The sequence below is a fragment of the Lynx rufus genome, unplaced genomic scaffold, assembly GCF_022079265.1.
Source record: "Lynx rufus isolate CCGP_SWC_20201006 ecotype Redwood Valley unplaced genomic scaffold, mLynRuf1.p SCAF_23, whole genome shotgun sequence".
NCBI lineage: Eukaryota > Metazoa > Chordata > Mammalia > Carnivora > Felidae > Lynx > Lynx rufus.
In genome coordinates this window covers 8,253,365-8,541,722 of record NW_025814838.1, presented here as the reverse complement: position 1 = coordinate 8,541,722, position 288,358 = coordinate 8,253,365, and the positions used below count along the sequence as shown (strand labels likewise).

At 41.4% G+C, this 288,358-nt stretch overlaps 5 protein-coding genes across 13 annotated transcripts in view; 3 read left to right on the top strand and 2 right to left on the bottom strand.

Moving 5' to 3' along the window:
* Positions 1-31,910, top strand: part of REXO5 (RNA exonuclease 5) — a 37,736-nt gene extending 5,826 nt beyond the window's left edge. The window contains exons 5-20 of the mRNA XM_047087385.1: positions 562-658; positions 3,856-3,999; positions 8,168-8,256; positions 9,492-9,607; positions 10,696-10,834; positions 10,985-11,079; positions 12,080-12,182; positions 13,565-13,668; positions 14,401-14,521; positions 23,086-23,190; positions 23,675-23,812; positions 26,426-26,518; positions 27,140-27,356; positions 27,586-27,773; positions 28,748-28,866; positions 31,585-31,910. Coding sequence (XP_046943341.1) covers positions 562-658; positions 3,856-3,999; positions 8,168-8,256; positions 9,492-9,607; positions 10,696-10,834; positions 10,985-11,079; positions 12,080-12,182; positions 13,565-13,668; positions 14,401-14,521; positions 23,086-23,190; positions 23,675-23,812; positions 26,426-26,518; positions 27,140-27,356; positions 27,586-27,773; positions 28,748-28,866; positions 31,585-31,666 — 1,950 coding nt within the window. The 3' untranslated portion in view covers positions 31,667-31,910. The remainder of the gene's footprint in view (positions 1-561; positions 659-3,855; positions 4,000-8,167; positions 8,257-9,491; positions 9,608-10,695; positions 10,835-10,984; positions 11,080-12,079; positions 12,183-13,564; positions 13,669-14,400; positions 14,522-23,085; positions 23,191-23,674; positions 23,813-26,425; positions 26,519-27,139; positions 27,357-27,585; positions 27,774-28,747; positions 28,867-31,584) is intronic.
* A 9,267-nt stretch (positions 31,911-41,177) lies between these two features.
* Positions 41,178-76,252, bottom strand: DCUN1D3 (defective in cullin neddylation 1 domain containing 3). 3 transcript variants are annotated; one of them, XM_047087714.1, is made up of 6 exons: positions 76,082-76,252; positions 74,336-74,436; positions 71,746-71,832; positions 52,617-52,747; positions 44,273-44,808; positions 41,178-42,522 (listed from the first exon to the last, which is right to left on the bottom strand). In XM_047087714.1, the coding sequence occupies exons 5-6, from the start codon at positions 44,701-44,703 to the stop codon at positions 42,039-42,041; spliced, it is 915 nt and encodes a 304-aa protein (XP_046943670.1). In that variant the 5' UTR covers positions 44,704-44,808; positions 52,617-52,747; positions 71,746-71,832; positions 74,336-74,436; positions 76,082-76,252; the 3' UTR covers positions 41,178-42,038. The 3 variants fall into 3 exon arrangements, with proteins under 3 accessions (XP_046943670.1, XP_046943671.1, XP_046943672.1); XM_047087715.1 differs by lacking the exons at positions 52,617-52,747; positions 71,746-71,832; positions 74,336-74,436; XM_047087716.1 differs by lacking the exons at positions 52,617-52,747; positions 71,746-71,832; positions 74,336-74,436 and having other exon boundaries at positions 76,155-76,252.
* Positions 76,253-76,473: 221 nt separating this feature from the next.
* Positions 76,474-98,003, top strand: LYRM1 (LYR motif containing 1). Of its 5 annotated transcripts, none has more exons than XM_047087296.1 (4): positions 76,474-76,735; positions 90,776-90,924; positions 95,242-95,334; positions 96,965-98,003. In XM_047087296.1, exons 1-4 carry the CDS (start codon positions 76,621-76,623, stop codon positions 97,079-97,081), a joined length of 474 nt encoding a protein of 157 aa, XP_046943252.1. In that variant the 5' UTR covers positions 76,474-76,620; the 3' UTR covers positions 97,082-98,003. The 5 variants fall into 5 exon arrangements, with proteins under 5 accessions (XP_046943252.1, XP_046943255.1, XP_046943256.1 ...); XM_047087299.1 differs by having other exon boundaries at positions 76,654-76,735; positions 90,765-90,924; XM_047087300.1 differs by lacking the exon at positions 76,474-76,735 and adding an exon at positions 76,765-76,783 and having other exon boundaries at positions 90,765-90,924.
* Positions 98,004-101,470: 3,467 nt separating this feature from the next.
* On the bottom strand, positions 101,471-265,240 carry DNAH3 (dynein axonemal heavy chain 3). Its single transcript, XM_047087673.1, has 61 exons — positions 265,202-265,240; positions 260,843-260,947; positions 260,086-260,308; positions 257,057-257,129; positions 255,823-255,997; positions 254,036-254,225; positions 252,094-252,289; positions 247,620-247,745; positions 246,251-246,446; positions 244,395-244,574; positions 239,463-239,599; positions 237,113-237,218; positions 236,751-236,929; positions 233,534-233,718; positions 232,200-232,323; positions 229,302-229,455; positions 228,367-228,511; positions 222,930-223,141; positions 218,274-218,365; positions 213,590-213,704; positions 211,506-211,622; positions 210,537-210,716; positions 209,017-209,153; positions 204,965-205,166; positions 203,718-203,810; positions 202,291-202,401; positions 199,031-199,145; positions 195,601-195,799; positions 194,007-194,115; positions 193,667-193,780; positions 192,732-192,908; positions 190,622-190,713; positions 189,332-189,551; positions 188,406-188,540; positions 186,591-186,702; positions 184,494-184,735; positions 177,739-177,839; positions 176,239-176,344; positions 173,946-174,075; positions 171,235-171,480; positions 153,063-153,166; positions 150,493-150,787; positions 148,236-148,415; positions 144,522-144,645; positions 144,275-144,431; positions 143,901-144,044; positions 142,287-142,953; positions 140,893-141,058; positions 138,447-138,663; positions 136,481-136,663; positions 130,469-130,667; positions 125,252-127,393; positions 118,385-118,610; positions 115,751-115,995; positions 114,054-114,170; positions 109,810-109,964; positions 108,809-108,976; positions 107,017-107,159; positions 104,481-104,685; positions 103,488-103,625; positions 101,471-101,824 (listed from the first exon to the last, which is right to left on the bottom strand). Exons 1-61 carry the CDS (start codon positions 265,238-265,240, stop codon positions 101,471-101,473), a joined length of 12,219 nt encoding a protein of 4,072 aa, XP_046943629.1.
* A 5,413-nt stretch (positions 265,241-270,653) lies between these two features.
* The window catches only part of LDAF1 (lipid droplet assembly factor 1), a 19,994-nt gene continuing 2,289 nt past the window's right edge, over positions 270,654-288,358 (top strand). Inside the window, exons 1-4 of one of the 3 annotated variants that reach the window (XM_047087440.1) lie at positions 270,654-270,783; positions 273,383-273,582; positions 281,797-281,965; positions 284,006-284,144. In XM_047087440.1, coding sequence (XP_046943396.1) covers positions 273,487-273,582; positions 281,797-281,965; positions 284,006-284,144 — 404 coding nt within the window. In that variant the 5' untranslated portion in view covers positions 270,654-270,783; positions 273,383-273,486. Of the gene's footprint in view, positions 270,784-273,363; positions 273,583-281,796; positions 281,966-284,005; positions 284,145-288,358 lie in introns of all 3 variants that reach the window. The other 2 variants (XM_047087441.1, XM_047087442.1) reach the window with 2 other exon arrangements.

Genomic DNA, 288,358 nt, shown 5'->3' with positions numbered 1-288,358 from the left:
GCAAGCTGTCCATTAACATAATAGATAGAAGTGCTTTGAAAAATATAGGGGACTTTCCTCTGTAATCAGAGAAGCAAAGAAAATTTGTGGAATGGGATGAATGTGGTCTTACTTCCTTTGTCACTTTTTTTTTTTAATTACCTAGTCACTTTTACACATTAAGGAAACTTCTCATTTTGCAATACAAACAGTTAAGGTCTAGACCTTTCATAGTACTGAGTGGGGGCGCCTGGGTGGTTCAGTTGTTTGAGTGTCCCGACTCTTGATTTCAGCTCAGGTCATGATCTCACCATCTGTGGGATGGAGCCCTGCTTCGGGCTCTGTGCTGACAGCGTGGAACCTGCTTGGGATCCTCTCTCTCCCTCTGTCTCTGCCCCTTCCCCTTCTCTGCTTGTGCAAGTGCACACTGTCTTGAAATAAACATTAAAAAAATTTTTTAAAAAGTGCATGCCTAAATAAATAAATACATTGCTAGACATAGAATTAAGTAAAGTGCAAGTCTTTGACATTATCTTAACTGTTTCAAGCATTTTTATAAAAAACTTGTTAATGTATTTTCAGAAATTCCGCTTGCCTCCTCCATCATCTAATTTTCTAGCTGATATCATTGGACTGCAAAAGAAACAAACAACTGGGGATCTATCCAAGATGGTGGAAGGTATGGCTGTGACTCTGGTTTGATGATTTGCTCATTCTAAAAGATATTATGGAGGGGCACCTTGGTGGCTAAGTTGGTTAAGCATCTGACTGTTGTTTTTGGCTCAGTGACCTGATATTATGGTTTGCCAGTTTGAGCCCCCTGTTTGGCTCTGCGGTGGTGGTGCGGAGTCTGTTTGGGAGTCTCTCTCTCTCCTCCTTTCTTTTCCCCTCCCCAGCTCATACTGTCTCTCTCTCTCTCTCTCTCTCTCTCTCAAACTGTAAAAAAATTTAAATGTATTAAAAAAAAATAAAAGATATTACGGCTATACTTATAAGTAGGTTTGTCAATCAAGTTTATTCTTGCAAACAACAAAGATCAATTCTAACTAAACAGAAAAACAATTTTTTTAAGGAGAACATGGATCAGTACTTAGATTAGACAGCAGGAACCATAGGTAGCATTCATGCCTCAGAAACCATTTGGTTAGGTGAGATAAGTGAAAGCTGTCCCTGGATATCAATAACATTTGACTCTTACAGATTACTGTGAATAATTTTTAAACTGTCAGTGGGTCTTTGTAGCCATGAGTATACAAATGGGAATGAAGATCTTGCCTTTGACTAATGTAAGGAACACCCATTAATACTATTCAGAGTGGGGGGCGCCTGGGTGGCTCAGTGGGTTAAGCGTCTGACTTCGGCTCAGGTCATGATCTCGCGGTTTGTGAGTTCGAGCCCCACAACGGGCTCTGTGCTGACAGCTCGGAGCCTGGAGCCTCCTTCGGATTCTGTGTCTCCTTCTCTCTCTGCCCCTCCCCCACTTGTGCTCTGTCTCTCTCTATCAAAAATAAATAGATGTAAAAAAAAAAAATTAAAAAAAAAACTACTCAGAGTAGGGAATAGGCAGGAGGTTTAGATGCTAGCCAATTGAAAGAGAAATATCCATGATGGCAGTAGTTTTCAAACATATGGGTTGTGTCCATGAGTAAGTTGTAGTTAACCTTCTGTTTTTGTGAGGGGAAGGAGGTAGATGATGGAATAGAACAGAACTTGCTAGAATTCATTGGACCTAGGTAAGTATTAATCAGTGATACTTTTTTGTGTGTTCAGCAATAATATAATTGAATAGTTATACTGAGCTGACATGAAAAGGTGGTGAGGAGTTGCCAGTGGCTCCTTCCTATCTCCTCTAGGACTGTGTTTCCTATTATCCTCTGTCTCAAAGACCTCTGCTTCCTTCCTTTCCATTGTTCCCCTCTCCTTCCAACAGATGCCTGTATCTGACCTGCAGCTGTGTTTGATTTGATCTCCACTGTATTTTAAACCTCTTTGAGTGGGGCTTCTGGGTGGCTCATTGAGTTAAGCATCCAACTTTTGGTTTCGGCTCAGGTCATGATTTCATAGTTTTGTGAGATTGAGCCCCTTCTTGGGCTCTGTGCCAATAGTATGGAGCCTGTTTGGGATTCTCTCCCTTGCTCTTTGCCCCTCCCCTGCTCATGCTCGCACTTTCTCTCAGAGCGCGTGCTCTCTCTCTCTCTCTTTCTCTCTTTCTCTCTTTCTCTCCCTCTCTCCCTCCCTCTCCCCCCCTCAAAATAGATAAATTTTTTTAAAATATGAGAAATCTTAAAAAAATTTTTTAAGTAATCATGGAGTAGTCATTATTAGATTCAAAGGTCATGTAAAGACTTAGTATTGCAAAAGAAATAATCAGGCAAAAGAGATTTGATGTGGCTGAAGAATATAATTGTTGGGGATAACTGGAGGATGATGAGTTGGAATAAGAGGAAGTAGTGGTGAGAGACAAGACAGAGAGGTAGGTTAAAGCTTTGTCCTGCAGGTTGTAAGTGTTATGCTAAGGACTTTGGATTTTATTCTGTAGGCTGTAAGAAGTTAGAGAGTTATGGTTAGTTCTTTGTTCTTTAAAGGATTTCATTTGCTTCCCATCCTAAATATCAAAGTCCCAAAGCATAGCCTATAGCACTGTGATCGTCCTTCAATTCAGTCTTTCCTTCAAAATATTTATCTTCCCAATTGACCTATTACTCTTCTTTTGATAACTCCTGTATCTTTATCTCTGGGTCTGATGTCCGAGATTCTAGGCTTGCATTTTCAACCACCTGCTGGATGTTGCTACTTGGATATTTCCCAGTTCCCTCCATCATGAAATAGCTAAAAGCATTTTTCTCATCCTTAAATTACAGGCTCCCATCTTCAAATGGCCTTTTCTGTTGGTACCATTTTTCTCTAAGGTAACAGCCCTGAATTTTAGAATTACTTTTCTTTTGGCTCCTTATACTCAGTCTGCGTGACTCATTTCTCATTTCTCTCTCTTCTCCATTTTCCCCATATCTTTGAGGTTGATCTTTCTTAAAGTTATGGTTGTGCCATTTCCCATCTTAGGAACTTGCTGTTACTCTCCATTATGTACTGAATTATGGACTAAAGCCCAATCTCTTGTGCCAGGCATTTGCACTGCATTACAATTCATTTTTATATTCCTCTCAACTGTTTCCTACACTACTGTCCTATTTAAAGGATGCATTTAAACTAGAAAGCCACCAGGAAACCAGGTGCCCTTTCAAGGCATCTATCTTCTCTGCTTTCTGTTTTCTCATAACTGGTCAGTTCTCTGTATTTCCTGGTTTGATTCTGGAAGCAAGCAATCTGATCAGCTTAGCTAATTACCATTATCCCTTTTGAACATGTCTTGACAAGGAATATCAAGTTACTGGTCTGCTTGTAGATGTGTCACTCTAAAGCCAGGTTCCCACTCTCAGTCCAGTGACTACTCTTGCTTAAAGAACAGGCTGATGCTTGAGTAGGTGGCTAGGAGTGGAGTAGATTTAGGTAGAATGCGCTGTTAGGAGTGGCAAGCACTGTGATGGACAGGTGTAATACACTAACTATCTGAATTCTGCCTTTTCTTCAAGACTCAGCTAATCTTTTCCTCTGTTGAACCATCTCTGACCACCCCAACCAGTGTATTCTTCCTTTCATTTTTATAGCTTTTATTATTATAATTCATTTCAGACTTACATTCTCTTTGTTTTCCTATAACTATATCAGTACAAGCTCCTTTGAGTTGAAGCTGGGTCTTAATACATCTTTTGATCTTCACTATGCTTACCCTACACAAGGTTAAGAAATATGTCCTCTGAGGTCTCTTAAACACATATTCTGACAATGTATATTTGTCCTTTTATTTTTTTTTTTCAGGGTCTTTACCTTCTACCAGTTCAAAAGTCAGCATCAGCCTGCAGAATGACCCTATTATTCAAAAATATGGCTCTAAGAAAGTGGGCTTAACCAGATGCCTTCTCACAAAGGAGGAAATGAAAACATTTCATTTTCCATTACAAGGTTGGTTTAGACTTAATCTAATGTTGGTAACAATGTAAAAATATTTAGTAGTTTATTTAAAAATACTACTGTAGGGGCGCCTGGGTGGCGCAGTCGGTTAAGCGTCCGACTTCAACCAGGTCACGATCTCGCGGTCCGTGAGTTCGAGCCCCGCATCAGGCTCTGGGCTGATGGCTCGGAGCCTGGAGCCTGTTTCCGGTTCTGTGTCTCCCTCTCTCTCTGCCCCTCCCCCGTTCATGCTCCGTCTCTCTCTGTCCCAAAAATAAATAAACGTTGAAAAAAAAAAAAAAATTTAAAAATACTACTGTTGAGGGGCGCCTGGGTGGCTTAGTCGGTTAAGCGGCCGACTTCGGCTCAGGTCATGATCTCACGGTCAGTGAGTTCAAGCCCCGCGTCGGGCTCTGTGCTGACAGCTCAGAGCCTGGAGCCTGTTTCAGATTCTATGTCTCCCTCTCTCTGACCCTCCCCCGTTCATGCTCTGTCTCTCTCTGTCTCAAAAATAAATAAACATTAAAAAAAAAAATTTTTTTTTAAATACTACTGTTGAAAGTTCCGGTTTTTTGGCTGCTTTCCAAATGACTTAGTCCATCTTCTATTAATAAGGAAACACTTTAAGTACAGGGTTTCCTAGAGTATAGGATGTGCGGCACATAAACATGACCTTAAATATCATTGAAATATTCTGTGAGAAAGTTACTTTCATTCCTTCTTAGTATATTAAAAATAAGTCAATATGTTTTTAACACTTCTTTGATACTTCTAATTCTCCTCCCACTCCACCATACCCCATTTTCATTTTCGTCAGTGAAGGTCTGGGCTCAGAGCCTTGGTCAGTTATGTAACAGGAGTTTATGAAAAATGCCTTAATTTTATTTTGTTACCTCTTAATCATAGCAGTGATGTTAAGTTTCCTTTAAAAACAAAAACAGCTTGGAGCGTCTGTGTGGCTCAGTCAGTTAAGTGTCCAGCTTCGGCTCAGGTCATGATCTCACGGTTCGTGAGTTCCAGCCCCGTGTCAGGCTCTGTGCTGATAGCTCGGAGCCTGGAGCCAGCTTCTGTTTCTGTGTCTCCCTCTCTCTCTGCCCCTCCCCCATTCGTGCTCTGTCTCTCTCTGCCTTTCAAAAATGAATAAATGTTAAAAAAAAAAAATTAAAAAAAAAACAAAAACAGCTCTATTTAGATATAGAGTTAAACTACCATACAGTTCATCCATGTAACATACCATTCAATAGTTTAGTATATTTGCAGAGTTTTACAACCATCACCACAATCAATTTTAGGATACTTTCATCACCCCAAAAGAAACCCTGCACTATTATTTTTCACACAACACTACCTTAGCTCCTAGGCCTTCACTACTTTCTGTCTATACATTTACTGATTGTGGATATCTCCTATAAATGAAATTGAACAATATGTGGTCTTTTGTAACTGGCTTCTTTCACTTAGTTTTCAGGTTCACCCACGTTGTAGCTTGTATCAGTACTTCCATTTCCTCTTCTTTTTTTTAATTTCTTTTTATTTTTAAATTTAATTTTAGTAAGATTAAATATAATTTAGTTTTGGGGGGTGCCTGGCTGGCTCAGGTGGAAGAGCATGTGACTCTTTTTTTCTTTTTTTTTTTTAACATATATTTATTTATATTGAGATAGAGCAGGTGCATGCATGTGCAAGCAGGGAAGGGGCAGAGAGGGAGGGAGGAAGAGAGAGACTCCCAAGCAGGCTCCACACTGTCAGCATAGAGCCTGATGCAGGGCTCAATCCCATGAACTGTGAGATCATGACCTGAGCCGAAATCAAGAGTTGAACACTTAACTGACTGAGCTACCCAGGTGCCCTGAGCACGAGACTCTTGATCACAAGGTTGTGATTTCAACCCATTGAGTGTAGAGATTACATAAATATTAAAATTGTATATGTATATATGTGTATGTGTACCTATATGTGTATGTATATTTGTACACATGTGTATATATATATGTAAAATATGTACACATACACACACATGTATGTTCATATATATTATTTAGTTTTCAAATAATATGCATGGTACCATCCATATCTTGTAGTTTATCCTACTTATTATAACACTTATACTTTCATTTTTTTAAGATTTAAGAAGCAAGGGTGCTTGGGTCGCTCAGTCGGTTAAGCATCTGACTCTTGATTTTGGCTCAGGTCAGAATCTCACAGTCATGAAATCAAGCCCTGAGTCGGGCTCTGTGCTGGGTGTGGAGCCTGCTTGAGATTCTCTTTCTCTCCCTCTGCTGCTACCCACTTGTGTGCATGTGCACATGCTCTCTCTCTGTCTCTCAAAACAAAAAATTAAAAGATTTAACCAGCAATAATTTTATTTTTTTTGTTGAAGTATAGTTGACACACAATGTTACATTAGTTTGAGGTGTAGAACATAGTGATTAGGCAGCTCTGTAATTATGCTGTTCTCATTAAGTGTAGCTGCCATCTGCCACCTTCATTTATTTTCATTCAAATGATATTCTATATATGGATATACAGCATGTTATCCATTCATTAGTTGATGGACATTTGGGTTCTTTCCACTTTTTGGCTCTCAGGAATAATGCTGCTATGAACATTCAGTACAAGTTTTTGTGTGGACATATGTTTTCATTTTAGGAGAGTATATACCTAGGAGTAGAATTTCTGGGTCATATGGTAACTCTGTTTAACCTTTTGAAGAACTCTGAGGTTGTTTTCCAAAGCAGCTGCACTATTTTACATTCCTTTCAGCAATGTATAAAGGTTCCAGTTTCAGGGTGCCTGGATGGCTCAGTAAATTAAGCGTCCAACTACGGCTTAAGTCACGATCTTGCGGCCCTGGAGTTTGAGCCCCATGTTGAGCTCTGTGCTAACAGCTCAGAGCTTGGAGCCAGCTTCAGATTCTGTGTCTTCCTCTCTCTGTGCCCCTCCCCCAGTTGCACTCTGTCTCTCTCTGAAAAATAAATAAACATTAAAAAACATTTAATAAAAAATAAAGGTTTTAGTTCCTGCACATCCATACCAACAGTTGTTATTCTGTCTTTTTGATTATATCCATTATAGTGGTGTAAAGCAGTATCTCGTGATTTTGATTTATATTTCTCTGATGGTTGATGATATTGAACATCTTTTCATATGCTATCTATAAAATGGAGTTAATAGTTCACGTATCATGGATTGCCATGGGGATTAAATGAGTTAATGTACAGAAAAGTGCTTAGCATGGTGCCTGGCACATGATGCTTTTAAGAAGTTATTTTTTGTTATTATTGCTACTAATAAAATAGATAATATCTGGGCAGCAAGTATAAAGTCTCCCAAATTTGGGGATGCTTCTCTTTTCTGGTCTAGATCATATTTAATTATTTTAATTGTAACTAGTTGGAAATTTTAAGGTACCATGATACAGAAACTAGTCAGTCTCTCAGACTCCTCTGTTTCTTGTCATACAAGATCTAGGTATTTTAATTTTTTTAGCCTCTGTCTGAAGGTAGGAATCTTTGTTGGTTCAAACACTTTGGGGCCTCTTAGCTGAACATGCCTGGTTATTGACACCTGGTTAGGGTACACGATGGAGTGGGTGCCTTAAGCCTATAGCTCTGGGCCTCTGTAGAGAATTTTCACTCTTTGATTCCAGAAAAATGCAGGCATCTCAGAGAAGTCTCAAGGGTAGAGTTCGGTGCATGGGTGCACATGATGAATGTCACTCTGCCTACAGTAAAATCCTTTTAGATCTCTAGTATGGTGGAATCTTATTGTTACTTTTTCTTTATTTAGGAAAGAAAGATGCCACATGCAATTATTGCATACTTTGTTTATCCTTCCTCAATGCCTAACATGAAAATGTCCATTGACTTTGGATTTAGCCAAATTTTAGTTAAAATCTCTGTTCTCATAAGAAGGAAAAATTGTTATTTGATAATTGCCAAGAAGTCCAGGCCCTAGTATCCCCTATAACAGCAGCCTGTATTTCCCCAGAATATAAAAAAAAATGAGTGGATGGAGAAAGACTAGAGGACAGACGTTGTCTCTTTTTATGTTTCGAGTGTCTAACATAGAGAAGGTGCCCAGCAATTACAGTATTTCAGTTTTCCCTGGGTGAGTGAATCTGAGTGATGTTTACCATCTCTAGTTTTAAAGGCAAATATTTTATTTCTTTTCCTTCTAGGTTTTCCAGACTGTGAAAATTTTGTACCTACCAAATGTCATGGTTCTGTAACAGACAACAGTCCTCTCTTTGGACTTGACTGTGAAATGGTAAGTACTACTTTTGATGTTTCAACTGGAGTGTTACAAACTAGAGTAGAAGATGATTTCTTGAGTCTAATGTACCAGTGAATCAGTCCATTTCATTCCAGTATTCAGTTTAAATAACTGAAAGTAGGCACTTTTACTCACATTTTAGAAAACTTAGATATATGCTCCAGGATGAAGAATAAATATCACTTAAGTTTTCTAACTAGTTGTTATGTTTAACCAGATGTCTATACATTACCAGAAGTTTACTCCTTCTGTCTTTTGAACAAGTATTTTGTTCCCCTAAGGACTGCCTCAGCTACCACTGGTTTGGCTTGGTGTTACACATTTAAGATCAGAAGTAGGATTTGTCTCAAGCTCCCTTTGTGTTTCACTTTGTCTAATTAGTAAGTCTCCTTTCAAAGACAGGGCATCCTCTCTCACTTAGTACTCAGGTAACAGTCTTTCATTTCTGAACAAAGTGGCAAAGAGCTAAAATTTTAGAGTCTCATATCAGGGTGTGTATATGCTGGCCTTGCCTGTTAATGGCTTTGTCACCTTGGACAAATCCCTAACCTCTCTCAGTCTCAGCTTCTCTTTGAAGTGGGGATAATAACAGAGGTACCTCATTGGGTTATTATGAGGTGGTATGTATAGAATGCTTAGTATTGCATGAGATGATAATAGAGCATGCTAATTAAATTACTAGTGCTATCCAGGGGCCCCTGGGTGGCTCAGTCAGTTGAGCGTCTGACTTCAGCTCAGTCATGATCTCGTGGTTTGTAGGTTCGAGCCCCACATCAGGCTTTGTGCTGACAGCTCAAAGCCTGGAGCCTGCTTCGGATTCTATGTCTCCCTCTCTGTCTGCCCCTCCCCCGGTTGCGCTCTGTGTCTCTCTCAAAAATACATAAACGTTAAGAAATTTTTTTTTAAATTACTAGTGGTACTCAGCTAATACTGGAATGTAAAACACTCAATAAATGGTAAAATGATGGCTGATGTATTATTTCCATCCATCTTCCTTGAGCACATCCTTTTCAGAGCAATTAAACTGAATCGGTTACCTTAGATGAAAGGTTCAGCAGTCTGCCCAGCTTTAATTTCATTCATTCTGGATTCTCTAGTTAGCAAAAGGTTGTGCCATTGTCAGTGGGTCCCCAGTAGGTTATAGTCGACAGCAGTTGATGTAGTCTGAATAATGAGAGGAAGCAAGAGCTTCCACCGTTCAGCAGTCTGACTCTGGCCTGGTTTTTCAGTGCCTCACATCCAAGGGGAGGGAGCTAACACGCATCTCACTGGTTGCTGAAGGAGGCTGCTGTGTTATGGATGAACTTGTTAAACCTGACAACAAGGTTCTGGACTACCTTACCAGGTATTTTTCACCTTGCCTTCTGCTCTCCCTTGAACTGGCAGACTAGAGTGGAATGTGAAAACACAAATAGTTTGTAGTTTCTGTTTAGTTAGGTATTATCTACATCTATATTATGAAAGACAAAGCTGGGGTACCACAGGTGTAAATTTTAATACTGAAATTGCACAATGTCTGTATATAGCTCTTAACCCTTCTTGCTCTCTAATCTTCCTGTGACCTTAAGGAAGCACAATATTTTCCTTGTCTAGAGGCTCTGGTTGTAATCATGATCTAGCAACTGCCAAATAGCTGGAACTTTGCTGTCTAATAAGACCTCATGTGAAAAACCTGCAAATCATTATTTATCAGTCAAAGGATTTTAGAGCTTAAGCTGCCTTGACCTTGAAAACCAATACAAAACTAAGAAATTTGAAGCTCAAAAATTTTTGTCTGCCTTTTTAAGGATTATCATGCAATTTTAGAATACACATTTTATCATGATTAGGCAAAAAAAGCTAGTAAAACATTACTCTTTTTTGCCCATTGAAGTTGCATCTATAAATTGATGCTTGCTTAGGCACAGAGAGGCCATGATAGTGATAAAGATTGTCCATTAGGAGGCATGATAATTAGTATCATCAGTCATTTGTGGCAAAGATGTATGTATAAGTTTGTTTGTCACAGTATTTCAAATATATGGGAACATATGAAAGTAGAGGATTGATTAAAATATGTGAAATCCATATAATGGAATACTCTGTGACCATTTAAAAGGATGTGTTAAAATAGGTTAATTGATGTGAAAACTTGTTAATGATATATAGCAAATGATAAAATCATGTTATAAAGTAATATGCATTATGATTGAATTTTTATAAATGAAATATATACATGAATATATGTATCAAAAGTATGAAAGGATATTTACTAAAATGTAAAAAGTGATCTCTGGGTGGTAGGATTATTGGTCATTTTAAATTTCCTCTTTGTTTATTTGTATTTTCAGCCTTTTTACAGTTAGCACATATTAATTTTTAAAAATACTCTTTTTGAAATGACTTTTCAAGGAGGAAACCTTGACCTGTCCATTTCTCTTTTTTCATTGAAAGCTTTTCAGGAATTACAAAGAAGATTCTTAACCCAGTGACAACCAAACTCAAAGATGTACAGAGACAGTTAAAAGCACTGCTTCCTCCTGATGCTGTGTTAGTGGGCCATTCATTAGGCTTGGATCTCAGAGCGCTAAAAGTGAGTATCTGATTTAGAACTTAGTTTTTCCAGTTTATATGCCTGTTCCACTCATCTCAAATCTAAAGTCTTGGGTTCTTCTGTCCCCCAGCCCAGTTGTTTTTTACTTTAGCATAGGATGCTACTCATTCTATTCTCTTTCCTCCTCAGATGATACATCCATATGTTATTGATACATCATTGCTTTATGTCAGAGAGCAGGGCAGAAGATTTAAGCTAAAGTTCTTAGCCAAAGCTATTTTGGGGTAGGTTGTTTGCATCTTATAATACTGTCCTGATAAGTCACATATAAGTTAGCATATAATATCTTATTTAATGCAAATAGCAAAATTGAGGATCTCTGCTCTTCTTCTTAGTCTGTAGACATTATTCCTTTCATTTCTTACGAATCCTGGGATGCTAATTCCAGAGAAGTATGACTAACAAATGGAAAAATCGTGGGAATACAAAAAGGGGTTTACATTCACAGCTGAGGTTTAATGGATAGATCGGGACAGGGAGGGGCAGAAAAGTTAATCAGAATTTGAAAACATAATGTTCCTATATTAAATGTACAAGCACATGTGTATAAAGATGTTCATTATAGTATGGTTTAAAATAGCCAAAAACCCTGCAAATATTCTGTAGTACTGGTTAAATAAATTACATTTATCTGTATTATTGAATACTTCATTATTGTTAAGAGAACATGATGAATCTATATATGTGCTAGTAAGAAAAACTCTTAAGATATTACTGAGGATAAAATGGAGATGCAGAACAAGATCTGCATATCCCCAGATATCAATATGATATAGATTAGATTTAGATGTATCTATAGACACAAATATATATACTTTTTAAAGGTTTTTAAAAATGAATCAGAAAAGATGTATGGACCTATAAATACATATAGACACTTGCATGCAAATAAAAAATTTCTGGAAGTTAACTTTAAAAAATGGTTACATCTAAAAAATGAGACAAGGGGTTGGCTGGGGCATGGTCAGAGACTTTATTGGGTAGCCTAATGTCCAGATAATATGCTTGCTGTAAACAAAGCCATTTCTGATTGTTGTATATCGTCAGTCCTCTCACTCCTGGTACTCTCATGGCACTTAGGAATAAAGGAATCTTGATTGTTATGATGAAATCTGATTATCAGATTGCTGAAATTTTACATATAACCAGAATATTTGAGGTAGCTGAAAGAACCTGTCGTTAAAAAATGGTCCCAGGTATGTCAATTTTATCTTGACTTTCCAGGAAGGATATACAGTGTCCAGATAGGCTTGGTCATGATGCCACAGAAGATGCTAGAACAACCCTTGAATTGGCTCGGTATTTCCTTAAGTATGGCCCAAGGAAGGTTAGTATCTTTGACCTGTGTGTTTACTTTTCTTAAAATTATGGGACTAGAACAGATAGTCACAGACTGCCATCCCCTGTTGTTACCTTTCTTTACAAAGATAGGAGTGTAATTCAAGCTGAGCGTTCAGAATTAAGGCCTATATTACTAGCATAATGTAGTAGATAAGTATGTGGTCTCTGAAGTTGGACTTAATCTGTTTTTAAATATAGGATAGAGGCCCCTGGCTGGCTCATTCAGTAGAGCACATGACTCTTGATCTCAGGGTTGTGAGTTTGAGCCCCATGTTGAGTGTAGATATTACATAAAAATAAAATCTTAACAGGCACCTCAGTGACTCAGTCTGTTAAGTGTCCGACTCTTCATGTCAGCTCAGGTTTTGATCTCAGGGTTGTAAGTTCAAGCCCTGCATTGGGTCAGTTTCTTTGAACAACTTTAGTTTCTACACCTGTAAAATGGGAACACATTTCTCTAGTTTGTTGGTGGTGGTAAATGAAATATCTTCTATAAAGCTGTTAATATAGTGTCTTGAATATATTAAGCACCATAATGTGGTGGTGATCATTGTATGTTGATAATTGTAATAATTAAAAAATCGACATAGGCTTTTGTTCCTTTGGGGTGGGAGGAGCTTACCATTTTTTCAGTAGCAATTCAGTGGGTGCTAAGTTAGAATAGCACATAAGGGAGACATTGAAGAAGACACAGTTTCTGACAGGCCTTATTACCATACATTCTAACCTATTAGATTGTCCCATTGCATATGTTCTATCATGACTGCACTATGAAATAAATTGTAGTCCATTTAGAGCCATGAACATCCAGAATAGTATTTTGTGTCACGGTGGTAGAAAGACATTCTAAAATATCTTATTGGACATATAAATAATAGTTTGTATCTCACTCTCTACATCACAACTCCCAAGTGGTCTCCCCTCTTTATGGAAGAATAATAAACTGATTTTGTATTAAACCAATAAAAGGTCTTTTTTGATGTTGCTGTAAAAGCCATTCTTTTATCATTTACAAAAGTTGCATGTTCATAAAGAAGTAAATTTTAAATGACTGACTCCATGGGGTCAGTGATGAGTCAAAATTGCCATCCCTTTTTACTTAGCCCTACTTGGCCCTTTTCTGTATTCATATAACAACACCAACAGCTGGTAACAGATTGCCATTCTTGGCTAAGCAGCCAGAAACAATCTGGTAACTATTGAAGCCAGCCTGGGTCTGTGGCAGTGACAAAGCCACTGTCTGCAGAAGCAAAGAACACCACTTGAATGGGTTTTTCTTGGATTTTTTTTTTTTTTCTGTTTTGTTTTTTTAAACCTCAAATGCTTTGCAGGAAATTAGATGGTTTTTACTACTTTATTTTCTTCAAGATTGCAGAACTAAATCTGGAGGCACTAGCTAGTCACCAAGAATTGCTAGCAGCAGGCCAAGGGCCAAGAAATACAGCAGAAGTAGTTCAGCAGTCAAACACAAGGTAATATTTTTCAGATCTAAACAAGAACAAAGAGTATATGGTTTCTGACATACAAAACTTGGAGTTTTTTGTTTGTTTGTTAAGTCTATTGAAAAATGTTTACCAATAGTATGAGTAACATTCTTCCATCACAAAAACCATGGAGGGAAAAATACCACCTTCTACCCTAAATAGCATCTATTATTATTATTTTCTAAATCTCGTGACTGCTATTAAAATAACTGTCTCACCAAACAAACAAAAAAAAAAGATATTGAAATGAACTAAGTAGCATTAGGGGAGATGATAGACTTGTGGGTATTTTGATTTCAACAATCACCTATAGCCTTGAGGTATTGCCCAGGTTAGAGGAAAACAAAAAACAGGTTCAGAAGGAGTTTGTCACCACACCATAATAAATGTATCAGATCCTTAAAGTATAACCTAAACATTGAGAATTTTTCTTGTTTATCCTTCCTTCCCTTAAATATAGAGCACTACTGTCCAATATGATTTCTACAGTGATGGAATTGTTTTATATCTCTGCTGTCCAGTAAGGTCCACACAGTACAGTACATGTGATTAATGCAATTGAGGAACTGAATTGTAAATTTATTTAATACTAATTAATTTTAAGTAAAATAGCCACATGTTGCTAGTGGCTCCCTTATTTGACAGTACAAGTATAGAGAAATAACTCTGAGGTTAGGGAAAATGGTGGTTCTTAATCTGATATCTTCAACTTCTTTACAGTGTTTTAGAATGCTTGGACTTAATGGGTCAGAAACTCCTTTTCTTGACCCGGGAAGCAGAAACTAGTGAACTTTCTTCTTCCAGAAACTGTCAAACTATTAAGTGCCTTACAAATAAAGAGGTGAGTGACCTACTTTCTCTTTGAAGGTTGTGTTCCGGTTGCCCCACAGGAGCAGGACTGTCAGCTGACAGTGTCTGCTTGCCGAGCCCACCTTCGGCATCGTCCACCACTTTGTATTTCTGGTCTTTTTCTGGTTTATAGAGATGTTTATCTTAGTTTTTAACCTGACTGTATTTTTTTGGTTGTCTCTTATATTTTTTTCTATTATTGCTGTATGTGTAAAGTAGAAGGGATAGATCACAACATGAATTTAAGTCATCTTGTTCAGAAGACCTATATATATATATTTTTTTTCAATTTTATTTGGAAAGAGTTTTGTAAACTTAGAGAAAATTTACGTGAATGTTCGTCTATACCTTCTAACTGGATTCATCTTCTGTTAGCACTTTGTCCCATTTGCTCTATGTGTGTATATGCTGGCATGCTTATCCTCTCTTGCTATTTCTTTCTACCTCTTTCTATATGACATTTTAATTTTGAAACTATTTGAGTGTAAGTTGCGTATATCATGGCCCTTCCCCCCTCTATACTTCAATGTATATTTCCTGAAAACAGAAATATTCTCTTATATAACCATAATAAACTTCAGTAAATTTAATATTAACACAGTACCTTTCTCTAATTTCATCTGTATTTCAGTGTTTTTAGTTGACCCAATAATGCCTTTTAGCATTTCTTTTCCCTTCCAGGGCCACATACTGCATTTAGTTGTCCTATCTTTTTAGTTTCCCTTAATCTGAATACATCCCTCAACCTTTCTTTTTCCATGACAGTGGTGGTTTTTAAGTAATACATGTTGCATATCACCTCACCCAGAATGTTCCTCAATTATGAGTTTGTGTGGTGTTTCCCTATGATTAGACACAGGTTATGCATTCTTTGCCAGACTACTTATAAGTCATGTTTACTTTCCAGGGTATCATATCAGAGGCACGTGTTGCCCATCTGTCCTTTCTTTTGTGCTATTTATTTTGATGACCTTAGCAAGATGTTGTCTGCTATCTCCACTGTAGATTTACTACTTTTGTCCCTTACTTCTAATAAGTAATATGAGGAGATACTTTTTTGAAAAACTGATGATTCTTAACCTGTTGTAAAGTGGTTTCCAACTCTAGCATTTCCTTCATACTTACTAGTTGTTACTCAGCATTCCATAAACAAGAATCCTCCCTTTACCTTATTTATTTATTTATTCATTCAGTGTGGACTCACAGATTCCAGTTTAGTTCAGGACTCATAGATTCTTGTTTAATTATAAATTATAATTTATGATTTTACTACATTGTTTTGGTTTTCAGACTTCCCAGATTTAGCTAATGGTAGCCCCTTCAAGGTGGCTTCTTTGTCCTTGTGACATGCACCCATAATTTTTTTTTTTTTTTAGCACTTTTTGTTACAAGATAATTAGTTTTATCATGATATTAGAAACCAAGATCTGGGCATTGGGTATGCATATTGCTACTGGGGTGTCTTTGTTTCTAGACCCTTAAAGCAGACAACAGGAAATAAATGCATATAGATATACATACATGTGCGTGCACACACACACACACACACATATAAATATAAATGTGTATATATATATATATGTATATACATATACACACACGTATATATGTATACACATATTTTAGAAATCATATGTCTATATGAATACCTTTAATTTCAGCCTTTTCATATAGGGGTGTTCCTTGATTTTCCTCATTCTATATTTGAATCTCCCTTTATCCAGTGTGGGAACATTGGCTCCCAACAACATCAACATTTACTCATTGCTCAAACCTAAACTATATCCAAAATAGTTGTAGAATTGTTGCACGCAAATCACTGTAGAATTAGTTAAGAATTTGAAGTTCAGTCTCTTCCTTATCCTTCACCCCATTTACAACTGAATATTGGGTATTCAGTTGGAATATTTTTCATTTATAAGTTACTTGGTTTTTCTCACCTACAGGTTAGCTGTATTTAAAATATAGTTCAGTTCCATTGTTTCATTTTGCTTTCAGTTTTAGGCTTTTTTCCCTCTTGAATCTTTATTGATTTATTTTTGGGATCTGTAGAACATTAATGTGCCTCCCAAGGCAAAACTACCAAAAAGTATATACTCAGAGAAGTAGAATTCCCTTACATATCTCTGTTACCTAATCCTTCCCACTACCTCATGTAAGTAAATAACTTTGTTATTTTCTCATTTATACTTCACTCCCCCCCCTTTTTTTTGTAAAGAAAAGCAGATATTTCTCTTTATTACACAGAAGTTAATATACTATATAAGCTCTTTTGCAGTTGGCTCTTCTTAACAATATATCCTAGAAATCATATCAATTTGTTGAGGATCTTCTTTATTCTTTATTATAGCTACATCATACTCCAGTGTGTTTATGTACCATAGTTTTATTTCTCCTTTTCCAATTCTCATGTCCCTAATTTTTTTTTTCTAAATGCTTTGGCTAATGCAGCCAGAACAGTGTTAGGTGAGGTCATTGATTTGCAACTGTTCTTTTTAACTACAGGTATTTTAGAGCTATAAATTTCCCTCCAAGTTCTATATTTAGCTGCATCTTAGATATCTTGATAAGTTTTGTTTTCATTTTCATTCAGTTCAGAATTCTTTTTAATTTTGCTTTTGATTATTTCTTTGGCCCATGGCATTTTAGAAGTGTGTTATTTAGTTTCCATTTAATAATTAGGTATCTTCCTGAGATCTCTATTACTGACTTCTTAAATTATCTGTCATCCGAGAATGTACTTTCAATTACTTGAATCCTTTTAAATTTATTGAGAGGTGGAATCTCCAACTATAACTGTGGATTTGTATGTATACTCTTGGAGTCTCATTAATTTTTGCTTTGTGTATAATGAAGCTTTGCTATTAGACCCATAAACATTATGCATTATGGCTTCCTGATGAATTGGCCCCTTTATCATTACAAATAGGCCTTTATCCCCAGAAGCATTTTCTATTCTGACTTATACTTTGTCTAATATTAATATAGCCCCTCCTGCTTCCTTTTGATTACTGTTGTCATGGTACATATTTTTTATTTTGCATTAGTCTATTTGTATCTTTTTATTTAAAGTGGGTTTTTTTTGGGGTCCCTGGGTGGCTGGCTCAGTATCTGACTCTAGATTTTGGCTCAGATCATGATCCCACGGTCATGGGATCGAGCCCTGCATCAATCCCATGCAGCTGAGCATGGAGCCAGCTTAAGAACCTCTCTCTCTAAAAAATAAGTAAATAAGTAAATAAATAAGTTAAGAAATCTATGTTTAAAAAAATAAAACAATAAAGTGGGTTTCTTGTAATAATCAATTAGGCTTTGCTTTTTTGTTCAATCCAGTAATTGTTGCTGTTTAAATGGTGTAGTAGGGTTATTTGCATTTAATATGACTATTGATACTGTTAGGTTTAAATCTCTTATCTTGCTGTGTTTTCTGTTTGTCCCATCTCTTTTTTTTTCCTATTTCTTCTTTTTCCTTTGAGTTAATGTGGTATTTTTTATGATCATTTTATCTCTTTTGGCAGTGTATTAACTATGACTCTCTGTTGTGTTATTTTAGTGGTTGCTTTAAGATTTATAGTATATCTTTAACTTGTCCCAGTTTACCTTAAGTGATCTTCTACTACTCAACATACAAGAACCTTACAATTGTATATTTGCATTTTCCCCTCCTGGCATGATGCTGTTGTTGTCATCATTCATTTTACTTCTACATGTTATTATTTTACTTTAAATAGTTATTTTTATTTATGTTTAATGTTTGTTTATTTTTGAGAGAGAGTACAAGCAAGGGGCAGAGAGAGAGGGAGACACAGAATCTGAAGCAAGCTCTAGGCGCTGACCTGTCAGCACAGAGCCCGATGCAGGGCTCAAACTCAACAAGCCATGAGATCGTGACCTGAGCTGAAGTTGAACACTTAACCGACTAAGCCACCCAGGTGCCCCTAAATAGTTATTTTTTAAAGGGATTTTAATTTTTTGAGAAACTCCTATAGTGTTCACTCACCATAGTGGTTGCAGCATTTTACACTCCTACCAGCAGAGTTCATAAGAGTTCCAACTTTTCCACAGCTCTGCCAACACTTTTACTTTTTTTATTAGTAGCCATCCTAATGGGTATGAGGTGATAGCTCATTGTATCTTATAATTAGTGATGTTGAACATTTTTTCTTTTGTCACTTGTATATAATCTTCTAAGAAATGTCTATTGAAGTCCCATTTAAAAAAAAATTTTTTTTAACATTTATTTATTTTTGGGAGATGGAGAAAGATAGAGCATGAGTGGGGGAGTAGCAGAGAGAGAAGGAGACACAGAATCTGAAGCAGGCTCCATGCTCCAAGCTGTCCGCACAGGGCCTGATGGCGGGGCTCAACCTCACAGACTGCGAGATCATGACCTGAGCTGAAGTAGGACACCTAACCGACTGAGCCATCCAGGTGCCCCTGAAGTCCCAGTTTTTAGTTGTTTTTTTTTTGTTGTTGTTAATATTTTAGGATTTTTTTTTAATGTTTATTTATATTTGAGAGAGACAGAGCATGGAGCGGTAGAGGGGCAGAGAGAGAGAGACAATCTGAAGCAGGCTCCAGGCTGTGAGTTGTCAGCACAGAGCCTGATGTGGGGCTCGAACTCACAAGCCGTAAGATCATGACCTGAGCTGAAGTCGGACACTCAACCAACTGAACCACCCAGGTGCCCCTACGTGTGCGTGCACATGTGTGTATGTATATATATGCATATATATATACATATACATATATACATATGTATATATACATATATACATATATATGTGTGTGTGTATATATATATATATCCAATATGTTTACCTCCCCATCAGATACATGATTCGCAAACATTTTCTCATTCCATAGGTTGCCTTTTCACTCTGCTGATTGTGTGTTTTAAGGAACTAAGTAGTCCCATTTGTCTATTTTTGCTTTTGTGGCCTGTGCTTTTGATGTTATACCCAGGAAATCATTGACAAATCCATTATTATGAAACTTTCCTCTATGTTTTCTTCTAGGGGTTTTATAGTTCTGGACCTTACCTTTGGGTGTTCAATCCATTTTAAGTTAATTTTTATAGATGGTGTAAGGCAAGGTTCCAACTTCCCTCCTTAGCATGTGGATATCCAGTTTTCCCAGTACCATTTTGTTAGACTATATACTTTTGTCAAAGATCATTTGACCATATACTCAAGGTTTTACTTCTGAATTCTGTTCTGTTCCATTGTTCTAGATGTCTGTCTTTATGCCAGTGCCATGTCCCTCTTTTCCTCTCTACTGTCTTCCTTTGTTTGCTTTGTGATTTTTTTTTGTAGTGACATATTTTGATATCTTTATCATTTCCTTTTGTGTATATTCTATAAATATTTTGTTTATAGTTATTACAACTACCTAAAACATCTTAAAGCTTAATTTCAGTTGCATACAAAAACTCTACTTTTATAAGCTCCACTCTCCCCATTTTATGTTATTGATGTTATAAATTGCACCTTTATGTAAAAGATGTAGCATAGGGAATATAGCCAATGATATTGTATTAGCATTGTACAGTGATAAATGTAGTGAGTGTAGCATAATGTATAGAGATGTTGAATCACTTATGTTGTACACCTGAAATTAATGTAACATTGTATGTCAGCTATATTCAAATTAAAAAATTAAAATAAAAAAACAGGAAAAGTTACCAATAAATTAGAGTTTGAAAGTGATTAAGCGAATGCATTTAATAATTAGTCAATCACATCTATATAGATTATATATTCATTAACATAGGAATAGTTATTTTTTCATGTTTTTGTCACTTAAATTTTGAATAAGAATTAAAAGTGAATTGATACACCAAGATTACCATAATAGAGGTTACTGTATTTGACCACGTGTTTGCCTTTACTCGAAACTTTGTTTTCATGTGGCGTCTTGTTGCTGTCTAATGTTCTTCCATCATGAAGGACTCCCTTTAGCCTTTCCTGCAGATCAGGGCTAGTTGTAATGAATTCTGTCAGCTTTTTCTTTTTTTTTTTTTTCCCTCCATTTTTGAAGCAGAGTCCTGCTGGCTGCAGTATTCTTGATTTTTTTTTTTTTCTTTAGCACTTTGAATATATCACACCACTCTGCTGGCCTGCAAGATTTCTGCTGAAAAATCCACTGATAATCTTAAGGAAGTTCCCTCCTATGCAAGGAGTTGCTTTTCTCTTGATGTTCTCAAGATTCTGTCTTTGATTTTTACTTTTGACAGTTTGATTGTAATATGTCTTTGTGTGGGTTTCTTTAGGTTTATTAGATTTATCCTGGTTGGAGTTCTTTGAGCTTCTTGAATTTCAAGGTCCATTTCTTTTTTTCAGATTTGGGAAGTTTTCAGCCATTGTTACTTCAAATAAGCTCTCTGTCCCTTTCTCTCTTCTTCCAGGACTCCATTGTATGTACATTGGTCTTCTGGATATTGTCCCATCTTAGGATCTGTTTGTTTCTTTTTTTTTTACTCTGACTTGATGATTTCAAATGATCTGTCTTTACATTTGTTAATTCATTCTTCTGCCTAATCAAGACTGATGTTGTACTCCTTTAGTGAATTTTTCAATTCACTTACTGTGTTTCCAGCTCCAGGATTTCATTCATTTTTTATGGCTGCTCTTTGTTGATATTCTCATACTGTTCATGCATCATTTTGCTGATTTCCATTAGTTGTCTGTGTTGTTCTCTTTTAGTTCATTCTGTGTTTCTTAGGTTTAGTTTCTAGAATTTTATTTTGTTCATTTGGGCCATTTCCCCCTATTTTTTGTATGCCTTGTGATCTTCTTTGTTGAGATCTAACCATTTGGAAAAGAACCAACTATCTCTGCCATCATATGGCTTGGCATCATGGAGCAGAAGACTTTCGGTAAATAGCCTAGCTAGAGGTTCCAGGACCTCTCAAACCAATTTGAGGATGTGTCTTCTCGGAGCTTACGTGAGTACTTTTAGTTATCTCAGATTCCCTAAGGAGCTTGTCTGTTTCTTCTCAATGCTCATAATCTCTTACCCCCTTTGGCATCTGCCTATGAAACTGTGGCTCTAATGTGCTGTGGTGATTGCATTTGCTTTCACTGGCTTCCAAACAAGGCTGCCAGTCCTAGTCCTGTTAGTTCTCTATGTCAGGTGAGACAGAAACTAGTCCCTCAGCAACCCTAGACTAGCCATAAAATTGGATGCAGAGTCCACTCTTATTTCCATCCAGTGGGAGGATCTCCAGTGGATCCTTCCTGGGATGGGGAGGAACACAGGTAGGCACATAAAACTGCATATTTTCCTTTCCCTTTTGCTGAAACCCCTGGGTTTTTTTGTTGGTCTTGGTGCTGTTGCTTCTCAACTGGTTTCTAGAGTTCTTGCAAAGGTATTCTGGTCTCTTTGTTATTGTTAACTTGGTGTCTTGGTGGAAGAATGAGGGCCTGAAGCTTCCTACTTTATGACCTTACTGACATCACTCCTTTTCAGGAATTTCTAGACAATGCTGCCAGTACCATCAGTGCTTTGAGTCAAGTGAGACAGAAACTAGTCCCTGAGGCAGCCTCAAGACAAGCCAAAATGTTGAATCTCCCAGTGTGGGGAGGTTTCCTCTGAGTTGCACTGTGCTAGGTTGGATGGGGGGAGGGGTATGAATGAGCATGCAAAACACCACAAACTTTCTTACTCCTTTCCATAGAATCCTTTCTTGATTTTATGTTGGTCTAAATGCTGTGGCTTCTCAACTGGTTTCTCACAGAATACACAAAAGTATTCTGGCCTATATTGCTAACTTGGTGTTTGTGGGAGAGTAAGGGCCTGAAGCTTCCTTGTATTGCACTTTGCTGATGCCACTCTCTCTCTCTCTCTTTTTTTTTTAAGTGATTATTTTGAGGATGATACTGTGCTGGAAAGAATAAGAAGTTTATAATACTCTTGGGAGAGGGTGGCATTAGTCTTACTATCTTTCTGCCAGGATCCTTAATTTCCTCCCTTATTTCCTTCTTTCCCTTCACTGCAGTGTCTCTAAGGAGGTATTACCTCTTCTCTATAGATCTTATCTTCCCCAAAAGCATTTCTCTGAGGCTGCCAAGCTTCTTCCCTTTAGTCAAGTGTTGTGAAATATCAAATTCGTGACATGTGTTCATTATTTTGGCTTTCAGTTGTGCTTTTTCTTTTTGGGGGTGATTTTGTTTGTACTTCACCTAAGACTTCCATGCCTCTTGATTTCTTTCCAGTCTTTTAAGCCTCCTCTCCTTGCTGTCTTTACTCACAGGCTTTAACAGTATGAAATGGTGGGAGCTCTGTTGGGATTTAACTTATTTCTTAGAGATAATTTGGTTATAGTAGTCTCTTTTTCTTAGTAATCCTAAAGGCATGAATCCTGTGTGATGTTAATCATTCTCTTTACTGTTTTCTAGAAAGTTGTATGGGGTCACCATTTTCTTCTAGACCTTAAAGTCAGCCCCATATTGCTTTTTAATATGGGTAAAAAAGGCAACCTTGTTCATATTATTGTGGCTCACTTCTAGGAGCCACTAGGTTCCTGCCTCATCCAGGCTTTGCTGTTCTCTGCAGGTTCTTGAGCAGGCCAGAGTGGAAATCCCTCTGTTTCCCTTCAGCATCGTCCAGTTCTCTTTTGAACCTTTTTCATACAAGCTCACTGAGGAGATGAACAAGAGGGTAAGTAAATGAGTTGTGCTAGATGATTTACTTAATGAGTTATAATCTCTCTGCATAAAGGAAAGTAATGCATACTTTATTATGTTTGCTCTATATTTCTCCATTTTCTTTGTATTAATATTTTGGAAAACACATTTTTATAAAAATGGGAATCAGACTATGTATACTATCATGCAGCTTTACTTTTTCATTTAAGTGTATCATGTACATCTTTTCATGTCAGTACATGATCTTTGTTTTTAACGGCTGTATAGTATTCCATTTGTATACCTGTTATTTTCATCATTTGTGCTTTATAAATTTTTGCTATTCCAAATAGTGTGGTCATGAAATCCTTGTATACAAATCTTTGTGCATTTGGCAAGTGTTTGTGTTGAGAAATTTCTTGAATCAGAGTTATCCCATGTTTTGACTCATGATTTTTTTAGATTTGATTTAATTCTCTTACCACATTCACCTCCTTGCTGTATTGTTTTTCTTATAGATGAGGAGCAAGTGGACAGAGATGTCAACTGTTTATGCTGGGCCATTTAGCAAAAATTGCAACCTCAGGGCTGTGAAGAGGCTTTTTAAGAGCTTTGGCCCAGTCCGGTCAATGTCTCTTGTTCTTGAAACCCATCAGGTAATGAAACAGGAAAACTTAGATTTTCACCTTTGGATTAGTGTTGGAAATTCAGATGTCTATTGGGGCCATTCAGGTAACAAATATTACTGATGTGAGCTTGATTGTCACCAACTGGAGTATGAGTCATGCTCTGTTTGATGAAGCAGTTCTTGACCCACAAGGATGTGTACCTAGTATTGCCAACCCTCTGATTTTTTTGTTTTGTTTTGAGAATCAAGAAATCTACCATCTTCCATGGGGCACCTGGGTGGCTCAGTAGGTTAAGCATGACTTCAGCGCAGGTCACGATCTTGTGGTCCGTGAGTTCAAGCCCCACATCGGGGTCTGTGCTGACAGCTCAGAGCCTGGAGCCTGCTTCAGATTCTGTGTCTCCCTCTGTCTCTGCCCCTCTCCCACTCACATTCTGTGTCTCTCAAAAATAAAACATTAAAAAAAATTTTTTTAATAAAAAAAATCTATCTTACAAAGTGATCTAAGTACAGAATCCTAGATATTTAGAATGTGCTTTTTCCTAATCTTTTATTAATGTCTTTCCTATACCTAAAAATATAAATAGAAATATCCCCCGGAAAGATGAACCTAAGGGATAAAAAGGATATGTGAAGGGACTGTAATTTCTTGCTAGAAGTCTTGATTTTTGTTTCTTTTTGGTAAAATCTACATAAAATTTGCCTTTTTAGCTGTTTTGAAATGTACAGTTCTGTTATTAAGTACAGTAGTACCTCCTTATCCACAGTCCAGAAGCACTTGATCTTCTTCCTAACATATGTATCGTCAGAATATCAGTAGTAACCTAACACTACCTCACAATGCCTGTGGAAGTCATTCACCTCACTTCATCTTAACCAGTAGGCATTTTATTGTCTCACATCATAAGAAGGATAAATACAGTAGAGTATTTTGAGACAGAGACCACATTCACATAACATTATTACAGTATATTGTTATATTTTATTATTATTGTTTTAATGATTTACTGTGCTTTTGTAAGTTAAACTTTATCACAGATATTTATGTGTAGAAAAAGACATAGTATATACAGGGGTTCAGTACTATCTCTGGTTTCAGGCATCTACTGGGGGTTTTGGAATGTATCTAGAACTTTTTCATCACTGAACTGAAACTCTGTGCCCATTAAATAAGAATTCCAGTCCTTCTCCCCCAGACATGGTAACCACTATTGTGCTGTTTTTATGAATTTGACTAGTCTGTTATACATCACATAAGTGTACTCATACAGTACTTGTCCTTTTGTTTCTGGCTTATTTCACTTAGCATGATGTCTTCAAGGTTCATCCATGTAGCATGTTTCAGAATCTCATTCCTTCCAAAGCTAAATAATATTCCATTGTATGGATGTACTACATTTTGTTAATCCATTCATCTGTTGATGGACATCTGGATGGTTTCCTTTTTTTGGCTACTCTGAATAATGTTTCTGTGAACATGGATGTACAAATATCTATTTAAGTCTCTGTTTTTAATTCTTGTGGGTATATACCCAAAATTGACAATTCTATGTATAATTTTTTGAGGAACTGCCATACTGGTTTCCCCGGTGGCTCCACCATTTTACATTCCCTGAGTGCCAAGGGTTCCAGTTTCTCCATATTCCAGCTGACACTTATTTTTTCTGTCTCCCTTTTGCATTTCTATCTCTCTTTTATATGTCTTCTTTGGAGAAATACCTATTATCTATTCAAGTCCTTTTGCCCATTTTTAATTGGGTTGATGTTTTATTATTGAGTTTTATCAGTTTATGTATTTTAGATATGCTTTTTTTTTGAGAGAGAGAACAATTGCAAGCAGGGTGAGGGGCAGAGGGACAGAGAGAATCTTAAGCAAGCTCCATGCTCAGTACAGAGGACGCAGGGATCGATCCCATGACCCTGGAATCATGATCTGAGCCCAAATCAAGAGTTGGATGCCAAACTGAGGGAGCTACCCAGGCGCCCCTCGATATGAAGTCTACACTAGATACGTGATTTGCAAATATTTTCTCCCATTCTTAGGGTTGCTTTCTGACATTGTTGATAGTGTCCTTTGATGTACTTCTTAATTCTGATAAAGTCCAATTGTTTTATTTTCTTTTGCCAAATTAGTATCATGAAGCTTTTCTCTGGGAGCACTTTAATCTCCATGATGATGCTATACCTCAATCATTAAGCAGAAAAGCAGTCAATTTGAAGATGCAGCCTATCCAGTGGAAGCACTTAACCTCCCCAAGCTTATAAGAAAGGTGCCTGTGTGAAAATAAGCTAACAAGACAAAATTAGTCTCTGTGACTTGCAATGAAGACTTTAGTGGTTCATAATACATAATATGAAAAGCAAGTTGGGTACTAAAGATTTATTAGTGCTTTGCTGATACCACCCAGGAAGAGAAGGCTTCAATTTTAAATGACTAATAAAGGTTACTTATTGTCTGAGAAATCACTTAAGGAACCTTGGTGATTTTACCTAAAGGTGATCTGCGATCACTGTCTAGCCCAGCACAGCAAAGAGAACATTTATTCTGATGGCTCTGGCCAGTAGTTTAGGGCCCTTTCCCAGTCCCTTCTTTAATAGTTTGAACCTAGAAAGCAAAGATAAAATCTTGTTTTTTCTGCAGCCACATCTGTGTATTCAGTATGAAGTTCTGGAAGCTGCCCAGCTGGCCATAGAATCCTTGGATGGCATTCTGGTAGAAAGTACCTGCATCAAGGTAGGGTAGTCAGAGAAAGCAAAAAGCAGCACCCTTCAATCAGCATGACCTGTATTTACAGTACCCTAGTGTATAACACCACCTTGAGAAATGCCCTCAAGAGGCCCAACAAACACAAGACTTTGTGTTATGGAAAGCCTTCAGCCAAGCCCAGCATTCTTCTAGCAGTGACCGTAAAACATGACAGCTTTTGTTCTTGTCATAATCAGCCTGGGCTACATTAGGGTCTTCCTTGTACTCTTTATCACTACTTAGACCTTAAAAGGCTTATTCTGGATGTTTTTCCATAGCTGCCCTTTCCTTTAACTTTTAAAGAGATCAAATGGTGTCTTTAAGTTTCTTATGCAAATAATTTCATTGGGGTAGAAATCAGGGAATTCATTTCTATTGCAGGGTGTTCGGGGGAGGAGGAAAGGGAGGAGAGTATGTTTACACAAAAATATTTTCATTTATGTATTATTTATCTAATACAGAAGTCTCTACCATAGTCCTCTGCAGCATTTATCATTAACCTCTTTATATAGATAAGGAAACTGCAGAATTAAGTTACCTGCTAGTATATAATAGGCCTCGAAGTTGAAGTAGTGACTTGCTACCACTAATACCATCTTCCTTGGTTAGGTGCAGAGGCCTGTGACGGAGCTCACTCTTGACACTAGCACTCTTGTGAAGGAGCTAGAACAAGATTCTGAGAACCGAGGTACTATATACCTGTCTGGAGTGAACCAAACCTTTAAAGAACACCTATTGCAGCAGTCCAACATTTTCCTTGGCCTGGAAGCTGTGATCTTGCCTAAAGATCTTAAAAGTGGAAAGCAAAAAAAATACTGTTTCCTGAGTAAGTCTAAACTATGCAATGTAATCTTGGGGTAATGAGATTAGGGATGGTGATAATGTGAGGTCAGAAAAGGTAAATGTTCACCAAATAAGCCCTCCTAGGGGACTGGACCAGGTCAGCAGCTGATTCTGCCCTCTCCTGGCCCTGGCAAGCTCCAACCTGGATGGGTACCATGGGGACCAGGATTTTAAAGGCCCTTAGTGACAGAAGGGGGTATTCTTGCTTTCAGAATTCAAAACTTTTGGCAGTGCCCAGAGGGCTCTCAACATTCTCAAAGGCAAGGACTGGAAGCTGAAAGGCAGGCATGCCTTAACCCCCAGGCATCTCCATGCTTGGCTCAGGGGCATACCTCCTGAATCAAGAAGGACCCCAGGGGTTCGTGTCATACCTCCCCCTTCAGAGCAGCAGGCCTTACAGGTGAGTGAGTGAGTGAGTGAATCCTGGGGTCAGAGGGGAAAGGTAGCGGTCTTGGTTCACTGTCTCTAGGCATTGATTGGCCTTCTGATGTTTACAGAAGTTAGGAGTCCAGCTCAAGTGACACTTAAAGCCTTTGAGCTTTTTTTTTTTCCTTCCCTGGCACTAGTTTTATTTCATTCTCCAGCTTCTTCCAGACCTAAACACATTTTTCTTCAAAATGTCTTACATTTTTGCCTCCTCCATACCTGCTAAAATCAGGCTTTTAATCCTCCAGATGGCTCTCAAGGTACTTTGAGGGCCTGCTAACATAGGAGGAGGTTAGAGAGCTGGGCACGTCTTTAGTAATTCAAGGCTTTTCTCAAAGTGTAGTTACATATACAAGATGATTTTTAGTGGTCATAGATGGACTTTTTATCCCCCCACTTATATATTAAGATCTTGTTTTTCTAACACTAAAGTGTACACGGCAATCACACTGAACCTGTGACTTCTAGATAAATTATTTCAATGAGGTGAGGGAACAAACTGACTCACTGTTAAAGAAAAATATTAGAGGGATACACAAGCAGAAGGGTGAAGATAGAAGGTGAATGGCTGAAGTTTGGGGAACTCTAGACTTGTCTAATCTCCCACACTTAAGAAATAGAGGCCAGAGCTGGTGAGTGACTTTCCCAGGTCACAAAGATACTTCATGACAGGAGCCAGACTCCTTAGTCTGGGCCTCTCATTAGTGAGGTGGTTCCCCAAAGTCAGGGCCCTGGAAGACCCACACAGAATACTCCTACTAAACTGACCTGTGGACTAGGGATGCAGGATGGACAAAGAACCCTTAAGTATGGGCTTTAGCTTCATATAGAGGATTTCCGTAGAGCCTTTCCTGGGACCCCACAGTTCAAACCCTGAAAAGTTGCAGCCTCTCCACAGGTGAGCATAGGGTACTCTGGCTGAGTGTTAACACATGACTTTTATTGTAGGTTCTGAAGGTGGACCACCCAAAGATAGCAGCCTGGCGCTGGGGCCGGAAGATAGGAAAGCTCTACCACAGCCTGAGCCCGGGCACTCTCTGCCTCATCCTATTGCCAGGAACCAAGAGGTAAGGACTGAAGGGTTGTCCCTTCATGATTCTGGCTCCTGGACTTCAGCCGTTGGCCTTTTGTTGATGTTCTCTTTATCCATTTTACATGTATATGTCCTACAATTACTGTTTTTAGTCCCACAAGGAGATAGCTCATCCCAGTTTAAAGCCAGAGGTCTTAGGGCCTGCAGCCTCTATAGGACAGGAGGCATCTGCCTAACCCCACTTGAGTAAAAAGTCAAAAAATTCTAGGGAAAGGCCTAGACCAGATATGATCTTTCTCACATTTCAGGTGTTCCTGCCTTTTCTACCATCTCCCTCTTTGCCAAAGAGAGCCTGTTTTGCTGATTCTAAGCCTGAGGAATAATGGACCAGAACTCTGGGTCCAGTCCCAGCTCTCCTGATAGGTGGTCAAGCCACTCATGTATCTCCTGACAGGTGGTCAAGCCACTTTCCCACTGTGGGTCTCAATTTCCCTTTGGTAAAATGAGAGATTTGGAGATCAGTGTTTTTCAGACCTTCCAACTATAAAACCTTTTCGTTGAAAGAAAAATTGCTGTTAAATCCTAATGCTAAAGATAGGCAGTTCTAGAATGAGTGAGTGGGTAGTTGGATGAGCATATATATTGGGGGAGGGGGCAAGGAGGGCTGTAGCTCTTTTGAGCAGTTTGAAAATCACTAGAGTGTATTTACTTCTGAAAAATTTCCTTAAAATTTTGACATTCTAGGATTCTTTTCCAGCCCCAAGGTCCCAGATGGCAGAACGTGAATGCCTCAGGCATTAAAACATGGGATCAGACATTAATATCCTGTCATAAAATTCTTGTAACATGCATCTTAGGGCCACTAGTGAGATGGGCTACCTTTTGGGCAGCTTGAGAGAATTGCTTGAGAGGAACAGAAGCTGCCATTAAGTCTTTACATTTAAAAAAAAAAAAAATCTTAGACTGATATACTTTAAACAGGCTTTTGTGGAGGTTAACAGCATAAGGTGACCATAAGTTGCCAAAAAATCTTTTTGGTTAAGAGCAGAGACTCTGAAGAACAGACTGACTTGCCCTGAGATAGTTTGTCAGAGCCAGTATGTGGAGGTGGCGGTAGAGTAAGGGTCTTCTGTTCTAGGTAGAAGTCTTAGATTCTCCATTGTGTATGTGAGCTAAGCTAAGAATAGGCCAAAGCTTTCTCCTTCCAGAAGTGGCTAGGATATTATTCTACAGTGGATGAGAGCTTGAGGAAGGGATCATTGTGGTCAGGGAGCAAAAAAGGCTTAGGTTCTAAGGCAAAAGGTCCTAAGACACATCTAACAAGTCAGGAAAAAACTCTGGAAATAGCAAAAAGCCTACAGTAAGGAAACCTGATGTTACTTCTTTCTTTTAAAAGTTACATGTTAAGGGAGTGCCTGGCTGGCTTAGTCCAGTCCGTACAGCATGTGACTCTTGATCTAGGATCAGGAGTTCAACCCCCACACGTGGAGCCTAATTAAAATAAAAAAAAAATTTTAAGTTACATCTTGATTTCTATAGCCATGTTGAGCATGCATTTCCTTAAACTATAAGCTTGCTGTGTGACTAAGTTCTCTGGGCCTTGTTTTGGCAACTGTCTCCATGATCCCAATGCCCTGGGAAAGGGTTAAAAGCACAGGAAGAAGGAGTAGCAGAGAATGTAGGCTTCCTCATGCATGGAGCCTGACTCAACTCTTAATCCTTGTATTTCCAGTAGATGCTAAAATGAAGATTTGAAATATTGCAATATTTGCCATAATTCATCAAACCCTTAATGTCAGACATTGTGCTAAATGCTTATATGTGTTTTCAGTTGAGGTTGTTGAGTGCTCATTTAACAAGGGGAGAAAATGGTTCAGGTTAAGCAACTTGCTGAAGGCCGCACAACTAGCTAATAAGTACAGTTTACGATTTGAACCCTGATGGTCTGACTCCAGAGCCACTCTCCAGCACTCAAAGCTCCAGTCTTCCATGCCCAAAAGGCTAGTGCTTGTTAGCATAAGTTCAGACATCAGGTAGTGACAGATTCTGTGTTTGTTTTTGCTCATTTCCACCTGATTTGTCTTGGATAGCTCCTCAGCCCTCCAACCCAATTCTTTGAATATTCACTACAAGGTGGCAGGGAACTAAAATGTTGACTCCTAAATTCTAAACTGTACCAAGTGTTTTACAATATGCATTATTTTGTCACTCAACTTGTTGAGCGAGTTTTTAGGTCTATGAGCCTGGTTCTTTCTGAAAAGTGGACGTAACAATTGTACCTGCATCAGTACCTACGTTAGGTACAGCAGCTCTTTTGAGGATTAAATGAGAATGCATATAGTGCTTAAAATAATGCTTGGTACATGGTGAATGATCTGTATGATATATGAGGAAATGATGTGTTTTATCAATCATTGTCTAAAGTCCTCACAAAAGCCCTGTGAGATCCTAATTTAAGTATTTAATGGTTTTATAAGTTGAAGACAATAGCCTGTTTGAGGTTATTCACCTTTGGTTGAGATGTGCCTCACATCTGTTAAATGGCAGAGCTGAATTGATTCTAGGCCTCTGGGACTGGTCAGTATTCTTTCTGTTGAATCATTTTCAGTAGGCAGCTTTCCATAAACTGTCTCCCTGCTTGTCCTCTGCCCCATACATATATCCAAAATAACTTACCACCTCTTACCTATGAGTCTGTAACCATTCTTTCAACCCTGTGGATTAGAAACCTATCTTCACTCATTTGTTGCAGCACTCATGGATCATTCTCTGGCCTAGGACTGATGGGAATAAAAGATGAAGAGGAAAGCACCACCCCAAAAATATGTTCGTGAGTCTGACCATCATTTTCCATGTGCCATTTATCATCCTTTGTGGACAGTGGCAGAGAATGTGGTCAGGCTGCAGCCTCTCTGTCCAGCAGACAAGCTTTTGTGGAAATGGTATACTACCTAAGAAGTTTAGTCCTAACGTTTATATGGCATGTACAAATTTTCAATAAATGCCTACAATTCAAGCATTCCTGATCTTAAGATGGGGTGAGGGCTGGGGCGCCTGGGTGGCGCAGTCGGTTAAGCGTCCGACTTCAGCCAGGTCACGATCTCGCGGTCCGTGAGTTCGAGCCCTGCGTCAGGCTCTGGGCTGATGGCTCAGAGCCTGGAGCCTGTTTCCGATTCTGTGTCTCCCTCTCTCTCTGCCCCTCCCCCGTTCATGCTCTGTCTCTCTCTGTCCCCAAAATAAATAAAAAACGTTGAAAAAAAAATCTTTAAAAAAAGATGGGGTGAGGGAAGGAAACCAGTTTGTACTTTTCTTTGTGTCAGTGGAAATTGTAGTACATGCTCATCCTAGGTAGCACTCCTATTAAATGGTAATATGTAGGTAAGGAAACCAGGAAAAGGGACTTCACTATGGAGAAAATTCAGCCCTTAATGCAGGTTGTCAAAGTTATACTATTTATGAAGCAAATTTCTCTAAGGCACACTTTTCTCATTGACAGCTGTTAAAAAACTGAAGGGAAAAGAGACTGAACTGAAAATCTGGCAGACCCTCCCCCCCCAACACAAGAGAGGAAGACTAAGCTTTTTACCAACACTGGAAGCACCCTTCCAATTCCATTTTTAGGAATGCTTCCTTCCCTTCAGTGAGACTGCAGTGTCACCATTCACCAATAGGTGGCCCCATCACACCAGATCTTCCCCTTAGAACTGGAAGCTTCAATTTCAGTAAAAGCTACTGCTTTTTTATCACCTCCTAAAATATTAACATTCTGTGTTGGAAAGGACATGGGTACAGGCACACACAACTCCAAAACAGAGATACTTAGCTGCCCTCTAGAAAAGATGAACTAATCCAGTATACAGTATGTATCACACCAAAACCCTTATAAATTGTTTCATAGATGGGGACCCAGCAATTCCACTTGTGTAGGAATATCCTATCGTAATAGGATAGTTTCACATAAACACGTACGGAGCAGATATCACAGAGTGAGCACAGTGGAATTCTTGGTAGCTATTAAGTGGAAGTGGACCTCTGGATACAGACTGACTCTGAATCCTAGCTTTCCTACATATTGTATGAACTTGAATAACATTTCTGTGTTTGGGACAGTAATGGTACATACCTACCTTATGGGATTTTTGTGAAGATGTGATTATGTATTCCCAATATATGTTGTAGGAAATATAGAGGGTTACTGAATAGTGTTTGTAGTTTGTAGAAAAAGGTACACCAAGACATGCCTAAGTTTGGAACAAAACCTGGAAGACTGTATGCCAAATGTGAACAGTGTTTTTCTCTTACTAGTGAGATTGGAAGATTAGGTTTTACCAATTGCTTTTCTGTGTTTGGTTTTAAATCACCATATATTACTTTCACAACAACAATACTTAAATTACCTCTCAAGGTTGGGCATATAAGGCAGTGTTTAATCCTTTAACTTCTGTTAAGAGCTGGCCCTCTGTAAAAGTTGGGAACCAGGAGCCAGAACTTAAGAGCTTTGATTTAGGATGGAGACACAACACTTAAAGCTCCCTTGTAAAGAGGAAAACTCTCCAGGTGTACTGTGAGGCCCTGAGACCATCTTGAAGTTGACAATGCTTCTGGATTCTTTCTCCACCTCCAGCTGAGCTCCAAAGCTATAGGAGCTTAACTGCTGTTTACTTTTTGAGACTCCAGTCCTGAGACAAATTAAGTGTCTGCCTTTGGATATGGACAGACCTCTGCTTCTGGGCAAGCCACTTAATCACATCTGAGTAGAGTTCCACAGCTTATAAAATGAGGCCATATCTTTTTAAGGATTATTGTGAAAATTCAAAGATCCAGCTTGTGGAAAATGACAGAATAGTGGGCTATATATAACTTTCCCTCTCTGAGCCTCAGTTACCTCACCTTTAAAATGGGGACATTAGTACCTAACATAATAAGGTTGTTATGAGGATTAAATTAGGGAAAACCCACATTAAGTCTTCAATAAATGACATGTAACTGAGAAACATTTTCCAAGTGTGGGATCACAGAACAGATGAGGCTCCATGTGCCAAGAGCACTGCCTTTGCTCCTAGGAATAGCCAAGATCATTTCCTTCTCCTGGATGGGAGGTTTCCCAGTGGGCCCCCAACTCCAGAACTCGGCAGAGTTGGGCCTAGACCATAAGGTCTCTGAGGCCTCAAGTCTGCACACTCTGTTCTTTCAGCTGATGCTCCCACCTTTTGGAAGCCAAAGCTGCCAACTTGGCCTCTTGCAAAACACACATTCCATTCATAAGTGCATTTGTGCATTTTTCCTCCCACACCCTTCTAGGCAGCCAATGCAGAGCTGCCAAGGCAGCTGCTGGAGAAGCAGCTTCTCGTTTGTGGGGGAAAAAAGCAACTCCCAAGAGTTTTTACAGAACTCTTGGTTTAGGCTTTGAACATATTACTCCCAAATTTCTAACCTCCTCACCCATAGAATTATTCAGGACACTTAGCCATGTGCAATTTCCTTTTGTCCCCCTTTTTGTAAAAAACCTCTTCCCTATTATAAAGAGGACCAATTAATGGCAACTTGGAAAATCCAGAAAAGTTAGTCACATCTGTTCCCACCACTTAGAGTCAACAACTGCCCCTATTTTAGTCTATCATACTTTTCCCATTATTTAAAAGCAGAGATTTTAACAGCTGCATAATATTCCAACATGTTGATATGTGCCATAATTTCTAAAACTGACCCCTATTGTTGACACTGAGGTTGTTCCCAACTGATGCTACCAATTATATTCTTGCACAACATCTTTGACAGATAATATTTCTTGAGGAAACATTCCTAGAAGTGAAATTATTGGGTTAAAGAGTATGGACACTTAAGGTTTTTTTTTTTTTTTTTTTAATTCCATATAAGCTTTTACCTTGTGTTTACTAACATGGATTTGTTTCAAATCTTGCCAGTTTGATAGGTTAAAATAAAAATTAAAAAAAAAAAACTTTTCAGTACAGCTTTAATTTCTATTTATTTGAATATCCTGTAGATTCACATCTATTTTTTTCAGAAGCTTTTTGGCCAGTTGTTTTTCTTTAAGGTCTCCCTATGGATTAAGTACAGTGTCCCATTGGTTTATTATTGTAAAAATGTTTCTACTTTTTAAAGATAGTTTTAGAAGTCTTTTATGATTTGTTCTATTTGCTCTTGTATTTAGAAAGTCTTCTTGATTCAGAGATTAATAGCCACTGACAAGTGTGTGTGTATATATATTTTTTTAAATAATTTAATTTTTACACTTTTACTTTTATTCTTCCTGTAATTTATTTTGGCATGTGACAACTTTTCCCCAAATATTTAGATTTTACCCATTTATCTATCTCTACTTACCCAATCACGGAGGATGTGTCCTTTACTATGTAAGGCCATGTATGCAAGAGCCTGTGTCACTGTTTTCTTCTGTCTTTTCTTACAAAAGGTGCCTTACCATTTTGTAGCTCTATATTTTAACATACTAGCAATTTCAGCAGCACCACCCCAGATAAACACAGGGCCATGGAGAGTCCCCATCAGTATGGGTTATACAACACTACAGTCAGATGCTTTGTTGTTGACTGCACTGCTGCCATATTTCACTAGGACTTTTTCAGCACCCCTAAGGCAAGAGAATCAAGGTTGGAACATTACATAGGAAGAATATTAAGCCCAGATAAGAGCCTTATGGCTTTCAAAACACAGGGCCTCCTGAGAAGTCATAGCAAAGGAAAGGAAATGGGAGAAGTTGGGCTGGCTCCCTTACCTTTCCAGGCAGACTAACCCTTTTGAGCCTAGATCAAAACCCAGAGCTAAGAGAGGACTTCTAGAGGCAACCCAGCCATGTGCTTTTGGCAACTGGATTTGAGAAGAGAGAAGAGGCCAGTGCTAGGGTGACTCTTCTGTACGTCTCTGGACCCTTAGCACTACCTTCTGTTGTATCTCTCTTGCTACGAACTGTCCATTCTATATGCAGAGTTAAGCTCATCTCTGGTGTGAAGAAGTTGCTTGCCCCTCATCAAAAAATAAATTGGATTTTAGCCCTATATTATCTATACAGCTGTATAGCACGATAACAACACTTTGAATAGCTCCAGGCTCTATATAAGCACCCAAATCAGTATCTTTCACTGTGTAATTCTCCAAACCTCTGTTTGTTAAGGCCCTGGCTGGGCTCAATACCTCAGAAAGGCCAAAGCACAGCAGACACAAGCCCAAGAGCCAATTGGGGAATAAGTACATGCTTTGGAGATGCACTTTAAGTGAGGGGAAAAAAGTCACCACTCCTCCCCTACGTTTCCTTCCAGCCTCCATCTGATGCTAACCTTGGTAATAAGGGTAAGAGAAGAAAAAAAATTCCAGTTCATTGAGGAAACCCTATAACCCTGTCCCTAGCTAGAGGATGTAGCCATGACTCCCAAATCCTTTCCAACTGAAAGGAAAAACAAAAGCACATCTAGTCCCACCACTGTACTTACTTATTTTTAGGAGATACCAACATGAGGCTGGAAATCTTTAGGAAGGTCATTAGGGCCTCCATCAAAGAAGTGAGTAAGATGGCTGGCCAATAGCTTTCCTGAATACAAACAATAACAAGACAGAAAATACAATGAAAGGAAGCTAAGGGTCATAACTGGTCTACCATAATCAGACTTCTAGGATGTATGAGCCAAAGAGAGCCATCAGGAATCATGTTAGTCTAAGCACTCCCATCCCCCCACCCCCCAATTTGGCACAGAGGGATGTTAAGCCCCCAGGAGGGGTAGTGACTTGTGAAAGGTCATGTGTGATCATGCCAACCCCCCCCCATCTCCTCTTCTCTGGATTCCTTGCCATTACTCACCTGACATCCTTTTGGAAACCTTAAACTTACGTGATTTAGGTGCTTTTTATAAAGACTCTTTTAAATCCTAACACTCTGATGGAAATAGTCTCTTGAGTTTACAGATGAGTATAAGGAAACTCAGAATTTCACTAACTTGCCAAAGGTCACACAGCAGTGGCACTTGACAGTTTCAGCTGGTCTCCTTTGCCTTAATCACTGCCAACCTGATGTAGGAGCCATCCATTAGCGCAGTGCTCACATTGACTTTTTGTTCCTCATGGGAATCCAAATCAGTTGTTCTGGTAAGACTATTTAAGTAGTGGCCCTCTGAGGACTCATTTGCCTTTTGCCTACAAGTATTATGACCCAAAGGCCTTTAAGTTTGTGAGTGGGAAGTCAACATCCATGTTTGAAGTCTGAGGATCCTGTACCATCTGGATTATTTTCCAAAGCATAGAAACTGCTATCCAATATCGCGTTGGAAGAGGCTCCTGGTGGGTAAATCTTGCCCCAGAATTAAGTCACTGGTTTTGTTTTGTTTTGTTTTGTTTTGTTTTTTTCTCTCTCACAATTGTCAACAGTCAAGTAAACAAATTTATTAAATCCAACAGCAGGTAACCTTTCAAATAAAAAAACAAAAACATCAAAAGAAAAATGTAGACAAAGACCAAAACGTGTGTAACAAGTTAAAAATATTCAAGGGGCCATTTGGAGAGTGCAACAGTGCAGAGAATACAAACAAAAGTATTGACCTTTGTCAACAAGTTTGTACAACCTCAAGAAACAGACAGACTGGTCACAAACCAAGAGGAATCCACAAAGGTGGAGGGTCACATGAGTAGTGGACTCATCACCTCAGTGGGTTAAGGCAGGGTATCTGTAGGACCAATTCATCCAAGCCCCATTTGCCTATTGCTTCAAATTCCCCCTTTGAAACCTAGAATTATATTCATTAGTGCAACAGGTAAGAGGAGTTTATTACAGATTCGGGGCTGGGGACCAGAGTCAGAGGGAAGACACTTCCCCCAGAATAAATGGCAGGGGCGGGGGGGGTGGGGAGGTGTGCTTCTGTTGAATGGCTTCCTTTGGCATTATCCAAGATTATATTGAAAGAACGGAAGGTGCATGGTGGAAAAAGGTATCTATGAAAGCAGGCTTAGTTTCCAAGAGGAATAGGGAGGATGTGATGCCGCAGTACCTGACGGTTACTCAAAGCTATATAAATCATCTTGGCGTCTGCAACCAGTGCTCAAGTCTGTCTTTCAGTAAGAAAAAACACCTGCAGATCCTCACTAAAACACGGCCCCCAGTCCAGATTAAACTGGATATATGCTATAATTACAGCTTATAGGAATAAATTCTGAAAAGGGGTGAGTGGGAACCACCCTATAAGATTCAAAAAACAGATTATGAAGTTGAGGATCAATGTGAATGTCCTCAAGTGAGTCTTAACATACTGTACTAACTTTTAATAGTCCTTTGTAAACAAGATACTGCTAGAGTCCACCACTGAAGACCTTTGTCAGTTGCCAAGATGTTCAAGTCATCACTAATCAAACATTAGAGACACAAGAAAAAGGCGAAAGCAGGCAGCTAAAACAAAACAAACCTAGCAGCATCTTCTCTCCAGCCCTTATAATTGCATCATTGGGTCTACTTCTGGGCTTCACTACACTCAAGACTTCACTTTAAATGTGGCAAACCAAAGTCCTAAATACGGATATTTTGGTTCTTCAACTTTTAGACCCAAGTCCTTATCCCAGTAATTTCCCACTATTGTTTAATGCAATTTGGCATAGTGTATAGTATTTGAGGCCATCACACGAACTATGGAGTCCCACATCCTACAGGCTCCAGCAATGAGGGCTAAATTTGGCATCAGCCTCTGGGAAATCAAGACTGTTTCAAAGACTGATTAAATACTTTGTGGCTTAATCCCTTCTTCCTAAGAAGGCTAGTTTGTGCCTTCCTTAGGAAAGTTTTAATGTCAAAAACACTGCCCTGTACATTTTCAGTTGGATTTCTTTGGGCCTGTGGGCTTGGTTGAAATTGGGATCTTTACCCAGCTCTAATACTTCTTATCGGAAGGGTAGACATGGTGTCTGGGACCTATCTCACATCTCACAGATGTGAGCACATCTGGCACAGATGAGGAAATACTGTTGAGGCAACCAGCTGAAGCACAGCAAAGTCATTACAATAGGTGGGGTTAATGATACATTCAAATATGGCAGGGATGGGGGAAGAGCATTTCAATGAAGCAACACTTCATCTCATACAGCTTTCTAATCACTAACCACAAACTCAGCCATTTGCTGAAAACCAAGAATTTCCCAATACGTATTCAATGTATTGTAGTTACCCTCAAATATTTGCCTATTTTCAAAATTGCATCCATATCCTGCCCCTCTTCACACCACCCTGGTGTTACATTGTTAAAGTGAAGAGTGCACTGGCTTACCTGAGGGGCACGCATTTGGCCTCTTCCACACAATTACTGCTCACCCATTAAACAGAAAACCCGTTTCTAGGTTAAAAGGACCAGAGACCTTTCACTTCCCAGAAATGACTACAAATCCTACATACACACCCATCTTCGATCCCTTTGCAAAATTGCTTTTCCTGTAGTCAAACATTGGCGCAGAGCTACTGTGGAAGCTTGAATTTCTTGCATCATGAAGTCAAGCCTGGAAGGACCCTTTAAGTCCTTCCCTAACGGCTCCCTTTTCTGGTTTCTCATTTGCATTTCTGTAACAAATACATCATTAAAAATATAACCAAAAATAATTTCTTTACTGGCCCTTTTCTGGGGGGTGAGGAGGCTGAATAGTTAATTTACAAAATCCACCCAGTCTACTACACCTCATGCATGGAATGCTACCTTGTAGGCTGGGAAAGGAATCCAGTTTCTCCAGAGTCCTCAGGATCCTCAGTGCCTCCCTCTTTTGTGCACTTCTCTCCATATACCCTTGTCATCTAAGAAGAGAGCCTTACCGGACTAGGAGAAGCAGCCTGCCTTTCTCCCTTTTCAACCTTGACCCAGTCCAGAATCAGGAAAAACTAGCGGTCGCAGACTGGCTGGATAAAAAGGCATTCCCCCTTTAAGACCTCAGTCTGGGCACCCTGACTACAGTTGAGCCCACAAAACCCAATGGGCCCCTAAAAACTTTCTTTATTCAAGGAACTTGTGTCTTAGGCTAGAACAAAAGCCAGACATCTGGCCTGAGACCCTCTTCAGCTTTCCAGCAGTACTGCTAACTTGCTGTGGCTGATTTGAAAGTTTCCCTTCTAGCCCTCTAGAAGAAGCAACTGTAAGGTTTAGGGGCTTAAAAAAAAAAAAAAATCAACCCCCCAAGTACATTTCCTAGGTCATTGTCAATCTTAGAAAACATCGACCGCAGAAACTCTTTAAATAATCCTCTTTGGAAAGATGGGAGCCTGGAGCCATAGGCTACTAATAAAGGAACTCAAAATAAGCAAATTCTGCCCAGGCTAAGAAACATACCTGGGAGGCAGATGGGAGTAGTTAGGGAAGAAAACTCCAAATGTTTAATAGACAAACTCTCATTACCTCAAGAGTATAAATATTTTAAAAGTTTTTATTCAAAAGATTCCCTTTTCAGTCTATTCCAAAGTGTTGGAAGCTGAACTATACAAGTTCCTGCCACCCACCCTTCCAGTACAGTTTTTTGAGGCCGTTTTTTTAAATGGAAAAATAACAAGAGGACCCTCTACTGAAACTGGGTAGGACCAGAGTCAGCTCCCGTGTGGCAGTATGGCCAAAGCAGACCTTATGGAGCGAGCACGTAAAGGAGTCTGGGGAACTGGCCCTCCCTCGTATGAGGAAAGGGCTGAGAAAATTCATCTTCTCTTTAGTGAAAATGGTCCAAATTCAGATTCAAAAGCCTCCATTTATGACATTCCCTGGCACTCTTCTTATGCTTTATATATTGAAGGCAGCTCCCTCTTTTATGGCCAGTTTTAGCAGGCAAAGAAATAAAGGAATATAGATACATATATGTGTATATATATATATTTTATATAGGTAAAATATATACATATCTTATATATGTATATATACATATTTGGGGGTAGGGAAAAAGAGAGGAGGGTCATGTAAACCTAAACAGTTATCACATTACCCCAAATGAGCTTGACATTAACAAAGAAGGTAATAAATAACTCCTGGGGATTAAGTGACAACATGGGTGCAGCAAGAAGGGAAAGGGCACAAGTTTAACTATTAAATACACTTCTATATTTGTTTGGCAGAGTTCAGGCCAGTCCCAGGCTTCTGCACTTGCCAGACAAGTAAGCTGATGATAATCAAAAAAAAAATTAAAAAAAAAAAAAAAAAAATTCAAGCAGAGCTCCATACCACAGTTTTCCTTCAAGTCAGTTGGCCGGCAGGCACAGTTTTCCGACCACCAGGAACAGAAACTTTGGCTCCAAGGCAAATGAAAAAAAAAAAAAAAAAAAAAAAAAAAAAAAAGGTATTTTCACCTACAACATGAAAATACAGAAAATTCATCAAAAAAAAAAAAAGAAAACTATCAAAGTCTACTTCCAGCAAAACTGAGGTAGCACTGCTTTCTCTGCATTCAATGCTTAAGTGGTTCTCAGTACAATGTGGTATAAAAAAAAACTGCTCACTTGACTGACAGGTGCAGCATGTTGATGGATAAATGCAACATGAAATGAAATAGGTCAAAGAAGGAATGAGCAAGAAGTGAAGAAAAGGGGTTCGGATAAATTAGCTTAAAAGGGGGTTGTCACCAGACTACAAATGCTCTTGGCTGGCCTTGGCTCTCCAAGAGCTTTAAATCGCCTGGGAATTAATGCAATATGGTTAACAGTTAACACTGCTATTCAATTCTGTGTAAATCTTTTAAAATAATTATTATAACCTAAATCCAACCATGTAAACAGCACTACACACAGTACAGACCTGCCCTGAAAAACAGAATATGCAAAACTGAGATCTGGCACTGTATCATCTTGTAATGTTAATTCAACCTAACCATCCCATTCCCCCCTCCCTGCTCTATACCCTCCCCCACAAAAAAAAAAAAAAATCTAATTTGTGCAAGAAATGGCAGGCTTATTCTATCTGAAGGCTTCAAAAAAAAGATACACAACATGTAGCCAGGTTCAAATATTTTGGGGGAACCCCCCCAAAAAAAGAAATAACCAAAATAACCAAAAAGTGAAGAAAGTGCCTAAAACATGATACAGCATTTTAGAGCCCTTTCAGATACAAGGCAGAGAAAGGTGTAAAGTAGAAAATATCTGGATCTTCAGTAATTTCCAGAAAGGTCCAATCCCTCAGTTGGCTACAGAGCAGCAGGCAGATCCTTGCTGCGGCTGCTGCTGCTGCTCCTGGGATAGAGCCACTAAGTCTGCTCCTCGGGACACAAGCCCTCGGGCCCTGAGCTGAGTGCACCTCTCCCTTCCCCTTCTCTTTTCCTTCGCTCCATTTCCCACTCCACAAAGGTATCGAAGAGACTTGGCCAGGCCTCATCTTCACTGTAGTTGCTGAGGTCTGGGCCAATCACCTGAGTGAAGTTAAGGAACATGTTCCAAGTGTCCCGGGAGATGCCCTTGATCCCCGAGGGGTTCTCCGTTAGGAAGTTTAGCCATTGGTCCAATACTGGAGGATTGTTCTGGGTAAAGACTAGTTTCCACAGGGCAATGGCTATTTCCCGATGCAGTGACCGCTGCCCTTCTTCAGAGTCCAGGCCAAACTGAAATGTAAACCGGTAGAGATCCTTGAATTTATCCTCTTGTTTGGCTTCTGTTAAGAGGCTAGGGAACCGTGCACAGATCCCATCAATGCTGTCTGCACTTATTGCTTTGCAGCCATCAAAAAACTCCTTCCTGCAACAGGAAGGAAGGGGCACAATTAATAATTGTAAACACTATCATCTGCTGAGAGGCAATATAGCACAGTAATTAAGAGCATGGCTTTGAGTCTGGATGGCCTGGATTTGAATTCCAGCTCCTCCATTAATTAAATTAGTCCTATTTCTTCATCTGTCAAATGGTGAGATTACCACCTAACTTCTAGGGGTTTGGTGAGGACTAAACAAGTTAATACGTGTCAACTGCATCTAACAGTGCCTAGCACATGGTAGACAGCTAATAGTGGCTCATTCATTCACTTACTCATCTTTCCAAAGATGAAACTCAAGGCTCCTGCTCAATGCCCTATTTCCCATTTGGCAGTAGTAATTAAGCTGCAGACTCCCCTCCCAGACAGGAAGTCTTCCTGCTTTCCTTTTGATTCTCCATGGGTTGTTTGTTTTCGGAATATTTTTGGTGACTGCCAAGGGAGATTTTTGGAGTCAAAGATTCTGGATAAACCTAGGTAACTCTGCCACCAGAGGCCAAAGTTCTGTTATTAAAAAATGAAAACTGGGGCGCCTAGGTGGCTCAGTTGGTTAAGCGTCCGACTTCAGCTCAGGTCACAATCTTGCGGTTTGTGAGTTCGAGCCCCATGTTGGGCTCTGTTCTGACAACTCGGAGGCTGGAGCCTGCTTTGGATTCTGTGTCTCCTTCTATCTCTGCCCCTCCCCAACTTGTGCTGTCTCTTTCTATCAAAAATAAAATAAATGTAAAAAAAACCAAAAAAACAAAAAACTGTGGGGGTGCCTGGGTGGCTCAGTCGGTTAAGTGTCCAACTTCGGCTCAGGTCATGATCTCATGGTTCATGGGTTGGAGTCCCATGTCGGGCTCTGTGCTGACAGCTCAGAGCCTGGTGCCTGCTTTGGATTCTGTGTGTGTGTGTGTGTGTGTGTGTGTGTGTGTGTGTGTGCGTGCCCCTCCCCTGCTCATGCACACACTCTCTCTCAAAAATAAACATTAAAAAAAAAAAAACCACGAAAACTCAATATGTATTTTTAATATCTATGTAGCATTTTTAGGTTCCAACAAAGTTTCTCACTGATCATCTTCTCAGAGATTGCTGTATCAGCTAAAGATATAAGGCATCTAAAGTCTGTCGGGGAATCTACCCAGGGGCTGGAAAATGGGGGGTGGAGGTGGGGCGGGGGGGTCTCAAAGTCACTTCTTATTTATAACCCAGTGCTCTGGAAACCACACCTTGAGGTGACCCTGCCCCTCCGTCCCCACAAACAACCTCTACAGGGACGCATGACCATGGAGATGTGCACAACTACTGCTTGGTCACGGGGGCCCGCTGTCCTTTTTGGTGTGCATGCTGGCTAAGGGGCATGTATGCAAAGCTAGAAGGGGCAACTGGCTTCACGCAGTGACAGAGGCAGACACCAAAGGTGCTCCCCAAACTGGCACTCACAGCGCCTGGCACAGGAGAGGTGCATGGTAAGTATCGAGTGAGTGAGGAAGTGAGGGAAACGACAAGTGAAGGAGTGAAAGAAGAGATAAACGTCTGGGGCAGCAGTGGGGCTGGGCAGCAGAGCTCCACGTGGGTTATTCCTCGCTTAACTTTAGGCAAAGCTGAATTGCTTTAGAGAAATCGGTCAGAAAAAGACAGACTTACCCAAAACCCTAAGAAGCCAACCCAGTTCTACCCCAGCTGGGCACTTCTGCCCAGTAGTACATTCTCCCTCCTCTGCTCACCTGGTGACATTAAGTATTTGTGACTAACCTGGTGAATTTGCACATGGTAGCAGCCTGGAACTTCCAAGCCAAGAGCAGCACTCGAAATTCCGTGGGGTCAACACATAAGTCATTGCAAAAGCGCTCCATGCCTTCCTCCAAAATTGCATCCTCCCGCTCGTCCTTGTAACGCCGGAACAGTTCTTCCAACCTCTGCAGGGAAGACTCCTCGGCATTGGACTTGGGCTCCCTCCCAGCATCTCCAGAGGACGTTGGCAGCTGGCAGGGTTCGGTGACAGACTCTGCCTTCTTGGTCCCATTGACAAGGATATCCCCACCTGGCTTGCCACAGGCTGGTGGCTGTTCCTCGCGGTGGCCTGCACCCCGCCTGCTGTGTGACTTGCTGCTGGGGTCACGGTCTCCATTCTTGCTGCCCAGGGTTGATGAGGGATTCTTGCACTTAGTGACGCACTGGCCCATGGTGCTGGTGGCCTGGCCTCTAGAGTGGCCCCCTCTGGATCAGATGCCCTCGCTGCCACTGGCCCATGTGCCTCAACATGCCATCAGCCAGAGGAGCTAGCCAACCTAGAAGAAAATCAGAGAACAGTTACCACTGGATAAGGAGACAGGAGTACAGGGACTGCGCCCTGGGGCCCCATTCTCTTTCATTGAGCCAACCATGAGAGACCCAGAGTTCATCACCACCTCCCCATAAGCTCTGTACCTTCACACTGGAAATGCAGGGCTGGGCACATATGGAGAATCAATAAGGAAAATTCCTAAAATTCTTAAGGTAACATAGGTTACAAAGAGGTTGATTCATGTGCAGAACACATCAGGGAAGACTGCAGTTTTGCCAGAAATATTCCAGAGGAAATCTGTCTTGCCAACTTGCCATCACATAAGAAAGTTGTTTGGTCCTGGATTCAGCCAGAAGGTGCAAATAAAAAGTTCATCTCCTAGTTTCTAATGTCAAAATCCTCAGATTTTCTTTTTAAGTAGGATGAGTAGGGAGAAAGGGTAGCCACATTTAAGAGTTTCATAATGGCCTGAAGATGAGGTAAAGGATTTGTGGAGTCAAGACTACAGTGTCCTAGCCAAATAGCTAAGTAAAATCTGTCTCTGATCTCTTCAAATTCCTCTCTGGGACTCTCTCACGCAGTAAGTGAAATGCCCTTTCTCCACCCTTCCTCTGCCCACCCACAGGAGCCAAACATCAAGCCTGTACTCCATGCCAAGGTTCCTGGTCTTCCAGTTTCTCTCTCTCCCCACTCAGGTCCTCCTCAAGGCTGTATGTAGAGTGCAAGCCAAGTCCACACTAAAATGGAAGGTCCTAGAAGACCTGCAAGCTCAGTCCTCCAAGAGGAGGTCTCCATCTTAAAAGAAGTGCTGATTTACCTCAATATAATCTCTAAATAGTAGGATAATTGCTAGCTAAAAAACAAGAGCGTGCGCTGATACAAACTCCTCATGGTGGTTTATTACTTACGTTATTTAAAAGTGTGTTTTGTGTGTTTTTAAAACATTGTTAGAAATTTCCTGGCCAGGGGTGAGGTGATTTCTCTGCAAACTGTGTCTTAACTAGTCCACAAGAAGATCCAGCCACAACTTAGTATCTGTAAAATACTACCACCTGCCATAGTAATTGCGGCCACCAAAGTTACAATGTTAACAGAACTTCAGACCAGGAGCCAGAAGTAGAGCAGGTAAAGTGGACCAAAATCCATGTCAGTCCCATGCCTGCTCCGCTCCAGGAAGCGTTCATGGACCTTTATGATCCAAATTCAAAGCTCTTAGGAGACAGGCAGTGGGGCAGAAGGGTGCTTTTCATGGAAGGTTGGAGCTTAAACTTTACCTAAAGAACTTTCCTCTCCTCCAAATAGTGCCTAGACACATTTGGGGCTATCTTCATAAGGAATTCTACAGGTAAATTCTGGATGTACAAGTTTAAAATGACCACCAGGATCACTCTTATAGTTATCGGAGACTCAACTGTATCAGGGTGTGTCCTATTCTCCACCCTCAAAGAGAATAAATTGACAGAAAGACATGCCCATACGTGCCCTCAAAAGACTTGCAGTTCCACTTAGGCTTCAAAAAAAACACTGAAAGGCTGAAGGGTTTTGGTGTGGGGAAAGATCCAATTAAGTTTCCTTAAGTCTTTCTGTGCCTTAATAGTACAGCAAATAAGCCATAAGAACAAGCTATTTAAGATTTTAAAAGGCAAGGGGTTAATTCTTGGAAGACCGGCATGCAAGGAAAGCAACTGTTGGAGCCGAATTATCTCAAAACAAGCAGGACTATACCATGTGGAGGGTCTGGTTTCCAGATTGGTGTTTCTAAAGACTACAGTGCTAAAAGAAACAAAAGGCCCAAACTCATACAAACCCCACATGCTCACAGACTGGCAGCTCTAATTCCCAGGCATGCTGACTCACCAGGGTTTGCTGCTCAGCTCCTGCTGCAGAGGGAGGCCCGGGTACCTGGCAGAGTAAGAGGATTTCCTGGCCTCTGTCTGACCCACCTACCCCCGGCCACTCACCCTCATCCCCACCCCCACGGGACAGATGCTTCCTTGTACCAGCTTCCTCCAAATCCTGGCGCCTAGGCCTTCAGGTAAGGACAGAACAGATGGGCCTCCCAAAGAGGCCCTAATCCCATTTACCCAAACGGCCCTCCACATAAGAGCATCTTTGATGACCTGACACAGCAGAACCTGAAGGCTTTTAACATGCCCAGCAGATAAGGAGGGGAAAATCGATGTAAACAGATGATCCATCAGCAAGTGCCAGAAGGTCAGATCTCTTTCTTCCATTCTGGTCCCCTTCTGTGAGATGCCCCCATTCCACAGGAGTGTAGAGGCAACTGATGACCTCAAGCCAGAGCACAGTGTTTTCAGATCTGATGGGAAGTCCAGCCCCGATTATTCAATGGTCCCCCTTCTTTTGTATCTACCTCTTTCCTTGGGAAAACACTTATGCTCTCAGAGCTTTCTCGAGGCTGAGTCTCACAAGCCCTATGTCCCAGGCTGGCAGCACTTCAGATGTTTTAAAGTCATAAGTCTCCCTGGACTTGCTAGCTGTTGGCTAATAGCTAATAATAGCAGCTGTCAATTATTGAACACTTGATAGCATGCCTGGCACTACACTAAGCACTTTATGGACATTAAAACTCGTATATGCTCACCACAACCCCACTGAAAGATGGGGGGACACTGAGGCACAAGGTAAATCATTCAACATCACATAAAGAGGACCTAGTATGTCTGGCTCGAGAAACCTAGCCTTTACCACTAGGCTGGGCGGCTGAGTCCACCTACATGAGAGCACCCAGGGAAAGCCCACCAATGGATGGGTCCTGAGCTCTGAAGTCACCACACTGATCTCAGAAGAGTAAGTTCTACCATCAGCCACTGGAAAGAGAATGACAAACTGTCCCTGCCCAGTGCTCAAGAAGGGTGTCCTACCCACTGCCCTCTCCCAGTGAGCCCTGCCACTGTGATCCAGGCAGTCAAGATTCCTTGGGCTCAGCCTCATAAGAGATGCCCTAAAGCAGTGATGTTTCAGTCCATCGACATGGTTCAAAGCTCCAGGTTTGAAATCAAAGGCCAACTCTGCCAGTTATTATTGCTGATCCTGACTGAAACCTTTATTTCCTCAACCGGCAGAATAGTATCTGCCTCACAGAGCTGTTGTTAAGGATTCAGTCAGGTAATACAGATAAAGAGTACCTGCCACACAGTGCCCCATTCCCAGAAAGAAATGATAGGACAGCTATCAGTCATTATTATTAACAGCAAAGTAATATCTGGTTACCTGATGAAAACCGCAGCTTGTCCCATCAGAACAATGGGTGCCAGGCTGCAGCTTTTCCAGATCCAGCCAGGACGCCTACCCCTGCCTTGAGTCACATGTTTGGGTCTTGCTCAAGAATAGTCTCTTGAGAGGCACATGTGTGGCTCAGTCGGTTAGGTTAAACAGCAACTCCTGATTTCGACTCAGGTCATGATCTCACAGTTCAGGAGTATGAGACCTGCAGTGGGCTCTGTGCTGACAGTGACGAGCCTGCTTGGGATTCTCTCTCTCCCTTCTCTGGCCCTCTCCCGCTCGTGTTCTCTTGCTCTCTCAAAATAAATAAATAAACTTAAAAAAAAAAAATTCTCTTAAACCACAGCACTGACCCTGCTCAAATGTACCACTGCCCAGAAACACCTGGAGGGTTGAGTTCTCCACAGGATAAGACTGCCTTGTGATTGACGCTGAATAAAATCAAGCTAGGTATCTGCTGTGCTCTATGGACACCACGAATCCAATGGTTACCCCCGACCCTAACCTGGGGCAAGCTTCCAGCCAGTTCCAGATTTCTTCCCCTTTCTACTTAGTCCCAGATCTGTAGGTTTAAAAAAGACAGGATTTCTGGCTTACTATTTATTTATACTAATTTAATGGAACTGCCTTTCCAGCTGGTCATCCCAGCCACCTCTGAAGTAGGCAGCCTCAGCACAATCTGGGCACCCTCACAGGCAAATCTGATCAGCAACAAAGCACCACTGTGTATTTAGTAGGATATTATAATAGCTATAAATGTAGCTCTGTGAAATGGTTATCCCCATTTCATAGGAAAAGAAATGGAGGCATACCAAGGTCAAGGAGCTATTCCAGGAAGGGAAAAACAGGAGCAGAGTAACTAAGAGGATGAGCTCTTGGAGCAGACAAACCTGGATGTGAATTACAGTGATGGCACCAACTGTGACTGTCAGCATTAACTTTAAAATGGGGCAGCTGTACCCCAATAGAGTAAATGAGATAATCCATAGATGTTCTGCCCACACAAAGTATTCAGTACATGTTAACCTTTATCGTAACTGCTGCTGTTATTGCAAAGACAGTGACAGAATCAAGCCTCCCTGCTCCTAGAACAGTGCTCTTTTCAGTGGCCAGTGCAGCTCTTGTGGGGGTGGGGGCAGCTCAGGTAAGCAGGACTCCCCAGGTACCCACAGCAGCAACCTGTTCTTGCAGGGATTCTGCTCTCCTGCTTTAGCTAAGAGGCATTAATGAGTTGAACAGAGCCAGGGACGAGGAGGGGCACGGAGAAAGCAAAGGCAGGAAGAAAAATGAAGAAGAAACAAACGCACATACACACACACCCCTGGAAACCTACTTCTAGCACAATTATAATTTTGGGGTTTACCTGAAAGATTGATGCCAGTTATCTCTCAGCTCAGTTTATGCTGGACCACAATCAGCCTCCAGCTTTTCTCCTTCAATCTCGGCTCCAAATGATTCTGTCACCCTCCCTCTCTGCACATCAGCCCTAGTCTCCCCTCCCCCCCTCGCAGTACCAGCCCTGGCTGCTGTTCATGGGGATGGGCTTGGCTGCCTGCCTGGCCCCATGCCTGGAGCTGGCACTGCTGGCCAGGGGCGATCCCAGAGGCTGTGGTCCCTGTGGATGCTCTGGCTCCAAAGAGGGATCAGGAGCTGATCTATCCTGTAGGCAGTTTCGTGAAGCGAGATCAGGTAAGTCCCTGGGTCTTCTCAGGTTTACTATCTACCTGTTATGGAAGATAATGACCATGACGGGCTAAACCACACAAAGACACAGGGTGACTGGAGACAGGAAAAGGAGAGAGGTGTGTGAATTAGTGTTACGGAAAGAAAGGTGGAGGGCTGACTAAGGGGAAGTGATGTGTGTGATGTGCACAGGGCTGCACGCTTCCTATGTATCATCCGCCTTTGACCTCACAGACACCTAGAGCTTGTCAGAGTTTTTACAGATGAGCAAACTGAGGTTTCTTAACTACTAAGCAGGGGAACTAGGAAATAAAACCAGCCTGTCAGACTCCAAAGTTCACCCTGTGGGAAAGTTTCAGAGAAGCGGGTCTTGTTTGGTCTTTAAATGACTGGAAACACCACATGGAAAGGAAAGAGTCAAGAGTCAAAGGGTCAATCTGGTCGGTCCATGTGGAAAGGAGATTTAAAACATTTAGTAATAGTGGTATCTTTTAAATTACACATATGTACTGAGGGGATTCACATTAACTGTCACATTTAACCTACTACAAACCATATGAGGAAGATACTACAATTCTTTTTACAGAGAAGAGAACTCAAGAGTTTAAGGGATTTGGCCTCCAGTCCCCGAGCCAGTCTACAAAGGAAAAGGGATTCAAATCCAGGCAGTCTGATTTCTACACTCTCCATTCTTCATCACTGGCCTCACTACTATTCTCTGCTATGACGTGTCCCAAAGATACACCTTTCTCCCATGGAGATGGGTACATTAGCAACACCTAAGTGTACCAGAGATACAGAGTAAACTCCCAGGAAGCCTTGGTTCTGGTCTGGTATCTCTAAGCAGTGTGGGACATTGAACAAGTCACTTAACCTCTCTGAGTCTGTGTGATCCCAACATTAAAATGAGGAGTTTAGACTAGTCCTTCCAAGTTTAATGTTCTGGGACCACCTTCACTTTTTGGCATGCAAAGAGGCTAACGATCAAAATTTGCAAGACTGCTTAGTAAACAGTTCTCTCTTGCCCAAGCCTATCAGACCCAAGAGAAAATAAGACAAGAAGTCGTAAAAGAGGAGAGAGAAAGCGGGGGCTACTCCAGTCTGAATAAGGGGTGAAAGATTATACTATTTTTGCAGGTCTGCCTCTCTGTAGTCATCTTAGTTTGATCTCTTCAGGGTCAGCAATAGGCCCTGGCATATGGAAAACAGACCAGAGCGAGCTGGCTCATTGCTGCAGCTGGTTGGGTCAGGAAGGCTCACTCAGAGGAATGCTGTGTTGGCTGCTAATGGGGAGCCTGTCACCCAAGGAACAACCTTGTGAAAAGAGAAGCTAAAACACAGGAGGCAAATGCTGGCACCAAAAATCAGTGTCAACAAGGCACTTGCAATCTACTTTGAGACTTCCTGGAGAGAAGGGACCAGTCTGATTTAACCATCCCATTCTGTTCCCATCTAGTGCCTATTCAGAAGCAAGAAACCACTGACAAATGCTGGTATTTCTATATAGTGACAATGAGAAACCCCTTTCCAACTTTCATCAGTCTGTGGAGCCAGCTGGGTGCATGTTTTTATGTCTTACTATATATGCCAGACACCCAAGGGCCAGAGAACATGATTTTCTCAGACAGCTTTTCTCCAACTGCCAGGGGCTAATGCGCTGTACTTGCAGAAACCATCCCCCCCTTGGGAGTATCAAAGGAAGCCCACAAGAGCCTCTTGATCCCACCTGGCAGCTACAGATGCTGAATGACCTGAGAAAAAGATAGGAAATGGGTGGTGGCCATTTGTAAACTACTTCCTAGAAAGTAAACTTGCAAAAATAACAAGGAGGTTAAGAGTGAAGGAGTACTTTAAATGCAGAGTCGCCTGCTGTCACTTGGAACTTGGGCCTTACAAGATCACCTTTGGAGATTAGGTCTTACCCAGAGCTACTTGGGAGGGAAAGCTGTTCCCTCTGCCAAAGCAAACGAGACCCGTCTGCTGCTATTTTCATGCTTTTAAAAGACTTTTTGTCCTAAAATGTACTACAGCAGCAAGCTAAGACAGCACTTCCAGTTAGGGTTGGATAGGAACACATGACTTTCTACATCAACAAATCTCAAAAGCGCAAATGAAAAGAAAAGGGCTTAAAGAAGGCGTTGGTGGGGGGGGGGGGGGCTTAAAAAAAAAATAAACCAACTGGTTATATTTCTATAAAATAATCTTAGGTCACATGACTAAGACCAGCCAGCTTTCCACAGAGTAATTTTCTTTTTAAAGTGTTCTTACTGTTCCTTACCTTGCATACTTCAAATATACTAGAGTAAGAATATATATCCAACTAAGGCCAGAGGACTGAGGCCAGTATGGGCTGGCTAGAACAAATACCACTTGCCAAACGCAACCAAGCCAACACACGCATGTACTATAAAGTTTCCAAATACCAAATAATGAAGCATTTTTGGTCTCTGAGCTCCAGTAATGAGCTACATGTTTAATAATCCCATATGACTCAAAATAACCAAAAAAGGGCCATATCATTTTACTGACCCACACTTGGAATCTTTTTGCTGTCACTATTGATCAGGACAGACTACCCACTTATGTGCAAAGCGGGCATCATTAAGGGACACCAGATTTCTAGGTTGACTACTCTGTTTCTGTACAAACTTTTTCAATTTCCTTCCTGGTTTAAGACCTGAGGGCTGTCTTGGATCTGTGCTCTGTGGCACTGTAGTAAAAATGGCATGCCTGCTTGCACTCTTCATCTCTGGCTCTACGCTGCTTGTTTTCTTTCTTAGGACACAGCAGCCTCATTAGGCCCTGCTGAAGGTAAACCAGTGATTAGGCACTAATTCCCGGCTTCCAGTTAGCATATGGATACCAGCCACCCTAGAGGCTTACCTGATTGTGGTTGATTAGTCCTCAAACACCCAATTACCACATCACCTGTGCACTTTTCAGTCTCCTTCTGAGGAATTCAGTAGTCACAAATTGAAAATTAGTTAACTAGAGATCAGCTTTGTTTTTTGCCCCTAAGTAAAAGAAAGGCAAGAAAGGAAACTGAAATGAGTCAAAAGATGAGGAAGCAACCCAATATAAAGATGATAAATGACTGCATCCAAACGTCTAAAGGGGCACCAGAAGTACCACAAATGTATAGATGTGGTTTCTACAGCCACATTTCCTCTAAGAATGCCTCAGGTTCATCATGTGGTAACTAATCAATCTCTTAAATGTCTGCTAATTCTTTAAAAAAAAAATCCAAATCCATTAAGGCCACATTTATCAGTTTTTTCCTAGAGGCCCATGATGGAAGCTGACTGCTAATGCACAGCAGACGGGAAGAAGCAGGAGAGAAGAGCTGTATAATAAAAGAATATCTGTTTTCAACCACATCAGTAAACTGGTCAGAGAAGTGAGGCCACTAAGGCTTTCTTTCCTGCTGCCAAATTCAAAAATATTACATAGTTAGTCTGTAAAGTTTAGAAAATAGAAGCATAAAGATAAAAAAAAAAAAAAAAAAGAAGTCCCCTAGTATCCCACTACTTACAATTAATATCTGAGTATGTCTTTTCAGTCTTTTATATGAGCACATATGGATGGCACAAGTAAAATACATACATGTCCATATTATGCACATGGACTTTCAAACAAATGTGGGGTCATACCGTACATTCTATTTTGTAATCGTTTCCGTTGAACATTTTTTCATATAAATCTTGTGCTCTCATCCAACGCTTTTAAAGAGCAGCAATTCAATGGTAGTACTGGTATCACCACTAACACACTAGTTACGTTATGTAACCCAGAGACTATTTATAGCCTACTATTCATTCTGTCAAAAATTCGGTGCTGTACTGCAGAGGGTGTGCAAAAAAAAGGTTGAGAGGGGCACCTGGGTGGCCCAGTCAGATAAGCGTCTGACTTCGGCTCAGGTCATGATCTCACAGTTCATGGGTTTGAGTCCCATGTCAGGCTCTGTACTGACAATTCAGAGCCTGGAGCCTGCTTCATTTTCTGTGTTTCCCTCTCTCTCTGCCCCTCCCCACTTGTGCTCTGTCTCTCTCTCTCTCTCTCAAAAATAAATAAACATTAAAATTTTTTTAAAAAAAGATTGAGATTCTCTGTTGAAACATATTTAATATTCAGATAAGTCTTCCCCTGAATGGAGGTACCATAATAGGCTGATTTATGTCTCATTGTTGGACATTTAGCTTGCTTCCAATACTTCACTATTATAAATAATACTGTGATAATAAACAGAACAGGCAGTTAAAACTCAGCACATTTATAATTATTTCCTGAGAATAAATTCCTGTAAGTGGAACCAACAGATCAAAGGATTTGCAAACACACACACACATATACAATTCCAATCTGAATTCCAAAGAATATCAACTTGTATAATGGCAATGTACTGGGAGTGTATTTCTCCCAACATTATCTTGTGATATTTGTCAACTAATTCAACCTCTTTTGAAAAATCCTTACCAAAAGCACATTAAGACATTATATTGAAGGGGAAATATCAAACCACCAAAGGAGAATGGAAACAGGTAAAGAAAGATCACTTGCTTCACTGTAAATCACATCAAAAAGGCTGACAAATCCAAGGATTCTGGCTTCAAGGATTTCAAGACAGTGTTGTTAAATGATGCGGAGTGGGGGACAGAAAAAGATTACTCGTAAGGACACCTTTTAATTCTATCTAAATTGACACCCACTTGTCTGCTTCCCCAGTACCTAGGCTCTGCATCAGGTGATTACCTAGTTTTCACTAGAAGAGCCTTCTCTTGAACTCTTGGCCACATAGTTCAGGGGCTAAGAGTTCACCCAAGAGTTGGGTGGGGTTCATAATGGACTATGTGACTCAGGCCCACCAGAGCCTCACATGCCCTTGGCTTCAACTGACTGGGTTAGGGTTATGCAAGAGACCTAAGCAGACAGTGAATCTTAGCACTGCAAGTATGGGAAGTTGGAGCTGCTGTAGTCATCTTGAAAGAGCCACCAGAGAAAATAATAATGCCTATCAAAGAGTCACTGTGAAGATTAAATGGTCCCTTCTTATCAAATGGGTCTCAACTTAAATGTATATAAGACTCAAGAATAAAATCACTGCCAAGAGACAAGGATAAAATGAGTTTTCAAGGCATTATCTGTACCCAGAATCCAACTGTACTACCTAAAGTCAGATCAAAGCCTGAACTCCAGTTATGTGAGCCAATAAATTCTTTTGCATAAACCGGGTATCAGGTTTACTGTCACAACAGAAAGAGTCCCTACCAACACACTGCTACGTCACTCCAAAGAAAGAAGGTCTGATGCCTAGGCTCTCTGATTCATCATCCAGAACCAATTTACTAGGCCACAATTTCAACCCAATACATCAAAGGAATCCATTAGCTGAACACCAGGACCAATAATCCCAAACTCAAGCAAACTGTAAAATTCTATTACAAGTGGGTGGGCCACTAGGATGCCATTTAAAAGTTGATGTTACTAATGAGCAAAAGAACCTTTCCAACTACAATTTTTTTTTTAATTTTTTTTTTTCAACGTTTATTTATTTTTGGGACAGAGAGAGACAGAGCATGAACGGGGGAGGGGCAGAGAGAGAGGGAGACACAGAATCGGAAACAGGCTCCAGGTTCCGAGCCATCAGCCCAGAGCCTGACGCGGGGCTCGAACTCCCGGACCGCGAGATCGTGACCTGGCTGAAGTCGGACGCTTAACCGACTGCGCCACCCAGGCGCCCCTCCAACTACAATTTTTATCACCTTTGGCCTCCTTCAAGCAGACAGTCCACAGAGCACTTAACAGCTGCTTTATTCTGTTGTGTACACTTTCTGTCATCTTCATGCTCCCAAGGAGGAACCTCCTCCCAGCACTCAGACACCACGTGAAAAGCTGTAAAGCAAGAGCTCCTGGAAGTCTTCCTCTGTATAGTAACAACATGATCAATCTTCCAGCTGAAATAGGTATCTCATCTAAACCACATCCTATGAAACTGAAAGACCAGATCTGACCAGAATTTGACTGCCCTCTTGGTTTCAGTTACTATTGCTGAAACCATTTCTCTTTGGTTTCAAGCACTGAAGAGCCTATTTAGAAAGTATTCTGGTGTTTTGACATCGAGCCCCATGTTGGGCTTCATGCTAGACTGGAGCCTGTTGAAGATTCTCTCTCCAGGGGCACCTGGGTGGCTCATTCAGTTAAGCGTCCAACTCCTGATTTCAGCTCAGGTCTTGATCTCACAGTTAGTGAGTTTGAGCCCCACATGGGGCTCTGCACTGATAGTATGGAGCCTGCTTGGGATTCTCTTAATGGATAAAATAAACTTAAAAAAAAAAAAAAAAAAAGATTCAGGGTGCCTGGGTAGCTCAGTCAGTTGGCATCTGACTTCAGCTCAGGTCATGATCTCACAATTCTTGAGTTCAAGCCCCATGTCGGGCTCTGTGCTAACAGCTCAGGGCCTGGAGCCTGCTTCGGATTCTGTGTCCCCCTCTCTCTCTGCCCCTCTGCCACTCCCGCTCTGTCTCTCTCAATAATAAACAAACATTAAAAAAAAATTATCTCTCTCCCTCTCTCTGCCCCTCCCCTGCTCATTCACACGTGCACCCATTCTCTCTCCCTCTTGAAAGACAGCAAGACAGAAAGCAAGAAAGAATTCAGGTTTTAAAAACTGTGACAGTAAATGCTCATTTTTGTGTGTCTTTATTGGAAATCCATTCCCTGCAGGTTGAAACTTGAGGCCCCAAGGTTTGGGCTTTTTTTCCCCCCAGTTACTTATTTCACAGATGCGTACTCACATGGCATGAAGCCAAAGTATTCATTAACACTGTAAAGATAAGCAGATAATTAAATCAAAATAGACCCCTATACCTGATGGCTGGGATCACAGTATTAGACACTTGGTAAAAGACACATCTGATGATTCCAGCCCAGTTCTTGCCCACTTCCCGCCCATATTGACCTGCCAAAATTGCTGCCACCAAATGGTCACTGCAAAGCTATCAAAAACTCTGCCCTAACAGCTAGGCCCTATTTTCATAAAACCGATTATGAGGAAATCCTAAAATAAAGCAGCAGTACCATAAGCTCTTTTGGTCATCAGTATCTTTGAAAATCTGATAGGACAGCTTTGGACCCAGAATAATCTGTAGATACATACAAATACACGCAAAGCTTGCATCCAATGACTGAGGTCTATGAAAATACATGGAACTTTTCCAAAATGCATCAGGATTTTATCTACACTGCAACCACATTGGTTCTGTCCATCCAGAAAACCCACTTGCAGATAGTGTAGCTCCTACAGCTGCCCCAGTACAGTCTCATGCCTTCGGAGAAAGGCAGGACATGCTCTGCACACAGATGACTGAGTCTGTACAGTTCAGCTCTGTCTGCGCCCAGCACATACTTAATCACCCGTGCCTCAGTTTCCTCACCTAAAAACTAGGAAAATCAAAGGGTCACCGTGAAGAATAAATGGCTCCTTCGCATCAGGTGGGACTCAGTTCTAATGCTGAGATGCCTTTACTGTTCAACCAACCTCAAATTCCATCTCCATCCAATCTGACACACTATTTTATTTCTTCCCAGCACATTCCACTCTCTGAAATTCTTGTTAACTTACCTGTTGTCTGCTCCCACTACTAGAAGGCAAATGCCACAGGAGCAGGGATTTTATCTTATTCACCTGTTTGTCCTGTGCACCTAAGTTGTGTCACATAAGCAACAGTTTGATAAATATCTGTTGAGTGAATAACAGTCGCTGAGATCTACTGAACACTTCTATACAAGGCACTCACTAATCTATGTACATTAAGTGTATTAACTCATGATTGAATAAATGAGGAGTCCAACATACTTAGCACTGTCCCTAGCACAAGTTAGAACTCAACAACTGGTAGCCATTTATACCAATTCTATGATGTTACCAAATATTAAAAGGGGGTTAAGCCCTAAGTATGGAGAATTTAATTTCACTTCTCCAGAACTGCTTCCTAAGGTCTAACTTCTCCTGGACTCCTCTCCTCCCAGTACTTCACTACCTTCAGAGAGAAGAGAGAGTAGGAACTGTCCCCTTATTCCCTACCTCATCATTTCCCAGATAATGTAAAACACAGCTTCTCAGCCAGCATATACCACTCTCCACATGCCACAAGCTAATTTTCACCTCAAACCCAACAAGAGCCAAAGTTAAAGTTGAAATAGAACATGTTCATCCTGTCGAGCCTCTCTTTAACCTGCACCCCAGTCCCTTGGAAAAAATTCACATTAATGATGGATATCAATATCACTCCGGCCTCTCCTTTTAGCAAGGGAGAAAGTCCAAAGAGTTCATTCAAGCCACTGCCATGTGGCACTCTAGGAAGCTCCAAGGGTTTGCCAATCAGGTGAACTCCAGTAAAAAGCCTTCTGGTGCTGGTCTGAACTACATCTTCTCTACCTCAGTAAACTAAGGCATCACACATTTAAGGTGTTTGGAGATGCAAGAGCAAAACCCAGCAGTTTTCTTGAATACTGCATATTGAACATGAAGGACACACAGCCATTTTATACTGCTATTCCACTGTTGTATTTACTAAAAGTCGCTTGATGACACAGTGGCTTTTAACTCTGAGGGTTCAAGAGCATACCTCATCAAAGATAGTAAGAGATACGGACCATCAAGGTCCTGCATCTCGTTAGAACCACAGGGGACAACGGACTATGTTTTAGATGACAGCAAGAAAAGAAAGGCCAAGAACGAAGGGCCTTCAAAGCTAGATGCATTTGCCAAGAAAGCAAAGGGCAGATTCCACCTCCGCTGGCTGGCAGGCAGGCCCACACATTCTGCTTAACCATGTGAAACAGCTAGCTTTTGCTCTCTCCGCCCCCGGGCCCAGTTATGATATTTGGGTAGCAACACCAGTGACTTTTCTAGGAGAGTGTTTTATAAAAATAGAGCTTCCAATTTTAGGTCTAAAATTGAAAAGAAAAATAGCCAGAATTAGAAATCTGTTTTAACACAATACATTGAAAATTACAAGTTTAAGTGCTGGTAGCTAAGGACGGGGATCACACCACCACATGACTTCTCAGTGAGTCACAAAAAATAGTACAGGTTTGTTGAACAGTGGACACCGGTAATAAGAGTTAAAGAGGTCCACTTGTGTCAGATGATGGAAAACCAAACGGACACTCCTGTATTTGTTTCAGCAATGGCAAAACAGACACAAATGAACGGCAGCAGCAATTTACAAGACAGAAATGTTCATACACCTTTTGTGAGGCTAGTTAAAGAGGAAATATTTGAAACCCTGAATATGACTCATTTTTCAAAAGTTAAATCAGTTTAACAAGAAAAAAAGTCCTCTACACTATTAATAAATCACTAACTGAAACATTTCTGGATTTCTAATAGCCATTCTTGATTAACATACCTTTGTGTCAAAGCAAAAGCCAAATGCAGGCATTTCACAGCAAACTGCTACCCTTTCAGTTATGAGAACCACTCTGGTGGAACTAGATGGGAGCAACAAGAATTAATCTTCAGGCCTAGATGGATACTGTCTTGATAATAAGACAATAAAGACCTCCCCAAAGGGCTTCTGGGTGCCATAAATTATATAACAAATCCACTTCTGCCAGGCAGCCAGGATTAACTCCTATTCACCCAGGGCACTACTCCTCAGTATCACCAACTGGCTTACCAAAATGAAAGTCATTATCCACCACTGCCCTGAGAAAGGCACAGCACGTTTCTCACTGCTCATCAGTTGGCTGACACCAACTACTCACTGCAAGAGAAATCAACCTAACAATCTTATAAACAAATTTGATACTTGTTTCTTGCAGGCCAAAAGTTTTTTTAAATCCAGAAAGGAAAGTATTTTGTTGGTTTCTCCTCCAGTAAGTTCTCCTGACTGAATTTTTATAGGAACTGCCTATGCTGACATTTTATTATAGTAGACAATTTGGGTTTTTTTTTAAATTTTTTTTTTTTATTCATTTTTGAAGGAGAGAGAGAGAGACAGAGCATGAGCGGTAGGAGGAGCAGAGAGAGAGAGAGACACACAGAATTCGAAGCAGGCTCCAGGCTCTATGCTGTCAGCACACAGCCCGACGCAGGGCTCAAACCCACGAACCATGAGATCATGACCTGAGCGGAAGTCAGACGCTCAACCGACTGAGCCATCCAGGCGCCCCTATAATAGACAATTTGTTATTTCTATTATGCATTCAAAGCTTGAATGCATTATGTATCCTTTACTCCTATTGAACATAAACATTCATGACACCAAAGCAGATAGCCAAAAATAACACGTGCACAGAAGATAAAGGATATTATTATTATTACATCTTCGATTACAAGTTCTAAGAAGGCAGGGAGTGTGCATGGTAACATGAAAAGAGCTAACTGGCACCTAACAAACATTTTCTAAAGAATAAGCACCTACTTTGTACCAAGCACACCGCACAAATCTACCTACATGCATGGTACTAGCCAGTTTTACACAATCACGTCCACAAATGCTTACATGAGTTTTACAATGTACTACCCAACATTTTCAAAACATTTTACACATATGAACTAATCCAACAATCATACCCTAGTAGGTAGGTATTATCACTGTTTTATAGATGAGAAAACTAAGACACAGAAAATACCAATAACTTATATAAGGGCACACAGCTAGCAAGTGGCAAAGCTAAAATTCAAACCCATGTTTTACTATTTTTCATAATTAAGGATAATGCTTTTCAAACCCACAGTTTTTAAAATATGGAAATATAAACTAACTCTTTCAAAAACCATACTAAAATAGTTTTTTGGGGTGCCTAGCTGGCTCAGTAGGTAAAACATGCAACTCTTGATCTCAGCGTTGTAAGTTCGAGCCCCAAGTTGGGTACAGAGATTACTTAAAAATAAAATCGTTAGGGGTGCCTGGGTGGCTCAGGCAGTTAAGTGTCTGACTCTTGATTTTGGCTCAGGTCACGATCTCACAGTCCTGAGACTGAGCCCCGCGTCGGGCTCTGCACTGGGCATGGAGCCTACTTGGGATTCTCTCTCTCCTCCCCCTCCCCTGTGTGTGCTCTCATCTCTCTTTCAAATAAAATAAAATCTTAAAAAAATTTTTTTTAATGTTTATTTATTTTTGAGAGAGAGGCAGACAGAGTGTGAGCAGGGGAGGGGCAGAGAGAGAGAGACACACAGAATCTGAAACAACTCCAGGCTCTGAGCTGGCAGCACAGAGTCCAATGTGGGGCTTGAACCCACGAACCATGAGACCATGACCCGAGCCAAAGTCAGACGCTTAACCAACTGAGCCACTCAGGTGCCCCAAAATAAAATCTTAAAAAAAATTCTTTTAAATAAAATGAATAGTTTTTTGTGTGGTACGTATAAGCTTTCAGTTACTGTGAAATGAGAGACAGAACAAGATCAGTGCCTTCCACTTTAACTGCAGCCTTCAGTGAGAATGAACACTACCCCCTGACCAAATACACATGTAAATACACATATAACTCAAAAGTTTCATGAAGCAATATTTACCTTACCCTCACTTCTAGGATGCACTATAATTTATTCCTTTTCTTTAATTTGGTTTTTAACTTTTGATTATACTCACTAGATATCACCCACAATGAGAAACTCTCAAGACCAAACTTAAAGGTCCCCTTCAATAGCCTTATTGTGCCAGACAGAATACTAGGCATTTTAGAGTCATGACAGCAGTTAATCCCCACATCTACCCTACGAAGTTGGTACTGCTGATACACTGAAATAATCTCAGAAAAAAAACCACTTTACCCAAATCCCTACACTGTGGCACAGAAAAGCTCACCAAACTGTCCATCTGCTCCCCCAGTTTCCCAGGTTCTTTTCAGTGAGGTGGGGAAATGTGTCTATTACTGGCCAATGAGCTGTAGGCAGTTGTGATTCTTATCGTTTCTAACCCTAAACACTGAGCTGGCACGTGACATCTCAGCCATCTTTTCCCCTGCCATGGTGACCAAGATAGTACACAAGAGTGGAATCTTCATTAGCCTGGGCCTCTGAGTGACTGTATAGAACAGGGCACCCTTCAGCCTACTGATCCATGCGGGACATCCAAACAATAAAGTTTTATCAGATTAAGGCAGACTTTGTAAATTCTTACTCTTGACTATCTACCCATCCTCAGTAATTCTACAGTTCAGGCCCCTGACATCTTTATTGGAGCACCCTCACAAATAGTTTCCCTACTTCTGGGATTGCTCCCTCCAACCTCTTTCACACTGTCACCGGAATGATCTTTTACACACACACACACACACACACACACACACACACACACACACTTGACTATGCTGCGTCCCTACTCAAAATTATTTAATAGTTCCCCTTCACCTACAAAACACAATCCCAAACTCGATAAGGCATACAAAGAAAGCCCTTCTGAGTCTGGCCTCAACTACTGTCATTGTCCCCATCTCATATATTCCCCATCCCTCAGCCATAAACACCTGCCATTCCCCAAAATGCCACGGCTTCTCATGCTTAGGTTTACACATCCTGTTACCTCTACTGAACGCCATCTCACTCTCTGGTCTATGTCTGTCAAGCTCAGCTGAGATTTTTACCTCCCACAGGACTCCTCTCCTGACTCCTTCAAGCTGACCTAGAGCCTTTCTGCCCCTCCACATCTTCATTTATGGCACTGATATTTTTTGGCAACGGTTTTACATTTTCTACTTGTTCTTATGTCACTTTTCCTGCCACATCATAAGGGCCTTAAGAACAAGATACACAAAAGGCACTTAAATGTACCGGAATGAATAGCTGGCAACCTATAAACACATGTTGTGCATCCAATCCTAGTGTCAGTCCTTTAAGAAAAATTCAGACCACACACACTTCATTTTGAATACAATGGTGAAAGCATCTAATCTGAAGGCCAAATTTTTCTAGGTTACAAAGCTAGTTTTGAGTTTCAGAAGTTCCCTATGAATGATCCACATTCTGTCTGGGAAAGCTGGTCCCCTTCTCATATACGTCTAATTTGAAAACTATATAGGATGGTTCTTCTTAGAATATCTTGCATCTGTTTGGAAACTGAGAGTGCTATTAACAGTGTGTTTTTAAAAGTTTTGTTGGGGCGCCTGGGTGGCTCCGTCAGTTAAGCGTCCGACTTCGGCTCAGGTCATGACCTTGCGGTTTGTGAGTTCGAGCCCTGCGTCGGGCTCTGTGCTGACACCTCAGAGCCTGGAGCCTGCTTCCAATTCTGTGTCTCCCTCTCTCTCTGCCCCTCCCCTGTTCATGCTCTGTCTCTCAATAATAAATAAACATTAAAAAAATTAAAAATAAAAGTTTTGTTCTGTTAAGCTGCTACTGTAACCAAAAGCTCTTTCACTTCAGTGGGCTGAGTCAGAAGCATTAAATGCAGGAGACCTGCAGAACTTGGTGTTGAGTGAGTCAACTTAAGCATTGTATGCAAATGGTAAAGCGACAAATCAGACTGAGGGGAAACTTAGGCCAAACTACACAGAGGGAAGGAAAAACTGTATCCTTCCAAATGGGGAAAAGGCAACTGGAAAGATTTTTACCTGTTGCATAACATTTTATTATCTCTTTCTGCTAGGCCGAGCAATGGTTTTGAGCTGGAACTTAGAAAAGCAAATGCCCTGACAAACTAAGTAATTCTGGTTCTTCGATTAGGGAGGTTAAGAGTTAAGAGTTAAAGCCGGCAATTATTATTATTATTTTTTTTTTACTTCAAGTTACCATGAAAGTTCAATTTCCAACAAGAATTAAAATGTTAGTCTTCCATGAGAACACCAGAGTAAGTCGTCTTACTCCAGTAAGTGCTGGAAACATGGAAGAATGACTTGAGAAGGTTTGGAACTCTACCACTGTTTGTACATCTTTCATTCTGACTCTAAATTACATTTTATCTTTTTAAATGTGTGATCTTGAATGCTTACACTTCTGTGGAGATTCTACTACCATGGAGATAATTATTTGTATGACTGGGAAAGAACAGTATTTCATGGGGCTCTCATCTTTAAAGGCCCAACGACTCAGCTGCCCACAAGATATCTTAACCAAGACTCATTGATCCAATGGCAATTTTCCAAGAGAAAGAAATAAACAACCTCACTCTAGCTTTGCAAATCCTAGTCTACAGACCAAGGGCAAATGTCACGACTCCTCTCCATCCCCTTTTAGGATTTCCCCCGACTCACCAGCAATAATATATAAGTAATGACTAAACTCTGCACCAAGGAAAATGGACTCTGAAAGACATCTACAATGAGTAAGGCAGTCTTGTGAATCTGCACAAAGGATGAATGTCATCTATGTCATGAAACAGATTTTACTGGAGAAAAAAAGATTTTTTAATCCTGCAAAATTATAGGCCTGAGTAAAGGCTTTTTCCCTTTCCCAGTGTGCCCAATACCGCAAGTCACCACTTCTCTCAGGAGACAAAACTGTATGAATGACAAAACGAAAATTTACCAAGTATTGAGGGCTTGTGGCTTGGAACGTTAGATTTACCTCAGTTGGGAAACATCTGACGAGTTTCTCATTATGAAATCAAGTAGAAACTCTGTATTAAATAAATGAAGGAGGAAAATCATCTTGGGCTACATCATTGTCACCACTGTGCTCAATTTTGACCTCATCTTGACTAGATAACACATAGCACGAAAGGTAATAGACACGGAACCATCTTTATAGCAATTCTTTTAAATTACAATTTGAAACATTAAACTATTACACGGAACTATACCAGATGCATGGGCCTTTATGCTGAAGTAATTACAGAACACTATCACTTGCAGAACACTGGCCAACAAGCAAAGTAGATAATGAAAGATGACAGTGTGAAGATACACAGAAAATGTCAAGGGAACACAGGTAATTAAGGTTCAAAACAAAACAAAAAAACAATCTTGAGAAAACAGACTACATGTGAAAGCAACTTTCTTGGCTCCTATTATGCAATCAAGATTTCAGTTTTATTCTAGGGTTTTACTTAAAAAGAAAGCACCTCCCACAATACTTTTCTTTCTTTCTTTCTTTCTTTCTTTCTTTCTTTCTTTCTTTCTTTCTTTCTTTTTTTTTTTTTACCATTGCTCAGTTTACTTCTCAAGACCCCCATCGAGTTATGAGCCAATAAAACAAAAGTGAAATAAAATTTTAAATAAAGCTTGTCTCAGTGTTTAACTTCATTTTAGGGCAGGTGTCACACTATACCTTTAAAGAAGTTACCAGTAAGATTAAGATAGGGCACAGCCTCAGCCTTCCAGAACCTAGAATACATACACTAGCATGCATTCAAGAGAGAGGGCTGGCAATAAATAAATAAATAAATAAATAAATAAATAAATAAATAGTAAGTAGATAGATCGATAAATAAATAAGTAAGAGTGAGGGGCGCCTGGGTGGCGCAGTCGGTTAAGCGTCCGACTTCAGCCAGGTCACGATCTCACGGTCCGTGAGTTCGAGCCCCGCGTCAGGCTCTGGGCTGATGGCTCAGAGCCTGGAGCCTGTTTCCGATTCTGTGTCTCCCTCTCTCTCTGCCCCTCCTCCGTTCATGCTCTGTCTCTCTCTGTCCCAAAAATAAATAAACGTTGAAAAAAAAAAAAATAAGTAAGAGTGAGAGAGAGCACGAGGGTTGGCTTTTTCTCCCTCCCCAACAGAATAGGTCAGAATCCTAGCTGCTTCTATGGGGAGTCCCAGCCCCAAAAAGTGAAAGGAAAAAAGATCAATCCAGGTTGTAGGAAAACTGCTTAGAGTGAAAGAGAAAGCATTACTACTTATTTTTCATTCGTTAAAAAAAAAAGCCACCACTACTAACATCTACAATATTTTAAATTCTATACAGCCTACTTACGGATATCTTCACCATGAATGCAGAAATAGAAATTTGTCAATTTGCTTGAGTGAGGCGAGTCTTTAAATCCACTCAAATTTGAACCTGTTCTGCTGTATCCCCCAGAGGACTTCATGAAGGTGTGGCACTGGAGCAGAATTAATGAACCTTAGAATTACAAACTTCAGCCTTTCCTAGACAGCCTTTATGATCTTACATATCCATTTACCATCAACTATTGTTCACCCAATATTTTTCTTAAAAGCATAAAAAAATCATATCCACTTTAATATTATCTTAAGCAACACTATCCATGAAGTCACAGGTCTGGGCATGCTAGTTTTGTTTTCATTAATACACAGTAAAATACAGAACTAGTAAACAAAAAGGTCTCATCTGTGTACCACCAAAAATCTTATGTACCATCAATAGTACAAAAAAAACACTTTTGCATGCTCATTTCAGCAGCATATACACTAAAAATATAACCAAAGCCACACTTTGCGAAACAGTGATTTCATCTCAAATCCTTTATGTCACAGTTAAGGAAACAGACTCAAAGAGGGCCTGTAACTTGCTCAAAAATACAGAATAACTGGTGGTGGAGGCCAGACTAGGATCTAAGTCCAGTGGTGGTCCCACCAGAGTAGAATCTCCAGATGGGTGAGCTACAGGGAGAATTAGAGAGCTGGCCTTAGGGGAGTTCACCAACAACTGAACCTCAAGCAGCTGGTAAGCCCTTTACCAGTGTATCTGGGCTTTTCACTTTCTCTGAGAAGCACACACACAACATAGTACTTGGCTAGCTGACTCTCCAAGGTTTTTCTAGACTGGATGAAATAGACTCGCTGTTTCCTTCCCAAAGTCTCATGTGATTATGCCCAATTCAATGCACTCAAGGTATACTGCAAAAGATAAAAATGTCTCCTGGATCAGTTTCCCTTTTTTTTGGTTTAACAGTACCTTTGCTACTGAGCCCCAGTGCCCATTGCTAGACTCCTGCATGCTCTATAGTTTCAGGGAGATTTTCCATCTCTTAGTTTTAGGCCAGCTCTGCAAATGGGCTGGAAGTTTCCATCACAGAGTCACTCCTATACTTCCCAGATACCCAGAGCAGGTTTTATTTTCAAGTGACAGATAACCTGTGTCTATTGTGTGCCCAGCAATGTTTTATACGCTGTCCTATATGTCTCCCTATAAAAGGAAGTAAAATGATATAGTTCCTGGCCCCTTGGGACATGCCAACCCAGGTGAGCTTAGCTATGTATGCACATAGCTAATAACAGCTGATGTTCTTAGATGTTTATATATATATATACATATATATATATTCGCATGCCAGGCACGGTGCCAAAGCCTTCAAATGGACTGTCTTACTGACTTACAAGTATTTGCTATGATTATCCTCCCTTTATACATGAAAAATATAAAAATGAGACTTAGAGATGTTAAGTGGCTCATCCAAGATCAACATTTAAGTAGGTGGTAAAGTTCAGACTAAAACCCAGACTAGGCTGATGCTCTTAACCAGTGCACTATGTACACCTGAATCTTTTTAACGTCACACCAAAAGAAAACATGACTATTGTGTAATTGATTTCTTATTAAGGGAGCTCATTTCTTGCACTAGGCAAGTCTAGAGCTACAGTACCTGTGAAATCCAAGAAACTATAACACATTCTGAGTATGCCATTTCATATTGACTGAGGGAGAAGTTTGTTCTTTTGTAATCTGAAGCTATTTAATTTGCACTCTCTTGACCAAAACCTCCATCAAATTAACAGTAAATGCATACTGTTACTTCTCACCTAAATTAACTTTAGGTAGCCTTCTCTAGGTAGCATCTACTTATGGAATGCAAAGCTGGGTTATTAGTGTAGTAGAATAAAAAAATATATTTGGTCTTTGTTCCCAGTTTGTGCCAGAGCTCCTAAAACTCTTGGTATGTCCTTACAGATAGAAGTGTCCTTTGTTATTCATAAGGATCCTGGTTGGACCACACTGGAACTTATGCTAATGAGGTGACTCAGGGTGGGCCCTTAGACACCTTCACGGCAGAGGCTGGCCTCACCAGAAAGAGCAGACACAAGATTAAAAGGTTGGAACTTTCAGCCTCATCTCCAGACCACAGGGAAGGGGCGCAAAGGGTGGCTGGAGTTTAATCACCAGGCTGATGATTCAATCAGTTATGACTACATCAAGGAACCTCAACTGAAACTAAAACCAGGCTAGGGGAGCTCCAGGCTTGGTGAACACACTGATGTACTGGGAGGCAGCAATAACCAAGGGGGGACATGCAAGCTGTACCAATTCAGATCTTGTCTTATGCCCCTCTTCCAATTGGCTGTTCCTGGTTTGTATCCTTTATAGTGAAACTGTAATCATAAATACACTTTCCCCAGTTCTGTGAGTCAAATGTTCTGGCAATTATTGAACCTGGGGAAGGGAGGTTGTGAGGAACCCCAAATTTTTAGCCTGTCAGGCAGAAGTGCAGGTACTCTGGGGCTACCTGATACTTGTGGCTGGTATCTGAAGTGGGGCAATCTTATGAAACTGAAACATTAACTTGTGGGGTATGCACTCACTCCAGGCAGTTTGTGTCAGAATTGAATTGTTGGACACTCAGGTTGTGTCAGAGAATTGTTGTTGGAACATAATTAATAACCTCAGAAAAAGAGGTTTACGTTAAAACCAATCTAACTGGTGCTCAGAAGCCACTTCCCTGCTTGATCTAATCATTAAATCTATAGCTGTCACCAATTCAGAGCACTACCTGACATTTTCAGTGCAAGTAGAAAATATGGCTCTATGGACAGATCTGCAAGTACCTGGTAGAATAAAATTTCTTTTAAAAGAAGAAAGCTCATGGACTAATTTGACCTGCTAAAGAAAACATGGAATGTTGTAGAAATTGAAACCAAAAATGATTATTCTTTAATAATTTAAGTTGTGATTTATTCCACATTTATTATAGTCTCCATGAGATTCTCTCCCATGAGAGAATCACGAATTACCTCGATAGTTTACATTAACTGTTCCCTCTGGATAGCAGATGATGCTAAATGACAATCACCACCACCTAGTATTTGCTTCATTTGTACTTTTACCCAGACTCTAATGTGACCAGGGACATTACATTCCCTCCTGTTTACCAACTTCTGATTTGTCAAAAGTAAAATCAAAAGAGACAGAGATCTCAAAAAACTTAGGCCAGCACTCAGTAAGCAATCTTTAAGACCAATCTGGTCAAACCAGATACTGCATCCCTGCATTCACCCCTCCCCATCAGAAATATACTTTCCAGTAATGGGAGAGAACACTTGTGGTCAGAGACCTGGTCAGGGCCCCTGGATTACCCAACTCCACAGGTTCCCTGTCCCTCTCCTTGGGAACACTGTTCCCTGAAGTTGGGCAATCTTGTGGGCCTGCTCCTTCCCTACCCACTCTTCCCCCCCTAAGTGCCATCGTTAGCGTTTTCTACCCTTTCCCAGTTGGACCACCAATGGGCATCTCTTCACCCTATATATACACCCAGTCCACAATACCACTACCACCACCCCGACCACCTCGCCTTCCCAAAGTCCTTCCCTACACACCCTCTTCTTCCACCACTGAACCCACCTATCTAAATGCCTTCAGGGGGCACTTCAGTGGCTCAGTCAGTTGAGCTTCCGACTCTTGATTTCAGCTCTATTTCAGCTCGGGTCATATTCTTGGGTTTGTGGGACTGAGCGCTGTGTTGGGGGAGGCTGCTTGGGATTCTCTCTCTCTCTCTCTCTCTCTCTCTCTCTTCTCTCTGCCCCTCCCCCCCAAACTAAATAAACAGTAAAATAAAATAAAATAAAATAAAATAAAATAAAATAAAATAAAATAAAATAAAATAAAAGCCTTCAAAAGTCTTTAGACTTTTCTCTTTCATAAAATGTTAGGAAACCCGCAAACTTTTCCTTACCATAGGCATTAGCCATAACCAACTGTTTTGAGTAAATGACTGAACAAATGACTAGTTGTTTCAAAAAAAACTAATTTACTAGAGAAAAAGAACCATGGAAACATTCTAAAAAATGGAAACAGGGCATTCACTCTATCACTTCTCACTTTTGAATTCTACTCGGAAGCAAGAAAGTGTCATTCGAACTGAGAAAAATGTCTCCTCTGAGGACCTGGGAAATACAGCGTATCCATGATCCTGCCACCTAGAACCCAGGCTACTAGAGTGCCAGCCCTCACTGCAGTGGATTCCTACCCTTCCCTTTCAGTTTAAAGAGCAGCCACTAGGTAATCAAGTAGATATAAAGCTAGAGTTTAACTGAAAACAAATTTACTTCACAAAGAAAAAAAGAAAAAAAAAAAGGAATGTGGCCATTGTAGTTCTTTCCCAGAGCTGTTCTAAAACTGTTCTGTCAATGGATATACCCAGGTTTTCCTGTTCGGATTCCAGGGCAAGTCACTGGGAAAAGGAAGTAGTGTATTTGGTTCAGCATTTTGAATAGGTATTCTCTACAGCCCACTGGCTTAAGAAATTACAGAGATAAAGCCTCAACTCCTATTTGAGAGAACTACTGTCACTTTCAGGAATACTGAGGAGAAAGGGCCAGCTACTTACAGGTGCCATTACTCACTTATAGCCTCATTTCGCATATGCTTCAAAGGTGGTTATAAGGAGTCTTCTCTAAAAGAACAGCAGTTTGTGACAAAATGTTTGAGTAAAGAACTAAGAATATATAAAAGACCAAGCAGCAAGGATTTCAATTCAACTCAAACAAACTAAGTGCCTACAAAGACACATATGAAGTCAAGTAAATGAGAAAACAAAATTAGCACAGAGAAGGCCCGATTCTAGTCCTATAGTTGCCAGTACTCCACTCTGTAACTTCAAGCAAGTTTACTGTAACCTTTCTAGATTTCCATTTCCCGACTAAATCACCGCTTTTCAACCTGTTTTTGGTCTCAGAACGTTTTGTTCCATTGAAATCTTCTGTGGAAGCCCAATATAAGAGAATATTAAAGTTAACTTTCACAGAGTGAAGCACAGTGGGCTGAAATGGAAGGGAGACAGCAAAACTCCCTCATCCCAACCACAAATGTACTCCAGCAACGACCCACAAGAGTTCCACAGAGCCCAGTTTGAAACAAACACCACACCAGATAGTAAGGTTCTTTGAGGGTCTTTTTCCGGCTTCTTCCTAAACTGGAGAAAGAGGAATGAACTGCATTCAATACATTAAATGCTATCACTTGACTCTTACTCAGAATCAAAATTATAGATCACACACCAACCCACTTTAAGCCAACACTGGAGAGACCAAACCCTTCATCAACCAACAAGAACTAAAAACTAGAACCAAACTCTGCTGTCCTGATAGGGTGGAAGCAATCTATTAATAAAATAAGGGGAGGCAAGTCTTTCCAGCACACTGTCTCCTAGAACGACAAGCAGAGACTGGGGCAGTAGCTACAAAAGATGCTAAACAACTCTCCAAAAACAAAAGTCCTACACTATGCAGGGGGTACTATCCAAGATCCTCTGTCAGTCATAACTGGTCTGGCCTCAGTTACAGAATTATTTCCGGTCCTCAAGTCCTCAGGTTGAGCCCTCCAGCAGAGCATGGCACAACAGGGACAAAGAGAATGTTTCCTATAGCAATCTAAGCTTCCACACTGCAATTCAGCCCAAAACCCAACAACACAGCACAGCTCAAAGGATAGTCCTGAGCAAAGCCACACCCTCAGGAAGTCAGGAGGAGTCATTAACATGATACCTACCTTTCCATGCACTCAGGCTGGTATATGGGCACTGGCCATAGGTGGCTTATTTTGCCACAACAAGGGCTAATCACCATCTCAACACTGACTTACTGATCTTCCCTATTCTGATGTACAGTATTTAAATAAAGTTTCATTCACACACATCTAAAAGAAGATCATGTGGGACTTTCTTTCCCCCTCCCATTTTTTCCTTTCAGCACATCACAACTTCAAAGAATTAGAGTTTGAGCTTCCAACCCTTTTTCTCATTATTTTACTAAATTAATATGTTGAGTTATACTTTGTAATCGTTAATTAAATGGTGAGGTACTGTGATAATCTCTTTGTTCTCCCAAAAGAAATAAGACCTTCCATCACCTAGAAAAACAGACACAAGAACCAGTGAAACTAGATTTGAAGTGAAAGACACTAACTCAAACTCACTGGTCCTTTGTACAAAGAGCTTCAGAACACTGTGCAACATTTAGGGAGAACTGATCCTGGTTCACTGGTATCAACATCTGTAAAGAGACACAAAGAAGTAATTGTAAGTTATCAAGAGCCGGGGAAATAGGAGTTACCACGTAATTACCATTGTTTCAATCTGAGTTACCACATCTTCACCTCAAAACAACTGGCAGCCAGTGTACAATTAACTCTTACTGCAGCACAGATACCAAAACAGCAAAATCAGATTAATTTTAAGTCTACTGCAATACAACTCCAAAACTAAGTGGCATCAACTGGCCTCCTAGGTTGCCCACCTCTCAGAAGAGTTTGTCCAAAAGCCCCCAAAGTTCAAGAAAGAAATCAACTGGTACCCTAGATTAAAAGGCCAGCTCAACTCCAAGACTCCACATTCATTTAGATTGGTGGATTCTTTCCCCAAACACAATCAGTGGCCAATGTAGAAGTCAATGGCTTCTCCCCATGTTCAAGTCCCCTCCTACATATCCACCCCCTTTCAGAAATTAGAAAAGAGCCACTAGTCTACAAACTAGCTGATAATATTTCAACCTACAGGATATTTTCATACCTGAGTTATAATAAGCCATTGAAATGAAGATGAATAGTAGACAGCTTAATAATCCATTGGCCACAGCATCTGAAGCCCAGCATTAGCATACAAAGTCCAAAACTCTTTAACCTAGACATATATATATATAATATATATATATAACCTATATATATTTAATCTATATATATTATATATATATATTTAACCTATATATATTTTATATATATATTTAACCTATATATATTATATATATATATATATATACATATATTTAACCTATATATATTATATACATATCATCAGTTCTCCAATCTTTGACTTAGTCTGCAGTACAGAAGAGTGGAGTCTATTGTTTTCCTGGTCCTAGCTGTTCACTTCAGTCACTTGCTTGCTAACTAAAAGACTTTCCATTGGTATTCAAGTTGGAATTCAGTAATTCAGTACCAGGCTCTATTCCACCCCCCTCATTACCCTGAGGACTGCCCAGCAAGCCCTATTCGTTAGTTCTGGCAATCCACCTACCAATTCTACTAAAGTAGCAGAACTTAAAACAGGTGACAAGTCCTCAATTTCAGATTTGTTTTCCCCCAAACACTAAAAGGTTTTACTTAGCATTTCTAATACCGACTTTACTACAAACAGCCCAAGCAACATTTAAGTCTCTCAACCACATGGCTCAAAGGGCCAATTCACTCAAAGAACACACTAGTCACTGTTGTGGGGTTCAAAAGAAGAAAACAGCGTATTCTTTCTGTTTCAGCCCACTGTGACATGGCAGAAGAGGGCCAAATCAAGGAGGAGTCCTGATTGGGCTTCTCAAGTGGACAATCTGGTCAAGGTGAGGCTGAAAAGCAGCTGACTATTGGAGATGAATGGCCCCAACAGAAGGCAAAAGTAGGTTACATCCCCTGGTTACATGCCAGCCCAAAGATGCCGACATAGTGGGATTCAGCCCACAATGGTCATTTATCTACTGTAATCCACCGAGTGAACTTTTAGCACCAACCTACACCTCAGCTCAGTGTTATTAGTCATCAGGCAGACCAGACAAGAGTGGAAATGTTGCAACATAAAACCTGCCTCCCTACAAAAAACAACTTCAAACTTAGATCCTGATGGACATCTTTGTAGACCAACGGGGTTATATTATTATCACTTGCCCAACCTTCAACCCTAAATTCATACACAGCTGGAAGCAAAGGAGGATTCATTTACTAGAACATATTCAGGGTACCCACTATGCAATTTTAAATAGCATACAAGACAAAATCCTCTAAGGAGAAAAAGTGTGCTCTCAGTTGAACATTTTGTTGAATTCTGAACACAGCTTGACATTTATCTGCCAGAAAAGAGCCAGGTGACCACAGACGGCTCCTCTCCCACTCTCAGCAGGGCAACTTTTTTTTTTTTAATTGCCAACAGTCCAACAGTACCTGCAAAACAGTAAGTGATAATACTCTACGAAAGGAAATAGAATTGATCAAAAAGGAGCATCACTTTCTATTTCCTTCTTCTTGCTCTTATTTTGCCTACCTGTCCTGAGCCTAGCCTCTACCTCTCTGACCTAGACTTTTTTCATTTCCTCTTTGCTCACTAGGCTCTGGCTGTTACTGCCTCCTCTTTCCCATCCTCCCTCACCTCCCTACCCCCTTTCCACCCCACCCCTTTCTTCCCAGACCCTGGAACTTGCCAAAGTCACTTCAGCCAGTTTCTGCACTAGCTAGTCCGAGAAGCTGGAAGGCTTTTCCCCTATATTTGCATGGCTGGCTTCTTTTTATTTAAAGCTCAGCTTGAGTGTTACCTCCTCAAGAAAGGTCTTCCTTGACTGCATCCCAATCACTTTCTATCACATCACTCTACTTCCTTCAGCATTTATTAAAATCTGATTTATTTGCTTATTTATTCTCTGTCCCCACACTCTCTAATGTAAGCTCCATGAAAGCTCAGACCTTACGCTTGTGTTCACCTTTGCCCACCCAGAACCCAAAATACTGGCTAGCACTTACTTGCTCGTCAATAATGCTTGCTGAATGAATGAATTTTGGACTTTTTATACAGTGGTTCCAAATCAATTGTGAGAACAGTAGTCATTCTTTTTGTTACAGTTCTGTGAAACACATAAACAAGCTGTTACTTGTACAATCAAGGCATTAAATATTCTGTTTTATCAGGCTTGAAAGCCCTAATGAGTTGGATGGGACCCGTTATGATAATTCTCCTAGCAATATGCACATAAACTCAGTTATAGAGGGCCAGGATTTATGGACACTTTCTAATCAAAGGATCCCTAATATTTAGGCACTATCTATTAAAGTTCTTCAGAAAACACAGTTCAACATTCAACAGATTTCCAAAGAAAATATCAACACCAAAATAGGAATTCTTACATTTCACTCTAAAACTTCTAAGACAAGCTAAAAGAGCACTACTTGGTGATTTTTTTTTTAAACCAAGAGAACATCCATAAAGAGGTCTTTCCAGTCATTATCTGCCTTGTTCAAATAATTTTTGCACATCCGTTATTGGTTTGTATTCTTCTTTAAAACAACACACCACATTTTCTCATTCAAGACCACCTATACACAAAGAATCAGCTAAATAAGATGGAAATCAGCACAAATCATATGTGCCACTGAAGACTTGTGTGACCAACAAATGTAGAAAAAGATTAAAAACCTATTGTCCAACTGCAGAAACAAAAAAGTAATATGGGGTTTTCTGTTCTCTGAAATGCATCATGAAGTGTGGGTGGAGAGAAACACAGAAATCCAGAATTAGCCTAACATCAAATCATTTTGGAAAGAGTTGACAACATGTAAATTCCTCACACATAAAGTATTTAGAACAAGAGACTTTGATTCCTGGGCTATGATGCCATTTAGGAATCCTTGCAAGGTCTTAGGAATTCCAGTATTCATAGGAGAAAATGCTCATCTTAATTTGGAGCTACCAGGCATTGAGAGGTACTCCCAATGTGACACAGCCTGTAAGTGAAGTATTACAAAGCTTGCAGTAAGATCTGGGATAGAGGCTGAACACCAAATTCGAAAGAGGCAATCAAGGTACCAAGTGACATAAAGGGGGGAAAAAAAGAAAGAAAAAAGAAGAACCACCATGATTACCACCTAGCCACAGAGAACTGAAGTGGAAACGAGGGGTGTATATGGGAGAAGAAAAGGGGTGAAAGGGAATGGAAAAAAAACAATACATTTGTCACTCCGTACCACTTCCTATACAGGACACGGGCAAAGCTTCCAGCCCCATTACCTCAGGCACAGATGGTTATCGTTTGTAGCAAAGGTGCATAGAAAGGCCTTCAGGTCTGAGCCCCTTAATTCCAGGGCTGTTAATGATTAAAGAGAAGGATGGGGGTGGGGAGTGAAATGAGGGAGGAGGGAGCTGGAGATTCACCCACCACCTCCCGCTTGGACTCCTACCTTACGGCGCTTACCCGGGGCATAGAACCAGAGTCTGCACCCTCTCCAGGGCAGCTCCAGCCCCCAGATCCCCAGGCCTGGGTTGAGGGGTGCTGGCGGTGGGGAGGCAGGGACCGTAGGTAAGTTTTCTTGAGCCCTGCGGCTGACACGCCACAGGCTCCCCTCACAGCCTCTTCCTCCAAAGGGACCAGTCCAGACAAGGCGCTGATTTCCACTCCTCCCCTTCCACCCCCTTTTCTCGAAGGTACCCAACCCCCGCCCCTTCATCTCTCAATGCTCCCCCCTTTTCCTCAAAAGCCCCCCCCCCAAACTCACAGCTGCTCCAGAGGTTCCTCCAGTCAAACCCTTTCTGGAAACGACGGCGGCCCGGCGGGTCCAAACCACCTACCATCCCCGCTCGCGTTTCCAGGCTCCCTACCCGCGCCGCCGCCGCCTCTTCTTCCACCACTGCCGCCGCCTCCTCTTCATCTGCGGCCCACCGGCGGCAGCCGCCCCCAAACCCCGCCCCCTCCATCGCCTCCTGCATCATCACTTCCGGTAACCCCGCAGGCCGCCGACTCCAAGAGGGAGAATTGAAGAGGGGCGGGGAGGAACGGGTGGAAGATTGCGTCACGACGTACGCAAAGACGCACGAAGCTGTAGCCAAGTAAGGGCAAAGACCTAGCGACGAGGAGGGAGGGCTAGGAGGTGCTGGACTGGACCATTTTTTTGACTAGAGTGGGGGGAACGATAGCGGAAGGGGTAAAGAGAAACTACGGAGAGGATGAAGTTGGCTATATTGTTTGTATACGGCGGAATATGGGCTACAGTATGAAGTGTAAGGGAGACTCGTGGCTACTCCCGACCTGGAACTAATGCTCCCACAGAGGTCCTCCCGGTGGTTTGGTCCGGCCTGGCCTACCGGACCTGCCCGACCTCCGTCGCCCGCGGCTCAGCTAGGCTCCTGGCGCCGCCTCCTCCTAGCCCGCGGTAGGCTGCGGCGCTTCTGTGGGTGGGGGAAGGCAGGACTGACGCAGAGTGAGTGTAGGGGATGGAGACGCTGACTCCTGGCGCGGGAGACTGGGGGAAGGGGTTGTCTCCCCAGGGGCAGGGATGGGGTGGGGGCGGGGGTGCGACGTTGCTAGGAGACGTGCTTGTGTGACCCCTGCCTCGCGAGGGCGGCTCGGTGTCGTCGCCCCTGGCCTCGAGAACTTGCCTTGGGAAGTGGCCCGAAGGCCAGGAAGGGAAGGCCTGGTTTGGGGACTCTGAGATGCCGATTTGGGGCCCATCTCAATCTTTGCTGAATCGCTTGGATCCCCGAATATAAATAGGATATTACCAGGGGCTATTCTGGGGCGAGAGGCGTCAAGCTGGGGAAGGTCGACCCAAACGAGGGCCCGTACAAGCTACGGAGACTTTCTAGGATACTGAGAAGTAGCTTCTTATTGCCTCGATTTACAAATGAGAGCGATAACGGAGGCCTTGCTCGGTGACTTCGAGTCCGGAAGAAAGTTAAAATGTACAGTTAAAGTTAAAATGTAAATCAGGAAGGAAGATATCCGCAAGTAAGACAATAGTACCGGATGAAGTGGTAGAAGATGGGGGGAGGGCCACTCTAAAATGGGGTAGAGCTCTTCAGAGAAGGCCGGGTTTCACAGAGATTCGAGAAAAGAAAGAAGCTAGGGAATGGACTGTCTAGGTGGAGAAAAGAGCCAACCGACAGGGTTCTGAGGAAGGAAACGGCGAGAAAGCCAGGTTGCTGGAGCAGAAAAAACAAGGGCCAAAGTGGTCTGTGATGGAGAAATGGCAGGGCCTGAACAAGCACAGCATTTTAGCCCAAGGTAAGGGTTTGGCTGTTGTGTTACCTGAGGGTTTTGAGAAGGGGAGTGACCTGACCTGATTTACATTTAAAAAAAAATCACTTGGTTGCTAGACAGAGAAGGGTAGAAGTTGTCAGAACTGTTAGGACCCTGTTATAGTAGGCCAAGGAGTATTGTCAGTGGAAATGCCGATCATTAAATTCAGAATGCATTTTGGAAGTAGAGTTCGCAAGACTTAATGCCTGATTGGGTGTGAAGTGTATGGGAGGAAGAGGAACCAAGGAGGACTACTAAGGGGAAACTGTTTGGAACGGAATATCCTAAGTTCTCTTGAATATACTAGGTTCGATAAGTCTACTAACCATCCAGGTGAAGATGTCGGAGAAGTTAGATATACAAGTCAGGGGAAAACTCCCAGAGAAAATACACAGGAGTTTTTAGAGACATTCAGAGATTCCCCAGAGAACAGAAGCCAGCAAAGGAGACTTGACACAGATAAGGCCTCAGAGATAAAAGCAGGATCCCTTAATATCCTGCAATAGTGAGACTCACTCTCATAATCCGTGAGACTCATTCACCCACCAGCCAGCTTCTATTCATCCTCTAAACCCTGGCTCAAATCTCTTCCTTCCCTTCCTCCCCCAGCTGTCATTGCTTTTGGACTTGTGTGCAGGTGATTTGTGTCCATTACAGCAAGCCTGACTTTGCTTGTTAATTGTTATGTCTGACTCCCCTGTGGGCTATTTCTTCTTTGTGTCTTGCTTCTAGTATAGAGCTTTGCCCAAAGGGCCCAATATGTGGTTATAGCTAGGTAGGAATACTGTATTCATAAGGTATCAGTCACGGACTTCAGCAGCTCTGACAAAGGAGCTTTTGTCCCGCTGATGCTGCCACTGCCAGCCACAATCTAGATATGGTTAATCTCATAAAATCTAGAAAGAATATCAGAAGTATCAGAAGGCCTGGGTTTCAATCTTGGATCTGCTACTGATCAGCAGTGGCATTCATTGGAGAAGGTCTTTTTCTTTGAGCTGAAGGGATTGGCCTAAATTAGAGATTGCAAATGGAAATACAGCTATTGCCTACAAACATATCATTCAGCCCCAAAATGATTTAAATTTAAATTCTTTTTAAAATTGACTTGCCAACATTTAAAAATTAGACATCAAAATCCAGATTTTCAGCTTCATTGAAAAAAGAATCTGGCAACACACCTGGAGCCAATAAAGCTTCTCCCCGCCACCGCCCCCCACTTTGTATGTGGCTCAGTGCCAAAGGCCTCCTCTCTTTTCAGCTGTCTGCGTGACCCTTGTGGGCATTTGATTTGCAGTTCTTGGTCTTGAACTGTGCTGTTCCCCAGTAGCCACTGGCTACATGTTGCTATTTATTTTTTACATGTAGGTACTTAAATACACTTTTAAATGCCAGTTTCTCAGATGCAGTAACTATATTTCATGTGGCCAGTGGCTAGCTACCCTGCTGGACATCACAGTTATAGAATATTTCCATCATTGAAATACATTCTGTGGGGGTCCCCAGATAGCTCAATTGGATGAGCATCCAACTCTTGATTTTGGCTCAGGTCATGATCTCAGGGTCGTGGGATTGAGCCCTGGGTCAGGCTCAGCGCTGAGCACAGAGCCTGCTTAAGATTCCAACTCCCTCTGCCACTCTTCCCTGTTCATGCTCTAAATAAATAAACAAATAAATAAAGTAAAAAGGAAATACATTCTGTGGGTCAGCACTGAACTGCAGGAGCTTGAAGGTATTCTGGGTGCAATAGTTCCACACACATAAGGATGGACAGTCATTGCTCCTGCTGTCAAGGGATTTTGTCTAGTAAGGAGCTCTGTTGCCTCTGCAGATGAGAAAAGTTGCTCATTTGGTAGTTACTTGATAGGTGGAGGGTATTTGGAAACTGTTGTGAAGGCAGGGACCACTACTCAACGTGAGGTTATTCATCAGATGGTTGGATGAAGGGTCAGGTGCTAGAAAACTCCAGCTGTATCTAATGTTATAACCAAAGCCCTTTTGTCAGTTTCCTAATCCATTTCCCTAGGAAATTATCACAAAGGATTTAAATGCTAATTTAAACTTAAGTGTTTCTTGCTCTGACTTTCCTAGTTCCTATGAAGGGGTGAAATTCTGGGTAGTTATGAATGAATGACTGGGGTTGATTTTTAGCGTTGACCTAGTTTTCATCTATTTCCAGCACACACACACACACCCACACACATCTAACACCTCATCCTACTTCTGCTAACTGGTTCTTACCCCCTCTGACTGACCCTTACTTTTGTCTCTTAAAATATGCTGATAAGGAAACAAATACTTCCATTTCTTTTGAATTGAAGGGCAGAAACTTGGTTTCCATTTAGAATTTCTGTCTGAGGGGAAAAAGAGCTGTATCTCTCTTGGTTACAAAAGCCTAATTGGAGTTCCCCCTTACAAGTATAATCTTGTGTATGCTCCTATGCTGGTATATTTAGAATGAGCATACTTGCCTCATATGATTTTGTTTTGGATAATTTAGAAGCCTTTCAGACATCAGTATTTTTGGTTTTTCCCTGTGTTCTGGAGATTTCCCATATTACAGGGCCTAACCTAATTCTATTCCTTTAAGTAAAATGAAAACACGATCTACCTTCCACTCCCTGCCTCCTATCTCTGACACACCATATTGTCACTTTCTGTGTAAAAAGATGCTGTTTCAGAGAATAGCTGTGGTATGATTAAGTACACCACACAAGCATATCCTGAGATTTGCAGAACAGTGTGTGGCATTACACTTCCCTTTTTGGATTCTAGTAACCAAAAACTGAATCCAGGACAGGAAACAAGTCTGTGGGGTGTGTGTGTCTGCCTGTCTGTTAATTGAGAGGAGTGGGGGATAGAGGGCAGTGATGTGTGGGGCACAGCTTAACTTGAAGGTTATTCGATTTGGTAAGGATGATACTGTATAGGATATGGGTGTACACCAGAAAGTAGGAAATATAAGAGATGTAGGAGAAAAACAAGCCAAAGGATAAGCAAGGAGTAAGAGATAAAGGAAGAAAAATAGGAAGTCTGGTCATGCCTTCAGTGTTGGCACCTGCATTATATTTCCAGTAAGAAGTATGTGCTGTGGTCTGAAGATAAGCAGTGCATCTGACTGGGTTATTTGCTCATACTGAAGAACAATAGCCCTTTACTGTACAGGGATTATTAATGATCAGAGGGAAACAGCTTTAGGAAAATCCATCAGTATCACAAAGCAATAAATTTGCCAACAGGCAACACGCTTCTTTTCCTACCTCTGCAGACAAAGCTTAGCATAGATAAAAGAGGCGTCATTGTTCCTCTTTTATTTCCTCCTATTTAGGTAACATTTGCCTTTGTTAACTCCCAATGCTAAGTGATTTACATGGATTATCTCAAGAGTAATCCTTACCCCAACTCTTTGAAGAGGGTTCTATTGTTACCCCATTTCACTTTTTCAGAAACTGAGGCTCAGGAAGACTTGACCAATGTAGTGAAGTTGGGACTGAAACCCACTTTTGACCATTCCAGAACCCATTTGTTCAATAGTTGCATTTTATCTTCTGTTCCTTACATATGTGGAAAAACTTTGAATGCCTAAAACCAAGACAATCATTCTGTCCTCTGCTTTCCTGGGCAAGAAAATCTGTTTGCTTGTTCCAAATAACAATTTTGGAGGTTGGTTTTGATCCCCGATCATTTGGTTGCAATAGATCTTATTCCCAAGAAGGATTTTTTTTTTCCCAAGAGAAAATGTGTCCGAGCCATATTTTTTCTATATGTTTGGTTCTAAGCTTCATGAAAACATAGTAAATCATTTCATTCCAGTGGACCAACACTTACTGGCTTTTAAAGAACTTAAGAGTATGGGTTACATTATTATAACTGTAAGGATGGAACTGATAAGGCCTCCTCCCCAAACCTGACACCCACAGCACCACTCTTGAAAACATCATTGTGAGGGTTAATTAGTATTTTTAAATGTTCTAGGGTCTTCACTTGGGAAACCTGGCCCACATACCACTGTGTGTGTTTCAGAATGAGAATGGACATTACTGGTGACTATTCTTCGTGTGTAAATGTATTATTCTTCTAACAAATATATTTCAAGCTCCAACTTTGTGCCCAGTCTTAAGAGTGTGATGAATGAGGCATAGTCCCAACCTTCTTTCTCCCTCCCCAAAACACACACAGTGGAAGAAGAAAGGTAAGCCAGCCAGAAAATTACACTAGAATAGAATGAACTTATGATACAAGTGTGCTGGAGGTGCCTGGAGTACACATAGCAGAGTCACTGAACCTGTTTCAGCATGAAGATGGCACCCTATGAAAAGTAATGGAAATCCAAGAATGAGAATCAACAGCTAGGCAAAGAAAGAATATTTCAGTTGTGTGAATTTGGACCTTCATTTGGCAAAAAGAAGGGGTGCCAGATCTAAGGAGATTGGGCAGCAGGACAGGGACTGGCCAGTATGGGTGCACAATGAACACATGAGACAGTGATTTCATTTGGGTGAGTTTCATAATCTCCACCACCCACCCAATCATAAAGTACTTGGGAGAGAAATTTAACTCTATTACATTCATTAGTTATGATGAGAAAAAGAAAAATTCCACCTAGGAGCAGATACTGAAAGAATGGCAAGAGTCTTTCCTTCTGCCTGGGGCTGGAAAGTCAGTTAATTCCCATTGCCTTTTCTGTCCCTTGTTTATACTGCAACACTTTTTCTTAAGTAGAAGGCAAAGCCTCATGAGAGTCCAACACTGGGAATTTTGACATTCCTGAGACCAGAGTCATACTTCTATAAATTTCATCTGGAGAAGGAATTTTCATCTGTGCTCTTAAACTCCTCAGTGTTCATGCTGTGATGGTCTTTCCAAAGGTGGGGGAAAGGGTGAAGTGGATAAATCCCCTAATACTAGCATGTCTTCACGCAGACATCCTGAAAAGCCAAACCTAAACATGCCGTGTGTCTACACGTGCTGTATAGAGTGGGTTCTTGGAACCTACCCAGACCTTTCACTATTTCCACTCATCACGGAGTAGAAGAGTGAGTAGGTGGTGTGTTTCATTTGGTTTTAGGAGATTAATTACTGCCCCATTACTGACTCCAAAATAAAAATGGGAAAACTCTTGGTCAGGGAAATAATCATCTAGGTTTATTGGCTCTTAATCCCAAATCTCCTGTCAATTAGGTGGCATTAGGCAAAACTTTTTTCACCATGTGCAAGATACAATTTGAAATCCAGCACATTTTTTTTAGTGTTTGTTTGTTTTGAGAGAGAGAGAGCAAGCACAAGTACAAGCAGGGGAGGAGCGGAGAGAAAAGGGAGAGCAAATACCAAGCAGGCTCCACACTGTGGATCAGGCTGTGGAGCCTGACATTGGGCTCAATCTCAAACCTTGAGATCATGACCTGAGATGAAATCAAGAGTTGGATGCTCAACTGACTGAGCCACCCAGGTGCCCCCAAATCCAGCACATTTTAAAAGATGTAAATTAAGGGCATCTGGGTGGCTCAGTCAGTTGAGCATCTAACTTCAGCTCAGGTCATAATCTTGTGTTCACGGGTTTGAGCCCTGCATGGAGGTCTGTGCTGACCGCTCAGAGCCTGGAGCCTGCTTTGAATTCTGTGTCTCCCTCTCTCTCTGCCCCTCCTTTGCTCACTCTGTCTCAAAAAATAAAACGTTAAAATTTTTTTAAAGGATAGAATAAATGCAAATTAGACCATGGTACTCCAGCTTGCTTAAAATCAGCCAATGTCTTCCTTTTGTTGTTCTTAGATTACAAGCTGAACTCCTTTCCAGGGCCTACGCTCCCAACCTGTCCTAGATTTCTGCTCACCTGTGGCCCCACCTTCCCCACAGGTTCTTGCTGCATTAACATTGACTTGTTTACCACCTCTTAGCCTTTGTTGGTTGCCACCCTCTTCCTGAACCACCCTTCCCTTAACTCTTCCCTTGAATAGGCTCAGGCTCCTTCATGTCATTCAGGACTCAAATGGCACTAACTACCCAAAATAAAATAACCCTGCCTCTGTTCATTTGAATCCTATTACTGTTTCATTCCTAGAGAGCACATACCACCATCAGAAATTGTTTTTCTTGTATGTCATCTACTTGGCCACTAGAATGTAAGCTTCAGGAAGGCAGGGACTAAGGCTGCTTGTTTATCAAGGTTGTGTATCCCTAGAATCTCCTGTGTGTGGTCCCAGTGGGTACTGAAAGGATAGATGCTTGGGAGGGACCAGTAAGGCCTGCAGAGTGGTAGCACTGTAATGAGCCCTGGTGAGTCTTCTATGATGTCCACTCCTTTTGGAGTGATGGAACAGAGTTGCCATAGCGAATGGAAGAGCAGCCCAGCCCTGCCAGGTGCACAGCATCTTTTAAGGTGCTGATGTGCAACACAATTATTAAGGAAGGGCAGTTGCCCTTCCCTCAGTCACTCATGTACACTCTTACTCTCTCAAAATAAGTAAATAAACTTTTTAAAAAAGTCAGGAGCGGGGGGCGGTGTGCCTGGGTGGCTCAGTCAGTTAAGTGTCCATTTCTTGATTTCTGCTCAGGTCATGAATTCAAACCGAGTTGGGCTTCACACTGACTGCTTAGGATTCTCTCTCCTCCTTTTTTCTGCCCTTCCCCTGCTCACAGTCTCTCTCTCTCAAAATAAATAGATGTAAAAAAAAAAAAAAGGCAAGGGCAGATGGCATATGGAAAACCTTATTAAAAGGTTATTCATATTAAGGTGCAAAACAATGGTTTTTTGCTGTTTGTGGGAAGGGAATAAAATTGAGTTCCCTTTGTCACAAACTAGCCAACCTCTTTAAAGCAGTTAATAGACATTCAACCACATTTACTGAGATTGAGCATCCTATTTAGTGATTAAACATTTGGGCTGGACTCCAGACTGTCTGGGTCTGGGTTTGAATCCTGGCCTCACCTCTTTTTTTTTTTTTTTTTAATGTTTATTTATTTTTGAGAGACAGAGTGAGAGTGTGTGAGGTGCAGAGAGAGAGGGGAGACACAGAATCTGAGGCAGGCTCCAGGCTCTGAGCTTTCAGCATAGAGCCTCACGCGGGGCTTGAACTCACAATCCATGAGATCATGACCTGAGCTGAAGTCAGATGCCAATCGACTGAGCCACCCAGATGCCCCGTTTTTTTGTTTTGTTTTGTTTTGTTTTGTTTTGTTTCGTTTTGTTTTTAAGTGAGGTCTACAACCAACTTGAGGCTTGTCTCACAGCCCTGAGATGAGTCTCTGGTGACTGAGCCAGAGAGGTGCCTCCAGCCTTACCTCTTAATATAGCTGATGTGACTTTGGGCAAGTTACTTAACCTCTCTTTGCATCAGGTTTCTGCTTTGTAAAGGGGTAATGGTAGTTACCTACCTTATAGAATTGTGATTTGGGGAGTTAACATACATAAAGCACCTAGCAAAGCCTCTAGCACAGTTAGTACAGAGCAAAGTGTAGTATTATTATAATTACTCCAATGTGCAAAACAGTCTGAGCCCTGCAGGAATTCAGGGACTGTGAAGAAAAAGACACAATGAAATAGCAAAATATCAATAGCTGGCTTAGGAGAGAAGCAGAGAAAAGGGGGCCGCAGAAAAACTTGGGAGCAAATAGGTATCTAGTAGGTGGGGTGTGATAACTAGCAGAAAGCAAGCATTGTAAGTGGATGATAGAATAAACACCAAGGCATGACCCTGCAGGGTGCCTTAGAGCTGTAGCTTTAAAACTTGTGTATTTCACACTCTGCATCACAATTTTTACTATTATTACCCATATTTTAGGCCAGCTTTAAAAACTTTTCTAATACAGGGGCACCTGGGTGGCTCAATTGGTTAAGTGTCTGACTCGTGATTTCAGCTCAGGTCATGATCTCACGGTTCATGAGCTGGAGCCCCACATCAAGCTCTGTGGTGAAGCACCAAATCTGCTTGAGATTCTCTCTGTCTCTGTCTCTCCCTCTCCCCCCTTCTCTCTCCCCATCTCTCGTTGCCCTTCCCCTGCTTGTGCATGCTCACTCCCTCAAAATAAACATTAAAAAAAACTTTTATAATACGTTCATCTCAAAGAAGCCCTATATTATTGCTGTGAAATCAAAATCATGCTATTAAATTATGAGTTTGATAGGCTATTACAGTACATTATAAAATACTTGTACATCCAAAAAATAACCTCCCCAACCAATCTTTGGGACACCTGCTGTCGGGAAAACTTCTCCCAACTGTGACCAGAGACCAAACCACACTAGCAGCAACATTTATCAGCCTTTTCTTAGTGGCCCAGGCTTCACTTGGAAGATGCTTAGTTGTGAATTTTTTCTTGGTACTATGTATGTATGGGGTACGATTTTAAGAAACGGCCAATTTCGAGGCACCTGGGTGGCTCAGTTGGTTAAACGTCTAGCTCTTGATTTCGGCTGAAGTCATGATAGTGAGATCAGGTTGGTAAGATAGAGCCTGGTGTCAGGATCTCTGCTGACAGCAAGGAGTCTGGGAGTCCCTCTCCCTCTCTGCCCCTCCCCTGCTCACGTGCGCTCTCTCTCTCTCTCTCTCTCTCTCTCTCTCTCTCTCTCGCTTTCAAAATAAACGTTAAAAGAAGAAGAAAAGGCCAGTTTCTAGTCACATTTCCTCCCAGGAACACTTCATATCTCTTACCTTTCCTCATTCTGGGGCTTTGGGGTTAAGGAAGTAAAGTGAAACAGTTTGACCAAATGTCAATCTCATAATCAAAGTTATAAAACTTTAAAAATTCTGTAAGAGTAGATTTCATGGCCAGTTGAGTGAGACTGGTTCAGTTGTGGTCCTCTAGGAGCACCTGGCTGGCTCAGTCAGAGGAGCCTGCACCTTTTGATCTCAAGGTTGTGAGTTCGATCCCCATGTTGAGTGTAGAGATTACTTAAAAATAAAATCTTTTTTAAAAATGTGGTCCTCTAAATAATTTGATATTTCTGATGTTGCCTGTGGGAAAATCCCAGCAGACCTCAGTACATTGGATCAACCCATGAAACTAGTAAAGAAAAGAGCCATCTCAGCCTTGCATCAGTAGTAAGAAATCATTGATAGTTCCGGAGGAATAAATGTTGGTTTCAAGTCATTGAATCCATAGGAAGGAACACTCTTAGGGAAAAAGCACTTTTTCTAAACAGGTTGCTTCCTAGGAACAAAGACAAAAATATAAACCAAAGGAAAGAGCTTGGAAAAAAAAATTTTTATATGGTCAGTTTTGTTTCTAGAATCCCAAGCTTTCTGTATCATGAGATATTTTTATTTATTCAGCATTTGTGGAACACCAATTACAGACCTGGGTAGGTGCCAAGAATTGAGCAGTAAATAAGATGGATGTCGTAACTGTCCCCATAAACGTAAGGATCAATTGGGAGAAGACAGGCACTAACAAACCATAATTACTTGAGTGGTAAGTACCACAAAGAAGAAATTCAAGAATCCATGGGAAGGTTCAACAGACCTGACCCAGTGCATGTGGTGACAGGAGGGAGAAGGATTCTCTGAGGTGTCCAGGTTTTCACTGGGAATTGAAGGATGAGTAGGGGTTGGTCAGGTAAAAGAGAGAGGGTCAGGAAAGAGCCTTCTAGAAAGAGGGAACAGCATGCGTGTATACCCCTACCTACAGTAAGAAAAATGTGATTCCCTCAAAGAACCGAAAGAAATCCAGTAAGAAAACAACAAAGGAGGCATTGTTCTTTTCTTGCCTATTCTCTGAAGATTGGGAAGTGTTGTTAAGCTAGACTTGCTAATAGTGCACAATGGGGAATACAGCCTTAGACCCTTCTCCGGAAATCTTTCAGACTTGGGTTTTCTGGGTCACCTGATGGTAGAGAGGGAGATATCAATCTCCCTTTCAGGATTAGTTTTCAAAACACTGTATACGTTAATTAAAGTGTTTTGAAAATAGACCTATTAAGTACTGATTGTTGGTACTGCCTATGACCTTGAGTACCCTAATTGCAGGGCTTGTGTATCCGATTATGGCATATGACCAGTTACAGTTTGAAGTTGTGGCTCTTTCGAGTAGTAGAAAAAAAAACAAAGGCTTTGGAGAAGGTTGCTACTGCTTTAATATGCCATACCTCCGTCACTTTCCTCAAGTGTCATGCAGTCAGAGACGTTTCATCTGTTAAGGAAGTGAAGCAATCATTAATCGTAGTTACAGACTCTATGCCCCTCACAGGAACTGACTCACGTATTTTCATATGAAACCATGGAGTTTTAGGGAGAACCAGAAACTCAGAAACCTGTTTCCTTACCAGGAAAAGTCATCATCTCATGGGTTTTTATTACGATTAGCCACAAAGAATGATGTTCTCTCCTGGTTTTTATGAATTTCTTCTAAGCATTTTTTTCTGTGAGGTATCCATGGACATCAGAATTGGTGTTGATTATAACTTTCATCTTAACTTTGAATTGGGTGAAGCAGTGCTTTCAACCTTTTCAGCAAGTGATTAAGCCTTGGTTCATTACTCATTGCTTAAGAAAGGTCACCAGGGTCAGGGGACAGGGAGGCAATCCTATTCAAAAGAAATTCTAAGGTAAATTCCTTGCAGGTACTTAGAACTTCTAGATGAACTCACTCTTCCCAGCTCCCATCTGCATTTAGCTGCCCAAGTCCTCAGGAGCTCAGGACCACCCTAAAGCATACAGTCTCCGTATGTTACACCTCCACCTTGAGTTGGAAATGGGTCCTCTTCTCAAAGGGCAGTGAGCAGCCTACTTCCCCATCCTGATGAACCTGTTTGAGGAAAGCCCAGTACTCGTGAGGTGTTCCAGTGCCTGGCCTTGCTACTCACCAGATGTGTTCTTGTCTTCCCAGCCTACCCTTTTGTTAAAGACCGTACAATATATTCATTCTCTAAAATGTGACTAATCAGAATCCTCTAGTTTTGAGACTTCTTTTTTCTGTCTTCCCTGAATTTCTTTTAGATATAGTAGTAAATAGTAAAGACATAGTCTGAAGTTTTTGCATAAGTAAAAAGAGAAAGAAAAAGGAAAACACCTAATGTCCCATCATTAGAACATTAGCAGGAGAAGAGACAATATACTGGGACTGAATTGCAGTATTGAGAATATATGAGCTAGGGTTACATGTAACAACATCGGTGAATCATACAAACATGAGCAAAGAAAGCAAGTTGCAGAAGGACATAATACCTTTTACATAGAGAGTTGACCCTTAAACAACATGGGTTTGAATTATGCAGGTCCACTTAGACACAGATTTCTTTTGCAAATACAGAACAGTACTATAAATGTATTTTCTTTTCCTCATGATTTTCTTAACATTTTCCTTTCTCTAGCATATTTCATTGTAAGAATATAGTATATGATACATATACATACATATGTGTTCATTGACTGCTTATGTTCTCAGTAAGGCTTCATGTCAACAGTAGGCTATTACTAATAGTTTTGGGGAGTCAAAAGTTATTGTAGATTTTTGACTACGTGGAGGTCAGTGCTCCTACGCCCCATATTGTTCAAGGGTCAGCTGTATAAGGTTTGTAAACTTGCTAAGCAATACTATAGAATGTTAAGTGTAAAGATATGTGTGAGAAGATTAATAACAAGTTCAGGACAGTGGTTCCTTCTAGCACAGAGGAAGGGAAATTTGACTGGAAGGGATACAGTAGGGGTATATATATATATAATTTATTTAAGATCCATTGTGAATATATGGCTGTTTAATTATATTCTCTATATCTTTTTGTATATCTGAAATATTTCATAATAAAAATAAAAATGACAGGAATTTAATTTTTTTTAATGCATATAGGGGTGTCTGGATGCCTCAGTTGGTCAGACATCTGACTTCAGCTCAGGCCATGATCTCATGGTCCATGGGTCACGTTGGGCTCTGTGCTGACAGCTCAGAGCCTGGAGCCTCCTTCAGATTCTGTATCTCTGTCTCTGCCCCTCTCTCTCTCTCTCTCTCTCTCTCTGAATGAATGAATGAATGAATGAATGCATTTAGCTTTGGGAATATACTTAGGTTGGGACTCACTTAGCCAAGTTTCCTGAAATTAAAACTGATGTTTCAGAGTAAAAACCCAAAGAGGCCACAAGCTCTTTAGTCATCATCAGCAAGATCTTCCGTTATACTTACTGTATGGTTCTCACATGGACAAGGAAGCAGACCAACAATTTTGAGAAATATTTTCAACAAGGTTATGATGAACTAAAAGAGAGGATGCACCTGCCAGCCTCTGGGTAGAATTGAGCCTGCAGACTCAATGTGTTTGGCTTTCATGATACTCACACTTTTGAAAAGAATGAATTAGTGTCTTGAGATTTCACATTTAAAAAATATGGATTGCTACCTACTGTTAAACTATCAGGAAATCTGGCATTCCTAGGCCCTCATTTCTCCGTGGCAGTAGCTGCCTGATACTGAGTAGCAACTCTACCTTTTGGGGGGGGCGGGGGGATGTCCTCTCCTGGCCATTGTCTCTACCTAGCCAGGTTCCCTCATTTTGTTACCTGCCAGACCCTGGATGTGCTTGAATTTGAGACCCCTGCATTAAACTCAAGTTACTTAACTAGAAATTTTAGTTATTTGGGGTACCTGGGTGGCTCAGTTGGTTGAGCATCTGACTCTTGATTTCGGCTCAGGTCATGATCTCACAGTTTATGGGTTTTAGCCCCACATCAGGCTCCATGCTGATAGGACAGAGCGTGCTTGGGATTCTCTCTCCCTCTATCTTTTCCCCTTTTCTGCTCATGCTCGCACATGCACGCTCTTAGAATGAATAAACTTAAAAAAAATTAGTTTTTCAAAATGTGCCTTTTCCAGGCACTCTGGTAAGTACTGCAATCTTATAAAAATACACACTAAAAGCATCATTCCCAAGATATTCTGGTAAAGAATTTACTGCTTTAAAGTATAGTAAATTTGAATTTTGGTTTGCCATGTTTGTAAAAATTGCCATCGTAGCAAACATGAACTCTGAACCATGGGGTGATATACCAGCACGGCTGAGAGAGATCTGGTGTTCCTATAGCACATTCTGGCAATGCTACCAAACAGATCTGTTGAGAAAGAGCAATTATTTCCAGACTAATTAAAAAGCTTGATTAAAAAAAATGTACATCTGCCTAGCTGCCTACCGTCAAATTGAATTTTCATGCAAATTTCCCCTCTTCTATTTTGGTGGGTCTGAGGATGACAACAGCAACACGACAAGAAGTTCTTGGCCTCTACCGCAGAATTTTCAGGCTTGTGAGGAAATGGCAGGCGGCATCAGGGCAGATGGAAGACACCATTAAAGAAAAACAGTACATATTAAATGAAGCCAGAACGCTGTTCCAGAAAAACAAAAATGTAAGTAGGCCCCAATTGGAAACTGTAAGGAGGAGGGCAGTGTCTTGTGATACTTGTTCTTTTTCGTCCTAAAATTGAGAGGACTGAGCAGCACAGGTCACAGTGGCAGAGTGTGGGGCAGGAAGGGCTCAGAGGCACGGCCCAGCTAGCTTGCCCAACTACTGGGAAGCAGAGCCCAGCCTGGGTTCCTCCTGTCATTTGTTTCAGGTCTCAGTCCAGCCTGTCAGTGTCTTAGCGTCCTCATCCTTGTAAGACCCCATGAGCCAGGTGACAGGAGCCAGGCCAGTGAGGGTTTTCAGGGGAGGAGCAGTTCGCAATCACTGTGCCTGTTCCCAGCCCCTCCCACAGGAGGTGCACAGTGAAACTTTTTTTCTTTTTCTTCAACTCCTAAACTATTCAAGGTCTCTAAGTATAAACCCATTCAGAAGAAAGAGAATAGGATAAAGACACAGGGTTCCCTTCACAACTTCACTCTGAACTCAAGCCTCTTTGGCTAGCAGAGTGAGTTTGCCCTTTGAGACCACAGAATTGGGTAAGAAAGTGCCTCCATTTAGTAGTTTAACGGAACTGCACACCTAGACATCAGGGAGCCAAAAACCATTTGTAAGAGGCTTGATGTGACCCATCCCACAGACTATAAAGCATTGGCTCTTAGCTCCTTACAAAGACTGCCTGGCACTAAGCATGGAAAGAGGCTTTCAGCTTCTTACTTTCCTTGCCTCCTTCTCACTGATCTCATGAAGTCAATGCTGTCACTGTTCCCCTCATGACACTTCCTGACAATCCACTCTCTTTACTTTTCCTCTCTGACCCCTGTCTCTGTGTCCTTTTGGACACACCCTCCTGCCACACACCCTCCTGCCAGCTGTAAGGATCCTCTGAAAGTCAGCCCTCTGCACTGAGGCCCAGAGACTGTGCAACCACTTTATGGTTTCAGCTCCCACATCTGAAAACCCAGCCTCAGCCCCTCACCAGCCTCCTGAAGGGCCTTACACCAAGTGTAACAATCCAAAGCAGAACACCTCTTTCCACCAGGATGCCTCCCCTCTCCAGCTTGCCTATTTCTGCCATAGCTCCCATCACCACTCTGCAACTCTCTGCTCTCATTCTTTCATTCAACAAGTATTTGAGTGCCCACCATGTGCCAAACATTGGACTAGATGTTGAGGACATAAAATGAGCAAAACCAAGACAGGATCCCTCAAAGATGTTTCAGAGTTGGATGGTAAGAAATTAAAAAAAATTACAATTGGGGCAAGCACTACAAAGAAACCCTCCCAAACAACACTATCTTCCCCATCTCAGAATCTGAATCCTGTCTGCTTCATAAAACCAACCTGCTCATGAAGCTTCTGCCTTTCCGGCCTTCCTCCAGCTTCTCCAAACTTTTCCATGCCACACATCACAATGTATATGCCCAATGAAGTCCTTAAACAGTTCTCTGATAAATGGAAATAAAATACTGCAAGTGCTATTTCTCTTTATTTTTTATTGCATCCTTTAAAAATGTCTGTTCATGGGGTGTCTTGCCGGCTCAGCTGGGAAAGCATGTGACTCTTGATCTCGGGGTTGTGAGTTTGAGCCCCACACTATGTGTAGAGATTACTAAAAAAATAAACTTTAAAAAATAAAAAAAATTAAAATGTGTATTTGGTGTATACTTATAAGGTTTTTGATGTATTTAATGCACTTATTAATATATTTTATAAATCAGTATGAGTACATGTATAGGAGCTATGAGCTCAGAAATTTTTACTGAAAGCAGTAAATAATCAAAAAGTTGGGAGACCACTATAACCTATGCCTGTCCCTATGTAGTTGGTCACATTCCTTCTTGTTTGTTTCATTTATGTTGGTGTGGTCTCCCCAATCAGACTGCCACTTCCTCAAGCAAAGAGACAATGTCTTATACTTTCTTATATATCCCATGGGACCTGCCTTGTGGTTGTCACTAAATTCATGAGCCTTCATTCAACCCTGTGACAGTGACCTATTCTGAACTCCTCTAGAGCAGTCTGCAGCAGTCACTGCCCTGTTGATTACATGCCTCCATGCCTTTTCTGTAGCTTTATGCACCAGAGTTGTTCTGCCCAGGTAATAACCTTGATAGTTGAAGGCAAGAATTATGGCCTCACAGTGTCTAGCCCGGTGCTGGAGAGATATCATAGCAGGATGTGCCCAGTAAACCTTTTCAGGCTCACTCATGTGAGGACTGATCAAGGCCCTTAGGGTTTTCAGTTATGGCAGTAATCAATCCTTCCTTTGCCTCAGCTTGGGCTGGCCCAGTGTGGTGTGAGTCAGAGGGAAGTGTATGTGCCAGTGATGTGACATACATAAGATTATTTTGTTGTGTCTGGGGAGAAGGTACATGGGTTTTTAAGATACGTATTTTGCCATGTGTTAGAAAATAGCATATCAGATAATACCACAAATATTATGCTTAGGAGACAGTAGATTTAAAGAGAAAGCTTAATGTTAGTATAAATGGTGTGTGGATATAGCAGAATCATGAAGGCAGCCAATGAATGATTGAATTTGGAGAGCTCTAACCCAGATTTGTTCAAATGGACAGCTGCAGTCCCAGGAGCCCTCAGCCCCCTTAACCATACGTATCTTTATGACGGGCTTCTTTCTCCCCAGTCCCTTACGCAGACTTAAGTCGTTTCTTAGAACTTCACTTGCTGTGAGATTTTAATAATAATTCAGAGGTATCTCATGAATTGCTCTGAATCCTAATGGGCAAATGGGAACATGGAAATCTATTCCCAATGTGGACATCAGAGCAACAGCTTCTGAGAAGCAGAGGTCAGAAAGCAGACCCTCTGCCCCAGGGGACCCAGCTGTAGTTCTGTGCACTGCAGTTCCTAGAACTCTTCTCTGCTCCAAAAGGTGCCATAGAATAGGCACGCCCTTGGAATTTCCAAGCCTTGCTGGCCCAGACGTCACTGTGGGTGTCATCTGGGACTGGTGCAATCCCAGCTCTGCTTTGAGGCCCACTTGCAAACTCTTAGCAGAGCCACATGTTGACTCATTTTCCATCCTTGAAATGTAAGAGTTTCTTCCCTTCTACCTGGTGTTCTGTTTTTTAGAATGAATTTGTCATCCCTTTACTTGAAACTGGACTACCACAATTTGACTATTTGGGAATTTAAAAAGCCATTTCTTCCCCTTACCAGTGAACAAGGCAGTTTACAGTTCAAAATAAGAAGTGGATCATTCTCCAATATCTTACTTGGGGGGTTTCTGGACAATACTTGCTGAAACAGTTGGGTTCAAGTTTGATCCACATGGAGAGGAGGTGGAGAAGCATTCTCATCAGGGTGTTGGTGGGACTATAAATTGGTACACTCTTAGAGGGTAATTTGAATCTAGAGGGAATATCTGAAAGAATTAAACATGCATGAACATACACCCTTTAACCCAGCAGTTCTCTAGGAATTTATCTTTTAGATACATTTGCGTGTAAGCCAAAAACAACTTTAGTGGGATCCATAACAGAATTGTTTATAATGGAAAAAAACTGGAAATAACCTAAATATCCATCAGGAAAAGACTGATTAAATTATAACACGGCCTTATGTTTGAATTTTGTGCAGCTCTTAGAAAGAACGGGCAGCTCTCTGGGGCGCCTGGGTGGCTCAGTCAGTTAAGCGTCCGACTTTGGCTCAGGTCGTGATCTCATGGTTGTTGGGTTCGAGCCCCGCATCGAGCACTGTGCTGACAGCTCGGAGCCTGGAGCCTACTTTGGATTCCGTGTCTCCCTCTCTGTCTGCCCCTCCCCTGCCCATGCTCTGTCTCTCTCTCTCTTTCTCTCTCTCTCTCAAAAATAAATAAACATTAAAAAAAAAAAAAAAGAATGGGCAGCTCTCTGTGTAAATATAAAAGGAGCTACACATTGTTAGGGGAAAAAGCAAAGTTCAGAACAAAGAGAGCTATTGTGTGTAAGGAAAAAAAAGTGTATATATACACGTATGCTTTTATCTACATAGAATATCCCTGGGAGGACAAACACTGCAATAATTGTGGTCCTTGAGAAGGGGGAACTGTGAGAGGGGTAAAAAGGAGACTTTGTTTTTATATTATATCCTTTTGTGTTATTTGAATAATGTTTTACTGTGTGCAGGTATTACCTATTGCCATAATTTTTTAAAAAGTTTAATCCACAGTAAATTTTATACTAAATTGCTTTTGATTTTTCAAAGTATCAGCATTGAATTTACTGGCTGGTGAGCTGAGAAAGTTGAAGAAGATGTACACCTCTACATAAGGAGCATTAGAAAGATGCTAAGAACCTCACCTGTTTTCCTCTTTTAATAGCTCACAGACACAGACCTGATTAAACAGTGTATAGATGAATGCACAGCAAGGATTGAAATTGGACTGCATTACCAGATTCCTTATCCACGGCCAGTAAGTGTGACAGTTAACATGTGGCGGGTACTTCTCCTCACCAACCCAGTTATTTCCAAGAACGTGTACCAAGAGGGCCAGTGTTTGTCGAGCAGTCTAGAGCTTCTGTGGGAGGCATGTTGGAAGTAAGCTATCCTTGCATGCCGCCAACCCATCACAACAAGCTAAAATGTCAATGAATGCCTGATTTCTCCTACTCATACAACTTTCCCACATATAGAAGGGAAAGCTAGCCCATATTTAGATAGCTTTCTCTTTTTGACTTTCACCTTTTTTATGGAAGTATTTTTATTTTCCTTATAATAAAAGTAAGGTTTGTTGTTAATAGCATTAAAAGAGTGCATGAGGGGCGCCTGGGTGGCGCAGTCGGTTGAGCGTCCGACTTCAGCCAGGTCACGATCTCGCAGTCTGTGAGTTCGAGCCCCGCGTCGGGCTCTGGGCTGATGGCTCAGAGCCTGGAGCCTGTTTCCGATTCTGTGTCTCCCTCTCTCTCTGCCCCTCCCCCGTTCATGCTCTGTCTCTCTCTGTCCCAAAAATAAATAAACGTTGAAAAAAAAAAAAAAATTAAAAAAAAAAAAAAAAAAAAGAGTGCATGAGGTAGAAAGTGAAAATGGTCCAAAATTCTCACCCTGTGGAAGTAACCACTGTAACTGTTCAGTTGCACTATATGAAACTGCCAATATTCTACTCTTAACCTATAATACAAAAACAGCAATTTTACCCGGTATTGGCTCAACCTAATAGTTTGGTAATATCTTGTCTTTTTTTCTATATTCGTGTACCTACGTTTTCTTAAAGTACATGGGATCCTGGACATACTGTTTGCTGCTTACTTAGTTTATGTCATCTGTCCTGGACATCTCTGCCTCCCATCTTTTTATTTATTTATTTTTTAAAAAAAATTTTTTTTTTTCAACGTTTATTTATTTTTGGGACAGAGAGAGACAGAGCATGAACGGGGGAGGGGCAGAGAGAGAGAGAGACACAGAATCGGAAACAGGCTCCAGGTTCTGAGCCATCAGCCCAGAGCCTGTCGCGGGGCTCGAACTCACGGACCGCAAGATCGTGACCTGGCTGAAGTCGGACGCTTAACCGACTGCGCCACCCAGGCGCCCCTCCCATCTTTTTAAATGGTTGCCACTGGATCCTGTTACAAGAATATACCATAATTTACCCAGCAGCTCTTTAGTAGGCATTTAGATTACTCCCAGTTTTCCACTCTGCGCAGAATAGCTTTGTCTACCCAAACTTTTTTTCTCGCCTTCTTTGGATTCTCATCTCACCATGTGATCTGTGGTCATTGTTCCTTCCATGCAGGCAGTATGACAAAGAAGAGCACAAGCTCTGGAATGTGATCTGGAATGCAAATCTTGGCTCTACCACTTAATGTGTATATAAGATTGAGCAAGTTATTTAACTTCTGAGCCTCCATTGTCTCATCTATAAATATTATCTAATTCCTTATGAGATTATTGTAAGGATTAATGTGTGTAAGGATTTTAAGGATTAATGAGTCAGCGTAGATTTAGTGCTTAGCAGGGAGCACAGTACTTAGTAAATTCTCAATGAATAAGCTGCTCTGGTGATTATAATTCTTAATATTATCATTATTCTTATTCCTCCTATTCAGATTCATCTGCCTCCAATGGGCCTTACCCCACTACAAGGCCGGGGACTTCGAAGCCAGGAAAAACTGAGGAAACTTTCCAAACCAGTATATCTCAAGTCTCATGATGAGATTTCCTAACCCAGAAGAAAATTTATTTCTCAGAATGATGAGCCGACTAGATCTTGAATGTAAACCAGATGATGAAACCCTTCTCTTCGATTAGGGGTAAAAATTTAAATATCTTCTTAAAAACCTCTAAAATATTGGTATTTACCCCAAGATCTGTGCTCACTCCTCCTGACACTTCATCAGGGTCTTGTTGCCTAAAGTGGATGACACTAACCCTAGAGGTCATGGACCTTATATACCCTCACTGAAGCATCTTTGGAAACAAGGCCAAGACCTGTAGAAGGAAGATAAGGATGACAAAGATTTTCATGGAAATGTCATTTGCCAGTCATGTCAGCTGATAGGAAGAAATCAGCCAGCTGCTGAAAGTCTTCATAGCTACCATAAAACTACACTGCCTTCAGAATATTTTTTGGCTTCTTTCTCCCGAATTTTTGCTTAAAAAACAAAGGTTTGCTTAAAAGTGGGCTTCTTTGTATATGTTTTGCTGTCTTTTGACCATCCCAGTTTCCAGATAAACTACCCTTAAAAAGTGCATCATTGGATTTATCGTGGTTTTTCATGGAAATTTTACATGACACCCTGCCCCTGACATACACATACGTAAAAGTACTTGTCTTAGGTAAATGCGTATGTTTACTTTATCTTAAAGCCTGTGATTACTTAGGATCCACTTAGGATTTGAAAGGCTTACTTGAAACTCATACTGCATTCATTATGAATATTTTATCTTAACATAATTAGGAAGTACAAGGGCCAAGCTGGTTTTCAAATTATGTCTAAACAGCAATGGCACAAAGAGAAATCAAAACACAAAGGATTTATACTCCTGCATGTGTGGAATCCCATGGCAAGTCACACACACCTTGTTAACATTCCTTCTGACTTCCAAAGACGATGAGCATCACCAATAAAAACAAATTTTCATCGATTTTGGTCTCTCTGTATTCTTTTCCAAAATGGCTCTGAGACCCTCAAAAGTAGCATATGGTAACTTCCAGCCCATACCTAGATTTAGGATTCTCTTGTCACACAGCTCCTCTAATTCAAAGCAAGCATTATATTTCAATCTCAAAGCCTGCTCCTGTGAGCAGAAGCATACACTTTAATGCTGAGGGTAAGTATTGCACAGTTCGGCAATGATGTGGAGAACAAATATATCACTGTAGTAATAGCAAATGCATATTTAACATGGTTGCCACATAAACCCCAGCTTGGCTTCAACTGGGAGACATCTGCTGTTCCATCAGTAACTCTCCTTCTATCTGGTCTCATTGTGGAAGCATCTCCCTGTTCAGAGGTGGTTCTAGTGTTTATACATTTTGTCATGCAACATAGGGCCTGTGAAATCAAGTCAAGTACTTCATCTGGGGGTCAACCATTGAAACAGTGATCTGTTCTCGCATTGGTAGAAAAACTGGCTCTGCTGGACCAAGTGAGACGTGACTTGCCTATCTCTGTCCTCGTCCTTTTCTAAGTAACTCAAGGTGATTTTGACTGTGCAGTTTTTGTCTTTAACTCTGTTGAGTGAAGAAACCAACCTTCCCACCCAGCCTCTTCCAAAATGGAAGTTGATCTAATTGCTAGCTAGCCTCCTGAGTATCTTCTATGTGTCAGGAATCTTACCTAACTGAATTTTATATGACTAGCCTCCTTTGCAAAGGTGCATGTCCTATTCCACAGTAACATAATTACCAATTTACTACCAAAACTTTCATATGAACAATGTTTATAATAGCTTTTATTTCTCCCATTTTCTCTCCAAGACTATAAAATCTCCATCTTCGTTCTTCTAAAGGCCAAACCTATCTTCCCTACATCCCCTCTTTCAATGAAATTTTCTTCCAATACTGACAAGGACTGAAAATTCTTTACCCAACAGCTAGATTTTTAAAGAGAAATGACTAGCTTGGTGACAATGTCTGTCTGATATCATCTGCTGCACTATTTATTGGCAGGAACTGCAGCTTCTCACCAAACTGATCTCTGGCCATCTTTGCCCCAAGACTCCAGCCTCTAACTCACCAGGATTTCTGAAAGAACATACAGCTCTTTCTCAGGGGGAAACATTAAATACCCCATTGGCCCCAGTAGAAAATGACCTCAAATTTAGGGCACTGTTTCTTTTCAAAGTGGAGGAAATTTTTTAAATTACAAAAATTTAATCCATCATACAGAAACATTCTGTCCCTTGACCCCTGAGGAATGAAACAGTCAGTCCCTGCCTCCTTCAGTTTTTTGTTGCTGAATCTGGGAGTTAGACAACTAATTAAAATACAATTGTTCTCTTAGCAACCCCCTCACTGCCTTAAAACTTACAATACAACTTAGTCTAACCAGTCCAAGATTCAGGCAGTTGGGATCCTGACCATCTTTCCATCTCACATGACCAACAATCTTACTTGGAATGATAATGCAGTTTCAGCTCTCTTTTCATTCTGATTTTCTTTCCCTCATTGGAAAAAGTAAAAATTAAAAAACTGTCTTTCTCGAAAAAATAACTATTAAGCTACCTGCTTTGAGTTGGAAGAGACTGCTCCTCTTTATTGCCTCCTGGCAAGATTTGGAGAACTCCCCTTTTGCACTTAATGTCTCAGATCTCTCAGATAATTCTGCTGATCTCAGCATTTAGGGTTCTTTTTAAATTTTTTAATGTTTGTTTGTTTTTTGAGAGAGAGAGAGCACAAGAGGGAGAGGAGCAGAAAGAGGGAGACAGAATTCGAAGCAGGCTCCAGGCCCTAAGCAGACAGCAGAGAGCTTGACATGGGGCTCGAACCCATGAACCGTGAGATCATGACCTGAGCCAAAGTTGGATGCTTAACCAACCGAGCCACCCAGGCACCCCTAATTTAGGGTTCTTAATCAGAATTTTATCAACTCCATGTTTCCATGAAGAGATTTCTGGAGTATGTATGTTTGGTTCTCTGAAGCTTCCCACATTCAGGAAAAATAAAAAACCCTGAGGACCTTTCTTCTAGTGAAGAGGCAGAGAAACCGAAAGACACATTAAGACCCTCAAACAACTCTTAAAAAATGAGAACAAACTGAGGGCTGATGGGGGGTGGGAGGGAGGAGAGGGTGGGTGATGGGTATTGAGGGCATCTTTTGGGATGAGCACTTTGACAATTTGACAATAAATTTCATATATTAAAAAAAATACATTCAGAAACTGTATTTGACAACAAATTTCATACATTTAAAAAAAATACATTCAGAAACTGTTCTAAAAAAAAAAAAAAGACCCTCAAACAGCCTTATGTCTTTGCTCAACTATGAACTGACCACTGGAATGCCCTGGTCACTGAGAGCCAAAGAGCTAAATGAAAGAGTTAGTCGAGAAGTAATATACAAAGAATTTGATTTTTATATTCCTTAGGATTCTCTTTTAGCTGGCTCTGGGGGAAAACAGGAAAGTGATAAACTAGAAATTTTTTGGACATGGTTGTTGGAGCTACACATTTAAGATTCTACATCATAACATAGCCAAGTCATTGGCAGGGAGGCAGCATGTGGCAGTGAAAAATGCATGGGTTCTAGAGGCAGACAGACCTTGGCTCTGCAATGTCAAAGAGCTGGATGATCTTAGGCAAGTTACATAATCTCCAGAGGGAGAGACAATGGTACCCACCACATAGGAAAAAAGATATCTAAAGGACCAGGTCACAACCCATGGTACATAGTAGGCATGCAACAAATGCTGGTTTTCTCATGTCTCCTTCCTGAAATTTCTGCCCATTTGTTGCAGGCTAGTAGAGAAGTATTTGGGTTCCATTTCTATCACTGATAAGTTGTGAAACCTTGAACTAGTTGGGTTTTTTTAATGTTTTTATTATTATTATTATTATTTATTATTATTATTATTATTATTATTATTATTAGAGAGAGAGACAGAGTGGGAGAGGGGCAGAAAGAGAGGAAGACACAGAATCTGAAGCAGGCTCCAGGCTCTGAGCTGTCAGCACAGTGGCTCAAGCCTTTTTGAACCTGAGAGGCTGTAATGTTAGTGCTAGGAAACAGCACTAGGAAAGAAGCAATTAAAGTTCAGTGGAAGTTACAGCAAAACAACAGGAAATAAAACACAAAGGAGTTTAGCCAAATGGCTAAAGGTCTAGGTTGAAGAGTCCCATCATCTGTGTTCAAATCCAGGCTCCACTAGTTTAGTAGCTATCTGATTTGGGAGATCTTACTTACCTTCTCTGTATCATGGTTTCTGTGGCCATAAAATGAGGATAATAATAACCTACTTTATAGGGCTGCTCTGAAATACTGACTCGTAGCAAGTGCTCTATTAATATAACTGCTGCCATCATCATCATACCATGTGTCTCTTATGAAAGGAAAGCTAGGTTGTGGTTGAGAATGAGATGCCTTTTATTTTCTGCATTGAGATGGATGCCATCAATTATCCAGCTGGCACAGAGAGGCTACCCCTCGGTTTATCCAGTGCTTCTGGGGCCTGTCTGTTGGGAGTTCAATGGAGAGGACATAGTTGGTGGAATGGCCTGTGGTGGAGAGGATGCCTCTTCGGGCACTTGTTTTGTAGACTGGACATACATAAATGTTCTGATGTGGAAACATTGCACTTTCCCCAGGTTTCAGCCAAATAACGGGCAGTGGATCATAGAGAATTTTGGGGAAAGACTCCTCAATCTGCACTGTTTCCCTGTCCCAGCGGGCACCTTCTAAAAAGAGTCCTTTTATGTAGGCCCCATCTTCTGGGTTACTCTCCATGACTGTTTCTTGTGTGGTTACCTGGAAGAGAGAGAGCTGTAAGTTCTATTACCTGCAATTTCCCTAAATGGGGCAGCATCAAGAGATCAGAAAATCTGTTGCAATGTCTGCCTTTCCCAATATACATTTCCCAGGACACTGTGGCTTCTGTGATAATACTCCTGCCTTCACAAATGAACCAGGTCTGATTCCTAGTCAGCATGCTGTGCTCCTATATGGTAGGCATAGAGAATGCACTAAAGTAGGAGCTAGGGGATCACATTAACTGTAACTAGCTTAGTGACCTTGCACAATTGGGACCTGGATCCATAAAGTGAGAGGTAAGATTCAGATGCATGCTGGTAAAGCAGCTGTCTGGCAGGGAGAAATAAAGCCTTGATTTGCAGTTTTTGTCAATTTCTATTGTGTACATGTTTCAGGCTATTAAAACTATGTAATAACCAGCTCCACCCGGGTCTGGTGAGTTGATATGAGCCAGCTCCAGGACACCACTGTTTAAATTCAGAGGTAGTAAAGTCAAATTCCTTAAGGTGAGTGCAGAAAATGGTCCAGGTGTAGGAGAATAAGGAGTGGTGGGGATTATGATGAACCAGAGAAGACAAGCTCCATTTAAAATCATTCAAATTCTTGGGGCGCCTGGGTGGCGCAGTCGGTTGGGCGTCTGACTTCAGCCAGGTCACGATCTCGCGGTCTGTGAGTTCGAGCCCCGCGTCGGGCTCTGGGCTGATGGCTCTGGGCTGATGGCTCTGGGCTGATGGCTCGGAGCCTGGAGCCTGTTTCCGATTCTGTGTCTCCCTCTCTCTGCCCCTCCCCCGTTCATGCTCTGTCTCTCTCTGTCCCAAAAATAAATAAACGTTGAAAAAAAAATTAAAAAAAAAATAAATAAAATCATTCAAATTCTCTTTCTGTTGTTGTGAATAGAATATTTTTCTCATTTTTACTCCTAAGTACTTATTGCTAGAATAGGAAAGGCTATTGGTTTTTGTATATTTAACCAGTATTCGAGTATCCAATCACCATATCAGTATTCTGATACCTATTATCTATCAGTATTCTGACAGGTGTAGTTTTAGAGTCTTTAGGGTTTCTAGGTATACAATCATTTCAACATCAAAAAAGATGGATTTATCTATTTTCCAATATTTATCCCAGTTATTTTGTTACCTTATTGCATTAATTTCAGCTTCATGTTGCCTTCGAAGATTATCAAGTTCATTCATAAACTAAATTAAGACCTATCAACCAGTCTGCAACCTCTGGACAAGATGATCTTACTCTTTTCTCTCCATATATGGACAAAGGTGATACTTGATTATTGGTCATTCCTTTGACTTCACTCCAAGGAAAGCACTACCCAAGACCATTAACATCTTTCCAAATGAAGAGTCCACCATGATGAATAAACAATAGGGAAGCATGCTTTAATTTTTCTTGGTATAATGGTGGCAGAGTTTTTCTCTGGAAATATTCTTTATGTATACACAGCAACAAAGCCTTGGGAATTCTCTGATTCTGTCTGGAATAAATTTTGGAGCTATTTTTAAGTCATACTAAATACTTCACTTGTACCATCTCAGAAGCATTTGGGCCTTAACACATCCAAATGTTTGGACTCATTAAAAAACAGGCAACATTGCTTTCTCTGGTGGGTCCCTTGAGCTGGCCTAACCCAAAGTATGTCTACCTCAAACTCAAATCCGATGTGGTCAATGGGGATGGTGTATTTCCGGGCATAATTCTGAGAAACACCGGTCAAAAATGACTGTGTGAAGTAAAATCCAGAGATCCAAAAGACCACAGGGGGCCCGTGGTCAATCCATTCCTGGAGAGTCACAGAAATAAAAATTCAAAATCAACAGCACATCAAAGATAGTTCAAAGGCAGGTAATGTAAGTGAGTTCCGTTAAGAAAGATGTTTTTTCTTTTTTCTCAAAACAGGTAGCCCTCTCAGTTTAGTTTGTATTTTCCCACTTTTTTCCCCCACTTTTGAAATGAAGGTACAAACATATATTTCTACTTTAAGAAAAGCACAGGTGCAAGCTGGTGTCAGGGTATAATAGACACTGGCAGGGAATGTAATGGTGGAAACTATGTGCCTTGCCTAAACTGAGCAACAGCCACTCATCTCATAATAGTTGCCATGCAGGAATGCAGGCTCATTATTTCAGCTCTTCCTTTTTTTGCAGGACAAACATCTGGATTGTTACGTGTAATAATTCAATGTTTACATGCTATCTCAAAAAATTTTAAATTAGGGGCACCTGGGTGGCTCACTCAGTTAAGCATCTGACTCCTGATTTCAGCTCATGTCATGATCTCACAGTCATGGGAACAAGCCCCGCATCAGGCTCTGCACTGAGCATGGAGTCTGCTTGAGATTCTCTCTCCCCCTCTCTCTCTCTGCCCCTTCCCTGCACACGCTCACACATGCACACTCTCTCTCTCTCTCAAAATAAATAAATAAAAAAAATTTTTTTTAATTACCAGGCAGCCAAACCAAATATATCTATTAGTCAAATCTGGCCCATGAGCCACTAGTTTGTAACATTTATTCTAGTTCCGACTCCTGCCCTCAATTCTGGCAAGACTGTTTCCAGTAGGTGCTCAATCCATTTCAGAATGTCCTCTCTACCTGAATGCGTGTGCCAGGTGCCCAGCTGCCCTGACTCCCAGGTACCTGGAAGAAGGCCAGGCGGGCCAGCAGGTCAGCCACATAGCCCCCCAGGGGCTTCAGGGATGGGTAGGACTTGGCCATCCACATGGCTGGCACTTTACCCACGATCATGCTACTGAAGACATCCTCCAGCTCTGAGGACATCAGGACCTGTCCTTTGATGGCTCGGCCAAGATCAATGAGGCTTCTGCGAACGACCTTGGTCAGCCTGCAAGAACAAAGGAGCTGGCTCAGCCAGCTTCTCCAGCTTTACCCTACCCAAATACCCTGACTCAGGTCTCCTTTCACTTTTCCCCTCTTTGAAAGGTCAGACAAGTAATATACATTCATGATGAAAAAATTATAAAGATGAGAAAAAAATGAAATCACCTGGTATCTCACCACCTAAAGATAACTTTGATGTTTATCTTTCCAAATTTTTCTATATGTAAACATAAATTATTTTTAATGGTATTAACTATATTACTTTTTTGTAATCTGTTTTTCTCTCTTAGCGTATAGGGAGCATCTTTCCAATTCAATAGAGACCTAAATCATCCTTTTTTAATGACTACAAGGTATTTCATTTTATTTAACCATTCCCCTATTGCTGAAACATGTTATTTCTAGGTTTGTTATCACTGTTAACAACATTGCTAGGAACATCCATCCATATCAATCTTTGTGGAAACTTTTAATGATTTTCCTATGAAAGGTAGAATTTCTAGGTCAAAAGGTAATACAATTTGAAGGGGTTTGATCCATATTACCAAAGTTCTTTTCATAGATTATGAGGTCCATGCCTGAGAAAAGGCAGCCTGGGAGATGCCAAGATTGCCTGCCTCTCTCTCTGGCCTCTATGTTTTGAGGCCTAGCTAAGCCCAGAGGGAATTCACCTGAGAGTGCCAAAGAATATGCCACCAGAAATAACTTGTCATCTCTAGCAATTTTTGGAATCCCAGCCAAGTGGATATGAGAATGATCATATGCAAGAAAGGGATTCCTAGACGCATAATCACTTAATATTCATATTAAGAGGAATTTAAGGGTCAGAACTTTGGTTCATGTGCTTGGCTAAGGAGTCAAGGGGCAAAGTTACTATCTGAAGGATTATTCCACAGACCTTTGGCTATTATACCTAAAGACTTACTTGTAAGAGCTTTTCTATATTTTTTTTTAACTATGTGCTCTGCTAGTTTCAAGGTTTTAGGAAGTAACATTTGCCTCAGAAGACACAGTAATGATTCCCCTGAACTGGAAACTGAACTGTCACCTAATCATTTTGATATTCTCATACCACATGGTGAACAGGCCAAAAAAAAGTGATTGGTGAGGATGTGGGGGTAGATTACTCAATGTGATTAATCCTGACCGTCATGGAAAATAAGATTGCTGTTACCCTGTTCTCTTCTATTACAATGACCAGTGGTAAAGGCTAGTGAAGGCCCCTACAACCACTAAGGAAGAGTTCCTGTGACCTTAGGAGAGGCTGGACAGCAGAAGAGCAAAGCCATTAGGCTTGGCATCTGGATGAATGACAACTACATCCCATCATGCAAAGTATCTGACTCACAGCAGTGCTGCTGCATCCTTAGCTCACACCCTATACTTTGCTTCGTTCCCCCATATGGTCAACTGTCTGTTGACTCTAGAGTTGACTCTAATCCTAACACTGAGAAGGCAAGGAATACTTAGATGACATTCTTCCAGTTCTTTAGTACTTCAGAGTTTAGGGATGTCCCTAAAACTAAGCAATGATCAATGAGGCAAAATGGAGACAGTAACAGATGGAGAGCTGGGAGCAGTGAGAACCTTTGACTTGAAGACAGAAGTGATGAGCTTTCTCATTTGGTATATATGGTCTTTGAGAACCTTTCAGTCTTATTTAGAAGTCAAATCAAGATGATCTATTGGGTTCTCTGCTGTAGTAACTAGAGAAGTAAGGAGGGCCAGAGACCCTTAGCTCCATGGCCAGCCCATCACACCCCTTCTCTACCTGTGTGATAGGGGCAATGGGATAAACTTCTCTCCACCCTTTTCTATATTCGCCCTGATTTCACATATTGGGTAAGTGTATGGGCTCTGGAATCAGACAGCCTGGATTCAAACTCCATTCTGTCACTGAATTACTGTATGACCTTGTGCAAGTTGTATAACTCTTCTGGGTCTGTTTTCTCACCTTTAAAATGGGGGCAGAGGGATTACTAACTGTTCCTATTTCAAAAGACTATTACATGGTTTGAATACAAACACATACATGGTGCTTGGAGCTATACCTGGCACTAAGGGCTCAAGAAAAGTGGCTCTGATAATTACTTTTACTATGAGTCTGCTTGGTATTGGTTTTAAGCTGATTTTCCAGGTGTACTATCAATGAGTGGAAGAGAATGACTAGAAAAATTGAGTTAAACTTGGGTCAACACATGCTGGGATGGTCCTATTCACAGCCCTCCCCATAGGTGGGGCAAACCACTTATCAAGTGCACATGTCAGTTACTGCCCATGAGATCATACCCCTACACTCCCACTCCAAGGATCCAAGTAAGACCATCCAGCCCACCTGTTGAATCTGATGAGCTCCTGCCTTAGGACAGTGTTCATGGATTCCTCATAGACCACAGGGTACAACTTCATGACCACTTCCAGGTCAAAGTCTTTGGGAAGCATGGAGAGTATGTCCTGAGCCAGCTCCTCAATGACTTCCTTAAAGTACAGACGTAGAGAGGTGAATGAGAAACAAGGCCTGTGCACTGTGGCTTTGTCTGGGTAAACCTGAAGCAGTGAGCATTGGTCTTTTTAATCACAGCCTACAGGACCTTCCTGGGAACTCTCCTACAAAAGCCAATTCTGCCTAGGGGAAAGGAGGTCACTTACCTCTCTACCAGTCTTCTTGAAGGCATCACCTCTTGGCCCAGAAGGTAAAAAAACCTAAGCAATAAGAGCCCTATTCTTACACCTGAAGTAAGGTTCTGACGGCTGGATAGGTAGCCTCAGGCAGTGCTGAACCCAGCCAAACTCCTCCTAGGAGAGCATCTCCCACAGCTCTCTCAGCCAGCCCCTCATAACCAGCTCATGGTACAGATGGGACTCTTGCTCAGTGCCAGTGACCGTATAGGACACCTGGGAAAGCGGTAAGCCATTCCTCAGCATCGAGCAAGAATAGCCCAGGGCAATGGGGTTGGCCAAGTAGGGGAGGGGACAGGCCTAGAGGAGCAAGGAGTAGGACCTGGGTGTGGGAGAAACACACAGCTCTGCCATCCTATGGATCTGAAAGGCTTGGAACACACACTTCCTTCCCTCTTCTCACAGTGAGGGGAATTTCCATCCCTAAACTGAAACCAAGCAGGCTGCTCTATCTTTATACCTATTATCATTTATGGCACTATGAGCCAAATCAAGAGAAACCCACAGCTGAGAGGGCTTGAACATGGAGTAGCTCAGAGGATGGAGAAGGGAAGGGAAGGATAGGAAAGAAGAGGGTGTGGTGGAGTCAGGAGATGGCAGTCCTGGATCTGGCTCTGCCTCTGAGCTGATGAATGCTTTGAAGCAGGTCTCTTCCTCCCACTGGGCTATTTCACCCCCATCTGTAGACTGAGGATGGTGGACCAGGTCTGTGCCTCATAAAGCATACTGCAAGAGGCACCCAAGCTGTTTCTAGGTGTTTCCAGGACATGGAACACATCATGTTGAATCACATGGTGATAAAGTCATTCTCTTTCCAAGTTTCAGCTGCCTTTCTCTTTTCATTCTTCTCAAGGACAAAGTCTCAGATCAGTGCTAACTAAACGCTCTGTAACACTGGCTGATCCTCCTCTTTTCACAAGCAGCCAGCAGGGCCTCAGCAACATAATCTGCAAAGAACCTAATAACCGTTTAGTTTTCATTTTATTTTGTGGCTGTTGTGACTTTATGGAAGTGACATTGGGTTTCCATTTATGGTAGTGATGTGCAGAGCTTTTTTAAATATTTTATTTTTTAAGTAATCTCTACACCCAATGTAAGGCTTTAACCCATGACCCCCAGATCAAGAGTCGCACGATATGCAGTGTTTAAAAGAAATGTTTTGAAGAGATTTTGTTTTAAATATTATGTAAATGTAGTATAGATGACATATGGGTAGAGCAATGACTCCTGAGGGCTATATAGGAGCAGCTGACAATCCGGAAACACTGCTGCTCTTCCAGCTCTGTATTTAAGGACTCTCAGCAGGAAGACCAGAGCACCCATGCCCCACAGAGTCTGCCAAGCCTCCGATCGTCAGCCTTCTAGGTTATCACCCACAATCCTGCATGACCACTAGATGGACAACTGTCTGTGAATGGAATTACGTCTCCCACCCAAAGCCCGATTACCTGAGGGGACTTGCCACTCCCTCCTGACTGCCTAGGGAGGGTCAGCAGCACTCCTTGAAACAGCTGGTTGGTTTCCTGGTTGTCCTTGGTGATGTCAGCATTCTCATGGAGGCCAAAGACTTCTGGGTGGGTTGTGATGGGTAGGTTCCTAAGATACTCGATATAGGACTGGAAAGGAAATGTTCAGTTGACACAAACCCAGGTCCTTTGGGGTCCCAGAGATCACTTAGGGCTTAGCTGTACCCAACCCAAGCAAGAATCACATTGGATTGGTAGCACAGGCCACATCTGCCCACCACCCCACACACCAACCAACCACACACACACACACACACACACACACACACACACACACACACGGTAAACACACCCCAAGCTGTTCCTCATACAGTCTTCTGGGGAGTGAGTATGAAGGCAGAAGGACTGAGTATCTCCCCTCCCACCCCTAGCTTCTCCCTGCTCCCCCTGCAGTTCTGGCTTTACAGTCAGACTGAACTGGGTTTGGATCCTAGCTCTACTGAAAACTAACTGTGTAACCTTGACCCCCAGTTTCCTTATCTGTAAATGGGAAGATAAGTGAAGTTACAAAGTAATAGGCCTTGGCATATAACAGGTGTTTAATAAAAGAAATCCCTCTTAAAGCTCTTACAGATTTCCTGTTTTCTTCTTCCTGTTCTCATTCTCCCATCCAGTTTTTCTGTCCTTCCCCTTTAGCCACTTTCTGAACCTTTGTTTTCAAGTAGCAATTTGCAACCAGGTTACTACCAAGGCTTCATTTTAACCATCCTTCCCCTTAACTCCCCAAGATGGGCCCCACATTTTGAAAAGATCTTGTCTATCAAATACCCAGCTTTCATTCAATAATAATAATGTCTCTCTTAGAGGCTTTTTGGAATATTGGAAATAACTTATGGTCCCAAGTCAGGAAGCCCAAAGCTACCCCTGGCTCTCCTTGGCTACTCCGCAGCCCCTAGCCACATGGAGACTGCCAAGCCCCTCACCTGGTAGGAGCCATGAGGAGGAATGTAGTAAGTGTCTCCAGGAGCGAGGGAGTAATGGTCCTGCTCAATTTCCTTACAGTAGAACGTGGACAGAAGGGATAGCAGGAGACGCCTGTCTTTGTCATCAGTCACTCTGCCCCCGTAATTACATTCCCCTGTGGACAACCAACAGGAAGAAGTTGAGCTCAAGGAACGTCATAATGAACTTGGTCATTAACCTAAAACAGAGGATTCTTCCGGCCAAGAAACTCTGCTTAGATGCAGGGTTGCTGAAACCAATGCTCACATTGGGATGAGATCAGGCCTTTTTGGTATTATGTTTGCCACAAAAATAGTACTTATTCACCACATTAGAAATTAGGAAGTAAAAATAAACTGAAAGAAAAAACCAATACAATCACCAATAATTCCATCAAAGGTAACTGTGAACATTTAGGCATCTTCTTCATGTGTGTGGTTGTGTGTGTGTGTGTGTGTGTGTACACACATGAAAGGCATTACATAAAGGTGGTTCAGGGCAAGCACTTTGGCATAAGACAGTCCTGGGTTCCAATCCCAGCAGTTTCTCATCTGTCGAGAAGCAGAGATAATTGCAGTACCCATCTTACAAGGTTGTGGTTAATAATGCTTATAAAACATTTAGCACAATATATAGCACACAGAAAGTATTCAATTTATTACAGCTATTACAAATAAATATATTTTTGAAAATTGTGATTATCCCATACATACTGCTTTGGGATACTCCACCCCCATCATTAATATCATTCTCTGAGACTCAGGTTTCTACACTCAGATTTCTACAAAAATAATTAGGTAATCTTTGGAAGCCACATCAAATCCATCTCGCCAAGCCCATGACACATTTTCTAGCTGGTTCAGATTCCATAGTATGTGGGTGCCACCTGGTATTTGGTAGTTAATGGACAACACACTAGTCTTCAAGGAGGAAACACATCTGTGTGTATATGCGTGTGTGGACACACATATGCAGGCTCATTTCCAATTCCAACCATTCCAGGAAGACACAGGTCTACAGACAAGAAACAGGAGGTATGACCTAAGGTGGGGGCAGGAGGCCTCAGCTTCTCTTGGTCTTGGAGGGGTCTAAATGTGAAGGAGGAGGATATGGGTGGCTCATTAAGGGCAGAGTAAGGGTCTATTTACTTTTTGAGTAATTTGAGCCCTGCAGATGCTGTTTTACCTTAAGCCAGACCATCTAGATTTCTGAGGCTCTCTCTATGGACTTTTCCAGGTGTTTAGCAAAGTTCAGTTTGAACATTATGGTTGGTCTCAGCTATAAACAAGCTTTTGATAGCACTATATTAAATATAACAATTAAAAATATAACATCAAAGGCGCAGTGGTTTTCCCTCACTGAAGTCAGCATGGCAGAGCTCGAGGGCACCCAAAAGTGAATCCAAGTAAAGGTAAATCTCAGGCACAGAGTCATAGTGCAAGGTCCTGCCACCACACCCTTATCAGCAAATTTTCCTCCAGGGGATACCCTTGCAGGCTTTGGGTTTTATGTTTGTAAAGGAAGGTGGATTTCTTTATAGCTACTTATAGGTCTATTCTGGTATCAAGAGCACAAGTTCCTATGGGAGCCAGGATGTACTTTTGTCTTTTTTTAATATTTATTTTTAATTTTTTAATTTTTTTAAAGGAGCCCAACTATTTTTTAAAATTTTTTAATGTTTATTTATTTTTGAGACAGAGAGAGAGAGAGCATGAGCAGAGGGGGGGCAGAGAGAGAGGGAGACACAGAATCTGAAGCAGGCTCCAGGCTCTGAGCCGTCAGCACAGAGCCCGATGCAGGGCTTGAGCCCACCAACTGTGAGATCATGACCTGAGATGAAGTTGGACACTTAACCGAGTGAGCCACCCAGGCACCCCTACTGTTTATTTATTTTTGAGGGGGGGGGGGTGGAAAGAAAGCACACACTCGCGTGGGGGAGGGGCAGAGAGTAGGGGTGGGGCAGAGAGGGAACAGGGGACACAGGAGCCAAAGTGGGCTCTGTGCTGATAGCAAAGAGCACAATGTGGGGCCTGAACTCATGCACCGTGAGATCATGACCTGAGATGAAGTCAGAAGCTTAACCGACTGAGCCACCCAGGCACCCCTTGCTTTTGTCTCCTCTAAGGTCTCTACTCTCCCTGCCAAGGCTGGGGGTACCAGATGAATAATGCATTGACTTCGGCCCATTGAATGTGATAACCATTGTTCAAACAAGACCCGTCTCTTTGGTTAGTGTCAGCACAGAGTTCTAATGATCATCCACATCCGGTTTTTCTTTCCTTCCAGGCACATAGGCAAGTTACACTTCTCTGGGTCCCTTGTGGGGGCCAGGTATGGGAGACAACTTCTTGTGCATTTAATTCCTGGCATGAGCCCTTCAGTGCTATTCCTGTGGCAGTGACCACACAAGTATGTGCTGAGACATGGCATCAAAAGTGGGTGGAGCTTCTGCCAGCTGGTAGATAGATAATCACAATGAGCACAGACCCCTGCCATCTCACCCCAGACATGTAGAGTGGCTGAGAAATGGACCTTAGATGTCTTACACCCTTGAGATGTGGGGGTTGTTGATTCTCCTGGCCTAATTAGCCTATGCTGACTGGCCTAGGTGGGCAGTGAGTCTCCTCCAGTGGGCTGACACGGTCAGGGAAGGTTGCTTTATGGGCTCCAGGCAGTCTCATACTAAGACCTTATCCTAGGGCAAGTATGCACTCATTCTGCATTCTGAAGAACAGCCCTGGCATATGCTTCTGCGTGACCTGAAATGAGAGGAAAATGACTCACTTCTTTAGAGAAGTTCTTTCACCAAACTAATATCCACTGAGCTTATGTTGTGCATGTCCCTTGGGGTTTCATTTTAGGGGACAGTGTACTGCGTTAAGTAAGGTCTACGTGACCTTTTACAACCGAACTTAATCACTCTGAAGTACGATTTCTCAATCTTAGCAGTATTAACAGGTTGTACTGGATAGTTCTGTGTGGTGAGGGCTCTTCTATGCGTTGTGGGGTGTTCAGCAGCATCCCTGGCCTCTACCCAGTAGCATCTCTATTTAGTGGTGGCAAGCAAAAATGTCCCCAGACATTGCCAAATGTCCCCTGGGGGACAAAACCGCCCTTTGTTGAGAACCACTGCTCTAAGGCCTCAGTCTCATTGACTCTAAAATGGGGTCACTAACATGAAGCTCATAAGGTTACTGTGAAGACTCAAGGTGATGATTGTGTATATATGGAGCATCTGCCACACAATCGGGGAAAGGATCCACACAAACTCCTTAACATATGGAGCTGAGGAAGGAACTTGTATGTAATCTTTAAAAAAAATTTTTTTTTAATGTTTTTATTTCTGAGACAGAGACAGAGCATGAGTGGGGGAGGGGCAGAGAGAAAGGGAGACACAGAATCTGAAGCAGGCCCCAGGCTCTGAGCTGTCAGCACAGAGCCCGACGTGGGGCTCGAACTCACGGACCGCGAGATCATGACCCGAGCCGAAGTTGGCCGCTTAACTGACTGAGCCACCCAGGTGCTTCCGTAATATTGAAGACACCAGGGTTTTCCAACTGTGCTTCATTTTGACCTTCCGCCATGGTATTCCACTAGCTTTACCCATCTATATTTTATCTCCTATCTCTGGGCCTACATGATGTGTTCCATGAGGGAAGCAACCAAGTTCTATCCATTTACATTCTTCTATATCATGTACTAGTAAATATCTGAGTGACTAATAAAAGGTCACTGTAGACTGCTTTAATATAAAACAGCAAGTGATGTTTTCACTTTAGGATACCTGTGCTAGGAACGCTCTCCTTCTTTTTTCCTACTGCCTACCCTGCTTTCTTCTTCCACTTGTAAAACTCCTATTCATCCCTCAAAACCCATCCTTTATGCCTTCAGGAAGTATTCCATGATCACCCCCTACCCCATCCCTGAGATTTAATCACTGCGTTGCCTTTCGACTTTATAAATGTTTCCCTTGCTGAATTTATGACTGTATGGTCATTTATTTCTTTATACATATTTTTTCCTTTGTGGACTGTGAGCCCCTTGAAGGTAGGAATTGTATCTTCGTTTTTTATAATATCTGTCATGGTGACCAGCATTAGTAAGAGCTCAATGTTTGTTGAAAGAATGATTGAGTAAATAAATGAATGGAGGTGGAACCAGAAGAGCAGAGGGGTGGAGTAGGATACTGGACATTTATAACTGCAAAGCTTCCTCCCAGAAATACCTGTCAGGTAAGTCAGAGCATCAAATGGCACCTCCTTGTAGTCGTTCAGAAACATCTGGATCTGCCGCATACTAATCCGCAGGTCAGATTCATTGAATTCATAAGGAATATTCCAGCCTGCACAAAGCATAGAAGAATTAGAGACTTCAGTGCCAAGAGCTCATAATTCCACTCAGACATTGAGCTGTAGAGTTAAGCATCATGTGGAGCAGCAGCCTCTTTCAGCCCCATGAATATCAAGTACCAGGCCAACTATTAGCCCTGACATTTACTGCCAATGTGGGAGCCATTCTGCCTGAGAAAACATCCATTCTAAAATCAATTTTCTTATGGATCTCCCCATTTGTTAAGGTAGATGTTAATATGCTGGGATTTGTGGAATGAGAATAATTCACCCTGGCTGGAATACTGTGGTAATGCACAGGGTTCCAAAAATAACACTAAAGCATAGCTAGAGAGCAATATCTTATGATTAGGCAACAGAACTAAATCAGCTTGGAGAATTCCCCTCCTCATGCTCATGGGAAAAATGGGATGGCCAGCCTTGAAGAAACTATCAAGGGTATTTTCAAGGGTATAATGATAAATGCCCAGAGGGGCTGGAAAAGTGACATAAATATGTGAAGTGGGCACAGTGTAAGACAGCAGAGTTCAGTGGGATGTGTGCTCAGCAGGGACATTTAATTTCCTCCTGCACATTTACATTCAAATAAAAATTTAGCAAAATAAAAAATTCGTGTTCTGGCAAAAAAAACACAACTGGCCTGTTGGCTCCAAGCCAAACTCTTACATGGATTTTTGGAGATCTGGCATGGGTGGGAGAATAGTGGTGGGAGAATATGGTATATGAAACACAGATGTGGTGGGAGTGTCCAGCCCAGGCTGTGTCATCCCTGTACCCCTCAGTGGAATGGTCAGGTGGTCTGGGAAGCTAACAGGGGCTGTGGGTGGTAGGAGAAGGAAAGGAAGAAGATGCTCAGAGAGAATCGCCAAGAGGACAGTTTGCCTCCATATTTAAGCCAAAAGAACAGCTGAAAATGCATCGTCTTGGGCCATTTCAAGGCTGTTGAACAAAATCAGAGGTAGCCCAACCTTTAAACCATGTGGATATGGAATCTGTATTTAGCAGTTGGATGTTCTGCTCTAACAAGAGCATTAAGTTAAGATAAAGTAGTAAGTTAGGCCACGGACAGGATATGTTAATAATGAAATTTATTTTTAGTTTTTCAAGAAGAAGCACAGGCAAATGCCCCAGTTGTACTTCCTTCATTGTTATGCACATGTTTAGAGCACTACTCAAAATTTCATAAATTACCTGGTGACAACTCCCTGGAAAATGGCCATTGTACCTAAGATAGGCAAATACTCACCAAAGGGAAGGGCTTACAATTTTTTCATTAACATATTACTTCAATAATTAAGAGACCTCTAATTTTGGAGCAACATCTCTTTTCTTGACATTGATAGTGACCTAATTATAGGGTTGTCAAATTTATCAAATAAAAATACAGGACAGTCTGTGAAATTTTAATTCCACTTAAACAAATCATGTTTAGTCTAAGTATGTCCCAAATATTACATGGAATATACTTATACAGCATTTTACTGGCAACCTTATTGGAGTATAAACTTGAACACATACCTGCATTTGTCTGTGATCTGTGCCCCAGCAGCCCAGGTACACTGTCATCGCTTACCTAAGGGTCCAAAGTTTCTCCTTTCTTGAACAATGGCGTGGAAGAAACATAGCCCGAACAACAGCTTCTGCCATATGACTGCCTTTGTACAGCTTTGGAAAAACATGGGGTCCGAGATGGGGTCATTGAGATAGGAGCGCAAAAGGTTGGCCCGCAGCCCTTTGGGGGGCTCGTTGGTCATTTTGATCCCATTTTGGAGAATGCTGACTGGAAATTTCTCTGATGGATAGCTGGTTAACCAGAGTCTGGAAGAACAACAGATCTAACTATTTAGAGCAATGCAGTAAGTTATATTAAAAAGCGATAACAAAAAATAATAGCCACCATTTATTAAGCACTACTGGATGCCAAACCCCATGATAAGAATTTAATGTATGTCCCTTCCTTGACCCTCTCAGCTACCCTATGTGAAGGGATTAGCTATTCCCTTATACCAGGGAGGAAACGGAGGCATGCAGAGGTCAACTGGATTTTTCAAGGACACACAACTTAGAAGCAACTGAAATGGGATGTGAACTCAGGGCTCCTTGACTCCAAAGGCCATCTTAAACACCACACCATATTCCTCCCCTGCAAGACTACCTGAGAATCTACTAGGTCAGTATGATACCTGGCACCCCAGGAGTTGCCAGGAGGGAAGGGAAGAGGCCATAAACAGGTAGACTGAGGTCCGACTTCAGGCTGCAGTTAGGTGATATTTAGCTCATACCATGCAAACCAACACAAGGCTACAACATAGTTTGAAGTAGCTGCCAACTTTTAAAAAAACTGGGACTTTCTTTTAAAATTCTAGATTCCCATCTTCCCTTGAAAATAATGAGAAAATCTGAACACAAGGGGCCTGCACTCCTGCATGGCAATAGTCACTTGGTATTAGGTAGTCACTGCTCTTCTCTAAAGGTCATGCATGGGCCTCTAGTTCACTGCAGTCCCCACCACTCTCCGTTGATGTCCAACACTGAAGCTGACTGCCCATGATGACTGCCACTGTACTGTGGGAACTGGAATATCTCCTGTGGCCAAGTCCTCTTCATTCATATATGTTATTCCTGGCTCCTATAGGCACTTGGGGTAATAACTTTTGTGTTAGGATCATATTACAGAAGACCATAATATCAGCATAAATAATTTTTTGTTCAATGTTCATTGTATCATTCATGGTGCTTAATCAAGCCACCATCCCAAACCAAACAGAATTCTTGAAACTAATTGGATTCCTTTAAACTCTTCTATGGATTTTATAGGAGTCTTACATGTATATAATAAACTATTGCCTAATCTGGCTTTGTAAATAAACACCAAACACTTTCCTATTTTCAGGCAAACATGACTAAAATGAAAATAACCAGGGGCACCTGAGTTAAGCATCTGACTTTTGCTCAGGTCATGATCTCATGGCTTGTGAGTTCAAGCTGTGGGTCGGGCTCTGTGCTAATAGCTCAGAGCCTGGAGCCTGCTTTGGATTCTGTGTCTCCCTCTCTCTCTGCCCCTCCCCCACTTGTGTGTGTGCGCGCGCTCGCTCTCTCTCTCTCTTTCTCAAAAATCAACATTAAAAAGAAAGAAAGAAAGGAAGGAAGGAAGGAAGGAAGGAAGGAAGGAAGGAAGGAAGAAAAAATAACCAGCAAACTTTGTAGCCTAAAACAGGAGTTGGCAAACCTTTCCTGTAAAAGGTCAAAGAGTAAATTTTTAGGCTCTGCAGGCCATATGGTTTCGGTTAGAACTACTTATATTGTGAAAGCAGTCACAATAGACAGGATATGAATGAGCATGGCTCTATTTCAATAAAACTTTATTTATGGACACTGAAATTTGAATTTCATATAATTTTCATGTGTCACGAAATATTGTTGTTTTGATTTTTTTTCAACCATCTAAAAATGTAAAAACTCTTCTTAGCATATAGGCCATACAAATCAGGTAGCAGGCTGTATTTGAACTACAGCCCGTAGTTCGCTGACCTCTTGCCTGGAATAAGAGAACATTTGAGTTGAAAAGGGCTTTGAAGTCTGTCTGGTTCATCTCATCATTTTGTATACGCAAAAATTGAGGCCCAGTTTTGCTAGGCTTTAAAATTCACACAAAAAATAGGAAGCTCTTTCCAGTATTGATTAAAATTCCACAGAGCCCAAGAAATACAGGTTAGAGCAGCGTGGACATTGGTGCCTACACTACAGGTGAGATTTCTTCCATGACAATTTTAAAAATCAGATTTACTGACATTTAATCTACTTTCCCAGACACATCTCCTATTATATCCCCCAACAACTTCTCATAGTATATACCCCATATTCATAGAATAACTTCTCAGTGTTTCCTTCATATGCATCTTTGCTTTTATAGATGCTATCCCTTCCGGCTGGAATGTCCTTCCTGCAAAACTATCATCTTTCAAAACCCCAGGCAACTGTCAGGCCTCTAGGCACTCCCCAGCTTTCCCTTCCCTTTTCTGTGCTCCATGGTTCTTATTCAAACAAGTACAGCAGGTACTGCATGGCATCAACATCATTCATCCATGGTCTGTTTTCTGCTAGATGAGAACTGCGTTTGCTCATCTTTGCACTCCCAGCCACCAGCATGACATCTGGAGCTCAAGATTGGGGCCCGGAAACAGGTAGTGGTGGGGCAGCACCTCACCTGAATCTGATGTTAGTGCTTTCGGGAACAATCACCTCCTCACAGATCTTCTCCAGTGTAGGCATCCAGCTTGTGGCCAGGTGGCAGTTCTGTAACACCACCCAGGTCCCATCTTTGATGGCAGTGTTGATCATTTTGGCAGCAACTGAGCCTTGGCCTTGGCCAAGGGAGATGGTCTGTGTTCTGGTGCCTCCCATGCCAAGATCATCAGCAAACTTCAGCAGGCCTGAGACCAGGAAGAAAAAGGTTTTTTTGAAAGAAGACAGGCCAGCTAAGACCATATTAACAGGGACTATGCAGAAAGAAGGGCTACATCAAAATTCTGGACTCGGAAAGAAACTCACTGGCTTCTGTCAATTACAAAAATAAGCATCTCTATGGGGAAGCTTTAGACTTCTTTTAAGAGGATGAATGAAGCTACTATTGATTCCTCTTTTGTTCTGAATACATAGACATTCTTCTTTTTAAGTTTTAAAAAAATGTTTATTTATTTTTGAGAGAGAGAGAGAGAGGGAGAGAGAGAACATGAGAAGGGGACGGGCAGAGAGAGAGGGAGACACAGAAGCAGGCTCCAGGCTCTGAGCTGTCAGCACAGAGCCCAGCCTGGGGTTTGAGCCCACAAACCACAAGATCATGACCTGAGCCAAAGTCAGATGCTTAACCAACCAACTGAGCCACCCAAGAGCCCCTCTAAGTTTTTTTTTTTTTTAAAGTAATCTCTACCCCCAGCATGGAGCTTGAACTCATGACCCCAAGATGAAGAGCCTCATTCTCTTTGAACTGAGCCAGCCAGGTACCCCAGGCATTCTTTATTTAAAAAAATTACAAACTGAATTATACAATACAAACAATAATAAAAAAAAAAATAGAGTCTGAGAGACAGAATTTCCCAGGTGCCAAAAATGAAGAGGGAACTCAAAACTAAAGAGATGAACACACAACCAAAGAACTAGAAACTGGGTTGTTACGAATGTATTTTACTAGAAAAATAGGCATTTGTACAGTGAAATTTCAAGTAAGTCTCTTTCTCTTCACTTTTCCTCTGAGGCAGCCAATGTTACTAGCTTTTTGTGAATCCTTCCAAACATATTTTATGCATTAAATAAATGCATATATACTATTATGAGAACTGCAGAATACTACATTTGCTTCTTTCACTTAGATGTTTTCCACATCAATACAGGCACAGCTCAGAGATATTGCGGGTTTGGTTCCAAACCATCGCAACAAAGTGAATGATGCAATAAAACGAGCAAATGATTTTTTTTTTGGCCTCCCAGTGCATATAAAAGTTATGTTTACACTACAATATTACCCGTTAAGTGTGCAGTAGTATTATGTCTAAAAAACAATGTATGTACCTTAATTTAAAAATATTTTATTGCTAAAAAATGCTATCATCTGAGCTTTCAGTAAGTTATAATCACTGATCACAGATCACCATGAAAAACAATGGAAAAGTTTGAAATATTGCCAAGAATTACCAAAATGTGACCCAGAGACATGAAGTGAGCAAATGTTGTTGGAAAAATGGCACCAATACTCTTCCTGTCATCTTGGAGCCTGTGGCCGCCTGCTGGAAACAGGACTCCTAAAACGACAAATATGTCTGGAAGGCTGTGGTCCAAGGCCAATTTTCTTTGGAACCAGAGGGAGCACACGGCACTTCTTAAAATTGAAGGTGTTTATGCTCAACATGAAACTGAATTCTATCTACGCAAGAGATGTGCTTATGTGTACAAAGCAAAGAACAACACAGTAATTCCTGGTGGCAAACTGAAGAAAACCAGAGTACTCTGGGGAAAAGTAATTCATGCTCATGGAAACAGTGCCATGTTTTGTGCCAAGTTTCAAAGCAACCTTCCTGCTAAGGCCACTGACCACAAAAATCTGTGTGATGCTGTACTCCTTAAGGATTTAAACTTAACTGAGAGGTACCCGGGTTGCTCAAATATTCGACTTCGGCTCAGGTCATGATCTCCCAGTTCGTGAGTTCAAGCCCCACATCAGACTCTCTGCTGTCAGTGCTGAGCCTGCTTCAGATCCTCTGTCTCCCTCTCTCTCTGTCCCTCCCCTGCTAGTGTGCACACATGTGCTTTCTCACTCTCAAAAATAAGTAAACATTCCTAAAAAAAAACTCTCCTTAGTTAGACATTCTGTCATTAAAAAAAATACATACATACATACATACATAAATGTGTAGATTTGTTCTCTTAAAAAAATAAGAAAAATGGAACTGATAGGTTGCTTGATGCAGGGTTGCCACAAACCTTCAATGCGCAAAACAAACAAACAAACAAACAAACAAAAAAACCGGATCTGCAAAGTGCAGTAAGGTAGAGCACAATAAAACAAGTTATGCCTGTACATACAGAAAAGTCTTATTCTTTTTCATGGTTACATAGCATTTCACAATTGGAATATACCATACTTTATTTAACCAATCTGGATGTTGGGTGATTGTGGACACATAACTTTTGCACTCATAAGAAATGGGGGGCTAGAACTGAGACTTTTGTAGACAGTTGGGACCTTCAAAGTGCTGCACCTTTACGTTAAGGTGGCCAGAAATCTGGCTACTGGTCTAGAAGCAATGCAGAAGCTCATTGGTGGAAAAAATAACTCTCTGCTGAGAAAACAAAACACTAAGCCTATGCCACATGTGGATGAAGGGTGTGGGTTTATAGTACCTGTGGGTGGGATTCCCCAACTGAGAAATTTCCCATAAAATTGATATAGAATGGGGGCACCTGGGTGGCTTAGTTGGTTAAGCGCCCGACTGTCCATTTTGGCTCAGGTCATGATCTCATGGTTTCGTGAGTTTGAGCCCCGTGTCAGGCTCTGCACGCGCCTCTGTGAGGTCACGCACTCCGTGTGACAGTGTGGAGCCTGCTTGGGCTTCTCTCTCCCTCTCTGTTTGCCTCACCCCTGCTCATGTTGTCTCTGTCTCTCTCAAAATAAATAAATAAACTTAAAAAAAATTGATTTAGAGTGGCAACCCCCCCTGGGGCATCAGTGTTTGCATACGCAAAGTCGTTCTGTTAGGGCACTCCTAAAACCCAAGGTATTAGGAGACTCCCACAAAAGAACACAAGATTGCTGATTGTGAACTCACAATAAAAAATTACAAGCTACGTGAGGAAATATATCACTATAAGGGATAGCACATAAAACAATCAGGAGAATTAATACTCCACAGATTATATATGAACTCTGTTATGAGCCCAATTATATCTCTTTCAAACCCATATGTTGAAGCCCTAATTCCCAGGACCTCAGAATGTGGCTGTATTTGGAGATGGGGTCTTTAAAGAGGTAATTAAGTTAAAATGAGGTCAACAGGGCAGGTCCTAATCCAACAGGACTGGTATCCTTAAAAGAGGAGGAGACTGGAACAATGACATACTCACAGAGAGAAGACCATATAAAGACATAGGGAGAAGATGACACAGGGAGAAACTGGCCACAAACAAGCCAAGGTCTCAGAAGAAATTAACCCTGCCGACGCCTTGATTTTGGATGTTTAGTTTCCAGAATTGAGAGAAAATAAATCTCTCTTATTTAAACCACTGAGTCTTTGATATTTATTTATAGCAGCCCTAGCAGATTAATATAATTTCTGAAAAAGACATGAACGAAATACATCTAAAAATCAATAAAGGAGGACCACAAAGCATAATAAAATTCACAGTCTTACAAAAAAAGAAATACATGGATTTGGAATAAAACAAATAAAACTTCTAGAAATGGAAAGCACTGTCACTGCAGATAAAAACTCAAAGTACTGATTAAAAGCACAGGGTAGAGACAGCCAGAAAGAATTAGTGAGCAGTAAGGTCTGCAATCAATGATCCATCCAGTAGTACTCATATTGTGGTTTCCAAATCCTGTGGCCTGTTTTGAAAGAACTGGAGTTCCTTAGAGAAATGTCTGTACAAGATGAGCCCAGAATACATGCTAATTCTATACGGCAAGGATGCTATATAAAACCACCGGGGTTATGTGAAAACTACTAGGCATGAAGGGGCCCCTACAGGCTAGAGACTGAATGATTTGAAAACCAAAAAGAATAGTAAATAATAAAACACCACCATGTTTGAAACACCCACTATGTTAAAATCTATGCATTCACAATGACACAAAGAAAATCTTATTGCTTAAGTAACTTCACAGGATGCCAGGGCACTAATTTATTAATATGAAGTTTGAGAAATCAAGAGAATGAACCAAGTGTCTATTCTGCTGGTCCTTTTTGAGCTATAGTCAGAGTAAACCAAAGAGTTGACCAAGGAAATTTTTCTTCATAGAGGAGTTCCAGCGAATAAATGCAAACATAGTTGACAGAATTAAAATACCATTTTGTAGCCCCTAATGAAATAATGGATCTGGGGATTGATTTTTTTAAGGCCACTAAAATCATCAGGTCAGTTGTTTCCAAAACATACTGGAATTATCTGAAAGACTTGTTTTTTCTTTTTTTAATGATTGTTTATTTTTGAGACACAGAGAGAGAGAGAGAGCAAGAGAGAGCACGCAAGCAGGGGAAGGGCAGAGAGAAAGGGAGACACAGAATCTGAAGCAGGCTCCAGGCTCTGAACTATCAGTACAGACCCTGACGCTGGGCTCAAACCCAAGAACCATGAGATCATAATCTGAGCCAAAGTTGGACACTTAACCAACTGAGCCACCCAGGCGCCCCTACCTGAAAAGCTTCTAAAACACAATGCCTGGGCCTCATTGACAAAGATTTTAATTTAATTGGTTGAGGGTGTGGCGTGCACATGGAGGTTTTTCTTAATCTGCCCCCTGCCCCTCAAACTAGGTGATTCCATTGTGCAGCCAAGATTGAGAACCATCACATTAGCTGTGAGGCCGATGGGAAACTTTACAAGGGAAGCAGAATGGGAAGGTGGATCACAATGACAGTGCCTGAGTCCACTGATAAAACTTAATCAGAAAGGGAAAGACAATCAGATAGTATATGCTTCCTGGTGTGAGGCACTACAAGGGACACAGTACCCGTGAGGTCTCCTGGGAAGTTATCCAAGTTAAATTTGATCAGGCCTCTAGCACAGACAGACAGGAATATGCAACATATGCCACTAGACACAACTGGCCCATCCTTTGCCAGCACATCATCATTTTACAGACCATACTATGACCTTTCCTCCATTTCTCTTTACCTTTCCTGGTTTACCCTCATTGCTCTAATTTAAATCTGCCACATAAAGGACACAGGGGTTAAAATAAAGCTACTAGAAAGGGACCATGAATTTTTTTTTCACAATAACACTGTGGTATGGGAGCGTGGAAAGGGTACTAGTTCGTTTCAGCTCCCTCCTCCGACTTCCTCCCTGGTGCACAGCTGCCAGCTTTCCATCCAGGTCAGGATAAGTGTCAAACACCTCAGGGGTTACAAAAGAATGGCAACCTTGTCATTTGCATTTCTGGTACTTTTCTTCATTCAGCCACAGAGAAAATGAAAGCTTTGAGATCCAGCGGAACAGAAAAAAAATCTATTTCTGTCAATAACTCATACCTGTTAATATGCAATAATTGATTTCTGGAAAGATACACAAACCAGTAATAATGGTTACTTCTGGAAGGGTTAGGAGGAAGATATACCTTTCACTCTACACAAGGGTTTCTCAACCTCAGCACTACTGACATTTTGGGCCAAATAATCCTTTGTTGTGGGGGACTGTCCTGTGCACTGCAGGATGTTTAGAAGCATCCTTGGGCTCAATCTACTGGATGCTAGTAGCACCCCCTACTTGTGACAAAAAACGTTTCACCACTTTGCCAAATGTCCCTTGAGGGGGCAAAATGGCCCTGGTGGAGCCACAGTCCTATACTTTTCCACATTTTTTTTTTTTTTTTACTATATACAGTTATACACAGTATTAGTCATTACACTTTAATTGGGGGCACCTGGGTGGTTCAGCTGGTTGAGCATCTGACTCTTGATTTCTGTTCAGTCATGATCTCACAGTTCGTAAGTTTGAGCCCCACTTTGGGCTCCACACTGTCAGTGCAGAACCTAAGCAGGTTCTCTCTCTCTCTCTCTCTCTCTCTCTCTCTCTCTCTCTCTCTCTCTCCCTCTCTCTCTCTGACCCTCAACTCACACGCATGCATAGGCACACACTCTCTCACTTTCTATGTTTCTTCTTTTTTAAATGTTTATCTATCTTTTTGAGAGACAGAGAGACAGAGCACCAAGTGGGGAGGGGCAGAAAGACAGGGAGAGACAGAATCTGAAGCAGGCTCCAGGCTCTGAGATGTCAGCACAGAGCCCAACATGGGGCTTGAACTCCTGAACCATGAGACTATGACCTGAGCCAAAGTCGGATGCTTATCTGACTGAGCTACCCAGATGCCCCCCCTCTCTCAAAATAAACCAACATTAAAAAAAAAACTTTAATTTAAAAATTAAAAGAAAAGAGAAAAGCCTAATTTAGAGAGGCAATAGTATTAGAAAATGATTTAGGATGAAGATGATAAACTACCACCCAGTAGGCTAAATCTAGTCCTGGTCTGGCCCTCACAATTTTTAGGAAAGAATTTGAATGAGTTATCAGGATGTAAAAATGGGTGATTTCTGCATTTCTGATTTCTCTTGAAAAATCAGGTGACCTAGCCTTCCTGGGCTCACATTATCAGAATGGCATGGTGCTTCAGGGCTGAAGAGGAGCTGCTTTCTTTAGGTGGGAAAAGAAATTTTCAGTGGCCTCACCCTCACCTTCACCTGTTAACTGTTCACATTTCAAAGCATCTGAGTTTGAGATTCTTGCTGGAAGGGACACGCTGTTGTCATCCATTCATGCATCCTGGGGTATTTATGTTCTTCACACAACATTCTGCCCTTACCTGCCATTGGGTCCGCACCTGGAGACAACACAAAAATCAATGGTGCACAACAACTGGAATCATTGTAGGACTCCTGGAGATCAAAGGTAGGGGCTTCAATGTATACACTGCCCATGTGCTCAGCGATGAACTCCCGAATGGCTGGAACCATTTTGTCAGGCCGCAAACATCGTAGGATTACCATCCTCTCCAATCCCTGAAGGAACTTCCAAGATCCAGGGAATGTCTCCTCATGGGGCCAGGTGGAGTCATAGATAAGCTTCCACTCGTCAGCATTTTGTTCTAAATGTTCCATCAGGCCTTTCAGTTTGGGCAATGCCGAGGCACGAACCACTTCCGCCCACGCCTTCTCGGACAGCCATTCAGGAACTGGGTTGGGGAAGGGGTTGTCCAGGGCGACACCTCCAGTTAGAAGGAAATACCAAACCTCCTCATTAATTTGCTTTTTCTCTTTCATGATGCCGATGGTGAGGAGGAGAGAGAAAAGTAGCTTGTCCTTCTCAAACAGAGAGCGGCAGACATTGTTGTAGATGCTGAGGGTAAAATGTTCGATGATGTACTCAATGCGACGGTCCAGTTCTTCACTTTTATTGCTATGAGCCAGGGAATGCACATAGAGGTTTATGAACCATGTCAGGGAGTACTGGTACATTGGCTCGATGTGGGCCAGGTCAGAGATACAGAAGAAGATGGTGGCAGAATGGACAGCCACTGGCTTGTAGCCCATCCGAGTCTGATCGATCTGTGTTTCTGTCACTGAAGCAATTTTCTGTTTCTCAGATATCTCCTCAGACAGCATTTTGGAAGAGGACAAAACTTTGATGGCAGTCTCATCTTCGAGGATGTTGCCCTCAGACAGGGAGAGGACTTCCAAGATCTTATCTTCAATTTCTTTTAGCTGTTTCTTGTTCTTGGCGCTTTCTACAATCAACTCGTTCTTCTTCTCTTCCAGTTCTGGCTTCTCCTTGGCGGCCACAATGCCAAGGAGCTGATCCTGGAGACCTAAGGGTGTGATCATGAAGTTGAGCAGGCAGACTTTCACAGCGACTTCAGGGAGGTAATGTGGGTTCCTCAAATGGGTTGTGATATATAACTTAAAATCCCTGGAGTATTCAATGATGTTTTCACCCAGCCTCATGTACTCAACCCCTTGCTGCTTAAATGTGGACTTGAGCAAGATGGGTTCAATAAATGCATCCAGCTCCTCTCCAACATTTTCTAGCAGGACGGGGGTGCCAAACTGCAGGGCGTTTTCCAACGTCCTCACATAGCTGGCATCTGAGAATTTGATGACGGAGAGCTTATTTGCTTTCTCCATATTCTTGATCCACTTATTGGCCTGCCCCTGAGGGTCAATCATTAAGGCCCAGCGTCTGGAATTGGACACAATGATGCCATTGTCAATGGAGAAGGAGTCAATGGGCAGCCCAGCAATCTGCCAGGCCCGGATTTTTACAGGATCTCCTAATGTGTTGCTGAGACTGAAGTCACTAGAGCCAGGGATGACCTTGTCCTTACACTGGGCCAACCACTGCTTCTGACACCTTGCCCGATAATCCACTGTAAAGGCCCCCAGGTAAGCCACAGTCCCTGAGGACAATAGCACATCCCCTGTTAGATTGGTATAACGGATCCCCAGCTGCCGGGTGGCTTCTGTCCATCTATCCTTCTCTCCCCCAAGACCACTGATCAGCTTTTCTGCTCTGATCAGTTTCTGGGAGCAGATCTCAATGTTTTCCTCCAAGGTCCTTTTCTTGGTGTTCATCTCCTCAAAGTCAAGATTCAGGGCCTGGAGGCGGTCTTCCACCAGCTTCAGTTCTGCTCGCTTCTGGTTCAGTTTCTGCATCTGTGCGTCCAGCTTCCCCTCGGCCTCTCTCAGCCGCTCCCGTTTGGGAGCCACCACTTTGGCCACGCGATCATACACCTCCATGGCCCTCACCCACTTGCACAGACCTTCGCAGGCAGATGACACATTTTTAATGACAGCTGGCTGGAAATCTGGGTGATCGATGAACCTTTCCCGGATCCGCTTCATGACCGTTGGAGGGATGTTGTCTTTGTCATATGTCTTAAGACTCTCCAAGAATTTCAGATCTCCAAGAATCTTTCTTGAAACTCCCCAGTAATCCTCTATCATTTTACCTATTTGGAACAAGAAATGGATATTGGACTATTATTAAGACATTCTGGCTGAGACTTCAAGATTTGCAATGGCTACTCATATTTGGGGAAAAAAATCCAAGGTCCTACCAAACATTTTTAGTGCAGGAAAATACTCTGTTTAATAACCATAATGATGGATATATGTCATTATATATTTGTCCAAATCCATAAAATGTACAATACCAAGTGTGAACTCTAATATAAACTATGGACTCAGGGTGTTAATGATGTGTCAAAATAGGTTCATCAATTTTAACAAATGTACCACTCTGTTACAACAACAGGGGATGCTATGCATGTGTGTGGGTGGTTAGGGGTATATGAGAAATCTCTGTACCCTTCTCTCAATTTTGCTGTGACCTTAAAATTGCTCTAAAAATATAAAATCTAAATTTAAAAAAAAAAGAAAAATCTAAGATTCTTACCATGGTCCAGGAGGCCCACTGAACTCATCTACCTCATCTTTGAGGCCTTGCTCCTTGGACTTTAGTCAGGCAGAACCTTCTTCAACTCCTCAAAGATCTTAAGTGCTTCCCTACCATAAGCCCTTGACCTAGACTGTAAATAGCATCTGCTGGCTCTCAACCAGACTTCAGTTCAATTGTCACCTCCGCTGAGGGGCACTTGGGTGGCTCAATGGGTTAAATGTCAGACTTCAGCTAAGGCCATATCTCACGTTTCATGAGTTCGAGACTCACATCAGGCTCTGTGCTGACAGCTCAGAGCATAGAGCCTACTTCGGATTCTGTGTCTCCCTCTCTCTCTGCCCCTCCCCTGTTTGCACTCTGTCTCTCTCTCCCTCAAAAATAAACATTAAAAACAATTTTTTTAAAAGTTACTTCCACTGAGAGCTTTCCCCAGATTTCTATCACTACACTGGGCTACTCTATCCCTCCCCCAGCATTTTCTTTCATCTCAGCTGCTGGAATGTTGATTCCCTTTACATCATCTATCCAACCTGTAATTTTAATGTTTTATTTATTTTTGAGAGACAGAGAGTGACAGAGTGGGGGAGGGGCAGAAAGAGGGAGACAGAGGATCTGAAACGGGCTCCATGCTGTGGGGCTCCCAATGTGGGGCTCAGACTCACAAACCATAAGGCCATGACCTAAGCTGAAGTCAGATGCTTAACTGACTGAACCACCCAGGTGCCTCTGAATACTCCTTTTGAAGACTGGGAGGTGGGCTAGATGGTACCCAATCAGTCCCTGTGAGTGAGTCTCAAGAGAAAGAGCAAGGGTGGGGAAGCAGCATGTAACTATAGAAAAGGCCATCCTTGCCCTGTCCAGAAACAAAGCAGGGCCCTTATTCTCCTCAGCACCCATCCTGCCAATGACTGAGTGAGTCTTGATCCCACCTGGGGCTGCATCCCTTTTGTTGACATGCTGGAAATGAGTTAGAAGCCCTTTTGGCTCACAGCATTGTAAATACTTGCCAACCTCAGGTTAATCAAAAAAAGTTATACTTGAGAAATCATATTAAGTACAATAGGTCAGATGTGTCCTGTTTCTAATGCAAGCACAGTAACCAAACAAGTATTTCTCATGAAGGTTTTTGTCTGCATTCAGGAAAATGATCTGATTCATTTAAATTCAAGGTACCCAAAATGAATTAAATGGTCTTATGCTCCGTCTTAATGTTCTGGCTAAAGTTGTGTGGGATAAATGAATAATACACACAATTCACTTCAATTTAAAAAAAAAAAGAAAGGAGAATGGTGGGTCCTGTGCTGATCAAGTGATCCAAGAAGAGAATGAACTTTCGTGACTTTGGCCATACTTTGCGTATCTTGGCAGTTCTCCACCCTGGCTGCACCTTAGGTCACCTGGAAGCTGAATATATATATATATATATATATATATATATATATATATATACACACACACACACACACACACACACACACACACACACACAGCTCAGTCTGTACCCAAGACCAGTGGAGTAAGAATCTCTAGGAATGCAGGCACGGGCTTCAGCATTGTTTACACTCCCTAGGTGGTTCTAGGGTGCAGACAGGGTGGAGAAGTGCTGGACTAGCTCATTCTTACTCAGTCAACTTATTACACCTCAGCTGTTTCCCTAAGGGATTCTCCTGTGAAGTCCACTTCCTGCCTGTCCATTCCTGATCACCTCTATCTTCTTCATGTGGTTTTTGGCCTGCCACCAATCAGGGAAGAAGAAATGTTAGTCAGTGGGAAGCGGAAACCAGAGGCTCCTGAACGAGGGATCAGGGATTTAGAACCTTTCAGAAGGAATGGAGGAAGATCAGGGCTGTTCCCAGGACAGGAGGATTCAAAAGGCAGGGAAATTACTGAGATGGGTTCTTAAAGTCCTTGTTTAGCTCTAAGACACTGTTATTAATAATACAAAGTTCTACATGTAATTTGGATTTTAAGGAGGACAAATACTCACCTACTAATGCTTCTAGGTTTAATTATATGAGGAGCTTTCTTTCCTCCCTTATGCCCAAGTCTCTGATTCCTTGTCTTCCTCCCTTTGCCCCTTTCTCTCTGCCTATAACTGTTTCTAGCTCTTCTTCTGTTCCCTCTGCCTTCCTCCTTCCTCACATCTCGCCCAGTTCATTATCTCTTTGTGCACATATGCATGCCTGAGCATGTGCGTGTGAGTCCAGGTGCCTATCTCTTTCCATCTCCCTGTATCTCGGTCTCATTCTCTGCGTTTCCTTCTCTGGTTTTCTCTCAGTTTCTCTCTTTCTCTAGCTCTTTCTGTTTCTCACCCTCACAACCACACACTACTCTGTGTCAGCCTTTTGTCTCTGCACCCTTCATTTTTGTAATGATTTTCAGTCAGGGGCCTTGACTAAGCTCAGCTTTGCCTAAAGACGCCTGCCTTTTCCCTACTGATTGAGAGAAGTGAGGAAGGAGAGAGCTGTGTGGATGAGTATGCACCTCCTGGCACCTTTCTGATCTCTTCTGGGACTCCAGACCCTGCTTGCAGGCCTGGGGTGGTGGGTGGGGGCGTGGTACCCCTCCTGCCAGGGAAAACAGCCTGTGAAGGCTGCTGGGAGGGAAGGGAGCTGAAGGGGTTTACCGCTGCCGCTGGAGTCCGGCTTCCTCTCTGGTTTTAGCCCTTTCATGACGCAGATGCTCTCCATGACCAGCTTGACAGGGCCGGGCGGGTTCTGCATGGACTTCACCAGTGAGATGTCTGCTGGGTTCAGGGTGTCCAGGGCAGCAAGTGCAGCCTCCAGTGCCGGCATGGCCTCTGCCAGGTCCCCCTCACATTCATTCTGTGGGCAGCACAGGGACAGAGAGGGATGAGTGCCTGGCACACCAGGCGCTCACCTCTTGGAGGAAGCTGGAAGAGGCTCTTCCTGCCCCTCCATGTCCTTCCAGGACGGTGCCCCCTCCTGGAGTTCTGCACAGGAGGGTGGCTCTAACTACTGAGTGGCAGCAGGCAGGCATCCATGGCTTTTCAGGGCTGTGGTTTTGATGCCTTGGACATTTGAGAATTCACCTGATTTGTGGTCTAAAAAAAAAAAAAATCAAGCTTTGGATTCTAAACAAGTTCCCAAGAGATATATGCAGTGGGTAACTTCACACCCACTGATCAAGGATGGGTTGAGAAATGGAGTAAAGGATGAGGCCCAGGGGTTGAGTGACAGCTGGGAAGGGGATTAGGGCAAGCTTGGGGGAAAAATAGGCAGGAGGGGTGGGGGAGGGTCAGGGATGGGGTGAGGTCCGGAATGTACTGTAGCTCAGAGATGAGGCAGGGGTAGAGTCAGGGATAAGGTGAAGCTTGGGGATAGGGTGGAGTTTAAGGCAATAGTTTAAGGATGAGGAATGGGAACAGAGATTAATCCAATGAAATATTATTCAGTCATAAAAAGGAATGAAGTATTGATTCATGTGACAACATGGAAAACATGCTAAGTGAAAGAAACCAGACACAAAATGCCACCTGCTATATGGCTCCATTTACATGAAATGTGCAGAAAAGGAAAATCCATAGAGGCAGAAAGTGAGTTAGTGGTTGTCAAGGGCTGGGGGAGAGAGAGGAATGACGAGTGACTGCTAACAGGTTTAGGTTTCTTGTGGGGTGACAAAAATGTTCTAGAATTAATGGTGATAAGTGTATACCTCTGTGACTGTACTAAACACCTCTGAATTGCATAACTTAAACAGGTGGAGGGCACCTGGGTGGCTTAGTCAGTTAAGCATCGAACTCTTGGTTTCAGCTCAAGTCATAATCTCATGGTTCATGAGTTCAGGCCCCACATCAGGCTCTGTGATGACAGTGCAGAGCCTGCTTGGAATTTTCTCTCTCCCTCTCTCTCTGCCCTTCCCCACCCTCTCTGTCTCTATCTTTCAAAATAAATTTTAAAAAGGTAGCTATTAATGGTATGTGAATTAAGTCTCAATTAAAAAAATTTTTTTAATGTTTATTCATTTTTTTTATTATTTTTTTTTAATTTTTTTTTCAACGTTTATTTATTTTTGGGACAGAGAGAGACAGAGCATGAACGGGGGAGGGGCAGAGAGAGAGGGAGACACAGAATCGGAAACAGGCTCCAGGCTCTGAGCCATCAGCCCAGAGCCTGACGCGGGGCTCGAACTCCCGGACCGCGAGATCGTGACCTGGCTGAAGTCGGACGCTTAACCGACTGCGCCACCCAGGCGCCCCTTAATGTTTATTCATTTTTGAGCCGTCAGCACAGAGCCTGATACAGGGCTCCAACCCACAAACCATGAGATCATGATGTGAGCTGAAGTCCGACGCTTAACTGAATGAGCCACCCAGGCGCCCCTCAATTTTTTTTTAAAGAAAGCTTACCATTGTAAGATTTTAGAACTGGAAGGGACCTTATAGGCTATTTAGTAATCCAATTACCAAATAAAAATAAAAACAAGGTCTCAGTAGGCAAAATGAGTTATCCCCGGTCATGAAGCTCCAACTTTGGGACCCTGGTTCACACTCTGTGAATACTCTGTTGGTTGCCCTGCCCTACAAATGGTCACACAGCCACAGCTGAATTGAAGCTTCACAAGAGAACAATTCTCAGGCAAAGCAGCATGTGTTGAAGTCCATATCCCACAGGTGTATTGTAGGCAAACAAAATAAAGGTGGCATCACCTTCTTGCATGCACTTGTATGTATCTTCATGTGTGTATATCATGGATTTTTTATTTTAGGTTTTCTGATTTTTAAATAAACTTGCATCAATGTTTTGTTTGGCTTTATTATACTAAAACAACACCCATGCCCTCCATGAACCATGTCAGATGTTCCCAATATCAAAATGAAATGCTCCGCTTCAGATGGCAAAAATGGCCCAGTCCCAGGGGTAACTCAGTTTGCTCCCTCTTCAGTCCTAGGATAAGTGCCAGAGTGCAATGCAAGAGGAAAAGAACTGAAACCAAAGCCTGCTGTTTCTCATGGTCAGCTTCAGATAAAGTTGGTGGCAGAGGAGAACAAAGGTGTTGGCTCAGCCACAGCTTTGGATTCTTGGTGGAATTTTAATAATCCTAGGTTCCCACAGGTGCCACCAATAGTTCATGTTCCTTTCTTATCATGTGCCAGACAACCAGTGGCCCGCACATGCTTCTTGTCCTCCAGTGGCCCAGGAGCTCTGCTCCCTTTCCTAAGGAGCAAGGCCTGGGTACCAGCAAGCTTGTTTGTCAAGTGATGCAAAAAGGCTCTAATTATAAGACTGTGTGTACAGTGATTCTCAACGCTGGTTCTGCCTCAGAGTCACCGAAGAACATTTAAGGCCATCCTCAGGGTCAGGCCCCACGCCCCGAGATTCTGATTCATTCAATCTGGGCGAGGCCTCGGCACCGCCTTTTTAAAACTCCAGAGGTGATTCTGACACACAGCTCTGTTGAGAGACTCCAGCTTACACTCTCGAAACCGAAAACATGGCAGGAAGGAACAGACTTTGGTGCCCAATGGGGGAATGGCTACTTGATGAGAGAACTTACTTAAAATGGTCACTGAAATGATTATATGACATTTTGAAAAAACAGGTGTGATAGGATGTTAAGGAAATAAATAAGCATGATGCAAATTGCAATTATGTTATGACTGCAATAATGTAAAACTATCCATGTGTATAGACAGGGGCTAGAAGGAAACTTGGGAAATCAAAAAGATGTTAAAGCTGAGTTCCTAAATAATCTTTCATACGTGTTATTACTGTTACATCATTTGTTTCTATGATAAAAAACATTGATTAAAAATGACCCCAGTTGCTTAGCAATTCAAGGAGCAGCAGGGCCCTTTGAAAGGTATAAAGCACGGTGCACTCTCAAGAAACACAATCAACTCTGCAGCAATTCTGGAATCAGTTATTATCCTCATTAGGGGGAAAAGAAATGACTTATTCACTTAAAAGAAATGACTGCTGTAAGTGAACTATTGTACTTGGGAAGCAAGTATTTGGGCCTCTTTCTCTGCCAGTCTCCTCACTGTCCCTGGATAGATTCCACTTGCATGGCTGAGCCTCTCTGCTGCAGGGGCCACCACACTGGGGGCTTTCCCAGGTTACCTCCTTTCTAGGGGTGGGAGGAGATAGGAGGAAATTATAATCCTTGTATAGAGAGGGACTGTAGCTCTGAGAAGTTCAAGGAGGGGTTCTGGTCCTCAGAAAAACTCAGAGCAAGCACAGCATCTTCCTCCTTCCTGGGTACACCTCCTGACTCACCTCCAGGGTGTCATTTCCGACACTCAGGGATGACATGACAAAACATCAGACCTTACCCTTGACACTGAAACCCAAAGTAGCAGTTTACTGCCCAGGAATGGGTGTGGTGGGCCGTCTCCATGTCACCTCCCTCCCTCCTGCTCCAGCAAGTCCCTGTTTTCCCCTGACATTGTGGAGTAGAATCCAGTGATGGTACCCATATTTGGAAAGAGGCTGTCCTTTATTAAATACGTAAATCCATGGGGCGCCTGGGTGGCACAGTCGGTTAAGCGTCCGACTTCAGCCAGGTCACGATCTCGCGGTCCGTGAGTTCAAGCCCCGCGTCAGGCTCTGGGCTGATGGCTCAGAGCCTGGAGCCTGTTTCCGATTCTGTGTCTCCCTCTCTCTCTGCCCCTCCCCCGTTCATGCTCTGTCTCTCACTGTCCCCCAAAAAATAAATAAACGTTGAAAAAAAAATTAAAAAAAATAGGTAAATCCACTTGGTACAAGGTAAAGAACAGTTTTGGAGAATATGCACCACTAAACTCTGTGTGCTGGACATGTGCTACAAAATTTACCTGTTTTTCTCTTACTATCCTCACTTAATAGGCAAGAAAACTGAGGTTAGAAAAGGGACAGAAAAAATACTGAGCCTGATGTGCCCAATTATAATATTAAACCACGGAGGAACTGCAAATTCCTGTGCCTACAGGGGCCAGGCCCATGATGTGACTGTGGGAAGTGGGCTGGGTGGGGCTTTGGGGAACTGGAAGATACATGGGGCATCATCTATTCAATACTGCTGATGGGTGTAACCCAGAAATGCAGGTCCAATGTTGCCAGAATGCTTGATTTTTTTTCCCCAAGAAAAACTGAACATTCACAATTTTTTCTTGAAATCTCCTAATTTTTAAAAGTTGAAGATTGCTTCAGACTTAAAAAAAATACTGTGTGTGTCACAGGGTAAATGTACACTCCCAAATTCAGTCACTTGGTAGCCCTATGACCTTGGACAAATCATTTAAGTTCCAGTACCATAATTTCCTTATATGTAAGCTGGGAATGGTATCATTTGCCTTGCAGAGCTGCTGCAATGATAAAAGGCAATGGTATATCAAGTATGAGAGAATACAGTCTCCATGAGGGAAGGGATTTTGTCTGTCTTGTTCACTCTTCACCCCCCACTGCCTGGAAAGGCACTAGCACACAGCAAGTGTTCAGTAAGTATTTGTTAAATGAAGGACTGCAAGAAACCACCGTGGTGCTTAAGAGTAGTAGCTATTACTATCATCTTGTCACAGAATGGCAAAACACCTGCTGGATTATGGTTCCTGGTGGTCACCATCTTCTATGGTTCCAGTGGCCTCTTGTCTATGCCACTGGGACATGAATGAGCACACCTCTCTCACCCAGGGCCTTCACTGTGTGACTCTGAGATCAGGGATTGGATCTAAAGGAACCTATGAGAGGCCAGGTCTCAGGACTCACTGGAGAAAAGCCAGTCTATAACACCTGTCCTTTTCAAGAAGGTGCCCCATGATGTATTTAACCTAGAATCCAGACATAAGCTACTTCCTATTCAAGCTCTTTTATGAAGAATGGTCAAAAGGATTTTCTAATTCTGAATAGGGACAATTATCTTGAGCTAAGTGCCAACAGCGCTAAACCCACTAACTAGCTGTGCAACTCTGAGAAATCACTTCACCACTGAACTTCAATGTCATTAACTCTCAGATACTGATACCTGTCATTCCCAAGTCCAAGGCAGTTGTGACACTCAAATGGAATTGTGCAATTGAAAGGGCTGAGAAATATATAGCATCACATGAATGTTAATCAGATTTTCTTCTAATATCAGAATGTAGGTGAAGCCCTGCCCAGGGCTATTCTTTGATACAAGAATCACCTTCAAGTGGCATCTTCTAGGTTCAACATTCTGTTATTCGACAATGATTTATTCCACCCCTGTAACATACCAGGCACATCTGAGCAAAAGATGATGGAGGTGGAGGAGACACGCAGAGGGACATCCAGTGCAAGGGCCCTGGGGTGGGAGTGTGCCTTTGCACTTATCCGAGGAATAGTTAGGACGCCAGAGTGGCCAGAGCAGAGTGAATGAAGGGAAGGTAATGAGATGAGGTTAGATCATGTTGGGTCTTGTAGGTCTTGACTCTGAGTGAGATGGAGAATATTCGGAAAACAGTAATGCTTCCTGGAGAGAGCCAGGTGTCACAAAGACTTGCTTCACCACTTACTAGCTGTGTGATGTATGAAAGTCAGTTGTCTTCTTCAGACCCCACTTTTCCCTGCAGGATGGGTCCGACCACATACACTGTGCAGGACTTTGTTAGGCTCTTGTGAGATCATGGATGAACCCAGAAAATGCTGGTTCCCTCCCTTTCCTCTTTGGCTTTTTATACCTTGATTCCTTGAGCAATGGCAGCAGCAGCGTTGGCTTCTTTTTCATCCGCCTGCACCAGAAGTTTCTTGGCATCAGCCTCTTTTGTCTCCTCTTCAATTTTCACCATCATCTTGGCGGTCTCCTCGGAGGTATGGATGAGCTGAGGCTGGAGAGCAGTCAGTTCTACTTGCATAACTGCCACCTAGCAAGAAGTGGGGGGGGGGCAGCATCAGCTCTATCATCACTGAGAATGGCACGGTTGGCAAGAGTTGAAACCATTCTCCAACCTATGATATATGCAGAAAATACTAATGATTTTAACATGGTCCTGGGTATGTATTTGTTGGCTGGAGTCTCTCTCTTTGATCTTTCAATACTTAGTTACTGAATTCATACTATGTACTGTAAATTATCAAGTACAGGTGCTAGGCACTAGACATAAAATGGTAAACTTAAAATTTTTTTTTTAAAGGTACAGTTTCCGGGGCGCCTGGGTGGCGCAGTCGGTTGAGCGTCCGACTTCAGCCGGGTCACGATCTCGCGGTCCGTGAGTTCGAGCCCCGTGTCAGGCTCTGGGCTGATGGCTCAGAGCCTGGAGCCTGTTTCAGATTCTGTGTCTCCCTCTCTCTCTGCCCCTCCCCCGTTCATGCTCTGTCTCTCTCTGTCCCAAAAATAAATAAACGTTGAAAAAAAAATAAAAATAAAAGGGACAGTTTCCTCCTGTGCTCTTGAACCTACATTTCAGTGTTGGGGGCAGGGAGAGATAAAACAGAAGCAAGTTAGAAAAAAAAAACAAACTCCTACTTTTTTTTTTTTTTAGTCTGTGAAGGAAGCATACATGAGATACCTAGGGTAGAAGAAACTTTCAAGGTCATTTTTTCCAAGAGTCAATGCCTTCTAGAGCATTCCTGTCAAGTAGTTTTCTGACCTCCGTTTGAGTTCCTCTAATGGTGGAGGGCTCACTCCCTCTCAGGACATTTGTGCCATTTTTCACCTACTGGCCCTGATTCTACCTTCTAAGGCAGCTCAGATGCATATCTGAGGAAGGTTTCATAATCCTGCTACCACAAGCATGTGGGAGAAGCACAGCATGCTAGCCTGATTAGGAGCACAGGTTCTGGAATCATGCAGAACAGGGTTTCAGTTTTGGCCTGACTGTTCACACTGGCTACTCACGAGCCTGCATGTGTGATTTTGGCAAGTCTCCTGGTCTCTCTGCATCGTGGTTTCTTTGTGTTTAACATGGAAATGGTAACAGTACTTTCCTCATACACAGCACCGTCATATGGAAGGGCTCAAGGAATGTTAACTGGCACCATCATTCTCTTTTCTGGTCTAGACTGCCTTGCTGCTCCTCTAACAACATGGTTTGCTCACCCTTGCCTGGACAGAATCCAGTTTTCAAAACCTCTCTAAGAGCCAGGGACCCCCAGGAACAGAACGAGGGAGGCCACCTCTGCTGTTATCCCCCATCCTTGTGTCGTAGTGCTAGTGGGTTTGCTGTACTCAGCGGCAGGTCAACCTACTGCGAACCTCAATTAGCTCAGTTCTTTATTGGTGCTGAAAATCCATCCATTTATACAGCTCTCATTTTAGATGGTTTTTCAAGTGGCTCCAAGCACAAATTAATTACTAATTCATATGCCAGGTATTTTGCTATAGGCTGCACTTGTGTTAGCCCATTTAACCTTTGTAATAGCCCTATGATGTGAAAACTATTATCCCCCCTCAGATCAAACTGAGGCTCCAAGGGGTGAAATAATGCATTCAGGGTTCATCCATGATGAACAAGATATCAAGATCTTAAAGAAAGACAGAATCTCCGAGGGCTGGGTTTAGGCTGAGGCAAGCAAGGTAAAGCTCTACAAGAAGAGGTGCAGATGCTGTCCTTATGTAGTGACCTCCTGAATTCTGCACCTGAACAAGTGCCTCACTGTACCCACCTAAGCCTGGACCTCTTTGTCTCCTACTTTGGCAGTGCTCACCTGTGAAGATGCAAATTCTAGTTTCTGCAGACCTGTCAGGTAACGGTTCCTCATCATCTCAACCTCGTGTCTCTTGGTATTCAGGAGCGTCTTGAAGGTTAGGATCAGTTCGAGGTAGGAAGTGGGGGTGACGTAGTTGTGTCTGCGAAGTGTGTTATAGTAATCAAGTGACAGGTCCTTCACACTTTCCTGGAAATATTTGCACATGGAGATGACCCTACCAAGGACACGAGGATGGTTAGGTAGGCCCAACGTCCTCTAGAGAGACCTACCACAGCTTTGGCTACAGATGTGAGGATGTGAGAAGGTACACACTGACTTTCGCCTGCTAGAGTCCCAAATTCTCAGAGACAGGCCAACAGAGCTGCAAGAAGTTTTGGAGAGATATATATTCCTACTAGAATGATTTTCGAGCAAGTAATTTCTATTTCTGGTCACTTTCGGGAATCACCAGAGCTTTGAGTAAGAGTTCTTAATCTTAGGTAGTCTGGTGAAGCCTCTGGATTTTGCAGAATGATAGTCTCAAAATCATAAAAAAATACATAAAATTACAAAAGGAACCAATTATGTTGAAATCATTTTCAAAATATTGATTTTTTTTTTTTTTACCGTTTTTCAGTTTTGAGAGAGAGAGACAGAGCATGAGTGGGGTAGGGGCAGAAAGAGAGGGAGACAAAGAATCTGAAGCAGGCTCCAGGCTCTGAGCTGTCAGCACAGAGCCTGATGAGGGGCTCAAGCTCACAAACCATGAGATCATGACCTGAGCCGAAGTCAGACGTTTAACCAATTGAGCCACCCAGACGCCCCCATTTTCAAAATATTTAAAAAAAATAAATTTGCGATATATCAGCGGTCAGCAAACTTTTTCTGGAAAGGGCCAAATAGTAAAAATCAACGGGTCACATGGTTGAGTAGTGGTAACTACTCAACTCTGCTGCTGTTGTGTGGGGAAAAAAAATGGCATGGCTGAATTCCAACAAAACTTGATTTATAAAAACAGGCTGTAGACTGGACTTGGTCAGTGGATCATGGCTTGCTGACTCTGCATTAAATAATAAGATGAGGCAACAGGTCTGAAAACTACCACAACTTTGAAGGAAATGATACACTAATGCATCTGTAAAGACTGAATGTGTTATTTAAAACACACACACACAACTGGGACTCCGATTGGTAACAAGTCCTGCTAATCCTACTGGGGTTTACTGCCTACATTCATCATTTAAGGAAATGCAAAATACCAGTTGGATGTCAATGAAAATGAACATATAATTTTTCTCCATTCACATTAACTGACCCTCTGAATTCTATCCCTGAGCCCGTGGACCCAAGTTAAGGGTCTTGTGGCCTAGAGAATAAAGTTCAAAGTTCTTAAGGAGGAATTTATAGGCATCAATACTCTGACCCCTACCTACTTTTTCATTTTCCATTCATTCATTTACTAAATAGCCATTGAATTACTATGTACCAGGAACCTGCTAGGCACTAAGGATATAGAGTCAGACAAGGCAGATAATGTGACTACTGCCTTCATATGGGGCACCCAGGTGGACAACATTCTCATCTCTTCCCTTACTCTAGCCAAAATTAAGGGCATTTTGGGGTTGTTTTTTGTATATCTGTGCTTTATACATAAAAGAGTAAGTTTTTTTTCACTCTCAAAACAACTGGTTTTCATCCCCTTGGTAGCAATGTCATCCCTACCGAGAATGCATGCTCTAAAATGATTGAAATAGCTATATTATTAGAGCAAGGTTCTCATAGCTATGACAACAGTGCATCCCCAGGACAATTCTGAACAATGAAATTTCATTCTTTTTCAGCAAAGGTGTTTTATTAAATATCTAAATAAATGTGATTTTCTCTTTTTATTTTATTTTTTTTTTAATTTTTTTTTAACGTTTATTTATTTTTGAGACAGAGAGAGACAGAGCATGAACGGGGGAGGGCCAGAGAGAGGGAGACACAGAATCTGAAACAGGCTCCAGGCTCTGAGCAGTCAGCACAGAGCCCGACGCGGGGCTCGAACTCACGGACCGCGAGATCTTGACCTGAGCCGAAGTCGGCCGCCCAACCGACTGAGCCACCCAGGCGCCCCTGATTTTCTCTTTTTAAATCTTTTTTTTAATTTTTAATTTTTAGAGAGAGAGGGAGAAAGAGTAGGGGAGAGGGAGAGAGAGAGAGAGAGAGAGAGAGAGAGAATCTTAAGCAGGCTCCACGCTCAGCATGGAGCCCAAAGTAGGGCTCAATCCTACAACCCTGGGATCATAACCTAAGCCAAATTCAAGAGTTGGATGCCCAGCCAACTGAGCCACACAGGGGCCCCTAAATGGGATTTTCTATATATAAATCAAGAAATCATAAAACAATAGTAACAATACAGCCAATATCTGGATTTTCAATTTGGAATATTTGGTTGGGGTACTAAAATGCAGCTAATGCTTACTCTATCCGAATATTGTCATCAAGCTCCACATCTTCCAGAAATTTGTTGGCTACCAACTCCAGGGCATCTGTGGGCCAGGACTGGAACCAATCAATCGTACAACAATTGATCAGTGAAGGGAACATCCGCAGGCGGTTCCGGAAGGCGTCCCCAATTGGGCTCATGGCTAATGAAAAGCAGACTTGGTTAGTTTCCTTCCTCCAAGGCAAAGAGGCAGGCAGGTTTTTCCAAGGATTCTGGTGGGTAAGGGGTTGGTTTCCTGTTGGTACTCCAGGGGTATAATGGGAATAGTCACAATGAGTGCCTGAGAAGCACAGCAGAATCATCGGATACTTCTATGCAACTTTGTGATGGGAATTTAGTATATTATAATAGACTTCTGACTGGCCGCCCATACCTATTGTTCTCCTTTCCAGATCTTTTGTATCACTTAGCCAGCATGGTTTATGCTCTTTGATCCTCTTTCTCTATTTGTGCTGACTCAGATATAAGGGAATCATGGATGACCCATACACAGTTATTTACGGAAGTTGAGTGGGGCCATCAGCTTGTTTCTGACCCCATCTCCATCCAAGCACAAATTTTGGATAAATTCCATTCATTTTTTATTTGGTTTCAGTGTGGTAGGAGGAAGCATGATGCACAGGTGGGAAGTGTGAGGAGGTCATTGTAGGTGAAGAACAGAGAGAGAAGGGGGAGCTTGGTTTGAGAGGAGAGTGGAAAGGATACAGGGGACAGTATGGCAGGTGGCCTTATAAATCCATAGATTAGGAATTTTGGTGTTTATCCTGATAGAAAGCATTTTAAGTGTTTTAATGTGTGTGTGTGTGTGTGTGTGTGTACACAATGTTCATATTTGCAGTACATGGGAAAAAACCCATTCTGGGTCAGTGGAATAGAAAGGTTTGGAATGGACAAGAGTGCACATAGAATAGTTAGAAGGTTGCAGAGATGAGGCTGGGCAAGATGCTGGCAGTTTAGCTAGTGCAAACGTAGTGGAGATGGAGATAAATGGGTGGATATGAGAGAGACCAAGGAGGTAAAAATTGACAGGACATGGTAACGCGAGAGAAAAGTATTAAATAGAATGCCTCAGTTTCTGGATAGATTGGGGATGTCATTCACAGAGAGAACTCCAGATGTGAGGCCACCAGGGTAATGCACTAAAAGGAAGGAAAAGGTTCAGAGAAGAATTCAGAGAATTGAGAAGAGTGAAACAGGTTTAAAATAGTTGTTCAAGGAAGGGTAAGTTTCCACAGAAATTCAGCCATAAAGCCCTGGGTGAGTGCCATGGCTGGATCAATCCTCAGACCACTGTAAGAGGACCAAATTTAGGCACAGGAGACCCCGAAACACCCCGAGGAAAAGGGCAAAGTGAGTTTACTTCTTCTTACCAAGGACAATGTGAAGGTTCTTTTTCACCCTCTCAATAAAGAAGTTATACAGCGAAAGAGGAGTGACTTCGATCTTCTCGCCTTCTGTCCTAGCTGCCATTTGCATCTTCTCTACAAGGTCAGCCTTTTCGTCAGCCGGGAAGATGTTGGGCACATCTCCTGTGTTCAGAAGCATGTTGATGTCCTCGACGAATGATTCATCCTTGATCTGGTTATCAGCAAAGAGGAATACGGTACTTTTGGTGGCCACTCCGACCTGCAGCATGATCTTCTTCAGGTCCTCCCGCCAGTCGTGGGTTGAGTAGTTCTTGGTGATCTCGATCTGATAAAGCTCGTATGAGTTCATGAATGTGGACAGTTTGCTGGCACTCTGCCTCCCACTGCCCCCAATGCCCACCAGAAGCAAGTGGCCTTTGTCCTGTTTCAGGACCCTACAGATCCTGGAGATGTGCTCAATGGCAAACCTGAACATGACCAAGGACATGGGGGCCTTGCTGATGTTGTTGAACTCTTCTAGGTAGTACTCCATGACCACCGTGAGCTGTTTCAAGTCAGTGATCTCATCATAGATTTTTGGGTCACTTTCTGGCTTAAAGAAATCTCCAAAGAAGAGGCTACGGATATTATCATCGACAATCTTTCCAGTGGGTGACAGGTGAATGAGGACCTGTGGGAAAGGTAAATCTCAGCCAGGCATTCAGCCAGTGGCCCAACCAAGATGATGGTGTGAGGTACAGAGGGAGGGGACAAGAGATATGAGTGGTTCCTCTGAGCATATTCTCCAAAGTCAGCATTCTTTAATAGTTTTTTAAAAACATAATAGATGGATCTGCTGGTTGTAAAGACTTTAATGAAAGGACATTAGAGAAAAAAGCATGAAAGTGAGAGTCAATCTGTTTGCCAAATGGCTAAAATGTTGGTGGTCAGATTGTGAGATCCCAGTGGTAGTTGAAGGATGGCACCATTTTTTCAATAAACTTGCTCCTTCACCAAAGAGAGGTACAGGTGCTACCCCTGATCCCCACTCTGTGGGTAGAGTGGGAATGTTCTAGGTGCTTTCTCTTCCTGATATTAGAACCTGACAGTGCTACAGCACTTGGCCTCTAGATACAACATGAAACACAATTTTTCTGTGGAGAAATCACAGCTTCTTAAAAATAGAGGTAAAACTAGACTATGTAAACACATAGGCTTAAAAACAACTTTTCTTACATCAAAAGGGAAAAGAGAAAATATTTACAAATGGGAAACTATGATAGTCTTCTACCTGAAGATCAAGTAGGATGTTGATCAAACCATAAAAATTTCACGGTTCATTTCTCAACTCACAAATTAATTAACCTTAAAAATGTATTTTAAGTTAATTATAAACAATTACATCAGATCATAAACCACTTTGAATGGATCCAAACGTATATGTTATCAGGGAAGTGAAGCAAAATTGGGCCAAATATAATATCACGAAATCAGGTGACTAGTTGACTCAATCCCATCTCCTGAGATTCAGAGAGCAGAGCTGAGTCTCCATGAGGAAGGAAACCTGAAATCTGAGACTAACCTAGTCAAATATTTGGGGCCATTTCTGAGGCCAAATGCTCAGAGGGTCTGGCTTACCTTCTCCACAGTCTGCTTGAAGCAGTTGGATGTGGTTTCCTTCACCATGTTGAAGAAGACCTGTCTGTCCTCATCGTCGATCAGACGGTCATAGAAGACCCGATAAACCTCATGAATCCAAAGCCGGATAAATTTTTCTATATCCTGAAAATCCAGAGTTAATTATTTGAGTGGTACCTGAGGTGGTAGTTCTTAGTTTCTAAATCCTGGGGTTGACTGAGTATTAAACAAGATAATGCTTATAAAATACTTAGCACAATGCCTAGCATAAATAAAAGCTTAATAAAAGTTAGCAATTACTATTATCACTATTGATTCCATGTAGCCAAGGATATTGCTGAATGAACTGGATAAGAGAAATGATAGTGTCTGACCTGTAGGTGGGTGTGAGGGCAGAGCAGTACCCCTTGGATAACCCGTGAAAAGTCCCGCAGGTTAAAGACGTAATGTGACTTAGAGGGAGTTGGCAAGAAATTCTCCACCGCAGCTTTATAAATTGTCATAGTAGCTTGTACCAGCATCTTTCCATACCTTAGGAGGAAGGGGAAGGCAAATCCATCAAAGAGGGGCTAAAACTGAGGATCCCAGGCCAATATTGTGGAAGTCACAGGAATCTCTTACCTTAAGAACATCACGTCAAACCCTTTCCCAAAGTGCCAGTCAGCAATTGAACTGAAAATCTTGGTTAAAATGTCATCCTCAAAGGCATTGATGGAAACAATATTCAGATGGCGAGTGAATCGTCCTGGAAAACACACAGACTCACACCTACCTCCTGGGCCTTGTGATCCTGGGATATGGAAGAGTAGGTTTTCTTCTGACTTCATGTTCTAGAGCTGTGTTGTCCAATATGGTAACCTCTAACCACGTGTGGCTATTTAAACTTAATTAATATTAATATTAAATAACATTAAAAAATAATTTCCTTAGCCTCACTAGCCACATTTCTAACATGTGGCTAGTGGCTGTTGTATTGCACAATGCAAATGCAGAACATCTCCATGATTGCAGAAATTCTATTAACAGCACTAATGTTCGCGATTGTTTTTAAAAGTGAAGGCAACATGTGATCATTGTAAAATAGTCAATTCAGAAATACTTTTATAGAAAGTGAGCATCATCTTTGGCTTACCTCCATTCTTTCCCCAATTAACCACTATCAATGTGGTATCCTTACATATCTATCTATATTATGCCTGTCTAATGTTAGATATCTATATATTTATGTCTATATATCAGCTTTATTGAGATATAATTTACATACTATCCAATTCAACTACGTATACAATTCAATCATTTCTTAGTATTATAGTTGTGCAACCAATACCACAATCAATTTCAGAACATTTTAATCACCTCAAAAAGAAATCTTGCAACCATTAGCAGTCACTCCCCATTTCCTTGAAGTCCTTGGCAATGAATAGCTTATTTTTCATTTCTCTAAATTTGCCTGCATGTCTTTTTTAAAAAAGCATTTGATTATACAAAATAAAACACAGATACAGAAAACCATACAAAAACAAATATCAAGTTTAGTGGATCATCATAAGATCAATACTCATACATCTACCATCCAAGTCAAAAAACAAAGCTTTGCTTACCTTCCACAGGTGCCCCTCTGCATATCCCATCTCAATCTTAGCTTTCTGTCTCTTTCCAAAGATTACTATCTTGACTTTTATAGTAATTTGCTTTGCTGTCTCGATTTATGTCTTTTATCACCCAAGTGTTCATTTCTACACAGCACAGTTTAATCTTCCCAATTAAAAAAAAAACTTGATTATGTCTGATAAATCTCTTTTAATCCATAGATTCCCCTTATATTTCTTTCATCTTTTGCCAGATGAGTATGAGGGCTGTTTGATGTGTAGCTTCACAGTCAGGATTTTGCTGACTGTATACTCATGGTGAGTTAATTCTGTTCCTCTGTCCTTTGTATTTCATACTAATTTGCAGCTGGATCCAGAGACTTGATCAGATTCAGATTACATCTCTGACCAGATGGTAGGTGGTGGTATATGCTTTCATCAGAGACATGATGTCTCTCCTTTTGTGATGATGGTAGCTACTGATGCTCAATTGGCTAGATCTATTAATTTATTGGGGATTGTAAAATGGTGATACTCTGATTCTATCATTTCTTTTTCATTTATTAGTTGGAATATTTTTGTAAAGAGATACTTCCCTCATCTAGGATTTGCTCATACTGTGGTACATTTCATATAAGAAAGTCAAGATAAATGTTTGATTACTTCCATTTATTTATCAGTTTTTAAGATAATAAATTGGTTCCTTACCATCCCGTGAAAATGGCCAATTATCATTTTTATTATAGACTTGTGGATTGAAATATATTTTGATAAATTTCAATCCATTAAAATTGCTATCATTGTTGAAGCTCAAATTTTCCCATCTTTGGCCAGTGAGAGCCTGCTTATGTTGACAACTGAGTCCTTTTGACACGACCGTTTAAACTTTGAGAGCTTTCTCGTTATCTGGTATATCAAGAAGTTACAAGCTCATTTTGTATTTTCTGCCCCAGATATGCAGTCAGCCATTTCTCAAGAAGCTCTGGTTTCTTTCAGCAGGAAGTTGGATTTCAAAACAATCTGGGTGGTAGGCATGCTCATTGTTAGCGAGTTGGCTATTATTTCCTAGACCTAGTACATCAATGGACATCATGAGTTATTACTACTGATATTTCTAATTTAGGACTACAGGGTTTTCCCTTAATTTCATCTATATTACATCTTGGTATTTCATACTGACACTTCTGATTCTCAAGGACACAAGGGTCAGTAGAAATAAAAAATTCCTGGGTGCCTGGGTAGCACAGTTCGTTAAGCATCCAACTCTTGATCTTGGCTCAGGTCATGATCTCACAGTTTGTGAGTTTGAGCCCCACCTTGGGCTCTGTGCTGATTACATGGAGCCTGCTTGGGATTCTGTCTCTCCTTCTCTCTGCTCCTCCCTTGCTTGTGCTCTCTCTCTCTCAAAGAAAATAAATTTACTTAAAAAAATAAAATAGAAAATTCCACAATAACTCATTTGTATAATCCTACTCTATGCAAATCTCTCAGAATAAGAATATACTCACTACCAATTATGATAACTCAAAACGATTTGAAACTTTTTGTATTTGTTATCCTCATCCCCCCTCCATTTTCAATTGTTCTGTGTCTACAACACTGGGTGTTACAGCCTTTACATATTATAATCTCTCCCATGTAGTCTTAGTCCAACAAATAACCATATATTTAAATCTTATGACCAGTTGTGATATCTATTTATTTTCAGTCATTTTGATCGTGTGAAACTCATTTTCTAGTAGGTTCCCAAGAAAGTGCCTGTGGAAATAAGTCTGAGTTATTGCATGCTGATAACAGTTTTCCTTTTATATGTCAAGGTCAGCTTTGCTGGCTATAAAATCCTTGCCTCTCATTTTATTTCCTTGAGTATCTTAAAAATGTTATTTAATTTTCTTGTGGCATAAAGCATTGTGGTAGAATAGTTTTAAGATGATCTAATTTTATTTTTCTTTTAAGTCACGTGCTCTTTTGTGCCTAGATGTCCAAAAGAATTTTTCCTTTTCTATAAAGTCCAGCAATTTTACTAGTGCATGTCTTGGTAGTGGTCATTTTTGAGTCTGTATTCTTAGGTACACAATGTGCCAAATACGATTATCCTGTCCATTTTCCTTATGGAAAATTTTACAGATGAGAAAGCTAAATGCCAGAGGGGAGAGCAAGGTCAAAGAATCTTAAGTCTGGAAATGGTATTAAGATTCTTAAGCAAGGATGTATCTCAGAATTAAATGCAGATCCTTGATGAATCCAGTTACACCAGAAGCAAAATGTATTCCTAAACTGTTGGATGATGGGAGGAACTCTTACTTGTTTTGTTTGTTTGTTTATTATTATTTTGCTTAGGCCACTTTGGGTTAGTTGTTCTATCTCCGGCAATCTGAAGAATTGTAACAAACACAACAGGTGAATCTTTTACCACCCCTGGTTGAACCTCTGATCTAGTCTCCCTCCTGGCACCCATGCTGGCCACACTGAACTCTCCTTTTCACAGGAGACTCTCTGTTTCTCCAGGGCCTAGCCAAAGACTTTCACATTCTCTTTCTACATTCATGTCCTATTTCACACAACTTCCAACTTGAAGACTTCAAATTCCACTCCCTGGAGCTAGTCCAACCCCCTCTGGCTATAGCCTAAACATACTTTTCTCTACCTTCCATCAGGACAGAGTGTCCTGTACCAACTCTCCATCCATGAAGGTGGTCTGGTTCTGCTGGAGGATGAAGAGGAATGAAGTTTCTTTGTCACGTACCAGTAATGTCATTCCTTCCTCCCCCAGGGGGGCCCATGGCAGTCACAAGCAGCACATCCACGAAGTCCAGCCTGTTTGTGTCCTTCTTGTCAAACCAGTAACCGTGGTCAATCCACTGCCTCAAGAGCTCAATGGGGGGCTGGGCCCCATACACTTCTTTGGCTGGCATGTTGAGGTCATCTGGGGAAAGAAGCCACACATTCTAAGTCTAGGGGAGACAACAGATAACTATTCCCTCCATGGGAGAGGAGTCCCCTCTCCACTAGTTGTCCCCTCTCCACTCCAGGAAGAGCTCAGCCAGTGGACATACTGACCATATGGGAAGAAAATTTCTGGGCTCTCCTGCCTCATTGAGATCTCTGCCCATTGTGACATTAAGGATGCATGGATTGGCATCAACAAACAGGCATTTAATTTTTTCCCATTCCATCAACCACACTATATTGAATGTCTACTATGTGTTAGACACTGTTAATTTCTGGGGATATGATGGTGAGGAAGACAATCATACTCCCAGCCAACAGTGTGTATAATTTTACTGGCAGGTAACAATTGAACCTCAATGGGAGAAAGGTTTTAAGCAAGGGTTTTTGAGGAGCAAAACCAAAATGGCAAGAAAAGATAGTGACTTTCTCAAGGGCAGGGGTTGATTTTCCTCAAAAGCATATTGTGTGACCTAGTCACTGCACATAGAAGACACTCAATAGAATGAAAGCCTTTTAATTTTTCTCTAACGAACACTAACTGAATGCCCAGTTTATGTCACATAACATTTTAGTAGTTTTTTTTTTATATGAAGTTTATTGACAAATTGGTTTCCATACAACACAACATTTTAGTAGTTTTATACACACTATCTCACCTAATCCAAATGATGACTTTATAAGGAAGATAGTATTACCTTTATGTTAGAGGTGAGGACCTGAGGGTCACAAAAGTTAAGTCACAATATGCCTAGGGTTAGAAAGTGAGATTTGAACCTAGATCTGTTTGCTGCAAAGCTTAAATTGTTTCCGGATAGGAGGGTCTGGGTGGCTCAGTCAGTTAAGTGTTGGACTTCGGTTCAGGTCATAATCTTGCAGTCTGTGGGTTCAAGCCCCACATCCGGCTCTGTGCTGACAGCTCAGAGCCTGGAGCCTGCCTCAGATTCTGTGTCTCCTTCTCCTTCTGCCCCTCCCCCACTTACTCTCTGTCTCTCTCTCAAAAATAAACTAGCATTAAGACATTTAAAAAATTGTTTCTGTATATACCATAAAGATAGGAAGAGGGAACAGTCTGGAGGAAAGGGGAAAGGAAGAAAAGAAAAAGAAAACAAAACAAAATTGGATCTCTGCCTTTAAGAAGGTAATGTTAGTGGGTAATGATATAAATACATGCAATATTCACTATCAATACATGAATTTTAAGGACAGGATATGAGATTACCCAGAAGACTAGGGCATTACTTTTACTAAATGAAAACCCTATGAGTTAGCAGTAAGATAGTGAAAAATATCATGTATTTGGCACCAAGAAATCTGGATTTGGGTTATGGCTCCAGAATTTTCTAGATGTCTGACAGAGAATTTAACCTTCTGGAGCCTCAATCTCACTAGTAAAATGATAATGATGGTTAATAACCTCAAAGGGATAATAGGCTCAAACGAAATAAATGAGGAAGTGCTTTGTAAACAGGTAAAATCCTGGGGATATTCAATGTGCTTATTTCAAAATACTTATTTAGCAAATATTAGGTTTCTTCATTTACTGATAACATTTATCTGACAAAAAAAAATGGAATAAGGAGTTTATCACAAAGTGAGTGTTGCTTTTGGAGATCCAAGAGGGTAAATACCCTTCTGGAATGAATTCTTACTACAAGGTAACCTTGCTTGATCCAAAGGCTCATCTTCCTCTCAGGAGAAACTTGGAAGTTACCTCAGGGCAAAAAGGCCTGGACTACAACTTACTTACTGAAAATATGACATATAGCACTTAATCAACAAATACTTGGTAATGAAAGAAGGAAAGGAAAGTCAAAATTAAACATGGGAGAGTGGGAGGGAAGGGGGAGGGATAAAAATGGGAGGAAGGAGGGAAGGAAGGACAGAAAGAAGGATGGAGAAGAAAAAGGGAGGGAAGGAACACTACATTAACCAGAAATATATTATGTCTCAGAGAGAGTAAAAGAATTGTACATTGGCCCTACAAAGGGAAGTTCTGGTTTGCTGCAGCACAGAAGCATCTGGTTATGTTTAGATTCAGGCCAATGCCTTACCCACAAATACCACTGCTTTCTTCCCTATGGGAGGCCCAAAAAGACCCTTCCGCCGTCGATCCAGCTTGGACATGATGATATCTTGAGTTTGACTGGCTGAGGTTCTGGCAGAGAAATTGATGCAGTTGGGCAGGTAGGTGCTTTTGGGAAGGTGGAGAAGGAAATTGTTGGTAATGGCTGATTTGCCAGTGCCTGTGGGCCCCACAAATAGCACTGGAATTTCATGGTCCAGGTAGGTTTTCAAGAAGAAAGACTGCCTGGCTGTCTCCATTGTGGAGATGATGAGTTCTGAGACCTGTACCGCAAAGATATGGAACAGTCTTATTACTGGGCCAAAGATGCTGGGTTTGGCATTCAGGATACTTACTTATCCATTCAGCTCCATCCCTTACTACCTTTATGACTTCAAATGAGTATTTAACCTCGCCAAGGGCCTCTGTTTCTTCACCTTTTAAATGCGATAATAATGGCATCCAGTTCACTGACATGCTTTGAGGATTAAAATGAGATCATACATGTCAAAATGGGCATTATTGGCACTGTTTTGTAGGTGAGGAAACTGAGGTCCAGACCTTTTTGGACCTTGCCCAAGGTCCAACTTGGGCAACTTGCCCAAGTAATACAACAAGTAAGTAGAAATACAAGGACTTGAATTCTAGCTTGTCTGATTCCAAAGTCTATATTCTTAACCACTGAACTATCAAGGAATAAACACCAATTACACTAATGATCAGTTTATAGTTGTTGCCCTCTGAGATCATTGCTCTGAACCAACCTGTCTGCCTTGCCCCAGGCAAGGAAGGTCCACCTCCCATATGTCATCTTCCATACTGCTTGGCTCAGGAGGGTGGGTTGTGACACTTAGCCCCCTTCCCTGCACTCATTCCTGTTCTGCCTTTTTCCAACACTTGGATCCTTGGTTCTAGGACCCACCCCCACTTAACCCTTTTTCCAATATGGGGATTACAACACTCTTTCTGGTATTCAAACCCCACCTGGACTCTAAGGGCTTGGTTTGGAGTCATGGACTCCCTATTACTTTGAGTAGAATACCTTACCTTAGCTTGGCTTCTTTGAGCCTGAACACTGTCATTGGCCATTTGGTCACATTTGGTCCTTCCATGGGGACAGAGGAAGGGACTGGAAGATGTATATCATATACTGACATCTCCTTATGTTTAGGCTGGAAGGGGCTAGTGAACATGGAGCCAGTGTGTTGCACAACTCCAGAAAGTACCATTCCTACTGTGTTTTATGTAAATAGTGCCACTAAAGCAAAGCTAGACCACAATGCCAATGGCACCAAGTGAGTCTGTGCAACAAGGCAGCCCTGTAAATATCGGCAGAAAAAGGCTGGGCTTCTTTTGATAAGTAATTTGCTCAAAGGAAAAGGGACAAGGCAAGGGAATTGAAGTATAGAGGAAGAGCATTAATAGGTGTTGAGCTTAGGAGGCTTTGCCTATATTATCCCCTGCAGTTTTCCCAGTAACCATCTGAGGTTGGAAGATTACTGGCTCATTTGTCCAAAGTCATGTGGCCAGTAAGTGGTGCTGAATACAGGACCAGGTGAAAAATGCTTATTTTTCTATCAAGATGGAATTTAAAGCAAGTTGGGTTTCAGAGATTTTTATTTTCAAAGACCACAACACTTTGACAAGGGGAAAATTTTCAGCACAACTTAAAATCTTCTCTGCATAGGACTCTCTTATTTGTATGAATTCAGTGTGATTTCAACCCCCCCTGGAGGTTCAGGTGACTAAGCTCTTTAAGGAGAATTAAAGTTTTGGACCTCCATGCTCAGGGCTTCTGCACAACACTCAGCCCCCAGAGTGTGCCCAAAATTCAGCACACATCCACCTCTGCTTATCACACCATCTTCAGGAGCAGCTGTCACCCTGCTGGCTGCCTGACTTGACTGTCAATATTCCCACTTTTCTATACATTGTCCACCACTCCATCTGGGGCCTGAATGATCTGCAACCACCCCCAGAAAGGTAAAGTATGTTCACTAGAAACTACTAATAGAGGCAAATTTTCTACAAGGAGAAGTTGGAGCTGAGAAAAACAGCTAGACCTGTTTTTCTGAGAATTCTGATCAAGGAAATCTTTCTCTGGGAATTTTGAAGAAAAGACAATGATCCTTTTTGGCTGAGATGTCTGAGAGGTAAGACTGATGACCGCCCAGCATTGGACTGATGACTGCCCAGCATTGATAACTGACCACATGACAATGATAATAATCAAAATAGCAATCAACATGGATCTAGCACATGATGTGTGCCACGTGTTCAGGTATATTACCTTCAATTCTCTCAAACATCCTTCAAGTATTTTTTTTGCTATTGTGTAGCTGAGTAAACTGAGGCAGAGAGTGTGAGGGCCGAGTAAGGAATCTGTGCCTCTAATTCTAAAGTCCAAGCTTTTGAAGGCTGATCCAGCTCATGTTTGAAACTTTTTCTAAAGAAAGTTCTTAAAAATGCTAATAAAGAGTTGACGTTAATTCCTCCACCTTGGAGAAAGTTCAGGTCATTTTAGAAACCAAAGTTCCATGACAAATACCTCTCTTTTACCTTGGCATTAGCTGGGATATTTTCCTCTTCTTTAGTAATATACTCTGTCCATGTGTACCAATGTCCACTACCTTCCTTGAGGAAATAAAAATCATAGATGCTCCCTGGATTCAAAGAAACAAAACAGGTCATTAGCACCCCAGGGGTTTACATTTCATATTTGAGGTGTTTAACCACCTCAGTTATAGACATCTGAAAATGTGTATCTACCAGTATTAGCCAAGCTGTGGTAAAACTTACACATTAAAAAAAAATTTTTTTTAACGTTTATTTATTTGAGAGACAGAGAGAGACAGAGCATGAGCATGGGAGGGGCAGAGATAGGAGGAGACACGGAATCTGAAGCAGGCTCCAGGCTCTGAGCTGTTAGCACAGAGCCCAATGCGGGGCTCGAACTCACAAACCACGAGATCATGACCTGAGCCGAAGTCAGACGCTTACCGACTGAGCCACCCAGGCGCCCCATAAAACTTACACATTAATGGTAACTGTATAAATTGGAAAAATATCTTTTAGAGAGTAATGACTCTACAGTTTGCATAAAAAATGATAGGTACTAATTATATAAATAATTATTTTAATATGTAAAATGGGAAGTACTGAAAAGGACAATAAAAGGAGGCAATAAATCAGATCTCACATCCAGAAATAGCTTTTTAAAAATTTTTTTAAAAAATATTTATTTATTTTTGAGAGAGAGAGAGAGACAGAGCGTGAGCAGGGGCAGGGGAGGGGCAGAGAGGGAGGTAGAGACACAGAACTCAAGGTGGGCTCCAGGCAGCACAGAGCCCAACAGGGCTTGAAATCACAAACTGTGAGATCATGACCTGAGCTGAAGTCAGATGTTTAACCAACTGAGCCACCCAGGCGTCCCTCTAGAAATAACTTTTGATGGCAATACTTCTAGCTTTCTCTTTAGACACACAAGCACATTGAACATGGAAGGACAGATGAAAGGATTTGATAAGAATAAGATCATTTGACATTATATATTATACTATGATATATAATTATATGTGATATATTAATATAGAATTATATATTCTATTAATGTATACCATATATTATATACTTACATATCACATATATGTATCACATATATGTTATATATATCATCTATTATACTATTTTAAAATAAAGATGTTAAATTTCTTTTTTTTTTAATGTTTATTTATCTTGAGAGAGAGCAAGCAGGGGAGGAGCAGAGAGAGAGGGAGAGAGAATCTCAAGCAGGCTCCGCGCTGTCATCGCAGAGCTGAATGAGCGGCTTGATCTCACATATAGTGAGAGTGTGACCTGAGCCAAAATCAAGAGTTGGACACTTAACCAACTCCCTTTCCTTTCCATTCTCCTTTGTTTGTGTGGAGTCTTTTGTAGCAAATCCTGACATTATATTTCATTTGTAAATACATGTGACTCAATGTTAGACCAATTTCCCTGATTCATTCATAAGCTATGAGGTGATTAACTCACTTTTCCTTCCATCTCCTCTCCTCTGACTCCTTTTGTTGTTGATGATGACCATAATTCTCCCATTCCTTAGTCTTAGGTCTAGTTTCAATAGATTCATTGCTCAAATTCATGGCTTCTAACACAGCCCATTTAAAAGCTCTTTGTTTTTTTTTTTTTTTAATAAAATTTTTTCTTTCTTCAACGTTTTTATTTATTTTTGGGACAGAGAGAGACAGAGCATGAACGGGGGAGGGGCAGAGAGAGAGGGAGACACAGAATCGGAAACAGGCTCCAGGCTCTGAGCCATCCACCCAGAGCCTGACGCGGGGCTCGAACTCACGGACCGCGAGATCGTGACCTGGCTGAAGTCGGACGCTTAACCGACTGGGCCACCCAGGCGCCCCTAAAAGCTCTTTGTTTTGATCGATCTGTTAGTCGGAAAATTTATTTTCTTTCCTTTTTTTTTTGTTTCCCCCAAGAAGGGACTTACGGTGCTTCATTCTCTCAGCTCTTGCAAGTTTGGGAGTATCTGCCAACTGATTTTGTTTTTGAACAATGACTTGGCTGAGAGTGATAGTCTCAGGTCACATTTTCTTTCCCTCAGACTTCTGACTGTTCTCTTATGTTTCTCTGTATACTAAGTTGCTGTGTGGAAATCTGAGGTCCATCAGATATTTCCCTCTTCACTGACTTTTTTTCCTTATCTATATGTATCATGTAATTTCTTTTATCTGTAAATTTAATAATTTAATCAGGCTATATCTTTTGGTCAATTATTCTTTATCACTTTTTCTTGAAACACGGCATACTCACAATCTGTAGAAACAGTTGTTCATTTGAGGAACAATTTCTCATTTATATCTTTTTAAAATTTTTTATTTTATTTTTTATTATATATATAGAAGAGTAAGTGGGGGAGAGGGGCAGAGGGACAGAGGGAGAGAATCCAGGCAGGATCCATGCTCAGCAGAGTCGGATGTGGGGCTCGATCCCACAACTCTGGGATCATGACCTGAGCTGAAATCAAGAATCAGACACTCAATTGACTGAGCCACCCAGAAACCCCTCCTCTCATATATACCTTTGTATATATTATCTATACTATTTACTGGGTTACCCACTTAAGGAATCAGCATGGTTTGGCCTCTGTATCAATCATATTGATAATTGCTTTAATGTATTTGGTTTTTTTTTTTCTTCTATAGTAAGTGTAGTTCTCTCAAACCTCCCCTCTAAGCCATTTATGAGATACCTAGATTTATACACCACTAATGGTACTGTCTCATTGTCAGTTTGTTTTGTGGTTTTTCAATCCCACTTTTCCTCTAATTCTGTGATTTTTTCACCTCATTTACAAACTTCTAAAAGATAGCTTTACTAAAAATGTATATGTGATGTACTAATATTCATAGTTGTGCAACTATACTATAACCAATTTTAAGACATTTCATTACATGAAAAAGAAACCCCATATCTCCTAGTTGTTACCCCTCATTTCCCCCTCCTACTCTCAGCACTAGGCAACCACTAATCTACTGTCTCTACAGATTTGTGTATGCCAGATGTTTCATGTAAATGAAATCACACAATATGTGTTCTTTTGTAGCTGTCTTCTTTTACTCATTATGATTTATATATATTTTTAAGTTTATTAATTTATTTTAAGAGAGAGAGCGCATGCACGAGTTGGGGAGGAGCAAAGAAAGAGAAGGAGAGAGAAAATCCTAAGCAGGCTTGGTGATGTCAGCGTAAAGCTGGATGCAGGAACCATGAGATCAAGAGTTGGATGCTTAACCAACTGAACCATCCAGGCTTCCGGGAGCATGATATTTTTAAGGTTCATCCATGTTGTAGCATGTATTATTACTTCAATTTTTTAAATTATTGAGTAATATTCCATTATATGGATATTGTTATTTTTTCATTTATCTATTGATGGACACTTGGATTGTTTCTACTTTTTGGCCTTTATGAATAACGCTGCTATGAACATTTGTGTAGAAGTTTGTGGGTAGACATGTTTTTGTTTCTCCTGCGCATAGAACTAGGAATAGAATTTCTGGGTCATATGGCAACTCTATGTTTAAGTTTTGGGGAACTGTCAAATACTGTTTTCCAACTCTGCTGTACCATTTAACATTTCCATTATGTACATAAGGGTTCCAGTTTTCCCATGTTCTCACCAACACTTGTTGTTTTCTTTTTTATTATTCTTATCCTAGTTGTGAAGTGGTATCTCATTGTGCTTCTGATTTGCATTTCCTGATGGCTAACAATGTTGTCACGTGTTTATTGACTCTTTGTGTATCTTCTTTGAAGAAATGTCTATTCAGTTACTTTGCCCATTTTTTAGTAGGGTTATCTTTTTATTATTATGTTGTAGTACCTCTTTATATATTCCAGATAGAAGTCCCTTATCATACATATGATTGTAAAAAGGCTTCACCCATTTTGTGGGTTGTCTTTTCATTTTCTTGGCATTGTCCTTTGAAGCACAAAAGTTTTTAATTTTGATTAAGTCCAGTTTACCTATTTGTTGTTATTGTTATTGCCTGTGCTTTTGGTGTCCTAAGAAACCATTGTCTAGTTCAAGGTCATGAAGATTTGCACCTATTTTTTCTTTAGTAATTTTACAAGTTTTAATTCTTAAATTTAGGACTTTCATTCATGTTGAGTTAATTTTTGACTATGGTGCAAAGTAGAGGTCCAAATTCATTATTTTATGACAAATATTCACCTGTCCCAGCACCATTTGTTGAAAAGATTATTCTTTCTCCATTTAATTATCTTGGTACCCTTGCCAAAAAGCAAGTTACCATAAGTGTGAGGGGCTTGTTTCTGAACTCTCAATTATATTCCACTGAGCTAAATATCTATCCTTTTGCCAGTACCACATGTTCGTCTATGAACTTTTTAAGAAATTAAATTGTTATAACTAAGTTCTTTCAACAGAAATATTTTATGTTTCTTAGGTAATTTTTCTTTTAGTTTCATTCAGTCTGTCTGTCTGTCTCTCTCTCTCTCTCATGTTTGCAATTTCCATACCATTCTTGCTCTGTTACAATCAGGTAAGTTCCTGACATCTTTCCTAATGTTATCTGAGGCCAGTTTATCTCCTCCACTTTCCTGACCACAATTCAAGGATTAGTGAGTGGCTTTCTTTTTTGTAGCATGAGGTTACATGGACCGGGTAAAAGAAAATTCTCAATTGCCCCTGCTAGGAAACCTGGGCTCTACACTCTCTTTCTACAATTTGGCCAAGGTTCCTGAACTATGGTGCCACTCCCATCCCAGCTAGCAAAATGTCCCACATTCCTGTATCATCATCTCACAACCCTGATGCAGCATAGACTGTGGAAGGTGCAAACCCTCGTAGTTTCTCCCACTTGTATTAAGATTCTACAGAAGCATGCAGGTGCTTCATGCCCAAGGATTTCTCATAGACATTCTTTGCATCTGCAGGCCACTGTAATCCACTTCTCTCCACAGGGGTGATTACCAGTGAGAACTCTCAGAATTTTGTCAACTCACCACTTTTCCTCCCAAAACCACTCTCAGGAGGACAGGGGGGTGGTGGGGTCTAGGTTGGAAGATGCAGCATGCCAGATCTTAGTTTTACTTTTCCTGTCCATCACTTCTTAATGTTTATAGACAGAATCAAGATGGAACATTTTCTATAATTATTGCTGGGATATTTTTAGGCTTAATTTTGTTGTTGTTTTTGTTCATTTCACTAGGTATTAAAGGAGGGAGCTCTGTTATCCTACACCCCTCTGCAGCTTTACCTAGAAGTTAATCTAGCAAAACACTTTTAGAAAGCAATCTGGCATTATGCTTACAGAGCTACAAAAATGTTCTGTAGTCTAAGCCAGAAATCCCACTTCTGGGAATTTATCATAAGGAAATAATTCAGAATGAAAATAATCTCTATACATGGCTATGCAGCACCATCTGTGATAGCAAAAATTTGGAAATAATTTACATGTCTCACATTAGGAGACCAGTCAAAATTATGTCTTATGAGATGAATGGAATATTTTGCAAAAACCAAGTATCAACATATCAAATTGCTTTCAAAAAGCAATGACAGATGAAAATAGAATAAAAAATAGAACATATGTCATTATGCTAAAGAGGTAAAGAGATGAAATCAGGTAGACAAAACAGAGAAAAGTTTTTCTGACATACTTGGGACAGGGTGGTATGAACAAAGAGATATTTTTTGGTCGTTTTTAAAAAATAGAACTGAATTGTTTTACAACAAAAAAGGAGACACTAAAAGCATGATTCAGAAAAGCATTTGTCTCCCTTCCCTGAATGTTATGATTCAATAGAGCTAGTTTGTTGCTTGACACAGGAAGATTAAGGCCAAAGAGGAAAGCCTCAAGTGAGTAAAAGTAGATTTGCTAAGCGATGTGACCTTGGCCAAGGTTACCATTTGTACACCTGTAAAATGGGCCTGATTTTATGTGAAGCTCAGAGAGTCACTGTAGAGGGTAAATGAGAGATATATGTGTCAAACATGTAGCATAGCTCTGAGCACACAGGCACTGAGAAGATTCAGCTCTAGGTCTCTGGTTCTTATCAGAGTAATGGCTCTTGTTCACTCTGCACTGTGATTTTAATTCAAACTCTGTTCCAAGTACAAGGGAAGAAAAGGAGAGAATAGTAGAAATCCAGGAAGGCATATTCTGTCTCTATTACCTCTGACCTCCCTCCCCCCCCCCACTTCACCCTGTGTTCTTCTCCAGCACTTGGGAGAATAAGGTTAACTTTTTAAAAAAATTTTTATGTTTATTTATTTTTGAAAGAGAGAGAGACAGAAAGAGAGCATGAGCAGGGAATGGGCAGAGAGAGAGGGAGACCAGAATCTGAAGCAGGCTCCAGGCTGTGAGCTATCAGCACAGAGCCTGATGTAGGGCTTGAATCCACAAAGTGTGAGATCGTGACCTGAGCCAAAGTCAGACGCTCAACGAACTGAGCCACCCAGGCCCTCCAATAAGGTAAACTTTTCAACAAAGGAGTGAGGTTTCAAAGGGCACACACTGATGAATGAATAAAGAAGATGTGAGATGCACACACACACACACACACACACACACACACACACACACACAATGGAATACTATTCAGTGATCAAAAAGAATGAAATCTTGACATTTGCAACGTGGATGGAACTAGAGTGTATTATGCTAAATGAAATAAGTCAGTCAGAGAAAGACAAAATACCATGTAATTTCACTCATATGTGGAATTTAAGAAACATAACAGATAGGGGCGCCTGGTGGCTCAGTTGGTTAACCATCTGACTTCGGCTCAGGTCATGATCTCATCGTTCACGGGTTTGAGCCCCGCATCGGGCTCTGTGCTGAGAACTCAGAGCCTGGAGCCTGCTTCAGATTCTGTGTCTCCCTCTCTCTCTGCCCCTTCGCCGGTTGTGCTCTATCTCTCTGACTCAAAAAAATATATATTTAAAAGAAACACAACAGATAAACATAGGGGAAGGGAAGGAAAAAATAAGATAAAAACATAGAGGGAGGCAAACCCTCAGAGACTCTTAAATACAGAGAATGAATTGAGGGTTGCTGGAGGTGAGGTGGGTGGGGGGATGGACTAAATGGGTGATGGGTGTTAACAAGGGCATTTGTTGGGTTAACGAGCACTGGGGGTTATATGTAAGTGATGAATCACTAGGTTCAACTCCTGAAACCAATACCACACTGTATGTTAACTAACTTGAATTTAAATAAATAAATTAAAAAAAGATAAAGAGCATACAGTGAATAGATGAATAGATGGATAAATAAATCTCTTAGTTGACAAACAAGGATACATGTCAGATGATGTGAACCCAACCCTGAGAGAATCCCTCAAAGGTCTGTTTGCTTTCCTTAACGTATGCTCCCTAGTGTAGTTCCTCCATCATTTATCTCAGAAGTCTACTTATCCCACAGCTCCTGAATGTGAAAAGCCCAGAACACAATGTCCCATAAGGTCAGGGAAGCCTCCCTGGAGGTCTTACCATGAGAATTTTAACCTTGGCTCCTTGTGGAAAGGCTAGAAAGGCATTTAAAGCTTTTTAAGGTGGTAATAAGAATGTATACTCAAAGCTAGACACAAGAGGTCACATACTCCATGATTTTATGCATATGAAATACCAGGAAAAGGCAAATATATAGACAGCAGGTCAGTGGTTGCCTGGGACTGAAGATGGGAACAGGGATTAATTGGAAATGGGCCTGAAGGATCTTACCAGGGTGATGAAAATGTTCTGAAATTGGATTATGGTGACAGTTGCACAACTATGCAAATTTACTAAAAGCCACTGATTTGTACACTTACATGGGATAATTTTATGGTATGTAAATTATACCTCCATAAAGTTGTTATATATAAAAAAGCATACTTAGTACTTAAAACATGTCTTTGATTCAAATGGGTTCTGGCTAGGCACTTTGAAATTTCACACTAAAATACTTATTAAGCCAAAAAGAAAAAGAAGTGGAATGATGTCATTGAAAATAAAGACTGAAAAAAAAATCTGAGCAGCATCTCCAGCTGGAAGAAGAAATCTTACCTCAAGAGATTTCATGAGGGGGGCGCCTGGGTGGCTCAGTCGGTTAGGCGTCTGACTTTGGCTCAGGTCATGATCGCACGGTTCGTGGGTTCGAGCTCCATGTCAGGCTCTGTGCTGACAGCTCGGAGCCTGGAGCCTGCTTCAGATTCTGTGTCTCCCTCTCTCTCTGCCCTTCCCTCACTCACGCTCTCTCTCAAAAATAAATAAATGTTACAAAAAATTTTTTTAAAAAGAGATTTCATGAGGAAAGGCAATAAAGGCCACTAGGATGCAGAGACTCAGGTTCCATCCCACACAGAAAATTGTGTAGCTGTTCCTTTGCCCTACCAGGTATTAATCCAGGAGTACTGTCTCATTTTCTCCTTATCCTTGCCTCTTATTTTTTTCTTTTAATTTTTAAATATTTATTTATTTTTGAGACAAAGAGAGCAAGAGAGAGAGAGCAGGAGCATGAGTGGGGGAGCTTGAACTCACGGACTGCGAGATCATGACCTGAGCCGAAGTCGGACACTTAACCGACTGAGCCACCCAGGTGCCCCGTATAGCTGAGAAGTGCAGTAGGGTCCCAGACCATATGAGTAAGGAGGAGTCAGTCAGAACACCTTAAATTCAGTGAGATACGGTCTTCCAGAGTAAAGAGCCACAAATGCCCCTCTGTTGAGAAACTTCCCTTTTCTAGAATGTTCAGAGATGAAACAAATAGAAAAGGCTGCCTCCAACAGATGGCATTAGTTGATCATATGTGGTCATTGGATCTTGGCCATCCTATTGCTTCTTACTCTAGAGCAGAGTTTATAGCATTTAGGTTTATTTTAAAAGTGTTATATGAATATTATTTACCCTGATCATGTCCAAAAGCTGTGACAATTTGGAAAACTAGCAGAAAGAGAGATGTGGGATTACCATGAAGAAAAAGTAAAGCTTAACTTCCCATGGACAGGTTTGCAATGATCACTTGCAAGGTGTCATTTTAGTCTTATGAATGGTCTTTTCAGAATCAAATTGGCTTTTAAGTAAAGTAGGTGCTGCAAAAGAAGATAGACAAAGAAGCCGTATATGTGGAATTTTTGTTTTAAATAGCACATCAGTTGACTAGGATGTGGAGGGAGGACACATGCCATCACAGTAGATAGGAGATGTTATAGGGCAAAGTTACCTAGGAACTGAGTGGGAGTCATATATATATATATATATATATATATATATATATATATATATATATATATATCTCACTAGCCTGCTAGCTGCAGAAGGAAAGGAAAGATGTTGACACAAAGTGGGCCAAGAGTGGGGTCAAGGGAACTTCATGAACCATCTTTGTTGACACAAAGCATGAACAGACTGATCTGGAAGGATAGAGGAAGCAGAAAACAGCATACGGAAACTGTGAAAAAATACTGCAATATAAAGGAATATAATATGGAGATCATACTTCAAGAGTATATCCTTGAACCTTGTTTAATGCAAGACTCAAAACCAAATTTCAGGAAACTGTTTGGAATCCTAAATAGACTACAAAAAGATGATGATGATGATGATGATGATGATGATGATGATGATTGCTACCATTTTTTTAATTTGATTTTTTATTTTTTTAAATTTACATCCAAATTAGTTATCATAGAGTGCAACAATGATTTCAGGAGTATATTCCTTAGTGCCCCTTACCCATTTAGTCCTTCCCCCTTCCTACAACCCCTCCAGTAACCCTCAGTTTGTTCTCCATACTTATGAGTCTCTTCTGTTTCATTCCCCTCCCTGTTTTTATATTATTTTTGTTTCCCTTCCCTTATGTTCATCTGTTTTGTTTCTTAAAGTCCTCATATGAGTGAAGTCATATGATTTTTGTCTTTCTCTAATTTAACTTAGCATAATACCCTCCAGTTCCATCCACGTAGTTGCAAATGGCAAGATTTCATTCTTTTTGACTGCTGAGTAATACTCCATTGTGCACATATACCACATTTTCTTTATCCATTCATCCATCGATGGACATTTGGGCTCTTTCCATACTTTGGCTATTGTTGATAGTGCTGCTATAAACATGGGGGTGCATGCGTCCCTTCAAAACAGCACACCTGTATCCCTTGGATAAATGCCTAGTAGTGCAATTGCTGGGTTGTAGAGTAGTTCTATTTTTAGTTTTTTGAGGAACCTCCATACTGTTTTCCAGAGTGGCTACACCTGCTTGCATTCCCACCAACAATGCAAAAGAGATCCTCTTTCTCCACATCCTCGCCAACATCTGTTGTTGCCTGAATTGTTAATGTGAGCCATTCTGACACGTGTAAGGTGGTATCTCATTGTGGTTTTGATTTGTATTTCCCTGATGATGAGTGATATTGAACATTTTTCATGGTCGGTTGGCCATCTGCACGTCTTCTTTGGAGAAGTGTCTATTCATGTCTTTTGCCCATTTCTTCACTGGATGATTTGTTTTTTGGGTGTTGAGTTTGATAAGTTCTTTATAGATTTTGGATACTAGCCCTTTATCTGATATGTCACTTGCAAATATTTTCTCCCATTCTGTCGGTTGCCTTTGAGTTTTGCTGATTGTTTCCTTCGCTGTGCAGAAGCTTTTTATTTTGATGAGGTCCCAGTAGTTCATTTTTGCTTTTGTTTCCCTTGCCTCCAGAGACATGTTGAGTAAGAAGTTGCTGTGGGCAAGATCAAAGAGGTTTTTGCCTGCTTTCTCCTCAAGGATTTTGATGGCTTCCTGTCTTACATTTAGGTCTTTCATGCATGTTGAGTTTATTTTTGTGTATGGTGTAAGACAGTGGTCCAGGTTCATTCTTCTGCATGTTGCTGTCTAGTTTTCCTAGCATCACTTGCTGAAGAGACTGTGTTTATTCCATTGGATATTCTTTCCTGTTTTGTCAAAGATTAGTTGGCCATATGTTTGTGGGTCCATTTCTGGGTTCTCTATTCTGTTCCATTGATCTGAGTGTCTGTTCTTGTGCCAGTACCATACTATCTTGATGATTACAGCTTTGTAGTATAGCTTGAAGTCTGGGATTGTGATGCCTCCTGCTTTGGTTTTCTTTTTCAAGATTGCTTTGGCTATTTGGGGTCTTTTCTGGTTGATTGCTATCATTTTAATGAAACAGGAAAGAAAGCCATAAGGAGAAAACAGGCTAAGATAAAAAGGCCACGTGAGATAAAAAAAGGAAGATGGATGAGCTAATAGAATGATGGTGACAATAAGACAGCAATAAAAATTGCTGATATTTAACATCTTCTATATACCATGCTTTTATTCTAAATGTGTTTACATGTATTAACTCATCTAATTCTTGTAAGAACACCATGACTACATACTGTTATTACATGCGGGGGGATGGGGCAGAGAGAGAGGGAGAGTGAGAGAGTGAGAATCCCAAACAGGCTCCATGATGTCAGCACAGAGCCTCATGTGGGGCTTGAACTCATGAACCCACGAGCCATGAGATCATGACCTGAGCCTAAACCAAGAGTTGGATGCTTAAGTGACAGCCACCCTGGTGCCCTGTCCCCATTTTATAAATGAGGAGACTGAGAGGGGATAAGGAACTTCCTCACTACTAAGTATTGAAGGCAGGATTCAAGCCCTGACAATGTGACTTGTTTTTAATCATTACACTAAGAAAGGATCGTAAGGAAACAATAGGTAACAACAGCAGAACCAACACCATGCAAGGCACTAAATGCATAACTGAAGTTGTGGGTGACATATTAAAATGAAAAAAAAAAAACTATCTTAAAAAGGCAAAAACTCAAAAATAAGGAAAGAGATGATAGATATGGAAGCCAGACAATAAAAATTTCCCTCGATGATGGAAAGGCCTCATCACATTCCAGGGAAAATAGACAAAAGGAGACATACATCTAGATATAGTATGTTAAAAAACAAAACAAAACCCTACAGTAGAATATTAAAAAAATAACACAAACCATTCAGAACATAGGTGAAACAAACAGTTGCTTTATACATATATATAATATAATTAATTATTAATTATATGATTAATATAATCTTAATAGTTATCAATTATAATATAATTATATTAATAATTATATAATCTAATAATTATAAAATACTATATAATCTAATTTCAATTTCTTCTCTTTTTAATTGTGAGATTTAATTACATATAATTAATTATCAATTATTTATTATAAATGATAATTTAGAATATAATTTATATTACAAGTATATGTATTTATTATATTGATAATAATAATTATTAATTAATAATAAATTACATATAACATATAATTAATAATTAATTATATATATATAATTCAATCTCACAGTTAAAAAGAGAAGAAATTAAAACTAGATACTATTTTCGTACTACAAATGTGAAAAGAACACCAAAATACATAAGGCAAAACTGATAGAATTGCAAAAATTAATAGAAAAATCCAATTATTATAGTTGGAGACTTCAGTCCCCCTCTATCAGCAATTGACATTGGGTAGAAAATGAGTGAGGATAGAGTTAAACTAAACAGCACCTTCACCATCAATTGGACCTCACTGACATTTATAGATTACTTCAACAACAGCAGAAAACATCCTTTTCGAGCTCACATGGAACATTCTCCTAGAGAGACCACATTCTGGGCCATAAAACACACCTTAAAATTTTTAAAGAGTAGAAATCATACAGTGTATACTCTCAGTCCACAATGCAATTAGACTAGAAATCAGTAACAAAAAGATAGCTGGAAAATCCCCAAATAGTTGAAGATTAAGAAAAAGACTTCTAGGGGTGCCTGGGTGGCTCAGTCATTAAGCATCTGACTGGCTCAGGCCATGATCTCATGGTTTATGAGTTTGAGTCCCACGTTGGGTGAGCACAAGCCCCGCTTCAGGTGAGCCCCACTTCTCTCTCTCTTTGCCTCTCTGGGATTCTCTTTCTCTCTCTGCCCCTTGCTTGAGTGCCCTCTCTTTCTCCTCCTCAAAAAGAAAGAACAAATGAACGAAAGAAAGAAAACACAACTTTTCAAAATCTGTGGGATGCAGTGAAAGAAATGCTTACAGAGAAATTTAGCATTGAATGCATATATTAGAAATGAAGAAAGCTCTAAAATCAATAATCTAAGCTTCCACCTTAGGAAACTAGAAATGAAGAGTGAATTAAATCCAAAATAAGCAGAATAAAATAAATAATAAAAATTAGAGTAGAAATCAATGAAGTTGAAAACAGAGAAAATCAATAGAGAAAATCAACAAAACCAAAAGCTGTTTCTTGGAAAAGGTTATAAAACTGATAAACCTCTAGTTAGGCCAAGCAAGAAAAAAAGAGAGAAGACACAAATTACTAATATCAGAAATGAAAGAGGAACCATCACTACTGATACCAGAGGCATTAGGAAGATAATAAAGGAATATTATGAACAACTCTATGACCACAAATTTGATAACTTAGATGAAACAAAACAATTCCTCAAAAGACATGATCTAACAAAACTCATATAAGAAGAAATAGATAATTTGAAGAGAACGATATCTATTAACGAAATTGAAGCAACAATTAATAACCTTCCAAAAGAGAAAGCACCAGGCCTAAATGATGAATTCTACTAAACATTTAAGGAAAAACATTTTACAATACCCTACAATCTTCTCCAGAAAATAAAAGCATATTTATTCTATGAGGTCAGCATAACCCTGATCCCCAAACCAAAGATACTACAATAAAGGAAAACTATAGATAATATATCTCCTCAAAACAGATGCAAAAATCCTTAACAAAATACTGACAAATCAAATCAACAATATATGGAAAGAATTATACACCACATTCAAGAGGGATTTATTCCTTCCAGGTATATAAGGCTGGTTCAACATTCAAAAATCAACTAATGTAATCCATTAGGCTAATGAAGAAAAAAAAGAATCAAAAGAAAAATAAGAGAAAACAAAAACACTGTAGTAGAAATGAAGAATGCATTTGGTAAGCTTATTAATAGACTAGATGCAGCCTAGAAAAGAATCTATGAGCTGGAATATATGACAATATAAACTTACTAACCTGAAATAAATGGAGGAAAAAATTTAAAAAAAGAACAGATTATTGGATAATTGTGGCCAATTGCAAATGGTTTAAGATATTAATACTGGGAATACCAGAAAAAGAAGAGACAGCAAAGCAGAAATATTCAATGTAATAATGGCCAAGAACTTTTGAAAGTTAATGATAGATATCAACCTATAGAACCAGGTAGCTCAGAAAATATGAAGGAAGAAAAACACCCCATATTCAACACCTGGGAATAATATAACCAAACAACAGAAAACCAAAGAGAAAGAGAAAATCTGGAAAAACATCAGTTTATTGGGGAAGATCTTACCTATAGAGGAACAAAGATAAGAATTATAGCAGACTTTCCATCAGAAAGTATGCCAGAAAGAACAGAGTAGAGGGAAATATTTAAAGTGTTGGTGGAAAAAAACTCACCATGATAAAATTCTGTATCCACTGAGATTATATTTTCAAACTAGAGGAGAAATAAAAGCTTTCTCAGAAAACAAAAAAATGAGGGAAATCATAATCAGCAGGGCAGCCCCACAGGAAATAGAATTTTTTCAGAGAGAAGGAAAATGATATAGGTCAGAAGTTTGGATCTACATTAAAAAAAAAAAAAAAAAAGGAAATCTTTTGGAGAAATAATAAATGAAGGTAATTTTTAAAAAATCAATTAATGTAATCTATTACAGAAACAGGCTAAAGAAGAAAACTCACATGATTATCAATAAATTCAGAAAAAGCATTTGACAAAATCCAACACTCAGTAAACTAGGTATAGAGGGGAACTTCCTCAACTTGATAAAGAATATCAACAAAACACCTACAGCTAATCTCATACCTAAGGCAAGGAACTAGATACTTTCTCCCTAAGATAAGGATGCTCCCTCTAATCATACCTATATAAATCATACAGGAAGTCTTAGCTTATGCAATAGACTAAAAAAAAACAAACAACAACAAAAAAGAAAATAAAAGATTGGGAAGGAAGAAATAAAACTATTTTTGTTTGTTGATGGCATGATTACCTATTCAGGAAATGGATTGGGAAGGCACAAGGGAAATTTAGCAATCAAAGCTTTAAAATTTTATTGATTCTTGATTCAGTTATTTTAATTCTAGGAAATTATCCTAAGAAAATAATCATGGATTAAGCAAGCAGGTGGCTACCGGAATACTGATCATCACAGTGTTGTTAATGATAACAAAAACTAGAAAATAACTAGGAAATAAGTGCAGAATGATCCCATATTTGCAAAAATAAATCCATAGGCACATATATGCACAGGGAAATGTCTAAATGGATGGTTATCAAAATGTTAATTGTGGTTATCTTTTTAAAAATATTTATCTTTTTTATTATATGACCTATTCCTATTTTTTCTTAAAAAATCAAGAATGCACTTCACACTCGTCAGGATAGCTATTCCTAAAAAACAAGACAAAACAATACATGAGAATGTGAAGAAATTGGAATTCTTGCGCATTGCTGGTGGGGATGTATGATGGCACAAGTACTATGAAAAACATTGTGGCAATTCCTCACAAACTTAAATACAGAATTACTATATGATCTATAAATTCCACTTTTAAGGGGATCCTGAGCGGCTCAGTCAGTTAAGCATCAAACTCCTGGTTTCGGTTCAGGTCATGATCTCACAGTTTGTGAGCCTGAGACCCACGTCAGTCTCTGGGCTGACAGTGCAAAGCCTGCTTGGGATTCTCTCTCTCCCTCTTTGCCCCTCCCCCACTTGTGCATGTGCTTTCTCTCTCTCTCTCAAAATAAACTTAAAAAAATAAATTCCACTTTTGAGCACATAGCAAAAAGAAATGAAAGCAAGAGACTCAAATAAATATTTGTACATCCATGTTTATATCTGCATTATTCACAGTAGTCAAAATATGAGAGTAACTCAAATGTTTATCAACAGGTGAACAAAGGAACAAAATGTGGCACATACACACAACAGAGTATTATTCAACCTTAAAAAGGAAGGAAATTCTGACACATGCTTCAACATGGATGAATTTTGAAGTTATTACTAAGTGAAATAAACTTGTCAAAAAAGGACAAATACTATGTGATTCTATTTAAATGAGGTACCTAGAGTAGTCAGATTTATAGAGACTGAAAGTGGGATGGTGGTTGCTGGGGGTGGGGGAGCCAGAAGGAGGGGAGAAATGGAGAGTTAGTGTTTACAGAATATGGAGTTTTAGTTTGGGAAGATGAAAAAAGTTCTGGAGATAAATGGTGGTGAAGGGTGCACAACGATGTTTAACACCACTGAACTGTATACTTAAAAATGGTTAAAATGGTAAATTTTTATATTATACATATTTTACCAAAATAAAAAAGAATCTTCTAAATCAAAGAAGAAGTAAAAGAGAAACGAGGAGGAGGAGAGGAGAGAAGGAAGGAAGGGGAAGAGAAAGAAAAGAAGAGAGAAGAAAAGAAAAAAGAAAAGAGAAAGAAAGAAAGAGAGAAAGAAAAGAAAAGAAAAGAAAAAAGAAAAGAAAAAGAAAGGAAGGAAGGAAGGAAGGAAGGAAGAAAACAGAATGATTGTACTACAATCTAAATATTGGATTGGCCCAGGGCCTCTATGCAGTTCACTGGGACAGATGACCATATCAGATAAAGTGTGCCTCATGTGCTGAGGAAGGACTGTGTGTACAGGGGCAGTGGGTGGCCCCTACTTGTTCATTCATTTATTATTATCATTGGGAAAAATTTCAAACATAAATACTGAAAACACTGTACAGCAAACACTTACATACCCTTCTCCTAAACTTTATGATTAGTTTTTACTTGTTTTATCATATACCTGCTCATCCATCAAGTAAGCCATCTGATATTTTGACAGACTTCAACGTAAAACATCTATACACTTCCCCGTAAACTTCAGCATTTATATCATTCACTGTTCAGTATTTGTTTATGCTTTTTCTCTTGATCTAAAATTTACATGCAATGAAATGTACAAATCCTAAGTGCACATTCACTGAGTTTTGACAAATGCACATATCTGTGTAAACCAAATCTTTCTCAATATACACATTACTATCACTCTAGAAGTTATTTCATCACCCTTTATCTACGATTTTATAATCACAAAAAGTAAAGCTATTTGGAAAGTGTTTATAGTATGATCTCCTTTTTGTTACAGAAATATAGAAAAAAACTTGAAGAAAAAAATTTTAAGTGTTTATTTGTGGGTAGTTGGATTACCACTGATTTTTATTTTCTGCTATTCTCTGTTTTTTCTAACTTAACAGAAGACCATGGGGGAGGGGAAGGAAAAAAAAGAGAGAGAGGGAGGGAGCCCAACCATAAGAGACTCTTAAAAACTGAGAATAAACTGGAGGGGTGGGAGGGGGGGGAAAGTGGGCGATGGGCATTGAGGAGGGCACCTGTTGGGATGAGCACTGCGTGTTGTATGGAAACCAATTTGACAATAAATTTCATATTAAAAATAAATAAATAAATAAATAAATAAATAAATAAATAAATAACATGTTTAAATGTAAAATATTAAAAAATAAATTTTATATATCATTATGGTGTTAAGAAAAATAATAGTGAAAGCCCCTTAAAAGAAAAAAATTTTTTGATCTTTTAGTAAATGATGTCACACATAGAATATTTATAGATCATTAAAGTGATCACTTTGAAGAAAACATATATGGCAAAAATGGAAACATTTCAACATGAAATTAGATTACAATGACAAAATTACTATGAATATTAACGCCATAATCAACATAATACGATGAATGTAAACACACAGAATAAGGCTAGAAGGGAATAAGAAAAACAAATGTGCTATATTTCTCATTCTGTCTCCTGGAGCCTGTTTGAATGATGGAATTATGGGTAATTTGGGGGAAAAAAAGTTATATCAACTTTTCTAAATTAAAACAATAGTTAAAACATCCCATAAGACCCTGACTTTGAGCCATCCATCTCTTACACATGTGGGCCAGCTCTGAAGACCTTGAACCCACTCAGGCAAGCTACATAATGTCACCTGGCCATTGTAAAACCCTTACTTGGACCACACATTTTGATTGGATTTTGGAACCATATGATCCAGATTATTATAGCAAGACAAAACAAACAGGTCCTAAATTACCTCTTTCTGGAAAGATGTTGTTTTTGGTAAGTTTGACGCTTTTGGGCCTTGGATTGTTATCATCCATACCCATGATCAGGTTGCGGAAAAACAGATCAAATTTCTTTCTGCTGTCCGCATTGATGGTGCCGGCCACGGTCCACACCAAGGCAAAGAGGAATAGACCTTGCAGCCAGAGAAAGATCTGTTGGCTTGTTGGGCCTTCAAATAATTCACTTTCCTCCTTGTCTATTTTTCTGATTTCATCTAAAAGCAAGAAAAAGGAACCTCAGGAAAAGCTGCAAATATCTGCTTATATACAGATCTATAAACAATGTGAGCTGGGTGGTCTTGTCTGTGAGGGCTCTGGAGAGGGGAATGATAGTGGCTGAGTGGCCATCACCTGCCAGATCCTTTATCCACATATTTCTTTGTGCTAGTTTTAAAAACTTTTTCTAATTTTGAAAGGACATGGGCACCAACCTGAAGGAGTTCTCAATGGCTGAAGACATTTGAGCAACAAAATAACTATAGCATTGGATTATAACCCATAGGATAAAATAAATATTGTGAGTTCATACTTTAATCAGCAAATAACTGAATTAGCAAAGAAATAGGGAAGAACAGTTTTTCCTTACAGAAGAATTCTAATTAGTAAATATAGAAGGAATACACAGAGAAACAGAAAATTAACATTAGGCAAATGCCGCCATAATAACCGTGGTAGGCAAGATCCAATAGATATTAAAATCAGTGGGTGAAAATTTGAGGAGCAAATAGGATATTTGCATGGTTTCAAATTGTCTCCCCTCCCCCAAATACTTATTAATTATGAAGGAAAACATAGTAACACTTCTCTTACAGTGGAGAAATGTGGCTCTGATCAAAGCTAACTTTGACCAGAGCCTTCACCAGTCATAACATATAGCAACATCATATGCCCCATGATGATATACAGAGAAGGATACATCATCACTTTCGTGGTATTCTTACTGAAAATGCATAACCCCAATCTAATTATGAGAAAACATATCTCTTAAATTGAGAGATATTCTATAGAATAAATGACCATTATTTATCAAGTAACCAAGTTATAAAAGACAAGGAAAGGGGTGCCTGGCTGGCTCAGTCAGTAGAACATGTGACTCGATTTGGGGGTCATGAGTTTAAGCCTCATGCTGGGTTTATTTAAAAAAAAAAAGGCAAGGAAAGACTGAGGAGCTGTCATAGATTGAAGGACACGAATGAGATACAACAATTAAAAAAAAAAAAAGTGACCTCCCGAATTGCATCCTAGAACAGAAAAAGGACATTTGTGGAAAAATTGATGAACTGCAAATAAAGTCTGTAGTGTAGTTAATAGTTTAGTATCAGTTTCAATTTTCTCATTTTGATCATTGTGCCTTGGTTATGTAAGATGTTAACTTTAAAGGAAGCTAGGTGAAGGGATATGTGACTCAACATAGTCCTTTAGCAATTTTTTTGCAAGCCTGAAATTATTTTAAAATAAAAGGCTAACAATTGTATTTAGTATTCCTTAGCTCAACGCCTTGCTGATTGATCATAGTTACCATACTCCTGCATTTTAGCACTGACAGAGGAAAAAGTTAGGGCTCTGAAATCAGACATGTCTGTGTTCATGTCCCCAGTTTTTAGTAGTAGAGTGTCTTTCAACACTCCTGATAGGACTCATGGCTATAGATCTGGGAAGGCAAGATATTAGGGCACTCAGCGCTGGGGACAATGAGTCCATTTCTCATGCGATGCCTTTTTTCCTGGAGGAGATACAACACAAGGACAGGAAACAGGGCTTGGGAAAATATGCAAAATTTGCAACTAATGATGCAAATATATAGCATTGTATGCAGTTAGTGTGCTTTTGAAATTGCCTGTAATTTTAATTTCAGAAAAATCACATAATATTTAGCCAAAGAAAGTCTCCACTCAATTGTTCACCATATTACATTTTTTTAATCTGTTCCTATAATGCCTTTGGAAGCAACGAGCTGAGAAAATGTACATGTAACAGAAGTTCTGGGAAGATCCATCTTGAGCCTGAATTATGAGATATTGTGAGATACTGAAAAAGAAATGTCATCCAGGAAGAAGTTCTCCAAATGGACACATGCTTTGTCATTTCCCACAGAATTCAATGAAATTTTATTTATATGAGATGGTTACAGGGAACTTCTCTAGGACCTTTAAACAAATGGTTCTATGATTTAGGTACTTCTCATGTCCTGGAGAAGTTCCCTAGTTTTGTAGCTGATGTGATCAGTTCTCTTGACCGTGTAACTATGTATTTTGTGAAATCAGATTTTTATAAGTTTTCTTAACACAGGAAAATCTCCGGTCTTATTTTTTGCAGAATCTTTTTTTTCTCAGATACATTCACATGTATCATGTAAATTCATTTCCCTCCAGGATATCCTAGTTAGGTAAAGAGAGACAGAGATTTTTATCCTCATTGTGTGGACGAGAAACCTAACACAAGAAAAGATGGGCTAATTTGCACAAAAACATCCAGGAAATCAATCTAAGATTAATGTTACAGCCCCCAAACATGGATTCTTTCCGCTAAATTCTACTATCTCCACTCCAAAGGCTTGTTTGTTCTAGACTAAAATGCCAGTCTCGTTGTGACTCATGGACAGGGCAGGAATAGAAGGGATGGGGAAGAGGAAGAAATATCCCGCATATACCCCACCTTCAAGAATCATCGTAACACGTACCAAGCAGAGAGGAGTACAGTCTCATCATTGAGGAAGCAAGGTGGATGGGAGAAGTTTGGACCACAAATTTACACTGAAGGTGAATAAACTCCAGGCAGGGCTGGACAAGCCACATGAACATATCATTGACCTGCAAGTAGAAATTAAATTTGAAGATGTTATCAAAAAATGAGTTTAAGACTAAGGGTTTGGTACACTTCTGGAAGGCCAGGGATGCTGGTAAAGTTGCTGATTATTTTTGAATGTAGGTGTATTGGGGAAAGGACCAAAGGTACCCAGGGCCCTGACGTAAACTTCCTACTCAATGGACAGGCAGCCCACAGACCATCCCTACTCCTCCCATTTTACTACCCAGAGCTGGATACTCAGAGGCTTGGAGCTACTGTGGGTCAGCTACAAGATGCATAAAGTAGTTTTAGGACCCAAACTGGGCATCTGACTTGTTTGTATAAAATCATTAGGAACCCTAAACAAGATTTTCAAATGACTTTAGGCTGGACTCCTGTATAAAGTGGCCATAGGAAGTGCAGAGCTAAGTTCAGGGCTGATTTTCAGTAATTATCTGTATGTATGTATGTATATATGTATTTATTTGTAGGTATAATGATTCTCGTCTCTGCTTTTCACCCCAGTTACTCTTTCCAAAAAATTTTTCCTTTATCCTCTTATTTAGGATATTTTTTCATTTTTGTTAAAATATTTGTGGTTGTCACTGTAAATTATCTTAAGTCATTTTTTGGGAAGTAGATAGGTCATCACTAAATAAATACATGTGTATATATATATACACACATATATATATACATATATTGATATATATCTGTATATAAATATATAGATGCATTTATATGTATATATGAATACATACACATGAACATATATATGAATACGTACACATGTGTACATGAATATGTGGTATATTCATCCAGCCAACAAATATTTATTGAGTATCTAGTAATTACAGTGTTGTAGGTGCTGAGGATAAACAACTCACAAGATAGACAAGACTCCTGCCCTCTCAGAAATTACTGAAGGGTAGGGGAGACAAAAAATAAATAACTAAACAAGCAAGGAAATAAATAAAATACTTACAAATCATGGAAAGTACTAGCAGGAAACAAATAAAGATGCTACAATGGGGAATAATGGGAAGGGCTTAGTAGGGTGGTCAGGGAAGGCTTCTTAGAGGAGGAGGCCTTTATGTTGAGATGATGAAGGTGAATCATCCCTCAGAAGATAAAATGGGACAACATTTCCAGGAAGAGGAAGAAAAGGTGTGAAAGTCTTGAGGTGATGAAACCTGGGGTCTTCTAGGAATGGAAACAAAATACAAGGGCTGCAGGGTAATAAGTTGAAGAAGAGGGTAGTGATGAGTTCAGAAAGGCGACAGGGTCAGATTGAGGTTTCAGAGGCCCTGATAAGAAGTTAGACTTTGTGCTAAGGACACTGAGGAGTCGCACTGAAGGCTTCCTGTGCACCTGTATAGATTGGTCTCTTGATGTGCATGTGGGCATGTATCTGTATAAGTATGTGATTATATACATGGTACATGCATATAAATGTGACAGGAATGGGGCCATCCTACATAGCTCATCAGAGTATTTCCACAGTAGGAAGAGAGCCCAACTATACCTTTCTTGGCTTCTTCGGTGAGAAACTTGCCTAGAATTCTATTAATGCAGGGAAAGACAAAAGCCACCAAAAGCTTGGGTTCTCCCTTCCTGATTCCCTAGGCTGAGAGTGTGCTCATGTACCCATTAACCTGAATGTTCACACCTCTTTTAGAAAGGGAAGAAGGGGACATATACTCTTAGTACCTGCAATACAAGCTTTTCTAAGCTGGCTCCAGCTCCTTAGATATGAGAGGTATGAAGTCGAGGTCACCAGGATGGGGAGTGGCAGTACAGAGAGAAACACAACTCTTCCTAATCTGGCCTATCTCTAGAGCAACTTCTAGAGATATTTCTGCTAGTGGAGCAATGGGAAAAGGAGTGACATTCCAGCCACCTTATAGAATGTTCTCAAGCATCAGAATTCTCCACTGAGGAGATGGGGAGTGATGGAGAAGGTAGAAGAAAAGTAGAAATTGACCATATCCCATCCTCTCCACATGGAGAACAAAGTTGGAAATATGGCAGGCAGCCAGGAAAGAAGACAACTAGAGGCAAGCAGGGAAGCCACTGCCTGTTCTTGCATCCTGGAATTAGAAGGTAAAGATGTGTCTAGAAGGCCTTAGAAATGAGGAGCAGGGAGACAGGGAGGGAGGGGAAGTAAAGGAGTCTGATGGTCTCACCAATTCCTTGTGCTCCTCAGTGAGACTGGTGGGCAGGGTGTCCATATAAGAGTCCTTCAAGGGCTTCCAGCCTAGTTGATGGGGCTCCATGTAGATCATCCCACACCTGGCAAGCACAAAGAGAGAACCAGCCTGGTCCACATCTAGGCTCCCAAGCACGCAGGGGCGAGGTAAATGTAGGCAGTCATGGCAAGGTAAGGGGCTGTAGCTTGGGGTGGAGCACAGACCCTTGCCTGCTCTAGGCCAAAAGGAAGGTGCCCAGATTTTGTCAGCAAAGGATGGGGACCAGTGATAACAGCTTGGTCTTGGGAATAAGAGAGACCTGGGTTCAAATCCCAGCCCCAGATTCTACTATCTGAGTGGCCTTGGGCAAGCTTTCTTTACTATCTCTGAAATTCTTCATCCTTGTCTATAAATCAAGAAACAAAAAATACATAGTTCATATGGCTGTTATAGTGGTTAAATAAGAAAATGCCAACAAATAATTCAGTGCCATTTCCAGGATATAGAAAACTCGTAATCAATGGAAACTATTATCATTAGCATTAATAAGTACTGATATTTTATGTAGTACATGTTTTTTTCCCCCATTAAAATATGGCTGCCATTTATTGAGCATCTACTGCATGTCAGGCACTATGCTATGTCCTAATGACCTTTATCTTTAAGGATATCTTTATGGTCATGTTTTAAGACATGAGGAAACTGGCTCAGAGAGGCTAAGTGACTTGGAAGAGGCCATACAGCTAGATATTGACATGGCCAGGGTGGAAGACCAAGTTGGTCTAATTTGCCATTGCTCTTTCTACTCCCTGACATTGCCTTTGGGAATGTGGGCTGACTTTATTTTTGTATGAACCTCAGGTGCACAGGATTGGATTCATTGTCATCCTTGGCACACTATCAGTAGCCCATGCAGGGCCTTTCTTATTTCTTAGTTAAGGGTTTTCAATAATTTAATGAGTATCCATGAACCCACCACCCAGACAGAAGCTAGGATCTTGACAATAACTTTCATCTAACCCTTTTGGTCTCCCTTATCCTATACCCATGGCTTTCTCCACCTGATGTAACTCATTATCTTGAATTTCATGGTCACCTGTCTCTTGATTTCTTTCTTTCTTATATAGTTTTATAGTATTTCTATATGTTCCTATAATGTAAATTTATTTATGTTAGTTGTTTTTAGCAGTTTAAATGGAGACACTGCACTATATATACTATTGTGTGCTTATTTTTATACATAACATTGCTAAGATTTTATAGTTAATAAGATTTATCCATAGAGTTCTAGGTCAGTATAATTTATTTATTTTGAGTGATATATAAATATTACAGTTTGTTACAAAAACACTAATTCAAAGGGATACATGCACCCCTATGCATATTGCACCATTATTTACAATAGCCATATTGTGGAAGCAATTCATAGATGAATGGATAAAGAAGATGGGTATATACATACAATTCCCTCAGGGTGCCAGTATGAGGCTGACTGACCTGCTTACAGTGGCTGGCGAGGCCTGCTCCAGATCCGCTGGCTCGAAGATCAGACTCATCTTGGGGCTCATTTGGATAATCTCTCCACTCATTAAACACAGCTGAAAGGGCAAAGCAGAGGAGTGGAGGGCAGGCAAAGGGGTTAAATTCTATCTGCAAGTGAAAGGCTTCAGTGGAGACAGAGATGGTTTAAATTCATTCAGTACTTCTTGAGCACTAACTATATGCATCAGGCACTGTTCTAGATATGTAGAATAAAACAGACAAAAATCCCTGTGCTCTTGGGATTTACATTCTGCTGGGAGGAAACAGATGATAAAATACATAGCATATAACATGATGAAAGTGCTTTGGAAAATAATTAAGTAGAAGAGGAGGCTGGAAAATGCTCAGCCAGGGCCAGGTGATTTTAAACAGTGAGGTCAGAGAGTCAATGAATTGCAGCCTTAGATGAAGGATCAAGAAGTTATCAGACTACATCAAGTTTCATGGTTCCTTCCTTAGCATTTAATATAGATGTAACTGCACACCTTTCTCCTGTTTTATTTGCTCAAGTTTCCCATGAAGGACTCCTTTTGGGATCTCCCATGGACTGGTGTAAGTCTACAGGGACAAGAACATCTCCACAAATCCTTTCTGGAAGGGAAGGAAAGACCATTGGAAATCCTAGTGTTTAGAGGATATGTCCCTGTAGAAAGTAGTTCAAACACACAGGGAAGACTCAGTGTACGTACAAAGAAGTGGTACTTCCTATTTGCCAACATGGGTTCAAGTGAGATCTTTAAGTCACAAGATTGCCTGAGGCTTCGGTCTCTCAGTGGCAAAGAGGAAACCCCATTACTCCCTCCTGTTCATTCAAAGTTGTGCTTAAAAAGTTCTTTGTACATTACTTGGCCCACACCTGGAAACAGGTCACTAGAATCAGGTCACTACATGCATCCCAAGAAGGTCAATAGCCATTATGGGGCTGACACCACCAGCAGTATCATCCCCGAATATCAAGAAAAGTAAAAGAGACCCATACCTCTGACGGTAGTTTGATTTACACCCAGTGACAGGAAGAGCCATCAGGAATTCATGGTTTATAACTCTTTATACTTCTTATCTCAAAACCAACAAATACATTTGTACAATTAGTTTATATCACATAGCCTATATAATATAATAAAACATTTCAATTTTTATATGTTATGTAATCAAAATTATGCACATATTATAATTAGCGTATGTGTGTAATTTGGATAATTAGGCCTTCCATTGAGCATGACTCACTCATAGTCTTGTGAAATTTAAATGTAGTAGGAAAGTATATTTTGATTCCATAATCATATATTCAGTATAGAAACTTCCTTAAAATGGTGATAAATTTCATTTCATTTTTCATCACCACTAAACCAGCCCTACAAGAGATCCTAAGGGGGATCCTGTGAGACAAAGTACCAGAGACATCGCTACAAGCATGAAACCTACAGACATCACAATGACTCTAAACCCATATCTTTCTATAATAACACTGAATGTAAATGGACTAAATGCTGCAGTCAAAAGACATAGGGTATCAGGATGGATAAAAAAACAAGACCCATATATTTGCTGTCTACAAGAGACTCATTTTAGACCTGAGGACACCTTCAGATTGAAAGTGAGGGTATGAAGAACTATCATGCTACTGGAAGTCAAAAGAAAGCTGGAGTATCCATACTTATATCAGACAAACTAGACTTTAAAGGCTGTTACAAGAGATGAAGAAGGGCATTATATAATAATTACAGTGTCTATCCATGAAGAAGAACTAACAATTATAAATGTCTATGCGCCGAATACAGGAGCCCCCAAATATATAAAGCAATTACTCACAAACATAAGCAACCTTATTGACAAGAATGTGGTAATTGCAGGGGACTTTAATACCCCACTTACAACAATGGATAGATCATCTAGACACACGGTCAATAAAGAAACAAGGGCCCTGAATGATACATTGGATCAGATGGACTTGACAGATATATTTAGAACTCTGCATCCCAAAGCAACAGAATATACTTTCTTCTCGAGTGCACATGGAACATTCTCCAAGATAGATCACATACTGGGTCACAAAATAGCCCTTCATAAGTATACAAGAATTGACATCATACCATGCATACTTTCAGACCACAATGCGATGAAGCTTGAAATCAACCACAGGAAAAAGTCTGGAAAACCTTGAAAAGCATGGAGGTTAAAGAACACCCTACTAAAGAAGGAATGGGTCAACCAGGCAATTAGAGAAGACATTAAAAAAATATATGGAAATAAATGAAAATGAAAATACAACAATCCAAATGCTTTGGGATGCAGCGAAGGCAGTCCTGAGAGGAAAATACATTGCAATCCAGGCCTATCTCAAGAAACAAGAAAAATCCCAAATACAAAATCTAACAGCACACCTAAAGGAAATAAAAGCAGGGCAGCAAAGACACCCCAAACCCAGCAGAAGAAGAGAAATAATAAAGATCAGAGCAGAAATAAACAATATTGAATCTAAAAAAACTGTAGAGCATATCAATGAAACCAAGAGTTGGTTTTTTGAAAAAATAAACAAAATTGACAAACCTCTAGCCAGACTTCTCAAAAAGAAAAGGGAGATGACCCAAATAGATAAAATCATGAATGAAAATGACATTATTACAACCAATCCCTCAGAAATACAAGCAATTATCAGGGAATACTAGGAAAAATTATATGCCAACAAATTGGACAACCTGGAAGAAATGGACAAATTCCTAAACACACACACGCTTCCAAAACTCAATCAGGAGGAAATAGAAAGCTTGAACAGACCCATAACCAGTGAAGAAATTGAATCAGTTATCAAAAGTCTCCCAACAAATGAGTCCAGGACCAGATGGCTTCCCAGGGGAGTTCTACCAGACGTTTAAAGCAGAGATAATACCTATCCTTCTCAAGCTATACCAAAAAAACAAAAAGGGAAGGAAAACTTCCAGACTCATTCTATGAAGCCAGTATTACTTTGATTCCTAAACCACAGAGAGACCCAGTAAAAAAAGAGAACTATAGGCCAATATCCCTGATGAATATGGATGCAAAAATTCTCAATAAGATACTAGCAAATCGAATTCAACAGCATATAAAAAGAATTATTCACCACGATCAAAGGGGATTCATTCCTGGGATGCAGGGCTGGTTCAGCATTCGCAAATCAATCAACCTGATACATCACATTAATAAAAGAAAAGATAAGAACCATATGATCCTGTCAATCGATGCAGAAAAGGCATTTGACAAAATTCAGCATCCTTTCTTAATAAAAACCCTTGAGAAAGTAAGGATAGAAGGGACATACTTAAAGATCATAAAAACCATTTATGAAAAGCCCACAGCTAACATCATCCTCAATGGGGAAAAACTGAGAGCTTTTTCCCTGAGATCAGGAACACGACAGGGATGTCCACTCTCACCGCTGTTGTTTAGCATAGTGTTGGACGTGCTAGCATCAGCAATCAGACAACAAAAGGAAATCAAAGGCATCAAAATTGGCAAAGATGAAGTCAAGCTTTCGCTTTTTGCAGATGACATGATATTATACATGGAAAACCCGATAGACTCCACCAAAAGTCTGCTAGAACTGATACATGAAATCAGCAAAGTTGCAGGATACAAAATCAATGTACAGAAATCAGTTGTGTTCTTATACACTAATAATGAAGCAACAGAAAGACAAATAAAGAAACTGATCCCATTCACAATTGCACCAAGAAGCATAAAATACCTAGGAATAAATCTAACCAAAGATGTAAAAGATCTGTATGCTGAAAACTATAGAAAGCTTATGAAGGAAATTGAAGAAGATATAAAGAAATGGAAAAACATTCCGTGCTTGTGGGTTGGAAGAATAAATATTATTAAAATGTCAACACTACCCAAAGCTATCTACACATTCAATGCAATCCCAATCAAAATTGCACCAGCATTCTTCTCAAAGCTAGAACAAGCAATCCTAAAATTCATATGGAACCACAAAAGGCCCCGAATAGCCAAAGTAATTTTGAAGAAGACCAAAGCGGGAGGCATCACAATCCCAGACTTTAGCCTCTACTACAAAGCTGTAATCATCAAGACAGCATGGTATTGGCACAAAAACAGACACATAGACCAATGGAATAGAATAGAAACCCCAGAACTAGACCCACAAAAGTATGGCCAACGCATCTTTGACAAAGCAGGAAAGAATATCCAATGGAAAAAAAGACAGTCTCTTTAACAAATGGTGCTGGGAGAACTGGACAGCAACATGCAGAAGAATGAAACTAGACCACTCTCTTACGCCATTCACAAAAACAAACTCAAAATGGATAAAGGACCTGAATGTGAGACAGGAAACCATCAAAACCCTAGAGGAGAAAGCAGGGAAAAACCTCTCTGACCTCAGCCACAGCAATTTCTTACTTGACACATCCCCAAAGGCAAGGGAATTAAAAGCAAAAATGAACTATTGGGACTTCATGAAGATAAAAAGCTCCTGCACAGCAAAGGAAACAATCAACAAAACTAAAAGGCAACCAACAGAATGGGAAAAGATATTTGCAAATGACATATCAGACAAAGGGCTAGTATCCAAAATCTATAAAGAACTCACCAAACTCTACACCCGAAAAACAAATAATCCAGTGAAGAAATGGGCAGAAAACATGAATAGACACTTCTCTAAAGAAGACATCCAGATGGCCAACAGGCACATGAAAAGATGCTCAACGTCGCTCCTCATCAGGGAAATACAAGTCAAAACCACACTCAGGTATCACCTCACGCCAGTCAGAGTGGTCAAAATGAACTATAAATGCTGGTGAAGATGTGGAGAAATGGGAACCCTCTTGCACTGTTGGTGGGAATGCAAACTGGTGCAGCCACTCTGGAAAACAGTGCAGAGGTTCCTCAAAAAATTAAAAATAGACCTATCCTATGACCCAGCAGTAGCACTGCTAGGAATTTACCCAAGGGATACAGGAGTACTGATGCATAGGGGCACTTGTACCCCAATGTTTATAGCAGCACTCTCAACAATAGCCAAATTGTGGCAAGAGCCTAAATGTCCATCAACTGATGAATGGATAAAGAAATTGTGGTTTATATACACAATGGAGTACTACGTGGCAATGAGAAAGAATGAAATAATGGCCCTTTGTAGCAACGTGGATGGAACTGGAGAGTGTGATGCTAAGTGAAATAAGCCATACAGAGAAAGACAGATACCATATGTTTTCACTTTTATGTGGATCCTGAGAAACTTAACAGAAAGCCATGGGGGGAGGGGAAGGAAAAAAAAAAGAGGTTAGAGTGGGAGAGAGCCAAAGCATAAGAGACTCTTAAAAACTGAGAACAAACTGAGGATTGATGGGGGGTGGGAGGGAGGGGAGGGTAGGTGATGGGTATTGAAGAGGGCATCTTTTGGGATGAGCACTAGGTGTTGTATGGAAACCAATTTGACAATAAATTTCATATATTAAAAAAAACATAATTTGAAAGTGATTCAAATACAAAAAAATAAATAAATCCATTTAGCTATATTAAAAAATTTTTATTTCATTTTAACATATAGTAAAATAGCACTTATTATATGCTAGGTGCTATCAGAAGCATTTTGAAAATATTAACTTATCTAATCTTCCTAATTAACAGTCCCCTTTTACAGATGATACAGCTGAGACACAGAGAGACTAAATAGCTTGCCTGAGTTTATACAACTGGTAAGCGGCTATGCAGGATTTGAACACAGCCTGTCTGGCTCCAGAGTCCAAGTCTTTAGCCAATACGCTAACTGTGGCAGAATATATTTTCCAAAGACTGCTGTAGCAGTAGCTTTCATCACATGAATGCTGTTGCAATGTGACCTTGCCCTGCTCCATCAAGAAGTGGAGTCTCTTTCTCCACTCCCTTGAATCTGAGTAGGCCCAGTGACTTCTTCAACTGCTAGAATTCAGAGAAAGTGATGCTATGCCAGTTCCAAGCACAGCTCTTAATTTCCTGGAAACTTTCACTTCCTGCCTTTTGGAAAATTAACCACCATGTAAGAACTATCACTACCCAAGACCACTAAGTGAGACACCTGACACATGTGGAGATGCTTGGAGGATGAGATGTCATCTGAAGAGAAAGAAAGACAGAGAGAGACAGGCCAAGGAGGAATGAGCCCCAGACACTGAGTGAGGAAGCCACCTTGGTTGTGGATCCTCCATCCATGGCTGCCCTAGCTGACATCACAATGATTAGCTGAGCCCAGCCGACCCCTTCCAAAATTTCTAATCCACAATATCATGAGCAAAGTAAATGGCTATTTTAAGTCTTTAAAAACACCGTAATGGATAACCAAATACATTCCATATATCAGTGACTTTGTGCATGCTATCTTATTTAATTGTCAATATCCCTATTTTATTACTACCTTTTTACAAATGTGGAAATTGAGATTCAGAGAAGTTATGTGACTTGCCCAGTACAAAAGCTCAGTTGTAGAGCTAGTGGTCCAATATGATGCCAACACCAATGCTTTTAACCATGATGCAACATTATCCCTAAACAGACAGAGCTTACCCACAAGTACAAATAAAAGCATAATTCATAAACTTAAATTTCTTGTGGGGCATTTATTCTTCATGTAACAAATGTATGTATAATATAGTTTGGGTCAATTACTCACTTGAAAAAGAGAATTTATAACCTACCTATATAAAAGAGATATGAGACTCAGTAGGTACCTTTTTATTGTCATCCAGAACTGTGTTCATATTTTCGATCCAAACAGCATCTACTGGCCCATCAAATATAATCCATTTGCGTTCATCAGACATTGAAGATGCTTGCTCCCGGAAAACATTGGCTAGGACACCATCTGTCCATTCATGGCTCACTTGGTCAAAGCACCCATAGAGCTGCCCCATGGTGATGGCCTTGGGGTTGATGATCAAATACTCCACAGCAAATTCTTCCATCTCTTTGGCTGAGCAAGAAGGTTCAACATGAGTTACAAAGGCTCTGGAGAGACCAGAACATTAGACAAGAGACAATGCCACCTCAAAGGCCAACCAACCTTTATGATTATGTCATCCATGCAGAGTCCTTATAAAATTTGTACTCAGTTCTTATAAAGGTTAGGATATCTGGATGGGCAATGACTTAAATTATTAGGTTATTATGCCCACTAGTTTCTCACCAAATTTTCTTCTGAGTCTCATTTCAAACAGGGCAAATGTTCTGGTCAGATCTAAAGAAATCTGTCTGGGTCTAAATGAACTCAAGCAGTAAGGGAGAGAGGTCCATGTTATCAAGTGTCTTTATGTACCTGACTCTCACAGCTACCCTAAGAACCTTGGCTTTGACTTGAAATGAAGGAATAGCAGACATGTAAATGATTCTGGAAAATATTGACTACTTTTCTTTTCTCTATCTGAAGGACTAGTTTAGCCCTGACACCTCTTCTTTAGCTGCTCAGCAAGTATCCGCTGAGAAATTCACACCATGAGAGTACAAGGACCCAACAGGAATACACAGGCTGATAGATGGCACATCAGATGCATTCAATAACAGAAAATAATCACACTTTTATATGATCCTTCAAAGTAAGGAAAAGTTGGAATGCTTGAACCATGAGCTAAATAAAGAACCGTTTCTGCAGAATCCCAAGGCAAAAACGATGGGATAGCCTCTTTTCTCATTTAGTTTCCTAAACTGTATTCAAATGTTGAAAATAGTAAGTTTGAAATGCTTAGTTACTAGGCCCTAATTAGTTACTAGGGCCAAGTTAGTCCCCAAAACAAAAGCCTCAAAAATCCAACAGCAACTCAATCATCAAAAATTATTAGAAAAAAATGTCAGTCAGTTAAGCAGCCAACTCTTGATTTCAGCTCGGGTCATGATCTCATGGTTTGTGGGATTGAGCCCCATGTCAGGCTCTGTGCTGACAGCGTGGAGCCTGCTTGGGATTCCCTCTCTCCCTCTCCCCAGTTCATTCTCTCATTCATTATCTCTCTCTCTCTCTCAAAAATAAACATAAAAATGTTACAAAAAGAAAAAAATATGTTGAAGTACTGGAAGGGATTGTATAAATACAAGGCATTGTTTTTCAAAACCATAGGCTTACGTTTTATAAAAGAAAAAAACCCCAAAACTCTTTCTCTGGCAATAAACACAGTTTCCATTTGTTGATCAGAAACTGTGCTGGATTACTTTCCTGCATAATCTCACTTAATTTGCGCAACAATCCCATTTCACAGCTGAAAAAGTAGAGGCTGAGAGAGGTTTAATCACCGGTCCAAGGTCTGGATCTGACTCAAAAGTCTGAGGTCTTATGTTCTACATTAAATAGAAGTAAGGAAGGGGAAGAGGGAAAGGAAAGAAGCAGGGAAAGAAGGTAGGGAGGAGAAAAAAAGGGAAAAAAAGGGAAAGGGAAGCAAAGGAAAGAGAAGGGGGAAAGGGATAAAAGGAAAAAAGGAAAAAAGGAAAAAAGGAGAAGAAAAGAAACCATGCAATAATCAGCTTTTAAAATAATTTGTTTAGGACACTGATAGGAGTTTCTCTCTCTCATTGGGAAACCTTTGGAGAAGCCCCTATTCAGCATTTGAGAAATCTGAGAAAATTCCTGCACTTAATGACAGGCATATAAAATTCCTGTTAGAAGCTCCCACCCCACCCCCCTTTATTTTCTGCCTGCAGACATCTGTGTGCCATGTGCTATTTCTGGCTCTGATGTCACAATCCAGGGATGGCAAAACTAATAGCCTGGCATTATCTCCATGGAGCCAGCCAACTGACTGGGGAGTTCTGTGCTCCCAGGAAGCCAGGGATGTGAGCTTTACCTGCGTATAAATCACCCAGAGCTGCAGCCAACACTTTATAAGCACAGGTCTTGCCTCCCATGGGGTCTCCAACAATCATATAGCCATGTCTCACCAGCATCATCTCGTAGATCTGGGAGGAGACATATAAACAGTTAATCATTGCAAACCTTCCAGAGCTACAAGTCAGTCAGATGTCAGTGAGGAACGAGGGACTAAAAGGGGATTTCCATAGTCCCTTCAACCCCTGGTGAACTGTGGTCCTTTTTATGATTTGTAGTTTAAATACCTTTGGGGTAAATAAATACATGTGTATGTCTCATATATTTAAGGAATGGGACCTTCTATTTGCTCTGCACCTACCCATGGGTTAAGCATCAAGTGACTTACATGAATTATTTCATTTAATGCACTCAGGTATCATGAACTACCTTCTAGTGGTAGGAATGCTGAGCCCCAGAGAGGTTACATAACTTGCCTACACTCATCAGTGGTGAAGCCATGATTTGCACACGTGACTGTCTAAGTTTAATGCCTGAATTTTTTTCATTAGGCCATTTCTATTTGCTTCTATTTTTCATTTTTTTAATGTTTATTTATTTATTTTAAGAGAAAGGGAGGGGCACCTGGGTGACTCAGTCAGTTAAGCATCCAACTTCGGCTCAGGTCATAATCTCAAGCTCGTGAGTTTGAGCCCCGTGTTGGGCTCTGTGTGGACAGCTCTGAGCCTGGAGCCTGTTTCAGATTCTGTGTCCCTCTCTCTCTCTCTGCCCCTCCCCTACTCATGCTCTGTCTCTCTCTCTCTTTCAAGAATAAACACTTTAAAAAACTTAAAAAAAAAAAGAGAGAAAAGAGTGTGTTTGTGTGTGAGCTGGGGAGGGGCAGAGAGACACACAGAGAGAGAGAGAGAGAGGGAGGGAGAGGGAGAGGGAGAGGGAAAGAGAATTCCAAGCAGATTCTTCACTGTCAGTCCAGAACCTTACTTGGGGCTTGATCTCATGAATCAAACCATGAGATCATGGCCTGGGATGAAATCAAGAATCTGACCCTCAACAAACTGAGCTACCCAGGTACCCCTCTATTTGCTTTTAAAGGGGAAAGGGAAACAGCAGTCATCTTAGCACCCTGCACTTCAATTGGAAACTTCCTTTTTTGAGGCCTAAATGCAGTTCTGACTTGATTAGAACTCTCAACAGATAAAAGGTATTTTCCAAGCCAGGCCCATGCTGCAAAATATAAATGATCTTCCTTGTAAGTGATTCCAGGGTGGTTTTGTGACTTTACCAGCACAATTCAAAGTTAATCCTGAGACCTTTACTGAAGCCATTTGGAGAGCAATGCTCTTTTTTCTTCTGGGCTTGAACCTGGGACGATCTAAGTCTGAGGCTGCTGGAAACCCAACTAAGAATGAAGTTTTAACTCAGAGACAGAGCCCCGAAATGAAGAGAAAGTTTCCTGGATCCTGCTGTTCCTAAGGCCAACACACATCTGGGTTTTTCAAGTTAGGTAAGTGAACAGACTCCCTTTTGTTGACTAAGGCAGTTTGAGTTGGGTTTCTGTCACTGGAAATTGATAAAGTCCTGACTAGTTCAAGCCCAGTGCCCCCAAAGGTTTTGTTTCATCCCCAAATTTAAAAAAAGGAACCCCAAAGAAGATGGTCAGAGGAAAAACATTGGATTTTAACTTCAATTCCTGGAAATGAGACCTGAAGGCACTTCCATTTCTATTTTGGCTCCTGTGGTTGCCATCACTCTGCTCCAATCAACCACAATTCTAATTCCTGACTTCAGCGAATAGAAAAACACGTGCATTCTCATATAGATACAGGGAACCAACCTGGATAATTTTCCCAATAAACCAAGGTACCGGCTGGAGTTTCATCTTTTTGATGTTCTCATTCAGCACTTCCATAAAAACTTCATAGTCTGGCTTTGGAAGAACAACTCCAGGAAACAAATCTGATATAATTCCCTGTTAACAAGAATTCAAGAGAAGATGGAAAGGGTGAATTGTTCAGGGGGGTATGACCTCGACATTTTCTGAAAATGAGATTCACAGACAGCAGAAGTCTTTGTAAAATTCCAAACCTCATTTTTCTATGCCAAAACTCATCCACAATTGCAAATTCCAACACAATCTGTAAAATATGATTTCCCTCCCAAATAATTTAAAAAGCCCTCAAATATTTAATATGTCTGTATTATCTTCTAGTTATTGTACTAGGAATGAATTAGATAGTCATAATTTCTGTCTCTATGGATCTCACAGCCTGATAAGGAAGAGAGGAATTAGAATAATTACAAAGGAAAACTACATTTGGTTAAAAAAAAAACCTACCCCAAACCAATGGCAGATATTATTCTATCAGTGAAATCATTTTTATTAAAATCAGGAACTAGGGGAGCCTGGGTGGCTCAGACAGTTGGGCATCCGACTTGGGCTAAGGTCATGGTCTCACGGTTCATGATTTGAGCCCCATGTCGGGCTCTGGGCTGCCAGCTCTGAGCCTGGAGCCTGCTTGGGATTCTGTGTCTTCCTCACTCTCTAACCCTCCCACCCCTTCACAAAAATAAATAATAAAAACATTTAAAAATTTTTAAACCAGGAACTAGACAGGGATAGTGCTATCACATTATCTAACTTTTGGGGGAGGGTATCTGGTAGTGGGAGTGCTGGCTGGAGATGGAGAGGGTGCCAGAGAAATAGTTCATCTTGAAAAACTGAGTCCCAGCACTTGGCCAAGGTCCCAAAGCACTGCATACCTGAAACAGAGGGACATCTTGAGCCAAGAACTTGGCCAGGTTGACATCAAGCAAGGCCCGGAGCAACAGGACACTCTCATCCTCCTCGGGATACTTGAGCTTCAGGTTGCCAGCAGCAGTGAGCACAGACTTGACTGCGCGCATGCCATAGTCATAGTGATGCTGTGAGGACAGCTGCTCCGAGCACAGACGGTAGGTTGCGACAATTTTCTGGGCGAGACTGGGAGGGCAGAGACATGTCTGCAGACCGCCAGAGAGGACCAGCTCCTGCTCATCAGACATTCCCAACATCCCTGTATCCTGTCCCTTCAGAAACCAGACCTATTCATGGACTTGATGGAGAAGCCCCATCATCTGAAGTCCTTTTAACAGTTACCAGGATGAGCTAAGGAAGAGTTATCTTTCAAAGTTTGGAGGAAAAAGAGTAAGCATACACACATGTGTATACAACCTACTATACAAGAAATTGTATGGGTATATACTTTTATGTGTATATGTGAATATATGAGCACACACACACATGCACAAACACACATTTTGGAAGAAACATCAAACTATCAACAATATTAACCCCTGGAGAATGGAACTCAGGGTCACTGAGAAGAAACTTGCTTTTTTCACTTCTATAACCTAACAATTTTTTCCCATATCCATTAAAGTCAATAAACGGGGGAGCCTGGGTGGCTCAGTCAGTTAAGTGCCTGACTTCGGCTCAGGTCACGATCTCACAGTTCGTGGGTTCGAGCCCTGCATTGGCCTCTGTGCTGACAGCTCAGAGCCTGGAGTCTTCTTCAGATACTGTGTCTCCCTCCCTCTCTGCCCCTTCCCTGCTCACACTCTGCGTCTCTCTCTCTCTCAAAAATAAAATAAACATTAAAAAACATTTAAAGTCAATAAATGTTATGCTGTTGACAATGTTAATTCTAAATCATATTAAAAATTTCCTCTTTAATCTTGGAATAATTTCATGTTTTAAAGTCTTGCCTTAAGCTGTGTGTGCGTGTGTGTGTGTGTGTGTACACAGGGTTGGGATAAAGAGAAGATGAGTGGCCGATTTCTTTAGCAGAAGTCCACGTATATATAAAGAGAGAGGAGGCTCTTTCTTGGGAATTTGGACCATTTCCTGGTCAGGACCAATGCCAGGGCTAAGTTGCTGTCACATCAATGAGGGAGCCAAAGTCCATTTCTTGTTTCTTTTTTTCTTCCAATGGGCAACCTAACTTGAATCCACCACACAAAAGGCACTCTTTCAGGACCTTTAGAACCTACTGGAAAGCCAATATCACATACCTTCTGGAGTCCAGAAACCCCATGGAATAGAGGGAAATTTCCCCAATGAGGGCATAATCTGGCACCATCATGGCAACTGTCCGGAATAAGGCCTAGAAAACAAATGGCCAGAAAAGAAAAGAAAAGAAAAGGCCACTGAGAACCTGAACACATACAGTAAACTCTGGGAGAAGGTGTATTTACAGATACAAAGAGAAGCAGGAAAATCATTCACACCATTCCAGTGAAATCAAGGAAAGAAAAGCAGGAGGACAAGTCAACGCCAAGAGACCGTCTTTGTTGGGCAGATCCACTGCCCAGCTAACCTCCCCACTGGCCCTGTCTATGTACATGTTGCCACAATGGGTCCCTCAGTGGTTACGTGGAAGGCCTTAGGTGCTGGTATTCTAGTAACACTTCATTTCCCTATGCCAAATGAGTACTGTTCAACTATCAGACCTTTCCTTTGTTCATTAAGGACAGAGGAAGTCATTTAGGAATGCAGGACCAATATATATCTGAAGAATCTTGAAGTCAGACAGATACTGATCTGAGTACTTGTACTGCTGCCTACTGGCTGTGGGCAAGTAATTTCCCTCTAGTTATTTCACCTCAAAATGGGCCAACAACTGTATTGTTCTCATGAGAACAAATGATATCATATGAGTGAAGTGCTTAGAACAGTATGTGGCACATAAGTGAGTGTTCAATAAGCATCAGCTATTGTTATTACCTTAGATCTTACAGAAGTCCAAACAGTCAGTTACAGGTAGAGCCAGGACTAGAACCCAGGCTTCCTGACACCACCCCCTGGTGATTTCTGCTATACCACACTATCTCACGAAAGCTGCTTATACAGACTTGACAGGGTTGCTGGCTGGGAGGGGTGTGGCAGGGGGTGGGGGGGATTACAACCGTTGGGTGGTAAAAATGAGAAATGTGAGTCCAAATTGCACTTTGGTGCTCATTGGCCTATCCTGGCCTAGACGGGAGGAGTCATTACTAAGGATCTCCCCGACTCTTTTCCATTTGGGGGGCAGTGAGAAGAAGTGTCTGAATAAGATCGCAGAGCACTAATCAGACATGTTTCTGGCACATGAAGTACTCATATGGATTTGTCTGGGTCTCTCTTGTGTCTTCCACTCTTGTGTCTTATGAATTCCACTCATGGAATTAATAACGTAGAAGAAAATCCATAAAGAAGCAGGCCTAGAAGTCTCTCTCTGGTCCCTCTTTTCATGCAGTTGGGGTGCTAGGCTCTCCTCGTACAGGAGATCCAGCCATTTTGTACTTTGGGTTTTTTCCTTCCATCAGAGCACAATCTACAGCCTATTCCCTTGAAGATGGCCTGGTTGACTTTCCCTTCAGAGGCACCTTCCTTCTCTACTAGCAGCAGGACCAGTAGCTGTTACCATGGCTGAAACTCAGGCCAGCTCAGCAGTAGGCACTTGGGACATACATACTTCCTTGTCCTCTCTGCAGCTGGTTGGAACAGCCTGTTTTGATATGCACACCACTTCAGCTTAAGCAGGCTGGTAATGAAGAGGACCTCCATGTGGTTCTGCCTAGGTTTCCCAGAGTTCTCTGTGACTACCTTTGATGCTGTCTTATGAGATGTTTTTGTTTGGCCTACAGTGATTTTTTTTTTTTTTTTTTTTTTTTTTTTTTTGCATTTAGCCAGGATCACAACAATCAGATTACATGTAAAAATCCAAATGTCTGGCTTTTCCTGAAAAATGAGAAGATGTGACAATTCCTGCTTGGCAACAGTAGGCTGGCGGCTAAGTAAGGGCTGCTCCCTCTAGAGGGGGCATTTGTCAGAGTCCCTACCAAGCCCAGCTGGTTCCTCTCATTGACCTCCTGTAGACAACAGAAATAGTGACTCTTGTTCTAGTGTTCATTGTCTTCTAATTGCCATTGTTCATTATGGATATATGCCCCTCCCCCACGAGACATTGTTGGGGCAACAGTTAGGTTCTGGGGACTAACTTACTACCATTGTTGCTCCACTATTAATTCTCACAGCTGAAAAATGTCACCCATTATTTGCCTTCTCTGTGAGATCTTCTGTTACCTCCAGAGGTTTCTACACCATAAAATACACGCAGAATTTATACACGCTCACGTTTACCTTGAGGTTATCTGGCAGCTCAGCCCTGCCAGCATATCCAGGGTTCATGGTGATGAAGACAGCGCAGGTTGGGTTCAGAAGGAGCTCAGTGCCTTCAAAGATGAATGTCTTTAGCTTCCGGATAATGGCTTGTTGAATGCTGAGAATCTGCTGAGCCACCACAGATAGCACTTCTACCTGGAGTGAGAATAGTGGGCAGATGTGAGCTCTTGCTCTGACAGCCACCACCCAACTCTGCCAGAGTCTCCTTCACTTAGCAATGAAAAAACCCAATCACCTAAAAACCAGACCTTCACCTTCAAAATTACAAGAATGATTTGGGGTTTTGGTAAAGAAAAAGAAAATTGATGTGTGTGTGTGTGTGTGTGTGTGTGTGTGTGTGTGTGTGTGTTACTAGTTTCCATAGTATTTTATCTCTGTTCCAGCACCTAGCATAATGCTTGACCCATAGTATGTACTCAGTGTTTATTGGTTCCCATTGCATGTTTACATTTCCTGACCTAAATTCCCTACCCAAATAGAATTAATCACCCCCTCTCTTTTGTGATGCCTCTTTTGTACCACTACCATAGACTTCTATCATATTCTATGTGCTTCACTTACTTTTCATTTCCCTTTGCTAAATTCTAACACTCAGAGGGCAAAATCATTTCTTACTTATCTTTGTGTCATGAACAATTGCGGAGTATCTGACATATACTAGCTACTCAATAAATTTTTGAATGAGGGAGCGAAGGAATGAATATACTGAGGATCCATATGTATATAAAATATGCACTTTGTCTCCTTGGGACTGTTTTTGTTTAGTTCATTGAGTACTTACTCTGTGCAACAGTCTTAGAGGAGACATAAGGCACTGTCACTGAGCACTTAAGAGCCCAGAAAAAGGCCCCTGCATATCCAATCCCTGCTCTGTAGTCCCGTTGCAGCATTACCTCAATTCTGTTGAACTCATCAAAGCAGGCCCATGCTCCGGCCTGGGCCAGTCCCTTGAAGAACTTCCCCATGGCTTTGTAATCCAGACCATCTGAGCAGTTGAAGACCACACACTAGAGAAGGAGAATGTGGGCACCATTAGGGGTGGGTTCCCTCATATCTGAATTACCCTGCACCATAAAACACGGGTGTGGCTCTTCTCTTCCTATTCCACTGTAGGAGCTGGGGCCCAACTCTGCCTCTCTCACCCTTAACCATCTTGAACTTAATGCCCACTCCCCTGATAGGAGTCTAGACAGGGATGACAAGAGAGGGTGAGAACAGACAGCATTTCCCTACCTGCTTGGCCAAAGCTTTGGCCAGATCTTTTGTGGTTTCTGTCTTTCCTGTACCAGCTGGTCCCTCCGGAGCTCCCCCAAGGTTCAGCTTCAAAGCCCCCATCAGTGTCCTAAGGGAAGAAAATAAGAATTCGGTGCCCAAGTCCTAAGACACAGGGAAGAAAGAGACTTTTGCTTTATTTTGTTTTGACTCCTACAAATAGCTTTAAATTTTTTCCCTGATTATATGACCAGGATATCATCATTGTAAAAAATTCTGTTTTACTCAGTACTGTAATCTTAGAGCCTGGTGCATGGGTGGCACCCATAAACATTTGTTTTAATGAATGACTGAATGGATAAATGAATACATACACAAATGAATCAAATAAAGGTAAAAAATCTTCATAAACTCCACACATGAAAGATCACCAGTTCTAATGGAGTGGTGAAAATAAATCCATTTCTCCCACTGGATTATGAACTCTTGAGTTCAGGACCTGTATTTGATTCAGTTTGATACAGTAGGGGCAAAATAAATATTAGAAATTAATGATGTGTTAAGTGTGGCGCTACAGTCCATTGTATGGGCCTCTATAGTTTCAGTTAACACACCATCTTATAATCATCTATCTCTCTCCCCTGACCCCATTAGATTGAGGGTTTCTTGAGGTCATGCATGGGGCACAGGAGACTTTAAGAAATGACTAGTGAATAATGAAACAAATGAATGAAGAACAAAAATCACAGAACACAGAAAACAGGTGTTTGAGGACTTTCAAAGGACAAAATACTCAGGAATTGTCTTTTTAATTAAAAAAATTCCACTTTAAGGAATATACAAAATCAAAGAAAATCTAAACATCACAAAGTTGACACATTCACAAAGTTCACATTTCTAATGTTATGAATACCAAGGAAAGTGGAAAAGCACTTTGCTGAGCATAGAATGACTACGTCTCTCCATCAGACTGGCTGGCTGAGCTTGGAGACTCCTTGCCTGAGTCCTTCACCTGGCCCCTTTTGATTCTTTCGTCTATGGGATCTCCAGGCACCATCTTGATTCCTGCCACTGGAGAGCTTTCTACTTAAATACTGTGGCATTTTTTTTAAAAAGTTCATTTATTTTGAGAGAGAGAGAGAGAGAGAGAAATAGAGCACAAGCAGGGGAGGGGCAGAGAGAGAGAGAAAGAGAGAGAGAGAGAACCCCAAGCAGGCTCTGCATTGTCAGTGCAGAGCCCGATATAGGGCTCCACCCCATGAACTCTGAGATCATGACCTGAGATGAAATCAAGAGTCGACGCTCAACTGACTGAGTCACCCAGGCACCCCAGTACTGGGGCATTTTTAAGGACAGGCATCAACATTCTGCTTGTTGGTTTGGCCACATTAATTTGCATTAGGATTCCTACTGGGTTCTCATTTCTGGCCTAAGGGCTAATTTCCACGCCTGTTGTGGGACCATGATAATTAAGGACAAAATTCTACAATCTGAGTATCTGAAATGTAGAGGGTAAAGGTTACAAACTCAAGATGCTCCACACCTTCTTCCCCAGAAGGTTTTCCTTCTGGCATTCTATTCACCCTTCAGGTCTTGGGGGAGGCCCAGAGGTTACCTGTAGCAGCGGTCGGTGAGGGGTGTAATCACCAGCCGGGGGGAGTTCCCCAAGTACTCATAGCCATATAAGACTTCTGTGGTGATCATCTGCACCTGTACATCCTTTGAATCCCAGTAGTAACGCAGCTGGGAGATCCACTGGAAATCATTTAGATCACAAATATTATCCTCAGATAACTTGGCCACCACGTCGCGAGCTATTGGAACAGATGCAGATGTGGAAACACACAAATGCAGAGCCATCAGCATACTCATATGTCCAGAGACTGCTCAGGATGTCAGGACATTATCCAGGCCACCCTTCACTATCCAAACAGTTTCAGGCTCAACTAGCTTCCCTGCCCACTCCTAACCTACAGGCAGCAATATCTTTCAGAAGGTGGACTTTGCTTCTCCCAAGAAGCCTGGCAGAGAACATGCTACATTGTCTTCTCTCAGACAGTACAGCAGAGGCATTAAAAGTGCGTACTCTGAAGTCAGACTGCCTGGATCCAAATTCTGGTTCTGCCATTAACTAGCTACGTGACTTTGAGCAGGTTACGCAACCTCTCTCTTGAGTTGCATAATCTGTAAAATGGGGATAACATAGTACCCACCTTCTAGAGTTATTAGAAGGTTATTAGGAGGATTAACTGTATATACAGTTTACCTTTGAACAACGTATGGGTTGGGGTGCCTAACCACTGTAGAGTCAAAAATTTGCTTATAACTTTCAACTCCCTTCAAACCTAATTACTAATAGTCTACTCTTAGACTGGAAACCTTACAGATAACAAGTGGCCAATTAACACATATTTTGCAAGTTATATGTATCATATACTGTATTCTCACAATAAAGTAAGCTAGAGAAAATATTATTATGAAAGTCATGAAGAGACAATACATTTACAGTACTGTATTGTACTTATTGAAAAAATTTGCTTCTACGTGGACCTGTGCAGTTCAAACCCAGGTTGGTCACAGGCCAACTGTATACACAGACATGTATATGCACACATATGTACACATACATGTGTACATATATAAATATATATCCACATATATATCCAGATACAGATAGATGAAAGAAAGAAAAAAGGAAAGATTATATAAATACTAGCTATTGTTACTGTTCCTAAATTCTGGGGGGACTGACCCAGAGAGATTTGCAATATGTAGTTACCCCAAATGTTGTCAAATCCCCAATATGGTCCTTTTGACCCTGTTCCAGACTTCTAGGATATCCTAGGAGAATACAGTCAGCTTGGCCTGATGCAGTTGGCAAGGGAAGGGGTCCCCAGAACCCATGGTTACATATAGTCTTTCCATCTCGGGGCCTGAGAAAACAGATGGGAGATATACTTCTGGGTGTCCTTCTTTCTCTCATAGGATTATGAGCCTAATTTAATTTTCTCACAGTTATGGGAGCCCTGAAGTTGAAGAATAAATAAAGGTTTATGAGAATCATTAGTTATTTTTTATGGAATGCTTGGATGAGAGCTATTGAGATCTCATAAGTAGGACAGTAGCCTGCATTTAGTATCTCAGAAACATAACTTTGCAAAGGGATGCTTCTGTTAGTCTACTGCCCCTCTGTGAAGAGAAGTCTTCTTCATGACAGTAAAATCCAAAACCCTCCGGAGAAGAGTCCTTGAAGATTACACCAATAGCTCTTCCGTCCTTCCTGAGGAATGTAATTCCCCTCCAGGTTCTTCAGAGAAACCACAGAGTAGTAGCAGGAGTAGGGGTCTCCATGAGGGATCCAAGAGGAAGATGACTCTCAAGGGACTGAGTATGGGGAATGCCTGCATGATGCAGCATGTGTGTGTGTGCATGTGTGTGTGTGCGTGCACGTGTGTGTGCCTGAGTGTGTATGTGCAAATGTGTGAACACAACCATTCTGGGGAACCCTGGGCGGTAACCACACATGCACTTCTTACTACTACCAGATGAAGTTCGCATTCTCCCTTCTCTCTCCCTGATTTCATGCTTGTCTATCCAAGCAAAATTAGATAGAAATGAGCATCAATCTTAAGGAGAACAAGATGCCACAAAATGCCAGAAGGCAGCTGGGTGTATGAACAAGAGAGACACTGTTTCCAGGCAACCAGCTAGTCCAGCCCTAGTTTCCTTGGTGGTGATGGAGTGAGGGTGAGGGGGTGGTTTGTTTTATATAAAGGCCCCAGTTCTTCCTCCTCCTCTTCTCCTTTTTTTTTAAAAAATTTTATTTTTTATTTTTTTAAATTTACATCCAAATTAGTTAGTACATAGTGCAACAATGATTTCAGGAGTAGATTCCTTAGTGCCCCTTACCCATTTAGCCCATCCCCCCTCCTACAACCCCTCCTGTAACCCTCAGTTTGTTCTCCATATTTATGAGTCTCTTCTGTTTCATCCCCCTCCCTGTTTTTATATTATTTTTGTTTCCCTTCCCTTATGTTCATCCGTTTTGTCTCTTAAAGTCCTCATATGAGTGAAGTCATATGATTTTTGTCTTTCTCTGACTAATTTCACTTAGCATAATACCCTCCAGTTCCATCCACATAGTTGCAAATGGCAAGATTTCATTCTTTTTGATTGCCGAGTAATACTCCATTGTGCATATATATACCACATCTTCTTTAACCATTCATCCGTCGATGGACATTTGGGCTCTTTCCATACTTTGGCTATTGTTGATAGTGCTGCTATAAACGTGGGGATGCATGTGTCCCTTTGAAACAGCACACCTGTATCCCATGGATAAATGCCTAGTAATGCAATTGCTGGGTTGTAGGGTAGTTCTATTTTTAGTTTTTTGAGGAACCTCCATACTGTTTTCCAGAGTGGTTGCACCAGCTTGCATTCCCATTTTTTTTTTAAAGGAATTACTGGAAGGCATTATCTCTCACCCGTTCTCTCCCTGCATACACTGCCCATTTCCAGTCTCTTGGGTTTGGAATCAGACAAAGAATTACCATTAAATCAATGACATCAAATTACAAAACAGCTTCTGCTACTTAGTAGTTGTATTCCTCTCTGGTGAGTTATTTAACCCTCTAAGCCTCAGGTTCTTAATTTGTTAAGTGTGTATAAAAACAAGATAATGTATGTCAAGCACTGAGCACAAAGCCTCGTACCTGGTGGGTATTCAAAAATATTAGCTATGGTCAGACTCAAGAAAATTTTCCAAGTTGGTGAATCTTAGAAATTGGCTTTGGCCATCATGGTCTCAGTGAGAGGGTCCTGCTTAGGGGTTCCCTGGAAATAAGGGTGGGGATGGGAGAGAAAAGGAGGTGGAGATTCATAGAAGCCTTGACTTCTTACTCCCTCACCTTACTTACAGTTAGAGAAGCCTCTCCTTAACAGGAAAGGAGACCCTGAATCACTCCATCCAGGAGAATGGAGAGCAGCAAGCCTGGTTGCTATTCCTAGACAGTCAGAAATGCCAGAGAAGCCTCCTTGCTCACCATGGACATCGATGACCGTGAGGGCCCCGAGGGTGAGTCGAGCCCCACTGCTTAGCTTCCCTCGAACCAGCTGGACAATCTGTGCGATCTGATTGTTGCTCTTTTTCAGAAAATCCTGGCAGGGGCACAGGAGGGGACATCTGGTTAAACTGGATTCTTCTCTGTAATCCCCTCTTGGGAAATGGCACCATCCACCAGCCCATGACCCAAGCCACCCCTCCAGCAACCTTTCCCTCACTCTCTTCATTAACCTCAAGACAAATTTTAAATGCATTATGCTAACTGAAAGAAGTCAAATTGGAAAGGCCAGATATCTTGATTTTATTGTTATGATACTGTGGAAAAGACAAAATACAGGAGCAGACAACAGCTTGGTAGTTGCCAGAGGCGTGGAACAGGGGAAGGGATTGCTACAAAGGGAGTGAGGGAACTTTGGGGGGCATGCAACTGTTCTGTATCTTGATTGTGATGGTGGTTACACAAATGTATGTATGTGTTGAAACTCAGAACTGTACACTAAAAAGGGTGAATTTTACTGTATATAAATTATGCAGTAAATCAGAATTTTAAAAAATGGAAACTTTTTCAGATTAAAGGAGACACAGGAGATGTGAAAAGTAAATGTATGTAAACCATGATCCTGGAACAGATTAGATAAGAATGTATCTTGCATCAATGTTGGTTTCCTGATTTGGATAATTATAATCATATTGTGGCTATTTAAGATGTTAATTTTGGGTGAATCTGGATATGAGAACTCTGCATTATTTTTGCAACATTATTTGTGAGTCTGACATTACTTCGAAATAAAGAGTTAAAAAATACAAATACATTTTAAAGAGGAAAAAAAGTGAGACCACCTTAGGTTCATAGCTCACCTTCCCCACTTCCTAGCTATGCAGTTCTGGGCAAAATAGAGTAACCTGCTGAGTCTTAGTCTCCTGTTCTGCTGAGTCTAGATAATTTCAGCTATCTCTTGGAGCTGTTTTGAAGATTAAATGAAATGGCGAAGCACTTGGCACAGTGTGAATAAAGCATCCAGTAAATACTGATGGTTGTTATTATTATTAATAAGGTACCTGACACATAGCCAAAAAAAAAAAAAAAAAAAAAAAAAAAAAAAAGCCTTTTCAATGCCTCCCCATTGCCCTTGCTGTGAGTCTGGAAAACTCTTGGTGATGCATCTTTTTTTTTTTTTTTTTAAGATTTTATTTTTAAGTAATCTCTACACCCAGTGTGGGGCTCAAACTCACAACCCCAAGATCAAGAGTCCCATGCTCTGCCAACTGAGCCAATCAGGCACCCCACCCCACATCTTTCTTAACCACACTCATTCCACAGCTATTCTGGACCAAAGTGCCTTCAGTTGCTGGAATGCACCACATTTTTCATCTTCAGACTTTTGCACATTGTGGTTTCTCTCTCTCTCTCTCGAACACTCTTTCTCCTGTTTTTTGCTTGGCTAATCCCTGTTTATATTTTAGGTCTCCTCTTAGGCACCATTTTCCTGGGAAATCATCTCTAATCCTAACCTCTCTCTTCTCTCCTTCCTTCCCATGCTTCTTGAATCCCTAAGCTTTCCTTATCACACTCCTACTGAAGAGACTTTTTATCTCCCCCACTAGACTGTAAATTCATGAGGACAGGGACCATGTCGCTCTGATTCACTTCTAATTCCCTTTGCCTAGTAGCATCATTTCAGCACAGGGCAGATGTCAAACAAATATTTATTAAACGAATACTGGATGGATGGATGGATGCATGGATGGTGATCCTGTACCAACATTTGCTTCCTTTAAGACACTGAGCCACATCATTCAACACACAGGTACTCTATGGCACTGATGTGTGATGGGAAGCAGGCTCTCCTTTTACAGGTAGGAAAACTGGGGCACAGAGATGCAGTCACAAAAATCATAATTTTTTAGTGTTTCAAAAGTGTGAAATGAAATACATGAAAGCAGTCAGCAAGTGTAAAGTATATTTGTAGGAATTATCAACATGGAATCTGTAGAAATTTGAATGCTGGTTAAATACTAATGTTCTAATTTTAAGGTATAAAACAAAATATAATAAACTAAAATACTTTCTTGTCTGCAGCCAGTCATCTACAGGGGGAATAACAGAAGGTCTAATAGGATAAATATGGGAATGTTTATGGTAAAAAGGTTGGGAATGGAGTTACAATTCATTTGTTCAGCAAATATTTAGCACCTACTATGTGCTCAGCATTGCAGTAACCCCTGAAGATATAATAGTGAGCAAAACAGACATAGCCTCTGCCCTGTGGGATTCATAGCCTGGTCTCTAGCAGTGACTCATTTGCTAGTATTTCATTTAACTCTCCCACAGAAGAGTATGATGTTGTACTACAATGTGGTGCACTGTGGCGCATTGTAGAGCCAAGGAGACCAAGACTTAGATTAAATAACTTGCCCATGGTCACACAGCTAACAAGGGAAAGTACAAGATATGAACCCAAGTCCATCCAGGTCTTTTTTTTTTTTTAATTTTTATTTAGAGAGAGAAAGAGAGAGAAAATGTGAATACATATGGTGGGGGCGGGGGGGGGGTGGGGGGGAAGGACAGAGAGAGAGAGAATCCCAAGCAGGCTCTGTGCTCTCAGTGCAGAGTCCAACATGGGGCTCAAAGCCATGAACCATGACCTCAGCCAAAATTAAGAGTTGGACGCTTAGCCACCCAGGCACCCCCCAAGTCCATCCAGGTCTTGAACTCTCAAGCATTGGCCTCCAAGGAAGGAATTAACTGGAAATATGCATGTCTGGATCTCAGGACAAGGAGGACTTCAACATTCTTGGTCTTAAAAGAAAGCTGAATGAAGAGTTGTAGGTGGGTTTGTGTTGAACTGCAGGTGGCAAGAAGTGGTAATGGTAAAGGAGGAGGGGAAAACAGGACCAGGTGGTATTTGGGCCCAGAAAGAAGAGAAGAGGTCTCTGTTGATAGAAATTTTGCCAAGCTGACCCCTGGAAGTGAAGACTGATAAAAATTTAGTATATTACAGCCTAGTATTTCTACCTGGGAAGGATCGTGAGAGGTGTTACACTAGAGAACTCCAGGACAGCCTCAATTCCAAATCCATCCACCGTCCCCATGAAAACCCTGGCTTTCCCAATGTCAGAGTTGGATGCTATGATTTTTTCTTGTTGTTGTTCAGAAAATAGGGCTATTTTAAGTATATGTCATTCCAATCTTAATCGAGCTTGAATCTCCTCTACAAGCTTCATGACAGGCTCACTTACCGGTAGGGTCTTTTCGACCAGGGCTTGGGATACCTCCTTGGTCCAAAAGATGGAAGAGACACAGATAACCACCTGGCCAGGCCACTGCAAGACCCACTGATTACGAGGGACCTGGAAAGGTGTGTGGGGGGGCAGGTGGTAGGGTCATTTCATCTTGTGTGACTTAAATCAATGTCTGAAAAACATCCCCCACCACCTTACCCCTCAAGAAATACAAAATCCTCCTCCACCCTCAGAAGCTACTAGGCTTGACATCTCTGGGATTACTGATTTATGTCTTCCTCACTGAATTTTATGAAAAAGAAAAAAAAATCATCAGCAAGCTCAACTCGTTTTTTTTTCTTAAATTCCCAATCCAAGAATTTTACACAGTTATAATCAAGGAGCTGTTTAGTGAGTTTTCATACCCATTCTTTTTGATGTCTATGTAATATTGTAGTGCTGTGCCAGGTTCCTTAGCCATGCCCAGCAACTCCTCAAACTTGTTTTTAAACTATAGATTTTACAAACTAAGACCAGAGGGCTGAATCTGGCCTTGCTTCTGTTTCTGAAAATAAAGTTTTATTGTAACACAGCCATACCCATTGTTTACCTATCATCCAAGGCTGTTTTTTTGTGGCCCACAGAGCTGAAGACACTATAAAAACATTTACATTGCAGAAAATGTTTGCTGACTCTTGCTATATATATACACGCAATTGCATGAAATATTTCATACTGGTAGCCATTTTTCCTTAGTTTTTTAATTTAAAATAAATCGCAGGACAAAGGATAGGCCTTTCATTTACAATGTACTACTACCAAGAGGGACAGCAGGGTCAGTACCCTGTACTTTAGTGGGAAGGTATTAACTGAATATTCTTTGGTTTGATGGAAAGGGTCATGGGGGTGGGGCCCTGAAAAGTAAGGCAAAAAGGCACCCAAATCAAGGAGCACAAAGACCTGATCTGCCTACATTTAGCCTTGCTAGGAGCTGGCTGAAGAGTGATTGCCACCAGCTCTTTTTCTTTTGGCTTTCTTCGGTCATACCTTCTTTCCCTAAAATTTTGGGAGTTTAATGAGTTGTACTGTTTAGGCTTGTGTAATGGAACCTAAAAGCCTGGAAGGGAAAATGCTTAATTGGAAGGGGCTCTAAAAAAACCTCCTACCATCAATTCATTTCACAGAAAGGACTTGGCAGGGAGCAGCCAGAGGGTTAAAGCTAACCATGTTGTCTTGTCCCAGCTGCTTCCATTTCATCGGAAATATGTACATCACCCCAAGATTCACAGGGAAAGAAGAGAGGGCACAGAGGGGTCAGGTGTTACCCAACAGGATTAGCGTGGGTTTTGGTAGAAGACAGAGGGGTGGTTATAACTGATCCATTTAACCCAGAGTTGTGGTTGCTGTACCAACACCCTGGCATGTATATCCCAATTCTCATTTACCTGGACATATGCTTCGATCCCAAGTCTAATAACTTCCTGCATACTAGCAAGCATCATCTGCTCCACCTGCTGGAGCCACTTTTCCACCATGCCCTGTGGGGCGACACAAAAAAGGAGCAAGCTAGCCAAGCCCAGAGGGACACATCATGGGCAGAACCCAAGCTCTCTCTGGACCAAGGCTGGAGGGAGGCCAAAGGTCTGACACCCCTTCAAGCCAATATTCTCTAATTATATGTTTTATATTTATTTACTTATTTATATTTTTTCATTCTAGGAAGTATGTGTCACATAAAAGGGGAAATGGGGGATTCTTGACACACATTTCACGTAATTTTCTGAAACAGACAACTTCTCAGGAAGCAAATGACACATTTATGTTTCAGTTCATAAAATAATTGCTCATTTCTAATGAGCAGTTCTAATTCTTGCCTTGTTCCAGTGGTTCCCAAACTTTGTCGTGCACTGGAATGATTTGGAGATTCTTAAAAAATATGGATACCTGACTTCCACTCCCAGCTGTTTCAATTTGTTATGGGATGCAACCTGGGCATTTGAATTTTATTTAAAGCTCTACAGGTAATTCAAATATGCATCAAATTATTCAGTTTTAGAATTTCAGGTAACTTCAGGCACCTGTGAGCTAGCTGGTGTCTATTTGGTAACGTGATTCCTGGTTATTACAACTTATATGTGTGGCTGGCAAAAATGGTTAACAAAGCAAAGCCAAGAGTGCTTGTCTACTTCTAGTTGATGGTGCCATCATGTTCAGCAGAAGAGGGAGTAATTTACATCTTACTCATTATATAAGGACACTTGGATCAAAACCTGAGTAAAATGGCATTGATTCCATAATGTTTTATTGACCTTTAAAAACACCTGCCCCAGAAAGCTGTCTGACTAGATCACTTTTAATCGGGCTTTGATCATGGAGATCTGAACAGCATCGGCTGTTGGGTCTGATGCCTGTTATTGCCTCCACATGAAGCTTGGTTGAAATCCTTCCATAAATTTAGTGTGTCACTTGGATTGCAGTAAAACCCTCATCTTAGAGATGGGCAAATGGAGACTCAGAAAGATTAAGCAATTTCCCAAAGTCGCCTAGTCCTTAAGCTGTGGAACTCAGGTATTCCACACCCTGGCAGTATGGAACTCGAGTCCAAGTGCTTAACCTATCAATATGCTCTCTGCTTCTCTCTGTATTGCTCTGTTATGGAGAAAAGAATGAACATGAGTAAGAGGAGAGTTACTTTGGCTTGAGCTGGGTAGATTTTCTGTTTGAATGGAATGGTCTCTTTTTCTGAGCTTATCATGCCTACAATCTCCAGGCTGTCTGTAAACTCTAGCTTGGCAATTCCTTCGAAGCACTTCTTCAAGTGTGGCTGCACGCGGAGGGGGTCCTTGGTCTCTGACAAGATCTCCAGCAGCTCATCGTTTGACAGGAAGAAGAACCTATTTTAAAGCAAAAGAAGATGGCAACTGGAATCTCTTTTGAGAACCTCTTTTCCCAAGAAGGTGATACTCCCCAACAGATAGATGACACATGTGAACACCAGATATATTCTAGAGTCTTCTGTAAAGCATAGAGGGTGGAGACAGTTTTGACTCAGAGGAAGACAAAGGATGAAAGCTGGTATATGTGAGTTTAATATGGCTTGGGGGCAGGGTGCCACCTTTTGGAGGAAACTTGGATACAGCAGTGGTGCTCAACTTTGCACTCTAGAATCACCTGTGGAGCTTAAAAAAACCTCCAATGCTAAGGTTCCACTGCCTCAAGAGTCTAATATAAGTGACTTGTGTTAGGTCTAGGGATCTATAGTTTTAAAATCCAAGGTGATTCTAATATACAATCAGTACAGAACCATTATTAGAAGAAGAGAGAAGACTTCCTTGTCTTTCCTTATCTCCAAGTATGACAGAAAATGTTACCAGTGTGAAATAAGAAGTACATTATTGACCTATCTGATGTGGAGAACAAAGGCAAAAGGAAATGTAGATAAAATTAGATTTCCTTACAACTTGCAGTCCATTGCCAAGTACTTAAGACAGGCAGAGTATGACATTCCTCCAGGAACTCACAACTGTCTTAATGTTAATACTTTTCTAGAGGCAAAGGCAACCTTCACTTGACAATAGCCAGACCTCCAGGATCCTGTTAAGTCTTCTTTAACATATGAAAATCCTTTTGGAAACTTCATTTGTCTCAACTCACCTCCCCTCTCCCAGCTCCAAAGTATATAATCAATTGCTCCTCCCAATTCCAGTGCAGCTCTCTCTGCCCATGGGTCCTGTCCCTGTGCTTGTTTTTCTTTTTCTTTCTTTCTTTCTTTCTTTCTTTCTTTCTTTCTTTCTTTCTTTCTTTCTTTCTTTCTTTCTTTTAGAGAGAGTGAGTGGGGGAGGGGAGGGAAAAGGGAGAGGTGGGGAAAGGGAGAGGGAGGGAGGGAGGGAGGGAGGGGGAGAGAGAGAGAGAGAGAGAGAGAGAGCAGGCTCCACACTCAGTGCAAAGGCCAATGTAGAGCTCGATCCCATGACCCTGGGATTATGACCTGAGCTGAAATCAAGAACCAGACACTCAACCCACTGAGCCACCCAGGGGCTCCTCCATGCTTTAATAAAACCACATTTTTTTCACTTGAAACATCTCAAAAATTCTTTCTTGACTGTTCACTCCCAGACCACACATCACATCACTATCTATATGGAGAGGACTTTACTTCATGTTTTAAGTTAGAAGATGGTAGAATCATTGTCTTGCTCAGGCCCTTAAGTCACCAACCACAAACTTTTAGCAAATGTTCAATAGACAAACCTCTATTTTACAGACAAACTGTAACCATCAACCTGAAAAGTCCCATAATTGATGGACCATATATTACAGTCTTCACTGTGTATGGTCATGATATTTATGGCCATGATATTTATGGTTCCTCTTTACAAGAGGTCGAATCTATTTTTACATGTCTCAAACTTGGCCGGGCTCTGTGTCCTGCTTTGGCCTACAGACTATAGCAAACATGCATTTGTGCAAGTTCCAAGCCTAGACATTAAGAAGCCTTACAGCTTCCACTCTTGGCTGGCCTTGGGAACCCTGTGACCACCACCATGTGAATAAATTCAGGCTAGCTTTCTGGAGGATGAAAGACATGTGGCCCAACTATCCTGGCTGCTCCAGCCAAAAGGAAGCCAACCACTAGACAAGTCATTGAGGCTATCAATTGCCAGCTGACCAGGCACATAAATGAGCCCTGATGAGACCAGAAGAGCCACCCTGCTGATTCCAGCCCTATTTGCAAGTCCACAGGATTATGAGCTAGATAAACAGTTGCTGTGTTAAGCTTCTCAGTTATGGGGAGGTTTGTTATGATGCAAAGCAAACTAATGTATTATAGCTGCAATGTTGAGCAGATAGGAAGAGCGCAATAATTATTTGTTGGCTGACTAACATACCAATATCTAATGAAGATATCAATTTTTCTCACTGCCAAGGGAAATTAACACAGGTGATCTCTATGGACTCATCAAGTGTGACAATAAATAAGGCTCAAAGGCCATAAGAGTAATAATTAAATTACTTGGATAACTTAACATAAAATCATTATTTAGCACTCCATACTTTCAAGACAAAATTAATTTCAAATATGTGAAATTATTCATTAACATTTTCAAAGTGTTTTCTGAGAGTGCATGACTTTATAAAAATGCGTAAGGAAACTGAGATATTCATGGTGAGAGAGAGAGAGAGTGAAAGAGGGAGGAAGAGAGAGAGAGAGAGAATAGAGTGTGTGTGTGTGTGTGTGTGTGTGTGTGTGTGTGTGTGTGTGTAATTTAGGGAGAAAAGCAGTCTCAGAGAGATTAAATAACAGGGTATCTTATACAGACTGCCTGGATTGAATCCTAGCTTGTCCATTTACCAGTCTTGTGTCTTCTGGCAAGTTACTGTTTCCTTATTTGTAAAAGGAAATAATAATAATGCTTCCAACTTCATAGGATTATTGTGAGTTTAAATAAGTTAATACATGTAAGGCACCTAGAGAATTGTCCTGGTATATGGTAAATGCTGTGTTAGTGTTGGCTATTGCTCATATTTTTATAAGGAATAACAGGACAGCGTATAGGACTCAAAGCCCAAATCTCAGGGGTTTCCTCTTCCTAAGTTTTGTGCTTCCAAGTTCAGGTTCCTTCCATGATTTGTGCTGTATTTGTATTGTCCAAAACTGAAGCCATTAGCTGTACATGGCTATCTACATTGCAAAATTAATATTAAATACATTAAAAATTCACCTTCTCAGGCACCCTAGCCACATTTAAAGTGCTATATAGCTACATGTGCGTAATGGCTACTGTATTGGACAGCACAAATACAGAACATTCCTATCATTGTAGAAAGTTCTATCACACAATGCTGCACTACATAGACACAAGGACATTTGTAAATCCTAAACAAACCATTTTTAAAAAATTTCTGATGGAGGGGCACCTGGCTGGCTCAGTCAGTAGAGAATATGACTCTTGATCTCAGGGTCATGAGTTCAAGCTCCACACTGGGCATGGAGCTTACTTAAGAAAAAATTTTTTTTAAGTTTGTGGTGGAAAGCAGGAAACTAATTTTTTCTCCATACAAGGGAACACAAAAATTTACTTTTCCTAAAAGCAAATTTGGATCAAACCAACATCCCAATTCAAGTCAAATGACATGGATAGATATCAGCAGTGAGAATCCTCTTTCTGAAACCAACCCTCTAAAATGACTTTGACTTTTACGCAGAAGCAAAAATATAAATATTTAACAAGAGTCAAATATTTAAAAACATACCTACCAGAAACTGCAAAATTTGATGTCAAAAAACATTTAACTGTTTAGATGGCTAAATGCTTTACATGCATTATCTCCTTGATCTGCACAAATATATGAGGTAGGAGCCATTATTATATTTCTATTTTACAGTGAAGAACCTGAGGCTCAGGTAGATTTGCTAAAAGTCTCAAGATTAATAAGTGGAAAAGCTGGGACTCAAACAGAGGTCTGTTTAACTCCCAAGTCTAGGCTCTTAATCAGGACTACTATATCCCTTCAACTAGGTATTTGACCATGATTTGGTTCCTACTGGTGTCTATTCAACCTCACTCTAAGCAATGACCAGAAAGACATGCCCTACTCCTGAAAGCTGTCTTGTGGGGAATGGAAAACCAGGAAAAAACTATGAAAAATATTGGTAGAAGCCAACCCTCAGGATGAAACATGTAATTCTAACTATACATGGGTCAAAAAGGTAACTCCAAACAAAAGAATAGTACTGAATACCTGGGGAAAAACAGTCTCTTCTTCTCCAAGTAATCATTCAGCCCCTTCTGGATGTCCTCTAAGAGGAGGTTGGCTTCCTGAAGCCTCTCAGCCATCCGTGGCTGGTCTGCTGCCACCAGAACCCTGGTATCTTTCACCTAGGTTCCATAAAAAAATGAGAATCACCACAGGGTTCCTAGATTCTGAGACTGATCATTGAGTATATGACCAAGCTCATCAATTGCTGACTTCCCTGCCCAGCTAACTGCCTCCTAATCCCACAAGGGTGAATGCTCATACAACATGATCCTCTTCCTCTGGACATGGTTGACTCCTCCTTCTATAAAAACCTTCCAGGGCTCCTGGGTGGCTCATTGGTTAAGTGTTCAACTTTGGTTCAGGTCATGATCTCATGGTTCATGGGTATGAGTCTCGCATCTGGCTCTGTGCTGAAAGCTTGGAGCCTAGAGGCTGCTTTGGACTGTGTGTCTCCCTCTCTCTCTGCCCCTCCCCTGCTTGCGTGCTCTCTCTCTCAAAATTAAACATTAAAAAATTAAAAAAAAATAAACTTTCCATTTTGTACAACTCCTTTGAGCATCCTATTATTTGTTAGATGGGATAGTGCCCAATTTATGAATTCTTTAAAAAAGCCAATTTTATCTTTAAAATTTATTCAGCGGAACTTTTGTTACTGAACACTTGCAACTGAAGAATCTGAACTAATATGGAGTCGGAGGAAGCAGGATATCATGAAAACTGGCTCCACTGGTTGGGCAAAATAAATTCCCGCTAACACAGATAAATATTCTTGAGATAAATTCTTTATAAGTGAGCCCCAATTTGAGTACACTTGACTTCAAAAAGGAAAAAGATATCATCTCTTAATGGATACCCCTGATTGCCCTGTATGCCCAGTGAACTCATCCTAAAAGGCTTGTTTCTGATGTTGCCCCCTTTGCAGCCTTTCTTGACACTCCCAGGCAACTAAACCACTCTTCTGTGTTCTAAAAGGTGTTTATACATACTTCTTTTATAGCTCTCTTATTTACCTCTGAGTCTCTCCTCACAAGACAGTGAATTTTATGAAGGCAGAAATCATATACTAGTCATCTTCAAGTTGTTTTCTGACTGTTAATTCAATGCTGGGTATTGAATAAACATTTGTTAAATAACTAGGTAACTGAATATGGAGAATGATTTGAATTCTAAAATGATCCTCAATCTATAAAAGTTCTATTGCATTATCATGTGACACAATCTTCTACCTCATTAGGAATGAGAACTAAATCATACAAACTACTAACAGTTGCCTCTAAGGAGGTAGGCTTTCAAAAGGCCTCCACTCTCTGTATTACATATTTCTACACTTGAATTTTTAGTAACAACTTTCAAAATTAGAAAAAAATTTTAAAAATATCAAATTTGAAAAAATCTAGTTTACTTATAAATTTCAAGGGACATGGCTACGATGTGCAGTGAGGAACATCTGTACAGCATCCCACATTCCTGATGGAGAGATGTGCTAGGGAGGAAAAACTTACCGCTTGGGACATGAGTGATTTCCAGTAACTATCAACGGTGGCAAATTTCCTGCCCTCTTCTGGCATCTGGGCTATGATGTCCTCTGAGCTGAAGATCGGTTCCAGGTACAGCCAGGTGGCTTGGCATTTCAACCAGGCCTCCAAAATTTCCTGCACACGAACCAGCTTTTCTTCCCATTTCTGTGAATTTAGCATTTCATATCTGAATCATTAACCTGCCACTCTGCAACACAGACCCATTGAGTGAACAAACTGGATGGATTCATTCATTCATTTGCTCATTCACTTGTTTAAGAAAGTACTTATTATTTGCCCCCAGTGTTCTGGTCATTAGGCAATGTGGATACAGCAATGAAAAAAACAAGGGTCCTTGCCTTCATGCAGTTTTCCCAATGGAATAATATTAATAGCAGCTATAATGCTTACTCTGTGACAAGCGATGGTCTGAGTGCTTTACATATATGAAACCAGTTTAATTCAACAGATTTATGAGGGAGATACTATTACAAATCTCACTTTACAGATGCAGAAATGGACATAGAACAGTTCAAGTAACTTTCCCAAGGTCACACAACAAAGTACAAAGCCAGAATTTGAACCCAGGCAGTCTGGCTCCAGAGTGGCCTTAGCTTATGCCACTTCCACAAACACTGAGGCAAGAAAGGAGCCTAAACCCCTACCCTTATGTAGTTTATATTCTAGATTACTCTAGCTCATAAAATACTTTACAAATGTATTTTTATTCAGTGCATTAAAATCATCTCATCTTCTCTTTTGGCAGACTACTGTAAAGGCTCAGAGTGCCATATGCTTACTTGGATGGTTATTGCTTTCAGTCTTGAGTTATGTATTTTTTCCAATCAGGAAAAAGTGAGCTTCTTTGTTAACTGAACTTAAAAATCTTCTCCCTCCTCCAGCAAACCCAGAGCTAATGAGACATCAAGAACCCTCAATCTCATTTCCTCTTACCCGGCATTCTGCTTCTATTGGTTTGATGAATGGGGAGCCACACATAGTCTGGGTCTTTATCACGTGATCATCAAGTAACAGCTGAATGTCATCAACCGCACACAAGATGCTTGTACCCTATGAATAAAGATTCCCCGACCGTTCAAAACCACAAGCCCTCCCTCCCCGCCCCCCACTTTTCATGCTGATCTCCAAAGGGCCCACAGCTCAGATCTCCACCCAAGTGGGACAGAAATCTGTCTCACAGGGCATGGAATTTCTATTCTCTTCCTTGAAAGTGTTCTTAAAGACATTTATTTTCTACCTCCTTTGCAGAAGTCAAACATGGTCCCAGCCCAGACCTACAACTAGTAGCTGTTGGGGACTGGGTGGGGGAAGGGCATATTATTCTAGTCCCTTCTCTATGTTCCTACTTCCACTTGCTTTGCTGGTTCTCTCTCAGGTAGGATGAGCTGCTAATCTGACTGGTTGGACCTTGACCTGTGGTTCCCATACTGTGTGCCAAGGTACCCCTGGGCACTGCAGCAAACTAGCAGCAATTAGTTGTGGTTATTTAAAAATGAAACACAAATGTTTTTTTCTTTCCATTTATATGGATTAAAAAAAACAGTTGTTGAAATGACACAAATACTTATTAAAGTTGTTTGAACCTTATTACTTCATAAACAAAGCTGTTAGGTGTTTCTTTCAGCCCAGGGAGGGGAACTATAAAAAAACAAAGGTACCGAGACACAAAGGCGCCACACACAGAAAAAAGTTTGGGAACTTCTGCCTATACATTTACTGGGCCATATTTTACTAGGAGCTCAGGTTACTGTGCCTTGGAGGTCAGTCCCTGTGAATGGCACTCTTCTTCCTCCTGGGCCACTGTGGTGAGCAAGCTGATAAGGGTCTGCCCCTGTCTGGCAGGTCTGGCCTTTCTGGATCTGTTTTCACTTCCTTCAAGCCCACATCTGGGTGGTTAAATTGGAGCTAGGATATATTCTCTCATGTACCTTCTACCAGTAGCTCTGCATCAGAAGGTGTGTCTAGCTCTTGATAAAGTGCTACTGTGACTCCCTTTTGCTGTCGATCCTTGTCTATAGTTGTGTCAGTCCCAAACTCTGAAGATGGGCCAGGTGCAACTGACCTGTTTCCAGGTTCCCCAGGTTCAACCTCTCACCCCAGCCCAACAGCCCCTAGCAGTATCCAATCCCATCAGGTGATGTAGCACCAAGCTACTGGCACTGTCAGTGGCCTGGTCTTGCTGAGAGAGGCCCCAGTTCTCTTCCCTTACATTGGCTCAGCTATAGTTCCTATCCACGTGATCAAGGTGCCATGACCATTCAAGTTAAAGTAGTGGAGAATCACAAAAGATAACATGCAGCCTGGGGGACAGGGAGTTTCTCAATCTGTACTGCACGTTAGAAAAAAAAAAAAACAGGAGTGCTTGAAAAATACAGATTCTGTGGGTAAGAGGAGCCAGAAAGAATCAATTGCGGATTTTTTTTTTTTTTTTTGAGATGCTCTAAGCATTGTTTACCCAGGTATGCTTCTGAGAGGCCTGGGGAGCCCTCCCTGGGAGATGCTAACTCAGCAGGCTTACTCAGTTTCTTTGCACTGAGAAAGCCTGTAGCTCTCAATCAAAAGGCCTTTCTCATTTAAAAATGCACCCTTCCGGTGGGTGGGCTGGGGAGGAAGAATGACTGGCACGTGAAGGCAGATGGGAGGAAACAATCTAATGCACAGGATAGTGATTATAGACAAGACGGCAAGAAAAACTCCAAAGTTGCTAAGAAACTGGATCTTAATTGTTTCTACCACAAAAAAGAAATGATAATTATGTGACATAACAGGGCTGTTAGCTAACACTAGGGTGGTGATCATATTGCAATACATAAATGTATCAAATCAACACGTTTTACATCTCAAACTTACATAATGTTGCATGTCAATTATATCTCAATAAAAATAAATTAAAAAACAAGACGTTAGGGATCCCTCCTTCCCAAGTGCTGTTGCAATTCTGAATGACTCCCCTCTGTCACCTGCTACATAATCAAGGTGGTGCTGTCAGGGAGCTGGGCAGTTGGACTAACACTCACAGTGTCCCTGTACTTCACAAAGTTGAACGTCATGTTAACCCAGTCTAACTTCATTTTTTCCAGGTTTTTCTCCAGAGAGTATTCCTTACTGGCGGCTGCACCAATGGGCTCCAGTCTAGAGAGAACACAGCAATAGCAACATCAACAGGAGGAAGGAGGGCAGTGAAAACATGGCAGAGGAGTAATTTTGGTTCATCCTTAAGACAAATTCAAAATGCCCTTAATTTTACTAAAATGTTTAATAACACCCGGCTCTAAGACGTGCTGGTTACCTCCAGTGTTTTGCAGAGTTTCTTACCCTAGGCAACAGTGGTGTACGGGCTGTGTTATGGGCTGAATTGCATCCCCCCAAAAATCATGCGTTGAAGTCCTAAACCCCAGAATCTGAGAATGAGGGGTATCCCGTTTGGAGATAGGGTCTTTACTTTTATTTTTGAAGTTTATTTATTTGAGAAAGACAGGGGACATTGTGAGTGGGGGGAGGAGGGGGGGGCGGAGAATCCTAAGCAGGCTCTGTGCTGCCAGCTGTGGAGAGCCCAACGTTGAGCTCAAACTCAGGAAACCGTTGGATCATGATCTGGGCGAAATCAAGAGTCAGACGCTTAACCCACTGAGCCAACCCAGGTGCCCCAGAGATAGGGTCTTTAAAGAGGTAGTTTAGTTATGTATAGAGTTGTTGATCACTATATTGTACATCTGAAACTAATATAACACTAATATACTGGAATTAAAATCTTAAAAAAGAGATCAGTTAGAGATAGTTCAGTTAAAATGAGGTCATTAGGATGGGTTCTAATCCAATATGACTGGGGTCCTTACATGAAATTAAGACAGACACACACAGAGGTAAGACCATGTGAGGATACAGGGAGAAAGCGGTCTTCTGCAAACCAAAAAGAGAGTCCTCACAAGAAACCAATTCTGCCAATGCCTTGATCTTGGACCTCCAGCATCCAGAACTATGAGAAAATAAGTTTCTGTTGTTTATGCCACCCAGCCTAAGGTATTTGTTATAGCAGCCCTAGCAAACCAATACTAATTAACTATTGGGAGAGGGGGCTGTCCTGTACATTGGAGGATGTTTAGTAGCATCCTTGGCATCTACTCAATAGATGCCAGTAGCAGACTCCCCCTGCTCCCACCTCTTGCCAGTTGTGGCAATCGAAAATGGCCCCAGATATTGTCAAATGTTTCCCAGTGGGGGTGGGGTGGATTGTCCCCAGTTGAGAACCATTCTTTCAAAGCCATTAAAATAAGACCCCCTTTTCTCTATTTTCATTTACTCCTTATTTCCCCCAGAATTATTATTGACTTCCTATTTAGATGTTAGAACTTCTGTTAATTTACACGATGGCTTTGTTCCACTTCCTGTCCCTGCCTTTTTTTTTTTTTTTAAACATAATCTGTATACCCAATATGGGGCTTGAACTCACAATCCCAAGATCAAGAGTCACATGCTCTACGAAGTGAGCCAGCCAGGAGCCCCTGCCCTACCTTTTTAATTTTAATGTTTACTTATTTTTGAGAGAGAAGAGAGAGAGAGAGAACATGAGCGAGGGGCAGAGAGAGAGGGAGGCAGAATCTGAAGCAGACTCCAGGCTCTCAGTTGTCAGCACAGAGCCCAACACAGGGTCCATGATCTCATGGACCAAGAGATCATGACCTGGGTTGAAGTCGGACACCCAACCAACTGAGCCACGCAGGTGCCCATGTCCCTACCTTTTTAAAAATCACTGCTATTTTCCTGATATGCTGGGTCCATATCCATAGCCCCTCTGTTCCACAGAAAAGGGGAAGACAAGTTCCTTTCTTCTTGCTTCCACATGGAGAGTTGGGGTCCTAAACTCAGGTGTGGCCTGGGAATTGGGAAGAACCGGGAAGCCAAGTTCTTGGAAGGAGAAGGAGGGATTATTCTCTCTGCCTCGGCACTTGTCTTTCATTGCAAGCTTGACTGGAGATGACACTATCTGGTCTTTGCATATAGGCAACTGAAGCCCAGATGAAGCAAGTGATATCCCCAAAGCCTCAACTGCAGCCGGGGAGTGCTGGAACCAGGTCCAGACACTAGTTTCTCTGACTTCCAATCCAGTGTTTCTTCCTCCTCCACTATGTGCCTTTTCTCTTCTCCTTATCAGAAGGAGCAAGAGAATTATCCACACGTGGTCAGCCAAATAGGGTCAACTAAACAGAGCTGAGAATCTTTGCTCAGCTTCCTTGAGAGTAGTGGATGAGGCCCATTCCAAAGAATGACTGATCAAGACTTCAGGAGCATGGTCATCATCCTAAATGTGGCCTTCTTGGGAGATGACAAAATGAGTGTGCATTTAGGGAATAATTAATAAAGGCAGGTGCCAGCCCAGGTGGGAGTGAGACAAAGAGGCTGTCTGCATGTCTGTGACCAAGTCACTCAACAGGCCGTAGTGGGTCTGCCTCTGCACATACCAGGGGTTGTTGGTATAATTAAATAAGATAAAATGTTTGCAACATGCTTTATGACTTATAATTATGCAAAATATTGCACAGAAGCATTAATGAGTTTGGGCATCCCTGAAGTCCAGCAACAGTTGACCTTAACCAAATGTGCTAAAGGAGCCCATTAACAGTGTGATGTGACAAAACTGCATTAACTATGGGATGATGGAGACCTGGGACTGCACGCCTCACTAACAGGTTGTGGCTGAGAACTTAGACGTTAACTCAGCTCAGGTTATATGCCTTACCTCATAACCCTCAACATGACTCTAATCGCCCAGCTACTATTCTTCTTCCCATTTTACAGATAAGGATACTGAGACACACAGAGGCAAACAACTTAGCCAAGGTGTCACCACTTCTGGGTTTGTCACAGTGGGGCCAGCTGGCACGGAAAGTGGCAGAGTTGCTGTGTGTTTGCTTGGTTTCCGTCTCCTTAGAGGAGTTTATTTTTTAGGCAGTACAGGGTAACAATACTTTAGGCTCTCGAGTCAGCCAGTCTGGGCTCCAGTCTTGGTTCATTGAGTTACTAGCTGTGACCTCTGTCAAGTTACCTAAACACTCAGATCAACTTACTTCCTCATCTGTAAAATAGGAATAATAATAGTAGCTACAACATTAGGTTATAGTGATGGATAAGTTGGTTAATGTTTATTAAACGTTGATGCAGCATAAATGTTCTATAGCTGGTCTCTCTTAGAAACATCTATCTTATCGGGGAAAATGAAGCCTTTTCATGAAATAACCTACACCGTTTCTGTGGGTTTTATTTCATAGCCAACAATCTCACTAATCTGTCTCTAGGCTTCCTCCTCACAAAGGGACTACAATGGTGGTATTAGGGGGTTGGGAATCAGAGCATTCAGATGGCAGAGAGATTTGGGGGCCTATCCCACAGGGATGGAGAAAGGGGTTCCAAACTCTGGCGTGCATCAGAATCACCTGGAGCAGTACTGCCCATTCTAAATAAAAGGTGGGCCACATGTCACTTTAAGGTTTCCAGTAGTCATATTTTGAAAATGTAAAAAGAAACAGGTGAAAAAATTTTTAATAATTTATTTAATTCAGTATATCAAAAATATTCATTTCAACATATAATCAATATTAAAACTCATTAGACATTTTGCTTTTTTTTCTTAATAAGCCTTTGAAACCCAGCCTCTAATTCAGAATAGTTACATTTCAAGGGCTCAGTAGGATATGTGGCTGGTGGCTTCTGGACTGGACAGTGCTGATCCGAAAAGGCGGTTAAAGCATAGATTGCAGGGTCCACACCCAGAATTTCTGATTCAGCAGACTGGGGTGGGGCCCGAGAATACACAATTCTAATAGGTTCCCAGGTGATGCTGATGCAGCTGGTCTGGGGCCACACTCTGAGAAGCATGTGTCGAGTTAGACCTGAACCCAGCTGTCTGACAGGGACTCCGGTCCAGGCAATACAGTATCTCCCATCCCCTGCCCTGGAGGTGTGGACAGTCAAGGTCCAACGAGTCTCTGGGTCCTGAAAACAGCAATTCAAAGAACACAGTTTCTTGCACACAGACTCTAGGGGCATTTGGAGAAAAGGAGAAAGCAAGTGAAACATTCTCTCACTGGACCATGTTTCCCGGACTCTAAGAACTCAGAGGGCTGCTCCTGTTTATTGTTGGTTTTTTGTTCAAAAGAGGAAACTGGGGGCGCCTGGGTGGCTTGATCGGTTGAGCATCCAACTTCCACTCGGGTCGTGATCTCACGGATCATGAGTTTGAGCCGTGCATTGGACTCTCTGCTGTCAGCACAGAGCCCACTTCGGATCCTCTGTCCCTCTCTTTCTGCCTCTCTCTCTCTCTCTCAGGAGGGAGGGAGGAAGGAAAGGAGGGTGGGAAGGAGGGAGGAAGGGAGGAAGAAACTGAAGCCCAGAAAAGGTGGAACAGTTTTACCTGAAGTCACTGAGACCTGGGCTTGGAGCTCAGGTTCCAAGAGCTTTTTTGTTTGTTTTTTGTAATTTCCCTTTAAAATAAAATCTCTGATTCAATTTTCTAGTTATAATACATCATCAACCCAGCAGCTGAAAGTGAGTTTCACCAGTAGCTAATCACCCAAGGTGGAGGTTATTAAAAATCCTTAAGTTACCCTGAACCATAAAGAGAAAAACAGCCTGAGGTCAGTCATATCCTGTAGGAACTTAGATACTTTGATGGAAAAGCTTCCTGAAGGAGAGAAGGAGTCTTACTTGTCAACAAATTTGCCGAATCCGTATTCCAGCATATTTGAAAGGCAAGTTGTTTCTGTGGGTTTTATTTCATAGCCGACGATCTCACTGATCTGCAGAAAAAAGAAGAAAACAAGTGTGTACTGTCCAAGGTAGCACTGGCCAGTAGGCTTTCCATGATGTTGTACTCTGCGCTGTCCCTTACAGTAGCCACCAGTCACATTTGGCCATTGAGCCCTGGAAATGTGGCTACTGTGATTGAGGAGCTGATTTTTTAAATCTACTTTTACTTAAAATTGAATAGCTGTGTACAGCTAGTGGCAAATGAATTGGCTGGTGCAGGTCTAAAAATGTGGGAGGCTGCCTAGGGCCCGCACTGCATTCCATCTGGCTTACTGGGGGTCTCTACCCAGCAGCACTCGGTGGTCTTTGTGAGGACCAGTGGTGTCAACTTGTGAGCATCCTGGGGGTGCAACCGGATCTGGTTTGTTTTCGTGCTCCTAGTGCAAAGCCTGGTCCGTGACAGAAACTTCAGTGTTTGCTGAGTAAAAGGAGGAAGTCATGAGTACACAGACCCCCTCCACACAAATTCTGTGATCTGAGGATGCCGAGAAGGAAGAAATCCGCTCTGTCCAAATATCTTCCTTTCCACCCCAGTGTGCTAACTTGTTGGAACAGTTCGCAACTGTGCCCATTCCTTTGGTGTAAATACTACCCCACGCTTGTCTTTTAAGTGAAAATATCCCTGAAGAAGGTCTCACTTGAAATCTCTGATGGCTTTGAATACTCTTCTCAAAGACAGAGATCTGGGGGAGGATGAGGGTTACATGTGCTCAAGAGGAGGAGCAAGAAGACTGAAGGATAATGAGGCTCTGTAAGAAATCTCACCTACTGCCCAATTTTGTCTCTGTTCAACCCCAGGAGGACTACAGAATGTCAGAGCAGAAAGCAATGTGAGAGGTGCAGGCTGTTCTGTCCTACTTAGCCCTGTGTCCCCAGGGCCTGGCAGTCAGTAGGCATCAATAAATATTTGCAGAGCAAAAGCATGAGTGAACCAGCTAATTCAAATGGCTTCCAATCTGGGTCCTGAGGACACCTGGAGGACCACTAGCATAGTGGAAATCAGAAGTAATAAACACTTATTGAGGGCTTACTATGAAGTAGGCACTGTTTTAAGACTTTTATACACTCATTTCATTCCCTCAATATGACGAGGAAGATACTAATGTACTATTACTCTTGTTTTACACATAAGGAGACTCAGACAAAGAAAATAAGTACCTTGTCCAAGACCATCCAACTAGTAAATGGCAGAATTGGGACTTGGACCCAGTTCTGCCTGAAAAGCTCTTCTTCATCACATCTAGTGGGGCTCTTAGGTCTTCTATGTACAGTTGTGAAGGTTATACACTGCATAACTCTAAAAAGTACAATTCACACTGTAGCACACACGAACAGCATTCCCTAGAGTTGTGGATTGCAGTCTGCACAACTTTCCTGGTGGCCCTGGACTTTGATTTATTCTCAATACCTGAAAATACGGCTTAGAACACACACTATCTCTAGGATTAAATGACATAACTACATAAAGCATTTGGCATAGGACTTGGCCAACTCAGAGATTGGTAGTTTTATTTATTTATTATTAAAAATTTTTTTTCAACATTTATTTTTGATAGACAGAGCATGAGTGGGGGAGGGGCAGAGAGAGAGGGAGACACATAATCTGAAGCAAGCTCCAGGCTCTGAGTTGTCAGCACAGAGTCCTATGCAGGGCTGGAACTCATGAACAGTGAGATCATGACCTGAGCCAAAGTCAGATGCTTAACTGACTGAGCCACCCAAGTGCCCCTATTTTTTTTTTTTTTGTAATTGCTTTTGTTAATTATAGAGACTAACAAAACATCTGGCTTTCTAATTCTAAGAGCTTGCAGCTGCCCTGTCTACTATGGAGCCACTAGCTTCTTGTGGCTATTAAGAACTTGAAATGTGACTGGCCCAAACTGAGATCCGCTCTAGGTGTAAAAGAATACCATGTTTCCAAGACTTAATATGAAAAATATGAGATCACATTAACATTTTTTACATCGACTACCTATTGAAAAAATATTTTGAGGGGCGCCTGGGTGGCGCAGTCGGTTGGGCGTCCGACTTCAGCCAGGTCACGATCTTGCGGTCCGTGAGTTCGAGCCCCGCGTCGGGCTCTGGGCGGATGGCTCGGAGCCTGGAGCCTGTTTCTGATTCTGTGTCTCCCTCTCTCTCTGCCCCTCCCCCATTCATGCTCTGTCTCTCTCTGTCCCAAAAATAAATAAAAACGTTGAAAAAAAAATTAAAAAAAAAATATTTTGAATATGTTTGGTTAAATGAAATGTAAATTTTTTTCATCTGTCACTGCTTTTAAAAAACATGGCTACTAGAAACTTTAACACTAGACATATGGCTTGTATTATTTTCATTGGGCAGCATGGTCCTAGAGGGCTAGCTTTAGTACACATCACCGTGGTTTCTTCCTAAGTCAAATGTCACCCTGTTCCATCTTGTTTTAAATCACAGTAGCAACCCCTTTGCTGATATCAGTGCCCCAAATAAAGGGACTAGCCCTACCTGCTTAAGTTCTGGGAAATGGTCAGAAACCACAGCACAGCCACCCTATGACCCCAGAAGTTACATTTGGTAGCCTTGACAGCAAGAGGTGGTTTAGCCTTCAGAGCCCCCTGCCTGAGCCAGAACCTGTACAAATGGATCTCTTGAGTTAGGCATTTGGGCAGAGAATGGTTCCCCTAGGCCGGTGGCTGTCACTAGGGTGGCTTGTGGTTTGACCTACAATGCATGCAGGACAGGCCTCTGACTGTGGGCACCCCTTTTATGTATCTGGTGGCCTCTTTCCTGTCTGAGCTCACTTGTAACTGTTCAGCCCACTGGGGTTCCACTTTAGGGGCTCATTATTCAGGAGCCACCTTCTTGGGGCTATATTCCACTCTTACCTACAGCTTACTGTCCCCTCTGACCTGATATTTCTTTCCCCATTTCCCCCATCTAGGCTGAGTCATAGACCTAGATTCCAATTCCCTCTCCCACCACTTACTAGTCACATGACAATTTACTTATTCTCTCCAAAGCCTCAGTTTTCTTATCTGTGGAGATGATCATCCCTACTTCAAAAGGTTGTTGAGAGGATAAAATGAGGGAATCCACACAAAGTATACAACACAGTGCCTAGTTCATAGTTGGTATGAACTATGTTTGAGCTATTACTGTTATTATTCTTCTAAGGAATTTTTTCCCCTTCTGTCCATCTAAGTGATCTGTAAATGAGAATTATGAATGTCTAGGAATGGTTGGGATTTTTAAAGTGTCTACATGTGGGAATAGCATCATCAAAGGGAAAGGACCAGGTGAAGGAGATGGCTTTCCGAGTCTCCTGAGGGGTTTTTTAAAGGCCATTGATGAGGGCATTTTCTATAGCGCCATCTCCTGGAGAGACCTAGCACTACACCAAAGGCCACTTGTCTATCCAACCTCCCCAACCCTCCAAATGGGCCAATGTACTAGTCAGGCTAGGTCCATAGGGGCACCCTATGAGCACCAAGTGGGGGCAGGTGCTCCTGTGTAGCCCTCTCTGCTGGGACAGCCCAAGACCATGTCTCCTAAGAGGACCTCTCCCCTGCCCTCCTTTACACCCTTTACTTAGGTGTTGAGTTTCAAGGCTTTCTGGGAAACTGAAAGCAGTTCTTCTTTACAGAAAAATCCAGAATCTCTGACATATCAAGATCTTGGTCTTCCCAGAGAGATCAAAATGCTCTGAGCTCAGACTTCATTCTCTGGAAGGTAATGGGTGTGCTCTCAGATTAGGTCCTTCCAGAGACATGTCCTCAGTCTTGTGCATGTTTCCGAAAGAGGGAATTCTAGGCCAAGTCACAGAGAAATCTGCCTATGGAGAGGCAGTCTCAACTCCAACTCCCTGGTAGAGGACGTTTCAAGGCCATTTCTAGCCCTTGAATGTGATGATTATTTTAGAAACACAGTCAGTTTTCTTTTTTCTGCTTAGTGTTCACACCACACTTATCACCCTCACACTTAGTTGCTTATAAAAGTCCCAACTATTTTTAGAGGAGAATATTTATTATTCTCATTTATAGACTCAAAGGGCTGAAAGAAGAGTGAGGTATTATTTCCGAACATAGCCTGCTGGACGATGAAGCTCTACAATATCATTGGCCCAAGCAGGAATCATCTGGCATTGTCAAGAGGCCCCAGGAAAAGGCATGGCTTTCTCTTTTGTGTGTCCTTCATCAAGGGACAAACCCAGGCCCCTCTCACTGTAATTCAATGCCCTTATCATCCTTTAGGGTCCTGAGCAGCCACTTGCTTACAAAAGCAGACTACAAGAGTCTTTCTAGCCACTGGCTGAAGCAATATTCAATCATCAATAAGGGGATCTCCAAAGAAAGGGGTCAACCTGTTTATGTGGAGAGGCAGGCATTTCATTCTGTATCCTGCCTATTTCCTTCCTTTAAAAGACTTTCCCTCCCATTATTAACCCCTTGGCTTCAAGCAGGTTTTCCTTTCAGAAAGGAGAGGCTTGACCCAGTAATGGTTCCTGCCTTCCAAAGGGCGACCAGGACCAGGTAGGCATAGGCATTGACTGGCTGGCTAGAGGTGGACAGTGACAGTCACCTGCTGCCAGTGCCGGTCTTTCATCCCTGGGTTGCAGGAAATGCTGAGGATAGGGATGTGTTGCTTGAATTTCTCAATCTTCATTTTCACATTCTCTGCTAACCGCCTGGGTGCAGGTACATCAGCTAGAGTCTTGGTCAATTTATATATCGTTCTCCACATATTCCCTACTTCCTCTGAGATTTCCTCAGCATTCAGCAAAAAGAGGGGTCCTGAAATAGAAATCATGAGAGAAGGGTCAGACCACCAAGTAGATGTTAGTCATGGGTACACCTTTAATTCCCTGAATTTAGGATTCTGCCTATCTATGGTATGGATATGGGAACAAGCATAGGCTTTGGAGTGGGGTCTGGATCTAAAACCTCTCCTTAGCCAATGAAACATTGGGCATGTTTGTCTCAACTTTTCTAAGCCTCAACAGTATCACCTACGATACAGGGGTAATAACGGATACCTTGGCAAGTGACCGTAAGCAAGGTAAGTAAAGTGGCGAGCACAACATAACGCCTGCTGTGTAATGCAAGTGTAGTCATGGAATCAGTTGTTAGCCCTGGTTGTAGATGCCATTACAGAAGCAGTAAAAGGTGCTCCACAAATACTGTGAAATATTAACAACTGGAGAATGTGGGTGAATGAGGATATGGGAGTTCTTTGTATAGCTCTGGCAACTTTTGTGTAAGTTTGAAATTATCGTAAAAAGATTCTTTTCAAAACAAAAATTGACCCCTCATTAAAAAAAAAAAAAAAGTGCGCCAAAACATTAATTTCCTTCTCCTCCTTTTCTTCATAGGGATCCTATAGCATTTGGGTTTCACATTTGGTCAAAATCCTTCCACGCTGCTGCTTTCTTCCCCGAGGATATATCAAATCGGTGTTAACTCTTGTGTCATGATGTTGCTAATTTACTCAAAAACACTCTTATTTCATGGCTACCAAGACTAAATAAAGCTTCGTTAATTTAACTTGTTTCATCAGCCCAACATTTGTGAGTTGAGTGATCAAAAATTAAAACTCTTTGGAGCACCTGGGTGGCTCAGTCAGTTAAGCATCTGACTTCAGCTCAGTCAGGTCATGATCTCACAGGTTGTGGGTTTAGGCCCTGCATCAGACTCTGTGCTGATAGCTTGGAGCCTGGAGCCTGCTTCGGATTCTGCATCTCCCTCTCTCTCAGCCCTTCCCCTGCTCATGCTCTGTCTCTCTCTGTCTCTCAAAAATGAATAAACATTAGAAAAAAATTTTTTAAATTAAAACTTTTTGAATTGTACATAGTGTACAGGAAATATATAAAAATAATAATACACCATGTCCAATTGGGGTTTTTCATGGTAATGTGAGGCTTGTTTAATATTTGAAAATCAAACAATGTAATATACTCTATTAACAATCTAAAAAAAGAAAATCACATGATAGTATCAACAGATGTGGAAAAAGCATTTGAAAAAATTCAGTATCCATTTATGATAAAAACCTCTAAACCAACTAGAAATAGAAAGAAGCTTATCAGCTTGATAAAGGGCATCTATGAAAAACCTCTACTACCACCATACTCTTGTATATTGGAAATATGTACGGTTTTTTACATGTCAATCATACTATATCAAAGTGATTTTAAAAAACAAAACCAGAGGTGCCTGGGTGGCTCAGTTAGTTAAGCTTCTGACTTCAGCTCAGGTCATGCTCTTGTGGTTCATGAATTCGAGCCCTGCATCAATCCCAACTTCATATCCTCTGTCCTTCCTCTCTCTCTGTCCCTTCTCTGCTCATTCTCTCTCAAATGAATGTATGAATGAATGAATACATAAATAAAATTTAAGGCTTTTCTATAAAAAAACAAAAAAAAAGGATAAAGAATAGAGATAAAGAAAGAAAGAAAGAAAGATCCCTAACAGTTAATGGTGAAAGATGGAATACTTTTTCCCTAAGACAAAGCAAGAATTTTCACTCTCATAATTCCTTATCAACATCATACTTAAAATCCCAGACAGTACAATGAGGCATGAAAAAGAAAGAGGAGGCATACAGATTGGAAGAGAAGAAATAAAATGTCTTAGTTTTCCTGATGACATGACTGTTTATACAGGTGATCCAAGAAATCTAAATAACAACAATAATGAAATCTTTGCTGGAGAGCAAAAACACTGTAACAGAAATGAGAATATATCTGATGGGTTCATTAGTAGACTAGACGCAGCTGAGGAAAGAATCTTTGAGTTTGAGAATATGTCACTAGAAACTTGCAAAGTTAAAAAGAAAATAAGATGGGGGGAAGAAATGGAGCAGAAAGGCTAAGAACTGTGGGATAGCTACAAGATGTGTAACACACTGGTAATGGAAATACCAGAAGCAGCAGAGAAAGAAATGGAAAAAATATGTGAAGTATTAATGACTGAGAATTTCCTCCAAATTAATGTCAGACACCAAGCTACAGATCCAGGATAAATGCCAAAAATGACACTTAGGTATATGACATTCAAGCTGTAGAAAATCAAAGTTAAAGAAAAAACTTGAAAAATGCCAGTGGTGGGGGGGGGGCAGGGGGAAACACCATACCTTTAGAGAAGCAAAAATAAGCCTTACATTCTACTTCTCCTCAGAAAACACACAAACAAGAAGAGAGTGGAATGAAGTATTAAAAGCAATGAGAGAAAAAAAAAACCCAACCAACCTAAAATTCTCTATCCTGAGAAATTATCCTTCAGAAGTGAAGGAGTAACAAATACTTTCTCAGAGAGAAATTGAGGGAACTTGCCAGTAGGTACCTTGCAAGAAATGTTAAAAGAAGTTCTTCAGAAAGAAGGAAAAGTATTTGTCAGAAACACAGATTTACTTAAAGAAAGGAGGAGCATTAAGGAAAGGATAAGTGAAGGTAAAATAAATACTTTAATTTTTCTTATTCCTAGATGATCTAACAGTTTGTTCAAAATAATAAGAGCAACAATATATTTGATGATTACAGTTTATATACAGGTGTAATGAAGAACAGAAATGACACAGCAGATAGAAGGGAAAAATTAGGAACACTTTGCTTTTACAAGGCATTTTTGAAATGAAGTTATATATAAACTTTAAATATGGCCCAGCAGTCTACTCCCAAGCATTTATCCCAGAAGAACAGAAACTTATGTTAACATAAAAACTCATGCATGAATGTTTATAGCAGCTATATTCATAACAGCCTAAAACTGGAAACAGACCAAATATCCACCAGTGGATAAATGGGTAAACAAACTGGTATATCCATGCAATGGAACACTACCCAGCATAAAAGGGAAGGATCTATGGATGTATCCAAAAACTTGGATGAATCTCAAAGTAGTATGCTGTGTGAAAGAAGCACTCTCAAAAGGTCTCAAAAAGACAAAACTATAGTAATAATGAAGAGCTCAACAATGCCAGGTCTTCTGGCTGAGGGGAGAGTGTGACTACAAGGGGCAGTACAAGAAATTTTACTGAAATGATGAAACTTCTGCTCTCTGATCGTGGTGAATCTATACACGTGTTAACATTTATATACCAAAAAAGTCCTTTTTGTTGTATATGAATTAAAAAAATTAAATGTAAAAAAATTAAAAAAAATTTTTTTTTAATTTTTGAGAGAGACAGAGTGGGAGCAGGGGAGGGGCAGAGAGAGAGGGAGACACAGAATCCTAAGCAGGCTCCAGGCTATGAGGTGTCAGCATAGAGCCTGATGCAAGGCTTGAACTCACGAATGTGAGATCACGACGTGAGCCAAAGTCAGACTCTTAACCGAACCAAGTGCCCCTAAGTGTAAAAAAATTTTAATACAGTATCTCTTTCTAATAAAAAGACTTGGTCAACTATAAATATTTCTCTGACACCATAAAAATTTTGTATCTTAAACCAATGAAAAGCATCATGTTTAAAGGTGACACTCTGCAAGAATTCCCATGAAAATCAGGAAGAAGACAGAGATGCCCATTATTACCACTGTTTATTTTGGAAGTGCTGGTCAACACAGAACAGTGAATAAATAAAGGGGTATGAAAATAAATAAAGAAGGTAAAATATATTGTTTAGATATGGCTGATAACCTGGAAAGTTTAAGAGCATCAGTAAAAATGCAAGTTTTTTGAATGAAAAAGAAAATACCAATTTAAACATAAAATCAACAGAGGTGCCTGGGTGGCTCAGTCAGTTATAAGCATCTGACTTTGGCTCAGGTCATGATCTTGCGGTTCATGGGTTCAAGCCCCACGTTGGGCTCTGTGCTGACAGCTCAGAGCCTGGAGCCTGCTTTGGATTCTGTGTCTCCCTCATTCTCTGCCCCTCCCTTGCTCGCATTCTCTTTCTCTCAAATAAACATTAATGAAAAATAAACATTAAATCAACAAAACTAAACAAACAAATAAATAAATAATTCTATAGCAAAAAGTTTTCAAAGCTATTATTTCCCAGGTTCATTGAGGGTGTGAAGAATGGGCACTCAAGTGCTGCTAGAAGGGTAATAAAACATAACTTTTCTGGAAGACCGTAACAATATCATCATCATCAACAACGAGTTTTTAAAATCCTAGTAATTTTCATTACAATAGCTTTGATCTAGCCATTTCACTTTCAGGAATTTATCCTAAGAAAACGATCAAAATTGCATCCAGAAAACTGGTGCAAAGATGCTCATCACAGTTGTGCTTGAAACTGCGGCACTGGAAACTGAAGGCTCACCTCTAAGGGTCCCTGTGTTTGTCCTCTGCTCTTATGCCCTCTCCCCAGGTGACATCATTCATGCCTTTTACTTGTAATCTATACTCAATCATTCCCCAATATAAATCACCCCCCGCCAAACCTATAACTTAACTTCAGGCTTATTTTCTCAAATGTTAGTTAATGTTCCTATTTGGATGTTTGCAGACACCTTAAACCCAGTATATTCAAATTGATGTGTCTTTTTTCCCAACAAATTTGTCACTTCTCTTGTTCAGTGGTGGCAATATCCACCAAACTGCCTGGGCTAATAATCTGGAAATCACTCCAGTTTCTCCCCTCTCCCTCCTTGCCCCTTGCCCCTTTGAGATCAATCATTAAGTCCTGTTGACTCTACCTTAATTTCTCTCTAGCCTCCAGGATCTAAAGAAAAAGGAGTAGTTTACAGTTATCTGTGGCACTCTGGCCTTTCTTGAAGCAACACAGTAGTGCAACTGCCATCTTATTCTCCTCTCACCTGCCTCTCCACAATCCACAGCTCTGGGTGGCTGCCCCTTCCATTCTACCCTAGCAAAAGGTCTTGGCTCTTCAATCCCCACTTCCCATCATTATCACATTGGAAAAATCCGACTGTGTGGCTGCGTTACTCTAGAGTATAAGAATATGATAAAAAGTCCAGCCTGAAGCTAAAGTCCAAACCCTATTCTAGAACTGGCTAGGTTGGATCCACTATCTCATCCCTACCCTGTCCCAGTAGAGTAAGCCTGCAACATACCGTTCATCCACTCCTCTGACTTGATGCTAAACTTGTACGTTGTCAGCCACAGCTGCTCATAAGGCCCTTTGTTGGTCAACACGGTTTGCAGGAGAGGGAAGGTACTCTTCTCCTTTTCCAACAGATCCTCTTCCTTATTGATCAACTGCAGGGCAAAAGGGGATGCTGTTTATTGGGTGGCTGGTTTTCTGAACCCTGGAAGCCACCATGGCAAATTCCTCAGTGCTTTGAACACCAAGTTGAGGAAGATGCTTGTTCATCTAGAGAGCAAGAGAGAAAAATAAGGCATGGACTCAAGTAAGACGGTCCCTCTGCTACCTCTGAGGGCCACGACAGCTAAGATCTAGCTGGATGAAACCCTGGGATAATTTGCCACTTGCTCCATCATCTTTGATCCTACTCTACCATATCCACGTCCCCATTTTCACAATTTTCTTATGTACATTAGCTGTCTACATGATATTGCCTTCTTATGTGGACTTACCTCAAAGATAAGGACTTTAATGGTTAGAGAACTTATTTGCTGACCTTCAGGGAAATTGCCTTAGCTTCTCTATGCCTTAGTTCTCCCATTTTAAATAGCGATAAATAGGGACAATAACAATGCCTACCCCAAAAGTTTGTTATGGGTGTTAAGTGATATATTGCATATGAAGCCCTTTGTATACTGTTGAGCACATAATAAATACTCAAAATACATGAGCAATTATTCTACTGTAATTTCTTCTTTGTGCACTCAGCAACTAACAAAAAAGCTGGTATAATGTAGGGATGTAGAAAAAGGTAGCTGAAAGCACCAATGAAAGAAGTGGTCAACCAACCAATCAACAGTATCTACCTGACAGGTGATGTTAGGACAATGCAGAACCAAGAAACAGAATGAAGAGAGCAGGACAGAGTCATAAGTCTCCAACCCAGACCTCTAGACCCCAAACCTCAAATTCCACCAGTGCTTGATCTAGGTTCTTTGAAAGCTCGTGAAGCTTTTCAACATTGTTCTTCATTTCTTCTGTAGTCATCACTTCACGTTTCCTAAACCCTTCCAGTTCCTTGCTGTATCCCTCAAGTTTCGACTCAAATTCTGAGCACCTAAAAGCAAAGGACATCGCAATCACATCTGGACTTTCCAATTTGATTTTCAGAGTATCAGCATTGCTCACTCATATTCAAGCCTGGGGAGAATCTGATATGATGCATGATATAATACAATATATTAACTTATGATCCTACCTCTCAGAGATGCCTGCTATGAATCTATTGGTGGTTAAACATTTCCAGATGTTTTCCTGTATCGGTAAATACATGCGTGTGCACATATATGAAATCTATATACTATATACATATACATAAAATGTATGTATACACATATTATTGTTATCCATTAGATATTTATTATTGAGGGCTTAATGCATTCCAAGGACTGCTCTAGGCATCAGGGACATATTTTTGATGTACACTAGCCTCATGGAGCTTGCATTTTAGTTTGAGGAGACCTAGACAAGAAATACACATGGATGGATGGGTGGGTGGGTGGAGAGATGGATGGATAAATTCACACATAAAGATAAAATGTTGTGTTTCTGATGGTGATAAATACTTTGAAGAAAATAAAACAGGGAAGAGTGCCTAGTGGATGGAAGTACAAGGCTACTCCAGCTAGAATGATCAGGGAAGACCTTTTAGCAACAAAGCAGGTCACAGATTTATTTTTCCCTTTCTCTAACAAGGTAGATTATATTATATAGTGTTGAGTTATAATTGCTTAGCACATTATAGTTTCCAAAGTATTTTCATGGCCATAATAAATACATAGGCATATATTTCATATAATAATACAGTCACTAGTAAATAGTAGGCACTCGGGAAACTAGGTTGAGTAAATGAGTTGTATTTGTGGGACCACCTGGAGTCTAAGAGAGGATAATTTAGGGATTTCAAGATGGTGGACTGGTCAGAATTCTGGCATGAAATGGAACTTACTCCAATGTCCGCAGAGAGAGGCTTTAATGAAGAGACTACCTACAGAGGTGAGATATGGGTAGCCTTACAGGGAAGCCACTATGACCCCTTGGGCCAAGGGAACAATGGGAACTGAGATGGGGACAGCAAATGGAGAAAAATTAGCACCAAAGCCAAAAATTAATGTGGGCTGGGAAAACAGGTCAAGTTTCTTAGAGAGGGAATGGGGTTGCTTTCACAGACAACAAATGAATCAATGAATATTGCTCAGCCCTCCTCACACATTGTTCTCAGCACTAATGCAAGAATGATGGACGTGAGTTTTAAGAGTTCACCAAAGAGAAGGCTGGACCCAGGGCTATGGGGTTCTCCTAGAGGTGCTCTTGTGCTGAATCCGCTGTTGAGAGCTCAGGAACCAGTCATGCCATCAGGCTAAGAGTCGCCCCTCCAATAGTGTTCTCCTCTCACCATAAATGACAGTTCACATTTCTCCCAGAGCCACCCGTCACTCCTCTGAACTTTAAAGCATTTGCTGCCTCTGAATAGTCTTAGAGCACTGAGAGTATGCTTGCAAGGCTGTGGTCTGGGGATTTTTTTCCCCAAAGAAGTCATTGTTCAAAGGATGAAGGAAGCAGATGGTTTCTGAATACCTACCATGTGCTGGGTACCACTCAGGCACAATATCACATCGTCCCATTTCATCCCTCTGCACAATGATACGTCTCAGGAAAGGAGATGATCTGAGATGGACTCTGTTATCCCATTTTCTGGATGAGGACACTAAGGCTCAAAAAGATAAACTTTCTCCTGTTCACGAACCTGCAAATCAGTTCCATGGTGGAGGCTGTGCATAAGGGGCCATGGGGTAAATGGGAACTCTGTACTTTCTCACTTTTGTTGTGAATTTTAAAACTGCTCCAAGAAATAAAGTTTATTAATTAAAAATTTTCAGTACCACCTACTGGGCTAGTTCTAGGTTCTGAGGACAGTATTCATTTAGGTAGAGAGAAAAGGCCACTGGAAGAAAAAATTGTGTGCAAGTTTTCTCCTTCAGCCCAAACTCCCATTCTATGTAGAAATTTCTTTTATCTACATTTTTCCTTCCTTCTAAGTATTTTCAGGGACTATAGGACCTAAGGTTGGGCAGTGGGCACTTCACACGTGAAGGGGATAGTAACTGGTATGACCACAGTTCACAAACCAAATGTTAGAAGCTGGGATGGGTATGTGTGCCTGCGTGCATGTCTTTGCCCTGTACGTGGCACTTGGCCCACTTCACTCAACATTGTTTGATTTTTCAGTATGCCTATATTTTCTCTGCCTCTGGATTAAAATCTTTATTTAGTAGCCAAACACACTTACATGTCTAGAATACAGCACAGCCCATAGTAAAAATCCTTAATAAATACTGGTTGAATTGACAAATAATGAATGAATAAATGATACAGCCACATTAGCATTGAACAAGACCAGCTGCAAAATAGGCAATTTCTCAGCCTCCTACCATGCCTCTATTATCCCTGTCTTGACAACTCAGAGATCTGTGGTCTCCAATGTAAGGCTGACAATTTTGCTATTATTATTGTGAGGCCATTATTACATGCCACTATTTTTGTCTTTTTTTCTCTGTACCACCAAATTCCAATTGTTCAAAGCAGGGAGAGAAGGCATTGGCAGGGTCACCACAGTGAAGCAGGCTTAAAGAGAACATCACTCAGTGGGAAACAAAAGGAAATTTCTTCTCCACCATTTGTCTTCAGCCTTCGCCCACGCATTCCTGTGGGGGGTGGGGGGGCTCTAGGCAGAACCAGAAACATGCAGTGTGTTACAAAGCTGGGTATCATTTCTGAAATAACCTCAGACTCTCCTTGTACCTTTTAATGAGGTCCATCTCAGCCTGATCTCTCTTGCTAAGGAGCAAGTTTCGGCTGTTTTCAAAGATATCTTCAATCTGGTCTGGCCAGAGGAAAAGAGTGCTGTTCAGTTTGATGTCCTCTTCTGCAAAACACATACAGTCTGCTCCAGGACACTGTTCAGCATAGGTCAGCATTCAGGGAATTAATTCAGCAGAACAAGAAGTCAACAGAAGTGGGCGTGGGGGTAGCAATGAATGGATGGGCCCATTAAGGATGAATGATAGCCAATGTTTATCGAGCACTTACCAAGTGCCAGGCTAGAAGGGCAACAGTGTTATCATCCTTGTTCTTACAGATGGGAAACAAAGTTTAGCCAAGTAATCAAGGTCACACCACTAGAAGGCAGCAGAGACGATTTCAAACCCAGGTCTAACCAACTCTAAAGCTAATGTTCTAACCATTAGGCTTCATTGCTTTCCCAGGGTGCATCTGAGTAGAGTAGAAACTTGGGCTGAAGTTCCATTTCTTTAAATTGTCACCTCATCTGAGTCTCAGTCTCCCTTCTAGTTAAATGTCAGTAATAAAATCAGTATCACTCTAAGGCTCAGGTCAGCTGAAATGTCCTGGGCTCTCTCTGTACCCTGAAGAACGTAGGAAGCAGAGGTCCAGTGTGTGTTCACATGGTCAAGGGCACAGCTCATGAATGTTCAGGGGGATGGTTAGGGCAACCCCTCTCTCAGTCCCAGTACCCATCTCTCCCTCCCATCACTCTTTCCCCCAAATACCACGAACACCAGGTAAATTCACAGGTATTTCCAGATGGAAGGAGGATCTGAAAACTTGGCTTGTGGAGAGTGTATCAGTTTTTCCTTCAGAACCTGGTCCTTACAAAACTCTAACTTGGCCCAACAAGCCTTGAAAGGGCTCTGGCCATTTCTTTCCTTTAAAGATATTCAGGAGCATGAAGGAAAGTGCCCTGGCCTCTCCTCAAAGGTGAAATTGTATTAAGATTATACATAACTGAAATCTATCCATTTATAAAAGGACTCTGCATTTGGAAGTGATTTTTTCCAGAAACCAGACACAAGATACCAGGACAGGCATCTAAGAACTCAAGTCCCTAGATATTTCTTCTTTTAGTCTAACAATAAGAAATCCCTTTGTTTGATTCAAATTCCTGAGGATAAGACCATGGAATTGGTGCCTGTAACGTATAAGGACACTTGAAAAGCAGCACTCCCAATATTGACATTTAGAGGTAGGACTGCCGACTCTCCTTCCTGACTCCTTACCTCTAAAAATATAAATATACATGTACGTTTGCACACAAATCTACATGTCATTGGACTTACGGGGCAAGTCTGCATAGTCCATCAGGAACTCTAGCCGTTCACTTGCATCTCTAAGTTGCCTCCGGAGTGTGAACACCGTGACATCACTGGATTTCTTTAAGAATTCAATGAGGAATACCAGCTCCTCAGTGTTGGCAGGAATTTCACTGACTTTGTCTGCAATGGTGCTGTACTGATTGCAAATGCTACAGGGAGAGGAACAGCCATCATCATCTCTACCATCTAAAATCACTTTCTTTTAAGACATTTATGCTAAACAGGTATAATTCTCATCTGGAGACTAGAACAATGGTTTCCAACTTTTCTCTACCTGCAGATCTGTGATAGGTAACATTCATGTGCACACCACACCTCAAGAATACAAACAATAGTAAAGGAAATAACATCTCATAGGTTTTAAGCCCTTTACTACGTGCCATGCCCTAATCAGTGAATATATATATATATATATATATATATATATATATATATATATTATGTATACATACATACATACATATATACATAATATATACATATATGGGTGTATGTATATATATATATATATATATACACACACACATAAGATATATATATATATATATATATATATATATATATATATATATATTAAACTTCACAACAATTCTAAGGGGTAGGGACTGTTATTATCAACATTTTATAATGGAAGAAAGTAAGGCTGAGTAACTCTGTCCAAAGCAACATGCTGTGGAGGTGTCAGGGACAAGATGTGACCCTGGCTCAAACGATTCCAAAGCTTGTACTCTTAACAGATATGCCATGGGTAGAATCCAGATTTAGACCCAAACAACAAGAATACCACCACCACCACCAGCAATAGCAATTCCTTGAATTTTACGCTGAAGTAGAACACTAAACTAATGGTAATCACTACTGTTTATAGTATGTCAGCAAGTTTATCCTCATGTGCTAGAGGTAGTTCCTGGTTGGCAAAGAGAAAGTGACATTCAACCACTGGGACCACTAGACCTAACTGCCTGCTTCCCAAACACAAGACTATGAGAAAGGATGCTATCTTTTTTTTCAAAGTTTATTTATTTTGAGAGGGAGAGAGAGAGAGCGAGCAGGGGAAGGGCAGAAAGAGAGAGGGAGAGAACCCCAAGCAGGCTCTCACAAACTGAGATGACCTGAGCAGAAACCACGAGGCAGGTGCTTAACCTACTGAGCCACCCAGGTACCCCAAGAAAGGATGCTATTTAAGGATAATTTGAATGTCCCTAACTTATGCAAAAGCCAGCGATGACCATCGTCAGTATTTTAATTATAATTAGGAACAAACTGCCTGTAATACATCCATGCCTAGCACATAGTAGCCCTTAAGAAATGCTAGCAATAGCTATCATAATTTTTATTAGTAATTGATTATTACATGTTGACATTCATGCATTATAAAAACCACTCATTCCAATATTTTCAGTCCTCAATATTCCTTCTTTTGTTGTTTTTGTTTTTTCAATTGAAGTATAGTTGACACTCAATATTCCTTCTTAATGTATAGAGACCCCTCCATAGTGAAGCTAATTACATCAAACTGAAGAAAAAATGATTAAAACATCTTTGCAGACACTTCCAGGATCTTAAAAATGAATTTCTACACAATTTAGAAACTTTCTGCAGAGAAAATTTATCTACTGTACTACAGAGGCTCAATATTATTACATAGTATTTTCCACTTTTTGGACTCAGAGCCACATTACACGTCCCAGCCTCCTTTGCATTTTTAGTCGGGTATTCTAACAGTAAGCTTGGGCTACCATAACAAAACATCACATACTGGATGGCTTAAAAAACAGGAAATTATTCTCTCACAGTTCTTAGAGGCTGGGAAGTCCAAGGTCAAAGTACCGACCAATTTGGTTCCTAGTGAAGGCTTTCTTTCTGGCTTGCAGACAGCTGCCTTCTCACTGTGTCCTCATGTGGGGAGAGGGGGAAAGAGCTCTGGTGCCTCCTCCTCTTCCTACAAGGGCAACAGCCCTATCGGATTAGGATCCCATCCTTATGACCTCATTTAACCTCATCATCTCCTTCAAGGCCTAGGCTTCAAATACAGCCACACACTGCGCACTAGTGTTTTTGCTACAGGCTGAATGTTTGTGTGCCCCCAAAATCCTTATGTTAAAACCTATTCTCTAATGTGATGGTATTTGGAGGTGGCCTTTGGAAGGTAAATAGGTCATGAGAGCTATGCCCTCATATATGGGTTTAGTGCTCTTATAAGAAAGACCCCAGATGGTTGGTCTCCCAGCCTCTTAGCATCTTTCCCTCTTCTGGGAACTACACCCTAAGTCTTGGGGTACCCCCACCCCAAATTCACATGGTTCACATAGGGCAGACATCCACCCCAGAGATGGGACTGCCACCCGATCTAAGCCATCTTCTTCACCATGGCATTTGGTTCAGTGCTGCACAAAAGACCCAAGTCAGGCTAGTGTCACACAGGCCAGGACTTTTTGAGGTAACTGGAAAGACAGAAACCACTGACCCCTCTGGATGGGAATCAGGGAGGATGTAAGCCTGGAACTGCTGGGCCCACAAACAGGAGAAACCCTGAGAGAGAATGAAAGCCCAGTAGAGGGAGAGAGACTGCATCCTAATTGTAGTGTTGATGGCCTGAAGCTAGCAATTCCTCAACTTTTCAACACGTGAGACTCAAATTACCTTTTCCACTTTGGCCAACCTGTCTGGGCTTCTATTCCTTGGAACCAAAAACGTCTGGACTAATATATAGTCATCAGTGAAATGAAGGTATGACATAGAGCTTAATTAAGACCAAATGACAGAATCCTCAGATCTGTACAGCAGAAGCCTGCATAGGAGTGGTTCTAGGGGGGGTGCCTGTAAGCACCCTGTGTCTCTGAAAATGTACCACATGGCCAGGGAGAGGACCTCTGATGGCCAAACCCAAGAGGCAGCATCCCCCTGACGGTGCCTCCAAGGAAGCAAACACTGAGAGATCAGAGATGGATAGCTGCAGGATGCTTTCCACACTCCTGTTCCAAGCCCCATGTAGTTTTTCCCCTACTGATCACCTTCTAGCCTGAACCTGAATTCCCTGCCACCCTCACTCTGGGGGCAAAAACAACTTGAGCTAGAAGTTCTGTCTGGTCATTAATAGAAGGTGCAAGTTTTGTCCACTTTTCTATTCTCCCGTTCGTGCCAAATACTGTTGCTACTTCTCTACCCACAATCACGATACCTGGTATTGGTGTGCCGGTTTACATCCACTTGGAATTGAATCAGACGGTCTTTCAAATTTTGGGCTCGCTCACACAGGTCATAATTCAGGGTCATGGTGTCAAGGCAGAACATGGCCAAAGGCACGGTAATGTGCATGGAGGCAATTTCATTTCTCCGCTTTTTTATGCTACTGATCCTCTGTAGAAAGGAGCACAGTCAGTAGCTTGATTTGCCTTTAGCCTCCCTGCTTTTGCCCCAGCCTCACCCCCAGCCAACCCAGTCCAATGTTGAGCACAGCACAATGTATCGAAATACACTGACTACTCATTGGACTGTCTGCAACACACGTCTCCAAGATATATATCAAATTACTTTCCCTACCGTCACAAAATCCTCAATATCATGATTTTCTTTCAGGAACGCAGTGATGCTTTGTTCAGCCGTGTTATCCAATAAGTCATCGTATTTTTTGTATACATTTAAGTATCTTCCATAATCGAAGAGTGTAAAATCAGACAAGCAAATACAGGTCACCAAATCAGATTAGGCAGAGGGGAAAATGAAGACATAAATATAGTAAAAATTAGCCCTAGCCAGGAAAGGGAACTATAACGTTGCAAAAGGTACAGTGAACTGGGAATTCAGAACTTTGGCTTCAAACTCCAATCTTGCCACTTCTTAGCTATATGAACTTAGACAAGATATTTCTCTTTTTTTCCAAATATCAGTATCTTTAGAGTAGAAATAGTAACACCTCATAGGATTGCTGTAAAGCTTACCTACAATAATATACATATAAAGCAACGAATGCTTTGCCCAACATATTAGCTCCTATCCTTTCTTCCAGTTCTAAAACCCTATGTCTAAATTTTAAGATGAAAATTTGGAACTAATGAACCTAACATCTATGGGATAAATTTAGTTTTCTGCTCTGTCATATCATGCAAAAATAGCTGGACAGTTTCTCCCAAATTGGAGGAGGATGTGTTTGGGATGTTCTGACTTAAAATACGTTTGAATTAAGGATGCCTGGCTCACGGAGTCAGTAGAACGTGTGACTCTGGATCTTGGGGTTGTGAGTTTGAGTACCACATTGGATGTAGGGATAACTTAAAAATAAGACCTTTTTAAAAAAAGTTTGAATTAAAATAAGAAGGTATTAAGTAAGCAGAATTAATTTTTGGGCCACAGTGGTATACTTCCAAGAGTTGGCCAACACTTCAGAGATTCTAAATGTTTATTATTTTTATTTATTTTGAGGAGAGAGGAGGAGGAGCAGAGAGAGAGAGGAAGAGAGAGAAAATCCCAAGCAGGCTCCATGCTGTCAGTGCAGAGCCTGACACAGGGCTCAAACTCACAAATTGTGAAATCATGCGCTGAGCTGAAATCAAGAGTCGGACGTTTAACTAAGCCACCCAGGTGCCCCAACACTTCAGAGATTCTAAAACTGAGATACAATCTGAGGAGCAGTCAGTCCAAATCTGTCAGTCCAGAAAGACAAACTGTGTCAGACTCCAAGAACAGGGAGAACAGAGGTTTCAAATAGATGTCCCCAAATCAAACTCATAAGGGCAGAGCTTCCAAATCTGAATTTATGATTTTCAGACTAGATCAGAAGTAGTTCTCAACTGAGGGCGATTTGACCACTCAGGGGGCATTTGGCCATGTCTGGGGATGATTTTGGTTGTGGGAAGATGGGTATAGGCCAGGGATGATGCTAAACATCCTACCATGCACAGCAGCTCCTCACAATACAGGATTTTCTGGTCTAAAATGTTGACAGAGCTGCAGTCAGGAAACCCATATATCCTGGTTTTCCTGGGACAGCTTAGATTTACACTTGTTGTACCATGGTAATTGTTAATACCTTTTCACTCTCAAAGTGTCTCAGTTTGGAAGCAGTATTATATAAATGATCACCCTAAACTAGGGACTGCTCACATGAGCAACTGTGAGATATTCTATAGTATGATGATTTTAAGTTTATTTATTTTGAGATAAAAGGAAGGGGGGAGGGGCAGAAAGAGAGAGAGAGAGACAGACAGACAGACAGACAGACACAATTCCAAGCAGGCTCTGCACTGTCAGTGCGGAGCCCAATACGGGGCTCAAACCCATGAACCATGAGATCATGACCTGAGCTGAAACCAAGAGTCAGACCCTTAACCGACTGAGCCACCCAGGTGCCCTCCTACAGTACAATGATTAAGGAGCATTCAGATAACTTGTCCTCAATTTCCTTTAATTCCTAAGTCCAAAAGCTCTGAAAACAGAAAGCTGCTTCAAAATTCATTTGATAGCAAAAGCTGGTGTAAACCGATGTGAGGATACTTGTGTGAATAGTCATATTTTTCACTCCAGAAATATCAATAGATTTAATGAAGGGGTGCAACCTGAGATCTTGCTGAAGCTGCATCATAATATCTGAAATATGCATTATGTTACTTTGCTAAAATCCAGCAATTTCTAAATGCCAAAACTTATCTGGCCTTGCAGCTTTCAGATAGTGGAGGCACACCTGTAATTGAATTGAATTCTGGTTCTTTTATTTATTTGCTGTATAACATTGGGAAAGTTTCCTCATCTGTAAGATGGAGATAAATAGTAATTCCAATGTAAGTGTTGGCTGTTCTTACTACAGTGTGTTTTGGGTGCATGGGAACAGCAATTATTTATTTGATGACAAACAAACCAATGCCAAAATGGCTAAGTTACAACTAAACCCACTTACTTGCGGGGGCCGACTTGATTTTTCTGAAATACCTCGAAGGTTTGATTCACAAAATCAGAAACCAGTTTTTCTTCAGGGTTAATGGTTCCAAGAATCAGATTATATCCTTTCAACTCCGGGAACAGGATAGATTCCACCTAAAGGATTAGAAACCACTTTTATGTAGTGACACATCCACAAGACACAGGAAGGGAGATGGTACCAAAGGTAAAATCTTCTGCAATGGACTCCCTTCCAGAGACACCAGTTGCATTGACACTTGTTTCCCCTTGGATAGTGCCAGGATCACCCTCCTGGTCCCTTTACCTCTATCCTCTCTTCTCTCCCTCTTGGGTTACTCATCTTTCCCTGCCCCTTTCAGGTCTCCTGTCCCTGGAGAGTCCCCTGGGCCTCTAGTTAGGATGTTAAGTTTCCCTGCTTAAAGCTCACATTCTGAACTCTTCCCACTCAGCACAACTGTAATGAAATAATGTATAATGAGCCGTTTTAGGTTTGTCATGGGATATAAATACCATGAGGGCCTGGATCGTGTCTGACTTCTTCACTATTGTGAAGAGTTCAGCAAGAGCTTGGCACATAGTGGGGCGCCTGTGTGGCTCAGTCGATTGAGCGTCTGACTTCGGCTCAGGTCATGATCTCACAGTTTGTGGGTTCCAGCCCTGTGTTGGGCTCTGTGCTGACAGCTTAGAGTCTGGAGCCTGCTTCAGACTCTGTGTCTTCCTCTCTCTGCCCCTCTCCCACTCAGGCTCTCTCTCTCTCTCTTAAAAATAAACATTAAAAAAAATTTTTTTAAAGAGCTTGGCACATAGTAAGTGCTCAGTAAATATAGTGTGACTGAATGAGTATTATAGTGGTGGCTCCCTGTCCCCCTGATCAGCTTTTACTAATGAAGTTATTGGAGACATGGGTTCTAAATCTGATTCTGCTGCTAATTGACCATGTGACCTGAGCTAAGCTACTTCTCTCTGAACTTCCATTTTCTCCCCTGAAGAAAAGGAGAGACACTAGATTCTTCTCTCAGATTAGATGGGGAAAAAAGTCTATAGCTAGAGCAGTATCTTTTCTGATAATTCAAGTACTCCTTTTTTTAAAAGTTTATTTATTTTTGAGAGAGAGAGAACATGAGTAGGGGAGGGGCAGAGAGAGAGAGAGAGAGAGAGAGAATCCCAAGCAGGTTCCACACTGTCAGTGCAGAACCTGATGTGAGGCTTGATCTCAAGAATCGTCAGATCATGACCTGAGCTGAAATCATGAGTTGGAGTCTTAACCGAATGAGTCACCCAGGCGCCCCAAGTACTCCAACTTCTAAATGGCATGTGTGTATCCCTGGGAAATGTTCTCACTTGCATGATTCAAGAAGACTGCCAAGTCCGTGCTGGGTACCCAATGCCCTCCCTAAGAAAGCTTATGGTGATGGGTCCCAGAAAAGACTGTCAGAGTGCTCTAGTTGGTTACAGCAATTATACACCATGGATGAGAATACACTGATTTAGAAAGAGGGAAAGCCCAGTGCAAATGGTCTGTATCCTCCTTCTTTGGACAATTCCAAGGTTTTTAAGCCAGCAGAGGAACAAACAACTTCTTTGCTGTGGCCATGCTGCAGACAGTGGAGGAGTGATCCTTCTCCAAGGAGATGGAGGATAGGGCATTGGTCAAGCATATGGATTAAATGATTTAGGGAGGGGTGCCTGGGTGGCTCAGTTAAACGTCCAATTTCAGCTCAGGACATGATCTCACAGTTCAGGAGTTCGAGCCCTGTGTCAGACTCTCTGCTGTCAGTGCAGAGCCCGCTTCTGATCCTGTCTCCCTCTCTCTCTGCCTGTCTCTCTCTCAAAAATAAACATTACAAAAAAAAAAAAAAAGATATGGTTTAGGGACACACAACTGGTACATCCAGGCCACTCAACAGATCACATGTGGACAGCATAAGGGATTGTTTCTTGAGAAGTCTTCAGTCAAAAGAGGAAGTAATGCCTTTTATTGCCCTTTAAATGTGGCAGGTTCTCCCATGCTCCGTAGTAGTCTGTAAAACTGAGCTGAGATCAATGGTGCCCTTCCCAGGTAATCATTCTTACTATCTTATCTCCATGGCTCTCTGATCCCTGACTTCCTGGTCTTGTCATCACCCTCAGTGCTTATGACTGCACACTTCTCCAAGTTTGGGATTTACCTGGCACTCTGAGTGAGAAAAGTCTCCCATCAGGGAGACTCCATAGTAATGTGTGTGTGTGTCTGTGTGTGTATTCCTGATTACGAAAGTAATGTCTTGACATGGCTGCTAATGCTGATTTTTTTCCTTACTGCATTTTTAGTTTTAGAAAACCCTTCCTTATTTCACCCCACCTCATTTTATTTATGCCGCTCATTCACCTCTTTTCATTTCAATCAGTATTACAACATCTATGTCTTAATTTTTTTGCCAAGACAAATACTTTCTAATATGTACTTTGCTTTCCTTTAGTAACTTTCTCATAGGTAGGCTTCCCTTCTATACCTTGAAACTTATTTTCAAAACTTCATGCTGACATTTTTCCCAACTTAAAAAAATTTATGTTTAAGGGAACCTGTGTGGCTTGTTTGGTAGGGCATGTAACTCTTGGTCTCAGGACAGTGATTTTGAGCCCTACATTGGGTGTAAAGATTACTTTAAAATAAAACTTCCAAAATAAATAAAATGAGGGACATCTGGGTGGCTCAGTCAGTTAAGTATTCATCTCTTAATTTTGGCTCAGGTCATGATCTCACAGTTTGTCAGTTTGAGCTCCACGTCGGACTCTGCCCAGACAGTATGGACCCTGCCTGGGATTCTCTCTCTCTCTCTCTCTCTCTCTCTCTCTCTCTCTCTCTCTCTCTCTCTCAAAATAAATAAACACTTAAAAAATAAAAATAAATGAAATAAAATAATATTTATGTTCAACCATAAAAAAAGGCAGGAAAGGTAGGGATTAGGGGTAATGTCCGTCTGTTGCAGTTCTTAGATATACTTATTAGATACTCAACCTGAGGGGCTATTCTTTTAAAGTTTCAATACCCAGTTCATGAGGCACCTGGGGCACCAGTTCATGGGGCACTCAGTTTCAATACCCAGTTCATGGGGCACCCAGTGTTTCAAAAACAATAAATTGTGTTTCATAAATAAATAAATAAAACACATAAATAAGTTGTGTTTCAAAACCAATAAACATTAAAAAAAATTTAAGTTTTGGGGTGCCTGGGTGACTCAGTCAGTTAAGCGTCCAACTTTGGCTCAGGTCATGATCTCACGGTTCATGGGTTCAAGCCCTGTGTCGGGCTCTGTGCTGACAGCTCAGAGCCTGGAGCCTGCTTCAGATTCTGTATCTCCCTCTCTCTGCCCCTCCCCTGATCATGCTCTGTATCTCTCTGTCTCTCAAAAATGAATAAATGTTAAAAAAAAAATTTAAGTTTCAATACCCAGTTCAGAGACAGAATCGTGTGAGGAGTTTGACACAGGAGCCAGTGCTGTGGGCATGTCTAGATAGAGAATGCTGAGACTGGGCTGCTTTTTCTCACAGTCTGATAAAGTCATTGGCATTCACTTGGGCCTAGCTTTCAAACCTGGTACACACTATAACCTGTGACTACATCTTCTTGCCATGGGAATCCACTAAATTCCACCACCCTTGCTGGGTGTTTGCAGGAGCGATCACATGAGCCCTTGGCTCTCCCGGCCCAGCTGCTTGCAAACATTGCTAATCAAGATCAGTGAAAGAGAACTTGAGTGGTATGTATTTTATCTGTCCCCAAGCCCCACACTTATCCTTCCAAATTACAGGGTCTTCTCTTTCATTTCCTTTCTAGGGATATCGATTGTAGGAGAGTTGCCCACTGTTTCTTTCCCTTCCACACACCCAGTTTTCTTGTTAACTAGGCTTGGTTGGGTTCGAAACCCCAAATTTAGAGTTATCTGGTGAAATAGACTAGAGCATTTTGGCCTCACATGTTTCTCTACAACACCAAACTCTACTCTTGAGCTCTTGGAACCCTCTAAGCATAGGACTGCAAAGAAAAGAGTACTTAAGAGTACTTAAGCATCACACATAATGCCTGGGCAGTGAGGGAGGGGGAGAAAAATAGAGAAAAACACCCCACGGTTCCCTTTCCTGTGTGGCTCTGGACACTGGTCTTCTTGCCACTTCAGCCACCCAGAGGGAGTACAGAGTACAGAAGAGTCACACTCATGTGGGTGATCCTGCCCAGCACTAAAAGTCTGCTACGTGTCTGGAATATGATTACCAATCCCACCCTGGAAAGGAAGCTGGAAAGGTCTTGGATCAGGAAGAGAAGCTTCAATCTCTCCCCTTGATGTCTTCAGTGGTTAAACAAATGCAACTTCAAGAACTAAATTAGGTATCATTTCATAAAGATTCTTGGTGAGTTCATGGCGTTGCTCCATCGTGGATTGTCAACCCAAGTTGGTTACGGCTTGGGACACATCTGTCCCTTTGAAGTTGGCGTCATGTTGAGGAAAAGGGGAACTCTACTTGCTGACAAAATAATTCTTAAAAAAATTTTTTTAATGTTTATTTTGAGAGAGACAGAGAGACAGCATGCATGTAAGCAGGGAAGGGGCAGATAGGGGGATACAGGATCCGAAGTGGGCTCTGTACTCACAGCAGAGCTGGACGCGGAGCTTGAACTCATGAACCGTGAGATCATGACCTGAGCTGAAGTTGGACGCTTACCGGACTGAGCCACCCAGGCGCCCCATTAATGCTTGTATTAGAAGCACAATTCTCTACTGCGTGGACATTTCTTTATGGCCCAAATCTTCTGTCTGGGGTCACGGGAGGCATACTCAGGATTGAGCTCTCAAAATAAAAACTCTTCTGACTACCTTGTACAAACAGTCACTTTAAATATATTTTATTCGATAAGTAAATAAAACTATAAATGAGTAAGTCAGTACTGTACCTTGGGGATCTCCCTAGAGTTTTTAATAATTTCCAAGAAAGAATTGTGTATTAATTCCCAGCAGTCATCAAAAGATGGATTAAAGATGATAATGGGTTCATGGACTTCAAGTCTGATCATGATTAACTGAGGTATGAAGAACTCCATCTCTTGGTAGGGCTCCTTGTAATCATTCCCATCCTTCAGGAGATATAAGATATGGCAGCTGTCACAAGATGGGGCCTTCCAGAATCAAAGGAGTGATTTTTACCCATTCACAGTATTACATGAATACCAGAAATGGAAATGCAGGGTACCAGGCACTGTTCATGTTCACATAAGGTCTGGGTATGGCTTAGCCCACCCTGAGCTTATCCACTCCCCCATTCCAGAAGTTTTAATTCAGTATATTTTCTTTGCTTAGATATTCCTGAATTAATTATTTCCAAATCCTTCCCACCCTCCAAAATTCAGCTCAAAAGCCCCTGCTCTAGGAAGCTTCTCTGTTCTCTAGCAAGATATAATCTCTTTCACTTCTGAACTTATGTGTTTCTATTTCCTTCATGCTATTTTAGCTTTCTCTGTTGCAGAGATTTATAGGTACATCTTATTTTCTCTACTCTAACCTCAAGGGCAGGATCTGTCTGAACCCTGTACTTCCTCTGAAATCTCCAAGGTAGCATTTAGTACATAGTTGATGCTCAATAAAAATCTGTTGACAGAATCCAAAAGCATAAATAGTTATCTGTATACCTCAAATGGAGCTAATGAGTGTATAGTCTATTTTAAACACTCAAAATGTCAACACTCCTACAACAGAAATATTGGCATGGAGATATCTACAATTCCCTATGAGGGTAGTAATAGGAGATACCTCTCATAAACTACCCTGCCTAATGAAATTGTCACAGGGTAGCTGGAAAGTATTTGCCTAAGTCAGTGATGTTAGACATCTCTAGATCTGTTTAAGGATGATTGATAAACATTTGCTGAACAGCTACCATGTATCAAATACCCATAAATCTCCCCTTCTTTCAGACATATAACGATTTAACTTTTCCCTTTGTGGGGAATTTTAGAGTGGGATTTGTTCCACATCTGAGCCTCTTCTGCTTTAGCAAAGGAGATGATTACAGTGACATCTATTGATTGGTCCTTGCTACAAAGCTAACATCACAGTCTAAATTCAGCAACACTGGCTTCTATACTTTTTTTGAGCAAAAGGACAATTGTTCATCTTTACTTCATTTGTAAAAATACTTAGAACTTAACCTTTTATAACCAGGCAATTATATATTTTTATTACTCCTTTTTAAGGTAAAATGTGCACGTGGCATAAAATGTAAAGAAATCTTCCTTGGTCCATAGGTTATCTAAGTTTAGGGGATGCTACGCTCTTTTGAAATCCAAGACTTAGTGTTTTTAGCTTTTATTTTGACTTCACTGAAGTAGTTTCATGAAGAAAGTTATTAATTAGGTCAACAAAGCCTTTTGTTTTCAGAGATGCCCCTTCAAAGACCAAAGAACCAAAAGCCAATGTTTGCAAGGATACACACAACACTCCCTAAATATCAAGCCAAAGATTGATAACAAAATTTTTTCAACACCTTCCTTCACAGAGGATGAAAAAGTGACCCCATTCCCTCTCATAGGAGGTATGAATTCCATTTTATTCCATCTTCTTTCAATTTTTGTAACAACTTCTCCACTTCTGGAGATCTTTGGCAATTTAGTATAGGCAATTACCTCAGGAAAGCTTGCTGTGACTCACAAAACTCATTTTCATGAACTAATGTAGCTGAAGACCTACATGATGGAATTCTGATTCTGTCTTGGTTGTTTCCCCTCAAAGGGCCTACTGCTGGTCCCCTACATACCTTGTGTATCATGAAAAAGGAGATGAGGTCCTCGAGAGACTTAATGACCAAGTCCCTCAGCTGGAGGGACATGAAGGAAGCAACAGAAGCAAAATATTCCTCAATGTTATGAGAGGAGTCATAGTCACTCTTGGGAGCAAAATGGACCCACTGCTCCTTCTGTGAGATGAACAGCTGGGCACAGGTGGGGATCCACCTGTGAAAAAAGAAGGGTAGAGAAGTAAGAAGCTCTTCTGAGCTCGGAGAAATCCTATCAGATGTTCCCCACTCTCTGTAACAAGGAAGGTGGCTCATTCCCCACTAAGCAGCTTTCCAAATCAGTACTTTCATATCCCTGGCCACCTCCCCTGCCAACACCTCTTTCCTGGAAAGAAAGTAGTAAGATTTGAATTGAGAGACTATTCATCCAAAGGCACAAGGGATGCTGGTGGCATGTCCTGCTCAAAGAGTCTCTAGTTTCTTCACTATAATCAGAGATTGGCGTGAAGGGGCATAAAGAAATGGAATGTTCTGTCCAACTTCTCTCCCTGGCAAATGCCTGGCCTCTGATTCAGACTTTATAGGGGGAAAGTGAGGAAGAGGAGAAAAAGAAGAAAACTTAAGAGAAACTCCAGTGTGGTGATAGTTGCTCAGAAGTTGAGAGTGAAAATAAGAAAAGAAAAAGAAAAAATGGATGTCTCATTGTTCTTTCTTCCTACTTCCCCCAATTTTTAATTCCCAGTGGGAACCACTGGCCTTTTCATCCTATCACATCTCTTTTATGATTGCTAGGAAGGTGCTACTCTAACAGTCAGAGAAGTACTAGTAACAGCCAGAGTTGTAAAGACAATAATTATGATATTTATCAAGCAGCTACTACGTGCTATGGCATATACATTTTCTCTGATAATAAAAACCCACTGGTAGGTATTACCACCATCATTTTACATAAGGGGGTTTCTCTAGCTCTGGACATCATCCTGCATGCATTTGCAAAGAGAAAAGGAATAGTCTAAGTGACTGAAAACTCTCTAACCCTGGAATCTTGCAGCTGTTTATCTGGGCCACCTGAACACAAGTTATTCAAACTCAAGTCATGTAACTTAGCAAGACCTCACAGATTTCAGAGGGAGGGTAAGTAAGGAAGTGGTAGCCCAACAAAGAATGGTAATGAGAGTTTCAAAAAGGCAGAGGGAGAACAGGAATGAGGGTTGAAGCATGGACCTGGGGAGACACAAATACTGGTGGGATGGAATGTAGAAGGAAAGGGACAGAGAAAGATGTCAGTGAGAAGTCAGCAAACTGTGCAACCTCCAGGCTGGGAACCAGTTTTCCCTCCTGAGAGTTTATGATATTGTGACGAGGTCCCATTCTGAGGCCAGATACTGACTTGTTGAGAAGAATTTGGCGTGCTTCCATGCAGTGTTTCTGGATCACATCCCAGTACTCATGAGGCTGCAAAGGCAATTTTCCTGCCAGTAATTCTGCTGTTCGAACAAACCTGAGGTCTTTAAATCTGCCAAAAGAGAGGGAGAACCGTCCTGGGCTGAGAAGACAATAATGAATTCTCGAGGATGGGTTCAAAGGGCACACATCCTCACTTTTCTTATCTTTTTGTTTGTTTATTTTGGGAGGGAGAGAGAGAGAGAGAGTGTGCAAGTGCGAGTGAGTAGAGAAGGGGAAGAGAGAGGGAGAGAGAGAATCCCAAGCAGGTTCCGTGCTCAGTGCAAAGCCTGATGTGGGGCTCAAACTCACGAACTGTGAGATCAGGACCTGAGCCGAAATCAAGAGTCAGACACTTAAACAACTGAGGCACCCAGGTGCCCCATCCTCACTTTTCAATGAGGTAAAACCATTTATATTTGAAAAATATGAAAGTCTGAGGAGGGGTAGACAGTCCACAAGAACCTTGCAAAGAGTAGATAGATGAGCCAACTGAATAGGTGTTTGCTGAGCCTTCCTATCTGTCCTGCTCCAAATAACCCATCTGAGGAGTGGGGTTTTGGCAACAACCTGGTTATTTGCCTGCCTAGGAACTGGGATATCAAATGGACAAATCAAAGTTCTTTACAACAGCAAAGACAGAGAAGACAGGTCAAGCAAAGCACCACCTTCATGATCAAGTGGGTTCCATCTAATCCTCAACGTGGCCCCTAGATAAGCTACTCAGGACAACTTGGAGGACTGCTTTGGTCTAAACAAACAAAAAAACCCTTCAGACCTACTACCCCTGATGGCTGGCAGACTCACCAAGACATGCACAGCATACCTTGGCACAGTCCCTCACACAATGCAGGCACGCAATATTTGTTGAATGAATACACGAATCTCCTTCCACCTTCTCCTGTGAGGCTCTTATCTTCTCCTATTTCTCTCAGATCAATGGATGTGTTGCCCTTTACCACATTCCCCAAGGCCTCTTTTAGCTCACAGGGACACCATATCTCTTCCTGATATCTATTCCACTCATTTATAAATCACTCTTTTGATTTTTTTTAATGTTTATTTATTTTTGACAGAGAAACAGAGGATGAGTGGGGAAGGGCAGAGAAAGAGGGAGACACAGAATCTGAAGCAGGCTGCAGGCTCTGAGCTGTCAGCATAGAGCCCGACTCGGGGCTCGAAACTCACTGACCGTGAGATCGTGACCTGAGCTGCAGTTAGACGCTCAACCGACTGAGCCACCCAGGCACCCCTATAACTCATTCTTTTAAATAATCACTGCCTTTCACTTCCTCAATTAGACCTTTGCTCACTTTCTTAGCTCATCTCATGTCTTGCTTCTCATTTTTATTATCCACTGTAATGACCTCTTGGGCACTTTTCTCACCTTTCTTAAATCCCACAGCCTACCCTATTCCTATTCCTAATCCCTATTCCTCCTTGGTGTAGGTGGTGAACTTGGTCCCCATCTTGTCTGGCCAGTCACAAAGCACTGTTAGGGGAGGACAGAATCTGAGACCTCCCTCACCACACCTTTGATATCCAACCTGAGTATGGCCCTTGTCACCACTTGGTAATTATGCTACTTATCTTTAATTCAGTTCTAACAAACTTCCGACAATGGCTTTTTAGACCACAACCCTATTTGAGCCCCCAGGTCCTTTACCCTTTGCCAACCACTAGGTGACTCCTTAGAATTTTTAAAATTAATCACGCAGGCCATAAAGAAGAGCAGTCTGTATCATTTCCTTAACAAATCTTTCTCATTGTTGATTTTTTTTTTTTTTTTTGGTTCAGCTGACAAAGAGCTTCTAAATGGCTTTGTTTGTCTTTGTTGCCTACGTAATCTTTAGGAAACCCCTAAAAGCAGGTGGTAAGAATTCCTTCTTTTCAGAAGCTATGGGTTCAATAATTTGCCATCTTCACTACACGATCAAATTAAATGCACATGTACATCTTTTTGGCTTTGAGCATTTAGCAATTTACCATCCCTAAGACTGACCTTTTTTGTTAATTTCTAGGTTATTTTTTGAGGCCATAGACATGCTTATAATTAAAGCAGCACCTTCATTTATTGAACAGCTATATGCCAAAACTGTTCTAAGCAATTCATCAAACAACCCATGAGGTAACTGTTATTATTCTCATTTCACATATAAAAAAATAGAGGCCTAGAGAGATTAAGTTCCCCCAAATCACACTGTTTGTTATTAACAGAGAGAGAATCAGAATGTAGGCAGTGTAGTTTTGGAGCCCATACTATAAATTATTACCCTATATGCTTCTGCCTCATTAGAAAATGACTGTTTCTTTTCAGACTCCTGAGTGGCACCTCCAATGACTTAGAAAACTGAATACAGTCCAAAGAAGGGAATGTGCTTATTTAACATTGGTGGGCTCCATGCTAGCTTGACTTCCCTTTCCATTCCCTTTTAAAATATAAGTAAAACAAAGAATGTGATAAACAAGGAAGTTCTCCAGGTAACAAGCCTCCCTTAAGACTGAAGACACTCAAAGCTACAGAGCCTCCCCAAAATAAAATATTTGAGCTACTGGCAAGTTTAGCCAATCAAAATTAAGTAAGCATATTTACCTTCAATTTTTCTTTTATTTTTTAAAGTTTATTTTATTTATTTTGAGAGAGCGAGAGAGAGAGAGAGAGAAACGGGGGGAGGGGTGTGGTGACAGCAGGGGAGAGGCAGAAAGAGAGAGAATCCTAAGCAGGCTTCACACTGTCAGCGCAGAGCCCTATGTGACCTAAGATCATGACCTGAGCTGAAATCAGGAATCAGACACTTAACCGACTGAGCCTCCTGGCTCTCTACTTTTCATTTTTTAAGTAGGCTTCATACCCAGCGTGGAGCCTAACAGAGGGCTCAAATTCACAACCCTAAGATCAAGACCTGAGGCAAGATCAAGAGTCAGACACTCAACCAACTGAGACACCCAGATGCCCCAGCCTCTAATTTTTCTAATAAAGAACTCAGATGATGGCAGCTCATCATGTCATCAGCCTGACCTTTCAGTGAAATCTGCTGGCCTCATGTTCCCACCAGGATTGGCACCTCCCTTGATGGACTCCCCCAAAATGACAGTCTTTCTCCACAGCTGATGAATGGATAAACTCAACAGGGTATAGCCTTTCAATGGAATAATATTCAGTCACAGAATGGAATGAAACACTGATACATGCTTCAGTGGTGGATGAACCTTGAAAACCTGATGCTGAGCAAAAAGCAACTAGACACAAAAGGTCACATATGGTGTGATTCCATCTACATGAAATGTCCAGGATAGGTTAAATCTGTAGAGACAGAAATCAGGTTAGTGGTTGCCAAGGGCTGAGCGGAAGGGGGATGAAGGAGTGACTGCTAATGGATATTGCATTTCTTTCTGGGTTGTACAAATGTGTGAGTGCACTGAAAACTACCGTACTGTGCACTTAAGAGGGGTGAATTTTATGGTATGTGGATTATATCTCAATTTAGAAAAATGACAGAAAAGGGATTCTTGCATTCTCTAAACTCCTCCACTTCCTATGGCCAATTCAGTCACTGATGAACAAATTTTTTTTTTAACTTTATTTATTTATTTTGAAAGAGAGAGAGAGAGAGAGAGAGAGAGAGAGAGAGAGAGAGAGAGAGAGAGAGACAGCACACCAGCTAGGAAGGGGCAGAGAGAGAATTCCAAGCAGGTTTCCCACTGTTAGCACAGAGCCCGATGCAGGGCTTGAACTCATGAACATGAGTTTATGTCTTGAGCTGAAATCAAGAGTCAGACACTTAACTGACTGAGCTCCCAAGGCGCTCCACTGATGAACATAACAGACCACTGTTTGCCATCCCTGTGCGGGTAATGAGTTACCTAAGGAATAAGACCCAATCTCCCATACATCTCGTAGGCTAGAGAAAAGACAAACTAGCAAACACACAGTTGTAATTCAGTGTGGTACATGTCCTCGCAGAGTTAATGGCTCATTCACACTTAATGGGTCGGGCACTGTTCTGAGTACTTTGCATGTATTAAGTTATTCATTCCTCCTACCAGCCCAATGAAGCAGGAACTCTTACTGTCCCTAATTTAGAGATCAGGAAAGCAAGACCCAGACAGATGATGTAACATACCCATATTACCTAGGAAGCCGCAGAGTGAAGATATAGCCCTTAGCAGGCTGGCTCCAAGTCTGTGCTCTTTACTGGTACGCACCAGGGCTTAGAGACTGGCACTGGGTGTCATGCAAAGAAGAGTACCTTCACTGTGCACGGAAAGCTGTCATTTACAGTTCATATGCACTTTTGGTCCAGGATTTTCATCATTTCCTCTTAAGGGCTGGGCTACCCTAACTGTGCCCAGCATAGGTAGTCTCTTATGTGTGTAAACAAGAAAGAAAGGGAAGAAAAGGGAAGGGAGGAAATTCTTACTCTGTAAACCACAGTTCTTTCAGGCTGAGCATCATGGGGTTCACTGTGTGCAGATGTTCCTCGTTCCACTTCTTGGCATTCCTGTAGACACTGTGCCAGGGCACAGGCGCCCGGATCACTCTTTGAGGAAACATACGGGGAATATTCTCAATGAAGAGTCTTTTTCTCTCTATTGGGTCCATGAGGATGTAATCAACTATAACCAGCAGAACAAATACTTTGTTAGTAAGGCAGGCCCTGGAACACTCTGTGCTCTGAGCTGCAGCATTTAGAATGTAAATGAGCCTCTGACTGGTTACACTGATAATACCCATTATGTTGATAATCCCCTGGGTATAACTAAATTGGGGAAGCTCCACTCTGTTGGTTTGTTTTCTTTCTGAAGATATTTCAGGGAGAAGGAGGAGTGTAACTTCACAGTCTGGAGCTTAGAACCTGGGGTTGAGACCTATTAGGATATCTAGCATCATGCATGACAAGGAGCTACTATTTGATGATACCTCATTCATCATTAATTGATTTCTCACACCTAAATAGCCATACACAAAAAAATCAACATAACAGATGATACCATATACTTAGAATTGGAAATTCAGAAACCAAATATTTCACACACTAAGGAAAGAAAGATTGGTAAAAGGTTCACAGAGGAAGGGACATTTGAGCTGGAATGTGAATAATGAGTAGGCATTTGCAGCCAGGATAGGAAGGAAAGAACATATAACGTCCTTTGGAAGAACCAAAGAAGTAACAGCATATAATGAAATGCAGTTCTATGACTTTTGTAAAACATGCTGAAGGATCTGGGAGTTATTTTGTAGCTGAAATATCAGATGCAAGTGGTCGAGTTTAAGGTGGTAAGACTGCAGAAGTACATTGAGGCTGGAATTTAAAAGACTTTTACAGGTTTAACCTTATGAGTTTGGTTCTACCCTAGAGTGGACAAGGAGCCATTACCCTGACACCATTAGAAAGTTAATTAGGAAATTAAAAATAACTACATAACCTGGTAAACACAGCTATTGGCCAGAGAAAATAGAAAGATGAGGAACTAATATCATTATGCCCCTTCGATGTATTTCTCACATTACTCACCATCATTAAATATTTCCCAATGACCTACTGTGTGTATAAGACATGGGCCTAAGGAATGAAGGGGAGCTAGGATCAATAATATGTCCTTCACGGTCAAAGAACTGACAGTCTAATAAGGGAGCCAAGACCCACGAGAAATGAAAAGACAATGCCAGTGTGAAATGACAGAGGAGAAATAATGGCCCAGAGATGGTCCAAAGTAGGGTGAGTTAAAAGTAGAGATAAGAAGTGCTGTGCATGCAGAGGGTGGAGGGACCACTGTGGGGTACAGAGAGCTAAAAGTACTTAAGAGGCAGGTCTTGAGCTAGATTTTAAAACTTAGGTAAACCCTTGCTAGTCCTAGTGTTGCCCAGAGGTGAGCAAGCATCCATATCTCCTGGTAGCTTGTTAGAAACGCAGACTCTCGGGCCCTAACCCAGATCTACCTAATCGGAATCTGCTTTTTGAGAGAGAGAGAGAGAGAGAGAGAGAGAGAGCGAGCGAGCACGAGCAAGTGCAAGCGGGGGAGGGGCAGAGAGAGCTGGAGACACAGAATCCAAAGTAGGCTCCAGGCTATGAGCTGTCAGCATAGAGCCTGATGTAGGGCTTGAACTCACAAACTGTGAGATCATGACCTGAGCTGAAATTGGATGCTTAACCAACTGAGCCACTCAGGCGCCCCCCGGAATCTGCATTTTTTATAAGATTCCCAGGTTATGTGGGTGCCCATCAAAGTACAGGAAGTGCTAGTGTAGACCTTAGTGATGGGGGGAGAGCATCTGAATGAAAAGGAGGAACCAGAAGGTGGACTGATAAAGACAGTGCCCTCCACATGGGAGCCCCTTGAACCACTTATACCCAACCTTACCAATGCTTTTCATGATGCTACTATAGTAGTCATTTTCCTTCTCCTTCACCAGGATGATCATCAGGGGTGCCAGGAAGGGACTTGTCAGCAGTGTGTTAGAAATCAGCTTTGAAATCCGAAACATCACTTCATCCTCCTCAGGGGCAATCATATCTTTTCGGATGCCATTGGTCAAATAGTAATAGTATCTCTTCCATAAACAAACCACCAGCAAGACAATGATAGTGATTGGTTAACTGTGCCCACCTGCCCACACCCATCAGCCTCCAAGGGGCCCTGTTCACACAGCACCCATCTCCACCCTTCACTTGCTACAATCGGGTTTTCTGGGACCATCACCACACACTCTCTGCAGTGTGATGGCGGGCAAATTTTTCCATGACTCTGGAGGACTGACCCAGAGCCAGAAATTTCAGTGGGTTATAAGGAAGGACTCGTCAAAAGCCATGCAGAGAGGAACAGTGGAATGACTACTGAGGCCAGGACAGAGGCAGCCCATCGGTGAACTTTAAGAACATAATTAATGAGCTCCTCAAATGGACCAGATAATTCACCGTCCTCAACAACAATGGTGGTCTACAAAGGACTTTGATCCTGTGGCTTGTAACAGCCAGTGAGGGGAAATTCCCCAAGTCCAAGTGAAACTTACAATAGTTCTGATCAAACCATGGGCTTCTGAGTTTAGGAAAGCAATACAAACACACAAACTAAACAAAAACAGCCAATGTGGTGGCGCCTGGGTGGCTCAGTCAGTTGAGCGTACAACTTTGGCTCAGGTCATGATCTCACAGCTCGTGAGTTTGAGCCCCACGTGGGGCTCTGTGCTGACAGATTGGAGCCTGGAGCCTGCTTCGGATTCTGTGTCTTCCTCTCTCTCTGCCCCTAGCCCACTCGCATTCTGTCTCTGTCTCTCTCAAAAATAAACATTAAAAAAAATTTTTTTTTAAATGGCCAATGTGATCTGGTTGATTTCAGGAAGTTTTGTTCGTTTAGGGCTCTAAGCTGCCAGATGGCTGAATAGCTCTAGAAACAAATACTTTAAGATGGGTGAGAAGCACAAAGTGTAGGAAATCAGTTTTGAGCTTTTGTGACAACTGTCTGTAGTCAGAAGAGGCTGAGCTCACCTTCCTCCAACCTTAATGGAAGCTGCTTATAGAGAAGAAACTTCCAAATACAGGATGCATTGGGATATACTTATACTTTTAGTATTTTAGTATAATTTTTAAAATTATTTATTGTATATCTGAAATTCCAATTTAACTGGGTGTCCTGTTTTTTATTTTTCAAAATTTTGCAACCCTAGCTTATGGGTCACCATTTTGCAACCATTGGTTTGTTTTTTTTTTAAGTTTATTTATTTATTTTGAGAGACAGAGAGAGAGCATGGGGGGCAGAAACGGAGGGAGGGAAAGAATCCTAAGCAGGCTCCCTGCTGTCAGTGGAGACCCCAACGTGGGGCCTGATCTCATGGTTCATGAGATCATGACCTGAACTAAATCAAGAGTCAAATGCTTAACTGACTGAGCAACCTAGGTGTCCCACAACCTATGTTCTATAAGGACTCAGAGGTTTCTAAGACCTACTAAAACAATTCACACAGACACACACACACACACACACACACAAATACACACGTACCCTTATTCAGTAGTCTGTCATGGGGTCTGGACTTTGATATTTTTAAAACATTCCCTGGGTAATTCTGCTATTCTCCCTGAGTTTAGAATCCCTGAGCTGTCAAGAATAATTCTTAGCAAACTGAGAGAAAGGAAGCAACAAGAACATACCTCTAAGTCTGATTCAGATGGTTGGGTTTCTTTACCTTCTATTTCCATCTCCTGCTGTAACATCACACCAATCTGTTCTTCTGGACTCATTGGTCTGCTTCCTGGCAGGGTCAAAGATGTCACTGCCTCCTTCTTTATGGATGATAAGGCTGAGATATTGTGGGCCAGCTTGGTCCTGAAAAGTAGACACATCTTTGGTTCTCTGCAGAGGTGCTCTGTGTCAGGCCTACTGTCTCCAAGCTGCTGAGTGTCGTTCTGCAATGGAAACCCCTCTCCTCTGTGTCATCTAACAGTATGGATGTGCACTGCAGTGACAGCCTCTAACCATGGAACATCCATAGGTATGCTAGCATTGGTTTTGCTCAGGTGGTAAATTTATTTTTTTTTATTTTCATTTTTTACTTAAAATTTTTTTTAATGTTTATTCCTTTTTGAGACAAAGAGAGAGACAAAGTGCAAGTGGTGGGGTGGCGGGCGGGCAGAGAGAGAGTGAGAGACACAATCTGAAGCAGGCTCCAAGGCTCCAGCACAGAGCTTGATGCCAGAGCTCAAACCCATGAAGCACAAGATCATGACCTGGGCCAAAGTCAGACGCTCAACCGACTGAGCCACCCAGGCACCCCTCCTTTTTTTATTTTAGAGAGAGAGAGAGAGAGAGAGAGAGAGTTCGGGAGATGGGTAGAGGGAGAGAGTGAGAGAATCTTCAGCAGGCTCCATGCTCAGCACAGAGCCTGATGCAGGGCTCAATTCCAGGACCCTGGGATCATGACCTGAGCTGAAAACAAGAGTTGGCAACCAATGAGCCACTCAGGTGCCTCTGCTCAGTTGGTTACTTTAGTTTTATTTAGAGCCTTAAAAAACTGGGTTAAAACAGAGCGCGTGGGTGGCTCAGTGGGTTGAGTAACCGACCTCAGCTTTGATCATGATCTCATGGTTCATGAGTTCGAGACCCACATTAGGCTGTGTTGACAGTTCAGAGCCTGGAGCCTGCTTTGGATTCTGTGTCTGTCTCTGCCCCTCTCCTGCTTGTGTTCTGTCTCTCTCTCTGTCTCTCTCTCAAAAGTAAATAAACATTTTAAAAAATTGAGTTAAGAGCACTGGTGGAAAAACACATGAGTTACTTGGAGTCTGGGAATGCTTTGAAGTCAAGAAGCAGAGCATGGTTAATGAGACCACAGCCTTCTTCAGTTCAGCCAGGTGTCCTACAATCTCCTGCACCCACAGGGATACTTACCTGGTGGGATTCTCTTTGTCTCTAGAGGAGAACTTTCTTTTCTTCTTGTTGGGTTCTGATGAGCAGTTAGTTGCTAGAAGAGTGGAGAAGAAACACATTAGGGTCATCCTCTGTCCACAGGACAGTCCCAGAGCATACTAAGGGGAGTAGACTCGGTGCAATGGGGATAAGGCAGGAGATGGGCCGCCTGGTTCTACATGCACCACTAATCACCTGTGTGACTCTGAAGCAGTGACTTCATCACTCCAGGCCTCAGTTTCCCCAACTGTGAAATGGGAATGCACATACCTTCTATTCACCCATACAATTGTCAAGTATTAATATCAGTCCTACTCGATTCACTCCCTAATCCTGTATGCCCTATTTTCTAAACGTTGGAAATTACTGTTTAATATTTCTAAGTAGGTGAAGACTTTTACACTTGGCATATTTATTTTAAAGGAAATATATGATTATCACAAATAGAAAAACCAGTATCATGCACAATACAAGGTAACTACAAATGAATTCAATAGTTGATATAAAACTAGATTATAAAGCTTTAACTAGATACTGTTACTTAAGTCTCCAGCCTAAAGGAATTAACAAGTAACAGAGAAGTGTCGAAGACATAATATTAAATTGACATTTTGAGAGGCTCCTGGGTGGTTCAGTTGGTTAAGCGTCTGACTCTTGATTTTGGCTCAGGTCACGATCTCACAGTTCATGAGATCAAGCCCCACCTCATGACCCACGTCAGGCTCCGAGCTGGCAGCACAGAGCCTGCTTGGGATCCTCTCTCTCCGTCTCTCTCTGCTCCTCATCCTGCTCATGCTCTTTCTCTCAAAATAAATAAATGATCTAGGTTCACAGCACAAAGCCAGGACTGAAGCAAGGCTGCCCTATCCATGAAGACAGGCTGTCCTATCCATGAAGACAGCACTGTCATGCAGATAAAGCACAAGGATCCTCAATTCTTATGTTGGCCAAAGATAACAGAGACAGCCCAATAATGAGGCCAAGTTTCACGCAGCCTCAGTGACCACATCTACAAGATCTCCAAATATTACCTAGGATGGGAGTCCCAAGCCACCAATATAAGGTCTGGTACTAATTTGGGGTCCTAAGAGGCCAGATGAAGGCATAAGAATAAAAACGTTAGATTAAGAAGTATGTGTCAAAAAGGTACACAGTCCTTTTGATTACATTTCTAAGTGAAAACAATCAAAATTAATCTATGGTGACAAAAATCAGAAAGCAACTACCCTAGAGTGGGATGGTTTATGGGTAGGGAAGAGAACTCACTGGAAATAAGCACAATAGAGCTTTCTCTAGGGATGGAAATGCCCTATATCCTGTTTGGGTGGTGGCTACATGGTATAAACAATGGTCAATGCTCACTGAACTGAACACTTGAGATCTATGCATCTTATTGTATGTAAATCATACCTCAATAAAAACAATGAGGGGGGGGGATGCAAGTCACAAGAAGGGAAAAAACTCTCAACAGAAGCCTGCAAATTAAAATCCCAGACCAGACCATATGAGAAAAACCAATAGTAAGAAAGACAGTTAATTGACTCAACAGGCAAGGGATAATTCTGCAAAGTAAAAATAATACAGCAATCAAACATTGCTCCAAAATAAATGTTTAAGATCTTCCCAGGAATATTGAAAGAGCTAAGCCTATAAGAGTAAAATGACAAATTGGCAGGTAGAATCAATTAGAAAATCTGAAAATGAGGGGCACTTGTGTGGTTCAGTTGATTAAGCATCTGACTCTTGATTTCATGAGGTCATTGTCACTCTTGACTCTGACTTCTTGATTTCATGAGGTCATTGTCTCATGGTTCATAGGATCAAGCCCCGTGCAGGGCTCCACACTGACAGCATACAAAGCCTGCTTGCGATTCTCTTTCTTTCTCTGTCTCTGCCCTTCCTGTGCTTGCACCCACACTCTCTAATATAAATGAACTTAAAAATACTTTTTTAATTAAAAAAAAAGAAAATCTGAAAATGAAAAGATTTTGTCATGAAAGTAAAAAAAGTTCATTAGACATGATAAACTCAAGGCTCAACACAGTTGAGCAAATTAGTGAATCAGAAGATACATCTGAGGAACTTACCCAGACCCAGCACAGAGAGAAAAATGAAAAATATGAAAATGAGTTTGAGACAGAGGGCAGACTGAGAGGCTCCAACACACATGTAACAAAAATTACTGAAGGATAAGCAGACTTATGTGTGCCCAGCAGGATTAAATAAATTAATACATATAAAGTACTGTGGTAAACAGCTTCCAAGATGGCCCCCAATGATCCCCACTTCCCGGCATCATGGCCTTGTGCAATCCCTGTGCGTGCAGGCTAGACCTGGTGACTCACTTCTAACAAACAGAATACAGCAAAAGTGATAGGCTGTCACTTCCAAAATTAAATTCCAAAAAGAGTGTGGTTTCTGTTTTTTTGGCTCTCTTCTGTCTCTTGCTCCCTCCCCTGTTCCCTATGAGGGAAGCCAGAAGCCATAATGTGAACTGCCCTATGGAAAGACCCATGTGGCAGAAAACTGATGTCTATGACCAACAGCCAGCAAAAACCTGAGGAAATGAATGAGCTTGGGAGAGGATCCTTCCTTAAGTGCCCTTAGAGGACTGTGGGGCTAGCTGATACCTTGATTGCATGCTTGTGAGAGACTCTGAGGCAGAACTGTTCGGTTAAGCCATGCTCAGATTCTTGATCCATAGAAACTATGAGATAATAAGTGGTGGTTGTTTTAAACCATTAAGTTTTGGGAATAATTTGTTATTCAGGATTCAATAACACAAGTACGCAGAAAAGTGTTCGGCGTGTGGTAAATGTAAGGGACACGGCATACAGTAAATGTAATGCTAGATATTACAATCATTCCCATTTCATAGATGAAAAGACTGAGACCCTATGAGGTTATCCAAGGTTAGCTTCAGCAAGCAATGGAGCCAGAACTAGAACCCACGACTAAAAATCTCACTGCAAAGCCCCATTTGGATCGGTATGGCACACTGCTACAATTACCTAATGGCAGCCCCTTTCTGGTCCTTTCCCTGGGGACATTGATAGTGACTGGCTGGTAAACCTTCAGCAGGTCCTTCAGCTTCAGGTCCTGGGCCATCAAGGAGTAGTTGTTGGCAATGGAGTCGCTGGGTCCACGGTAGTGGTGCTGCTCTTTGAAGGGTGCAGCCAGGGTCCACGATGTACGTTGCATCAAGGGGGGATAAAAGCTGTGTGACATGATGGTCTACAAGGAAAGAAATGCAGAGTATGACGAGGTGAAGGACATCTCTTGGAGGAGCTTAAGGTCCACTCACATGGAGACTCAAGAGAGTCCTGCATGCCCTACGCTGTTTCTACTTCCTGCAAACTCAGCCATATGCTTCCTGGATGTTCACCAATTGCACTTCTCCAACCACCATGAGCATGATTTCTGATGTCAAGGACAAAAGCTGGCTTTCAATAAGCAGTATGTTTGTGCATCAGGTGATTTACTTCTATTGTCTTTATTCTTTATGGACATGGCTGTAAAGTAGAAATAATCATCCTTATATTTTTCACAACCGAAGATGCAGAAGTTCAGAAAGTCTCAATAATACAGCAGGGAAGTGATAAGGCTGGATCCTAACTCACCTTTGTACTACTAGATAGCTCTTTCTCCCCACACTACCATAGCCTTTTCTGGTGGCAGAAGTGACCAAAGCCATTGATCCCACTCGTCAAGCCTAGCTGTTTGTCTCCCACTAATATCAGTAGAATAGCAGCAGCCCAGTGAACATACCTGGTAGAGCGCAGATGGTTCCTCATTAGCAGAAGCAGGCAGAGGGGGCAGCTCTGGCCGCATCTGGGAGTGGCTCATGTGATGTATTGAGTCACTTTCAGGGATCTGTGGGAAATGGGAACAAAGCCGCTCTTCAGGAATCGGGAAAGATTTCCAAGCCTCTAGGTTGGCAAGGAGTAAAAAGATCCCTAAGATAAGTTTTAGGGACAGAGTTATGCCCACTAAACACCTTCTCACCCCCATCCATAGTGTAGGTTTCATTTTTAAATCAGTGATGTCTCTCCTCCAGCGTCTTCTCCTTGGCTACCCCTCAATGAGCAAATTTAGGGTAATATTTTTCCCCTGGGAAGACCCCAAATTCTGAGGGAAGTTACCCTATCCTGGGTTGTGATTAAAGGGGTTAACTTTAAACAAAAAATAGACCCTTGCACTTCACAAAAACACAATTCCAAATAGAAATTTGCTTATGTGGTGGCATTGTACTTTGTGTGTTTAACACACACATGAGCAACTCTCTGTTCTGACTGCTTTGAAAAATAAAAAGAGTCACTTAAATAGTATGGGTGTCTGAGTCCACCATTCCATTCAGTGAGGGTGCGCTTAGGGGTGAGCCTCAGGTAGGGGTGAACCTGCGGCTCCCATGGCCACTCTCAGTTCCCAAGTACCTCTTCTGAGCAGAGCTGAAAGTGACAGCAGTATTGAACAATTCTGTGTGTGTTTCTGTCCTAGGACCCAGCCTCTATGTGCACGACAACTACTTATCTGGGGCTGTGACAGAGAAGGTACAATTTGTTCCAAAACTAAAGGAAAACTGTGGGTTGTACTGAGACATGTTGCTGTATAGCATTTTAAAGATGGTTTAAGGGGCTTTCAAGGGCAATTTTGGCTCTCCATGATTTTTCACCTAAGGCAATGACCTTGGACTAAACTGTGTAAGACGAGACATTACTGGATTCATTTGATTTACTTGAATCAGCAAATTATGTCATGCAGGGGAACTGGCAGGGGGTAGCAGATAGGGGGTATATGAATCGGATGTCAGCCACCCTCACGCCCTAACCAACTGCTCACTGATGACTCAACCTCATAAAATAACAATAATACCACTATAATTATTCCAAATTATTACATGCTAGGCACTGTACAACCTTATGAGAGGTTTTTTTTTCCCTTATAGGAGTTTTTGATAACCATGTTTGACATGAAGAAACTAAAGCCCAGAGAATATAAGTAATGCATCCTGGCCACACACAGGTGCTTTTAAATACACATGACTCTGCGGGCATTTGGGTGGCTCAGTTGGTTAGGTGTTTGACTTTGGTTCAGGTCATGATCTCTCATTTTGTGAGTTCAAGCCCTGCATCAGGCTCTGTGCTCACAGCTCAGAGCCTGGAGCCTGCTTCAGATTCTGTATCTCCCTTTCTCTTTGCCCCTACCCTGATCACGCTGTGTGTGTTTCTCTCTCTCTCTCTCTCAAAAATAAATAAACATTAAAAAAAATTTAAATACACATGACTCTGCATCCCAACACATTGGAAACAGCGAGTACTGATAACACGGCAAATTACTTTAGGAAGGTGTTGATCTTAAAATTCAACAAAAACATGCAAACCCATAAATAAAGATGCACACCAAGCCTGAGATCTTTAAAAAACATACAACAGGTCCACTGGTCTAATGGCCTAATCTAGTTATTGTAAAAAATTGTGGCACATCACACTCACCAATAGAACTTTATTAAAAATAGGGATGCTTGGGCTCCAACTTAAACGGGAGGAGTTTGAGACCTGCAGACTTTGCTGTTTTTAGAGAACTCAGTTTGTTGAGTTAAATAACCGTGCCTATCTCTCTCTCTTTTTTTTTTTCAATGTTTATTTATTTTTGAGAGAGACAGAATGCAAGTCTGGGGATTTGCTCCCAGGGAGGAGCAGAAACAGAGAGTAAGAGACACAGAATAGGAAACAGGCTCCAGGCTCTGAGCGGTCAGCCCAGAGCCTGAGGTGGGATTGAACCCACAAACCACAAGATCATGACCCAAGCCAAAGTCAGACGTTTAACCAACTGAGCCACCCAGGCGCCCCTCTCTGTTCTTGACCTCAGTTTCAAGGACCTAAGAATTGATCAATTATCTCCAAGATGATTTTTCGGTACTGAAATTAGTATCAGATTTGCACCAATCAGGTGAACAAAAGGATAGAACTCCAGCATCAGCCTGAAAGGAACCTGGTCATCCAAAGTGGGTACCACACCATCCGAGGTCGATTCTGGCAGTGGTACTTTCAGCGCTATGAAGTCATTCATGATTTCCATCAGGATCCCAGATGTACAGCATATAATGATTGATAAGTTCTGGCTGCCTGTTTTTGTTTTTTGTTTTTTTGTCTTTGCAAGCAAGAAAGTTTTATGGTCACTGGAAATCTTTCCCTTGGCCTAGCTTTTAAATATGTTTCAAATAAAAATCTTCATTAAAAGAGCAACAAGCAAACACCACAAATTTCAGACATCTTGAGTAAGTTACAACAAAAATGGAAATGAGTAGTTAAACCAAAAAACCTTGAACTTTTACAGTCAAGTAGGATGTTAACATTAGTCAGGAGGTGTCTTGCTTCTGCTCGTGGCTGGGGTAAACCTGATGTCATCTCTGACACCAATTGGGAAGTTATTCTCCCTACCAAAATTAGTAGGGCACAGCCCTAGTGGACAAAATCAGCTCTTCTCCAATTTCAGTCCGTGCTATACAGTCACCTGATCCCACCCAGTCCCTGGCTCCAGGAAGCACATGTGACATAGGTCAGGCTAATCAGGGTTCTCCACCCTCCTAGACACAGTGCTTGGCTCAGGGACAGGCATGTGACCTAAGCTGGGCTCATTAGTCTTTCCTGACAGTTTCACTAGACCTATTGAGAAAGACGCACTCTCAATAAACATCTTTGCCTTATGTGGAAACAAAGCTTTCATTAGAATACAGCCAACATAGAAGCAAGACTCCCAGAAGGCAAAAGATAGACTCCCAGTGACTTCGGCTGGACTCCTGGATCCCATTTGGACTTCTCGGTTACTTGAGCCCAGAGATTCCCTTTTGGGTTTGAGCTAAATTATATTTATGCTCCTTCATACTGAGAGATGTTCATCCAAGGGGCAGACACAGAGGCAGCTGAATCATCATACAAAGACATAAGCCATTCTTGGGAAAATAAAGAAACTGAAACATTTTGCAAAAAGCAAGCCAATATTAAGAATTTTACAGCATATAATAGAAGCAGAACCTTTGGAGAACAAGTTAAAAATTTGAGCTTGTTCATAGGCACAGACTAAGACTTAGACACACAGAGCCAGAAATACGGAGAGCAGAAAACATCTCAGTGCATGGGACAGGGATACATGGAACACACACAGGATCACCAGATCTAGAAATCAATTCCAGAACAGAACATGACCATACCTAAGAATGCTCTGTGGCATCTTGAAGGAAAAAGAGATTGATTTTTGTAAGAATCACCTTCATTTCATAAAGTTTCAATTTAAAATGCTCCTCTGGTTTGGGGTGCCTGGGTAGCTCAGTCAGTTAAGCTCAGATCATGATCTCACCACTTGTGAGTTCAAGGCCTGCGTCGGGCTCTGTGCTGACAGCTCAGAGCCTAGAGCCTGCTTTGGGTTGTGTCTCTCTCTTTCTCTTTCTCTTTCTCTCTACCCCTTACTTGTTCATGCTCTGTCTCTCTCTCTCTCAAAAAACAAATAAACATGAAAATGCTCCTCTGGGCACTTTAGGGTATGGCAACCTAATGGATCTTGGCTTTGAACACCAAGATTCTGACATCTAGATGGGGTAACACTATTACTTTCAGATGGATGATTTCTGACTACACATCATGTTTGCATGTTCTTCTTGGAGGCCGATCTCAAAAGCTCACCTGCTACAGCAGAATCACTCAATTCTTAGTTAAAAATACAGATTCCGGGACCCCATTCAAGTCTTCTGGATCAGAACCTTTGGGAGTGAGGCCAAGTCTCTGTTTTCAAGATGCTCTCTAGGATATTCTGATGTACATCTGGGAACTGTTGGATGGAATATATGGTCTAAAGGCCTCGGGAAGGGAAGGGAAAGGAACAACAGGTATCTATTCCTGAAGTTTTCACAGCAAAACCTGAGGCTTTTAGTCCAAAAGCCTAATTCAGCAAAAAGCATATTTCAAAGGACAAAGCATAAAAATGTTAACACCGTTGCTCAGTCAAGGGGATCTAACATGGCAATTAGTCTATGATTGAAACATCCCCTTCCTGCCCACTCCCAAATTCCCTACATGTTGAAAATACAGGTTTAAAAGAAAAAAAGAAATACACCTTAAAATTCACACCTACCTTCTGAGATGAGCAATCCACGTCACTCATGTTGTCCATTTTAGTTGGGTCTATTACAAAATGAATAAAGAGCTCTCAGTTTCTCTAGGGATGATCCTCTCGTACCAGTGGCTCTGAAATTCACACTTGCTTATAGCATAGTGAGGTGACATAGAAAATGGAACTTTCTAAGTGTTCTGAAAGCTCTGTTCACAGAGCTGTCTCTCTGAGGTCATAGACTTTGGCCCCCTGAGGAGTTCTCTGGTAGAAGAAGAAAGAAAGAGAAGCTAGGGAATGAAGAAGGGAGAGCATTGGGGTTCTGCAGGGCTTTTCTGCTGTGGTTGCAATGCCTTCTGCTCTGGCCGCTCTTCCCTTCCACTGAGCAGCTCCTCTCTTAGAACTTTTCCAGGAACACACCGAGTTCACTGTAGAGGAAAAATGGAAGCAGAGTTACATGTTAATACAGATAAGAGGGAAGAAACACCTCCACTAAACAACACCCTAGCAACCTGAACTCTTCTCTCTCCTCCTCTCTGGGCTGTTTTAACATTGGAGGTGCCTGCACCCAGGCCTTGGGGCTGGTAACCAGGCTTCAGCGTCTGTTGCTAAGGAAGGAGGGGCCTCAGCTGTGCCCAGATACAAGACTGGGCTTGACTCAGCTGGTGTCTCCCTTTGCTGGAGGCCTGGCTGGGCAGCAGAAATTGGTGGTGACAGAAGGGAAGATGGGAGGGTGTTTAGCAAAGATCCGGGAATGTAGAGATGAGTGGCAATAAAAGACTATGCCTCTGGTAAAGTCTAAATGCCTATAGCATGGTGGTTAAATTCTCAGGCTGGACCCAGCTGGGTTCAGATCCTGCCCTTCCCGTTAATTAGCTTTGTGGCTTGATGAAATTGCTTAAGCTCTCTAAATGTCCTTCTTAAATGTAAAATGGCAACAAACGTGAGTACCTACCTCACAGGGTAGGTTGGAAGGTTTAATGAGATAATGTCTGTAAAGCAATCTGCACAGAGCAGGAGGATGACCAACTCATCCCAGTTTGCCTGTGACTTTCTGGGTTTTAACACTCCAAATCCTGTATCCGGGGAACCTCCGCAGTCCTAGGCAGTGGGATGGTTTGGTCACCTGATATAGGAGGCACTCTATAGATGTTGTGGCTAACATAATTCTTTCTTTTTTTTTTTAATATAATTCTTATTATAAACACAGAAACACACATACACATACTCACACACATGTATACTTGTGTACACAGGTTACAGTATTAGCTGCTGTCCAAACATTCAAAGCACACATTATTTGGTCGCTTGAGTTCCCTCAAAACCAAGTTAGACTTATTGAGCTCTTTTGGGGTGCCATGCTTGCATATCTGTTATTTCATTCAATTTTCCCCAAAATGCCATGTTGTTCCCATTTTATGGAGGAGAAAACCAAAACTGAGAAAAATACATAACTTTCCCAAATTGATGCAACTCATAAGAGCTAATAGAAGTTGAAGCCTGTCCTTATGACTCCAGAGTCCATTGCTCTTTCCACAAAGGACCTATCCAGAAAACAAACATTTCTGAGATCCTACCAGCACAGCACCAAGTACTTCTGTTTCTCCTTTTTCTTACTTTTTTATTTTTTAAGTTTATTTATTTTTATTTTGAGAGAGGCAGAGTGCATGAGCAGGGGAGGGGCAGAGAGGGGGAGAGAGAGACTCCCAAACAGGCTCTGTACTGTCAGCCCTGATCCAAGATCAAGAGTCAGATGTTTAACCAACTAAGCCACCCAGGCACCCCTCTCCATACTTTGAAAATAACCTTGTGCTTCCCCATCTCTTTTATTTCTACTCTCTACCATCAGACATATATGGAGAGTCCGCTTTTAGGCAAACAATCTTGAGCAATGGAATGTAGAAAGGGCTCACAGTGACCTCCTGGCTGAATATAGACAAGACCATCAGGGGACTCACCTCAAAACATCCATAGGCCCTAACTAACCAATGGGCTACTTACAACCAGGCACAGTTACCATAAAGTCTCCCTTTTTTCCATACATCCCCATTCCTCCTCACATTTCCCTTTTAAAAATAGCCCCCACCCACTGCCTCTCCTTTGCTGTCCTGCCCCTCCCAACCTCCCTTGAGGTGTATTTGGTAAACTTCTAGCTTCCTTGTTCTGCCTCAGGTGAATCCTTCACTGCCCTTGCCACTGTTTTCCACCTGATCGTTACCCCACAACTGGGGGCCCCCATCTTCTGGACAGACACAACATTTAGATAACACAATATATACAATTTCAAATAGTATCTGGAATAAATGAACTAGTGACAGGGTTTGAAACTTTGGTTTAGACAGAAATGGGGTTATTACTAGGCCTCCTATAATGGGGCACGAAACCCAATGTCACACAAAAACCAGCGGCTGTAGCCCAACAAAGTGAAACAGTAGAAAGAGACTGGTATGGTGCTAATGAGCCCCATGACCCTGTGGGTGAGGAGGAGACATGCTTCCATCTGAAAGTTAGTGAACTCTAAGTCTACCTGTGTTCAAAAACATCAAAACAATGATTATGACTTCCATGTATTGAGTTATACTATCTGCTAGCACTGTGCTAAGCATCATCTTTCCAAATCTTCTCAACAACCTAGAAAATAAATACAATTATTATCCCAACTTTTATGGCTGAGGAAACAGACACAGGCAGGTTAAATCACTCAGCTAGGTTAGTGGCAAAGTTGGGACTTGAACCTGACTATGGAATCTGTTCCCTAGCTTTAACCAAAAACCTACGTGTGGTCTGTTACGTAGAAAATAAATAAATAGGGTGCCTGGGTAGCTCAGTCGGTTAAGTGTCTGACTTCAGCTGAGGTCATGATCTCACTGTTCAGTTCCTGAGTTTGAGTCCCAGGTCAGACACTGTGCTGCCAGCTCAGAGCCTGGAGCCTGCTTCAGATTGTGTGTCTCCCTCTCTCTCTCTGTCTCTCCCCTGCTCATGCTGTTTCTCTCTCTCTCAAAAATAAACATTTAAAAATTAAAAAATAAATAAATAAAATATCTACTAAGGAGAATGAAAATGCCACCTCCCCCCAACACACTCCCCAGCCACCTCATCTGCACCAGAATTGTCTGACTTAATCTTCTGTCTTGTAAGTCCCAAGAGGGATGCAGGCTTCAAATCCCTCAATCCCTCAACTCTAAGTACACAGGGTTGCCAGATGTAACACAGGATGCCCAGTGAAATTAGAATTTCAGATAAACAACAAATAATTTTTTCAGCATAAGTTTATCCCATTCGGTATTTGGGACATAATTATGTTAAAAAGTTATCTGTTGTTCACTTGAAATTCACTCTGAACTGGGTGTCCTGGATTTTTATTTGCTAAATCTGGCAATACAGGGAGAAGAGGTCAGTTAGAGTCTGGTTTGTCCCCATCTCTGTGATATAAACAGCTTAGAATCTCAATGTGTTGTGGGGAAATTTTCAGACATTTCTTATTCAGAGCCCAGGGCTCCTGGCAGATCTTTTCTAAGACCTGAAATGGTTGCTCACCCAGAGTAAGTAATCTCTGAAAAGCATAGAAGAGGCTGCATATGGATATATCTTATTGACCCATCAATGGTCATCATAAGCCAAGTCCTGATGCTATGGAGAGAGCTAAGATCCTAGTCATCAGAGTATACATAACATGGTGCAAAAGGCAGCCAAAGCACAAGGATAAAACAAAACCTGGCTGTCCCTACAATGACAGAGGTGGAGGAGGGGGAAGTAAAGGATTCACAAAGACGCCCCTAGATGGCACTCTTGAACAATCCCACGGAGGACCCAGTTCAACTTTCGAAAGGAAATAAGAATGATGGTTGTAATGTTTTGTTCTAAAGGAAAAAAACCCACAACCTTTTCTTAGATGGGGCACCCATCATACTGCAGCAAATCAAAGTGCATGAAGCCACACAGGATTGCCTGAAACTTAAGGATTTAGGGACACTTATCCCCACCATTAGCTACTCTTTTCTTGGCTGTTGTGGAGGTAGAGCAGGATTCCTTAGCTTTTTTTTTTTTTTTTTAAGTTTATTTACTTTGAGAGAGAAAGAGAGAGAGAGTGAGCAGGGGAGGGGCAGAGAGAGAGGGGGAGAGAGAATCCAAGCAGGCCCAGCGCTGTCAGTGCAGAACCTGATGCGGGGCTCAGACTTACAAATTATGATATGAGATCATGACCTGCTTAACCAACTGAGCCACCAAGGCGCCCCCTTTAGCTTCTTTTTATTCTTACTAACCCCAAGCTTATGTCTTTATCCACCAGCCTGTTTATTTCTAGAAACATTAGTTGGTAAAAGACTGTGCCATCCAATCTTTTTGAGTCTCTTTTATACTCCAGATAGGTATTAACTTCTTTATAGCTATTATTGCACATGTCCTCACTAAAACCCTGTGACTGTCATCCAGGTCACAGAAGAAAGGTAGGTCAACATAGGTCCCTGGATGGAAAGTGCCTGAAAACTATGTAGTAGCAGGCCAATGCACGGGCCTATCATTTTACAGACAAAGCCCAGGCTTAGAGAGGTAACTCACCAAGGTCACACAGTAAGCCATGAGATCAGAGCCCAGAACTGTTGGGATCCCCCTCCCCCAGCCATGGTGTTTACCGATACACTCAACCCTCAATCGCAGTGGGTCTCAGCTGGGGACGATTGTGCCCCCTCACAGAACCTGTGGCAACGTTTGGGGACATTTTTTGGTTGTCACAACTGGGAGGAAAGGGATTACTACTGGCATCTAGTGGGTAGAGGCCAGGAATGCTGCTAAACATTCTACAATTCACAGCCCCTTAATACAGAATTTTCCCACCTACTAAGTCAATATTGCTGCCATTGAGAAACCCTGCTCTATGGGTTTGGGGCCAGGGAACGTGTCTGGCTCTGATGTAGAACTGAGGGACTTAGGTTTAGACTTTTTCATCCATAAAAAAAAACAGAGATAATAGCTGAACTCATCTTTAAGGATCTCGCGGGTTCGTTACTTCTGCATGAAAAGTAATGGCTAACACCTTCCAGTAAAGGCCATACCTCATTGTTGGATGTCCTGAACTCCAGGAATGCTTCCAGAAGAGTTGGTACAGGTGTAGGCATTTAGGCAGGGGAAGCCCTAAGACTCTACACAAACCCGTGCTCAGAGGCCAGCCCACCTGTGTTGGCGGTGGCATGGGCACTCTCACCTCAAGCCAAGGGTGGGGGACGGGCAATTCCTTTTGGGCCTCAGTTTCCTCATCTGTAAAGCTCTCAGGGCCTGTTGGGATGGCTCCAAAACGCTGAGGCAGAGAGCGCGCTCGGCGGAGCGTGATGCGCGAGGCCAGGGCGCGCCTTTGCTGGCTCCGGCTCCCTCCGGCAGCAGGCGGGAAGAGCCGAGCAGAGCGAAGTTGGGGTAGACGTCGGCAACCGAGGGGCGGGGGAAGGGGCGGGGCGAGGGCGGAGAAGGGGCGGGACGCGGCGCAGGGAGGTGGCCGGCCGGGACTGGGCAGGAAGCCGGCCGCAGCTCCAGCCAGTGCCGAAGAACCTTCCTTCCTCCTCCTCCTTTACCTTTCCGCCTCTTCCCATCTCCCTCAGCTCCGGTCGCAGACACCGGTAAGTGTAGCCGCCGGGCCTTGGTGAGAGCTCGAAGCTTGGGTGGTAGGATACAGCATGCCTGGGCTGGCTAGACCCCCTCGCGGGGAAGGGCAAATGAGAAGGCAGTGGGTGCCTTGCGGTGTGGTCCCCTGTCCGCTGTTTAGTGAAAAGGGACGTCTTACCCCTTCGAAGCCTAATACGGGCTTGGAGTGCACACACACCCTCACATCCACCACTAGATTTGATAACAAACAGGCTTGCCAGTCCCATCCCACCCTCGAGACCCTGCCCCTTGGGGAAACCTGGCTGGGGAGTCTCTAAACCCTTTCCTCAGGATTAATGAAAATGGGTGCCCACCTTCTCAAGGGGTCCCTCCTCTCTACCGAGGGACCCTCTCCCTTGTCACTGCAGAGAGGGGAGCTCCAAGTAACAAAGGTGTATTCTTTCCCCCCAAATTAATGACAAGAGTACTCCACTCGCCCCTGAACTTCCCTTTCTCAGCCTCCGTGCTCTCTCGTAGGCGGACCACCCTCTCCACCTGCATCCCTGCCGCTTCCCCCAATGCCCATGGATCCCTAGAAGCAGGGCGCCTCCTCCCCCTCGCGGCTTCGAAGGCTGAGAGACTTGGAAGCTGATGGGGAAGCGGCCTGGGTAGGCCCGAGGCGCCCCGCATTCCTTTTCCCCAAAAAGAGATGCGCCGCCGCCTTTCCCTTCCAGCTGGAACGCTCCGGGTGGCCGTTAGCCCCGGGAGGGGCGGGAGTGGAAGAGCCGTGGCTGGGGGAGGGGGACGGGAAGGTTGGTTAGTGATCTCTTTGGTCAGCCGGGAAGGCGGAGAAGGCAGGTAATTTATGGGCTGCGCAGGGTTAAGAGATTGCCGCCTTCGGTTTGGAAACTTCTAAGTGCCTGGGGAGACCCCTCCGTAGAGTGAGTGATTAGGCAGTCTGGGGATTGGAAGCCAGGTGGATGTATTTCACGGCAATGGCCCACGGCCTTCTACCCACGCTGGTTCCCATCGGACTTCCCTAACCGGTCTGGGTGGCCCTTGGGTTCCCTAAGGCCTCTGGAGACCAGTAAGGGGAGCTGGGCTTGTTTCTGCCCGCTGCAGAGATGAGATTAGGGGAGCTGAGTCCAGGGAACATCCCAAATCCAAAATCTGTGCGAGTAGCAACTTCAAAGACAGAATATGGCTGTAGAGGGGTTAGTCCTTTACTGTGCAAAGCGATCCTGTTTCACAAACGGGGTTGTAGCAGAAGCACTCTAGCTGGGGTAATTAAAATGGACTTTAATTTTCATTCTAGGCCCTAGTGGTATTAGTAAGTAACCCCTCCCCCCTTAACTCACATAATTACCATGTGGTATAGTCAATATGGTAAACAAATGTCGGCATCACTCAGTTAATTTTGGCCACTGTGACAGGATCTTTGAGGCTTTTTTACTATCAGTAGCAAGAGGTCATTTGTAAGGAAGAAATTGTGTCCAGCCCTCCAGTTTTGGAAAATACAAAATAAGAACAATATGTTTTTTGTATGAAAATCCAGTAAGGGTTAAAAAAATAGATATCTAATTGAACAAATTGGTTTTATAAGTTATATGTGATTAGGACAGTCCTGGAAATTAAAGGCTGTTGAGTCAGGGAGTATATTGTAGCTAGGTTTCCCCTTGAGGCACCTCTTGTTAGGAGATTTACAAGTAAATAGAGAATGATTTATGATGCTGTGTAATTGGGAGCCAACCTGTTAATGTGGGTAGTGAATAAAGAAATTGACCACCATCATTGCTTAAGAAAAGCTTTCTGGGGGGAAAAAGGCAATGGGACTTAAAATAGTGTTTCACCTTTCACCTTTCTTTGCAGCAGTTTGTCGGGCTAAAAAAAATAAACGTAAGCCCCCAGAGATAATATCATTAATATTTTGGTATTATATGATACATATCCTTCTAGGTCTTTTATTTTACTATGGAATATAGACGTAAAATACTAAGGTTTACGTAACAGTATGGGATATCTTGTAATTTTTTTTTTTACTTATTACCATGGATGTATTTTCATATCACTAAATATCCATATTATCATTATTTAAAATATTTATTTGTTTATTTTGAAGGGGGTGGAGAGGGGTAGGGAGAGGGGGAGAGAGAATCCCAAGCAGGCTTTGTGCTGACAACACAGAGCCAGATGCAGGGCTGGATCTCACAAATTGTGAGATCATGACCTGAGCCAAAAGCAAGATTCAGACATTTAACCGACTAAACCACCCAGGCACCCCTCCACACTATCATTTTAACAAGTAACAAATACTCCATTTTATGAATTTGTCATTATTTAACCAATTTCTTACAGTTAGCTTCTTTCCAATGTTTTGCTGCTTATTACATACTATAAATATGATTGCACTGCACATCCTTTTTGTATGTTTTGATATACCTATTTGATTATCTCCTTCAGATTCTGGAAAATGAATTGTTGGAAGAAGGTGTGTGCACTTAGAAATTTTGATACATACGGCCAAGCTACCCTCCACCTGCACACCTACCATCAATGAGTGAGGATAGTAGAAGCTTTTGTTGAACTGGCTGGGTGAATACTACTAATGGTTTAAGTTACTTCTTGTTTCACCAGTGACAGCAAGAGACAGGGTGACATGAGAGATTCGACTGCACCCTGCCCTGGACAGCTTACAGATAGAAGAATTAACCCGTAAAGAGACTGAAGTGGGTTTCAGGATGGCAAAAGAAGACCTCCCGAGTACCTCAAAGGACTTGCAGGAACTGCAGAGGAAGCTGTCTTTGCTGATTGAGTCTATCCAGAATAACTCAAAGGTCAGTTTCCAATCAGGATATGTAATGGAAAAATCCCAAAATAACACCAGCTTAAACAGCATAGAAGGTTATTTCTCTCTGAGATAGAAGAAATTTGGAGTAGGTCAGGAATCTTTCTAATTCACCACTCTGACATGCCTAAATTGTGATCTTCAAACTCATTGTCCAAGATGGCTGCTAAAGTATCAGCCACTGTATTCACATTTCAGGCTATGGGATGGAGGAGGGAAGGGGAGAAAGACTTGCAAGCCACTTCTAATTTTTTTTTTTTCAACGTTTATTTATTTTTGGGACAGAGAGAAATAGAGCATGAACGGGGGAGGGGCAGAGAGAGAGGGAGACACAGAATCGGAAGCAGGCTCCAGGCTCTGAGCCATCAGCCCAGAGCCCGACGCGGGGCTCGAACTCACGGACCGCGAGATCGTGACCTGGCTGAAGTCGGACGCTTAACCGACTGCGCCACCCAGGCGCCCCTAGCCACTTCTAATTTAAAGGGCCTTCCTAGAAGTCACACACAGGTAGCACTTCCAATTATATCTCATAGACCAAAATTTAGTTGCAGGTCTCCCCTAGGGGTAAATGCAGTTCTTTAGATATAGAGGGTGGCTCTCAGTCTTTGCCACAGATACCTTCCTGTTTTGTTTTGTTGTTAATTTTGCCCTGTTATCTTGAGACTGAGGGGCTAAAGCCTACTTTAAGATTTGAGTCCAGTTTTCTACTAGAAACCCAGTGTCCAATAGAAGTATGATAGGAGCCACATATGTAATTTACAATTTTCTAGTAGCCACATTTAAAAAGTAAAAAGTAGGTGAAATTAATTTTGATGTATTTAGTCTAATATATTTAAATATTTCAATATGTAATCATTATAAAAAATTATTAATGAAAAAAGTCATTGAAACGTTCTACATTATTTTGTAGTAAGTCTTCAAACTCCAGTGTGTATTTTACACTTAATGGCACATCTCCATTTGAATTAGCCACTTTTCAGATGTTCAGTACCCATTCAATGGCAATGGGACTTGAGACGGTATATTCTGCTTTCTTGAATTTTTATCTTTCTTGCCTTCTTCTATGTGTCACTCAGCATTTTGTCCGGAAAAAAAATAACAGCTCTCAGAGATAATATTAACATTGTGTTGTATTTCCCTCCAGACTTTTTTTTCCCATGCAGTATACCCATAAGGTACATACATATATGTAACGAAATGAACTAGTTTGTGATCTGTTTTTTGTATTAGACAGTACAATTCCCCTAGGGTCTATTTGAAGAGCTACCACTTTGCAGTCTAGAGCAATATACTCTGTAGCGATCTTTCCTGGACTCATCCCAAAATGCCTCTGGCCCTCTTGGTGGATTTACCAAGCTATTTTTAAATTGGCCAAGCAGCTTTCTAGTCAGCAGGATGAGACTCTTGTTACTAAAAGTTAGCTTAGTAGGAAAGGTCCTTGTGCTCATCTCCATGTGCATTTGATTCTCATTAGATGTGTTAAGTTCTATGAGGTCACCTCAAACAACGAATTTGCAATTTCTCCAGGGGAACTACAGGATTAGGCTCTGGCAAATGTATGGTCACAACATACTTATCAATTGATAAATACATAAACTATTGCATGTGTATTTTTGTTTGAAGTTTACTTATATATATATATTCATTCGTTAACATTAAACTCATGGCCAATAGCACTAGAAATCTTGCCTGAAGAAAGTATTTTCTCTTAAGGCACATCACAGCCTTCTTACACTTAAGAACACTAGACAGTATTTCTGCCATTTTGAATGGTGAAATTACCAACAAAAAACAAAAATGTAAGAAAAGGTATTACAGAAACTTCCATCAGATTGACATAAGCATAATTTATAGAAACATCTACTTGTTTGGAGCATATTTAGATGATTTATTTCTCCCAAATAAGTTTTAGCCTTTCCTCAGAGTTAATCAGCCCTTTAAATTCCAGAAAAGAATAGATTGGCTTCTACACAGAGTATTTGTGAAACAACTCCCATCATTTCTTGTAGGAAGCCTCTGGAATGTCAAGTCTTTGTTGTCTTACTTTTAGGCTGAGAGAGTCAGAAACCTGCTCAAAATAGCTTAAGCAAACGAGTAGTGAGGGATTCTGGGACTTTGGAAATGGGAGACTATCTTAGAAGCCAAGGGCAGGAAGTGAATCAGGATCTGGCAGGTCACTGGGGTTAGAGGTAACTCTCAACACCTTCTCTTGGGCCATGTTGTTCATGTTGCTTCCAGTTACCGTTTTTCCTTGTGCATCACCTTCATTCTCCTCTCTCTACAGCCTGGCTTTCTTGACTCTTCCATTCACATGGGCCAGTGTAACTCCCCAGGCTGGTACCTTCAACTCCCTATGTCTCCCTCCCTGAAGCCCTTTAGGAGCCTTCTCTGGGAATGTCTGATTCCTAGGATCAGGCTTGACCAAGTCACCTGTGGCCAGGTTGGTGACAGCTGGGCAGGGGCTTCTCATTTCGTGGAGAGAAACATGGCTCCAGGGGCCTACCCCTATTGTGGGAAGGGACAGTGTTCAGAGAGGTGGGAAGAGAGAAGGAACATGGGCTGGTCAGATGCCCCCTGATGGCATTTTCACTTGTGGATTACCTATAACTAACTAGTTTTGCTCCCATGCTGGCCCACAAGGGATGTTTTCGAACTAACCTCTGAATCACGTACCAGTGGGCACCCAGGGACCGTGGTCTGGGAGAAACTGTTACCCAGCACCTTGGAGTTGTCTTTACCACTGGTTTTATTTACTTATTAATTTTTAATATGAAATTTATTGTCAAATTGGTTTCCATACAACACCCAGTGCTCATCCCAAAAGGTGCCCTCCTCAATGCCCATCACCCACTTTCCCCTCCCTCCCACCCCCCATCAACCCTCAGTTTATTCTCAGTTTTTTTTTTTAATTTTTTTTTTTTCAACGTTTTTATTTATTTTTGGGACAGAGAGAGACAGAGCATGAACGGGGGAGGGGCAGAGAGAGAGGGAGACACAGAATCGGAAACAGGCTCCAGGCTCCGAGCCATCAGCCCAGAGCCTGACGCGGGGCTCGAACTCACGGACCGCGAGATCGTGACCTGGCTGAAGTCGGACGCTTAACCGACTGCGCCACCCAGGCGCCCCTTTTTTTTTTTTTTTTTTTTTAATTTTTTTTTCAACGTTTTTATTTATTTTTGGGACAGAGAGAGACAGAGCATGAACGGGGGAGGGGCAGAGAGAGAGGGAGACACAGAATCGGAAACATATTCTCAGTTTTTAAGAGTCTCTTATGGTTTGGCTCCCTCCCTCTCTAACTTTATTTTTTCCTTGCCCTCCCCCTTGGTCTTCTGTTAAGTTTCTCAAAGTCTCACATATGAGTGAAAACATGTGGTACCTGTCTTTCTCTGTATGACCTATTTCACTTAGCATAACACTCTCCAGTTCCATCCACATTGCTACAAAAGGCCATATTTCATTCTTTCTCATTGCCAAGTAGTATTCCATTGTGTATGTAAACCACAATTTCTTTATCCATTCATCAGTTGATGGACATTTAGGCTCTTTCCATCATTTGGCTATTGTTGAGAGTGCTGCTGTAAACATTGGGGTACAAGTGCCCCTATGCATCAGTACTCCTGTATCCCTTGGGTAAATTCCTAGCAGTGCTATTGCTGGGTCATAGGGTAGGTCTATTTTTAATTTTTCGAGGAACCTACACACTGTTTTCCAGAGCGGCTGCACCAATTTGCATTCCCACCAACAGTGCAAGAGGGTTCCCGTTTCTCCACATCCTCTCCAGCATCTATAGTCTCCTGATTTGTTCATTTTAGCCACTCTGACTGGGGTGAGGTGGTATCTGAGTGTGGTTTTGATTTGTATTTCCCTGATGAGGAGAGACGTTGAGCATCTTTTCACGTGCCTGTTGGCCATCGGGATGTCTTCTTTAGAGAAGTGTCTATTCATGTTTTCTGCCCATTTCTTCACTGGATTATTTGGTTTTCAGGTGTGGAGTTTGGTGAGTTCTTTATAGATTTTGGATACCAGCACTTTACCAGTGGTTTTAAATAATCCGATGCCTTTGTCCTCCTTCTCTCTAGTAGCAAGGGACACTGATTGTCTTTTGCATTCTGACACCAGGGAATTGGCCTGTCTCCTAAACAGTTCCATATGGAGCCTTCATGTCCTTAAATACTGGCCACATCACCCCTACTTTGGAACCTGCCATACTCAGGCAGGTTTAAAATAAATTGTGTGCAGTTTAAAATAAATTTCCTTTGACCTTGGGCAAGTTGCTTAGGGTCTTTGAATCTCCATCACCTCTTCTCTAAAATAAGCAATGCCAGGCTCATTGGTTTGTTGTGAGGTGATCTCAGAAGCTGTTTAGAAAAGCTGTGGCACAGAGCCTGGCACATAACGGTGCTAGTCTGTCCCAGCCTGGCATTCCTGAGTTCTTCAGCACAGCACCCTCCCTGTAAAATCCAGGTTGGATGACATGTGCCTGCTTCCAGGATAGGAATGGAAAATTGCAGTTCATGTTACTGAATAATAAGCTGTCCCACTTTCCATCCTCCCATTGTATCCCCCTCTATTGCCATGAGAATGAGAAGTTAATTGCTATGTTCCAATTCCCTGGATTTAAATAAAGTTCCTCCTTACCTGCCTGTGAGTGTCTTAGGGGGAAATAAATGAGGAAATACGTTGAAAGCACTTAAAACCGTGCTTGGTGCCTGAGTGTTTAATCAATGTTCTCTATTATTTTTTTTATTTCCTTTTTTTATTTTAGAGAGAGAGTGAGTGGGGGAGAGGGGCAGAGGGAGAGAGAGAGTATCCTAAGCAGGCTCAGCAGGACCCCGTTGCAGGGCTTGATCCCACAATCCTGAGATCATGACTTAAGCTGAAATCAAGAGTTGGATGCTCAACCGACTGAGCTGCCCAGGTGCCCCTCTATTATTATTAGGTGTAACTGAATCATATCCTCCTCTTCCATGACAGACTGGCCTAAGTAGGGCCGTACTTCTTAGGGGAAGACAATTGCTGGGCTTAACTGCATCTTAAAATGGTCTCTCTGCATATCTGAATGATTCTGTTTGTTGGTTACAGGGCCCAGACTCAGAAGAGGCTAAGAAAAAAATAGATTCTTTTAGGGTCTGGAAGAATAGTCCTACTTTTCTCCTTTTGGATCCCCAGGCCATACTGTCCCCAAGTCCTATTGATTTTTCTTTTGTCATTCCACTTTCATATTGCCATCAGCCTAGATTTGCCCATCAGTCTCTCTTGCCTGATTTCAGGCGAATTCTCATAATTGCCTTTTGCACATGACTGCCAGGCTCATATATCTTAAATTAGTGCTTTCATGGTATCATAGTCCTCAAATGCCAGCAGTTTGCCTCCTGGTTTTTTTCTAGATAAAGTTTAAACAAGTGCTTTACAGTGGAAGTACTGTGCAATGTGTGTATAGAGTTTTAAATTTGCTAGTAGTCCTATTAAAAAGCATGAAAAGAAATGTGAAATTGCTTTCAATAATATATTTTATGTAACCCAAAATATCCAAAACAATATCATTTCGATATGTAATAATATAAAAAATTAGTGACGAGATAGTCTACATTTTTTTAGGTTTATTTTTTTATTTTAGAGAGAGAGCCAGCATGAGCAAGGAAGGGGGGCAGAGGGGGAGAGAGAGAGAGAGAGGGAGGGAGGGAGGGAGGGAGGGAGAGGGAGAGAGAGAGATCTCAAGCAGGCTCCACGCTTAGCATGGAGCCCGACTCAGGGCTGGATCCCACAGCCATGAGATCCTGACCTGACCTGAGCTGGAACCAAGAGTTGACACTCAACTGACTGAGCCACCCAGCCACCCCAGTCTACATTTTTAAATATACTTAGTGCACATCTCAATTCAGGTACTAAATATCCATTGAAAATACTTGATGTCGGGGCGCCTGTGTGGCTCAGTCAGTTGAGCGTCCGACTTCGACTCAGGTCATGATCTCACGCCCTGTGAGTTCGAGCCCCGCATCAGGCTCTGTGCTGACAGCTCAGAGCCTGGAGCCTGCTTCGGATTCTGTGTCTTCCTCTCTCTCTGCCCCTCCCCTGTTCATGCTCTGTCTCTCTCTCTCTCTGTCAAAAATAAATAAACATTAAAAAAAAAGAAAATACTTGATCTCTTCAGATTTCATGAAATTTACATTTGAAAATTTATTTGAAACCTACCTGACCTATTTGAAATGTAATTAAAAATATTCCTGTGACTGAAGCATATATCCATTTTTAAATTTAAGTTAAACTAAGTTAAAAACCTAGTTCATCAGCCATATTTCAAGTCTGCAGTGGCCACGTGGGGCTACTGTGCTGGATGGTCCAGGTGTAAACTCATGAGCCTGGCATTCAGGTGTTCCAGCCTCATCTCCCCACTGTGGTTACTGGGTCTCTTGATTATAAGGGTCAGAGAGAACAGTTCAGTCTGTCAGATGATGCCTTGGGTGGTTGGAGGAGTTAATAAGAATGTATGTGGACTAGAGCTGGAAAGCAGTCAGGACTTAAGACAGATCCAGGGACCAGCCCCACTCCTGTGACCCGTTCTCTCACCTTCAGCTGACTTAACAGGAGAATCTCACTGGGTTCTGATTATGTGAGCTCGCATTCCTACTATAGTCACCTCTGGCTAGAGAAGTTGAATAGCCAAATCTGGTAGCTTTTCTCAGGAGGAGCTAGAGGCAGTATAGCTAGTGGGCATTGTGCCATTTTTGTGGCCTGACAGGAAGTGAAGTTGTTCATGCCTGGAGAGTTCTAAGGAGGCAGTGCTGAAGCCCCAAGACCAAGGGCAGTGGCTTCTTGGAACAACAGCCTTTTCTGGTTAAGCAGCATGAGCACTGTATTTTGATCACTATCAACTTCAACTGCAAAACCCTATTGCCTTCTAGCTTGCCTCCAGATCCCCACTATTGGAGTCATTAAGAGGTACGTGTGTTTTGTGTAGTGGCATCCATGATCACTGTAGCTTGAATTTCCTCTTCATTTCAGCTGCTGGCCTGTAAGGCACTGAGGAATGAGACCTGGGAAGGACCAGTTTTGATGGGGAAAAGTTCTTGATGGAACATTGTAAGGGAACTGGAACCAACATGTCAGTAGTGAGGAGAGAGACAGCATGGGGCTTAAGAAGAGGGGCGAAGCCCATCCTTGTGGGGTTGTCTAGGGGCAGTTCTCTATTAAAATGACCCTTCCCCATTGAGCCAGATCCAAAAAAAACCCTTTTGCCTGGTGAAGGAAGTTAGCTTGTTTATTAACACAGCATAAGCTTGCAGGTGTCATCGGACTATGTCCTGACTGTGGTATCCAAGTTGATGACATAAAAGCATTTTTTCCTAACAAGGTGAAGCCATTGCACACATTAGACATTCAGAATGAAGAGATTCAGCTTTGGATGCCTAGATTTTGCCAGTTGGAAACCGCGTGACTCTAGGCAAATGCCATTGCTTCTCAGACTTTAATGTGCGTACAAGTCACCTGGGATCTCATTAAAAATCAATGGGGGCGCCTGGGTGGCCCAGTCGGTTAGGCATCCAGCTTCACCTCACGTCATGATCTCACGGTTCCTGAGTTCGAGCTCCGCATCAGGCTTTCTGCTGTCAGCGCAGAACCCACTTTGGATCCTCTATCTCCCTCTCTCTCTGCCCTCATCTGCATATTCTTTCTCTCTCTCTCTCTCTCTCTCTCTCTCTCTCAAAAATAAACATTAAAAAAAATCATCTGATTTAGCAGATCTGGGGGAGGGCTTGAGATGTTGCATTTTCAACAAGCTCCCAGGTGATGCCAAGTAGCTAGGACTTAACCTCTCTGTGCCTCAGTGGCCTCAACTATGAAACTTCAGCTGTGAAGTAGGAGATAAATGGTGTGTACTTTACATCCATGTGTACACATGCTGAGGGCCTCTTCTGAGAGGGTGTGTGTTAAGCAGTAGAGCCATGACCAGGTCTTTCCTACTTTCATAAGACTTAAAGTTGGGTGGGACCCTCAAACCTGCCATCTGCCTATAGCTACCTTAAGCTGTTGCCAGGGTGACTCATGTCTTGGGAGAATTGTTAGTGTTGTTGACTTGTTACATTACTTATGAGCCATCCAACTTCATGGCCTTTGCTTATATACTTCCTGCAGCTCAGGTGGGTCCATCAACCTGGGGGTCAGACGTAGTGTTTAATCCTGGCTCTTTCTCCTTTGCTTGCAGGTGGTTGCCTTTATGAAGTCTCCGGTGGGTCAGTACCTGGACAGGCATCCTTTTCTGGCCCTCACTATGCTGGTGTTTGTTGCTGTGTCGGCCATTCCTGTTGGATTCTTCCTGCTCCTTGTGGTGCTTACCTCCCTGGCTGCTCTTGTGGGAGTCATTTTACTGGAAGGTATCCTGCTCATCTATTCACCCCCTTGGAAAATGATTCAATTGGGAGCACAGTATTTATTTGGCACCTGCCACTGATATCAAAGTTTCCTCTTATTGAAAAAATCAGAATGACCAAGGCAGATTGTCAGAGTAGTTAAAAGATGGACTCTGGAGTCCACATTAGAATCCTACCTCCACAGGGGCGCCTGGGTGGCTCAGTGGGTTAAGCGTCTGACTTCAGCTCAGGTCATGATCTCGCGGTCCGTGAGTTCAAGCCCCGCGTCAGGCTCTGTGCTGACAGCTCAGAGCCTGGAGCCTGTTTCAGATTCTGTGTCTCTCTCTTTCTCTGACCCTCCCCTGGTCATGGTCTCTCTCTCTGTGTCTCTCTCTTTCTCTGACCCTCCCCTGGTCATGCTCTCTTTCTCTGTGTCTCAAAAATAAATAAATGTTAAAAAAAAAAATTTTTTTTTTAAAAAAGAATCCTACTTCCACCAACACAATTTTGGACAAGTTATTTATCCTCTCTGAACCTCAAACTCCTCATATGTAGAATGGGGATGATATAATAACTGTCTCAAAGCATTATTGTAAGGATTGAAACTCATAGTTCCATAAAGTATTTAGCACAGCCCATGGCACCTAGTAGCTTCTACATGAATAGTAACAGTCTGTTTCACAACTAGTTACTGAATATCCGTTGCATGCCAGGTACCTTGCTAGGTAGTAATGTTTCCTCTTTGCCACCTTTCCTCCTGAAGTCACACTGCCAACTGTCAACTTCTCCTTTTGTTGCTAAGATAAAATTACTGAGAAGGCAGATCTGACCAGCTCAGTTTGCCTTTTCATATCAGATCACAAATCACAAAATACTGGCCAAAGAGGTGGTTGCCATTGGGTCAGGCAATCACCTCTGATTTATCCTACGGCTTCCCAGGGTTAAGATCACGCAGAGTTGTTTCCCTGCCTGGGGAACTGTGGATAAGGCAATTTATACTCAAAGGGGAAAGTGAGCATCATAGGCAGATGAGCAAAATACAGCCTGGCAGAGTAGCTGTTCACTAAATATTGACGGATAGAGAGATGGATGAATGAATGAGTGGAGGAATGAATGAGTACTGCAGCAAAAGTAAATTTAAGGAGGGGAAGAGAACCACTGCATTTTGGTGTATCATGCAAAGTTTAACAGAGGACAGGATTCACAGATCTGTAACAACTCTTGTTTCCTTTGGGGAAGTAAAGACTTTCTAAACAGGAGGAACAGCATATATAAAGCCTTTAGAAAAGTAGTCTGGAACTTGAGTGTGTTTAAGTCTTACTTGTGTTTTTGAAGATACAGACTTCTAGGCTTCATCCAGAGATCGTTAGTAGTTCTGGAGTAGGGTCCAAAAATCCGAAATTTTACAAGCCTTCCTGATGCATCTGATTCTGATACGGTGGTTGTTGGCCACACTTGGAAAAACACTGATCCAGGATTTTGCAAATCTTTGCAAAAAGGCAGCACATCCATTTATATTGTCTGATTTCCTTCCTTTGCAAGGTCTGTCCCTGAAATTATATCACTGTAGCCATGAGGATGGAGTCCTGAGTTATTTGACCACTCCCAAGGCAAGGAAAAGGGTATTTGCCTTGCAGTGATGCCCACTTGGGTGGTTAGATTACCTCCTTTTTTTTAAATCTTTTTTTAATGTTTTATTTATTTTTGAGAGAGAGAGAGAGAGAAAGAGCGAGCGAGCAAGCAGGTGAGGGGCAGAGAGAGAGAGAGGGAGACACAGAATCCAAAGCAGGCTCCAGGCTCTCAACTGTTAGCACAGAGCCCGACGAGGGGCTCAAACTCACAAACTGTGAGATCATGACCTGAGCCGAAGTCGGACACTAAACCGACTGAGCCACCCAGGTGCCCCTAGATTACCTTCTTTTAAAGTGATGCTGGAAACCTAGATCTTTATGGGAAATCTCACTTAAAAAGTCTGAGTTAACTGTCATAAGCACAGTGGCCTTGGGTCTGGTAGCTTTCAATCTGTTTTAGCTGAATGCTTCTCCTAACTATGCTTTCTTCTAGGACTGGTCATCTCTGTGGGTGGCCTCTCACTGCTTTGTGTCCTCTGTGGCTTGAGCTTTGTGTCACTCGTCATGTCAGGGACAATCATGGTGTCCTACGTGATGGTCTCCAGCCTTGTCAACTACTGGTTTTCTCCCAGGTAAATACATGTCAGTGCAATAATTTAATCTTTACCATTTGGGGGATTTTCACAAATAATACCTTAACCCTATTTGGTTAGTAAAATTGTGAGAGGCAGGTGTTCCTTATTCCATATACATCAGACATCACATGGGAATTTACGATGGAGTTTCAAACAACCACCACACACAATTACTCATTTTGTTGTCATGGCAACTCTGAAGTAATTGTTACTGATTCCTTTTAAAAGATACCATTAAATTTACAAAAATTCAAATTAAGGGTTTTTGCGGGGGGCAACCGGAAATACTCAGCATGCATGTACCTCAGGATGATGCAGGGGGCCACAAATCTGCTGTTCCCAAAGTCTGTCTTCATTCCCTTTGCTCTTCAGAGTGTGTGTGTGTGTGTGTGTATCTCACCATACTGAGTGTGTTATCTTGTGTTTGATTACATGGATTATGTTCCTACATTGTGGCTCCTAAATGCCAGCTACACTTCATCTGGGCCTTCACTGAAGGAACAGTGATGTATTTAAATGCTAGAGGGAAAACCAGCCATACTGAGATTAGTGTAAGACAGTATGTTTGTCTATAATGGACTGCCCTCCTAAGGGATTTTCAGAGATTTTTTTTTAATGTTTTTTTAAATTTATTTTGAGAGAGAGTGTGTGAGAGCACAGAAGGGGCAGAGAGGGAGAGAGAGAATCCCAAGCAGGCTCTGTACTGTGCAGGGCTTGATCCCACAACCATGAGATCATGACCTGAGCTGAAATCAAGAGTCAGACGCTTAACTGACTGAGCCACCCAGGAGCCCCTAGAGATGATTTTTTTTTTTAATGCTTGATTTTTATCCATTCTCCTTGATGAATTTAGAATCTAAGTCCCAAGTGGGCTGTCCATTATGCTTCATTTAAGCTCTTGCTTAATTGATGACAGCAGCTACCCATCAAGCACTTGCTCTGTGCCTGGGACTCTGTTATGCGCTTTCCAGGCCTTAGTTCATATAATCCTCACAACCACCCTGTGAGGCAGGTACTAGCTCCAATCTATGAGAACTAAATGAAGCCAAGTCCCAAAGCAAAGTGTGGCAGAGAAGGGACTTATACAAGTCCCTTAACTCTACAAGTTACTTAACTCTACAAGTCACTTAACTCTAAAGCTTCTTAACCAAGATTCCAAAGTGACTCCAAAACAGGAGTCAGCAAACAATGTCTGTAAGGGGCCAGATGATAATACTTTATTTTAGGCTTTGCAGACCATGTGGTCTCTGTTGTAACTCCTCACCTGTGCTGTTGTAGCACAGGTGGCTACATGCCTACAAGTGAGCATGGCTGTGTTCCAATAAAACTTTATTTACAAAAACAGGCAGCAGGCCAGATTTGGCCCAAGGGATTTGCCAACCCTTGCCCTAAAAGAACCTACATCCTGAATTTTATTTTTCTATAGACTAGCCCTTGAACTTCTTACCAAAGTGTTATCCTCTTGTTACTCATGTTGGAAAATAAAATGTGAAGTAGGTATAATTTAAAATACCTCAGGGGTGGTTGTCATAGGCTTGCCTGGTTGATGTCCCTGGAGTTACATTCAGCTTCTCTAAATTGTTTTGATGACTATCAGTCTCAAAGGAGATAAAAGGAAAAATATTAGCCAAAATGTGGCTTATTAAAGCTAATGTTTCTGAGCCAAAATTTCTCCCCACCTCTGAACCCTGCTCTGCTATGCCGCAGGAAGTAGCAAAACCTGAATACCACCTACTTGTCAACAAAGAGAGTAAAAAGATATCCAAGAGGGACGCCTGGGTGGCTCAGTCAGTTGAGCATCCAACTTCAGCCCAGGTCATGATCTCAGCATTGTGGGTTCGAGCCCCATGTCAGGCTCTGTGCTGACAGCTCGGAGCCTGGAGCTTGCTTTGGATTCTGTGCCCCCCTCTCTCTACTCCTCCTCTGCTCGCACTCTGTCTCTCTCTCTCAAAAACAAACAAACAAAAAAAGATACCCAAGATTTCTCCTTTATCTCCTTACAACCCTCTTCTCCTCCCAACCAAGACCCCTGGACTGATTGTTTTCATTAGGGCAGTGGTTCTCAAGCTTTTTACCTTCTTAAAATGACCCATTTTACCTTCTTAAAACTACTGAATCTCCCCAAGTTTTTGTTCATGTGGTTTAAATGTACCAATAATTACTGTAGTAGAAATTAACAAATTCAAAAAATATTTATTCCTTTAAAAAGAGCAGTTTTACCAGTTGATGTAAATAACATCTTTATAAGTAACATTTTCCCATTACAAAATGAAATGAGTAAGTGGCATTGTTTTACATGTTACAAAGATCTTTAAGGTCTCCTTAATAGAGGTCAGCTGGGTTTTGCAGACCCCGCCTCACAAATGTGTGACTGACAAAGAGAGGAAAAGCTTTTTCAGATGACTGTGGATGTTCTTTGATAGTACACCAAAACTCAATATGTGGTAGTTTCGCAAAGGTTAACTGAAATGTGACTTTTTGTAGTTCATTATATTAAAATCTACTGGTCTGTCTTGCACTTTTATTAGATCTTCTATGGTGCGTGTTTTTTAACTTCATGCATTGCTCATTTGGAGAATATTGGTTCATGGAGTCATGCAGATGTTCCACATATACTGTGAAAACTCCACTGTTGGGGCACTTGAGTGGCTCAGTCAGTCAAGCTTCTGATTTAGGCTCAGATCATGATCTCGCGGTTTGTGAGTTCAAACCCCGCATCGAGCTCTCTGCTGTCAGCACAGAGCCCCCTTTGGATCCTCTGTCTCTCTTTCTTTCTCCCTCTTCCCCACTTGTGCTTTCTCTCTCTTTCTCAAAAATAAGCTTAAAAAAAACACTCCACTGTTCCTTTGTGGAGAATGAGAGCAACAAAGGCATTGAGCATATTATATTACTATGAAAATAGTTGTCACCTGAAAACCCTTGCACTAGTGCATTCTTAAACTCAAGAAACCTCTTACTGAATGTTCCAAAGCATAGGGGGAAGAAAGAGGAACTGTTCACTTTATTCCATGATGCAAATGGGATCTTGACCTTAAAACAAAAGATAATATGCAGCTAAAATTTTTGAAAAAGAAAAAAGGGAATAAAACTGTAAGATGTCCTTAAGAAAATGGATTAACTGCATGGTGTCATCTACATACCAGCCACCTTATGTCTTTTGGTGTTGCCATGCTTAGCCCATTGGTTTGTGACCTCATGGCCACAAGAAAGCTGTTGTGGCTCTGGCTACACCAAGAACACTCAAGGCAGGATGAAGGGAGAAAAAAAAAAATGAGACCTCCCTCACCACTTGAGTCTGACCATTTTTATCAAGTAAGTGCAGTTTTTCCTAGGACCTCTCCCCATCCTGCCCAAGCTGACTTCCTTGGCTAGAATTGTGTCAGTTGGCTGTTCTAAGCTGGCAAGGAGGCTGTGAGATGGAGTGCTGTTTTCTCGGCTGTGTTGGTCAGCCAAACTCTGGTGTATGCCACAGTTTTCCGCACTGGGGTGTCCATGTTGGCAAAGGTATTTGAAATTCAAAGATAACCTATAGATGTACTTAATATCGATAATGCTATCTCCACTCTCACTCCCCTCAGAAACTTGCCATCACAGGGGCTAAAAAAGACCTATTTGTCTTCCTTTTTGCCCCCTACCTCTCTTCTGTTGAAGATGTCAAGAAACAGCGGATTAATTGGAATCAGAAGATATGGGTCTCAATCCCAGCTCTGCCATTTTTTAGCTGTGTGATCTTGAACAAGCTGCTTAACTTCTCTGTTCTCAGTTTTCTTTCACTGGTAAAATAGGGTTACTCCAACAATCACTGGATTATTGCGAGAATGTGAACAATACACTGAGAAAATGCAGTGTCCAAATTAGAATAGGGGGAAGGGCCATAATCCCTACCCCTAACTCAGTCATTTTAACCTCTTGTGCCGTCAATTTCCATCTGTAAATGGTAAAGCCTCAAATCTGGTGTTTCAAGAAGCAGCTAAAAACAAACCAACAAAGAAAGTCCTGTATTCAGTTTTGTGCATGCTCAGCATTAAAGCTCTTTAAAGAGGCCCTATGCCTGGGTAGCTCAGTTGGTTAAGCCTCTGACTTTGGCTCAGGTCATGATCCCATGGGTCATAGGTTCAAGCCCCACGTCGGGCTCTGTGCTGACAGCTCAGAGCCTGGAGCCTGCTTCAGATTCTGTGCCTCCCTCTTTCTCTGCCCCTCCCCCACCCACG

Excerpts from the sequence above, each read along its gene's own strand:
- DCUN1D3 (XM_047087714.1), bottom strand. The coding sequence starts at position 44,703 with ATGGGCCAGTGCGTCACTAAGTGCAAGAATCCCTCATCAACCCTGGGC. Across the intron at positions 42,523-44,272 it reads ACCATGTGCAAATTCACCAG|GAAGGAGTTTTTTGATGGCT; the intron begins GTTAGTCACAAA and ends TTCCTGTTGCAG.
- LYRM1 (XM_047087296.1), top strand. The coding sequence starts at position 76,621 with ATGCTCCCACAGAGGTCCTCCCGGTGGTTTGGTCCGGCCTGGCCTACC. Across the intron at positions 76,736-90,775 it reads CCGCCTCCTCCTAGCCCGCG|CAACACGACAAGAAGTTCTT; the intron begins GTAGGCTGCGGC and ends GGATGACAACAG. Across the intron at positions 95,335-96,964 it reads AGATTCCTTATCCACGGCCA|ATTCATCTGCCTCCAATGGG; the intron begins GTAAGTGTGACA and ends CCTCCTATTCAG.
- DNAH3 (XM_047087673.1), bottom strand. The coding sequence starts at position 265,240 with ATGGACAACATGAGTGACGTGGATTGCTCATCTCAGAAG. Across the intron at positions 211,623-213,589 it reads TTGTGAAGTACAGGGACACT|GGTACAAGCATCTTGTGTGC; the intron begins GTGAGTGTTAGT and ends CTTTATTCATAG. Across the intron at positions 109,965-114,053 it reads TGCTCTGACTTACCTGACAG|GGGAATGTAATTACGGGGGC; the intron begins GTATTTCTGGGA and ends GGTTGTCCACAG.